Raw genomic sequence first — 285,660 nt, forward strand, 5'->3', positions numbered from 1 at the left:
GACCAAGTCCTGGTCAATGGGAGGGAAACTAAAGTGGTGTGTGCCCCTTACAGGCAGTGTCCTGAAAGAGGGAGTGGGTCCTTTGGCTGAAAGGGGAACGTTGGAGCACTCATCCTAACCATGCAATGAAGGCCATCCACAGCAGAGCAAAAAGTAGGAGCCTGAGTCCCAGCCCACTTTTAGATTTTTAAGTGACAGGGAAATAAATACCTGGGGTTAGAAGCCATCTAAGATGAGAGTTTCTCAGTTTGACCAATGGGAATAGTGTATTTCTCTATTTAGTGTAGTGAGTAAGAGCATTTACAATTAGAACTTTATTAGCTATGTTGGACAGGTTGCTTAAACCCTCGGTGCCTCAGTTTCCTCACCTGTTAAATGGGGATAATAGTAACTATTTATAAGAATGAATGCAGATGAGTTCCTTAGAACAGTACCTGGCAGGTGGTAGATATTTAGCAAGTATTATTATTATTATAATTATTATTCTTGGTATTGTCATCAGTTGCACTGCAGAAATAGGGTGGGAGGGCATGGATGCTCAAGTTAATCCTCATACTGGTGTGATTAAGGAATTAGTATGAAAAAAAATTAAATTAAATTAAAATTTTAAAAAAGCATTAGTATGGAAGTCAGACAGACTCAGATCTGCCACTTACTAGTTGAGTGAGTCATTTATATTACATAACATCTTTGAGTTCAGTTTTCTCAAATGAAAATGAGGGTAAATATCTACATGCATCAGCCAGATATTTTTGGCTGTAAAGAACAAAAAGTTATTATCAGCCATAGAAAATGTGTCACCTAGCTGGAGTGGCTCAGTTAGTTGAGCATGGTCCTGCATACTGAAATGTTGCTGGTTCGATTCCCAGCCAGGGCACAAACCTGGGTTGCGGGTTTGATCCCCTGTTGGGTCACGTACGAAGGGCAGCCGATCGATGTCTCTCTCTTTCTTTCTCTCTCTAAGCATGTACTCAGGTGAGGATTAAAATAATAATAATAATACAAAATTTAAAAAATAAAGAAAATGTGTCATCTCACATAGCAAAAAGCCCAGAGGTAGGGCAGCCTTCTGTAATGGCTAATCCAAAAGCTGAATCTGGTCATCAAGGACCTGGAAACTTTCCATCTCTCTATGTGGTTGATTTCTCTTGTGATTACTAGATGGCTCTGGCTTCTCTGGCAATTGAGGCCACATGCCCAATTGTTCATATTCAATGAGCAATAGAGTTTCCCCTTCCATCATGGAATAAAATTCCTTCCTTTCATTGTGATTAGTCCAATTTAAGTTTCATACCCACCCACAGATTGAAAAATCTTTTCGCTGGGAAATGCTTAAAGCTGATTGGCTTAGGCCTAGATTCCTGAACCAACCACAGGCAGGGAAATGGGATTACCAAATTTAAACCAATCAGAGCCCAGCCCTGCAGTTGAGATCAGGGGTTGACCTGCTCTCAGCCAGATATGGGACAAGCATGTCTGGATTTCAAGAAAATGTTGTCTGGATGCTGAGCAGGCAATCAACAATGCCCCCCTCCAAGACACACACCCCCCCCCCCCCCCGCCCCAGGCTGCCTCCCAGTGTTATCAAGAAAATTAAGTAAGAAAATGCCTTTAAAACACTTAGCACAGTGCCTCACACCTATTATTAAGCTTATCTGTGTTGTTAGTTGGAGCCAAATTGAGTGCAGGAACTGCTTAATTGGTTTCCAAAGGAGAGGACAGAGTACTGGAGGAATTGTTTTTGTTTTGTTTTGATTTGATTTTTTGGTACAGTTAAAAAAGAGTACAAATATTCTTAACCATTTGCCAGCTATCAGGTGCCCTGTAGACAGACTCAGAGATGAATGTAGTTATGAGGTGGTGTGTGATCTAAATCTGATATAATATCCAGAGGAAAAGCAGCAGATGCAAACAAATAAAATCACTTATCCTAACTGGGTGCAAAACAGAGGTGCCTTAAATGTGAGGGTCATGCAGCTTGAGTAGGGGGCCCTATCTTATCCCTTCCTAAGCCATGGGAGGAGACCTAGTAATTTCTTTGTTTTAGGTGTTGTGTTTATAAGTCACGTGTTCTCCTTTGATGCATTAAATCAGGAGTCAGCAAACCATAGCTCTTAGGCAAATCTGGTCTGCTGTTTGTTTCCTACTAATTTTGTAATTGTAATTAAACTTTTTTTACTTGAGAAGGGCCTCTCCAAATCACATAAACTGGAGGCCCCACAAAATGCCACTTTCTCATTTAAGTGCAAACCCAAACCCAAAGAGTTTATCTAAAAGGTAATTGATAGGTGAAAGACACTGGGAACTTCAGAGGTAAGAGCTTTCTCTCTCTCTTTCCTTTGCTCCCTCTCTTTCTCTGTTCTGTAAGTTGCTGCCTGGCTTCATTTGCATGGACAGTCTCTCCAAGTAGCAGAAACAATGACCTCTGGAGCCTTTAGACCCCCACCCCCATTCCCCAGTTCAGCAGCCCCATTAGAACTTTTGCCTCCCAGGATCTATCTACTAATCTTAGAGAAGATTCTGATTGGGCCAGGGTGCATCACATGCCTATCTCGTGAGCCAATCCAATGGCCGAGGGTGGGTGAACTACCCTGAAGAACCTAAGGCGCATGGAGAGAAGAAAGGAAGGGATAGCCCAGGACCACATGAAGTTCTCCCAGAGGAACTTGGAGAGAGGTGGAAATATGCAATGGTTAATTACATAGTTTGCTGCACAAGGACTGCAGCCCTTTACTCCATCCCCATCATGTTATCACTGAAGGTGCTGTGTGACCCAGAAAAGGGACATTTCCATGTATACAAGGTTACCCAGTATTTGCACAGTAGATCAATCAGTATTATGGAATCACAGACCTGATATAAAATAATCCTACCCAAGCAGGACTCATATCTGACAAAATAGATTTCAAAATGAAGGCCATAACAACTCAATAAAGGTCACTACATAATACTAAAGGGACCGATCCAACAAGAGGATATAACCCTGGTAAACATATATGCGCCCAATACAGGAGCACCTAAATATATAAAAAAAAATTCTGGAGGGCTTTAAGGGACAAATCGACAGCAATACAGTCATAGTAGGGGATTTTAACACCCCACTGATTTCACTGGATAGATCTTCCAGACAAAAAATCAACAAGGAAACAGCAACTCTAAATGACACACTAGATCAGATGGATTTAATTGACATTTACAGAACATTTCACCCCAAAGCTGCAGAATATGCATTCTTGTTAAGTGCACATGGGACATTCTCAAAGACAGACCACATTTTAAGACAAGAAACAAGTCTCTACAAGTTCAAGAAAATTGACATCATATCAAGCATCTCCTCAGACATTTACACCATGGAATACTATGCAGCTACAAAAAAGAAGGATCTCTTACCCTTTGAGACAGCATAGTGGGACCTGGGGAGTATTATGCTAAGTGAAATAAACCAGTCAGAGAAAGACAAGTGTCACATGATCTGACTCATATGTGGAATCTAATGAACAAAATAAACCAATGAACCAAATAGATCCAGACACATAGAAGCATGGAACAGACTGACAAATCTCAGAGGGAAGGCAGGGGTGGGGGAGTGGGGTGGGAGAGGTTAACCTAAGAACTTATATAGATATATGTATAACCCATGGACACAGACAATAGTGTGGTAAAGGCCTGGAGGGCGAGGGGCAGGGGCAGGGTGGAGGGGATCAATGAGGGAGAAAGGGGGACATCTGTAATATTTTCAACAATAAAGATAAATTTAAAAAAATTAAAACAATAAAATAAAACAATCCTACTCCACATGCTGGGGTGTTTCACAGGGAGGGGAGAAGGCCCCACGTTTACCATGATGCTGGCTATGAACTCATCTTCCTGGGTTTTGTGACCTAGAAAGACCGGAAAGGCCTGGAGTCAGATTGTCTAGAGGGACTCTTTTAGGGCTCATCAAAGAATTTCTTTTAATATACCACAGAGGCTTCTCCTTGTAGAAGCTACTCTCAGCCGCCAGAGATGCTTTCCTAGAATAGCTACAGATCATGTGAGTGGAGGTGGGTAAATTCTCACCCATCAACCATAGAGAATCAAATGTCATTTTCATCACAACCTCCAGGGACACCAGCACCACCGCACCCCTCTGTAAACTGGATATAATCTAAATCTCCCTTCCCGGGGGTGTTCAGCAAAAGTGTCTCCTTGTCAACTCAGGAGAATGATGGCTGTGACCAAATGCTTGCTGGGTTGGTAGGAGCCTGCTGGCGCAGGAACGCAGCTCAGTTAAGCAAAGGGGAGGGCTTACTATGAGGATATGGAGCTGCTCACAGAACCTCAGAAGGGCCCAGAATTGGAAAGCTATCAGAAACACAGACTTGACTTGCATTTCAAGCGCCTCTTGGCTCTGTTTCTGTCTTCAGGTTGGATTCATTCCTTCTCTCTCCAGCCTGACTCCCTCTACTCCTGGACTACTCCAAGGACTGTCCAGCTCCAGACCTTAGTCCTGGCCACACAGTGTCTTTCTCTCAATCTCTCTCTCTGTGGTATGGTACAGGATATAGGGTGGCCATGGATGGTTAAGCAGGTTCCCTACTGCACAAGGGCCCTTGAGCATCATGGCCAGCGTCAGTGCTCTGCACCAGTATTAGTTTCCTATGGCTGCTGTAACAAGTTACCAAAACTTAGCGGCCTCAACAACACTAGAGCTGTATTATATTACAGCTCTAGTGGTCAGAATTCTAATGGGGAGGCAAGATCTCATCAGGGCTGTGTGTCTTTCTCCAGGCTCCAGAGGATAATCTCTTTTCATGCCTTTTCCAGCTTCTGTAAGAGGCTGCACACATTCCTTGGCTAGTGTCACCCTTTGGTCTTCAAAGCCAGTCATGGCTGGCCAAATATTTCTCACCATTTCATACCCCTGGTTTTGACTCTTCTGCTCCTTTTAAGAAGTTTTGTGATTACCTTGGTCTCACCTAGATAATCTAGGATACTAACCCCTATTTTAAGGTCAGCTGATGAGCAACCTGAATTCCCCCCTTGCTATGTAAAATTGCATAGTCACAGGTTCCGGGGATTAGGGTGTGGACACTTTTTGAGGGGCCATGATTCTGCCCACCACAGCACCTCTCTTAGGAAGTCAGTAACAGGGACAGCCATACGCCAGATCTCACTTCTGTCCATTTCAGAGAGGGAACAGCTTGTGTTGGCTGCCATGAGCCACCCTGCCATACAGAGCGCACGTAGCCGTCACAAATCGGAGGAGACAAAAATAGGTATGATCTCCCCGAGACATCTCTGACCTCTGCAGGGCAGACAGGGGACCACCAGGTAGTGATCCTACTGTCCACATTATATTCCCACTCAGGCCAACCAGGTCTACATGTCTGAACATTTATGGCAGTAAAATCTATCCTTTTTGGGTGACACCAGGCTGAAAAAAAACTTAATGCGTTTTGGATCCAAACTTTGGTCCTGACCACCCCAGCCTCATGCATCAAATTCTTAACCAATTCGACTTCCACCTATGGCCAACAGCATCCTACGAGCTGAAGGGGTGTCTGATAGAGGGTTCGGTCCTGGCTGGAGGAAAGGACAAATGAGGTCTCACTGTCAAATCTACGCCCTGGGAAACATCTCTGCAGAGGTGCCCACACTTGCTGTTCATCTTGCATGTTGGAACCTGTCACCTGTTCGGGGTCTCTGGTGTATGAAGGCTGCAGGGCACTTGGACAGGTTATTTGTTTCCTTCTCTGAAAAATAAAGTCGATAATTGCAGTGCTGTCGGCTGGATGTGTTGTGAGGGTAAAAATGCAAATGTGGATGCAATGTAATGCAAATTTGCCTAGGAGGTTCTGAATAAATGTTTACTCTGGCTTCTACTATTACTTCAAGAGGAGTGATAGGAAATGAAAGATCAGAAGTTTTCTAGACCCAGTTGGTTCCATCGGAATGTGAATAAAGAGAGAGAGAAATTCACACCTGGTTTAGCCCTATCCCCACTGGAAATAAAAATAGCATTTTGTATTCCTAGGGTTTCCCAAAGAGTGATCCGAAAACCAGCTCTATCCAAGTCATTTTGTGTGTGGTTGGGGAGGGGGGTGTTGTAGAGGAGGGATGGTGGAAACTAGCTGTCCAGGCCCCAGCCCCACCTCACCCAAGGTGGAGCTGAGGAATCTGTATTTTTAACACTCCCCAGGGATTCTTGTGCTCACTAAATCTGAAAACTGCTCTCCCCTGGCCTGTGTAGCTTAGTAGTTGAGCATCAATCCATGAACCAAGAGGTCACCGGTTTGATTCCCGGCCAGGGCACATGCCTGGGTTTCTGGCTAGATCCTCAGTAGAGGGCGTGCAGGAGGCAGCCAGTCGATTTTTCTGTCTCATTGATGTTTCTTTCTATCCCTCTCCCTTCTTTCTCTCTAAAAAATCAATAAAAAACATTTAAAGAAAAGAAAAAAGAAAACTGCTCTCTCTTTGTAGAGAACCTCAGCAGGGAGAGGGAAGTTACAGTCCGTATTTGGGATGTCATGAGCACCTCGGCATAAGGCCCGGGGGTCAGGGCATGCCGCCCTGTTTCGTTTCTCTGGGCACTGCTGCCTGGCATCCCTCTGATGGCAGACGTGCCGAGAGGGAGCTGAGTGCTGGGTCTGAATCAGCTCCTGTCAGACCACATGGGATTAAGTGGGTGCTTCATGGTTTCTACTTGGGCAATTCAGCCCGTCCAAATCTCAGCTGGTCCCCCAGGCCCCTGGCGAATGAATGGAACAACCTGAAGACAAGACATGAGTAAATGCTCATGGACACATGAGTGTGCTTCTGTCTTGGAAGTGAGGTGGGACAGGCTCCTGCCCTCCAAGGACAGAGGGGACCAGGCAGGACGTCCACTCACACGTCCAGTGCACATTCATTGAGCCCCTGCTGTATGCTGGGGTACGAACACAGAGAAGGTGGAAGAGACATGCAGCTCCCACCCCCGTCCCGTCCCCCGCCCCAGGCCCTGCCTGCTCTGGTTCTATTGGAAAACACAACCCAGGGAATTTTCTCACATCTCGTCTTTAGATTCATTCCTTCCTTCACCAGATTGTTTTTGAGCCTAGGTATGTGCAGGCTCTGGAGAGGTGGTGAGGGGGCAGAAGAAGCTCTTCCTGCTTGTGCAGCTGACAGATGAGTGGGGGAGATAAACTAAATATCTGAACAAGTTATTATTATTATTATTAATTATCATTATCTTGGACATTTTGAACAGAGATGAGTTGACCTTTCTCAGTCTGTAGCACAATGTCAGAGTTTGAAGGAGGCGTCCTAGAAACACAGGGCTTCCTGCCCAGCCAGTACTCATGACAGCGACAGCCAAAGCTCAGGTTCTCTGTGTGTGGCTTCCTTCCATCTGAGCAACCCCAGGGGCTAGCATCAGTATCTCTGTTTCCCAGAATCCAGAGGCTGAGGCACCGAGAGGCAGTCCCGACAGGTAGCAGGGCTGGTGGTCAGTGACACCAGGGCCACCTGACTGTTACTTTCTATGGCCCCTCCTTAGGAGGTGCCCCTGGACCACCATCTCTGAAAGGACCCCCTCTGCCACTCTCTTCCCTCAGCCCACCTTGCTTCTCTTACTGGCATATAGAAATAGGTTCATTCCTTGCCTGTCTCTTTCATGAGAACATAAGGCCAAAGGAATGCTTACAGATGAATCATCCCCTGCTGGTGGCATCATGCACGCAGCCGAAAATAATTGGATTTAGAAAGAAATGAGTTCAATTGACTTTGATTAGCCCTTTAAACCCCTATCAGTTCCAGGAGCTCTGCTATTCCTGGAGCTGTTGCTAGACCTGTTTGGCTCACACTCTTGCTCGCAGGGCTCAGCACAATGCCAGGCACAGATGAGGGCTCTAGTAAATACTTGTTGAAAAAATGAAAGAGTGAGTAAAACTTCACAGCTAAATCCTATCCACACTGTCCTCCCTCCCTCCCTCCCTCCCTCCCTCCCTCCCTCCCTCCCTCCCTCCCTCCCTCCCTCCTTCCTTCCTTCCTGCTATCCACGCTTTTTTTTCAAATCCTCACTAGAGGATATTTTTTCCATTGCTTTCCAGAGAGAGTGAAAGGGAGATTGAGAGAGAAAAACATTGATGTGAGAGAGATGCATTGATTGGTTGCCTCCCGCACTCGCCCAGATCAGGGCCGGGGATCAAGCCTGCAACCAAGGTGTGTGCCCTTGGCCAAAATCAAACCCAGGGCCCTTCAGTCCACCGGCCAATGCTCTAACCACACAGCCAAACCAGCCAGGGCTATTCACGCTTTTTAAGTTCCCCCTTGATATCATGTACTTTTTTAGCACCTTGGATAACAAGCTGAAAGTGACATGAAGCTCAAAATAGTGGGTATGAGCCCAGCCGGCGCGGCTCAGTGGTTGTGTCAACCCATGAACCAGGAGATCTCGGCTCGATTCCCGGTCAGGGCACACGCCCGGGTTGAGGGCTCGATCCCCAGTGGGGGCGCGCAGGAGACAGCCGATCAATGACTGTCTCTTGTCATTGATGTTTCTCTCTCTCTCTCCCTCTCCCTTCCATTCTGAAAAAAAAAAAAGTAGGCTTGAAAGATATATTTTAAAAAATTTCCTTCGCTATAATGTGCAAAGCACTGTTTTATTATATTTATTTTTCCATCACATGCTTTTTCCAGCTTTTTTGTATACTTAATGTACAAATTAGCACATATTTAATGTATATAATTCTCACCAGAGGACATGCTTATTGATTTTAGAGAGAGGGTAAGGGAGACAGAGAGAGAGAAACATCGATCGGTTGCCCCCCATGTGTCCAGCTGGGGATCAGACCCCAAACCTTTTGGCGTACAAGACGATACTCCAACCAACTGAGCCTCATTGGTCAGGGCTAATGTATACATTTTGATGAGTTTGGACATATGCATATACCTGTGATACTACTGACACAACCAAGGCTATAAACATAGCCATCCTCCCCCAAAGATTCGTGTTCCCTTGCTTTATTTTTTCCCCCCTTGCTTTATTTACTTATTTGTTTATTTATTCATTTATTTATTTGGTGGCAAGAACACTTAACCTGAGATCTACCTTCCTAACAAATTTTTAAGTGAGAACACCACGTTTAACTACAGGCTCTATGTTGTATAGCTGATCTCTAGAACTTACTCATCTCGTAGTTAGAACAAAGCTAGAAGGGGAAATAATCAATTATTTAGGGGGTTGGGGTTGCGGTAGGGTATAGAGAGGGAGGAAGGTCACTGGGGAAGACTTCAGAAGGAACAGGAGCTTGAGCAAGACCCTGAAAAATGACCAGGATTTCACCCACAGGCCATGGAAATGACCAGACCCAAGGTGTAGAGGTGAGACTGCATGCAGCAGAGGGCCTGGGGAGCTAGGTGTGAGGGGTCTTGGAGGGAGTAGCAGTTTGTCAGGCCAGAGCATCCTTTGGTGAGTAGTTATTACTCAGGTAACTGCATGTTTAACTAGTGGTTATATCCGCAGCTGATTTTACACATCGACATTGGGTTTTATTTTTTAATTTATTGAGGTATACTTAGCATATCATAAAATCAACCCATTCAAAGTGCACAATTCAATGATTTTTAGAAAGTTTACCGAGTTTGGGAAACCATCATTACAATCTAATTTTAGAATCTATCAAGCTAAAAGGATCCCTTGGGTCAGGTTATAGTTAACTCCCACCTTCGGTCCACCAGCCCCAGGCTACTACTGATGTACTTTCTGCCCTGATGCTTTTGCTTATTGTGGACTTTTTATAGAAATGGAATCCTGCAATGTGTGGCCTTTGCATCTGGCTTCTTTCACTTAGCACCATGTTTTCAAGGTTCACCCATGTTGTAGCTGTATCAGAACTTCATTCCTTTTTATGGTTCAATAATATTCTCTTTTTAAAAAAATATCTTTATTGCCCGTCTGGGCGTGGCTCAGCGGTTGAGCATCAACCTAGGATCCAGGAGATCAGGGTTCAATTCTCGGTCAGGGCACATGCCCGGGTTGGGGGCTGCAGCCGATCAATGACTCTCTCATCATTGATGTTTCTATCTCTCTCTCTCCCCCTTCCTTTCCTCTCTCTGAAATCAATAAAGATATGTTTAAAAATATATATATATATCTTTATTGATTTCAGAGAGAGGAAAGGAGAGGGAGAGAGAGAGAAAACATCAATGATGAGAGTCATTGATCAGCTGCCTCCTGCACTTCCCCCACTGGGGATCGAACCATGATCTACTGGATCATAGGTCAATGCTCACCGCTGAGCCATGCCAAGCAGGCTGAATAATATTCTATTGCACAGATAGATCCTCTTTAATTTGTCCATTCACCAGCTGATAGATATTCGATTGCTTCCACTGCTTGGCTATTATGAAAAATGTCTCTAGAGCTGCTAGAGCACAAGTCTGTCAGGCTGTATATTTTTATTTCTCTTGGGTAGATACCTAGGAGTGGAATGGTTGGTTGTATGGTAAATTTACCCTTGTTAAGAAACCGCATTTTTACACACACACACAGACATTGAAAATTTAAAAAAAAAAAGAAACTGCAACTACTCTTTTAGAAGAGTTTTGTGGTTTTTTTAACCATGAAGAGGGACTCCTGCCCAGGCCTCAAAGCCTCACAGCTAGATGTGGGAGGAATCATGACTTGTCACCCTCAAATCGGCACTTACGTACAGTACAGCGCACTAATCTTGGATGAACTGCTTGATGGCTATTTGCATATGTACACATCCCACAACCACCATGCAGACCAACACCAATAATAAAACATTTCCAGCACCCGGTTTCCCCCATACCCCATCCAAGGCAGCACCCACTCCCATCCAATGGTCACCATGAGACCAAGTTCTAGCACCATTGACTAGTTTTGCCTCATCTTGTATTTCATATAAGTAGAATCACACATGTTTGTGAGAGTCATTCATGTTGTTGCATGTCTCAATAATTTGGCCTTTTTTTAAATCGCTGTAGAATATTCCACTGTATGATTATACTTTAAATAATTTAGCTATTCTCCTGTTGATGGCCACTTGGGTTGTTTCTAGTTTGTTGTTGTTATTAGCATATTCCATTATTTTTTAAAAAAAGGAATAATGCATTCCCAGCTAATACTATGTTCTTCAAACTTATTAAAACATTCCTAAACACCCACATAACAACCGACTAAGGATTTCTGCAAAATAGAAAGCCTTTAAAATGACCCGATTAGTTCACATTAGTGAACTCCTTGGTGGGAGCCATGTGAAGTATGCCTCAATATTGTACAACATGTATGGCATGCAATTATGTTATGCTGAATTATGTTTTCTTTAACCGTGCAAAAAACCTGGACTGGAATGTAATTAAACAATCAATAATATGTTAAAAATTATAAGGATATTAGCTAAAGTGAGCCCGATTCAGTAGCCACCAAGGTAGGAGGCAAAAGCCAACATTGGGACCCAATCTATAACTAAGTATTCAGGGAAGGAATAGGTAAGAGGAAACGCACATGGTTTAAAGAGCAGACACTCATTTTGATCATTGCTACGTTTATTCTGTCTACTTACCTATCTATCATCTGTCATCTCTCTGTCTATTTACACAGTGTCATAGTGAATATTTGGAGTGAAAGCCCTAATGATGGACCTTTTGCCCTGTACCTCAAAATAGGGAGGAGCCTTCAAAATCTCTTTCTCGGTTTTCGTTGTTGTTGTTCTGGAGCCTCGCCTTAAGTAAATTTTAAAGCTATGCAAATGAAGCAAGGATTCTGCCTATGGGTCTGCTGGGAGAGGGCCTATAAAAAGGCTGAGGGCTGTGCAGGCGAGGACCAGATCTCTTCCCCCTCTTTGCCAGGTCCCCCTGAAAGTGTGAAGGACGCGCTGGGAGGCCCAGAGGACTAGAGTCCCCAGGATTCAGGGAGCGGTCATGGGTCCTGGGAAGCAGAGGCCTGCGCGCAGCGTTCAGCGGAGCCAGAGGCGCAAAGCCCGGCTTCGGCCCTGGTCTCTTCCAAGGTGTCTGCGGGAGCTTCCCGCTCACGTCCCCAGCACCAGCTTCCAAAACAGAGTGTTACTGGCTAAATTTTCCTGGGAGGAGAGCAGCAAAAACCAAGGTATGTTTTTTAGAATCATATTTTCCAACTTTATTGCGGGTTCATGAGAAAACTGTCGATTTCAGGGACTAGAGTGGGTTTTGCCGTTGGGTGCCTTACGGAAGTCTCGCTTCCCACAGCTGGTTTGGTTTCCTCTGGAGGGTCTGAGGCGTACAAGCATGGGATCTGCAAGTAAGCATTTGACCTTACCTTTGGCAGTTGAGCCTGTGTTTTGTTCTCCTGCCTTTGGCCTTGTTCCTTTGGAACTTGATTGGATCAACCAAAATGGAATTGGGTCTTTGAGCAACTAGTGAGAAGATGGATGTGGGAAAGGAAGCTAGAGGCTGGGTGGAAAGTAGAGGACGGGTTGTTATCGGGTCTAACCAGAACAGTGGCTAAAGGGCTTCTACACAGAGCCCCAGCTCCAAGATCCGTACAAATGCTGAGGTGTGGGCATAATTAACCTTAAAAGTCCCTTGAGTGACCTTTGAAATCTTTTGAAATCATTCTCTTCCAAGATAGGAACAGATCATCTTATTGGGGACTGCTGAATTGACTATTGTGTTTAGAAATGTTTTTAAATTCTCCCTCCCTGCCCCCAATCTTCAAATTCTCTAATCACACCAGTCCAGACCTGAGATCATATAACCTAATATGAACTGACTGAACACTTACTCCAGTTCCGTCAACTTGCAAGGCACCTTCCCTCCCATGATTTCCTTTGACTCTCAGGCCCTTATTCTCACGCCTTTGTAAGGGACACTCTACTGGACATTCAAGCACTGTCTTCAGCTTCCTCCTGTAATTATTGTCTCACCGTACAGAGGATGGTCTTTCTTTTTCTTTTTTAAAATATGTCTTTATTGATTTCAGAGAAAGGGAGAGAGAGATAGAAACATTAATGATGAGAGAGTCATTGATCGTCTGCCTCCTGCACGCCCTCGACTGGGGATCGAGCCCACAACCCAGGCATGTACCCTGACTAGGAATCGAACCCCGATCGCCTGGATCCTAGGTCGATGCTCAACTGCTGAGCCACGCCCGGACAGGCGAGGATGCCCTTTCTTGCTTTGCCTACTAGGAGAATTTATCCTTCCGAGCCCCATAGAAAGGGAGAAGGTTGTGTGTGGGTGTGGGGTTGGAGTGGGAGCCTTGAGGGAGGGTGCAGGTGGGGCAGCTACCAAGGCTACTTTCTACATTTGCCTCAGGCATCCTAGCTCTCTGAAGCCTACAAATGAACCCGTCTGTTCCTTCAGGCCGTATTTGTCTTTCCTCCAGATAAGGGCTAGCCTCTTACCTCGTGGAGGCTACATTCTAAAGAAGACAGACTTTTTAAAAATTTTAAATGGATTTAAGAGAGATTTGTTGTTCCACTTAGTTATGCATTCACTGGTTGCTTCTTGTGTGTGCCCTGACTGGGGATCGAACCCGAAACCTTGGTGTATGGGAATGCTGCTATAACCAACTGAGCTACCTGGCCAGGGTGGAGACAGACCTTAAAAAAAGTCTACTTAAAAATAATGAACTTGTGCCCGGCTGGGCGTGGCTCAGCTGTTGAGCATCGACCTAGGTAGGATCCAGGAGATCATTGCAGTTTGATTCCTGGTCAGGGCACATGCCTGGTTTGTGTGCTCGATACCCAGTCAGAGGCGTGCAGGAGGCAGCTGATCAATAACTCCCTCTAATCACTGATGTTTCTCTCTCTCTCTCCCTCTCCCTTCCTCTCTCTGAAATCAATAAAGATATATTATAAATAATAATAGTAATGATGATGAACTTGCCCAGCCAGTGTGCTCAGTGGTTGAGTGTCAACCTTGGAACCAAGAGGTCGCGATTTCAATTCCCAGTCAGGGCACATGCCTGGGTTTTGGGCTTGACCCCCAGGAGGCAGCCACTCGAAGATGTTTCTCTCTTGTTGATGTTTCTGTCTATCCCTCTCCCTTCTCTCTCTAAAAATAAAAATTAAAACAATTTTTTTAAAAAAGGAAATGTTATAAAAAAAATGCACTCATACAGGCACTTGGGTGTGCCTGGCCCTAGGGATAAAGAATCAGTGAGGCAGGTGGGGCCTTGCCTCATTCAAGAAAATCTCATCTAGCAGGAATGACACTGTTAACTCAAAGCTTTTCATCAATCACACGCAAATGGCTACCAATTGCCAGTCTTGTGAAGAAGTAAAAGGTACACTGACGAGGTGAGACAGGGGACTCTAAGAAAGCGACTGGAGTCACCTGGGGCAAAGGTTGTTGGAGGGAAGAGGCTCCTGTGTCTGGAGAAAGGCCTTGAGGCTAGAGGCACTTCAAGAACCTACATGGGCTGGAAAGGCAGACAGGGCCAGATCTGGGTGTAAAAAAAGAAGTGAATCCATTCAATTTCATTTTGAAAGGATGACTCTGGCCGCCTTGTGGAAGAATGGTCTAGAGGTGGAGAGTGCGTGGGGATGCACTTAGGAAACCTGCACTGGCCCAGGGAGGGTGGAGGGGGAAAGGACTGGAGGGTGATAGGAATGGTGGCCTGAACCGGGCAGGCAGAGGTGTATGTGGGGATGGACGTGGGGAGATCCTTTAAGGGCTGTTAGGGCGGAGTTACAAGTGGGGAGAGAGGGAAAGGCATGCTGGCCAGGCTCGGGCCTTGCCCTTCGAGGAAGACGGGGCTCCCTGGAAGACCTAGCAATGAAATAACTACATGGTCTCCAGTACTACATTGACAGCTGGACCGGCATAGTGTTAAGCACTTCAGTCCATCAGTTTCGTTAATCCTCACAATAACCCTCAAAGACAGCGCAGCCAACTGAACTTTCTGTGATGGTAGAAATAGTCTACATCTGGGCCGCCCGGGATGGGAGCCATTAGCCCCATGTGGCAATTGAGTGTTTGAAATATAAATAGTGGAGCTGAGGAGCTAAACTTCTAATTGAATTGGATTTTAATTTAAGTTTAAAAGTGGATGCTGATTCTGTTTATTGGAAGACTTTGTAAGTGTGTTTGTAACAACTATGTTGTCTTTTTTAAAAATTAATATATTATTGCCAAAGGAAATTTGAAAAATCCTTTAAAATACCATTTAAACAGCTCCTGATAACATTTTGACTCTACTTTTTTAAAGGTAAATTTTAGGAAATCTAAATGCAGATCTAGTGTTTCCAATGAAATTTTAACATCTAAATCTGCCCCACCAGTGTGGTTCAATGGTTGAGGGCCGGCCCATGCAAGGGGAGGTCACTGGTTCAATTCCCAGTCTGTGCACAGGCCCGGGTTTCAGGCTTGATCCCCCATAGGGGGCCTGTGGGAGGCAGTGGATTAATGTTTCTCATCAATATTTCTATCTCTCCCTTCCTCTCTCTCTAAAAAAAAAAAAAAAAAAAAAAAAAGTTAAAAAAAGATTATTAAATTGAAATAATCTGTGTGAAATATATACCAGTTTTTGAAGACTTGGTAAGAAAAAATAATGTAAAATGTCTCATTAATAACTTTTTATGTTAATTACCTATTGAAATGATATTTTGGATACAATTGGGTTAAAATTAATATCACTAGCTTCCTTTTATGTATATTTTTAATTGAGATATAACTCACAAGCCCAATATTCACCCTTTTAAGATGTACAATTTGGTGGGTTTTAGTATATTCACAAAGTTGTGCAACCATTGCCACAATTATAATCCCAGAATATTTTCATCACTCCCTGAAGAAACCCATATTCATTAGCAGTTGCTTTCCATTGCCCCCTCCCTTCCCAGTAATCTTTCTTTTTATGCATTAGCCTATTCTGGACATTTCATATAAATGGAAGCATACAATATGTTATTCTTTGTAGCTGGCTTAACTTAACAAAATGTTTCCAAGGTTCATCCACGTTGTAGCATGTATCAGTACTTCATTCCTTCTTATAACTGAATCATAGTTTATTTGTAGTTATATAGCACATTTTGTTTATCCATTCAAGAGCTGATGGATATTTGGGTTGCTTCCACTTTCTGGCTATTATGAATAAAGTGGCTGTGACCATTCATGTACAAGTTTTTGTGTGGGCAAGTTTTCAGTACTCTTGGATATATATCTAATAGTAGAATTGTTGGATCACATGGTAACTCAACTTTATGAGGAACTGTTTTTTTACTTTTTAAAATGTGTCTCCTAGAAAATTAAAAATTGCTTATGTGCCTCATATTATACTTGTATTGCATAGCCAGCTTAGAAGTCTACTTTGGGCTCAAGTGTCTTGGTAAAAAGTTGGAAAAATAAACTGAAGGTTGTGATGGACAATGGGGATGCACCCTTTGGTAACTTTCATATTTTACTTTATGTACTTTCATCTCTCTTGATGCTAAGTTCGAAAGCCTGTTAACTGGTCTCTGCTCCAGGGTCAAATCTCTAGCCAGCAGCCAGAGATATTTTTAAAAGTGTAAATCTGATCATGCCATTCCCTGCTTAAAACTCTTCAATGGCTTCCCGTTGCAATGATATCAAATGCAAATTCTTTCCCATGGTCTGGCATTCATTTGACACCCACGAAATATTTGTGAACAAATAATGGACAATATTTTATGTTATTTTGTTCCAAACCTATATATATATATTAAATTTAAAGACATTTTACATTAAAAAAATGAAACAGATAAAATTATTTACTATTCAGGGAAACATCCCATGTGCAACGTATGTCCATTTTTCTGTATCTTCTCCATCACTGAGTATACACTTTTTTATTTTTACTTATTTATTTTGTTAATCATCACCTGAGGATATTTTTTCCATTGATTTTTAGAGAGAGTAGAAGGGAAGGAGGGAGGGTGGAGAAACATCGATGTGAGAGAGACACATTTATTGTTTGCCTCCCGCACTCACGGGGGTGGGGAGTGGGGGGCGGGGGGCTGGGAATCGAACCTGCAATCCAGGTACCTGCCCTTGACAGGAATCAACAGTGAGGGCTGATGCTCTAGCCACTGAGAAAGCTGGCTAGGGCATTATACTCCTTTTTAATTTCTAAGCATGGCCAATCTGCTGGGTGAAAAGCATCTTGTATTTAATTTGGGTTTCTTTGTTACAAACTAGGTTGAACATCTTTTGTTTGTTCACTGTTAGTTATTTAGTTTTATGACCAACTGAATGATATAAGCTTAGCTTGTCTTTATCTAAAAATATTCCTTTCACATCAAGAATCTCTGTCCTTTGACTATGTCATGAGTGTTTTTTCCTATTTTTCATTTATTGAGTTAACGTTTTGAAAAATATCTTATAGAAGGAAATGCATGCTCACAAATGAATGTAATAGTTGAAAAATATAGGAAGTTAAAGAAAGTTCGGTGTGTATATTAGGAACATTGATCATAAGGAAGAATAAATAATAGCTGATATTTCCATAGCATGTGGTATTTTACCAAGAGCATCCTTTACCCAGGGGCCAGCACTCTTTTTTATAAAGGTCCAACTAGGAAATAGTTGGGACTTTGCTACGGGCTGTCCAGTCTGTCCCAGATCTCTGCCACTGTGACAGCCGTAGACACTAAGTAAATGAATGGGTGTGACCACGTTACAGTAAAACCTTATTTATGGACACTGAAATGTGAAGTTCACATAGTTTTCACGTCATGAAATGTTATTCTTCTCTGATTTTTTTTCAACCATTACAAAGATGTAGAAACCATTCTTAGCCCTTGGGTTATACAAAACAGGAAACAGACCTGACATGGCCCAGGGGCTGTAGTTTGTCAAGTCCTGCTTTATCCCATTTGAACTTGACTGTGGCACAGTGAGGTGGACAGGGAGGCATGATTTTCCACTTTTTTTTTTTCCTTTTAATTTTTATTACACTTACTGGGGTGACATTGGTCAACGCTTTCCCACTTTCAATACATGCAGAGGCAGGTTCAGGGGGGTGAGGGCAGCAAGCTCAGGGGGTCTGGTTGGATCCTGTTCCATTCCACACAGATGCACAAAAGATAAACAAAAGAGCAAATGATTCCATGGGGGACAAAAGTTATTCAAAGACAAACTGTTCTAGGTTTTAGAAACTTAAAAGTTTCCAAACTCTAAATTTATCTTTTTAGATTAAAAACTTTTTCGATTACAGTTGACATTCAGTATTGTATTAGTTTCAGGTATATAGCATAGTGACTGGACATTTATATAACTTATAAAGTGATCCCCCCCATAAATCTAGCACCCACCTCACACCACACATAGTTATTACAATATTATTGATTATTCCCTATGCTGTACTTTAATTCCTGTGACTGTTCTGTGACTGCCAATTTGTACTCCTTAATCCCTTCACCCAACCCCAATTCTCCTCCCATCTGGCAATCATCAGCTTAAACTAAGTTTTTAACAAATCTAAGGTTTTAACAATTCCTAGACCAAATACGTGTGTGTGTGTGTGTGTGTGTGTTCGGAGAGCAACCAAATACTTTAAAAAAGGAATACCATGTCTCTTTGAGACTAGCTGTCTCAACACTTGCCCGACTGGATCCCATCAATGCTTTCCACTTAAAACTCTGGGAGGCTGAGCCTTTCAAATGACCAGAAGAACTGGGGGAGGTGGAGCCCCAGCTTCAGATTTGGACAAGCTTAGAATCCTGATTCCATCAGTTATTTGCTGTGTGACTTTGGACAAGTTGCCAAAGTTGATCATAAAAGAAAGATGGTCATACAGGATTGTCATTTTCGTTACAAGTTGAATCAATACAACAAAAATATGGGTAAAGTCTCACTTTTTGCCTTGAAGTGAAATAATGCAAATTCCTTACCCCAAACATTAATTTAAGGATCCAGTAACCTCAAGGTGGATAGGACCAAGAGGCCTGCAGAATCCTGTGTCCATACTCTTACCACTAGGGCAACCCCAGGGAGCTGGTAAACAGAAATCCACACCCTCAATTGTCAACGTTAGTCTTGAATGATTGTCTTTAAATGTGGGCAAGTCTTCAGGGACACAATCTTCCCAGAAAGTAGGGGGGTCTGGACTCCAACCTGCCCTGCTGGTGTGAAAAGTGGATTTAATATAAGGAAAGGACCAAGCAAAAAAACAGCTATTTGTATTCAGTGGCAGAGTATTAATTTAGGAATCCCTTGGGTGGGTTTTGAAGTATTGACAGGCCTGCGAGGGGTGAAGGCAGCCCGGTGTGACTGTTAAGAACTCCTGTGAAGTGGTGTGCAGGTTGCCAGAGTAGAAGTCTTTTTTTCGCCCCCCTTTAAATAACAGCTTTATTAAGATATAATTTACATACTACACAACTTACTTATTTTAAGTGTACAATTAATTCAATGGCTTGTAATGTATTCAGAGAGTTGTTCAACTATTACCATAGTGGATTTCCAGCATTTTCATTCCTACCCCCAAATCCTATGCCCGTTAGTGGTCACTCCCCATTCTCCCCTCCCCCCCGCTGCTGGCAGCCAGTAATCTATTTACTGTATCTATGGATTTACCTGTTATGGGCAATTCATATAAATAGAATCATACAATATTATGGTTAAATAGTATTCCATTGTAGGCTATACCACTTATTTACCCAATCATCTTTCTATGGGTATTTTGAGCTTTTCCCAGAGGTGAAATCTTGGCACTTTCTTGACCTGTTTTGGGGCCAGTTTAGCTCCTGCTGCCTTGGCCTCCTCATCTGTAAAATAGGGTAGTAATAGCCCCCTCATCATAGGCAGGGTCACCTCTGGCCTATATAGACCTTTCTTTTTCTGGTTTAAATATTTATATTGTATAACTTTTATTTAATATATGAAATTAATAATATAAAACATACTAGTTAAGAAATTTGGTCAAAATCGGTGATTAATAGCCAAGTCAATTTCTTATCTTTTTTAAAAAAACACTTTATTAAATTTATTAAGGTGACTGGTTAATATGAACATACAGGTTTCAGGTGTGGGTTTCTATGTTACAAGACCTGTATATTGCTCTGTGTGCCCACCACCCAAAGTCATATCTTCTCCTGTCACCATATATTAAGACCCCCTTCACTCCCCACCTCCCACCCCCTTCCCTCTGGCAACCACCACAATGCTGTTCGTGTCCATGAATTGCAGTTTTATATCCCACATATGAGGAAAATCACATAGCTCTTAGCTATTTCCTACTGACTTATTTCACTTAGCATAATATTCTCCAGGTCCATCCACCTTGTTACAAATGGCAGTGTTTCATCTTTCCTTATGGCTGAGTAGTGTTCCATCGTGTACATGTCCCACATCTTCTTTACCCAGTCCTCTGTCGCAGGACACCTTGGTTGTCTCCATGCCTTGGCCACCATGAATATTGCTTTAATGAACATAGGGGTGCATACATCTTTGTGAATACATGTTTTTGAGTTTTTGGGTATATACCCAGGAGAGGGATGGCTGGGTCATATGACAGCTCTAGTCTTAATTTTCTGAGGAATTGCCAGACTGTTTTCCATAGCGGTTGTACCAGTCTGCATTCCCACGAGCAGTGAACGAGGGTTCCCCTTTCTCCACAGCCTCTCCAACGCCAACTATTACTTGTCTTGTGGATCACAGCCACTCTTAACAGGTGTGAGGCGGTATCTCATGGTAGTTTTGATCTGCATGTCCCTGATTGCTAGTGAGGGTGAACATCTTGTCCTATGTCTATTGCCTGTTTATATGTCTTCTTGGGAGAGGTGTCTGTTCAGGTCCTCTGCCCACCTTTTGATTGGGTTGGTTGTTTGGTGTTGAGTTTTATGAGTTCTTTATATATTTTGGGAATTAAACCTTTGTTTTACTCCTGTTTGCAACTATCATCTCCCATCTGGTTGGCTGCCTCTGCTTTGTTGTCAGTTTCCTTTGCTGTGCAGGAGTTTTTTAGTCTGATAGAGCCCCATCCATTTATTTTTGCCTTTACTTCCCTTGACTTTGGGGTCAAGTTCATAAAATGTTCTCTACGACCAAGGTCCATGAGTTTGGTACCTATGTTTTCTTCTATGTAACTTCTTGTTTCAGGTCTCAAATTTAGGTCTATGATCCATTTTGAGTTAATTTTCTACATTATAGACCCTTTTTTTAAAATCAGAGAGAAGTGCCCCTCTTGGCAGACACCGGTCTCATCACAAGGCAGGGCGAGCAGATGAAGCCTTTGTTACCAGGGGTTCTTAGGCAGGATTGCAGCCCCCTTTTCTTTAAATGTACAGTTCTTCGATTTTAGCTTTACAGTTTCCATTAAATGCAATTTTCCAAAGTCACTGAGATCAGCTCCTTTTTTTTCTCCACTCCCTTCGATGAGGTTATGTCCTAGACCTTGGGTACAGTGAGATTCACTCGTCATAGTTTGCATTCCATCCTGGGATTCCCCCAGTGTCCTTCTTAACTTTTTGAAAAAGATGACATACATTAAAGGTCACTGCATGTGATGTAAAATTTTATGGGTTTTACAAACGCATAGGGTCATGTATCCCCCTTCCCCACTATCAAACCGAACACCTCAGATTCCCCTGCTGGTCCCTTTGCAGCCAAAGCCTTCTCCCCAAGCCCCACTTTCTGTACAACACACAAACTACACAACTACGAGCAAGGCTCTGCTCATGGGCTTGTTGTGATATTTAAATGTGTTAGTTCATAGAAAGCATTCAGGACTGGGCCTGGCATATATTAAGTGCCCATTGCAGGTGAGCTGTTGTAACTATGAGACATTTTAGAGGCCATGGGCAGAGCTTTGTCCCCTGGGGGTGGGAAGGTAGTGCTGGAAGCCAGCAAAGTGACTGTGGGGGAAAAAGAGACAAAGGAAGTGTCCAGTGATGCCGACTATGGCAGAACCTGTGGAGCCCGCTGACTGAAAAATAGCTAACTAGGTCACTCTTTCTAAGGCCTCAATTTTTCTTATTGTGAGAAAAATATCTAAATAACACCGAATCCTAACACAGGTTGTTCTGTGCCATTTAAAAACATTGTTGATGTTGTTTTTAAAAGAAACTTGAAAGGCTCTGCCAAAATGGGGATACTTGTGTTATAGACAAGAATTTCCTTTACATTTTACTTTGGTAGACATGGTGAGGAGGAGCAGAGATTATTTGTGAACAAAAATTACTTTCTAAAAAAATATGACAGTTATTAACATGGGACATTATCTTTCTGTATTAAGTCTTTGGAGATTCTAGGTTATTTCAGAAAAAATGCTAGGTAAAACACTCACCAGGGTGCCTGGCACATAGTAAGTGCTAAATAAAGGGCCATTGTGTATGTGTGATTTTCTTTAACACAAAGGTGTTCTGAAGTTTGTTTGTAGCCCTTAGAATCTGAGACTGATACTGTTTCCCTATCAACCCTGGTATCAAATGCCATTATTTTAATTAATTTAAATTCCCGGAGTTCCCCTCTGGCAGATAAAATCCAGTTACTGCTTGCAACAGTCACTGAACTGTTGCAAAAAATATGCCATTTAACTGTTGTCAGTGTATATATTCATTGATTAGATAAAAAAATATTTCTTGAGCAAGAACTAATGAAGGAAGGATCTGCTTCTTGACTGACATGCAGAGGCCAGTAGCATAGCTGTGTCCTGCACATGGGGGTCCTAAGAGATGAGAGGAAGCTTCCAAGAAAGACATTTCCAGCTGGAAACATGAACCTCAGTTTTACCGGACAGGGGACCCATCTTACTGCCTCACAGTCCCCTTTCTCCTGGTAGAGCGACCTCCGATCTAGACTTTGAATGTGGGGCCAGGAAAGGCGGTCCACAGATATTTGTTGAGTGAATGAATGAATGTGTGTGAGGTTCAGAACTGTTCAATGAATTTTACTTTTAACACATAGATATTCTCAACCCTCATTTTCAAATGTCTTTGAAAATAATTTAATTTTCCGGAGGGGCAGCTTATTTTTAGGGTTGTTAAGAGTAAATTGAGTCACTGACTAAGGCAAACAGCAGGGGGTGCCTTGACTTCTGCTATGGGCAGAGCTAAGCTTGAATCCCATTGCCTAGCTGTGCCTCAGTTTCCTTTTTTGTAAAATGAGAATAACAGCACTTTCTACCAGAATGTAAAGCATGGCACAGTGGTTAGAGGCATCTACTATGGAATGAGAGATTACTCTGGTTGAAATCTTTACTTTGCTTTTTTTTCTTTTTGGAGTAAAATACATGTAACATAAAATTTACCAGTAGTGACAATAGGTACATTTACCATGTTATGCAACTATCATCACTCTCTATTTCCAGGACATTTTCATCACCCACAAAAGGGAAGCCCATTTTCATTAAGCAGCCACTTTTCCCATCCCCATACCCAGCCCTCGGCAACCACTAATCTGTTTTCTGTCTCTGTGGATTTGCCCACTCTGGGTATTTCATATGAATGGAATCATACGATATGTGGCCTTTTGTGTCAGTCTTCTTCCATTTACCAGAATGTTTTCTAGGTTCATCCATGTGCTAGCATGTGTCAGAGCTTCTTTTTAATAGCTGAAGAATATTCTATTGTATGGATCAACCGCATTTTTTAAAATATATATATCTTTATTGATCCCAGAGAGAGGAAGGGCGAGGGAGAGAGATAGAAACATCAGTGATGAGTCATTGATCGGCTGCCTCCTGCACGCCCCCTACTGGGGATCGAGCCAGCAACCCGGGCATGTGCCCTGACCGGGAATGGGAACTGCGATCGCCTGGATCCCAGGTTGACGTTCAACCACCGAGCCACTCCTGGCCGGGCCACCTTTTTTTTTCAATCCTTACCTGAGGATATTTTTTTCCATTGCTTTTCAGAGAGAGTGGAAGAGAGAGAGGGAGGGAGAGAGAAAGAGAAACATCGATGTGAGAGAGACATATCCAATGGTTGCCTCTCACACAGGCCTCTGGATCGGGCCTGCAACTGAGGTACGTGCCCTTGGCTGGGATTGAACCTGGGACCCTCCAGTCCATGGGCCGACACTCTAACCACTGAGCCAGACCGGCCAGGGCCGACCGCATTTTTTTATCCATTCATCTGCCCATGGTCACTTGGGTTGTTTTGGCGACTGTGAGTAGCGCTGCTACGAACAGAGGGGTGCATATGTTCTTTCTGGTTGGTGTTTTAGGTTTCTTAGGATATATTCCAAGAAGTGGGAACACTGGGTCAAATGGCAGGTCAATTTTTAATCTTTTGAGGAAACTCCATGCTGCCTTCCACAGTGGCTGCCCCAGTCTGCATCCCCACCAGCAGTGCACAGGGCTCCCCTTTCTCCACACCCTCGCCAGCACTTGTGGTTTGTTGGTGTGTTGATGGAGCCACTCTGACAGGTGTGAAGTGATGCTGCATTGTGATTTTAATTTGCATCTCTCTGATGATTAGTGACTTTGAGCACTTTTTCATGTCTCTTGGCCATCTGTATATCTGCTTTGGAGAAGTGTCTATTTAGGTCCTTTGCCCATTTTTAATTGGATTCTTTGTCTTTTTGTTAAGTTGTATGAGTTCCTTATATATTTTAGATATTAACCGCTTACGATGTATCCTTGGCAAATATAGTAGGCTCCCTTTGCATTTTGTTGGTGGTTTCTTTTGCTGTGCAGAAGCTTTTTGTTTTGATGTAGCCCCACTTGTTTATTTCCTCCTTTGTTTCCCTTGCCCTAAGAAATGTATCAGCAAACAGATTTCTACTAGAGATTTCTGATATTTTGCTACCTATGTTTTCTTCTAGGATTTTTATGGTATCACAACTTACATTTAAGACTTATCCATTTTGAGTTTATTTTTGTGTATGGAGTAAGTTGGTGGTCTAGTTTCATTTTCTTGCATGTACCTGCCCAGTTTGCCCAACACCATTTATTGAAGAGACTGTTTTTACTCCATTGTATGCTCCTGCCTCCTTTGTCAAATATTAATTGAGCATAATGGCTTGGGTCGATTTCTGGGTTCTCTGTTCTGTTCCACTGATCTGTATGTCTGTTCTTGCGCCAGTACCAGGCTGTTTTGATTACAGTGGCGTTTGTGGTATAACTTGATATCTGGTATTGTGATCCCTCCAACCTTGTTCTTTCTCAAGATTGCTGTGGCTGTTCGAATCTATAGATTGCTTTGGATAGTATGGACATTTTAATGATGTTGATTCTACCAATCCATGAGCATGGTATATTCCTCCACTTGTTTATATCTTCCTCTATCTCTTTATTCAGTGTCCTGTAATTTTCTGAGTACAGACCTTTTACCTCCTTGGTTAAGTTTATTCCTAAGTATCTTAATTTTTTTGTTGCAATGGTAAATGGGATTGCTTTTTAGTTTCTCTTTCTAAGACTTCATTATTGGTGTATAAAAATGCCATTGATTCCTGGGCATTAATTTTGTATCCTGCTACATTGCTGAATTCATTGATTAAATCTAGTAGTCTTTTGGTGGAGTCTTTAGGGTTCTTCATGTACAATATCATGTCATCTGTGAATAGTGACAGCTTTACTTCTTTCCTTTCCAATTCATATGCCTTTTATGTTTCCTTCTTATCTGATCTCTGTGGCTAGGACTTCCAACACTATGTTGAATAAAAGTGGTGAAAGGGGACATCCCTGTCTTGTTCCTGTTCTTAGGGGAAATGACTTTAGTTTTTGCCCATTGAGTATGATGTTGGCTGTAAGTTTGTCATATATGGCCTTTATTGTGTTTAGGTATGATCCCTCTATTCCCACTTTGCTGAGAATTTTATCAAAAATGGGCGTTGGATTTTTTCGAATGCTTTTTCTGCACCTATTGATATGATCATGTGATTTTTGTTTTTCAAATTATTTATGTATCACATTTATTGATTTGGGAATATTGTGCCATCCTTGCATCCCTGGAATAAATCCCACTAGGTCATGGTGTATGATCTTTTTAATGTATTGCTGAATCCAATTTTTTTTCAAAATCACACAGTTTAAAAGATTCCACTATTCCCTATTCTTATCCTTTTATAAAAGTCTGACTAAGCCCTGGCTGGGTAGCTTGGTTGGCTAGAGTGTCACCCCAATATGACAACGTTGTGAGTTCGATTGGGGTCAGGGCCCATACAAAAAAATCAACTAATGAAAGCATAAATAAGAGGAACAATAAATTGATATTTCTTTCTTTCTCCCTTCCTCTCCCCTCCCCCCCCAAAAAAAGGTCTAACCGAGAGGAGTGGGTAAGTTTGATAAATTTTCCTAATAACCAAAAAGAAAAAGAAGACACCCTTGGCTGCTCATGTTCTCATTAACTCTCAGCACTGCATCTTTGTTTTTAAAATTTGAGTCAACCCAGTCACACACTACCAAAGCATCTTTTGTGACTTTTAAAAAAAACCAAAGAACTAGAGCCAGCATCTGTATGCACACCTGGCCAACCATGAGCAGTCATTGCATTAATATTTTGCCATTTCACAGCAGAGAAGAATGTTGGTAACATGACATTGTTTAATTAGTCACCCAGTGCTCATTTTTGCCATTCATCTAACATAGGGCAGCCCAGCCCCTGGTACATAGGTTCTCCACCTATAAACAGTTTTTTTGTTTTGTTTTGTTTTTAAATATGTCTTTATTGATTTCAGAGAGAGGAAGGGAGATAGATAGAAACATCAATGATTAAAGAGTCATTGATCGGCTGCTTCCTGCCTACTGGGGATCAAGCCTACAACCCAGGCATGTTCCTACTGGAATCTAACCTATCTCCTGGATCCTAGGTCGATGTTCAACTGCTGAGCCATGCCGGCTGGGCCACTTATGAACAGTTTTGAGTGCAAGGATGGTAGGTCAGGAACTAGGGGCTAGGGCCTCATCTCATTCTGCCCTTGCTCTTACAATAACCATTTCACCACCTCTGGATTGTGAAGTGTTTTGATAACGTTTTAACATTTCATATGATTTCTACAATAGTCCCTTTAGGTAGAAACTTTCCTCCTCATTTCTCTGATAGGAAAGTTAAGTCTGATAAGAGGTTAAATCAACTTCCCAGTTTCAAGTTTGCAGATCCCCCCCCCCCCATCTGGTTCTGAATCAGGAAACCCCTTGCCCTCGGAAACTGTTTCCAGATGCCTGACCTTGGCAAATGCTTTATCTTGTCTAAACTGAAATCCTTCTCTAAATTTGTGGTTGGGGTTTTAGGTCATCTATACAGGTATGGATTATCTAAGAATGTAAATGTCCTGTAAAAAAACACACCAAAATACAAAAACCACCTGCTAATGCCCATTTCTTCTCTGATACTTCCATTAAATTGTTTCAGACCCTGACCAACATAGCTTCCAGGTAATTATTTTGGTTCTCAAGAAGAAAAACCAACCCTCTGTTTATTCTGTTTATGCCAAGTCATGGCCCTGGGAGCAGCAAAATATGTTTTGCTCTGAGAGTAATGATAGGATAGCCCCTCCCTACACTTGACTGACTATACCTAATGACAAGTCAGCTGCTCCAGTGGTTCTTGTCTTCCCGGTTTTTGGTTTTCCCCCTTGTCCTCTGGTCCCTGGTTTCTGAACCAGGGTAGGTGGTATAAAATTATAAAAAATTTGCAATGATCAGACATGGTGCCCTCAGTCCTCTCCCTCTTTGGAACTCTCCAGGTCCTTTGAGGCATCTTGGCATTAAGCCTCCCAGGAAGCTGGCATTACTCAGCTATTTCACATCTTCTGTGGAGTTCTTCAACACACACCCCTTCTGTGTGCAAATGGGCCTTATGGCTAATGCAGGCATAATTCCACCAGGGAAAGAAGAAAACAGGCTAGCACAGCCCCTGGAATAATTGAGTCTGGGCCTTCTTGGTAGGCCTCAGAGAGCGCTGGTATTGCTTTCCTAGTAGCTGTTGTGTCCTAGAAATGAACTCTATGCTCAAGCCAAAGATCTGAGCAGTGCTCAATTCTTCCCTTCCCCTCCCATCCAGCTCCAAGTCTATCTGCAAGTGCAGCCAGTTCTACCTGCCCACTTTCCCAAACCTGTCCTTTCTCCATCTCCGCTGCCCTAGTCCAATCCCCCTCCATCTCTTGTCTAGACTATGAACAGCCCCCACTCTGTGCTTCCTCACTCATTCTTTTTCTTTGCAAGATACCCTTTAAAAAATTAGTTTTATTGTGATATGATTCATGTGCCATACAATTCACCCATTTAAAGTGTACAATTCGATAGGTTTTAGTATATTCAACAGAGTTGTGCAACCATTATCAGAATCAAATTTCAGCACATTTTCACCAGCCCCAAAAGAAATCCTATACCAAACCCTTAACTCCTCAGTCCCCAATCTACCTTCTGTCTCTATAAACTGACTTACCTGCTCTGCACATTTTATGTTAATTGGAATCGCATACTACGTGGTATTCTGCTTCTGGCTTCTTTCACTCAAGACTGTTTTCAAGGCTCATCCAGTTGTAGCCTCTGTCAGTGCTCATTCTTTTTTATTGCCAAACAGCATTTCCTCATATGGGTGTACAATGTGTAATTATGCATCTTGCAAGGTAGCCTTTTTACTCCTCCTAACTTCCTGGTTGGTTTTGAACCCAGTGATGAAGATCAGGTGGGCCAGAGTGGAACTCAACAGGTATTTCTCACCCTGCCGCCCTTCCTGTGCCGGAAGAGTCCTTTCTGCCCTCCCACAAGTCTCTAGCTGGAGGGAAGTATAGCTTTGCGCCTGGGGAGTGTTTATTGTAGCATCTGGGAGAATTGTGTGAATAACACCTGTCCAGAATCTGGGGGCTTCCTTTTGTCTGCTCACTTTCCCCCGGCAGGAATTTCACTGGTGGGTAACCTTCAAGTGTATGAAATGCCTGGGAGGATTCAGTCACATTCGAATCGTACGTTCACCCCACAAACATTCACTTTGTTCTAGCTGTGTCCCAGGCATTGGGGAGACTGCAGTGTCCTAAACATCTTTTGTGGGTGGGGATATGGACAGTAACCTGGAGAAAAATGCAGGGGGAGGAGATGGAAAGGTCGCAAGTGATCAGAATGACAATTTCCTGGCCTTTTTATTTAAATTTTTTATTTTTATTGATTTTAGAGAGGAAGGGGGAGAGAGAGACAGAGACAGAGAGAGACAAAGAGAGACAGAGACATCCATCTGTCCTACTTTTTTGGGCACTCACTGATGATTCTTGTCTGTGCCCTGATGGGGAAGGAATTCCAAACCTTGGCACAGCCTTGGCCTATGAGGGCAGCCCCCTAACCAACGGGGCTACCTGGCCGGGCCAACTTGCTGGCCTTTTTCAGTGTAAAACTACCTCCTCACTCGAGACGGCCACGCAGACGTGCAGGTGCGTGGACAGGTACGCGCCCTTTCCCGCACCCGCGCTCGGGAGACCGCCGCGGTTACCGCGGGCGAGCTGGGACCCAACCGCGGGTCTCAGGGCCGGGAGGCGGCGTCGTTAGGGGGTCCGCCGGGCATCCACGGGAACGAGGGAGGCTCTGCGTGCACCGCAGGCCCCGGGCGGACAGGAAGGGCGAAAGCCGATGCCCAGGGGAGCGCTGTTGGGGCCGGTTCTGAGGAGCCAACTTTCCCGGCTCGGGCGGCAGCGGGGAGTCAGCGCTCTCACGATGGGCGCCGGCGAGCAGTCAGGTCCCGGCGGAAGGATGCGGGACACCGGCGACCGCTCGGCCCCGGGCCCTCGCCCCAGCCGCGGACGGGCGGCACCGGCCGCCTGCCCAAGGTCACCGGCGGGGGCAGGTTTCCCGCCCCCGCCCCTGACGCCGCGGGCTCCGTCTCGGCGACCAAGTGGCGGGGATGGGGAGATTCCGGGGCGCTCACTCACCTGGGGGGGGCTGGGCCGCCCGCGTCCGAGCGTCCTCGGGCCCAAACGCACCTCGGGGAGCCGGGGCCGGCGCCGGAGGCTCAGGGGCAGGGGCGAAGGCGGGGACTGGGCGACGGGCCGAGGAGGGCCGGGGCTGCGCGGGGGGCGCGGCGCGGCGGGCCACGGGGCCGAGGCGGCGACCGCGGCGGCGGCGGCGGTGGCGGAGACGGCGGGCGGGCCCCGCCGGGCTCCGCCTCCCCTGCTCCGCCTCCCGCTCCCGCTCCGCCCTCCGGCCCGGCTTCGCCCGCCCGTTTGGTCTCCTCGCTTGCTGCTCGCTCTCGGGCCCCTCATGCGGATGTGACATTTCAGGCCGCCGCCATTTTGAGAACGAGCCGAGCCGAGCCGCTGGGCGCCGCGTCCGCCGCCGGAGCCCCGCCGCCGCCGAGGAGGCTGAGGCCGCAGCGCCCCGAGCGCGGCCGGCCCGTCGCCCGCCCGCGCCGCCGCCGCTCCCGCCGGCCCCAGGCCCCGCAGGCCCGCCGCGCCAGGCCAGGCCTCCCGCCCGCCGCGTCCGGCCCGAGGCGGGGCTGACTCCGCGGCCCCCGCCCGGCCGCCCTCCGCCCCCGGCCGGCCCGCAGCCCCGCAGCCCCGGCCCCGGCGGCGGGAGGCGGGCCCCGCGGCGGCGGCGGCGGCGGCGGCCGCAGCCAGCGACGAGGCCGGCCGTCCCGGCCCGCCGGCCGTCCTCCCGCCTCGGCGCCGAGATTGGGCGAATCGCGAGCAAGTACGTGCGCGTCTCCCTGCCGCCGCCGCCGCCGCCGCCCGCCGCCGGCCGCCCCGGGGCCGCCGCCGACGACGCGCGGGAGGAGGAGGAGGAGGCCGCCCCGCCGCCGCCGCCGCCGCCGCCGCCGCCCCGGCTCGCCGCCTCCGGCCCTCCGGACCCGCAGCCAGGGCCACCGGCCGCAGGCGAGGCCCAGGCCGCGGCCGACATGAACCACCAGCAGCAGCAGCAGCAGCAGCAGAAAGCGGGCGAGCAGCAGCTGAGCGAGCCCGAGGACATGGAGATGGAAGGTGAGGCCCGTGGGCGGCGGCGGCGGGGCCGGGGGCGCCTTCCATTGTGGCCGGGGGGAGCCGCGGGAGCCACGCGGGGGGCTCGCCATCTTTAAAGCAGGCCCGGGCGGCTGGCCCGGCCGGCGAGGCTGCACCGTCATGCCGGGCCCGCGGGCAGGGGCGGCCGGCGGCCCCCGCTCGGCTCATTGTCCCGGCCCCGGGCCCCGGGCGGCCTCCCGGCACAAAGCGCTCCGAGTTGTAAATTAGGGCGCCTGGGCCGCGCAGGGACGCGGGCGTTTTCTCGCTGCTGGGGGCCGCCCGGGCGGGGAGCTGGGCTCCCGGGACCGTCTCCCCTGTCGGGCGTCCCTGAGGCCCGCTCGCCCGGCCGGGTCCTGCCCGGTAAGCTCGGGAACTCGGTCTCGGTGGACGCGGGGCTCGCCGGCACCTGCTCCTCCCGCGCGCTGCCCCGGAGAGCCCGCCGGGCTGGGCGGCCGTCTCCCCGATCGCCCCGGAGCAGCGCTTGCCAGCGTCGGGCTTCATTTTGAAACACCTGCCGGGAGCGCACGTATCCCCAGCCTTCGGACTGGCTCGGAGTTGTGAGCCGGGCGCGCTCGGTTTCTAAGTTAGCAGCTTTTCGGGGAGTTTGGTCCGCGACTGTGTGCGGCGCAGTCAGCATCCGGCCAGGTGTGTGTGTGAAACTCCGCGAGCGCCCCGCCACACGTGGCTACCTGCGTCCTCACCAGACCCGACTCCGGAGGGAATTTAATTTTCTGCCCGTGTGGCAGCAGTTTTCCAAGGCGCTGTACTTGGAGATGTAAGGTCTGAGGTTAGAAGGTTTGTAAAGGCGCCGGAAGGGAAAGGGACTTTGACTTACCTAGCTCAAGCGGAGATGGTCATTGGGGGCATCTTTCATTTCTCATGGCGCCCCGTCCTTAAGAGGGTAAAGTCAAAGTTGTCTTAATGAAAATAGTTTCCTTACACCTGGAGAGGTCCGACGGGCCCGATTCAAAAGGGGACACTTGAGTGAAGCGGGCATTGGATGTTTTGTTCTTGTTTTGCTTTTAGCAAAGGATCTTGAGTTGCGTAAATGAATGGAGGCACCAAGGAAGTTGGGGAAAGCAGCATTTGTCCTGTGCCCTGGCTAAACGTGTGGGGTGCTGTGCTGGTTGGTGGAAATACTTACCATGACTGGTATTCCCTTGTGAATAATTTACTGCCAATAATTGGGTGTTGACTGAAAAACTGGCCTGCCAGATTGCAAAAGGCCGAGTGGCTGAGATGCATGCAGAAAGCACTGCCCAGTGGTAGTTACAATGGCAGTAATGGGGGACAGGAGAGCCGAGTCCCCCCAAGGGCTGGGCTATCTATTTCACTTGGCCCCAGCAAGGCAGTCACTTTACTGAGCTTTTGGCACGCACCTAGCTGAAGGAATACATTGCTGAATTTTGTCTGTTCCTTTGATGCTACGTAACAAAAAGGGTTGCTTTTCAGTTTCTTTGTGGGATATCAGCCAGTCAGGACAAATATCCAAAAGTGCTAGTGTATCAATTTTCCACCTGCATTGCTTTACCTCATTTCAAGTGTTGGGATACTAGTGACAATTAATAGACATAGACGTCACTGAAGAGTATTTCTGGTACAGAACTTTGTTTTTCGGGGAAATGTTCATGTCCACAAGTTTGAGGGAGTTTTTGAAGAGTGGTGGAAGAATTTTTAGAAGTTGGTGCATGCTTTCACATCAGGGTTTGTATTAGAAAGGTCACCCCCCCTTAAACCATTCATCTGCAGACTTAATAGAAAGTCAAATTGAATGGCAAAGGTTGCAGTTATTTAGGCTGATTCCTTAAACGTAAGAAACTTGTTTCAAGTGGGCTTCCTTCCCAGATTCATCATCCAGAAGGTACCTTGTCTTTGTCAGGCTTGTGGTTGACACCGTGGTTGAGCAACCCACAGGTGTGTGGTTTAAAAAGCTGCCTATGTATTAAGCAGTCTATTTCTGCCCTCTTTTTTTTTTTTAAGCCTTCCCACTCCTACAGTGTGGTGCTAGGTTAATATACAAGTAGGGCAAAAGTAGGTTTACAGTTGTGAGTACACAAAACTCAGAGTTTAATCTTGTGTTATTATGTTATTTTCCATACTAACAACTGAAAACCTACGTTTGCCCCACCCTGTGTTGTAGTTTAGGATCAGGAAGAGTGAAAGAATGCTCTCAAGACGGCAGCGGGGTGGGCTTTAGTTCTTATTAAGTCTGGTTGGCTCCATATGTCAGGCCGTGATAGTGACCTGCACCTGTTCAGTGCCTTTGCCTTAATTCCAGTAGCATCAGCAGCTGGAATCTCCTGTGTCTGATCAGCTCGAGGAAGGGAAGGCTTCGTCGGTGAGCGTCCTGCCTGCCACCCTGGGTCAGGGCGGATTCGAAGGAGACTGGTGTGTTTGGTTTGTTTTTGCTGCCCTCCTTCACTTTGTTGGGATTGCATTTGTTCTTGTCTGAACTCTGCACAGTCCTTGCATATCTTCTGGAGAATAACAGTGCTCAGGATTAGTGATGGTGAAAAGGACTGAGCAGTTAGGAAAGTAATGAAGGGTGAAGGGCAGAGAGGGAATAGGTGGGGACACAACATTTCTTTGGGGTCGGGACCACATGCTTCCTGTAAGGCCCGAAGCAGCCAATCTCACGTTTTGAGTTGGGGGCATATAGCACTGTGGAGGCGGTGACTCTACTAGGTCTGGCCAGGAATGAATGTTCTTGGCAGTTTATTTACTCACTAACTCAGAGGCAGTGCAGACCAAGAGGCTGAAAGAAGGACTTGCGCAGGCCCCTGTGAGTACTTTGGAGAGGTGATAATCTGATCGGTGTTATGTCCTGTCAACAGGAAGTTTTTCCCAAGGCCTTGCTTCTGCTGCATAGGCTGGCTAGCACCAATGTAAATATCCTCATGCTTTTTCCCTGGTGTGTTTCTTCTGCCCTTGTGAGCAGTCTGTTTCAGAGTGTAATCTCTAAGACTAATGGGGACAGTTTTGTTGGACTTTTGTACAGCACTCAGACTACTGCTATTAGGGACACCAAGCTGTGAGCAAATCAGTGAGTCAGTCATTGGCAGTTTCTGAGAAGAGTTGACTGCTGCCTTCCATGTTTTTTGTTTGGGGGGCCAACAGCGGTGGGTTTCTTTTTCTTTCAAACTTGTGTGGGTAGATGGAGTTTCAAGCTACTTTTCTGCTAAAGCAGGTTTGAGGGTGGAAAATGAGTTCTCTTGCACACATGTACCCAGATAAACCAAACTTGTGCATTTTATTATATCTAAAACATTTCCTTTTCAAATAGCATTGTAACAAGACAAATTAAATAATATGAGAACATTGATTTTCTTCTCACGATAGCTTGGTTTGGTAGAAGAACGATAGCTTGGTTTGGTAGAAGAACTCTGTGAAGCTACAAAGTGAACATCAACTTGGAGGACTCAGAAGAAATATAGAATAAATTAGGCCAAACCTAGAAACATAATCTGATGTGAGCCTGTCAGTTTTTGAACAGATTGGAAGTTACACCCACAGGAATCAGCCTTCCTTATTCTTTCAGGCTGCTGATTTTTTATTTTCTGTAAACAAATAAAAAATTGATACAGCAAATATGGGAAGAAAGTATATACTTTTCCTCCTTGATTTTTTTATTTTTCTGGAATCGGTTTTGTGGGAAGAGGCCATTGAAAACTTGGGGCAGTGCAGTGACTAAGTATAGGCTTAGGGCCAGGCCTGAGTTTGAATGTTGACTTTGCCATTTAATTGTTGTGTGACCTTATGTACATTGCTTAAGCTCTTGGTGCCTCAGTTTCTTCACCTTCGAAAAGGAGGTGAATTCTATCTTGCAAGATTGTGAGGGTGAAGGCACAGAGTTGGGAGTGCGGAAGAGGTTCAGGCAGTGGTGTTGCTGTGATGGTCAAACCTTTGTACCTGAGGAAGAACAGCGCTTGCCACATCCAGGTGGGGCCAGTTGATTTTTGACGGTATGGGAAAATGTCCTAGGGGAATTACATCCTAATGTGGATTAGGAAGAAAACACAACCTGCCTCAGTGTAAGCAACATTATTTATGAAATTTTGGACTTGATGCCCCTGAATAGGTATTTAAGGCCAAAGGGGTAAATATTTTAAGAAAGGTTAAATGGGTAATAGAGGAGCTGAGTGTGTTCGGTGTGTTCTGACACTGGTACTGCAGTTTGGTCAGCTCTGTAGCCTTCTGAGAAGGGTGTTCTTGTTCTTGGCACTAGTGTTAGATCATCTAATGGGAGGTTGAGCATCAGGCCGTAGCAGGGGAGCCAGGTCGCCAAGCCTCCAGACTTTGGGAATTGGCTTTGAATTCTCTCTGGATCCCCCAAGCCCTTTTGGTTTTCCAGCTGCCACCCTAAAGCAAGGCCCCTGTTGCCTCATGCTGGGACTTTGCAATAGTCTTCCTACTGGTCTTTGCTTCTACCCTTCCTGATTCCCACACAGCTATAAAAACAGACTGCTCACAGGACTCCTTGGCCCTGTCGCTGTCCTGCTTAAAAGGACTCAGGTGTGCTGCCTTCCCTGTAGAGGGTAAATCACACAGCCTAGTCTAGACCATCAGGGTCCTCAGGATGGCCTCAGCCTCCTGCTTCAGGCTCCCAGCAGGCACACATTTGTGTTGCATGGGGTACAGCTCCAGGGTACAGGCTCCACGGTTGCATAGATGGCAGTGCGACAGCTTTTTCTGGAATGCACGGGACAGATACCCCAGGAAGGAGGTTCAAAACCCATTCAGATGCCACCTTTTTCCTAAACCTTTCTGGTCACCTCGGCCACTTGCCTTGCTTAAGAGGCACGTCAACCTTTTGCCCCCTGTGCCACCTGTGAGATCATCACTTGTGTACCCATCTTCCTCACTGTTGGATTGCTCCTGCCGAAGGTGACGTCTTATTTCCCCTTTTTCTTAAATGTACTGCGGAAGATACTCCTTCAGGAAGCAGCAGTTCTAAGGCTAAACGGTAGCAGAACAGGATATGGCTGCTGGCTGGCTGGCAAGGTGGCTATAAAGAGAATGCCGAAGCCATAAACCAATGTTGCTTTGATAGCTGCTAATTCAGTTTTATTGCTTTTAATGTTAACTTGCTTCAAATGATATTTTTGATCCTTTTTGAAGGAAAAACTTGTTTTCCAGATAAGGATATTGACAGGCCTTTTATAAATTACTGGGGATGTCTTTTGAGTATTTTCAAATTTGTTTTTGTCACTCTTTCTGGTTTTTGGATGAGCGGTGTGTAGCCTGGGTTCTTCTGCTCTATTTCCAAGGCAAAGAAATTTTACTCGGTAGACCAAGAGTTGTAACAAGGTATTTCTTGACACATATTGTGACTGCATTCAATGTTAAATGTCACCTGCTTCATAAACTTCTTGTTCTGAACTAATTTGGACTTAGGAAAGTTGGAGGAAGCAGGATTTTAAGTGCCATGTATAGGCAAGAAAGTTAGTTACGCCATTTTCCTAGTGCGTTAACACATGCCTTGGCTAATGAGAAGTCAGATGTGTTGAAATTCTCTTGAAGAGAAGCAGGCTTACTTCTGAGGGTTGGCAATTTAAGCTTGGAAGTTGGGAATGGAGGTAATTAGAAAGTTTCTCATGTAGGGAAATATACCAACCTGGGTAAGAGCCAAATGCTTCCAGAACTTGATGACACATTCAGTATGAGACTAGCAAGAAAGAGGAGCCTCTTGGAGAACATACCCTGAGAAATAGCATCACTGCCTGTGTTGTTGGGTGGACAAGAACTGGGAATAGAAGACCACACTGGGGTTATAATGACGGCTGGCTCACTGCCTGGTGCTGGCTGGGACCTCACTAGGCTGTGCAAAGGCCATTGTAGCCAGTTCAGTTCTTGGTCAACCGGTGAGGTGTGGGGACCACTTTTGTGAGGTCACAGCTCTTAATATTCACAGAGATGCCCAGATGTTCTTTCAAGGAGCCTGAGCTACTCATTGACAAGAGCTTTATTTTACTAAATGTTTGAAACGTGAGTGAATATTGTCTGAGTCACAAGGTGATGGTTCTTTTTCTTTTTGGGTTACAGAGAATCTAAAAAAGCTATGGAGAAGGAGGTTCCCTTGTATGACAGTACAGTTCTACCTGATTTTCCTGCCTGGCATAGAATATTTGAAACCCAGGCCCTCCCTCCGTTTTGATTTCATGCCAGTGACTAAATTGGTTTCCCTAGCATCCTACTACTGGGAGGGCAGGGTCTTGTGTTATGTACCAGCCTCCAGAATATTGACCAGGGAAGGTCTAGCCCTTGCAATAAGTTGTTGAGCTGGCCTCTGGTTTGGAAATGAGTAGTTGTATGCGTTTGTGAGGATGACCTGTATTGCAGAGTGAGCTCACACCTCAGGGTGTAGCCACAGGTGTCTAGGTGGTAATCTCACTTCTCTTGGCTGTCCTTCTTGCCACCCTACTCATGGGACGTTCAGAAAGAGTTGAAGGGAGCATTTCCAAGGGAAACCATGTGTCATTGCTATAACATGGTGGCTGAGCAGACCTCGCCACTCTATGGCCCCTTATGAAAAGGCAGGTGTATGGGCGATTTACCTAGAGTTGCAAATACATTTCATCAATATGACTTTGGGGAATAAATTCTATTTCAGGCTCTTAATTGACCTTGTGCAAGTTGCTGTTTATTTATTTTTTGAATTTTTATATAGGGGTTTATTTGAGCCCAACTGACGACATTGCCAGGAAGCAAGATCTCAGATCACTTGCTGTTTTAAAACAAGCACATGTTGCCCTGGCTGGGTAGCTTGGTTGGAGGTTGTCGTGGTATGCCAGGGTTGTGGGTTTGACCCCCATTTGGGGCACATACAGAAATCAACCAAGGAGTGCATGGATGAGTGGAACAGCAAGTTGATGTTTCTGTCTCTCTCTCTCTCCCTCTCCTTTGCTCTCTGCCTTAAAAAAAAAATTTAAAAATCCATAAATAAAATTAAAAAGAAATGAAGTAAAACAAACACATGTTAACACTCCTTAAGCTGTTTACATGGTTACATAATCCAGCTTCTTTTTAAATGTAGGGTAGATCATTTCGAAGTGCTTGCTTCGTACAGTTAGTAGTTTATATCATCTTGGAGGAGAAATTATTCAATCATGTAAACTGTGTGTGAAGTCATTAAAAACATTCCATAGCCCAGATCATTGTTTTGTTTTGTCTTTTTTAAACAGAAACTGCTACTAGCAGTGTAAACCACAGAGAAACAGGCAACTTTCTCTCTTTTTTTTTTAAATATATCTTTATTGATTTCAGAGAGAGGAAAGTAGAAGGAGAGAGAGAGTTAGAAACATCAATGATGAGAGAGTCATTGATGGGCTGCCTCCTGCATGCCTCCGACTGGGGATCAAGCTTGCAACCTGGGCATGTGCCCTGACCAGGAATCAAACCCCGATTGCCTGGATCCTAGGTCGACGCTCAACTCCTGAGCCATGCCCGGCTGGGCAGATCATTGTTTTATAACCATCATAGATGCTTATCAGAATTCTTCCCAAGAATCTCAGCTTTTTTGTGTTTTGTCTTGAGCTTGTGAGGACTAAAGGTGACCATATAAGGGCAGTACCTGACTTGCAGAACACCCTCAAAAGTAGCTGGTGGAGTGAAGGTTGCTATGGCCTCTTGTGAGCCCCAGCCTTTGGACTGTTGCTCCCTGTCAAGACTGGGAACACTGGTGGCCCATGGCTGCTTCTTCTGGTCAGTGTGGTATCTTGTCTTCCCTAGCCAGAAGGAGTCCTTATTTCTCTGGAGCGCTCCAGGTCTCCTGTTACTGGTATTGATGGTAACAAACTGAGGTGGTTTTCCTACTTTAGATCCATCTTTCTCCAGAAAGCCACTTGTTTTCATATGGGGGCATGGGGAGATGACATGCGAGAAGACCCTTAAGGGTTTATTGTGCTGTGCAATATGGTAGCCACCAGCCGCATGGTAGTGATTTTAAGTTTAAAATAAAATTAAAATTCCATTTCTTAACCAATGAGCTGCATTTTAAGCGTTCAGTAATCACACGTGCTGGTGGACAGTGCAGGTGAACCTGTCCCTCAGTGCAGAATGTGTTAGTGGCTAGCACTGGTCTGGTTGGATCCTTGACTTGAAGGTGTTTCTGGTAGCATTAGTGTCACATTGAATTTTGGAAAGTGTTCCAGTGTGTCCTGGAAAAGTAAAAATGAGTAAGAACATTGGAAAATTGGGAAACTTATGGGTAAGTGGTTCTTGGGCAAACCCTTTATTTAGAGCTCTGCTTCTCTGGTTATTTGTGGTACAGAAGCAGGTTTTTTTTCTTTAACTTCCAGTCCATTGTGGACAATTTCTAAACTGTATTTTGTAGAAATATAGTGCAAACAAATTATTTAAGAAGTGAAATAAAATACACAGAATACAAGCCCCAGGTTATTATTAAATTCAACAAAGGTAAAGTTTCATTTCAACACTTAGAACAAAACATGCACAGGAGGAAAGAAAAGTATTGCACAACTGTATGTGTTTGTTAAAAGTATGTGTATAGGCCATTAATATAAAGAAATGCTATCACAGTTCCCTATATTGGAAGCCTACATGCACACTTTGAAGAATGCAGCTTACACGAATAGTTTTTGAGGTAACATAATCTTCCTGCTTGGATGGACAGATCCCTGCTCCTCAGAGAGGATGATGGCTATTCAGACTGCTTCTTTGTTTTACTGATAACTCACGTGAACCGTGTGAACCCAGTGCTGCAGAGGTAGCAATGAGAATGGGAGAGATCTTGAAAGAATTTTCCAAAATCTATCTGGAGACACCTTCAACTGTAGCTTATAAACTTAAGGCTAAATTATCTTCCATTGAAAGAAATGGATTCTGGGTTACATCTGCTTTTGGGTTGCAGTTAACAGACTAGCCTTAAAGTCTGCCAAGCTGTAATGTGGTCCTAGGTGACATGTGCCACACAAGTTTGACAATACCCCAGTTAACCCCACCGGCCCAAGCTTGGATGTCGCAGGAAAGTCCAATTGCTAAAAAGTGCCTGTACTTGTTCTTCATGTTGGCAGGTCTGCTTCTGGGGCTGTGCAGACTCTGCCCAGAGCGTCTTTGTTTTTAGTCCCACCACTTTTGCTTTCTGGTTTTCCTTGTGGGCCATTGATCATGGCTTGCTCCTGACTCTAGTGGTAGGAGAGTTGACTCTGGTGTGGTGCTCACAGAGCCTATCGTAGGGCTTTCTTTATCAGACACTCGTGAAATCCTTCTTGACTAGCGAGTACAGTGCAGGCCATGCCCCCCCCCCGTCTCCTTCCCCCCCAAATTGACAACATCATAGAGCGAAGGCACCTGTTAAACATGTGCAGGGGAGGCGTCATGAAGGGTTTTAATGGAATGGTGAAGAGGAGGTGGCTGCACTACAGGACTGGTTTACACTGGGGAAGGGATGCACAGCTGCGTTTGAAAAGAGGGAAGGGCTGGAATGGTTGTGCTGGAGGTATAGAATAGCAGCAGGGTGGGGTAGGGACCTGCAGGCCTCTCACTAGAGGTTCAGGATCTATGGCCAGCCGAATAATGGCCCTCAAAGGTGTCTGTGTCCTAATCCTCAGAACCTGTGACTCTGTCACCTGCAAGTCAAAGGGACTTTGCAGATGTGATTAAGTTAAGGATAACCAGATGGGGAGATTATTCAGCATTATCCAGGTGGCCCACTGTAATCAGAAGGGTCCTAACATATGAAAGAGGGAGGTTGGAGTGTCAGAGAGGTGTGGTGTGTTGGCTTTGAAGATGGAAGGGGAGCCAAGGAATGCAGGTGGTCTTAGAAGCTGTAAAGGGGAGGAAACAGATTCTCCCCCTGAGCCTTCAAAAGGGACATGCCTTTTTGACACCTCCTATTCAGTCCAGTGAACCTCATTTTCAGACTTCTGACCTTTAGAACTGTAAAAGAATAAGTGTGTGTTGTTTAGGCTACTATGTTTGTGGTAATTCTAGCAGCAGTTAGAAACTAATACAAGACCTAAGGAGGTGGGTGCCCAATAAATGTAGCTAGCCTTGAACTAGAGACTGCAGAGAAGCTAGATGAGTATGAGGCAGCTAACCCTCACTCTGCCAGGACATATGATGTGCAGGCTGCGCTCCTTATTGCAACACTAAAATAGATGCAGCAGCACAAAACAAGCATTGAGCAAGTTAACCTTTCTCAGGGACAGTTAGGGGATATGAACCTACACATTCTGGCTTCACAGCCATTTGAGATTCATCTTGGCCAGTAGACACCATTGGTCATAAAGGTAGTGGTCACTATTTTTTTTTTTAATACTCACCCAAGGATATATTTTTACTGATCTTAGGATGGAGAGGGGGAGAGAGAGAAACGTCTATGTGAGAGAGAAATATCCGTTTCCTTCCATACGTGCCCAGGCTACATGCCCTGATCTGGGATCGAATCTAAAACCTTGGGTATGTGTCGTGACCAGGAATTGAACCTGTGACCTTTTGGTGCACTGGACAGTGCTCCAGCCAACGACGGAGCCACATCGACCAGGGCAGTCACTGCTTTTTAACTTCAAAAGGGACACCCCTGCTGCTTTCTCTATGTTTCTTCCCTCACCACCCCATACTGGTAAGGTGCAGCTGGTTTTCCTAGTCTGAACATTTTTGTGTGGTTCATCACATGGTTTGAATATAGAAAGTAGCTCATTGCCAAAATCATCTGGGGTCACTCCTACAGTTTAAGTGGAATAGGGTGGCAGAAGACACAGAACAAAATAGTATGAGTTTTTAAAGGTAGATGATTCCTCCCTCCAAGGATTGAAGTAACTAACTGAATCCAGATATTCAGTATCATGCTGTAAGATCCTGAGCTGAAATGAATCATCCCTAAAGCAAACTAGCTGGGCTCTGGGCATATGAAGAAAGCCCAAGTCTTGTCAGCTGTGGCTCAGGGCACAAGTGTGATGCATTTCAAAGCACCCAATTCTGTAGACCTACAGGGTTAGCTAGTGGGGCACCTAATCCAGGGTACAGACCTCGTCTACTCAGGTCCTGTCCCCACAACAGCATTACAGATGAGCAGGCCACCACACATGGCACGAACCTGGCTGTTCTCCCTGGACCATGTTCTGTTTCGAAAGCCCTGGCCAGCTGTGTTTTCCTTCACTCTTACAGATCACCTGGTTTCTTTCTTGGGACACAAACTTTCACGAGGTGGAAGGAATACTGGGTCAGAGGTGTCAGGGCTCCAGGATTCCTTAACTGAGTAGGGGTTCAAAGGAATGAGGTGACTTTAGAGGCTAGTCTCCTTGCCCAACTAAACTTCCAGTTAGCTGTGTGGTATTGTTTTTGTGGCATATTTTGAATATTTTTCTTTGGGGCTTCTTTTCATGACATGGAATTTTAAAATAGGATATCTATCTTCATAGGCAACTTCGGGAAGCATGTTTAGTTTGTAAAGTGATTGTAGTAGTCAAAAACTGTAGCAAAACAGTTTTAAATATACAGAAAGCCTCACTTGGCTGGATATCAGCCTTTACCTATTAAGTCACCGACTGAAGAAAGCTTAAACAAATGTGGCTTTTTGCTCTTAGTTTTTCTGAATGTCCCCTCTGCTCTCACAATGTAGTGTAGGACCCATCTCTCGGGCATTGTGTGAGCAGAGGGGTCTTAAGTTTCTGTGATTTCCTCTGAAAGCCTACCCTTTTTTGGACATTGCATCAGATGGGTGATTTCAGTCACTGTGCAGATGGTAGATTTAGGATATTTATTGGCTACCAATTGTGTGTAAGTTTCTGCAGGGAAAAGATATGAAGATGAGAGACAAATTCTGGTCTCAAGGAACTTGGCCAGGAGTGAAGATGTCTACAGAATGACCTATAGCACCAAATGATAATTGCCAATGTGTTGAGCAATGAGTTGGCAAAGTCAGGACCGTCAAGCAAGTTAATTTGGGGGGTGTCTGGAGAGGATGCAAATAAGTGAGGTCATCTGTGGACCTCTTAGTGATAAACAGAATTGCATATGGTTTCTTGAGCTGACTAGTTCAGCTTCAAGACACATGGCAGCCAGCTGCACAGCTTCTGTATCTTAGACACGGCAGTGTGAGTTAGTGACAGGTGGTTGTCGCCTCCTTCAGCATTCTCAGCTCACCCGGATTGTGATGTTAAAAGCATAGTCCTTGCCAAATTAATAAATCTTCAGGATTATTCTAAAGTTGGTTATTAATTACTTTGGGAGTGGGGATATGAGGAGAGGGGGAATTAACTACTGCAAATCAGAATGCTTCCTGTAATGGCCAGTACTTAAAATCTAATTTCTCTCTCTCTCTCTCAATATATCTTTATTGATTTCAGAGAGAGGAAGGGAGAAGGGAGAGAAACATCAATGATGAGAGAGTCATTGATCTGCTGCCTCCTGCCTGCCCCGCACTGGGGATTGAGCCTACAATCCAGGCATGTGCCCTGACAGGGAATTGAACCACGATCTCTTGGTTCATAGGTTGATGCTCAACCACTGAGCCAACCCATGCCGGTCGTGTAAATCTAATTTCTCTTTTGATGAAGTTCAGTTCTATCCTTTTTTTGTTTTTTTTTTTCTTAAAGAAGCCCTTTATTTTTCTTAAAATGCTGTTTTCATTTTGGGTATGTTGATATCAGAGGGCACTTGGTTGTATGAATTTGTTTTAGGTCAGAAAGTGTTAATTATACCCCCAACTCTACAGGCAAAGAAACCCAGGCTCTGAAGGATGAAGTGATTTCTAGACCTGCACTGTCTAGTATTGTGGCCTCTTGGTTGATTAGGTTTATATTAATGAAAATTAAGTAAAATCAAACAGTTCCTCAGTCTCATTAGCCATATTTCAGGGGCTTAGTTGCCACATGGTTTCTATATCAGACAGCACAGCTGTAGAACATCTGCATGGTCACAGAAAGTTGTATGGCCAGTGCTGCTCTAGACCCAGCCTGTGAACTCAGTTTTACCTTTGCCTTTCTAGTGGGCTTTTTGCCTTGAACAAGAATGTTTAGAATAATGGAAACCAAGCATTTTCTTCTGTAATAAGCTAGAAAGAAGGCTCTCCAAACAGCCTCAGAATATTGCATACTTGCCCAGAATCCGGCCATCACTGAATCACTGTGGGGGGGTGGTTCAAAGATGAAGAAATGATAAGATGTCTTTGCTTAAGGAAGTCAGCAGGGGAGATTATATATATAATTAATGCATACATAATTAATGTCAGATAGAAAGGGATGAATGCCAGTAGGGTTGAAAAGATAGGGCTCTGGAAGTTGAGAAGAGAGGGAGGGATCACATTAGGCTGTGGGGAAGCTGGAAGGTTTGGTGAAGTGGTACTTGCATTCGCCTGTAAGGGAGGGTTAGGATTTGAGTTCAGGGGAATTCGAGGTAAGACTTCCAGAGGCAAGGCTTCTGGGGAGATGAAAATAGGAAAATAGAGGTATCTTCTTCGTATTTCCTGGGCAGTCCATTGTGTTGTAATTGACACACAGAGTTGTGTTCCTTTGCTTTTCTCTCCCCTACCTTAGGTCTAGGTCAGAAGCACAGGGACAAGCCAAGGTCATTTTCTACTCCTTGAACAATAGTTTGTCCTCAGTACCAAATAATCAAATGCATTTTCATATTTTAGTTTGTCAGACTGAAACATGCCACAATGTTAGTTAACCTTAATTTTACCCACTTTGGTAACAGTTACAAAGGGTTAGATTTACATCTGCCCTTCTATGTCTTTCTGATAAAATGTTAGTTACCAGCATGATTTTAAAAATAGCAACTTATATGAGGTATATTTCGCATAATCACAATTCACCTATTTAAAGTGTATAATTAAGTAGGTTTTAGTATGTTCACAATTGTGTAACTATCAACACAATCAAAATTGGAACATTTTCATTACCCCAAAAAGAAATCTTGTAGTTCTTAAGGCACTTCCTGTCTTCCCCCAGCCCTTTCAGTGTTTCATTCCTTTTTATTGCAGAATAGTATTTTGTCTGTGGAACCTCACCATATTGGATCAAAGAATGTGCAGGTTCTCATGATTCTGTCTCTGTATTAGATTTTATTCAGTGTTTTTAAAACGGACCTTTTTTGTGGTTATGAATGTGCTTCACCACTAAATGAAATTAACAGATTGGCATAACATGAGGTTATTCCTGTCAGTTGAGGGTCCAATCAGAGTAGCAGTGGAGATGGATAAAGGAATTTTCTAGATTTTTACAATGGACAGCTGTAGATGCTGCTGACAGTCCATGGATTCTGAGTCTTGGTCTCTTCTGGAGCTGAAGTTTATCAGGCACGTATGTGGTGTGCAAGGGAAGAAACACTAGCATCCATTTCAGGTGCCCTTAAATCTCACAAAGCTAAGGGCCCGCAAGGCAGAGAAACCCCAGGCATAAAGGAATGTGGGGTTCCTTTACTTTTCGCCCTCCAAATTGCTAGCAGTGTCTCCTAAGTGGGAACCCTGCAGGGAGGGGCATGTAACTAAAGCAACACACTACAAATCCACCAGTCAGTCTGATATTTGGACTATCAGAACTTTTTGTCGTGAGAATCCTGTTAGAGTTTTTAAGTCAGTGAGAACCCCAACGAGCTTTTGGGTAAGTGGGTTATATCATTATTTGCCATATTAAAAATGCAATCTAAGGTCAATCTTAGGTATTTACTTAAAGATTATAAACCAGTAGATGGAAACACAAAGAACACACTTTTTATAGGAATAAATTATTTTTCAAAACAATTTAATGAGGAATGGCATTAGTTTTACATTTCTAAAAATTTCTGTTATTGTCTACATAATAGAAGACAGCTGGATTCTCATAGCTGCTTGTGGAAATTTTAGTGGAAATGTAAAGAAAACCCAGTCTTACAGAGGCATATAGTTAGAAGAGGGAGTGTACTTGAATACCCTTTTCAGATACTTGTGGCAGTTTTTCGGTGTCACACCAAAGCTTGGTAGCTTCTTGAGGTTAATAGCACCATGCAGATTGGAACCGTGTGAATTAACTTTTCATGTTCTAATATGTTAAAATTCATTGGTCTGTTTTGTACTTTGAATGGATCTTTTCTAATACCATTCATTGGTTATTTGGAAAATATGATTCACTGAGTTACACAGGTCTTCTAAATATTGACATATTTCATTATTACAGTTCCAGTTTAAAAAATTGAGTGTAAGTGCCTAAAACATCACATTCATGTGTGTGGCAGCCTCGTGCTATTAACCCAACTGGGGACAGAATTGTAGTAGTTCTAACTCCCAAAAGCTCACTGGGACAAAGAGAGCATTGACTTTTGAAAGTTCTATATGTAAGTCTTAAAACTCCTTGGCAGAGTGGGTGAAGATGTTTGGAAGGTGATTTGTGGCAGCCTAGTCACCCACAGGAGGGGGCTGCCCACTTCTGTATTAGTTAATACCATTGGGGTGGGGAGCAAGCCGTGCTGGATGGTCCCTGGGATGGGAGCATACTATGAATTGGAAATGGAGACCCGAAATTTGCTTTCCACTTAAAGGTGGTCCTGTAGTGGTAGTGGTAGTGGTGTCTTCGTGCGGTTTTAATTCGCATATATCTACTTGCCAATGGTCAAACAGGTTTTGTTTATTTGCCATTCCTCTTTGAAGTATCTGTTCAAATATTGGGGTTTTTTATTACTATGAAGTTTTGAGACCCCTTTATATACTTGGGATACAAGTTCTTTGTGAGATGGGTGATTTGCAAATATTTACTCCCAACTTGTACTTTGTCTATTCTCTTGACATTGTCTTTCTGTAGCAAAATTTTTTCGTTTTAATGAAGTCTAGTCTATCAAAATGTTCTTTTATGAGTATTGCTTTTGTTGTTATGACAAAGAATTCTTTGCCCACCCTACTTGTTTTCATCTAAAGTTTTAGTTTTAAATTTTATATTTACATCTACAATCATGAGTTAATGTTTGTATAAGGTATGAGGTTGAGGGTCTTTGCTTTGCCCTGTGGGTGTCCAGTTGTTCTTTTTCCACTGAATTGCTTATACCTTTGTTAAATCAAATAGTCGTGCTTATGTGGGTCTGTTTTTGGACACTTCCTGTTTCATTGGTCTGTGTGTCTCGCTTTGCAAGTGCAACACCATCTTGATTAGTGAAGCTTCATAGTGAATCTTAAAATCAGGTAGTGGAATTCCTCCAACTGTGTGCTTAGTTTTCCAAGTTGTTTTATTTACTTCATTTCCTTTACTTTTTCATATACATTTTAGAATCAGCTTGCCTAGAGGTAGAAAAAAATGCTGCTGGGATTTCCTTGGGACTGTGTTTAGACATATAGGTTAATTTGAAAAGAACTGATATCTTTACTGTGAGATTTCCAGTCAGTGAACACAGTATGTCTCCTGTGCCAGTGACTTTACCTCTTGATGTCCAGTTTTCACAGGGGACATTGCTAGTGCACCAAAGATATTCAAGGTCTCTACTGGTTTGTGGACTGACCACCCCCCTTTAAAAAAAAAAAAAAAGCCCAGAATTGTTTTGCTACTCCTGGGAAACTCGTCTTCCAGGAACTTTTAAACCATTTCTTTGGCCATCCGTTTTTCATAAGGTCTTGAATGGGGGTGTTCTTTTAAAACCCAGGGTGGGTCCCCTCAAAAGGAGGGTAAAACCTGAGTGGTTGTCTGCCTGCACCAACCTGTTAAAAACAAACAAAACAGAACAACTTAGTCTTCTGTTCTAGGTTATTCTGTTTGTGGTTTTATTCAAATAAAGGAATTCCTATAAAATTGGTTGTATTTGACTAATTGTTGAGTTTTAATTAGCTTGTTTAAAATCTTTCTACCTCTAACCTCACCCCCCAGCCCCCAACTGCCCTGTCTTTTTAAATAGCTTTTAAGGAAAATCCAGGCATTTAAGAGAGGGTGTTGCCTTTTGCCAAGGTGTAAACTGACCTTCTAGGCCACAGATTGCTTAGGCAATACCTTTGTTCTGGGTTCTGTTCCAGATTCCCGCTTCCTTCTGACTCCAAAGAGGCAGCCGGCACACCATCTTTTCCCTTCTCTGCCACAACTTCTGAGGGCTATTGAGGTGGTGCCATGCTTGTGCAATAGGTCATGCTGTTTTTGCACCATGATTTGCTTTCCTTGTATGTGTATGTTTTTACTTTGGTTGTAAAGGTAATACATATTCACTGAAACAGTCAAACAACATGGAAGCTAGAAAGAAAGACTCTATTCCTCGGAAGAGTAAACATTGTATCCTTAATATATTATGGATATTGCCACAGGTCCATACATGAGGTTCATTCATTCCGTAAGGACATCCTTGTAATTTATTCAATGATTCCTCTGTTGAAGGATATGTCTCCTGATTATATACTTTTACTTTATTTAAACCTACATGAATGTAAAGTTACACACATAAGAAAACGTTTATATAATTGAATTTTTAAAACACTAAACTGTTTAATATTATTTTTAGAGAAATTCTGCAGAAAATATACCATTTATACATGACTCAGTTGCTTAGTATGCACATCATTTACTATGCAGATCTCTCAGAAATTTGTGATTGTGGAACTCTTTGTCCTCAGGTGAAAAGGCCTGTTTATTTGTTCTTGTGCCCCCCCTTTTAATAGAGCTTTATTGATACATAATTCACATACCTTGCAATTCACTCATTTAAAGTGTACAATTCAAAGGCTTTTAATATAGTCCCAGAGTTTTCCAGCCATCACCCCACTCAACTTTGGAATATTCTTATCACACCAGAAAGAAACCCCTGTACCCCTCTCCATTCTCTGCATTCCTTATGTACCCATCCCTCTCAACTCTAAGCAACTGCTGATCTACATTTGTCTCTAAAGATTTGCCTTTTCTGGGCATTTCATATAAATGGACCCATATAATACCTGGCCCTTGGTATTAATGGGCACTTATATTGTTTGTTCATTTTTCTCTGTAAAAAAGTATTTCATTGTAAGAAATTTGCTTGTGTATATCTTTGGGTATATATGCTAGTTTTCTTTGGAATGAATTCTTAGAAATGACATTTTGTGTGAAAAGATTTGACTTTTGGTTTTATTAAATACTACCTTCGGGGGGAATAATTGTAAATTTACGCTCCAGCTAGCCATTTAACACCACCCATTTTGCAAGACCCTCACTGTCAGTGGGTATTTCCAATATTTTTCATTGGTAATATGATAGATGAAAAATGGTATTGTGTTAATTAGGGACGTTGAGCATATTTTTTAGTCTTTTTTCTTTCTTATGAATTTCTCCTTTTTGTAGTTGGGATGTTCTTAACTCTTGGGAGCTTGGTGTGTTCTGGGTATCAATCCTGTGGCTCTTACGTGTTGCAAACATTTTCTCCCTTCATCCTGTAGCTTCAGTGAAGCTGTTTCTGCAGGGTGTGCTGGGACTTTCTTTTCCACAAGTGGCCTGTGCCACACAACTTAGCAGATAATGCTGGTCCTCGTGTTCTGTGGAACAAGACCGGATGTGTAAGAAAGTAATACAGACATAATTATAGGCTCTGCAGTTGTGCAGGATTGCATACCCCTCTCAGTGTTCAGCCAGCATTCATAGTCATCAGTTAGGGTCTGTGGGACATGATTGGCAGTTAGGATGATCCTCCAGGGAGCAGATGGTTTTTACATAATCACGCCAAACAGAAAGCCCCAAACAAATAGTTTTATTTAAGGAACACAAATTTATATGTGACCTTCTTTGTGGCTTTATTTTCATATAACTAATTTAAATTGGGATAATTTCAGAGTATAGAACCAACCATTGGGTTTCAATACAAGTGTCTACTTCGAACCTTCAGGCTCTACTACTTAGTAGCTGGGCAGAGACTGACTTTAGGCTCTGTGGTAGCCCAACAATGACAGAGGACCAAAGGCGGCCTGGTTTAGTAGGACAGGACTGCCACCTGGAAGTGGGCTCCCAGCCAGTTTAATGGGAGGTACATGTAGCCAAATCATGTAAAAATCATAAAAGTAATAAAACCAGAACACCTTGGAGTTGTATTGATTAAGCCATAATTTCCTTGTTAATAATATGACCAGAGGAATTCGTAGAGCTACCAGAGGATGCTGCCCTGCTAACCTGGCAGGCTAGCCCTAAGGGGTACCCACACCCTCTGCAGAACAGCAAGGGAGCATCTGTCTGCCTGTGACGATCAGGACAGGCTTGACCAGGTGGGTATATGGGGTTGGCAGCCAAGGTCCAAACTGGAACCATCTTAGCTGTCACAGATCAGAGAGCCGCTCTTTGAGCAGTGCTTTCAAGGTCATGGTGACTTTCTTTTCTTTTTTCTTTAAATTTTTATTGAATTTATTGGGGTGACATAGGTTATTAATTAAATAGGTTTATATGTATAATTCTATAATACACCATCTGTATATTTTGTTGCGTTCACCTAAAGTCAAGTCTCCTTTTGTCACCATTTATCGCCCCTTTACTCTCCCCCCAATGGCAGCTTTCTTTTCATTTGGTGAGGGGCACATGCCCAGAGGAAACATTTGGAATGAAATTCGGAGTCCTTATCATGGTCTTCAAGGCCATCCACAGCCTTGGCCCTGCCCAGCTTTTGTCCGAATCACGCCTCCCATCTTCTCCTTTGCTTATCTAGAATGTGCATCTCTAGGATCTCTGCCCACCTGGCTCTTTTTCATTTGCAGTTTTGACCTAGATGTTGCCTCTTTCTTCATAGCCGATGGTACATGTCCTCTGTTAATACTCTCTTTTCCCCTCCATTGCAGTTGTCCCCTCTTGTCTCCTCCCACAAGAAAGTAAGTAAGCTCCAGGGGACTGGGAAGCTTATCTGTGTGTTCCCTCCAGACGCCCAGGGCCCCTCCCAGCTGTTGGCATACACAAGACAGTTGATAAGTAGGTTGACTAATTTCGGAAAGAAGAGCATGGGCTCTGGTCAGTCCTGGCCAGAAATGCTTGCCTGCACCTCTAGGTTCTTCCTGCTTGGGAAAGACATGCTAGAGGTAATTAGAATGTCTGTAATTGCAGGCAAATAGGGTAATGCCCACCCTTTAGGGGGGATACTTGAAGTCCTTGTACTGGATTGATTTGGATTAGAAATTATCTTTCTGGAGCATACGTAAAGATTTCCACTTAGGACCACATTCAGAAATGGACTGCTTCTGGGAGGCTCCACTTTCCTAGTGAGGCACAGAGGGAGTGAGGGCTGAAAAGTGCTTTGTTTCCGCAGAGCCAGTGGGCAGCGGGCACCTTTGTCTGTAACTGGAAGGTGAGCTTGTTAGCAAATGGGCCATGTTGCCTTGTTGGCACCTCCTTCCCCCCACCCAGTGGCCATGAGGGTCATAAACTTTGGGAGCCACCGAGTCTGGGAAGGGAGAAAAGACTGATTGTCAGACTTGGAGTACGAGAGTAACTCAGACATGCGAATCTTTACGTTTGTATCCTTGTAAGAACTTCAGTCCCTGGCAACCTCCAGGTCTGTCCAAGGACTGGCTGTATTCCATGGTCTCATCTGAGGCCCAGGGTTGCCGTGGAAGACTCCCCCAGAGGGAACTGGAGTTGACTTCACAGTTGCCGAGTTTTCCCACAGAACCCAATGTTCTCTCCGAGTGGCAGGAAGTTGTTTCTCAGCTCTCAGGAGGCTCTGGTTTCTTAGGGAGTGTGCAGCTCCCAGCCTGGGTGTCCCTTATGTCTACCCACCTCCCTCCTGGTTGCTCTGCCCCTGCTGTGCCCCACATGTCAGTGCTTCCCTGGCTTTTGGACACCCTCCCTTATAACTGGCCCGATTGCTGCATCCTGCTTCTCAGTCCCGCTCAGCGTACCTTCTGTCTTTCTCTGTTGGATTATCAGCTACCTTTTGCTTTTCTCAGTGAGCTTGGAGCTAGGCTCCATACATTGAGAATTTGTATTTGAATTCCTCCAAATAATAGTAATGGACCTGTGTGTAAGAGCAGGAGGAGTTCTGAACAGTATGTGAGCTTTATGCTGGAGGTGTGTCTTGGAGTTAGCTGTTCGGAGCCATTTGGTAGTGTTCTGCTTCTTGTCTGCATTGTTGATAAATGCTACTGGGACGAGCATGGCAAACTACTTGTGGGGACCAGATCTGTTTGAGAATAGGCCTGGTTACAAAACATGCAGCAGGGCAAAAACTGTAGTACAGAGTTGTTTGCTATGCATCATGCATGTGCCCCCCTCCCCAATAAAAATCCCCCCAAACTGGAAACTATCATCTGTAAGGGAATGGTTGAGTAAATCATCACATAATGTTATGGTGCTTTTCAGAATTAAATCCATCTACATATTTATGCATATGTATATGCATACTGACTCAGGATAGCTGTAATTTACCCATGTAGTGTGATTAGTGTGCCATTTTTTCTATTCCTGAGAAAAAGTGCATGCATGTTATGCATATGTGTCTACATGTGAACATTGAGAAATGGTGGAAGGTGACACATCAAATGATGGCTTTCTTCCCATTTGGCTCAAAGGGGGGAAGGTCATAATTTCTCTCTGCACCCCTTGCCTTTCCACTCTGAGCATTTCATTCTTTAAAATACAAAAGTAAAAATAATTGTGAAACCAGGACCTGTACAAAAGTATTTATAGCAGTTTTATTCATACTATCCCCAAACTGGAAACAGCCCAGATTTTATCCAGGTGAGTGGTCAGATTGTGGTGTGTCCCTGCCGTGGAATGGAACGGAACTCTGCTTAGCAATATATGTCTCAGGGGAGTTGCTGAGTCTCAGAATTCCTTCCAGAAGGTTACATACCTACATCCATTTCTGTAACGTCGTCGAAATGACAAAATACAGATGTGGAGATTAGTCATTGCCAGGGTTTGGGGAGGGGCACACATAAGGGACATGAGTGTGTCTATGAAAGCCCCCACTGAGGGTCCTTCTGTTACTGTTCAATGTCTTTGACTGTGGTGGACACACATACACATGTCATAAATCTTCCTTTTGGGGAAAATTGGGTAAAGGGAAAGGGACCTCTTCTATTTCTATAGTAATTGTGAATCTGCAGATATCACAGTGAGTTTCATAGAAAAATGAAATTGGGCGGATATAGTAGAAGTTGTGCAGGACTAAGGGTTATGTTTCTATTAGGCATTTAAAAAAGTATATCCGTAGAGTTAAGAACCTCAGCCTTCTCACAGCATCATGCCTCTGGGCTTAGGACTTTTTCATCTTTATTTCTTCCTGACTAGTGCCCCTGGGTTCATTTGGCTGCTCCATCAAACTTGCAGTGTACCTAAGGAGTGAGCATGCCTCCTTGAGCAAAGAGCCACAGGGGCAGATAGTATCTTAGGGAGGGAAGATAAAGAGCAGGGGCTCCATAGCCTTACAGACCTGGGTTCCTCTGGTGGCAGTGCCCTCACAATACCTACCTGTGACCCTGGTCTGGCAACAAAGCCTCTCCAAGCCCAAGTTTCCATCTGGAAATGGGAAAATAAGCCCTCACCCCGGGCCTTATGATCACTACCTGAGATCCAGTAGGGAGCCAGTAAATGCTTCATGAACTATTCCAAGCAAACAAGGTGCTGCTCACACCTCCCCAGCCCAGGCACAAACTCTCCTCCCGGTGACCCTCCTGAAGAGCTCTGCTCTGTGCACCTGCCCAGGCATCTGTGAAAGCTTTTCATTCCTCAGCTTCCAGGCTCTTTTTTTTTTTTTCTTTCTCCATTATTTATTCACTCACTTATTATTGAATGTATTGGGGTGACATTGGTTAATAAAACCACACAGGTTTCAAGTGTACAATTCTCTAACACCATCATCTGTGTACTGCATTGTATGCTCGCCTCCCAAAATCAAGTCTCTCTCCATTTCTCCTCTTAATTGTGTGAGAATTTCAGATATGCTTATGTGGATGCTCCATGCTCATATTTTTCATATATAAATTTAATGTTATATTCCTTGCTTCCTAGGTTTGAGGGCTTGCTATGTTGTCTCTTTTTAAACTTTTCAGTTCTGGATTTGTTGGAAAGCTAGTGCAGTGTGTCCCCATGTTCCCCTCACCTGGTTTCCCAGTGTTAGCAACTTAAATCAACAACTAAGGAACTAGTAACAGATTTTTTTTTTTAACAGATTTTTAAAAGAGGTTTCAGTACAATTTATTGTGTTATGGAGTTTTCCAAGAAGTAGTCTATTCTTTAAACTTTTTCTTTTTTTTTAATCCTCACACAAGGATATTTTTCCCATTTCTTCTCAGAGATAGGGGGAGAAACATTGATGAGAGAGAGATACATTAATTGGCCACCTTCCACATGCTCCCTGACCCAGGGGATCGAGCCTGCAACCTGAGGTACATGCCCTTGGCTGGAATCGAACCCGGGACCCTTCAGTCCATGGGCCAATACTCTAACCAATGAGCCAAACAGGCCAGGGAAGCAGATTTTAAAAAATAAACTCTTTATAAGAGTTTATTTGAGCTAAGTTGACAGCATATACAGGGGAGCAAGATCTCAAATGCTTCCAACCAGATCACCACCCCCCCCCCCACCCCCACCCCCCAAGTAAGCCCTGGTAACATCCTCTTTCTGCTTCTGGACATGTTTGTCCTTTTTTTAAAAAAGCTGTTATTTGACAATCATTTATTAAAAATACCCTAAATACTTAACAAAAATAAATCAAATATTGCTTTTCTTTTTCAGATGTCAAATCATGGCCATACAAAAGAGAACCTTTTATAAGCTAAATGTTACAATTAAGCTACATCAAGTTTGATAACTGCACATCATCTTTTGTGGTTGTGCTTTAGTGCTTTTCAAATTTCCAAACTACTTCACAATGTACAGCTTCACAATAAGAATGTATGCGTACAACCACACACACAGTTTACATCTTGTTAAACTACAGATATAGAGAACCTAACAGAGCAGTATTGTGCCCTGAAAGCCACCCCATAGAGCCAGGTACTTTGCCTTTTGAAGGTGATTATTTAAATGCTAAAATTGCTTGAATCTATTTTTGGTCCTTATTTTGTGGGGAACTTTAAAAAAAGAATGTTGAGGTATAGAGCTCCTAGAGATTCTATGCAGTCACTCTGATGTGGATGAGAGAACCCTCCCCTCCCCCAGCCCAGCAGATTCTGCTGCAGAGCCATGCAGACATGGCTGGAAACCACAGACTTGGACAAGAAGGTGACTAGAGTTCAGATTGGAGACTTAATGCTGCTTGATGGGTTTCCAGAACCAATACTGATATTTCTGAACTGTCCTTCTGAAATATATTTGGGATTGCCAATTAAGAAATGAGTACCCAGAAAGATACCAGTGTTCTAATTTACCACTATAACCTCTGTTTTATGTAATATTCTTTAAAGTGGGTTCAGTGCTGGAGGATAGATGAGGAAGACCAAGAAAAGCTGGGGCAGTGGGGGCTGGGGATGGGGGGTTGACTTGGAATTCACTGTGAACTGGTAGATTTGGGATTAAGATGCGCAGTTAAAGGCTTTGCTTGACCACTTCAGGGACTGAGTTGGTAATCTGTGTTCTGCCATTTTGCTCACTGGGCTGTGTCACTAGTTGGGAAATTCAAGTAGGACTCTGGGGGACTGAGTAGAGAGTGAATCTGAGGCATGTCGGGATCTTTGCGTACCAGGATCTTTGTGGTCCTGAAACTATCTTAGTTGGAAGACTGAAGTTTTATTGTGGTGGTTGGTTTCCCTAACCCCAGCCTTTTTGGGAGAGGTTTGAGAAATCTTTATGAAGTGACAGAAAATGCCAAAACCAACAAATTGGAATAGTGTTCTTTATCTGTTAGCTCATCCAGGAGTGAGAGTCAGATGCTAAATTAGTGCTGCATCATTTCCATAGCAATTGGCCATGTTCTCTGGGTTAGTAGTTCTGTTATGACATCACAAATGAAAATCAGCAGGAAGGAAAGCTGAACATAAGTATAGGCATCCTCAGTAAAAGAGGAGGGTATAGAGGATTTGTAACTAGCAAAGGTAGTCTTTTGTGTTTCTAAAGTTACTTTTTAAAAAAAAGGAACTTTTGTTCTTTTTTACACAAATGTTAAAATTTTGCCTCTGATACTTATCGCAAGGTTTGTTGTGAAAAGGCTTACCAATCATGAGTAATACAAATGATCTGTTATTTTTCTGGTTGTCGTGTATGTTTTGCATTGATAATTGCTTTTTTTTTTTTTACCCCGCAGACATATGGCCTATCAGAGACTTTAGTCTGTCCTTTTGAGGCATTCGATATTGTCATTGGTGTTTGCCAGGCATGTCTCCAGTCTTATTATTTGAGATCATTGTGTATCAAAAAATTAGTGGTTTTCATATGGGACATACGAGAGTTGACATATCTGGGAAAATTCCAGCTAGGCGGGACAAAATTCAGAAGTGTGATCAGTATATACATATATATATATATATACACACACACACGTACACACACAGCGATAAATGTATATATACACCAATCTTGTACTTTTTTGATGATAAAGAAGGTAGTTTTATTTATCATTTAGAATATTTCTGGAAGCCTAGTACAGACATTTGTGGGTATCGGGTGCTTTCTGGTCAGGGATTTACTGTCTTAATTAAATTTTTAATCCTTTTGTTGAACTAACTCATTCATGAGGAGCTTTTAAAAACTGGATCTTCCGTCCCCCAAGAGCCAGACTTGAGTTGCCAACTTTCTGCAAAGGTCCCATGGTGGTTTGGAGATTCATGGGGCCTGTTGTCTTGGTTTCTCATGTCATGGTGGACCAACCTGGGACTTTGTGCCATTTCACATCCACTGGTTTTGACCACCATCTCCATGCTTATGAAAGGTGGAAAAGAGCAAATTGGTCAGGCCAGCAAAAACGTGTACCTTGCTGTGTAAAAGATGGGTTATTGCTCAGGAGAACCCTGTTCAACTGTAGAACTCTACTTGCCTTGCCTTCCAGGGTCAACTACAGAGAAATCCTATTTTCATTAACACTAGAACAGGATCTCTCATTTTATAAAATATTAGGCTTTCTTCGTTCTCCATATTGCAGTTAATTCTGCTGTTGAAAAATGGTGGTCCAGTTTATTCATTTTCCCACCCTACACAGTAAGGTGGTGTGGATGGTGATCCATAAGATCTCTTGAATTGATCTCGACTTTTATTACCATAACTTCTGGTGAAAAAGTACTCTAGCTCAAGTCACCAAAACAAACCTTGAAAGATACTTTCAGCAATAATATGAATTCATTTGGATCTCAGAATCTTCAGAATCACGGATCAGGCAAGTTATGACTTGCCACAGTTTAGACTGCTTACATTTATATAACATCTTAATTTTACAAACCATGTTTTAAAGCAATTGTAGTGGGACAGATTTAAACCAAGGGACTAAATTGAAAGTACTGGCCGTGCATCAAATTACTTTTAAGATTTATAGTACAGTCACATGATGTTAGTGTGTGTATATGGTGATTACTCTTCTGTTTCTATATAACCTCTTTATAGTTTCTATGGGTCCTCTCAGTATTGGTTTATTCATATAAAGGGAAATAACAATTTATATATTATTGTTCCAACATATTCTATCTCTTTCATAACAATAGTTGCATTTATTGCTTGGTGTCTAAAAGATTTTTTTAAACATAATTTAGAGAATTTTCCATATAGATACTTCTAAAAAAAAAAACCTGCTGCATAATATTCCATTGGTGGACTTGTATGTCTTTCATAGGCCTTCTCAGAACTTTTTCCTCATAAAGTATTTTTATGGTGGTTTCATGTGGTTAATTTAGGAAGATGTGGGTGAAAGACATTTCAGTCAAAGTGCCTGGTTTCTCATTGCTTTTTGAGCACATATGTTTTAGCATTTAGAGTTTGAGCTAGTTAAGCAGTGGTAAAAGGAATTTAGCTTGCCACATTTCGCTCCCCCAATTTTTCTGTCAGGGTGTGGTGGTCGAGGGACCAGTTTAAAACAATGTTTATTTTTAAAAATAGTTTTTAACACTGTTAATTAAGAGTATATGTTATTTAATAAAGCAACTTTGGGAGTGGCCTGTCGAAATGTGGGTGGCAGTGCCTGTTTCTTGGCTTCCAAGGATCTTTAAGGTATGTGTGAGATACTTAAGGATAAAATAGTCCAGCCAGCGTGGCTCAGCGGCTGAACGTAGACCCAGGATCCAGGCACGGTTCGATTCCTGGTCAGGGCACATGCCCGGGTTGCGGGCTTAATCCCCAGTCGGGGATGTGCAGGAGGCAGCCAATCAATGACTCTCTCATCATTGATGTTTCTATCTCCCTCTCCCTTCCTCTCTCTGAGGTCAATAAAATTATATATATATATATATATATAAAAGAAGGATAAAATACATTTTATGATCTGGAATTATTTGAGATACATAACCTGATAGTTTGGGGTTTTGGAGAATGTCTAGAGAGGGAAGATTAGGTTGCTATCCGTGGTGCTGAACCTGACGGCCCAGATCTGAATGCTGGAAAGGCTCTAAAATATTGGAGGCCAAGGACATACCTATGCAGATATTTTTAAAACTACATCTCCTGTTTGTAGCTGAGACTTTTTTATTTCTATCGAAGTATCTGATGCCCCAGGGAAAGCTGAGGGCACAGGCAACATGGGGACCAGCATTAGTTGTAGTGAGCTATTCTGATATGTGGAAGAAGGGAAGGATCTAAAAATGTGAAGTATGGCCTTTTGACCAGTAGAGACAGTTTAAATCCTTTCTTGCCATCATTCTCTCCCCCCCCTTTTAAATCATGAGCCTATGCCAGTGTAAGAAGATTGCTTTTAAATTAATTCGTGAAAATAGTGGTGAGAATGTTAGAATTACAAACCTTATATTTGCCAGTCATTTCTTAAAAGTTTTGAGTCCCCACTTCTGATTATATGTAAATGTTTTTCAAGCCAAATTTCAGCAAACATTTAGAATAACAAAACCTTTTTATTAGTTTCTCTATCTTTTCTGGACTCTTTATAAGTGCCAATCCTCCCAGGAACCTCCTTCCCAATTCCCTGTGCCCTCCAAAACATTGGTCCTAGTTTTGCATGGATTAATACTTGATTAATACAGTAATTTTCCAGAGACTTTGAGAATGACAATTTAATGTTTTAAGGCACTGACATGTATTCATCGTAAAAAGATCTAATGTATGTACACTCTTTTGTATATATTTAGTAAATCCTCAGCAATATTTTCTGTAAGATCTATTGGGTTTTAATGAGTAGGAAACATACTTCAAAATAAATACCATAGATTATTTTGTGGTACCTCCTTCCCAATTCAAGTGCATGTTTAAGTACATGTAGCATTTTGGAATCAGCTCAAGTTCATATTTAGTAAACATACTAGTAAATACCCTTTGGGTTAGGGCGCATTTATTATGGCACAGTTTGAACTTAGTGCATAGAAATAAAAATACCAATATATTTTTGTTAAGTTATGATGGTAAAAATCATGTAATTCCTTTGTTTTCTTTAAAGCTGGAGATACAGATGACCCACCAAGAATTACTCAAAACCCCGTTATCAATGGGAATGTAACCATGAGTGATGGGCACAACAACACAGAGGAAGACATGGAGGATGGTAAGTACATGTGGTTTGCTTACTTGCATTGGGCAGAAAACTCTGTCAGAAACACAAGTAGATGTGGTCCCTGTTTCTTCCTCAAGTACTTCGAAGTTTCTTAAAAGTAGCTATTTTTTAGGCTGTTGTATCTGAAGAAAAATTAGGCGTTGAATTGGTGTTGGGCTTCAAGATAATTTACAAATTTCAAGGTAAGTTGATTTTCCCCAGCCTAAGCGAGAAGGTTTAAATACAGAAGTTTGTAATAGATGGGTACTCAGGCCTGCAATTTGCCAGCCACTGTTAGTATTCAGAATAAGTACATTACTCTCCTTTCCTCCTTGTTTGCCACAAGATACTTCTAGACATTGTAACCTGGCTTTCCATTACATTCTTAGTGTAGCGTGTATGTCAGTTGTCTATACCCCACTCCTGTTAGGTGTGAAATCAGACTGATTTTTGGGCTTCATTCTCCCACACTAACTTTAGGTCTGAATCTTCTATGCAAAAAACATATACATATGTACATGCATGGACATTTTGTGCCTAGGGAACCGTTTGCTTTTGAGGCAGTTTCTTCTTTATAGTTTATCAGATTATGTGACCTGTACATTTGCAAGGTCAAAATCGTGAGCAGGTAGCAGCTAGTAATCACTTTATGCAGCTCCTGGAATCTTGCAGTGTAATATGAAACCATGTTCTGTCAAAAGCATGTCCATCAATCCTCATGAGGGTTGTGTCCTTCCCAGGGGTGTAACGGGGCAGTTGAAAGAAACCTCATCAGCCACGGGCTGCACCACCAGAAGGACTGCTGTTCAGACCTCCTGCCAAAAGTTCAGCCTCCATGAGAAACTGCAGCCGTAGTTGAGAGTTCTCTCACAGTGCGGTTTACCCCCTGGCAGCTGGCTGAGGCAATATCTGAGGAAGGTAAAGAGGCGTGGTCTAAACCCCGCTGCTTTGTTACCTGTGGAGTGCGCTTTCCACTCTAGACCAAGGGCAACGGTGTGGGTGTGGTCTCTTTGGTTGCTGGGCTCTTGGTTTTATTTTAGACACCGGAGATGCCAAAAGTGATTCAGAGAACGCAGTGGGAAGGCATAGCCAGGTCTGATATGCCAGGTGTGAGTTAAGGACCAATTCTAGCCACTTGTAGAGCATAGCAGTCTCAACCCAGTCTCAGCACTCTCAGTCTAGTTTTCTCAGAGCAATTTCAATCTGATATTTCCATTGGGTTTTTTATGGGGGGAGGGCTTGGGAGAAGGCACAGGTGCAGATAAAAGGGCAGGGTGCATCTCAGCCTCAGTTCTGTTGCCATTTTGGGAGGGTCATTCTTTGTTGTAGGGGGCTGTCCTATGCATTATAGGACTCCAGTGTTATACCACCCATATACCCCCAGTCGTGACAACCAGATGGCTAAACACTGCACTTGTCTCCTGGGATCTGGAATAGCCTCATTTGTGAACCACTTTTATGAGATCATAATGTATGTAAAAATCCCTTTCCTCTTGAGGCAGTTTTACTGAATTATTAGTAGTAATGATGCTGAACCATAGAACCTAAAAGTGGAAATGTTCCTGTTGTGAACTACCAAATGAAAAAAGCATGTTGTAGGAGAAAGTAGAGTGGTCTTCAATAGCACTTTCTTCCTGGTTTGGATTCTAGGTGCCTTTGAAAGGCCCAGGCGTAAGACAGTGAATAAAATTATTTCCATTTGATGGCAGAGATGCGGGTGGGAGGTGCTTCTGGCTCCAGGAGTGGAAGCCTTACTTAAAAGGGCAGCATTTTCCCAGCCGTGATGTGTATTTCCAGACCCTCTTCTGCAGAACATAAGTGTGTTGTGAGTCTAGGAAGTTTGAGGAGTGCTCTGTTAAATAAGTTTCTATATGATAGTTCTCCAAGCCGTTGGTACCCGAACATCTTTCTCTGAAAGACTCTTTTTGTTAATGATTCCCCAAGACTCTGGACTTTAGAACCCCTTCCCTGAATCTCCTTTTAACATCTCAACCTGGAAAACACTGGATTTCAGTGATCAGTGCCTTAACTGTGCAGAGAGGCTTTAGTAAGGGACCTTTCTTATACAGAGGTTAAATAGCTAATAACACAGATTGGATGAGATACAGAGCATTTGCAAATCCTGTTAACACAGAATTGTGGGCAGGTATCAGAATCATTTTCTGGTTGTGCCCACCTACTCTACTTTGATTTTAGTTTCTTACTGTTTTTCCTGAGATGACCATGAACAGTTTTAGAGCAAATACAGCGTCTGGAGATCTAGATGGATCCTATATTGAAACTGTTTGTACCCTTGAAACAACAGTAATTTCTGGGAGTTAACTAGGACTTGTAAAGACTTCTATTTGAATGAATAATTGAGGCTTGATAAAATTAGCTGCAACAGTGCCCTTTGTGAAAACTTCAGGCTAATCTTTCTGATTCAGAAAACTAAAGTGTTGTATCTTCCTCTACTTTTTCACACAACTGAACCCCAGGCTGGTACTTTGGCCTTTGACCTGGGAAGAAAAGATTGTTGTAAGAATAGGCATAGTGGTAGCTGGGGACTGTATGGGAGCTGCTGCTCTTTGGGGACAGGATGGGAAGAACGTATTTTTCTGACTGAGGATGTCTGATGACAGCAGAAACACAGCTCATGGTCCTATTATTTACAGTAGGAAGGTCCTTGGAGTGATGAGATAGGTGCTCTGTGGCATTCTGGTGGTTTAGAGTTTCTGTTTGGATGAAATACAAATACTGTAGAATGTGGGGTATCTTTCATAATCCCAGGTATACTGCTTTTAAAAACATTTTTAGTTTTGAAGTAATTATAGACACAGGAAATTGCAAAAATAGTACATAGAATCCCTAGTACCTTTCATCCAGTTTCTTGAGCAAAGACTTATATTGGCCTCTTGTAATTCCTCATAGGGGGATTTTAGACCAGCCTTACCTGCCAAAGATGGGTTTCAAGTCAGCTTCTCTATTTTGTAGACTCTCTGTTTTTGACCTTTTGGTATTTAGTATAATTTTTCAGTCATTCAATTTGTATAAAGAATTCCCAGCCATAGGGTGAGCTTTCTGTTTACATGAAATCTTATGTTAAATTTCCTGATTATCATGTTTTGGAAGATAAGTCTGTTCTAAGGATGTGTGCCTTCAGTGTGAGGCAGAATCTCACATCTAGTATATAATTCAGTGAGTGTGAACTGAGTACCATGAGCCCGGGCAGCACCAGGCTTGGGGCACTGAGCCTCTGCTGGGCCTGCCATCTCGTGGACTCAGTGCCTCACTGACTTCACTGTTGTTAGGTCCTATTTAATATTTAAAGATTAATTTAGGATTTGATTAAAAGTGTGGGGTAGAAGAACAGAAAAGCAGTTATAATATGTATCAATCTTTATCTATATAAAAATCTAATCCTACAAACAGCTGAGTTGTATCTGAAAACAAAATCAGAGAATTAGAAGAGAGATGAGATCCTGCAACGTTCAACTCTTTAGGGCCCAGAAGTTAGTGTCCTGGGGTGCTTTTCATTTGGTTCCTTTCAGTTCTTCAATCACTGTAATGTAGGTCAGTTTTATTGGGGTCTGTGTTTGGTGGAGTGTTAGAATGGCAATCTATAAATCAGAGTCAGGGTCATTGTGCTTAGTGTTCACAGATCCTGGATATTGAAACCCCCGTGGTCACTTTGTAAAACACCTTTGGTAAGATGAGCCACTTAACCTCAGCGAGCCACAGTTTCCTCATCTATAAAGTAGGAATTAAGTAATAGTTGCCCTTGTCTACCTTGCAGGATTTAGATGCAGCTCAAATGTGATCTGTGTGTCTATGAAAAAATGGCTACTTTTCTCCTAAGCCATTCTAGACACCATTTTCTTGAGCAAGATTCTTGCCTCTTCTGTGGACTTTTACTATCAAAGGGATTAGGGTTGCCTGCCACCAGGAGAGCCTTGAATACAGAATGCCATCACCTCTTAGACATGACTCACCCTGCTCAGCTGCTCTCCTTTCAAAGGGCTTCTGTGTAAACTGCCGAGCAGGGTTACGTGTAGGAAAAAGAATTAGGGATGAAGAAAGAGTGTTTAAAAGAAGGTAAAAATGCCAACTGTCACACATACTTTCGGTTTTCCTTTCTTTGGTAAAGAATATTACCCTCTCATGAGGACTGATGGACATGTTTTCCTAAGAACAAATTCAGTTAGTCACAAATTAAGCAGTTTGTTTACACTGAGTAGTCTGCATCCTGAGCACTCAGCTGTCTTGGTGCAGCTTGGAGACTGAAGGATGAAGGAAGGGAGTGTGCCCTTAACCCGCTCTTCTCCCCTGAAGCCTCCAGGCTCATTGGGTACCTCAGGAGCCTGGGGAACAGGATGTCACAGTAGTGCCTGATTCTTAAAAAACCTTCCGGGCTCCTCCTATTCCTAGACCAATTGTGGCTCCTCACACTGTGGCCCTTGGTCCCCTTCCTGGCTGTGAATCTTTCCCAGTCTGCAGGGAGATAGGTACAGAAAGTGAGAGAAAGCATTTAGAAACGTACCTTGCTGTGGCAGTTTTAGGATGTTTTGCTATGAAGTGCTGGCAGGGACAGATCGGCGGGTGGCCTTGGGAGAACCACTCCTTCACACAAGGAGTCTGAGAACCATCAATATGGACACCGCTGGGTTTGTCAAAGCTAATCTGGGCCCATCTTGCTTGTAAATGAACAGCCACCATCAGTAAAAGGTTGCATTCTAAAGTGTGTGACGCTAGTTGACCGTCTGAGGCACCATATCAACACCTTGCTTTTTACTGGAGAAAATCCTCATTCCTTAAATTGGCCTTCACTCTCAAGTAATAAAGAATACCAGTATCTTTCTGCCTTTTGAAAGTTATTCTTCCTAGGGAGTCCAGGCTGATGTTTCACAAAAATTGTGAACTAACAAAGTTTACCTTTAATTTTAGGCTAACTTTTTAGCAGTCGTCTCTAAACAGTGCTGGGCTTCCTTGGGAGTGTTGGCTTCCCACTTCCTCCAAAGGCCGCCTGTGTTCGCAAGCTCAGTGCCCCCTTCATTTCCCCTCTCCAGCTCAGCTCAGGTCTCAAGCCTTTGCCTTTTCCTTCACAACCCCTGTCCTTGGCAGGCGTTACATTTCATCCCCTCACTCGAAAGCCCCTCCATGTGCTAAGGCTTCTGTGAGAATTAAGAGAGAGTAGAATAGCTGTTCTTATCACACTGGACTCATATCCAGGAGGGAAGGCAGGTGTGTGTTGCTAGCCTTCTGAGTTTGGGGTTTAATTCACAGAAACTGTATGTCATTGTGCTGTTTTAGGTCATTAGCCAATTGGACTGATACTGTCATTTTTCCAGAGAGTTAGGTTTCAGCAGCTAGGTTGCGGTTGTATAGAATAGTTTATTCTGTTTGTTGGTGTTTTCAGGGCTCTGTTACAGTGCGCGGGCTCTGATTGACAACGTGTTTTCTTGCAGACACGAGTTGGCGCTCCGAGGCAACCTTTCAGTTCACTGTCGAGCGCTTCAGCAGACTGAGTGAGTCGGTCCTTAGCCCTCCGTGTTTTGTGCGAAATCTGCCATGGAAGATTATGGTGATGCCACGCTTTTATCCAGACAGACCACACCAAAAAAGCGTAGGATTCTTTCTCCAGTGCAATGCTGAATCTGATTCCACGTAAGACAGTTTAAATGATGCAATTACAAATCCACAGATAGTTATAATACATTGGAAGTCAAATTTGATTGGCTGAATTCTTTTTGAATTTTGAAATTTTGGGGGAATTTCCTTGCTACCTCTACATAGTCCTCTGATTTTAAATTAGATTAAATACATGTCCCTCTTTAAAACTCGCCGGTAGGTATTATATCCAAACTAGAAAACATATATTTTCTTCTTGCAAATAAAAACCTAAAGTTTGTATGAACATAGAACCAGGGCCCAGTGGATTAGCTGACTACTGGTTACCAGGCTTAATTCTTTTTCACCAGTAACCCTCCAAGTTGAAAATTGTAGTTAAAGAAAATTCATTAGGATGACATCCTTCTCATTGTGTGTTAATTCCTGTGGGTTATTCAGAAAATTGAAATTTAAACATTCAAGGGTTTTATAACATGAACCTATCTGGCTTATTCTAGAAATTGTTTTTTATGCATGTAATTTCTAAAAAGAGGTATATTATAAAATGACCTTAGAATTAAGAAGTGTCTTGGTGGCCTCTCTATTCAGATGAAGCCGAAGATTAAAGACTTCACATTTTCTGCCTATTTCCAGAAAGTCTGACTACTCTTCTCCCCTTTCGTTAAGAACTGTCACTGTTCAGCGTTTATCAGATCCCCTAGTTAACACTAATCCCCTAGATTCCAGATCACTTCATCACCAAGCTGCTTCTTTGGACCACATCTGCCCAGTCTCGGTGTCACCCCCGAGGGCACTGGCTCTAGCTGTTCTGCCAAAGCTCCAGAGAACACAGCTCATTGTATTTTTCATTTTACTTGAATCTTAAGAAGTGCCAACCCCATTTTATGTGATCTGATCTGATGAGTATTGGGCTAGACTCTAGTCTTACAGCTTTAGCCTGACAGAATTTTGTAAGCACGGCGAGCTGTCCATCTGGTATAAGGATCCTGAGCAAGTAGGAGTGTCGTCCCGACAGCACTGCTTTCCTGGGTGTCAGTGAATTTGCAGCCCGTTCAAAGTGCAGTCATAACGTAAGGTTTGCAGAGCTTTCACTCTAAATCTAATGGTGGACTTGTAAAGTGGCGTTTCTTTTTTAGTTTTTAAACGTTGGTCCATCGACCCTTTGTGTTCTGCCCCAAACATGACTGATGGCATCTATGGTCATGTCTCTTGGTTGTGATTTGGTGCCCATGCTTAAGGTTTCTCAGGAGCTCTGGGCATAGTTGCTCTTGAGAACTTGACAGCACAGGATCTATGAGCTACCCAGGGGTAGGAGTGATGCTTTGTAGTGACGCCTTTATTAGTAGAACCTTTTTTTCTATTCTTTTCAGGTAATAGAACTATAACCTGATCCAAAAGCTATAATCTCTTATAAAATCTAAACATGTTTTATAGATACCAATAATCTTGACTTAAACTTTTGAAAAATTAAAAAATAAATAAAACCATGAGTTAATAAATCAGTACTTAGGGGTACCCCCAAAACCATGAGTTAATAAATCAGTACTTAGGGGTACCCCCAAACCCTTTTAGCTTTTTTATCTAAGAGAAATATTTCCTTCCTATTCCCTCCAAAAGGGAAAATAAATGTGCGAATTTTTATGTGCTGTGTTTTTAAAAATGTATAAACATCAACAAAATATGTCACCTAAGCCTTAGATTGTTTTCTTTAAACAGGTCGTGGTCTTGTCATGCACAAGCAGTGCTGAAGATAATAAATTACAGAGATGACGAGAAGTCATTCAGTCGTCGTATTAGTCATTTGTTCTTCCATAAAGAAAATGATTGGGGATTTTCCAATTTTATGGCCTGGAGTGTAAGTAACAGTGGATTTAGCCTGAATAATCTGAGCATTATTCTGTGTTCCCCTAAATCTTTCATTGTTCAAAGCCTTCTGTTTATTTTAGAATAAGTTGGACAGGTATCTATATGTGGTTTTGTTATTTGTGTTTCCCTGTTTTAGCAGTCAACAGGACTCAAGTCTCAATATTTTGTCAAACATCATAAGCTAGTTTAGTAGCTTTCCTGATAGGTAAATTTCCTTTAAAAGAAATAATACCAGTTGGGGTCCTTCCCTGAGTCACACATAGTATGAGGTGGTTTCATGTACTTCATTAATTCTCAAGTCAGTTCGTTTTGGCTGCCTTTTGCAGAGCTGGAGACATTCTTCTAGCATGTGTTCTCTGGAATCTCCCAGCCCTGCTCTGATAAGCAGACATTGATCCCTCAATTTCCATGCTATGATGTGCACCCCCAATGCCTCTGGGATGCTTCCTTTTGTTCAGAGAACACTGTTTAAAACCAAAACATTACAAAACTTAAAAGCATAATTTGGGTGTTTGAAAAACTGGTATTTTGATCTGTTAAGTACAGGACACTAGGGTAATTATCTCTTTGGAATGAAGTAGGCATATGTGTGATCTTATGCAAGTTGGACATTTTAATTTTTTTTATAGGAAGTGACTGATCCCGAGAAAGGATTTATAGATGATGACAAAGTGACTTTTGAAGTCTTTGTACAGGCGGATGCTCCCCATGGAGTTGCGTAAGTTTTTCTTTAACTGGGTGCTGTTAAGAAGTGTTTTGTGCTGTAGTGAGGGCAGAGTTTGCATTACTGTCAGAGATGCATGTATTCCACAGATAAGCACTCTGTGCTTCTCCCCTGGCACACACGGAACACAGACAAGTATACCAGCTTCACATTCACTGCTTGCTTTTAGCCGTTGTAAGTAGTTTCCTTATGCCAAACCCTGCTGTGCACTAGGAATATAAAATTATAGGGCCAACACGATAGCCTTGGGTTTCTGTCCTCAAAGAACATACAGGCTGGTCAGGTAAAGGAGTAAGACCAGTCTGTAAAATAACTACAGCAGGAGCTGCTCTGTTTTTATTTTGAAGAGGTCAGGGATGAACAGATCAGGGAGCATTCAGTGCATGCTGATGGGGGGGTGCCACTGAGCTGTGAAGCAGTGGGTATGGTACCATAGAGCTTAGAGAAGGGCCTGGGAGGAGATGCTTCTTCTCTCACTCGGTCCAGGATGGTCTGTGTGCAAGAGGAAGTTTTGGCCTTAAAGAGTGTGTTATTGGTTGATAAGGAGGGACTGTGGAATTGGGGGTAGGGAGAGCAGCGTGAGTACAGATACCAGCAGGAAAGTTTGGGTTTGGGCAGAATATCAGGAAAGTGTGAAGTGTGGAACTGAAGGTGAGATGGTGAGTTGGGATCAGGTTGTAGAAGACCAACACACTTTGAGGGCCCAAAGCGACAACAGTCACATTCTGTCTAGGAAGAAGTGACAGATACCAGTCTCTTACTTTGCAATAATTTTTTTCCACAAGGCCCTACTCTCAGGCAAGAGCTCATCATCGGCTTGACCCTGACAGAGTGGGGCAGAGAGCAGTGGGGTGGCCATGAAGGAGCTGTGACTTAGTCCAGGTCCTGGCTAACATGGCCTGGGAGTGGCACTGGGAATTTTTTTTTTTTAAAGCAAATAACATATATTAGTTTTATGTTAATTGGACTGATACAGGAAGAATCGTTCTTTTCTTGAGTGCCTTTTTAAAACATATACTTACGTTGTATTCTGATACCAGAAGTGGGGGCTGAAACAAGGTATTTTCTAATCAAATTTTTTTGCCTTGCCCCCCAACCCCCATTTAAAAACACTATTCCCTACTTGTCATAAAAAGTAAATTCGGTTTTTCTGCTTTACAAATCAAAGCAGATTTATTGGTTTAGCCAAATTTGTCAAAACTCATTCAACCATTATTACTTAAATCTTTATGATTATAGTTCTTAAAATAACCATCTATAATTCAGGATTCTTGCAATTAAAAAAAATTATTTTTACATTCGTGCCAATTTTAACTGGGCCATTTGACACACCTGAGTGTGTTTGCATGGCCATGGACTAACCCCTGGAATCAGAGTACTGGTGACATTTGACTTCACAATAAATGTCTCCTCTGGGGTTGGTCACTTAGTGGTGATCACATTTGTTTGTCTTTGCATTATATATATACAGACGGAGATGGAGGTTGGGGGATTGTCCTGCTTTCAGGTGGCATTCTCTTCAGCTTCCTGTTATAGGGGGCGGGCAGTGGAGACAGTGTATTAATTGAGAAAAACCTACCTTTTCTTCAACTACCAAAATAAAAGACTAAAGAAAAAAAGCTCTAGATGTTTAAAAGTGTGCATTAAAACTTGCCAATATACATGCTTGTCTTTTTCCTATGTATGTGACTACAGAAAAGAGGGGTCTCAGCTGTTTGCATTTCTTGCTGACTACATGTGACCTACTGTGTATGTAATAGAACTGCACTGGGGGTCCATTTGATATAAGTGTAGAGAATTTAATTCATATCTGAATGTTGATCTTGGTAAATGATGGGGATGCTACTGTCAGCAGACAGCATTTGAAGCTGCTTCTCAAGGGCTGGGGTTGAATAAGCACTGGTCCATGCACTTGGGCAGACAGAGGGGAGCAGTGTGATAAGAACTGTTGGCCTTGGTGTCCTTAGTGCCATGGCCTGGCGATGAATTACTAACTTGGAGGAGTGCTCAGCCTTCATTCCTGTGACAGGATGGTGGGAAATAGCAGTGAAATGTTGGCCACCATGTTGACATTTAGTCGAATTGCTCCACACACGTTGCAGAAGCTAGGAGGTGTCCTGTGCAGTTTTCCCTCAACCTCAAACTGATCTTGTAGGTGGGATTCAAAGAAGCACACGGGCTATGTCGGTTTAAAGAATCAGGGAGCGACTTGTTACATGAACAGCCTGCTGCAGACTTTATTTTTCACAAATCAACTACGAAAGGTAAATGGATGGCATTTCTCTCCTCCACCTTCCACCCGCCCTTTTCTCTCAGGTGTTAAGGGACAAGCAAAGTTCTCTCGCCAAACTTGGCCTTGTCTTCTCACCGTACCACAGTGCTGTCTGCCTCCAGAGGCGCCCTTGTTCTGTTCTTGTGCACAGCTTTATTCCTCATGGGGTGATCAAAGGTTCACTACAGCTAACAGTCCTAACTCTGCACTACAAATAATATGGTTTGTTTTAAATGTGAAAGCCATTAGCAACATTTGAAAAGTTTTAGATCAAAAATTGATCAATTAGCCCAGCCGGGGCGTGGCTCAGTGGTTGAGCACTGACCCAGGATCCAGGCGATCGGGGTTCGATTCCCGGTCAGGGCACAGGCCCAGGTTGCAGGCTCGATCCCCAGTCAGGGGCGTGCAGGAGGCAGCCAATCAATGACTCTCTCATCACTGATGTTTCTCTCTCTCTCTCTCTCTCCCTCTCCTTTCCTCTCTCTGAAATCAATAAAGATTAAAAAAAAAAAAAAAAAGATCAATTAGACAACTACTGGCTGTGAAATCTTTTTCACCTACTATAGATAAAACATTTTTTTGGTAAGAATAGGTAAGCCAAGACAGATCTCCCTTGAATCTAATGCAGGAGAGAGTCATTTCTTCCTTAAGGATGTTGTGAGTGGCATGGAGCAGTGGGGCAGCTTGGACTCCTGGTTTGGGGGCACCACTGGCTGCTCTGCTGGCTGTCCCTTTATGTTTGCACTGTTCCTCTAGTTAGTTACCACGGTAGGCTTTTATCCTGGGGATAGCTGAATGCGGATAATTTCTGTAGCATTTGTTCCATCAAGTCTTTTGTTTACAAGTAATGCTAAGTTTAAAAATGTTGCTCCGAGAAGTATGAAATAAATGTGGTTCTCTTTGGATGATGAGTTCTGTAGGTAATTTAAAAAATATGTTTTTTTGCCTTGTATTTTAGATTGTCTCTAAAGATGTTCATGATTTAAAAAACAACAAACTTTCTGGCCTATTTAGGGAATAAGTGAAAGCCTTAAACTACCTTAGCCACTGTGATAGAAATGATACTTTCACATCAAATTTCATTTTTATTTCTTAATTCTTTTAGGCCGTGTACATGATGCCAACAGAGGGTGACGATTCATCCAAAAGTGTCCCTTTAGCATTGCAGAGGGTGTTCTATGAACTACAGCATAGCGATAAGCCCGTAGGAACAAAAAAGCTAACCAAGTCATTCGGGTACGTGCTAGAAATCTGCCTTCCCATTCTGCTGCTTTCCTTAAGGATGAATGAGTACAAGAAGAATTGCGAGCATAGTGTAGGCTTTTAATCATGTCAGTGTTTTTATCATTGCATTTTATTTGACCCCTTTGGAAATAATGGCTTAGTTTTAGAATTTTGCTTGATGTTTAATTCACCACATAAAAGCTTTACCTGTCAAGAAAAGGACACATATAGTCATATAGTCTTTAAACGAATGTATATTTCCTTGCAAACATGACCTCCCCTTGCAGTAAGTTGTTTAGAGCAAGATAAAGTTGTGAACATTTGGGTGTCCTGATAAAACTCAGTTTATGTTTGAATTATAACCCCCAAATAATCTTCTCAGAAAAGGAATTTAAGGTAATGGCCGATTATACAGTTTAGTTTTTTAGTCTAAGCTGCTTGTTAATTTACTCTTATTTGAGATTTTGAAGTTGCAATATAAACATTCATTTTATCTTTCCAAGGTGGGAAACTTTAGATAGCTTCATGCAACATGATGTTCAAGAGCTATGTCGAGTGGTAAGTTTGAAGCTATAATTGTATACTGCTGACATCTAAAATTTTGAAGCACTGTCAGAAGTTGTTACCAAGTAAAACCTCAGACCTACTTCACGTCACTGTAATTCAGGACACACCCATCTTTGTTCAGGACCAAAACTAGGATAGAATGAAATAGCAGAATCTGTCTAGTTTAAAAGCCAGAAAGGATTAAAAGAAATTATTTGAGAGGGAAGTATGAGGGGAAACTTGAATTTAAATAGTGGTTGGTAGTATATGCTTAATGTGTTAAACTAGAATATCTGCTTGAGTTGTTATTAAAAGAAATCACAGTTGGCCTTCAGTAGCTCTCCTGACTACCCTGCCTCACTTTAGAAGAGTGATTCTGTTACTGCCCTGCAGCATCCAGACCCTTCCTTTGCACAGAAATTCTGGTTGAGGCAGACCTCTGTGTGGGCGATTCTCCCCCAAACCAGCTTTAGTAGCTAGCAAATTCCCATTCTTCCAGTTGTGATGAAAGACACACAAACACACACACATGAAATGGCTATTCAAGGTGATTGGCTGGGCAAGGTGTGTTTTCTTTTTTGCAGCACTAGCTGGATTGAATCCAGTTCATTAAATATCCATGGACAAACCAGTCAATCCTGTTGACAGGCTCAACCTCATTAATCTCTTGGTGTGGACCAATACGAGTTAAGTTTAGTGCTCAATTTACATGCTTTTCCACAGAGGTAAAATGAATATAAAAATGCTTCTAAAGGTGCTACAGATTACTAATTCATTCCGAAAGCTGTATAGAGGGTTAATCTCAACTGTTGCATGTAGATATTTTTGTAAATATCCAACCAAGGAAGAAGGTTGTGTATGTTTTTGATAATTGCATGCCAAAGGTCATAATATTTATAGTCTAGAATTTCTTTGACCATTGAAATTTCCCAGTCAAATTGCAAATTACTGTATATTTATTAAGCAAAACATTTTCTCAAAAGCCAAAACCTTCTCTTCCAGTTGCTTGATAACGTGGAGAATAAGATGAAAGGCACGTGTGTGGAAGGCACCATACCTAAATTATTCAGAGGCAAGATGGTGGTACGTGGTTATTGCTCTGAGAGACTGATTTTAAAAGATTTTAAAATGCTAGCTGTTTTCTGATTAGTAACACTTGCACCATTTCCCCCTTGTTTGTAGTCCTATATCCAGTGTAAAGAGGTGGACTATCGATCTGATAGAAGAGAAGATTATTATGACATCCAGCTGAGCATAAAAGGAAAGAAGAACAGTAAGTTCTGTGCATGCAGTGGCCTGCTGCCCTGATCATTTCTGTTGTGGTTGAATGCTTCACTCACCAAGTGCTTGTTACTGAGCCAAAGCATAGACAGCAAACTGCCCAAACGAGCGCACAGCTCCGAGTGAGCACTCACACTGAGCCCCGCCCCGGCCCTTCCCAGTCCCCGCCTCCTCGGAGGAAACCACTACTCGGGTTTCTAACATCCTCTTATAGGTTATATTTGCGTGTTGTGAATGTTTATGTAGTATGTAGTGCTTTTCTCACTTACTTTGCTCAGCATTATTTCGGTGCAGTTCACCTGTGTTGTGAGTAGCAATAATTTGGTCATTTTCATTGACTTACAGATTCCACTTTGGAACTATGGTGTGAGTTTTGAAACCACCTTTTCTTGATAGACGTCTGGGTTGTTTTCAGTTTGAGGCTGTTAGGCATAAGCTCCTTGACCAGGCTTATTTCTGTCTCTGGTGCGCATATATATTTTCATTTATGGTGAGTGGGACTGCTGGCTCACAGGGTACATATATGTCCACCTTAATAGATAAAGCCAGCAAGTTTCCCAAGTCGATTTATCAGTTTCACTCTCCCCTACCAGCAATGTGTGAGAGCTGTCAGTTATCAGACTGTGAACATTTTGGTGGGAGTATGGTGCTATCTTGGGTTTTAATTCACATTAAAGATCATGAAGTGCTCACCTTTTCCAATACTTTTTGGCAGTTTGGATATCTTTCCAAACATAATGGAATTCAGTTAATAATAGCTTAATGTCGTTGCCTGTAAGTTCTGCCACCTATGTGGTTTCTGTTGAGTCACCTTTGTCTTCATCATGGCTGCATTTTCCAGCGTTGTGGTATGTCTGGCAAGCTTTCAGTGGATGCCAGCCTTGTGATTTTCATTTTGCTGGAGGTTGAATATGCTTATTAACCTTTATTCTGGGACACAGTTAACTTACTTGGCAATATTTGTTTTAATTATTTTAAAACACTGTGAGGTTTTTAGTTCAGAGCTAATTTGTCCCCACAACTAAGGCTACACCTTTCTGAGTTTTCAGCCTGAAGTCTTTGCTCTTTGTTTTTGTTTGCGTTTTTTTTTTAATATATCTTTATTGATTTCAGAGAGAGGAAAGGAGAGGGAGAGAGAAAGATAGAAACATCAATGATGAGAGAGTCATTGATCGATCCCGCAACCTGGGCATGTGCCCTGACTGGGAATCGAACCCTGATCGCCTGGATCCCAGGTCGACGCTCAGCCACTGAGCCACGCTCGGCCAGGCGTCTTTGCTCTTTGTGTCCTAAGAATACCTGTCCTGAAAGTCATAAGATATTCTCTTATCTGTTATTGTTTTATTTTTTCTATTTATCTACAACCCACTTGGAATAGTTCTTTTTGTGTGTGGTAGGATGTTAAGATTGATTTTCACCCCCAACCCCTCCCTCCATATGGGTATCAAGTGGTCCCATCGCATTTTCTCCATTGCTCTGTGGTGCAGTTTAATTGACATAAGATATTTAAAGTGCACGTCATATTTGACCTACATATACTTGTAATACATCCATCACCTCACATATTTCGCTTCTGTATTTATTTGTTTCTTTTGCAGAGTACATTTAAATTCTACTCCCAGCAAATTTCAATTGTTCAATATGGTTTTAACAACTCCAGGCACCATGTTTTACACTAGGTCCTCAGACCTCATCTGTGTTACTGCTGAATGTCCATACCCTTTTACTACCCTTTCCTTACTTCCCTCACCACCCAGCCCCCCGACCCAAGTCCTTCTTCCTTTCTACACTGTCTTAATAATTGTAGCTTTATAGTAAGTGTTTTGGTCACAATTTGTTACTTGATTTTGTTAAAGTCCTAGACTATTGACTCCATGTTATCCTTTGTCAGACCCTTAGGACACGTCCCTATCCTAGAGTTTACGCCTTTGCTGGGTTAGTGAAGGTGGGCATGGCCTGTCTAACTGGCCTCTGCCGGGGGCTGAGACTTACTGCTCACAGCCAGTTAGTTACATTCCCTCCTCTGGCATTCCTCAATGTGCTGAGTTGGCCTTATTGTAAGCAAAGCTTTACTGATAACTTTGGCTGACTTTTCTTTCTCTCTCTTTAAAGTATTTGAATCATTTGTGGATTATGTGGCAGTAGAACAACTAGACGGTGACAACAAGTATGATGCCGGAGAGCACGGCTTGCAGGTAACTTGGAAATTTTGTACTACTTCCTGGTGTAGCTTTTCACTGTCTTCTCAAATCTTTTGGTTAATTGTGAGCTAACAATTTACTCATATCTTTCTATATGCTGCTGGTATTTAGAACTCAAAAGGATTTCATTTCTTAGTCTGGACCCCTCCAGGGTCTGTATTGTAACCTCAACCATGACTCATTGGTCAACTGATTTACAGCTTTTTAAACCATCCTGTGTTTACTGAGCCTACTGATATATAATTCATGGTACTAATGTACCTTTTTGCAGTGGCCACAGACCTGCTCTTTTTCTGCTTAGGCCGCTCAGGACACCAAGTTGTAAATTAGAAAGTCACTTTGCGAACATGCATCTGGATGTGCTAGGAGATACTTTCATTAACTCTGGAGAATTACCCTTATCCACACTGGATATTTGGGGCCTGGGTGAGCAATACATATTTCAGAATCATAGTCTCAGTGGGCAGTGGTGGAAAAACAGAATTTTTTTATTATTATTCTAGGTAGTATTGAAACTATGCCATTCCTTTGTGTGGTAGTAGGTTCCTGGATTTGTGTTTTTCCTTCTAGGTATCCTGTCTCCCCCCCCCCCAACCCTGTGCTTTTAGACACACTAGTGCACATCATAGAACATTGCCAAGTAGGTTTGCCTTGGCACAGCCTCCAGTTCCTTTAGGTGGACATTCTCTAGCAGTTGTTGGAAAAAGTTTTGCCGTGCAGAAGGGAGGTATGGGTTGGAGATAAACCTGATATGAGGGTCACCGATGGCCTGGTAGTGGCTGAGTTTGGCAAAGGCTTGTTTTATTGAGGGGAAAAGAGTTGTCTGAGCCTGACCGGGGGTGACTCAGCAGTTGAGCATTGACCTAGGATCCAGGAGATCCCCAGTCGGGCGTGCAGGAGGCCGCCAATCAGTGACGATTGTCCCATCATTGATATTTCTGTCTCTCTCTCTTCCTCTCCCTCCCTCTCTGAAATCAATAAAGATATATTTAAAAAAAAAAAAAAAAAGTTCGTTGAGTTGGAGCAGAGATGGAGAAGAGGGGCGAGAGCTGTGGAGTCACAGGTCCCTGAAGAAGCCAAGTTTGGGAGTTGGGGGTGTCAAGTAGCACAGGCAGTAACGGGAAAGGCCGTGCTGATACTGACTCAGGACATTCTGTAGAAGAGGCCTAAACAGTAAGCACTGGGTTGTGCTCCACAATGGACGTTCTTAAGTAAACATCATAAAAGTCCAGGGAAGGAAGGCGGTCACCAAGAGTGCCCCCGACCATAACTCTGCTCGTCTGTACTTCTGTCCAGGCAGTCATAGCACACCCGAGCTTACATAACTGTAGTTGATCTTCCGCTTTCCCACTTAGTGGTTTTCCTGTGTTCCTTCTTACGTTTCAGGGTTTAACGAACCATATAATATGTCTGAAAGGGACCAAACCTTAATTTACCTAACTGTTCCCCTATTGCTGGATATCAAGATAGAATATAATTCCAAGTAAGGGAAGCTCTCACACAAGCATGATTTTAATAGTAATAAATATAGGCCTAAACATTTTAGAAGTGCCCCAGATAGATACCTAAGCTCGCATCTCGCTTCCTAAAGTCCCCAACGTGTTCCAATCTTGCTGAAACGCTGTTGCTTTCATTGCTTCAGGAAATAAATAGCGCTGAACTGAATTTGCATTTCTATTCAATGTTCAGGAGGCAGAGAAAGGTGTGAAATTCCTAACATTGCCACCAGTGTTACATCTACAACTGATGAGATTTATGTATGACCCTCAGACGGACCAAAACATCAAGATCAATGACAGGTAATCTAAGTGGGGTGTGAAGGTTACGATTTAATCACCACCAGGTTTTTAGGGGGTTAATCTCAGTGCTTTGTTTAGTCTGTATATGTATTTTCTGTCTCACCTCTGATTTATTTAGGTTTCCCATTTACCTGGGTGTAATTTTAAAGGAATATTTTTACTTAAATTTGGGCTACTCCTTAAGAGGGAGCCCTAGCCACTCTGCACAGTGACAGGTTGGAGTCTGTGAGGAGTCCTTCCTGCTCCACAGACTGCAGTCACCAGAATGCAGATGCCACCTCAGAATTGGAATTCAATAGTATTGTATTTGTTTAAACTGGATTCTTCAATATTCTGTAATATCTCAGTTGGTGTTGACTTGTAGAATGTGGTTATTGTCAGGAATGCTGAATTAGGTGTGCATGTGCCCCTTTACAGGTGTTTTCTAGATTATTAAAATACAAGCTACAAGATGACACTATATACTACTATATCTGGTTTAGAATACAGAATTTTTTCCTAGTTAGTTTAAGCACCAGCTTTGTACAGGACAGAGGTTGGTCAGACACCCTTCCTTCACACTTGAGGGGAAAACAACCCAGTCAGATTACCTGCCACCAGCTGGGTCTTGGCTCCTTGGCTCATCCTTGTGTACATTTATCACTAGACTGACTGTTGTGTCATACCCTTGAATTTAACACTGTTAGGTACCTCGGTGCTTCATCGGCATTTTCTTCATGTCTAGCTTCAAATTTTGCACTGATGTATGAACAGTTAATTTGTTAATTTGTTCTTATGAGTAAGAGCTTTGTCTGAAGCAGTTCATAGGGCCTTCCACGTCAGAGTCGTACTTCCCTTTCCAGATAAAGATGAGCCAGTAAATTAGGTCTAGCAAGAAATAAAGCCTAAAGGTGAAATACTTTATGTGTAAATGAAACCTGGATTTCTTTAAAAAATGTTTTTTTTAATAGGTTTGAATTCCCCGAACAGTTACCGCTTGATGAATTTTTGCAAAAAACAGATCCTAAGGACCCTGCAAATTATATTCTTCATGCAGTCCTGGTTCATAGTGGAGATAATCATGGTGGACATTATGTGGTGTATCTAAACCCTAAAGGGGATGGTAAAGTAAGTGCTGGGTGGGGGGGTGGAGTTGAATGTAATTGCCTGTAGGGGATTTACAGTGATGCTCAGCCCAGCCTTTCCCTGGTCCTTCCTGATGGCCTTGTTAGCAAGGGATTCCTTCCTGGCCTCTGATTTATCTGTATGTTCTGATGTGTATTAATCACTGATGCTCTAAAGGTGAATAGTAAATTAGTGATCACACTTTATGTATGTGTGTGTCTGTTAGTATTGAATGTTGGACCTCTCAGAATCCCTGTACATCTAGGGAAAATAAGGCACTTATTTCCCACTTCAGAATAAGTGCAGATCATTCGCTGGGGCTGAGGCAGGGGAGGCAGCATTGGTTGCATGGTAGTCCGCGTGCCACCTTGTGCACACTGTGTGATGCTCCATCTTTTCCTGGTTTGCGTGGATCTCATCACATAATCTTCCCCAAGGGAAGCAGATGAGGGTCTCAGGGTCCTCATCCAGCAGCATAGGGCCAATGAGGAACCCAGCAAAGGTGGAGCCTGCCTACCTCATGCTGAGGGAACCCCACAGCAGTGGGCCTGTAGTTAGCTTTAACTATGAGGTTGAGTACCATTTAAAATACCCCAATCCACAATGAAGAGATTGGAAGCTAACTATGTGCAAGCCCTGACTTTTTAGTCAGGCCCTTACTTGCTGTGATAATATGTCATGAGATACTGGATAAAACGTCCCATTTAATTTATTAACCACACCATAAAATTACAATTTTACTAGCCCAGTTAGGTGTGCTCTGTATGGCTTTCTCAGTTCTGTGGAGGGTTGTAGTGTCAGTAAATTGGACCTAGGTTGAAACTGGGCTGAGTACGTTACAGGAATTGCCAATGGGTGAATATTAGCAATCCCCAGAATATGGAGCGTGGAAAGCGGAGGGACTGTTGAGTCTTCTTAGAGGGAAGGCTGAGGCAGTGCAGCCCAGCACAGCATCAGAGGATCTGTTCTAGGAAAACACTGCCTGAGAATTTGTGTGCTTCGCAAAGCGCTTTCTCTCTGCTGATGTCTTCTGGCTCTCCTGTCCAGTGGTGTAAATTTGATGACGACGTGGTGTCAAGGTGTACGAAAGAAGAAGCCATTGAGCACAATTATGGGGGCCATGACGACGACCTCTCCGTCCGGCACTGCACGAACGCGTACATGTTGGTTTACATCAGGGAATCCAAGCTGAGTGAGTAGAGCTGGTCTGCTGTGCTCTGCGCTGTGGGGAGCTCTGCGGTTCTACCATCAGTCCCTGCGGTGGTGTTCAGGCCACGTTACGGTGGACCTTAGCTGTGTCTCCTGTCCAAACACGGGCTCCCATTCTGCCCTGTGCACAGCATCTGGAAGCAGGGCGGGAGGACTTGTGGGCTTTGATGCGGGCTCCTGGCACCATGTGGTTTCACTTGACTAGACTCCTGTAGTAGTAATGCCGTAAAATTGGGGCCTTCCGAGGAGGGGAAGGCGGAACCTGAGTGGAGGCATTTGTCCTGCAGGCGAGGTGCTGCAGGCTGTCACCGACCATGACATCCCGCAGCAGCTGGTGGAGCGGCTGCAGGAGGAGAAGAGGATCGAGGCCCAGAAGCGGAAGGAGCGGCAGGAGGCGCACCTCTACATGCAAGTGCAGGTCAGTCCCCCGCCCACCCGGCTGGCCGAGCCCGGGCTTCCTGCTGCCGGGTCGGGGGCTGCTCTCTGCAGCCTCTTGGGTGTGTTTACCTGAGTGACTACATAGGCCAGGCTCCTGACCGTTTGGAATATACACTGCAGTCCAGGGTAAAGACTTAGATGTGAGAAGTACTCAGGCTACCACAGAGCAGCAGTACATCAGAGTATTTATGGAAAGTGCAGAGGGGTCAGCCGGGTGGAGGCCTCAGTGGAAGGGTGTGTAAAAAGGGAGGGCTCCCTCTGGGAGAGGGAGCGCAGCCCAGAGAGGGTGTGGAGGTGGCACACCAGGCCGTGGGAAAGCCTGATCACCATGTAGGTGGATTTCTAGCTAATGCTTATAGATCAGTTAAGAATGGCTGCATGAAAATGTAGGTTTTTGTCTTTTCTAAATACATACCTTGATTGAGTTCTTCGCCGTTTTGAGACTTTTCTCCTCGGGTCTTCTGAAGAAGGTTCATGGAAGCCACACTAGTTGTTCTAGCATTTTACTACTTGAACTGTTTTTACCCTTGTCTGAGGATATGCTTATTGATTTGAGAGAGAGGAAGGTGGAGCGGGGAGGAGACAGATGGGCAGACATCGGTTGAGAGAAACATCGATGTGAAAGAGAAGCAGCGATCTGTTGCCTCTAATATGTGCACCAACCAGGGACAGAGCTCGAAACCTGGGCATGTGCCCTGCCCGGGAATTGAACCTGGGACCTTTCGGTGTACGGGACGATGCCACGGCCAACTGAGCCACACTGGCCAGAGCTATTCGAACTTATTCTTCACAAGTGTGGTCTCATTTCATTTTGTATGTCCATTTTTCCACGGATTTCCAGATAGTCGCAGAGGACCAGTTTTGTGGCCACCAAGGAAATGACATGTACGATGAAGAGAAAGTAAAATACACTGTGTTCAAAGTACTGAAAAACTCCTCGCTCTCTGAGTTTGTGCAGAACCTCTCGCAGACCATGGTGAGTGCCAGGTGCTCTCCTGATGGTTTATTCTGACTTCCAGTTCCACCCTCCTCCTTTATAACTGGACAAGATAGTTCCTTTTGGGGTAGGTGCTGCGTCTAGGCACTGCCTTAGAAGTGAGGTAAGTGGCCTGAGCTCATTTCCTTCTGGGTTGTGCCTATTCTGCCTGTGACCTAATTTTTCAACAGAAGCAGCAATGAAAGAAGTTGAATGTGTGATGAGTCTTCTCTTTTGCACGCCCTCTCCTTTTTTTAATTTTAATTTTTATTTTTTGGTAAAATGGGCACTTGAGTCTTGAAATATTAGTGCTCTGAAGGCAGGGAGAGCTGTAATTAGGATTTTTTTCTTATAATAGAATGTTTACAGTGATTCAGAATTAAAATATGAACTGATTTTGTTTTAATTTAAAATTTTTTCCAGGGATTTCCACAGGATCAAATTCGATTATGGCCTATGCAAGCCAGGAGCAATGGAACCAAACGCCCAGCGATGTTAGATAACGAGGCAGATGGCAATAAAACAGTGAGTGTTGCTGAGCTGCACACCGCAGTGCACTCTGCTGATGAGGCAGCAGTGCCCCCCTTTCGATCTAGTTAGATCATTTCTTCAGTACATGAGCATGGTGTTTCACTCTCAGTTCACCAGTAAAACTTTCTGAAATCAGCATCTCTTTTGGAAATAGATGATTGAACTCAGTGATAATGAAAACCCTTGGACTATATTCCTGGAAACAGTTGATCCGGAGCTGGCCGCTAGTGGAGCTACGTTACCCAAGTTTGATAAAGATCGTAAGTGTCCACCGAACACCCAATCGCCTTCAGAGCAGTAGAGTTGGATTCCTGGACCATCCTTCTAAACTCACTGGGTTAAGCGCTGTTCCCTTGCAGTGAAATCTTTTTAATTCCAGAAATGCTCATAAACTATCATGGTCAAGGCTTCTTGATGAAGCCAAGTACAACTGACCATGGGTTTGTAGTGTTTGCGGGGGGGGGGTAGCAGTGTTGTCGTCATGTTCCATCTTTAGCCTTCATCCTGTGTATTGCTGATCACTTTGGTCTTCTATGTATTGGGCAGTTCATACAGAGCAGGGATTGCAGACTTTCTCTGCCAAGGGCCAAATAGTAAATACAGTGGACTCTTGCGTAACATGGGCTTGAGCTGCATGGGCCTACTTACTTGTGGAGTTTTAAAAATAAGTACTGCATGTATTTTTCTTATGATTTCTTTAATAACCTTTTATCTAGCTTGTTTTATTAGAAGAATATAGTATATAATACATAAAATATATGCTAGTCGACTGTTTATGTTATCCATCAGATTTCAGTCAACAGTAGGCTAATGATAGTCAGGTTTTTGAGGAGTCGATTTTCTGCTAGTCCTAGAGTTGTTAAAGGTCAACTGTATTTCATGCATTGTGGGCCATATGGTTTCTGCCTGCCGTTGTAGCATGAAAGTGGCCACAGGATGTGTAAGTGAACAGTCTGGCTGTATTCCAGCACTACTTTATACACAAAACAGGTGGATCAGAGTTTGCTATAAGATTGTCTTTTTATTGCTATAAGTGTCCACTTCTCTAGCAAAGATATACAACCATTAACCTGTGAGTGATGGATGACAACACTCAGCCATCTAGTTACTACCAGGTCTTGGAAGCTAGGATTTCTAAATTCACTGCCCCCAATTCCATCCTCACTGTGTCACATGGAGTGTTTCCAGGGGTTTGGTGTTTGTGATGCTGCAGTCACAGGCCTCGTCTGACACAATAACTAGGTGCAGTTCAGCTGTCATTTCAGTGGCTTACTGAGTTTTCTATTACTGTTTTTTTAATGGTATACTGAGTGTTAAGATCCTAACAAAACCGGTTTATGAACCTTGTAGATGATGTGATGTTATTTTTGAAGATGTATGACCCCAAAACACGGAGCTTGAACTACTGTGGGCACATCTACACGCCAATATCCTGTAAAATACGTAAGTCCCGCTACATTCACCTTCTGGGTCAATAGTGCTAAAGTCTTGGTGTATTACAACTTTGGATTCTTTTCTTTCTCCTAGGTGACTTGCTTCCGGTTATGTGTGACAGAGCAGGATTTATCCCAGATACTAGCCTTATCCTCTATGAGGTTTGGATTGTTTATTTTTTTATAATCATTGTATTGTTAGTGGTTTGGAGAGGGTTTTTATTGATTGTTTTCTAGCCCTGAATTTGTTATATGTAATGCCTGCAACTAAGGTGACCTCCAGTTGAGGATCACATCTGTAGATTTGTGATTTTTACCAGTTGAGATTGATCAGTGATTATTACATCTTTACAGACATCAGTATTTCCCGTTAGCATTTTAACTTATTAAAAATACAGGGCTGATATATCGAATTAGGTGTAGAGAAAATACAGATAGTGTATGACCATATTAAACATTAGACAAATGTTGCATTGTAACTATTTCATTTCTTTTATTCTAGGAAGTTAAACCGAATTTAACAGAGAGAATTCAGGACTATGATGTGTCTCTTGATAAAGCCCTTGATGAGCTAATGGATGGTGATATTATCGTGTTTCAGAAGTATGTACTTTCTGAAGGATTTTATCACTTTGTACTGATAGCAGAATTGTTTTTCATAAGTCCTATAACAGGAAACAAAATCGTGACTAGATCCTGAGTCCTTTTGTTTGAAGCGCCTCACAGTGCTGCCGGGAAGGAAGTTGGCTCTCTCTGGGTTTGGGAATTTGGGGTGGTGAGCAATTTCGTCAGGGCCCTGATTCCCGAGAACTGTCTGTAGTGAGCATGACAGCTGTTCGCAGGGTGGTGGGGGCTTTGTGAAATGGCAAGACTGTTTCTGTCCTCGAGACACAGGGTTTCCCTTAGCATGTACCTACATAGGTAATTGACTTAACCTCCACGTAAAACCGGCAGGCTTGCACTCTTAGTCTGAAAGCAGCCTTGGGGTGCCTTTTCCTAGGGCGGTCCTGACAGGCTGTGGGCAGGCCGAGGAATGCAGTGGCCAAGAGCAGGGTCTGGCACTCTTTTGTCGTATCCTGCTGCCTCGGCCTGAAAGTGCCATCTGCCGACTCTTGGTCAGAAAGGAGGCTCTGCCATGAGCCAGCTCTGTGGGCCCCTACTTCACCTGAGGCCTTCCCCTTATCTCTAGAGGAGAGGGCACCGGTTTTTGTATTGCGATCAAGGACAGAAAGCAGTTGGCACTGTGCATGGCTCAGAGCACACCTTCTGTACACGATGGCCTTTCCCCATTGTCCCTGGCTCACAAAGGTAGCTGGGCAGACCCCCAGCATCCTGAAATATGACCCTGAGCTATTGGTGTCACTGTTGCATGAGACATGATGACCCCTAGCCTGGGCTTTGATTCAGTCTACAAATTGTTTTTTCTCCCCCCAGGGATGACCCTGAAAATGATAATAGTGAATTACCCACCGCAAAAGAATACTTCAGAGACCTCTATCATCGTGTTGATGTCATTTTCTGTGATAAGACAATCCCTAATGATCCTGGATTTGTGGTCACGTTATCAAATAGAATGAATTATTTTCAGGTATTTGATAAGTGCTCTTCTCCCTTCAGATTCCACACCAGAAGACCAGGTTCTTTAAAAAAATGTTCGCTGATGAGGCTGATGGATTTGGTTCAGGAGGAGGGGTTAGTCCCACTGTCTGAGAAATTCCTGACTGAAGTGGGTTGGTGCTAAGATTGCCATGGGACCAAAGCCACCCTTCCTCCCTTCCCCTCCCTCATCCACCATGATGTCCATCTGCACTCTTGACCCTCAAAATCCTCTACCCCAGCACAATTTGGTTTCAGAGGTGATGGTGTAAAGAAGGCTCCTTTGCTTCAGTTATAACATGCCACTTGTGAAGCATTTTTAGGACTCATCAGGAAATAAAAAATCTATAGACTTCACCATTAAAAGTGAAAAACCCTTTAAAAGCTCTCTTCATCAGATATGCTACTCCTTGATGATGTGCTTTGTACTTTAAGTTAGATAGTAAATGCCTAGGGCATTTACATTCAGGCTGCTCATACCACATTTAAGAATATGAAGAGGCTCATTAATGATAAAGTTTATAAGCACATTTCAGTTCATTTTCCCAAATGAACCTTTTCTGATTTCTGATTTATCCCCTTCTCCCAGGTCGCAAAGACTGTTGCACAGAGGCTCAACACCGACCCAATGTTACTCCAGTTTTTCAAGTCTCAAGGGTAAGCCACACTCACGGACACTCGGTGTTAGGTCGTTACCGCATGCTCTCCATAGTTCATCCAGACATCTTGGAACTAATTTTAATAAGTAGCTGGCCACATCACCTGACATGCCATTTATTGCTTAGTTTCAGTTATAGAATTGTCACCACTCATATCTTGACCACACTACTACAAGATATCAAAATAATTGGCTGCCTCATCTACAGTCAGACTTACTTTAGATACATCATCAATAAACACATCACCTCCCCACTCCCTTGTGTCCAGCTGGGTCCACCCCAGCCAGACTTAGGTATGCCGTGTTACTATTGCAGAGAGCGTTCAGGTGTGACAGCCAGGGGGACTTAGGACTTGGGAAATAGCGTTAGAGTGGAACCCTGTGCCAGGCCCCAATTTCAAATCTAGGTGCAAGGCCAGTGGTTTGCTTTTCTGCTCACTCAAAGATATTTGTTTCCGGCGGATAAACAAGTCATTTACTTATATGCTGTTTTCTTGTGTAGTTATAGGGACGGCCCAGGTAATCCTCTTAGGCATAATTATGAAGGTACTTTAAGAGATCTTCTACAGTTCTTCAAGCCTAGACAACCTAAGAAACTTTACTATCAGCAGGTACGAGTCCAAATTAATGTGCCCATGGGTAATACAGAGAAGCCTTGGGTTTTTGTGGAAGCACATCTAAAACAAGCCTCTCTTTTTTTAATAGCTTAAGATGAAAATCACAGACTTTGAAAACAGGCGAAGTTTTAAGTGTATATGGTTAAACAGCCAATTTAGGGAAGAGGTAAGTTTTTTTTTTTAATGGTGTGAATTTTTATTTTTATTGGAGCTTGTCTATAGTGTTTGTCTCCCCAGACCTTGAAAACTAAAACAACAAAATAAAGCACAATGGGTGATAGCGTGTTAGTGGCCCCTGGGCCCAGAGTTTGAGAACCTGGGCATGGCAGTGAGCTTTGTGTCCTCCTGCACTACCTCCGAGCCCTGGGGGAAAAATAACAATATCATCTGCCTGAACCCTCCAGGAACTCTTTTCTTATTGACGTGTCCATCTTAAGTTAGTGCACTGCTGCTTGGCCCAGGGCAGCATTTTTCTCAAACCATGTCTGGCCTCTGTGAGTGAGCAGACACTGACTGTGCTGGGCACACACATCGGAAGTTATTAACATGGGCCACTCCAGTGTCATGCTTGTTGCACACAGCAGTCATGTCCAGCTGTGTGGTTCTTCTAGAACATCTGTACTGCCTGGGATTGCAAGTCTTTTTCACCTTTCTTGCTCTGCCAGTTTTGAGGGGAAATTTGAGCCACATGCCACAGACATTTACACCTATGTGGAGCTGATCACACTGAAATTGTAAAGGTCTTCTCTGGTTACGGTCTAGACTAATTAGCCTCTCTCTGCTGAGAATCGGAAAGGCTTGTAGATCTTCCAGGGGGACCATTTCCTGAGAAGCTGCCGTGGAAATGGCAACTTTTTGCATCAAAGTGGCATTTTTTGTTTGTTTTCTTTTATTGGATCTATTGGGGTGACACTGGTTAATAAAGTTATAGGTTTCAGGTGTCCAGAAAGTGGCATTTCCTAAGTCCCCTCAGTACTTCGTGAGTCTCAGGTTTGGGCAGATCATCTGAGTGAGCTCACACATCAGGGCCTTCATGGCGGGAATGTAAGTGAGGGCGTCCTGGGGACCTAGACACAGTTGAGGACTTCTGTTGCCGTTTTTTCTCCAAGCAAAACTGGTTTGCTGTAACAGACTCTTTATGTTTTCTTTAAAGCATTTATTTCATCTTGTCATTTCTTAGGAAATAACACTATATCCAGACAAGCACGGGTGTGTCCGGGACCTGTTAGAAGAATGTAAAAAGGCTGTAGAGCTTGGGGAGAAGGCATCAGGGAAACTTAGGCAAGTATTTCCTGGAGCCCTAAGGCGGCGGGAGTTGGTTGGTACCAGCCCCAGACTCTCAGTGTGTGAGTGGGAATTGAGCACAGCCAGAGCCCTGTGCATTGTTGCCAGACTCATCTCTCAGCCCATCTTTTGCAGCAGTTTTTAAATATTTCACAGTTAAGCCCTTTTTCCTCCTTCCCTTCCAGTCTCCTGATGCTAACAACCTATAGTAAAAATGTGCGCTTCAGGTAGAAGAGCCAAGCAGGAGGATAGGATTCCAATAGAATGATAACTGAAACTGGAAAAAGCTGCGCTGATTGTGTTTGAGAAACTGGGCTACTGCTGATTTGTGTAGCCAGCAGTCATGCTGTGGGCAGAAGCCTCAGGCATGATGATCGGTTTTTATTTCAGAGAGCTGGGTGCTTTTCTTATGTCTCTTCATAATCAGCTTCAGGACAAAACAGCCCTTGTGGCTATTGGCTCCCAGAGTGTTTTTCCCTCTAATATTAATAAAAGAAGGAGCCCTTTATTCTCTGTGTGGGACTGGCGGGAGATTCACCAGCTCCGGGAGACTCGGCTCACTGAGGCTTGCAGGTCATGCTCCTCGAATTGCTCGCTCAGGGCCACCTGGCCAGTATTGTGTCTGCTTCTGTGAGTGCCTGCTTTGGACATTTCAGATCTTTTAAGAAGAAAGAAGACAAGCAAATCTTGATAGCTTTATAATAAAACAATTTGTCAGTCTGTTTTCACATGAATTTATATCTTCCACTTTCATCCTGTTTTGTACAGGCTGCTAGAAATTGTAAGCTACAAAATTATTGGTGTGCACCAAGAAGATGAGCTATTAGAATGTTTATCTCCTGCGACAAGTAGAACATTTCGAATAGAGGTAACTGCCCCATTCTTGGCACCAGTGAAAGCTCTGAGCCCTTGGTGGGTGGGGCAGCTGTCAGCCACGTTGGATTGTCTTATTGTGATAAAATATACGTAACTTAAACTTTACCATTTTAAGTGCACAGCCCAATGGCATTAAGTACATTCACACTTGAGCACTTGTCACCACCATCCGTTGCCTTCCTAACGAAAACTCCGTACCCATTAACAGTCTCCCTCCGCCAGTCCCTGGCAACCACCACTCTACTTTATCTGAATTTGACTACACTAGGTACCTCATATAAGAAGAATCATACATAGTTTGTACTTAGAAATTAATTTTAAATATTGGCCACCAGACAAATCTATTCAGAAAATGGGTCCCCTTTGGTTTCTAGAGTTGCTGAAATTCCCACAGTAACTAGAAAAACCCATTATCTAGTGTCTTAAAACCCAGAATTTTCCTTAAAAACTTATATTTTTCCTGCTCTGAGCTCTTACCATTCTAACAACACCCAAACATGGCATTTTGGCAAAAATATGAGCTAACTTCCTCATTGCAGGAGCAGTTCAGAATTAAAGCGTGGCATTTTATCTGCATCAGGTGCTTTATTAAGCTCCCTGTTTCAATGTGCCCCCAGGAAATACCTTTGGACCAGGTGGACATAGACAAGGAGAATGAAATGCTGATCACGGTGGCACATTTTCACAAGGAGGTGTTCGGGACATTTGGAATCCCATTTTTGCTGAGGATACACCAGGTGAGGTTTTCTGGGTAAAAGGTTGAGCATCACATGTCAAACCGTGAAGCCTCACCCCCCTCCCCCCCTTTTGGATCAGCATTGCTAAATCTGCTTTCCTGCCTCTGTGGGCAGACCGTGGGCTTCAGTGCCATCCCTGTGGGCCATGAGCCGCTGCCATGGTGCAGCACAGGTGCGTGAGCGCTCGTGTCCTTTCCTGTTCGCAGGGCGAGCATTTCAAAGAAGTCATGAAGCGGATTCAGTGTCTGCTAGACATCCAGGAGAAGGAGTTTGAGAAGGTACGCACTTCCTGGACGCCCAGTGACAGCGAGCAGCATGCTGGAGGCTTGACTAGGAAGCGGCCTAGACGTTGCCAGAGACACCCCCAGTTGATGGAGGAGTTTTCATTTTTGTCTTTTAGTTTAAATTTGCCATTGTGATGATGGGCCGGCACCAGTACATAAATGAAGATGAGTACGAAGTAAACTTGAAAGACTTTGAACCTCAGCCTGGTAAGAGCCCTCCCACTGCTTTCCTTCCGTATCGGGTTAAGTCTAATAAGCAAGTGGTAAGTAGGTGGAGGTGGAGAGCCCTGGGTTGATTGCCACCTCTCGCATTCCTACAACAGGCGGCCTGGGCTTGCTTGGCTCATTTGTAATAGGAACAGCAGCCTGTAATCCACGAATTCTCTTAAGGATTAAAACATGCTGGCTGGCTCTGACCGTGCTGCACGTCAAAGCCACCAAGACATTCGGTCAGGGTGTGGGTGCCCTTGGCTCCAGGTGTGCGCAGCTCAGAAGCCCCAGCCTCACTGAACCCACACCTGGCATCTCTGCTCCTGTGGTCACTTTGACCACTCCTGGCGTGGGGTTCCGGTACTTGCTCTGTGGTCTCATCGCCCCTCTCTCCCTACCAGGTAACATGTCTCACCCTCGGCCATGGCTAGGGCTCGACCACTTCAACAAAGCCCCAAAGAGAAGTCGCTACACTTACCTTGAAAAGGCCATTAAAATCCATAACTGACTTCCTCACCCGTGTGTGCAAGGCGAGGACCGCGTGTGGGTGTGTGCCCCTTTTTAACAGCGAGAACTTTGGTACACGTGCGCTCTAGCCGAAGTCTTCAGCAAGAGGATTTGCTGCTGGTGTTAATTTTATTTTGTTGAGGCTGTTCAGTTTGGCTTCTCTGTATCTATTGACTGCCCTTTTTGAGCAAAATGAAGGTGTTTTTATAAAGCTTGGATGCCAATGAGAGTTATTTTATGGTAACCACAATGCAAGGCAACTGTCAGCATAACGGGGAGAAGAGGTTAGTGGGACGCGTGGCACTGGCAACGGTCTCTGGTCTGTGTCTAGTTGGCATAAGCTGCCTGGCTGCCTCTGGGGTCCCGATCACCACCCCGCAGCTAGTAAGTCTTATGTTTAGGCTCATCTGACGTATTTCCTTCAGTTATACTTTCAATGGCCTTTTGTGCATCTGTAAAGGCAAAACAGAGAAACTCACAAGCTAATAAATAGCGCTCTTTCCTTCACTGCGTGTCCTGTCGCCCCTTCCTCGGTTCTCTCCCCAGCTGCCTGGGTCTTTTTAATAAACTTGTCTCACTTCTGTCAGCCACTACTGTTCTGCAGCCCATTGGCAAAGTGGGTGCACTGAGGACAGTCTGACAGACCTTCTGGGGTCTTTTATTAAGTGGAAAGCACTGTTAATTACAATTAAGGTGTATTCTGCTGCCTTCGGCAGACTTACTGATCTCAAGAGTTCTTTCAAGCAGGTGAAAATTATAGAATCTCCTTCAGATGGAACAGATGGAGCAAAAGAGAGCCTTTTTAGCAAAGAGGGCATGCTCACTAGTGGTAGTAAGCTGTTGACTTTGTAAAAAAGTTAAAAGAAAAAAAAAACAGGGAAAATGAAATTGTATATTTAATGAATGAACATGTACAATTTACTGCTGGGAGGAGGTGACTTTCTGTTGGGTGAATGAATCTACAGGTGACTCACTGATGTTGATACTCATTGTGTGTAGTTTTATTTCAGTCCCGACCTTTTATTTGGAGCTAATGCCAGCTGCGTGTCTAGTTTTGAGTGCAGTAAAATAGAATCAGCAGATCACACTTATTTTTCATTCTTTTCAGTATCTTTTGTTTGTTTCTGTAGCAGCGGTGTACACCAACTCTTCCTGTATATTGCCTTTTTGCTGGAAAATGTTGTATGTTGAATAAAATTTTCTATTAAAATTATAATTCAGTGAGTGACGTGGAAATTGAGGAAGATTTCTGCCCTCTCCAGAAAGAGGCTTGGGAAACCTTTTCATTTATAACAAGGTTTTACCGAGATACTTCCCTTCTAATTTCAATATTGCTGATGTACAATTCTGGCTTCTTTCTCTTTTTTTTTTTTTTTTTTTGCCTTTTACTAGTCTCATTTAAGCTTAAGGAATAAAAGGCTTTCCAGGTGGGAACCATGTACAAATAAAATGGCTGGAAATATTACTGAAATGGTGGGAGGGGCGCTGGTATGCCAGTGGCCATGGCCGTCCTCAGCGGCCTTGTGTCTTCACCCCATGTGCTGTTCCTGGGCTCCAGGCTGGGCTGTGCCCTGTGACTCCGGTCCGGTTCCGCTGTGACGTGTGCTTTCACACCCCAGAGCTGCCCTCGGCCAGTGTGTGGACCACCCTCCCCTCAGTCTTTTAAAGAACTTCAAGTTTTTGTTTTGGCTTTTTTTGGCTGAGAGTAGGTTATAGTCTTAGGTAATTGAGACAGAAGTCTCCCTGAAATTATTAAATGAATGACTTTACAAAAACATTCTGCCATGTGGATGACATGTGCTGCGTTTCTTTTCCATCCACTCCCAGTTACGGCATCAAGTTCATAAAACAGTTTCGGGGACAGGGATGGGAACAAACTGCCTTTCAGTCAGCTCACTCTGAGCCCTGAGGAGGTCCCGTCCTCTTTGGTGTCACTGTCTTGTGATGGAGGTCTGAGTCCCTAGAACAGTGGGTCCCTGGCAGCCATAGTGTGGTGGGAAGAGGGGCCCAGTCCCGTGTAGACAGAAGTGTGGTGGAAGAAACTCGCATTTTAAAATTTAAGGAGCATGCAGGGTAGGGAACAGGGCCTGTCATCGCCGTCTGTGTAACAGCAGCTCCCAGAGCACTTCCCAGTGTCCTTGCTCGTCCAGTGTGGGGACCACCACATCTAGCAAGAAGTGGGGCACGTGTTTGCAAGTATTACCATATTAATGTTTTAAACCCTGAGCCTGTACCACACCAGTGGGGGTGGCTTTGGCGTATAACGCTGTGCACAAGAAGCATCCGCTGCAGAGTGCCCTGTGACTAGGGGCCTCAGTGGTGACCCTGGGCCACAATTTTGTGACAGCAGTGAGAACAAGCTGTGTCCAGAGCCCTCTCTTCCTAAGCAAGGCCTTATCCTGGGCTTTCCTCCTGCTGCCTCTCCATGCCTTGTTTTGAGGCAGGTGCTCATGGTGTGGGTGGTGCGTGGGGTTGAGGTTTCTAGTAGTTCACCAAAGCCTCCAGTTTGAAACCACCCGTGCAGCTGAGTGTGTGATAAGCTTTGGCCTTGTGGGCCTCATGGTCGTCTCGGGACCACAACTTTGCCACTGGAGCCGGAACGCGGCTGCAGACCACACTTCAGTGGAGGGGTGAGGCCGAGCTGGTCGCACTTCTTTTATAAAACAGGCAAAAGTCAGAGTTCGCCGACCCCTGGGCTAGACAGAAAAGGAGCGCCTGTGGGGGACCCCTGGCTGGCTGCAGCGGTCTGATTGGGAGGGTGGCCCATTAGGGAGAAAGTGCGTCAGAGTGACCTTGGAGCCAGCCTTGCCCCTCCCTGAAAACATGCACAAGTACTGCCCAGTTAGAGCCACACCTCGTGTTTGTGGGCCACTGAGTGGCGTGTCTGGCCATCGGCAGTTTGTTGTGACCTGGCTCTGTCCAGTCTGCCACAGCGGCTTCATTTGCACCACCCCATGCAGTAGACCATGAGCCATATGTGGCTAAAACAGCTTCAAGCTGCCACATGTGGCTAATGCCTTCCCTATTGGGAAAAGCCACTGTGACCAAATGTTCCTCACTGGTTTGTTACAGTGATTAGCAGTGGAGTTGATATGGAAAACACTAGAGCAGTGGGGCTCTAGCTTTTCTGACCTTTTCATTAGCAAAGACTTCCGGAGTGTTCACTTACTGGATGGAAGCAAAGATAAAGACCAAGCTCCCAGGTTCCCTGTTCCTTGCCATTCAGGGTGGGGTGGGGGGCTTGTGCTGACTTAGAATGAGGCCTTGGAGCCGTTCGTTGGGGCCTTTAGGAGAGTGGTCTGGGCAAAGTTGTGTCTGCAGGTTCCAGAGGTAGGGCACGTGCACGTCAGCTCCAAGGGACCACTGACCCACCAGGAGGCTAAGAACCATCAATGAATGGATCCATAGTGGGCATATGGGTGTTGACCCCAAGATCCTGCTAAGTTTAATTTGTGTTTAAAAATGTCACAATAAAATGGAGAGAAAAACCTACATGCTGAGCCCCTGTGAAGCCCAACTCAGCAAGTGATGCTGGCCTGTCCCCTTCCCCACCAGTGGAGTGGGCGCCCTCAGCCCTCCCCGACTCCTTTCTGCAGTCGGCATTGCAGTGGATCGTGGGGGTGGCAGAGAGGTTCAGGGTCAGCTGCGTCCACTCACAGGCATGAGATGGGGGCGTGACAGTCTATACAACCATGGCCCCTCCCTGCCTTCATCCTGCCAGGCATTGCTGCTTCCTTGCCTCTGTCCACACAACATGGGCTTGACTTAAGGTGACCACCACTGGAAATGGGCAGGAGGTATCCCAGGCTGTGACCTGCTCACCAGCCACTGAACAGTGCTGGACTGGGAGGCCAGCACCACACCCTTCTCTGTGCTCCCGTGATAACGAAGGCAAGGCCTGTCCTGTCTTGCCTTTGGCCATGAGTCAGAAGTCTTCAGTCCTCAAACAACTCACTGCTGAGCACTGCATATCAGTTCCTGGTGAGGCATCTAGGCGGCCCAGAGATACCAGGACACAGGCTGAGCAGCCCAGCTGGGCTCTTGGGGGGCTTGCTAAGTGCAGAGCTGGCCTTGAAAACCTCATCGCCACATGCCATCCTGCCTCCCAGGTGCCCCAGCTAGCCCTCGGGGTGGAAGGAGGTCTGTCCCCCTTTAGGTGGGAGCTGCAAGAACTGTCTCCCTCTGAGCCCTGGGCCCTCCAGGACATGCCGTCCAGGCTACACTCCTGGCAGCGCCCAGTGGTGCAGAGACAAACTTGGGCATGGAGAAGCCAAGTCAACCTTTAGAGAAAGGTGTGTGCAAGGAGAAAGGCTGGCCCCCCATGCACCTCAGACTGGTTCTACAGTGAGATCCTGGGACAGGAGAACCAAGGCTGCCCTGGGACCAGGCCTCAGACACTAAAAGACTTAAGAAGTGGAAACAGTGGTTTAGGCCCTGGTGCCCAAGACAGTGAGTAAGGTCACCTGGGATACTGGGCCGCAGAGACACGTTCAGTGTGACGGTTACTGAGTGTGGGCCCTATGCAGCTGGACCTTCAGAGTTTTTAAAGAAGCTGAAAAGTCTGGATTTTCAGTGCAACTTTCCCAATATTTACAAGTCAACAAACGACTTTTTCTTAACACTGAGCAGTCTAATCAGAAAGGCCTGGGGATTGGTCCATGGCTCACGCAAGGTTGCTGCCTGGGCCAGATGGGTCCCTGTGGAAGGTGCAGTGGGGTCTGAGCCAGGTGAGTGAAGGGAGGACCTTGGGACACCAGCTCCACAGCGGGCAGAGCTCAGATGTGCTGCCGTGGCCCTGCGCTTGCTGTGGTGGTCACTGTCATGGGACTAAATGCTGTGTCTGTGGAGCTGTCGGGATCCAAGTCAAAACAAGCAAGTTGCCTTGTGAACATGGGATCAGTCACCAGCCTTGAGTCAAGCTCTTCGGATATATCTGGTCCAGCCGTATCCTCTTGGCAGAGCCAGGCATGCCCTGTGACTAATCCGCAAAGCCTGGGCACCTCTGCAGAGGGGTGGACCCCTCCCAACCAGTGGTTGGTCAAGTCCCAGGTCAAGACTTCTGTGTCTGGTCCAGCCAGTGTGGTTTAGTGGTTGAGCCTCGGCCCAACCACTAAGAGGTCACTGGCTTAATTCCTGGTTAGGGCACATGCCCAGGTTGCAGGCTTGATCCCCGTAGGGGGCGTGCAGGAGGCAGCCAATCAGTGATGTTTCTCTCCCCCTTCCTGTTCTCTCTGTAAAATCAATAAAAACGTAAAAAAAAAGACTTCTTTCTCTGGATGGTGGCTGGTGGGCCCATCCTGGCCGCCGTGACTCGCTCTCCCTTTCAGCGATAACCGTGTTTGAGACGGCGTGGTCTTGCCTTTAACCACAGAGCCCTGTCTTGCGGACCTGAGGCCTTTCTGTCTCCCTGGGTTCATTTGACACTACTCTGCCCTGCTTTATGATATATGAGGGGTTGGGTTCCCAGGAACTGGGGGCCTGGTTTGTCAGATGCTTCACCTTCTACTGAAATCCCAAAATCTCGCTAAAATGGGTCTCTGTTTGGATGTGGAAATTGGGACTCGTTCTCACAGCTAGTGCCTACTCGGAAGCTGGTGCTCACCTGGTTCTCCAGGGCATCTGGGAGTGTGGGGGATGGCAGAGGGGCAGCTGCAGGGGCATCTTTGCAGGGCTGATACTCAGATGCAGAGGTATCTGTCATCCTCCTTTGTGGCTGATGTGACCAGCTCCCTGGCTGGTGCAACACAGCGGTCACAACAGGTGTGGGCAGAGTAGCGCTCCCCTCACGGGGTTAGGTTTCCAGGAACGTGTCTGCCTGCCGAAGACGGCTTGAAAAGAGGCCACCGTGATGCTCCGATGCCTCCATGACTTCAGCCCTACACGCGGACGCAGGGACAGGCACCCACGCACAGACAAGCAGACACGTGCGCATCTTCCTGCCGCTGTGCTTCACCTTGCTGCTGCCCCGCATTCGCGTTGGGTAGACAGCGTGAGTTTCCAGCTGCTGGTCTGATTCCTGGACCTGGAACCCTGGCATCTGTATATGCTGGGTGGGGGAGCACTGCTCTCCTGGGCAGCGGTGAGCATTGCAGCCAACCACCTGCCTCACTTTAATGAATGAAATGAACTTCACAGGCCCTTCCTGTTACTCTCTTCGGCCCCTAATGCTCTCACTTCCCTTCTCGATGAAGTTCATTTTAATTGAAAAGATGGGTGGGATCCTTTTTTTTTTTTTTTTTTTGTACTTTGCCAAATGTCCCTCAGGTGTGCCCCAGGTTTTCCTTACCATACTCACAACTGACCTCATCCCCAGGGAAACCCCATTTTACCTACAAGGGACCCCGTTCCTAAGCCAACTTGGGCCTGTAGCGTTCTAAGCTGCTGCCAAGTTCCCGCATAGTCGCCTCTGCTGTACAGGATAGGATAGCCACTGTGCTGTAGCTGTGAGGGAATTTTAAGAATTAGCCCAGCCAGTTGAGTGTCCACCCATTAACCAAGAGGCCGCCAGTTCAATTTCCAGTCGGGACATACGCCCTGTTGCAGGTTAGATCCCACGTGGGGGGAGCGCAGGAGGCAGCCGATCAATGTTTCTCATCGATGTTTCTATCTATCCCTCTCCCTCTGCAAAAGGAAGGCTCTCTTTCTAAAAAATCAAAAACATTTAAATCTCATCTTGGGGGCTGGGGACAGAGATTTGGGAAGATTTGCTTCCCCCTCCCAGCTCCCATGAACCCACCTGTCCCCGCCTGGGAAAGCGACAAGAGACCCAAGAATGAGTGATGGCACTGCTGGGCCAGATGAGGGAGTAGGTGAGAGGAGGGCGGGCAGGGCACTCCAGAGGCGGCAAGGGGAGGAGTCCGGACACATGAGAGTGGGGGAGGGAGGCAGACACCTGCTCACAATGGCCTCAGGTGACCCCGTTATGGCGAGTTGTAGGCAGGTGTCTGGCACGATCAGAGCTGAAGTTACTAATTCTCACCCGTGTTAATTGAGCTTGCTCTGTGCCAGGCACTGGTTGCTGGTGAGACTGGAGGGAGCAGGCAAGACTTGGGGCAGGGAGGCCGGTCAGAGACTGGTGCCTCCAAGGAAGACCAGGGTGGGGTATCAAGGAGGGAAAAGTTATTGGGCAAAAAGGACAGGAGAAGGGTGGTGCTGAGGGACTGGGACCAGAGGAGGGGCTGCAGGGAGGTGGTCATGCCATCCGCAGCCCCCAGGGCCACACGAGGAGGTGGGAAAAGGGAGTCACCTTGAGACTTGCTGGGTTTGCAGGACCCCTGAGGCATCCGAGGGAAGGGTTGTGGGATGGAGTAGTGATGTGAGAAGAGACCTAAGACGGGACCATGGGTGGGGGCGGGGGGGCATCAGCAGGATGGCCCACAGGAGGTGGCCGGGAACCACTGCGGTACAGGTGGACAGCGGGGTGAGGGGCAGGGGACCAGGTGTGGGCCTGGACATGGGTCGCAGAGTGAGTGGCAGGGGAGGAGGTAGGTGACAGGGAGCACAGGTCCCCCTGGCTGGAGACGCAGAGAGGTGTTGACAAGAGGACTTAGAAGCCTGAGCTGATGGGAATCAGCGGGAGAGGTGAGAGCTGATCAATGGGTTGTGGTTTTTAAGGGGTCAGAAGAGCACGGGCCCTGAGAAGGGAGGGCTAGGCATCATCCATTCACCCAGTGCTAGCAGCCCCTTTTACGTGCAGGTGCCGGTCTGAACGCCAACCTGACCTCCATGGAGACAGGAGGGCCGGGGAAGGGCTGGTGGGCACTGCCTCAGTCCCTTCACAGCCCCCTGGGCAGGGGCGGGGTGGGATGCGGGGACCCAGCAGGACAGACGCGAGCAGGTAAAGGTCACTCAATAGACATTTATTTTGAGGGGATTCACAGGCGATGGTAGCGGAAGAGTTCTTGTCGGCACACAGGGCACGTGTGCTTCACGTCCATTAGGCTGTCCATGCAGAAGGGGAAGAGACAGCAGCCCAGGACACACCTGCAGCCTCGGGAGCAGGGGGCCGGGGCCCAGGCTGAGGTGGGCTGGACTCACCCGTGCTAAGCCAAGCCCGCGTCCCCCAAGCCCGGCCCTGCCCTGCCCCCTCCGCCCGGAGCCGGCCCTCCCCACCCGGCAGGCGCTCAGCTGCGACGGTCAGGGCGCCTACTCACCCGAACATGAAGAGGCTGGTACACAGCACCCAGGTGAGGATCCCCGGGATGGGGGTGGTCGTCGTGATGATGTAGTTCCCGCAGTAGGGACACTGGTACTGTACGGGCATGGCCGAGGCCAGCACAGGCATGCCGCTGTACACAGCTTGGGGGCAGGAAGGGGGAAGGTCAGGCCTCACGCCTCATCCCTCTCCCCAGCACCCACCCCTGGGCAGACCCTGGCATGGCCTGCGCCCTCTGCAGGTGCTCGTGCTCCCCTGAGCAGCCCAGGCTGTCAACATGGGCCCCCGGGCCCCTTGCAGCCCCTTTCCTCCCAACCACTAGCCTTCAGGGCTCAGAGGCCCCCCTCAGTCAGGACACCCTGCCTCCCCGGACCAAGGGACTCGGGGAACTGGGGAGCATCTCTGGGTTTAGACTCAGTTAAGCTTCAATTCAGTGTGTTCCCCAGGACATCCTGCCCACACAGTCCCTTTGGGTTTTCGTTTAACTCGACCAGAGCTGGTTTCTAAACCTGCAGTTAAAAAGCTCCGACTGACACCCTTGGTAACACAGTTGCATTAAAACCAAAGACCGTCCGCCCCTCCAAAACAACAGAAAACCCAAAAACCTTCCTGGTGGTGTTCTGGTCTTTTCCTCTTTCTTGCATTTATACAGAGGGACCAAAAAAGTGTGTTTGGCTCTTTTACACATTGCAGCCATGTCTGCAGCCCTGGGCATGCAGAGAAGGCTGGGCTATGGTTCTGGCTGAATTTATCGTCAGGAAAACCCAGTCTGGGGAGCTCTGGTGTTCTGGACCCAAGGCTCAGGGCCTGGTCTGCGTGGACTGTTCAGAGCCATGAGGAAGGCTTATGACAGACTTTGGCTTCTTCTGGGGCCCAGGGTGGGGTGAGGTGCTGGATTTGGAGAACTGGAGCCTGATGTGTGGGGGTGTAGACACCTGGGTTTGGCAGGGGACTCAGGAAAGAACTACCTATGGCTAGAAGGGGTGACCCACAGGCTCTGATGGCCTTTCCCGCAGCGAGATGCCGGCTTCATTCCGCCCACCGGGGATTTACAACCCCATCCTGCAGCGCTCAGCCTTCAGAGAGTTCCCGAATTCCTTGGCAGGGGCTTAACAATTCCAAAGCCCAGGTCCCACCTGGGGGTCTGCACTCCCCTCATCTGTGGTTGGGGATGTCGTTGCAGAGTAGAGAGCAGGAATTCACTCCACACGCACTTCCTGAGCACCTACTGTGTACCAGCCCCACCCCCACACCTCCCACCAGCGATTTGACATTGGAGGGAAGTGCTCATGGCCATGGGCAAGGTAGCCGTAGGTGGCTGTGGGCGCAGGGAAGGAGGGCTTCACAGAGGAGGGGCTGCTGGGGCGGAGTCTTGGTGAGTGGTCAGGGCTGGGAGAGGAGGCGGCAAGAGCACTCACTTGTGTGGATAACTCGGGGGCCTTGGAAGTGCGCTGGGGGGGGTGCTTGAGTTACTGGAGGTGGAGGGTGAGGCGGCGGAGGCGGCGATGGCCCTTTGGGGGAGAGGAAGGAAAGACACACTCAGATATGAAGGCCCACTGTGTGCCAGGCACTGAGCTAAAAACTTGGTCAGCCTGAGGGAGACACCCATTTTACAGGAGAGCAAGCTGAGGCCTCGAGAAAGGCATCAACTTGCCTGTGGTCGTATAGCTAGTAGATGGAGGAGCTGACAGGCAAACCCGGGCACTTCTGACTCCAGTTGTGCCCTGTGTCCCAGGATGGAAGGCCATCCTGGAGGCAGTGCCAGGGAGTTGAGCATGCATAATTAGCACGGGGCGCTATCATCCTTTTTTAAAAAATCTGAAGCATTTATTTTGTGTCAGACTCTAAATACTTCACATCCCTCACTCCATTTACTCTTGCCAAAACACCAGCGAGGTAGCTATGTGGCATTATTCCAATTTTGCAGATGTGGAGACTAGGCTTTGAGAGGTTAAGTAACATGCGTTAGGTCCCCCAGTAAATAAGTAACATGCCTTAGGTCCCCCAGTAAATAAGTGTCAGAGTCGAGGATGGAACTTGAAGTGCCTGCCTCCAGAGCACAAGCTACTGTGCCGGGCCCCTACCTCTGGTCGGGACAGCTCCAAAAGTGCAGGCCTTCCATCCAGGCCTTCTGGGAGGGACTTTTTGGGTCTGCCTCCAATTCTTCTCAACCTTGGGTCCCTGCTGGCCCTTAAGGGGCTTCTCGCAGTGTGCGGACACCTAGCCCTGTCCCTCATCACCTCCCAGCAGTCAGATCTTGGCCAGCCCTCGGGGACCAGGATGCAGGTGGAAGGCTGTTTGGCCAAGAAATTCTGGGATCCTGGATCCCCAGTGTGTCTGAGAGAGGGGATGATGGGAGCCCTGTTATTTTAACGGCAGTGTGGGTGATGGATGGTGAGTTCGTGTGTTTCGTCAGGAACCATACGGACACTTTGCACGGGAACCTGACCCTCTCAGGAAAGGAGTCTCGTGATTTGAGGGGGGGGCCTGGGTTCTCCCCACCCAAGGCCTTTCCCCAGAGTAGGAGCAACCAGGAAACTGCCCCCTCCCACACAGTCTAGGAAGAGATTTCATACCTACCTGGTGCCCCAGCAGCCCCCCCAGGGGCTGGTCTTCATACCCATTTTACAGATGACAAAACTGAAGATCAGAAATTAAGTACCTGGCCCCCGGCTGCCAGCTAGAAAGTCCTGATCTGTTGCTGAGTTAGCAACTGCCCAGCCCTGTCAGTCATTTTTTACCTTCTCAAACATTTTTTAGATGAGAAGGCAGATTCAAAGGGATGCTGTGACTTACCCAAGCTCCCATCAGCTTGGCCAGAACCCCCTCCCCACCACCCCATGGGTTCCAGTGTCTCTGGCCACACGGGGGGAGGCCAGGGGAGAGGAGGGCAGGTCATACCTGACATGGGGGCGTCATTAGCTTTGTCCCACGCCTTTCTTGTGACACTTTAGAAGAGGGCACAGGATGTTGAAGGCCCCACTTTGTCCCCACTGGGTCACATGGTCCCGGGTTGGTGGGGGACAGCAGGACTTTGGGGGTATGTGAGGACTGGAATCAGCCCCCAGCTCAGCAAGGGGACCCAGTCGTCTCTCCTGCTTCCCGGGCCCCACCCTCAGCATGTCCCTGGCCTCTCCCAGCTGGACACCTGAATGGGGCACTCTCACCCTGGGAGCGGTTCCATCTTGAGTCCTTGGGGGTCCTTTGTTCCAGCAATGGTATCCGAGCAGGATCGGGTTCCAAGTTCTGAGCGGCCAAGCTCTTGTCTTTAGAAGTCTTCATTGTGGCCTGGTGGCCCACGGACAGAAGAGCAGGCCCCCTCCAGCGCCTCTTGCTGGGCCTGGCTCAGGTGGCACAGCCATTGTGATTCTGTGTCCTCACAATGGCCTGAGGGGTGGGGAGCATCCTGTCCCCGGCAGGAGGGGTGGGGCCGCCCAGGTGCCTCAGGGAAGAACCTCTGAGGATGGCCCTTCGCTCGTCCACTGCCCCATGCTGCGGGCAGGCGGGAAAACCGACCTGGAGCCTTCAGATAGGAATCTGCTCAGAGCTAGTGATTCTGCTTTGGGGAGTTTATCCTGCTCTATGCAAAGATCTAGCGGTGAGGATGTGCGTGCCGTCTCATTTGTAGGTAGGTGTATATCCATACACACATGTATACGTGTATACACATACATTAAATACATACACACGTCTATATATGTACAGGCAGGCGAACACATATATGCATACACATGTATATACGCGTACACACATATGTGTACCTGGACTACAGGTGTATACCCGCATTTATATGTGTATGTATCACAAGTTCAACGGCCTCTCCTGCTTGTTTCGCTGTGTGAGTTTGGGCAAGGTCCTCACTTTCTCTGCCTTACTCATCTGTAAAATGGGGGGAATAATAGCTACCTTATAGGGTGGTTATGAGATGAAATGCCATAAGCCAGGTAAAGGGTTTAGCCGGGTGCGATGTGAGGTGATTCGTGGCCTCAATGGCCCAGAATAGATGCCCCCAGTTGCAGAGGGCCGGCTGGGTGCCCCAGCGGGGGTGGCAGCCAGGACCTGTGTGTGCAAAGGCGCCACGATGCCGCCAACACCGGGAACACCCGGGACACCTGCCGGCTGTCAGGCTGGCGGCAGCCAGGAGTTCGGCGAGTCCAGGGGGGGGGGGGGGGGGGAAGGGGACTTGGTGACCTCCAGCAGAGCTACAGATGTGGGACCTGTTGACCCAGCAGTGCTCTTTCTAGAAATCCGTCCCCAAGATAGACTGGCAAAACCGTCAAATGACGCAAGCACAAGGCTATTCAAGACAGCAGCAAAAACTAGGCACAGGCCAAATGTCTGTCTGTCTAGCTACTCTTCAGCTACCAAAAATACAGGGAGGGAGGGAGGGGAGGGGGGAGAGGAGCGATGGAGTGGGGGGCATAGGGAGAGGAAGGAGGGAAAAGAGAAAAGAGGAAAATCCATATATTACTATGACGTAGGCTCTCCAGGATATAGTAAGAAAAACAAACAATGATTATGTGTGTGTGTGTGTGTGTGTCACTATTTTCTGTATAAGGAAACAGGGAACTATATAATTTCCAAGAAGAAATAAAAGAAAGATTAATTTTAAAAAACGCTCAAAGTGGTTGACGTTAAGACGGGTGAAAACAGGCCCTCTCTAAATATACTTTACTGGTTTGACGCTGGAACCATATTGTTATTTTTTCTAATTACAAAAGAAATATGTAAAAAAGGAAAAAAAGCAGCACTGAGAAACAGCGCCCAAAACCAAACAAATGTGACTATATCTCAAGATGTCTCACAGGGAACACAAAGCACAGCCATAAAAGGAAAACCTGAAAAAACGACTTCAGAGCTGAGAGTGCCAGCTCCTTGAAGGACACCACAGCCTGGCTGATGTGGCTCAGTGGTTGAGGTTCGACCTATGAACCAGGAGGCCACCGTTTGATTCCTGGTCAGGGCAAATGCCCGGGTTGCGGGCTTGGGCCCCAGTGGGGGCGTGCAGGAGGCAGCCGATCAATGACTCTCTCATCAGTGATGTTTCTCTCTCTCCCTCTCCCTTCCTCTCTCTGAAATCAATAAAAACATATTTTAAAAAAGAAGACAACACCATAGATAAAAGGCAAGGAAGAAAATATTTGCAGTCTATATGTATGACAAAGCACAGGTATCCAGAATATAAAGGACCTCCTTTCACTCAATAATAGTTATTTTTAAAATGCAATATTAAAAGTGGGCAAGAGACCTGAAAAGACACTTCACAAAAGAAAACATAGGGCCTTTCTCGCTCCCTGGCTGTCTTTGTGGCTGCGCTTGGTTGGGGGCCGTCCCGCACCTAAGGCAGGAAGACGGTGGCTGCAAAGAAGATGAAAAAAGTTGCTGGAGTCGATCAACTCTGGGCTCCAGCTGGTTATGAAAAGTGGGAAACACATGCTGGGCTGCAAGCAGACTCTGAAGATGACCAGACAAGGCAAAGCGAAAGTGGTCACCCTGGCCAGCAACTGGCCAGCCTTGAGGAAATCTGAAATAGAGACTAGGCCCTGTTGGCCAAGCCTGCTGTGCATCACTACAGTGGCAACGATACTGCACTGGGCACAGCGTGTGGAAAATACTAGAGTATGCACGCGGCTATCATTGACCCGGGTGATTCTGATGTCGTTAGAAGCACGCCAGAACAGACTGGTGAAAAGTAAATCCTGGGACATTTTTCTTTAATAAAATTGGGCCAGAGCTTGGTTTAAAAACTCAAAAAATAAAAATGAAAAAATAAAACATAGGAATGGACAAGATACCAAAAAAAAAAAAAAAAAAAAAAGGCCGCCAGTACCACTGGTTTAAATTTCAAAAAACAGACAGTCCTGCCCTGGCCGGTTTGGTTCAGTGGTTAGAGCATCGGCCTGCAGACTGAAGGGTCCCAGGTTCAATTCCGGCCAAGAGCACCTACCTCAGTCACAGGCTCAATTCCTGGCCCTGGCTGCCTGCAGGAGGCAACCAGTTGATGTGTCTCTCAGACACTGATGTCTTTCTCTCTCTCCCATCCACTCTTCTGAAAAAGCAATGGGGGAAAAAATATCCTTGGGTGAGGATTAAAAAAAAAAAAACGGACAGTCTCAAGTGTTGACAGAATGTGAACCAACTAGCACCTCATACACTGTGGGTGTGAGTGTAAAATGGTGCATTGCTTTGGAAAACGGGCAGATCCTTATAAAGGCAAACATTCGCTCACCTGTGCCCAGTAACTCTACTCCCAGATTTTTACCCAGGAGAAATAAAAACATATGTTCAAAAAGAGACCCATATGAGAAAATTCATAATAGCCAAAATGTAGAAATATTTGAAAAAATTGAGAAAAATTTAGCCAAATATTTGTCAACAGGTGAATGAATAAGCAGATTGTGCATATTTATACCAAGGATTACTGTGCAGCAATAAAAACAGCCAATTATTGATGCACTCAGCAAGATGACTATATCTCAAAAAATGATTTCGAGCAAAAGAAACCTGACCTGAAAGACTACATCTTCTGTGAGTCTATTTATTTGAAATTCTAACACAGGCTAAGCTGTGCGGCCTGGTCAAGGCCAAGGTACCACCTGCGAAGGGGGAGAATCAGTGCGCAGGCAGATGTGGCCGGTGTGGCAAGTGCCCCTCACATCACAGGCGCCGTAGGTTTGTGAGCTTTAAAAGTTTTTCAGCTGAAGGAGAAAAAAAGGGTCTTGAGGAAGCCCTTTCCTAATTCCCACAAAGGCACTGTCTTCCTGGAAAAATGAACCGCCTGGCTCCAGCGGCACCCCCCTCAGCTGACCCTCCGACCTCCTCTCCAGCTCCTTACCAGCGCCCGTGGCCTCCACGCCAGTGTATGTATTGGTGTCTGAGACTTGGTGCCTACTGCTTCCCCCAGCCCGGACATGGAGGGGGTGCTCAATAAATACAGGCTCAGTGTGTGAATGAATGAATGAATGAATGAATGAATGAATGAATGAATGAATGAATGAATGAATGAATGAATGAATGAATGAATGAATGAATGAGTGAATGAGCTGCATGACCCATGCATCACAGCCCACCCCATTTAGCTTCAAATCCCCTGGATATCACACCCCAGGACCCGAGGCCCTTGTATAGACTTGGGGTTACACATCTTGGGATGGGGTTGGCGACTGCCCACTTTGGAGATTTGTAGGACAACGGTCCTCCTAACCCATGGCTGGGGTCCTGGCTGCCGCGCCTGAATGGGACACTCGGAGGGTAAATCAATGCAGTGGCTGATGGACAATGTGCTTGGGCCGCCGGCCATACTGCAAATGGCCACCAGAGGGCAGCACCAGGCTGCACTAGTCAGCCTACCCTCAGGCCTTGGGGTCTGCTGGGCTGAGAGGTCCCCATCTGGGGCGGGGATCAGGCAGCTCCTGCCACCCTCCCTTTAAGGGTGTCCTCACCCTATCTTGGGGCTGAGGACTCCTGTCCCACCCTGTCTCCTGACCCTGTTTTGGTTTGTTTTGAATCCCCCAAATAAGGCTTGGTGTAGAAGAGAAAGAAGGTGGTCCAAGCATGGGCTCTGTCACTCCCAGCTGCATGACACTAGGCAGGCCTCAGTTTCCTCCTCTGCACAATGGATCTAATAATAACAATCCTTCCTTCTAAGAATGTTGTGAAAATTCAGTGAGAATGACCTTGCTTGCTGATCCTTCACACATGCCTACTTTCTGTTCCGTCCATCCTGCCCCCGGGCATTTGCAGCTGCTGTTCCTGTGCTGAGAATGCTTTTTCCCAAGATACCCCATGGTTTATTTTCATCGTCAAACTCAGCTCACATGCCACCCCTCCTGGAGGGCTGCCGTAGGTCCTTGGCAAGAGGAGCCAGCCACACTCGACCATACCACCTGGTTCAGTTTTAACAGTTACCTCTGTCTGGAATTAACTGGTTCAGGTATTTAGTTTACTCAGTTATTGTCCATTATCCTTAAAACATCAGTTCCATGAGGAAAGGATCCTCATCGATTTTGTTCGCAGCTCTCTCCCCAGTACCTAGCACAGTGCCTGGGACATAGAAGATACTCCAATAGAGATTTGTTGAGTGAATGATGAAGGACAGAAATCCATATGAAGTGCTTAGTCCTGTGCCTGGCATGTAGAAAGCTTGCAATGAGTTAGCAATTAGCAATAGTAACAATCATAATAAATTAAATAAGCATAGTCATGAGAGCCAGGGTAGGGGGCAGGCCATCCTGGAAATGGAATGAGCCTGGAGTTTGGCAGCCCCTCTGCTTCTCTCCTGCTGTGTGACCCTGGGCACCTCACTCACCCTCTCTGGGCTGTTTTCTTCTCGAGAGATAAGGAAGACTCTGAAGCCGGGCTGCTTAAGGGGAAAATGAGATGGGACATTATTTTCTTCCTGCTCATCCTCTCTTCCCAGAAAGGCCCGCCCCCAGGGAGGCGATACATGAGGAAGGATGAACTGTAACTGTAATTGTTGGGCAGGATGTGGGAAGGGGGGCTGGGTTGTTGAAGGGCCTGGGCTTTCCCCAGAGCCCGCCCTCCCTCCCTTCTTCCTGCCCACCAGTGAGGTTCCATCTGTTCCAGGTGCATGGGAGCCGAGAGCCCCGGGTAGGGAGCTGCTGGGCCCCACGGGGCGTCCCCTAAGCCTCTGGGTGGAATCTCCAGCTCTGCCACCGCCCTGCTTTCCCTTCCTCCCAGCTTGCGGTTAGCTGGGAGCGGGAGGTGGGGAGGCATGCAGGCTGCTGGAGGCACCCCACCCCAAGGCCACTGCTTCTCGCAGAGGGAGTGCAGGGAGTTCTCACTTCCTGGGCACCGGAGGAGGCCCTCTGCCCGGAGAGCAGGCACCGCAGGTGGGGAGGGTGACAGTTACCTCTTCCCTGGCAGCTGCCGGCCATCCCCTGCCCTCAGGAGTCTCTGACAGCGCCCACTCCCCCAGGCCTGCCTGGAGGGCGAGGGACAGTTTCTAGCCTGAGAAAGCTCTTGGGGTCTGGGAGGAACCCAGGAAGCCGTGCGATGGGGGCTGTGGTTACGCATATTTCCATCTGTGGTGTTTGCATGGGGTGGGTACATGTGTGAGGAGATGCATGTGTGTCCTGTCTGCTCAGGTACGTGTGTCCATGAGTATCTGTGTGGGCTGTTCATGTGTGATGTAGGTATGCATGCCGAAGTACTTGTGTGTGTGTGTCCGTGCAACCTGTGGGCTGTGTCCGTGTCAGTGTGGGAGGGGTGTGCGGAGGGGGTATCTGGGTGTAGTTGTGCTCACAGGGTGGGCTCCTGAGCCCATCTTTTCTCCGCTTCAGCCAGCTGCCCCTGGACCTCACCCTGCGCAGGTTCCAGCTCACGAGCTGCCCAGAGGGGGTCAACCCAGGCGGAGCAGGGCAGGGGGCGGGACGCCCCCTTCCACAGGCCCAGGATGAAGTCTTCAGCTCCTTCTCAGCTGTAGGCTCTTCCAGCGCCATTTTGCAGAAGGGGAAACTGAGTCTTACACCTGGACCCTCATCGGCGACAGGCCCTTGTTTCTTCAACATGAGCACCTACTATGTGTTGGGCATAGGAAACCAAGCAAGGCAGACAAGGTGCCTGCCCCGGGGAGCTCACATTTTAGCGGGGGAAGCAGACGCCAGACACGGTCTTACAGGGAGAGGGGTGAAATGATGACCTGGCCGGGGGATGGATGGGACATACTGGTTGGAGGGGCACCACCTTTATCCAGGGTGGGCAGAGGGCCCCCTAATTTGGTGTAATGACCAGAAAGAGGCATCCTGGGAAGAGTCCCCCAGATCTGATGTCGGCGGAGTCTAGTCACTCGCCATCTGTCCTCAGAGCCTGCACCAACTAGCTCAACACAGCAGGATGGGCCCCTCCTCACCCCACTCACCAAAATACGTCCCAGAAACATACAGTGGCTTCTCAAAATGATGAAAGAATTAGAAGGAAACAGGAGGCGCCGCAGGATAGCTGTCTGACCCTAGGGGCAGGAACTGGACAGTAACGGGTGGTGCAGGTGGGCCTGCTGTGGGCGCTGGGGGACGATTTCGGCGTGGGTTTGCCCACGGAAACACGGTGGGGATGCTGATCGTGGGGGAGCCTGTGCTTGCGTGGGGCAGGGGGCGAGTTCTAGGAAGTGTTCCACTGACTGCAGGGAGGGGTGTGGAAGCTGTTCATATGTGGGTGATTCTTAAGTAAGACTGCCCAACACTGCATCACCTCCATAACCATGGTCTCCTGTCCTCCATGCTGGGAGTGCCCCAGAGTCATCTGGATGACTCCAGAGGCCCTACCACATTCCCCAAACAGCCCCTTAGGGATGGTGGCACCTCCCTAAGCTGGGAGGGAGAATAAGAGGTGGCCTTCAATTATGTTGATCCCCTGCCAGGGATCCCCACCCCCATCAAGAGTCCACTTGGCATTTCCTACAGGAAGCCCTCCTGGAAATCCTGGGGTAGGACCAATTCACTCCTGTTCCCCAGCTCAGCATTTCTGTGTGTTTGGAGAAGATGAAGGGACTCTGCGGGGCTGGGCACTGGAGAAATGCTAAGGCCAACAGACAGCGTTATGTGTTCCCAGTTACGGTCTACTGGGAGGCAGAAAATCAACCGGTAGGCAAAACAATGAGAGGTCTAGATGAGAACTCTAAGGGGAGCCCAGAGAGTGGTGGGGCTCCTCTAGAGAACAGTGTTGAGACTTGCAAGATGAGCAGATTTCTTTTGCCTCTCCCCACTAAGTAAGTGTGCTGATGTGTGATGGCTGGCGCTCCAGCAGCTGTTTTGGCCCATAAGACAACTCTGAGGCTAGAAGGATGGTGGAGCAAGAAATATAGGAGATAGCCAAGACTTTGAGGACTACAGACCTGCTGTATCAACAGAGACATATCAACTCCAGTCTCCTTTTACACAACAGAGACATAAACCTCCAACTTGCATAAACTTTTTTTTTTTTAAATATCTTTATTGATTTCAGAGAGAGGAAAGGAGAGGGAGAGAGAGATAGAAACATCAATGATGACAGAGTCATTGATGGGCTGCCTCCTGCACGCTCCCAGCTGGGGATCGAAACTGCAACCTGGGCATGTGCCCTGACCGGGAATCGAACCCCGATCGCCTGGATCCTAGGTTGATGCTCAAACGCTGAGCCACGCCCAGCCGGGCTGCATAAACTTCTTATTGGAATTTTCTTATACACAGTTAAGCCAGACCTGAAGTGTTACAGCAGAAGAGTTGGGATTTTATTTAAACAGCAATAAGGAGTCACTGAAGGGTTTTGAGCACAGGAGGGACATAGTGAAAAAAATTCTTCCCTCCCTCCCTTCCTCACTCCCTCCTTTCTTCTTTCTTTTTTTTCTCTTTTTAAAGAGTCTCTTCTTGACCAAACTTTAGGCAGGCTCCTCTGAGCCCTCTGCTTGACTGGGCTTGACCACGGGCTCCTGTCTTTGTCCTTGTAGAGTCCAGTTTTAGCAAGAATCCTGTCAAATTGGGGTTTTGGGCAGAATCCTTCACCCTCAATACCTGATCACCCTCGATATTTAACCAAATCCCTCATCTCCCCCCCCAGGTGATGTTTGATCACCCTGGCCTGCCTTCTGCAAGAATCCTGTGAGGCCAATTTAACCAGCTGTTTCCTCTTAGTAATCCCCCTCTCCCCACTGCTCCTTGGGTATCAATTCCCACTTTTCCTTGTTGTATTTGGAGTTGAGTGCCATCTCTCTTCCTGACTGCAAAACCTCATGCAGTGCTCCCTATACCTATCGAGATAGCCCTGAATAAAGTCTGCCTTACCGTTTTAATAAGCAGCATGAGTATTTTTTTCTTTAAAAATGATTGGATTTTGAAAGATCGTTCTGGCTGCTGCACAGAAAATTGGAGTGTGGGCATAAAATTAGGGGGAGGCTCAAGGGATGGGTGGAGGCCACTGCTCCTGGTGAGACAGTAGCGGAAAGTCACGGTGAGAGGAAATTGGGACAGGTTGATGACACTTCACAGGAAGAAGTCTCTATTTCATCCCTGCTTTAAGCCCCTACCTGGCTGCCATCACTCTTAATGATGAAGCTCCCTAGTACAGACCCATATAATTAGCCCATTCTGGCAACTGTCATCTCATTCCACACGACCACTCACCTCAGGGCCTTTGCACATGCTCTGTGTACCCTCACTTGGGAATGTCCTTTCCTTTAATTCCTGATCTTCTGGAAGATCTCAGGTGAATTAGCACTTTCCAGAGTAGCCTCTACTGGCTCCTCCAGTGTGGTGATTGTCTCTTATGTGGGTACAATGGGATTTTATACTATTGTGTAACTACTGGTTAACCATCTGCCTCCCCTAAGAGTGTAATACTCTAAGGTGCAGGGCCAATGTGAGTTTTATTTAGTCCAGAGCTTGGAACAGAGCTCACGAGCAATATTTCAGAGCTCATGTGCAGTATTTGTCAGATGACTGGCTGACTGGCTGATTGGTCATTATTGGACAGAAAATTTAGGCCTGATCTCTTCATTAGGTGTTGGCTCAAAGTCCTGCTACTACTGGGCAAGTGCTATTTGATGGGGCCAACATCGTGGACCAATGTCACTGGCTGTAGGAGGCTTAAACCATGGCAGTTTGGGAGAGAACTCTTCCCTGAGACCAGTGTTGTCTGACGGGCCTCAGGGTGGGACGCTCACTGGGCTATGCAGGCTTATCCAGCCAACCACACGACATCCTGGTTATTGGTGATGGGTTATCGACCTGTCTGCAACCTCACCAGGCTGCAGCTCCTCTGGGGTGGGGACTGGGTGGGCACTTTTTATTTCTGGGTGCTCAGTGCCCAACCCAGAGAATGACTGCAAACTGGAACTGCACCAGACTAGGGTGTGAGATTCTGAGAGGCTTCAATTAGTTGAGAAGTTGAGAAGGGATTTGGGGGTAGAAGGAAGAAAAAGGGGCAGCCTTAGTCTCTTCTGGTTGCCATAACAAAATACCACAGACTGGGCAGCTTAAACAACAGAAGTGTATTTCTCACAGTTCTGGAGGCTGAGAAATCCAAGATCCCGGGGCTGGCCCACTTGGTTCCTGGGGGGGGGCTCTTCCCGGCTTGTAGCCAGCTGTCTTCTCACTTTTTCTTCAATGGTCCGCGTGCTCGGAGGCGAGGGGGAGAGGGAGACGAGCGGCAGGCAGAGCTGGTGGGCTCCTGCAGAGACCCCGGTCCACCCCCGCTCCGGCCCCGTGGTCCCAGGGCAGGTACAGGCTACCTCCCCCTCCCCGGCCTCCACTCACCGACTGCGTCTGGGCTCAGGGCCGGACTCGCGTTCAGGGGCGCCCCAGCTTGCCGTGTTTAGGGTAGGTCACCGCCCTCTCTGCGCTTCAGTTTCGTCTCCTGTAAAATGACAGTAACGTCATTCACCTCCGGAGACTGAGGGCTCGCGGAGTGGAAATTAAGAATGAAATGAACCAAAACAACCATAAAAGAAAACAAGATCCACAGCTCCCCCTCGTTTCCTTTCTTTGCAGTTTCTTTGTTTTCCTTTCCTCCCCCTTTCCCTCCCTCCCGTTCCTGGCTAGTTCCCCTTCTGCCCCCCTGCACCCCTCCGGGGCATCCCTTCACCGCTGTCCTGCAGCGCCCCGGGCCCGTCCGGATTCTGGCGCGAAGGTCCGTCCGGAGCCGTCCCGGGTGGATGAGCCGAGGGACCCGCACGGGCGCGAAGGCCGGATTCTCCACTTCTCAGGGCAGCTTTCGGACCGTGGGTGCAGCTCAGGCGGGCACAGCTCAGGCGGGCACTGCCGCCCCCCCACCCGGGCCCGGGGCCTGGCCCCCTGGAGCGTGCGCCCCGCGCTCCCGCCCGCCGCGCGCGGGTACACAAAGGTCCCCCGAAGCCGCCCCGCGCGCCCCCCCGTCCCGCCCCGCCGCCCCAGGCCCGGCGCCATTGGCTGGACGCCCCGGGGGCGGGGCCTCGGCCGCCCCGCCCCGCCCACGCCCCCTCCCCAATGTAGCTCCGGCAGTCGGAGCCTGGCGGCTGGCGGAGCGCGGCGGATCCCCAGGTAGGGCCCTTCCCCCGGGACCCCAGGAGGGTGTGGCGGGGTGCCCGCGACCGGAGCCCCGAAGCTGCCGCGACGGGACCTCGGCCTCCCCCGCGCCACTGCTGCCCCTCAGCCCCCCGTGGCAGGGTCCTCGGGCCCGCCGGCAGGGGGCTCCGGCGGGGACTCCCCGGGCTCCTAGGAAACCTGCCGCCGCCCAGGCCTGTCTGGGGAGAGGAGTTCCTCACCCCAGCGGAAGGGTGGGTGTGGCAGCCGCTGGAGGCGTCGGGAGCGGGCGTCGGGAGCACTTCCCCCGGCCACCTGTTTTCGGTTTGCAGGGAAGCCTCGCCTCGCCCCTTGTCCCCTCCCCTCCCTTTCCCGGAGCGCGGATGGGGTGGCCCGCGGTGCGCTGGGCGGGCGGGGGACGCCGCTCGGGGAGTGGAGCCGGCCGCGCACTTGTGGGCTCGCGGCGGGACCTCGGCCCGGCCCCGCGGGGAGGTGGGGGAGCCGCCTGGCGCCGCGCGATTGGCTGCCTCGGGGGGGGGGGATCTCCGGGCGCTCGCGGGCTGTGTTTGCGCCCGGATGGGGGGCCCCTAGGCGGAGCCGAAAACTTCACCCGCGTCCGCAGCCTCCCGCCCCTCTGGCCTAGCTGGCCGCGCGTGTGCAGGCCGGAAGTGAACTCTTCTTTTTGGACTTTTAAAAAGGAAGCCCCTGACCCCCGCCGCCTTTCTGGGGTTGAACTGGATGTGTGTGGGGTGGGGGGAGCGCAGGTCAGCCCGCCCGAGGCAGGGCCTCCGTTCTCATGGGGGGATCTAATGGCAACCCGGGAGGCCTCTCGGAGCCTCAGTTTCCCCTTTCGTAGACTGGGGATGTAATTTTTCCTACCCTAACCCGACGTGTGAGAATAAAAGGAGATGGTTGACCCAGCGCCAGAAGAAAGGTTAGCGACTGTTAACATTTTTTACTTGCTGTTTTGATATTTCTGTCTCTTGGCTCCCAGTCTTGCTCCTCCAATCCCTTCGCCAGGGGAAACTTGTAAAAACAATCGGTTCAAAGAAACCCCAGGCCTAAGGTCGTCCACTGACGTCCCCATTGCCGTCTAAGCCCCACACTTCTCAGCAGAGCTTTCTGTTGTCTTCCGCCTGGGTCTTTCCCACTTCTCTCCGTCGCCTGCACCCCTCCCCCTGGGCCTTTGCCCCTGCAGGTCCCTCTGCCAGGAATGACTTCCCCACTCCTGAAGTGATCTGCCCCCTCCTCCAGGCCAGGGGCCTCCCTGCCTCTGCTGCTCCCCTACTCCCCCTGGGTTCTCAGTGCTGGCCTGTCTTCCCTCCCCCTCCCCCCCCCCCCAACTGGCCCAGGGTCAGGGAACCAGGGTTGAGGAAATCCTGGGGGCGTGTGCCTGGGATCTGGGGGTAGGGTTGAGGGTGGGTTCCCTTGGGAGGGGATCTTTTCTTCTTTGTCCTGATTAATGGCAGAGTCAGGGCATTTGGTTTGTGTCCCATCAGCAGGGACAGGAATGGGAGGGGTCATTCCAGAAGGCCCTGTGTCTTGATAGTTCCACCATAAGCGGCTCAACTATTGTTGGCCCAGCCCATTGTAGTCGTGGCCCCCGCCACCACACCAAGTCTGCACAATGTCCCTGGGTGGCTGCCACTGTTACTGTCCCATTTGACAGATGAGGAAGCTGAGGTGTGAAGCAGTGAGGTCGCTTGCCAGGGTTCACAGAGGAAGTGAAACTCAGGCCTGCTGCCAGGGCCAGGGAGGCAAGGATGGAATGAACACCCGAGTACTTGCAGGGGGTGTGTGCTGGAGGTGCAGTCGGCTTCTAGTTACCGGTAAGGGCTTGAGCTCTCCCAGAAGGGGCTGTCACGGCTGAGCTGGGCCGAGGTGGGTCCCAGGTGGTCAGGGAGCTGGGTGACAGTCTCTGGGAGGGCAGGGCCGGAGTGCTAATGGTGGGGGAGTCAGGTCAGGCCGCAGTGCCGGAGGGCCTGCCTCTGGTTCCCGGCACACTGTCCTGGGGTTTCTGACCTCTTCCCAGCACTTGGGTCCCAAGGGCAGGCCAGCGGTTTCCAGCTGGGCCTGGGATGAGGCTCAGCGGTTTGCATCCACCCCCAGACGCCAGTGCTGGGGCTGCCCCCTCCTGCCCTGTTTGTATTTTTTTCTGTATTGCCACATCCTCCCCCTCCCCTTGACTCTTCCTTCATTCCCCCCCCCCCATTTGACTCCCCCATCTGGCTACCCTTGACTCCCCACACCCCACTGCTCCTTTTTCCTCCCTTCCCCTCCTTCCCCTCCTCCACCCCCTCAACCTTGACTCTCCCTCCCCCTGAACCAGGATCTCTCTGGAACAAAGGAGGGGAATGGGGCTCATTGTGGGCCTCTCTGGCTTCCTGGGCCCCCTCTGTCCTGTCTCAGCTGACTCACCCCTCTAGGCCTGCAAGCTCTCAGTTCTGCCAGGCTGGGCCTCAGCTGGGCTGGAGGTGTGGAAGAAAGGAGAGAGAGGTCAGTGTGTCTCTGCCTCAGTTTACAGACCAGGATCCCAGGTACACCAGGGTAAATTTATGACTTACCTAGAGCCTCCACAGCCCCCACCCTGTTTCCCTTCCATCCTCTTACACTGGCTGATAGGGGACCAAGTCCCTTAACCCACCCCAGCTCTGTGTGGCTCTGTGTTCTGTGGTCCAGTAGCATCTGCCTTCCTGGGGGGCCCTTAGAGATGCAGATTCTCAGGCCTCAGCCTCCAACCTTCAGAATCAGAATGAGCATTTTATCACCATCCCCAAAGATTCATGGGTTGACTAAAGTGTGAGGAATGCTGGTTTAAACCTGTCAGTGCCTTAGTTTTCTTATCTGTAAAATGGGGATGATAAAAGTGCCTCTCCTGTGGGGCTGATGTAGGGATGAATTGAGTTAATGTGTGTAAATGCCAGCACAGAACCTGACATAGAAGTTGGTGGACAGTAGAAAGAACACCTTCACTGCCCTGTCCCCCATGACTGGTTCTCCAGTGCCCTGTCTCCTTCCCTTTGTGTGGGCTAGTACTCACCTCACCTGCCAGCAGTAGCCTGGCCCTGGGGTGGGAAGTGTCTGAACATGGTGCCCAGCCCTCACCTTGCTAGCCAGAAACCCAGGGAAAGCTTGAGACACCCCCCTTTTCAGAGTGGGGAGCTTAGATATTTAAAAAAAATAGGCTTGGTGAAGTTTGGCTTTGATGAGAACCATGCTGAGAATGAAGCTCCCAATTTGAACCCAGATCTTGTTCACCTGTCTTTGTGCTCTCAAGGATCTGAAAGCTACCAAGAATGGATCCTTGTGAAATGAACTGCAAAATCCAGTGTAAATGACTGACAGCACTACTGCCAAGGCTCTCCTCCCTGCAGAAAGCAGCTGGCTCCTTGGCTCAAGACAGACTTTTCCTTTATGTGGCTGGTGGCTTTTAGGCTGAGAGGGCAGGAGGGGGGTTAATAAGAGATTTGCAGGATTGGATCTCCAGCCCCCAGATATGTGGGTGGGTCAAGGAGGCGCCTGGTGCCCGGTGGAACTCTCATAACCTTCCAGGAGGGACTGCGTGGCCTGTGGAAAATTCCCAGGCTATTTTGGGATGAGGCCCCCTTCTCTGCCCTTTCCCAGGGTAAAGGCCCTGGTGACCCACCCTTCCCTGGGGACAGGCAGGGTGGGAGTGGTTTCCTGGCTTCCCCACCTTTAGGCCCTGGGTCTCCTCTCCTGGCTGGGCACTCTTCAGAACCTAGGGGTGCCGACTGGTTAAGAGGGATAATGGCCAGCTGCTCATCTGAGACCACCTGCTTTAAAAATACAGCCCTTTACGCACACTCCCCTCCCCTGCTTGCTTTTCCTCCATAGCTTTTCCACTGTCGGATGTACTGTGTATTTCACCAGTTTATTTACTAGATGTGGGACGCGGGCAGGTTACTTGATACTTTGTGTGTCAGTTTTCGCATCAGTGAAATGGGGATGAAATGAGATGGGAAGTGCTGAGAACACTGCCGGCCCATTCTCTGTTCTCGTAGTCCTGGTGGTTGTGGGTCCCCCCTTCCTGCACATAAGCTACCTGAGGGCAGGAATCTTGCTGTCCCGAGTTCCATTCCTGTACATGGTGGGTGCCCAGTAACTCTCATTTGAACAGGAGGCAACATTCTTCAAGGTCTTCTGGTGCCAGTGTGGGCACCCGGTGTGCTTGGGGGCAGGGTGCGGCCCACCTAGCCCACTGGTGTGCACACACTGGCAGCGACAAGCCTGGGCCACAAGCCAGCACATGCACACTTGTATGCATGTGTTCAGATGCGCAGATGGCTCCAGAGTCATGTGTGAGCACACATACCTGTGCATACACACACACCACCCACGTGCAGAGTCACACACACCCATAGAGTCATGTGCACACACAGACACACATATACGCACATGTTCACAGACACATGCGTGCACAGTGCAGCAACTGTGACATGCCTTGGGCGTGATATTTGGCCTGAGTTTGCTGTAGGCCAGAGGCCCGTCCCAGGTGTGGCCTAGAGCCTCCTGCCGGCCTGAGCTTCCCGCACCTGTTTCCAAACTCCTCCCGGCTGCGGGCGTTGGGGGCGGGGCTAGTCGCGGAGGGCGGGGCTGCCGCCTCCAGGGAGGCCCTGAGGCCGCCCCTGGTGTTGCTGGGAGAGCAGCTGCCCGCTGGGAAGCCTGGACCACGCTGGTGGGTGGGGCTGGGTTGCTGTACTCCCCTCCATCTGTGTGTGTTGGGGGGCAGCAACAGGGCCCCAGAGCTGGCCCTTGGGTGACTGGCCAACCCCTCCCCCAGCTGTTTTCCTGACAGCTGGACTTTGACCTTGACTGAGGCCTCCCCTACACAGAGGCCATTCTCTCCTCCTCCCCCTCCCTACCAGGCCCATGGGGGGCGATGGCCCTGGGCCAGTCCTGCTCCAGCTGCCGCAGCTGCTCTTCAGCTCCGAGAGGCCAGCAGGGAGGTGGTGATTAAGGTTCCTGGGTCTCCCAGGCTGGACTTCCCACCCTCCCTCCCCAAGTCACGGGTGCTTCCAGTGCCTCAGTTTCTTTCTCTGCCAGGTAAGCAAGAATGTTGCCACCTGCAGACTGTGCAAGGGGCTGAGCACACATCAAGTGCATGGTAAACGCCAGCCAGGGCTTTGGGGTCTGATGCTGGGTAAGGAGTCTTTGGGCTATTCCCAGGACTGTGTCCAAAACCCTGTTCTGTGGCAGCTCCAGCACTGGGCCCTAGGGACCTAGAGGGGACCTAGTGCTGACCTCAGGTTGCTTACCCCACAAAGTCATGAGCTTCTGTTGGCATCTCTGAGGAACTGAGTGTATTGGGGGAGTTGAGAGGGCAGGGGTGGAGAGAGAAGGGGGCCCCAATTTGGGCCGGCTTCATTAACCTAGGGGGAGGTAATCATGGCAAGGGGAATGGAGACAGACAGACAAATGGGTATGAAGAAAGGAAGACATGTGGTGATGCTGATGCCCAGTACTTCCTGAGCTGGCCCTGCCCTCCTTTCCACTGTGCCTCCTGTCTCTTACCCACTCTGTCCCCAGCATCCATCACATAGTCTTTTTGTTGGCCTCAGTCATACCTGGGCCCTTGTCAGCCTCAGGGCCTTTGCACAGGCATTTCCCTCTACTTGCAAGAGGCTCGTTCTATTTTTCAGATGGTTGACTCTTACTGTTCAGGGCCCAGCTGTACCACATTAGGGAAGCACCACCACCCTGTTATTTTTATCTCCTGTGCATTTTTACCAGCCCTTTCAGAAATCTGCAATGATCTTTGAAAGGTGGTACATGGGCAGGCTAAATAGCCATCTCAGACCGGTGAAAAAAGAAAAATTTATTAAAAGGGGTTGGGAATATACAAAGAGAAGGGCTACACAGCACCGAGCCAAAGGGTACTGGGTCCATGGTGTCAGTGAAAATATATTTGGGACGGTGTAACAGGGAAGAGCATAGAAGCATCAGCAGGAGAGCCTAGGCTGGGCTGCTCTGGCTCCCTGAGAACTCATAGAAGGAAGGGGGACCTTGGGGGCAGGTTCAGGGGGTGAGCCCATTGCTCCCCTGGTTGCAAGTCTCATGCCCCCTCAGAGGGATGGAGACGGTGCTGGCATGCTCCCCCCATTGGGGAGCACATGCTGGGTCCTTTGTCCTGAGCCTATTTATCTCTCTCTTGCAGGTGGAAATCATAGGGGCGCTCTCAGGGGAGGGTCCAATAGAATATTCATCAGCTTTCCAGGTGTGCCCCTTCAGGGTCGTGGTCTCCAGTGATTGGCCGGCACCAGGGCAGGGGGTCATTAGTCAACAGAGCTGGTCCTGAGGCAGCCAGGGCCCCACTTGTCTGGTTTCTCTGCTTTTCTAGGCTTGGAGCTGAAATACAACTGAGGCCTAGATGTTGTCTTTAGAGAGGAACCGCTCGGGTCTAGACTGCATGACCAGGGATATGCTGGGGGAGGATAGGTTACCCTGGGGGCGAGGTTCTTGTTTTCTCAGTTTACCCCTTGCTGGGTATCCGGGGTTCCGGTGCATTTCTGTATGCAGGTTTCTGCACCTGATGTTCTGTATCTGGCCGATCTGACAGTCTTGTTCATATATCGATTTACCTGTTTATTCTCTGGCTCCAGATTTAGCCCTGTGTCTCTAATGCCATTAACAGGGCTTGGCACTGGGCACACGTTTATTGAGTGATTTTATGATGACAATTATACAACAATTATAGCTGACACTTACTGCTCACTTGTCTGGGTGAACAGTGTGCCAAGTACTCAGTGCGTATTATTTCATTTCAACTTCATGATCATGGTGTGAAGTCAGTACTATTATAATCTCCATTTCCCAGATATGGAAACGGAGGTCCAGAGAGGTTAAGTAACTTGCCCAAGATCACACAGCTGGCAAGTGGTGGGATTTGAAGTCAGACGTTCCTCACTCCGAGGAAAGGAGGGAGGTTATGCGTAGGAGTGGGGAGGGCAGTTTTCCACCTCACCTAGGTGTCATAGCCACTCTGGCCCCACCTGCTGTCCTGGGAGGCCTGAGTGGGAGTGGGAGAGCAGAGCCGCTCCCCCTTCTCTGGGCTGGCCCCTTCCCAGAACCCCATGCGATGGAACATTCCAGGACTCTATGACCTGTGCTGGTGGGTCATGCTGGAGCCCTGACCCCCAGCCTAGCAGCTGGGGCCTTTTTGAGGTGGGGGCTCCCCGGACTCACGGTCCTCCCTGGCTGCGGCTGCAGCTGAGAGAAGGGTCAGGAGGTAGCTATGTCACTTCCTCCAGAAGGCCAGCTGGCCTCTCCCTTCTCAGCCAGACAGAAGTAAGACCTGCCAGGGGCTGCTGGGGCGTGGGTTGTGGGGTGGTGGAGATGGGGTGGTGGTGGGGAGTGTGGGGGTGGAGATTTTGTTTTTTGTGGGGAGGAATCAGGCCTGTTCTTGGGTGGTTTGGGTTGGGGACAGAGGGGACCATTGCTGGGTGATTTAGATAGAAAACTTAATGCCTTGGGGCCACATAGTTACTATAAATGAGGGAAACAGGGTGGCGAACAGGGTTTCAGGATGGTCAGAGCTGCTAGTTTCTCTCACAAGTGGCCGGAAATCTGGATTTTGAGGCAAGCTCCTGGGATGTTTAAAAGATTGCTGACATTTTAAATTTGAAAACCCCATGAGAGGTATGTGAAGTCCATTGGGGCCCTCCCTTGTTGTGTGAACTTGGAGGAGGTCTGAGCTCAGGCTCCTGCGCTTCACCCCATGTCCCTACTAGAAGCCCTGAGCAGGTGCCCAGCGACGTCCACACAGCTGCCCCCTCTGCGGATGGGAAATTGGTCCCAGCGAGGGGAAGGGACTTACCGAGGCCCTCTGGCCCCTGGGCTTGGCTCTTTCCTCTTGACCTTGAGCCAAGACCATTAGAGAGGACTCCTTTGTAGTCACCATGTGGTGTTCCTGGGGCACAGCAGCCACGTCTTGATCTTGGCAGAACTTCCAGAGCAAGGCAGCCACTGTGGAGCGCACTCCCCCAGCCCTCCAGCCGCTCTGACTCCCACCCCTTGGTGCATGTCGAGGGATCCCCCAGGTTAACTGGCTGTCAAAGCCGCCTGGTGACCCAGATGGGATGGAAATGCACTCGGAGTGGCTGGGGCCTGGGAAGGGGCCTGGTGGAGATGCTGCTTTTGCCATGCAGGCTTGTGACAGCCCCAGGGGATCCAAACTCTGTCTGAGCCTGTCTTTGGTTTGTGTCCCTGAGTTTCCTGGACGAACACTGTGCTGTTCCCTTTTTTGCCTCCCCACCCCCCCACCCCTGGCGCTTAGGGTTCAGGAAATGTTTGAGTGGCTGGAGTCCTGCGAAGACTGGGGAGCTGGCATTCAAGCAAAGGCCGGCCAGCCCTGCCTGCCTCCCTAGCTCCTCCCCTCCCTTCTTTTCACAAGTATTTACTAAGTGCTCCCAGGTCTGTGCTGGGCACTGGGGACATACAGGGACCAGTGGCACCCTTGGCATAGGTCCGAGCCAGCATTTCTGAGCACAGCTGTGATAGAGGGAGGCCCCCGGCTGCTGTAGACCTCAGGGGAGGCGCCTGACCCAGCTGGGCAGGCTGACTTGTTTGTGGAGACATGACTGACCTTCACACTGAGCTCGCTCGCTCCTGTGTCCCAGCGAGAGCAATGAGTCTCAGCTGGCACACTCTCCAGGGTGGGGGTGGGCATGCATCTGGGGCCCTTCTTGCAGATGTGAGCCCCTGAGAGCCCCCCGCCCTGTCTCTCTCCAGGTCAGCCATGTCATCTGAACCTCCTCCGCCACCGCAGCCCCCCACCCACCAGGCTTCCGTCGGGCTGCTGGACACCCAGCGGACCCACAATCGCTCACCGTCCCCTCTCCGGAGCAATGTGGTCCCCAGCCCACTGCCCACTCGTCGTACGAGGACCTTCTCCGCGTGAGTCTTGGGCTGGCTGGGGGAGGCTTCTAGAGACTGGCCATCCCTGTGCCTCAATGTCCTGTTTGTCAAATGGGGGAGACGTGGGGTTGGGGTCAGGGTGAGAAACGAAAGTGCTGTTCGAACTCTGGAGGGCACTGCCCTAGGCCCACTAGAGCCTGTCATGAGCTGGGGGTGAGGGATGGTCACCACAGGTGGGAATTGCTTGGTCTTAAATCATTGGCCTTTAACCACACACAAGCCTCCTCCCTTGTGAGACCTTAATCTCCTCAGCTGCAAAGTGGGGACAGTAGGAGGGTTGCTGCGGTGCCGCAAAGGACACACATGGTGCCTGGCAGACGCAACCTCAGGCCCAGTGAGTGGAGGCCGCTGCTCTGATTAATAATTTGTCGGCAGAGATGCTCAGAGCTTTTAGTCTAATACCTGCTTTTTAAATGGGGACGCTGCGTCCTGAGAACATTTGCCAAGGCTACTGGATTCTGTGCGATGGCCCCCCGCGTTGTGCGGTGAACAGCCGGCAGGGCGTACGGGATGGCCCGGCCAGGCCGCCTGGCGTCTCTGCCGTGGGTGGTGCTGGGTGTGCACAGGAGAGTGGGGGCTGTTCCACAGGGCTGGTGGGGGCCTCACACTTCCCCCCCTCTGTCAGGACGGTGAGGGCCTCGCAGGGCCCCATCTACAAAGGAGTATGCAAGTGCTTCTGTCGATCCAAGGGCCACGGCTTCATCACCCCTGCTGACGGCGGCCCCGACATCTTCCTGCACATCTCCGAGTGAGTCCGTGGGGTCTGGGTGGGCTGCTTGGCGGGCACTGTCTTGGTTCCTCAGTGGCAGGGAGTGTGCGACTGTGATGGGTGCTGCGTATGAGGGTGGGAGGCCAGGCGTGTGTGATCTGGGGTGACTGTTCGGGAGTGGGGTTGTGAAACTGCACTTGGCGGTGCTGGTATGTCCTATGCTGCAGGCGACAGTGTGCGCGCGTGTGTGTGGAGAACCGTTGGGGTGGGGCTGAGTGCCCTGGGTATCTGGTGGATGGGGAGGGGTGTCCCTGTGAGCTGGGGAGGCTGTGTTTGGCCTCAGGGCGGTTTCCTGCCCTCCTTCCTGGAAGCGGCCAGATGAGGGCAGGGGCTGTCGGGCCCCTTGGATCCAGGAAGTTGGAGCTGGTCCCTTTCTCAAGTCACTTGCTCACTGATGTCCTTCCTTCCTGAGTGTCTGGAAGCCCTTGGAGGGCTCAGGGCGGGTCCCACACATTGTAGGCCTGGCGTCCTGCAGCCTGTGTTTCACTTCCCCCCTTCAGAACTGTGGGGTCCCGACCTGGCACCCCTACTCCCACCCATCCTTGGCCTCAGCATCCCCTGATCTTTCATTTCGATTTGTGGGAAAATCCTGCACAGGGTGAGGCAAAAGTAGGGTTACAGTTGTGAGTATGGGAGATGCAGAGTTTATCCTTGTATTAGTACTTATTAATTATTGGATTCATTTCCATAACGAACAACTGTAAGCCTGCCTTTGCCCAACCCTGTATATAGAAGCCATATATTGGAAAACGGGGCCCTATTGCAAATGTCTGCTGTGAAGGGAGAAGTACGCGTTCTTCATTCCCTCACATTCTTCCACATCGGTCTTCAGTAGGTCCCCCGTACAGCACAGACCTAAGATGCTGAACAGTGCACGTTGCGTACGTTAGTGCGTGCGGGATGTGCATTGCCCCTTTCCAGAAAGGCTTTGTGGTGGTTTGCTAGGGTATGCACAAGGCGTCATGAAAAATAAGCTAGTAAGGAAAACACGGGGGTGGCGCGAAGGAGAAAGATGGTTCTGCTGCTCCAAGTGGCTGCGCATTTATTCCTGTGCTTCCTGGTGGCCAAGTAAAAGAGGGGAGCCCCATTTGCTCTGTGATTCTTTTTAAAATATATTTTATTCATTTCAGAGGGAGGAAGGAAGAGGGAGAGAGAGATAGAAACATCAATGATGAGAGCGTCATTGATCAGCTGCCTCCTGCACACTCCCAGCTGGGGATCGAGCCCATAACCCGGCATGTGCCCTGACCGGGAATCCAACCACAATCTCCTGGATCCTAGGTCGATGCTCAACTGCTGAGCCATGCCGGCCAGGCTGCTCTTTGATTCTTTAATCAAGGCAAACCAGTTCTGGGGGAGTTGGCCTTGGTGTGCAGGATCTGAAGGGGACTCATGGAGTCTCATCAAGGGGGCATCCCCATCATGGGTGGGATGGGGATTCGTGTCCCGTAGAAAGTAAGGGAATCTTTCAGGGGGTGGTCCCAAGGGAGAGGACCCTTCTGTCTTTCTTGAAAGTTCACCGGGTTTCTGGGAAATTGAAGAGCCAGGGGTGCAGCCTGGGTTCCGGGACTCCTGGACCAGGCTTGCAGGCTTAGGAAACCCTCACCCAGGCTGTCTCTGAACTCCAGTGGGACCGCCTGGGTTCTCTCTCTGGCTCAGACTGGCTCCCCCTGCTCTTCTGTCCAAAAGGCCCACAGCGCACACGCTTACTGTAAAGTGTAAGCTCCCCAGGCGGCCGAGCTCCCTGTCTCAGCATCAGAGGTCCCAGGGAGCAGCTGGTTGGGTCAGGGGCTCCTCAGCAGGAGCAGAGGCTGGGGCAGCGTGGGGCCGCTTAAAGCACGGTGGCTCCCTCTGACACGGGGCGGGAGGGGCAGGTCGTCTTAAAGGGGTTGCCCTCTGACCAGTGGCGCGTGGTGTCCTGGGCATGGCATCACGCGGGCTCTTCTGCGTGCTGGGCGCTGAGTGTATTTTCCCGTGCCCTGCAGTGTGGAAGGGGAGTACGTCCCAGTGGAAGGCGACGAGGTCACCTATAAGATGTGCTCCATCCCGCCCAAGCATGAGAAGCTGCAGGCCGTGGAGGTGGTCATCACCCACTTGGCGCCGGGCACCAAGCACGAGACCTGGTCCGGCCACGTCGTCAGCTCCTAGGAGAGGCCAGGAGCACCCCTTCTCCTGGGCTTGTGGGAGACTCTGGGGGGAGGAGGCAGCCGGACTGGAGATGACATTCCACTGCCCAAGATACGGCTTCACAGCAGGGAGTACGGTCCCTTTCAAGTAGCTCCTGGAGGAAGGGGTGTCTGGGGCAGGCACGGGGTGTCTGGGCCACCAGCACAGTCTCTGACCATCACAACAACCTCACCATCTGAAAAGTATTAAAAGCATTGAACAAGGAGAGGCGCCTGGATGGTGCTGAGTGGAAGGTACAACCCTCGCCTAGGGGGTGGGTCAGGTGGTATTTCTCCAGCCCACAGAGCCCCCCATCCCTGTCCCCCTGGGGTTGGAGGCTCAAAATTCCGCTGGGTGGTGACATGGACCCTGTGTGTTTCCCCAGCACGAATTCCCATCCAGGCGCCCCCTCCTTGTGTCTCTTTGACCCTGAGCAGAGCAGGCTTTTTTGATTCTAGGCTTGGTTGGATCCAGGGGAGCTGGCTTCAAGGGGTAGGGGTGGGAGGAGTGTTAGGGGGGTTCTTAGGTGCCTTTGCAGCAGGTGTCACAGCTGGGGGTCGGGAAAAGGTTTTCCAGGAGCCCTTAGACCTCCACCTGGGAATGCTGTGCTGAGAGCTGAATTTTAACCCTCAGGAACCTGGTCTTTTCTGTCTCCAAGTTGAGTGATTAGGGCTCAGGAGCCATTTCACATTCAGTCATTTAACTGGTGAGTGGGGTGGGAGGAGGGAGTGGAGAGGGGAGGGTGTTTGTTTAAAAACAGACCTTTCTCCTGATCCATCCAGAGGTAGGTAGCTTGCTTTCTGACAGTCAGGAAAAGTCAGACCTGAAGGAGAAATGCTTTTAATGAAGGGGTTTTCCTGAAACAAGTGTGAAGAAATGCTTGTTTTTACACAACTAAAGCCCTCGTGGAGCCAGCTCTTTGCGCTTTGCTGCCGACTTTGCCATCCTTTGTAGACAGTTCCGGTAAACAGATCTTTAGCATTGTATTTGCTGTGCTTTGGGTTGGCTTTAGCTGTGATTTAAAAATAGAAGTAGATGGGTAGTATGTGTGAAAGATGTGGCTTATGTGTAGTCAAGACTCCATTTGTCAGGCGGGGAAGTGGGCCCTTTAAAGCTGGCTTTTGGGTAGACAGGATGTTCCAGGTGAAAGGCGGGACCTTTGTGCGGGAAGGGTCGCGACCTCCCCAAGCGGCTCCCTTCCCAGGATGCTTTGTCTTTCAGCCTGGGGGTGGCCTCCTCTGAAGGGGTGGGAGGCTGGAACCACGTTGCTGATGGCTGGTGCAGTTGTTGAGACAGAAGGCGTGCTGACGATGTGTGTGCAGTGAAACACCTTGGTTAAGTGACTGGACCTGCTTTTTCCTCGCCCATCATGCCCCTGAAGGGCCCTCTGCCCGCTGCCTTTGCCTTTTCCTGGGTCCAAGGTGACCTTTCCCCACGGGCCTTGAATGTTCCCCAGGTGGCCCCTGGAGGCCTGTTGGGTACAGACCACACTCCCAAAGCCACTTCTAGAGCCTGCGTCTTTCATGTGACCCCACAGACTCCGCCCGCCGGTGGGTTAGGGATTGGACCTGCTGTTCAGAGGTGCCCTGTGTGCGGATCCTTTGTAAACGGCTCTTGCAGCCCTTCCTGTGTGACCAGCTCCTTTGATGAGTATTACAGAGCTGTGGGATGTTAGAGCTGGAAGGGACGCCCTCCCCGCTCAGAGCCTCGGTAGACAGACTCAAGAGGCTCTGGGAGGCCTGTGTTGGTGATGGAGCTGGGAGTGGCATCTGGGGTTGCTAAATCCAGGCCTTTTCTCCCACTGCCACCTTCCTTCCTCTCAATAAAGTTTGTTTTGTGCAAGGCTGTGTGTTGTTTGTTGACGGGAGGCTGGCTGTGAGGAAGCTTTTCCAAAAGGGCGGCTCCCTAAACCTGGCTGACAGCCATTCTACTTCATAGCCGGGTTGTTTTGGGGGGTAAGAAAATGGGATCACCCCTTTTTTCCTAATCATCTTTCTTAGTGTAGGAGAGCTTAGAGGTAGAAGGTGGCTTTGTGGCAACAGAAAGTGCCACTCACTTGGTCACTTGTGGATAGATTCCCTGTTGATGCATCTATATGTCGGTTGTGTGAGAGTGAGCCGTGAGAACAGGTGATCCAGACAAGGGAGTTCAGAGGTGGGGCGTGTGGAGCCCAAGTTCTTGGTTTCCAGGAGGGTGGGGGGGATTTGAGGGGTCTGTGATGACAGGCAGGGCTGTTCTGGGAGGGTCTTCATGTGTGTCAGGCTGGGAAGCGTTCCTGGGCCAGTGTTTCCCAGGGGAGGTGTAGAGGTAAACGTTATAAGAATACATTGATTTTCAAAGTGTATTAGGAAAGGCCCTGCCTGGTAGCTTAGTTGGTTAGAGTGTCGTCCCAATTACGCCAAGGTTGCAGGTTCAATCCCTGGTCAGGGCACATACAAGAATCAACCAGTGAAGGCACAAATAAATGGAACAACAATTCCTCTCTGAACTAAAAACAAACAAGAAAACCCAGTGTATTAGGAAAAACTAGGACCAGCCCATTGAACCTGTTTAGGGAGAGGCCAAAGTAGGCATTTAGCTCAAAACCGTATTTGTGGACGTTGTACACGAAGGGAATGTTGCACAGGTGGCATGCGGGGGGCCTTGGCAAAAAACTGCAGGTGATGCTGGGGACCAACTGCAGGGGAGGGCATGGTGGGTGGGTTCCAGAACATGGGAGTGGGGCTGTGGGGGCAGAGGTGGAAGGGGCCTGAGGCCTGGCCCAGGTGCCTGCCAGAGCTGAGATCCAGGAGCACTTGGGGAAGAGGAAGCAGTTCTTGAAAAGGAAGTGATTCAAAACCACCTACGCTCCGCCCTTCCTGACCCCACATCTGCTCTGCGGGCCTTCATCACTCCCCACTCAGCTGTCACGCAGGTCTTGGGCCTCCTCCAGCTCCTCCTCAGGATCAGGTTTAGGCTCCTCACAAGGTTCAGAAGGGCCTTCCCGGTGGCCTCTCACTCCAACAGCCACCTGCGGTGCCCTCCACCCATGAGTGACCTTGCGCCCAGGGCTAAGTAACCCGTCAGCTTCTGCAGTGCTGGGATGGGACCTGCTTTCTTCCCAGCCGCAGGCTGCTCGGGTGCAACCTGTTTCCCTCTTGCTCAACACTTAGACACACGTTTATGATTCTGGTGATGGTGTCTATCCTGCGAACGCCGCAAGGCTGAGGGAATGACAGCTCATCCTCACCTGTAAAGTAGGGCCAAGAGTCCTGCTTACAGGGCTCCTGGGGGTTACCTGAGTTAGTGATAGCGCCCTCACACATTCCAAGGGCTCTGAAATGAACTCACCTAGGTGGGACATGATAGGGACTGTATCCCATCTGACAGAAGAGCAAACAGGTTGACATGAAAAGTAATCAGAATGAGAAACAATAAAATCAATTTAATTTGCTACTTTTCATTTTGAAAGGTCATTACAAAATACCTTTGAAAGGTCATTTGCAAAATACTTCAACAAGGGAAGATGCCACCGGATGGCACATCCTGGGAACAGTTAAGAATTGTCAACCGTGTGGTAAATGGGGGCAGGCAGACTGACCCAGAGCTGAGAGAAGCCCGGGGCCAGGTCTGGGGGAAACCAGGTTCCTCTGTGACGAAAGCACCTGGTGGGGCAGGAAGGTGGAGGGTGCAAAGCACATGGATTCAGGTCGAAACCCCGGCCCCTGCACCAATCTGTGGCAGGCTCACGGTCCCAACGTTTCCAGATGCTAAGAAGTACATGTTAACTGTTGCCGGGGAAAGCTGTCTCCACCCTGTTCTGGATTAGGGCCTGGAGATGCCTTCCCATTTCACAAGGAATTTGGAGAACCTGGGTAGGAGGAAGGGAGGGCCCCAAGCAAACCATGGCCGCTCCTAGCCTTGAGGCTGTCTGGGTGAGGGCCAGGGTCCAAGTGCTTATTTATTCAAAGACCTGCTGAGAAATAGGGCAGCTTCTGTTCTGTTCATTATTGTGGCTTTCACCCACCCAATCCCTGAGAAACTTGAGGCAAATCAGGCCCCCAGGAAGCCCAGCCAGGTCCAGTGAGAAGGCTTTTTGGTGAAGTGTGACACCCAAATTAGTCTCTGAACCTGGGCTCAGAGCCGACTCTCAACAGGCCTGTTGGGACCTATTTCCTCCCATCTTGATGGACAGAGAACCAGCTCCTTAATGTGCAGTGAACACTGAGCTAACCTGTGTACTAAGCCGGCAGAGGTGCAGATTCCTTCAGGAGAGTTGTCTTGGCCAGCCAGCCACCCACAGGCCACGCCAAGGTTTGTGGCTCTCAAACAGGAAGTGAGGTGGGAAAACAGAGGCCACACAGTCACTTAGCTTCACACTGTCTGATGATAACAGTGCCCTGGTCTCAAAGCTCCCACCAAGCTGACACTCAGCAGGTATTGCATTTCAGGTTTTAAAATTTCTGTCCTCGGTTGGATAGTCGTGAATGTCCTGTGGGCATGGGAGGGAGGGATCCGGGCTTGGCCACCAAATGACCCTTTTAGGCTTGTCAGCTGGGCCTCCCTCCTCTCCCATGGGAAGGAGCATTAGGAGAAGAGCTCTTCACAGATCCTGCGCGTGTCATCGGGTGCCATCACACTGTAGCCCATGGTCCTTGGGTCTGTGAAGATCTCATGGTCATTCCCGCCCTGCAGAGACATAAAGCAGATGCAGCTGTTGCTGCTGCAGCAGCCCTGGGGCTGGGGCTGCCAGAGAAATGAGGGACCTGCCTTTGTGCCGGCAGGGAGGGTTTCTCCAGTTACCTTGTTCCTCTGGAAACAGAGACAGTCACCACTGAGAAAGGGTTTACCACCTTCTCCTGAACTGTGACTCCGCTGGGAACATGTAATTATGCGGATGAAAGAACTCACGATGTTCCAGTGAAGATCTAAGGCTCATTCTGCTATAAGGCAAGCAAGCTCAGCAGGTGACAGAATTCTCAGTACCATCAATTTGTCTCCACTGTGTACCTGGACTTCCCTTACAAGCCACAGGGAGTGTGGCAGGCCAGGCAGTCAGAGCAGCTCTGTGCTTGGAATCTCCTGTGACGATGGACACGGCCGTCTCTGAGCTGATGGGCCACTCACCACATGTGACTAGGCAGCACTTGCCCTATGGCCAGTGGACCAGGAACTGAATTTGACAGATTTATTTAAATGGAAACAGCCCCATGTGGCTGTCTGAGCCAGGTGGCTTGGGTTTAGATCCTGGTTCTACCACTGACTAGGGGGTTCTTTGGGCAACTCTCCCCTTGTAAAATGGGGAATGGAGGAACCTCACCACAGGGCTGGGAGGAGGAGTTGATGAGACCAAGGGATCTGGGTAAGGCCCCAGGAAGCAATCTGTGGCAGCAATAGCACCTAATTCGTCTTTCTGGGTGTTTTCACAGTATTTTATCTGGTGCACCTCCAGGAGCTGAAGGCAAGACTGCTTGTGCAAGGGCACGTATCTGGGAGGACTGGGCATGCCGCTGTGGGGGTGGGGAGGTGTCCTGTGACTCTGAGTCCCATCCTGCTGGCCTCAGGTAAATAAATTGGGCTTCCTGCCAAGTGCCGTAGGGGGAAAGCCCCTGCTTCTCTTCTCAAGGAATTTCCTACACTTTTCTCGTAAAACTGGATAGGCAGTCTCACTCGAAATCTTGGAAAACATCAATTAGCTTATCATACAATGAAAATAACTGCTAAGAAAATGGGTTCTTCTCATAAAGATTCTGTAGGAAAATCTGACATCTTTTTAAAGGGTTGACTGACACCTGAAATTACTGCCTCTCTCATACCTTAAGAACAACCCATCCCCAAGCAGATGGCTTTCCTTGGGGGGAAACAAAGTTCAAGATTTCTGGAGAGGACGCTGCCAGGGGCAAGGTATGCTGGGTGGGTGGGGGAGCCATGAATGCCCTTTCCCAGTGTGGCCCGGGAGCCTGCTATCCTCTGGTCGTTCAGAGGCCCTGAGTTTCCCGGCCAGCATATGCTACCTAAGCAAGCAAATGTGGAACTACTTATAGTAATTCCTATGATTCTCTTAGAAATGGCCTGGTAGGTAAACACCACAGAGGACTACATTCAAAAGAAAAGCAAACGTCTGTCTGGGACACGCTCACTCCGTCACTCACGGACTTAGGAGGGAGGAAGTATTAGTTACCTACTAACCCCACAAGCCTGGTGGGGCAACTGCTCCCTGCCTGGCGTAGTTTCAGCAACTGGAGATACAGTGGCAGCAAACAAAACCAAATGACAAAAGGGCTGCTTTCCAGCTTGGTCGGCCATGGGAGAGAGCTGCACAGAACAGAGGGGAAGGGAAGCCAGAGGGACGGGAGGGGCCTTGGAGCAGAGACCCGAGGAAGTAAGGGGACAAGCCGTGTGACTGGCTATCTATAGGCAATGCGTGGCTGGAGGGGCCAGCAGGGCCAGGCCCCAGAAGGTCTGGAAGATAAGGGTAAGGACCTGGGATTTTCTGTGAAGCCACCAGAAAGCCGCACCCCAGGACACAATGAGGTTCACGTACAGCAGGATCTTTCTAGAGAATGGATGGGTGTGAGGAAACAGCAGCAGAGTGGGTAGGAAGCCCCTGCAGCCAGCCAGGGTGCACCATGAGGACAGAAGCCACTAGCTGGGGAGAGTGACCTCTGAAGCAAGATGCTTCACAGCTGCTGCGCCTGCCCCTCCCTGGAGAGGATGTCACATTCGGGGACAGACGTGTACTGATAAATGCCTAATTTGGCATGAGTCTCCCATGGTCCTGCTGGGGTGGGGCTGGGAGCCACTGTGTAACTCACCCACTTGTAAGGAAGCCAGGTCCAGAGAGAATTAAAACCTCCCCCAGCTGGGCTGGGCTTCCGGGTCCCTTTACAGCTCCACTTGTCTTCAGAGGGCAGCGAAGTGTCTGCACCACAAACCCCCCAACCCCTACCATCCTTTCCCTCCGGCCAGAGGACCCGCCCAGCTGCCTCCTTCGCAGGGGTGGCTGCACAGAGCTTGCAAACCAGAGTGGGAGGGAGGGAGAAGCACAGCCAAAACATAGAGCTGTGAGCACTGCCCTCTAGAATAGCGAGGCCTCAGGCCACCTGAAACTTCAAACACTAGATTTGCATGTGCACCAAAGGTTACTGGACTCCAGTGGGGGAAGCCCAGCTTCCAGGATCCCAAACAAAACCTGGTTCCTCAGAGAGATGAAGGGAGTGAAGGGGCAAAAGGATGAATGACCATGATCATACTCTCCTTAGAGTGTATCAGCCCAAAGGAGAGGTCACAGCTCAGCGCACACCGCCCATGAGTATTTAAATCCCTAGCAGGCAAAGGCATGGGGAAGAACCTGAAGGCAGGGTCTGCAGGGTTCAGACACCAGGGGAGGGGGCTGAGGGGCTCCTTAAGAAGCCAAAATGGTTTCTATCATTTATTCTTCAAAAGACTCAAATTAGTTTGAAAGTTCTTAATTTTACCTTTCAGCAGCAGGTTTGTATCAATATGAGTGAGAGCTAGCATACGAATGCCCAGAGGCCCCCTGACTTAGCAAGAAGCATGGCCCAGCTTGTGACTACAGCTCTGCCCTGCCTTTCTCACAATCCCCACTACATAGCCCCCCCTTTCCTTTCCTCCTGCATAATCAGCAAACATTTAAAAAATTCTCCTGTGCCCAACAGTTTCATGTCCCATAGCATCCTCTCAAGATAGTCTCACATTTCAAAATGGAGACTGTTCAGTTGTGTAGTTAAATTTAAGGTTTTGCAAAGTGACTACTAAAACTACTAGCTACATTTAGCTGGGAGTCTCTGAGGCACCTCTCACTGGCTGCAGTTTATATCAATTCTCTGAGAAGAAGCTAGAGCTGGACTGAACTCCTTTCTAGTGGCTTCTACCAACAAGTAAAAGCACCTATGACTTTCCCTTTTTCTCAGGGATGATAGCGATTTCTTTACCCCTGAGACGGGTTATTTTAAATGGGAGTTCTTTTAAATATTGTCACAAGGGCCTACAACATACCCTGTAACTCCTACATGTCCTGCAAATACTTCTTTAAATTGTACAGAAAAATGAGCCGATTTCTTACTTCTTAATATCTTCGGCAAGAACTTGAACCAGTGAGCAACTTTGTATCTATGGGGTCATCAAAGCTCCTGTCCTGATTCCTGATAGAGAAAAAATAATAATTCTATTTCCTTGTAACAAGGCAAGGAGAAAAGTTGATTTTACTCCTGATAACTTACAGAACTAGGATAAATTTATTTTTCTTTCCATTTTGGACCTCAGTCTGCCAAGTGGTGTTTTGTATATGAAATAAGAAATACTTTTTATAAAGAGGCGTGTCCCTAGGCAGGGACACTGGTAATAAGGCCTCTGAAAGGCGCAGAGGCTAAATGGCGGGCCAGAGCATTTGCTTCTGTGGAGTGGAGGGCGGCAGCTCACTGCTGGGAGGTGCCTGCTGTAACCAAGTGGTCAGCAGTGAAATATATACTTCTAGAATGTTCAAAATAGTAAATAAATGCCCTTAGATAACTGTACCAAATTTTCCTTGAAAAAAGTAAACATTTATGCTTTAAAAAAAAAACAACAAAAACCGCCTGGCCTAGAGTTACCATGTTTGGAAAGTGAAAGGGTGACTCTCATGTACTTCAGGGCTGAAGACTAGGGGCTTAGCATTCAGTGATGAACACACTTAAGGTGTGGTGGAGAGTGAGCTGGCAGTCCAGCTATGTCCCTGGGGTGACTCTGGGTGTCTGCTGATGGCTCCAGCACCATTCCCTCATACATAAACAGGGCTTAGAACTGCGTGTGGGACTTGGCATGGGCGGGCACACAGGTGACACTGATTCTGACAGAAGTGGTTGTGCTGGGGACTCTGCAAGGCCAGCCACACTCCAGGAGGCCTGAGGCCTGGGTCTCCCTGACCAAAGAAGCTGTGGCAGAGGAGGGTCCTTTCTCAGGGCTTGTCCCCTCAGCCACTGTCCTGTTCTCAGGACCAGCGAGGCCATGGATTCTGGTGTCTAGAAGGCAGGCAGCACAGCAGGGACACCGGTGAACACCAGCAGCCCATGGTCCCTGTACAGCATCCTGCTTCCTGTCCTCCCACAGGGAGCCAGCGGGGTCCTCAGCCAGGTTGAGAACCTCTGATCTGGTCCAACTCAAAGTGGAACTGCTGAGTTAAAGGGTCAATAAGTGGTTCACAAAGTGTTAGAATGTTTTCATGCCACAACTGCCCTGAAGCCAAAAAGCACTGGACATGCAGGAATTGTTCTGCCTAAGAATTCAGAAAGACTGGGGGTGATGTGGCTAGTGCAGCCCCTGGAAAGCCATGCAGAACAGTCTGGGTCATGTCCTTTTGAGCCCTGGCCACCTCCTTCCCTGCAACAAACCATGTTGTCCCCTCTGCCTCTAAGCTGAACTCAGCTGAGTCTTCACAGACCCTGGCTCCTGTGGCTGATGGGAAGGATGAGAAGGTTTTCTGGGCTGACAAGTATTTAGAAAAGCAAGGGCCAAGGTCTGTCTCCCTTCTTTACTCTGCTCTCTGAGGTGCTCAAAGCAGGCGGGACCTTTGTATAACATTGGATCCTATCAGAAGAGGCTGTGTGTCTGGGAGAGAGGAGCAGTAGGCAGGCCTCTGAGCCAGGGGTGCTTGGCAGGGATGTGGCCTCTTGCTGACAGCTCTTAGCTCAGGTGCCACTTCCCTGGAAACAGCAAAAACATAGCCTTGATGCACAGAGAGAAGACAACTTTCAAAATGTCTATCCCCGAATATGAAAAAACATTTAAAGCTAGTATTTAAACAGCTCTGTGCCTACAATTTTAAGAATCGACATGTTGTTAAAAGGTTTAGATGGCTGGACTGTTCACTCCCATTTCCAGGAAACCACTGACAAGAAGGGTCAGAGATGAGGGCAAAGCATGATGCGAGAATGTTGACCAGTGTTAGTTACAACAGCAAGAAGCCACGATCCACGGTGCCTCTACTAGGGAAACGGGTGAATGAACTATGACCAAGTAATGGAATGCTATACAGCCATTAAAATTTTGTTGGCAAAGAACTCACTAACATGGGGGAAATAAAATATGGTAAGAGAACAAAAACAGAGAATAAAACAATGAACATGCAGGGATCCCACACTTAGGTTGATATTTGTACAGAGAGAAAAGCCTGGAGGCACATCAGCTGTGACTATAAGTGACTTATACTTTCTCCTTCATACTTTTTCTAATTTTCTACAATGAATGCATATTACCAGAGAATGGGGGTGGGGGAACCTCCACTGAATAGTATCCTTTTAAAAGCAGGTAAGATTTAGAGAAACAGACTTGAGTGTGGTAATGCAGTGGTTAAACAGAATAGAAAACTAATTCCCAAAGGCAGAATTCCCCAAAGAAGTCATTTTGTGATTCACTCAAGAACTCCATTCCACTGTGCAAAGCCCCACCTAGGTTTCTGATGGCTATCTACACACAGCAAGAACATCATCCTCACAGAAGGTGTTTCCGCCTGTCTCATAGCTCTCTCCTCAGGCTGTAGGAAATGGCACCCATTTGGAGGCACTGAAGAAGCTTCCTTAGATCCTGCGTGCAATTTCATTAGCTTACTTTCTTCAAAGCCTGCACTCAAGCATCGCTGCATCCAGAGCACTGCGATGAGGGATGTGATTATAAACCAGTTCCCTGTCGTAAGAAAAAGGCTGACTGATACACTCCTGAAGAGCACCATGTTCACCTGGGACTTAAACTCTTTCCCACCAGCTGGAGAGAGGGTTTGCTGGCTAGAAAGTATACTCATTTAAAGAGCAGGGAGTTTGTTCTGGTGCCACCGGCTCTTACATTAACTGTGTGACCTTGGGCAAGTTAGTTACCCTTACTGAACCCTGGTTTTATAATTTTGAAAGGACATGCAAGTAGGTATCCTGAAGTCCCTTACATGCTGAAAGGCAGAGCCACCCGGGATAGATCTTAGCAGGAAAAAAACAAGTTTTCTAGAGTGGACCAGAGAGGGAAGGCATAAAAAAGTCTCTATGCAGCATTTATGATGCACCTGCTGACTGCAGTAGGGCCCAGGACATCTGATGGCAAGATAACCACTGAAGGGCACAGAGGGCGAGAGGAATTTAAAGGGAGACACTGAGCCCAAGACTAGGCAGTGAACACCTGGTGCTGAGCCTCCCTCGGGCCTCACAGTGACAACCTCTTGGGGACCCACCCGCCCTAAGGAGAGCCTTGCTCTGCTGCCACGATGGCTCTGAGGAAATTCCTCCCAGAGATTCCTCCTGCTGGTGCTGGCCTTCAGCACAGGGGTGTGCTCTCAGTTGGAGTTTAGATTGAGTCCTGGGCTAGGGACTTCCCACACCTGCTGGGACAGCTCCTGTACCCTGTGTGTGAGATGACCAGGACTCACCCCCACCTCATAAGTGTCCCCAGTGCCCGCTCCTGAATTCCCGATTTGAGATTCCTTGTCCTCCTCTCACTTAGGACTCCTAGTGCACAACCTAAATGAGGGCCTCTGGGAAACAAAATACTGCAGGGGGGGGCAGGGGGGGAAGCTGTGGGGAGGGCTCTGAAAGGCAAGGAGCCTCTGACAATACCCCAGGCCAGGTGCTCTGGAAGGCACTGGGGAGGGCAATGTTTAATTCAAAAGGCTCAGGCTTGTCTCACCTCAGCTGAGGTGTCAGGTATCTGAGCACGGAGGGGAGGGAGCCTTAATCACACCCTTCTCCAGGACAAAAGCATCTCTCAGTTGGAGTTGGGCCGGTGGGTAAAGTGTGGGTGAAGGGAAAAAGCCCACTTGTCTATTTCTCCCCTTCAAGCCCAAACCGGACAATGAAACTGCAAAAACACTTCCATACTCACTGGCATGGTTTTGTCTCCAAAGAAATAAATGGTCTTATAGCCGTCATTTTCCACATGTCCCAGGCAGTACCTCTTGTCCCATCCATCAGGAAAGACATCAATGCTGATCTGGCCTCCTGCCAAGTGGGGAGGGAAACACACAAGCTGAAGGTGAAAAGGAGGCTAATGACCTGTCACCAGAAAGAATGTGCAATTGAGCCTGTCAGTGACTGATGGCCACAGTTGATTTTTAACACTCAAGTCTGCTACTTATACTTCTTTAGGGCTAGGTTCTAGAAGTTCATTCCACCTTAGGTGTTTTTCCAACATTATTTCACCCAAAACCTAAAAGTGAGACCCAGAGCGCCGGCTCAGAGTGAGGGATGCATTTGCATTTAAGTGCTCTGTCAGGCGAGAGGGTTTAAATGACCAGCTGGGGGAAATCTGATAAGAGCCCCATTCAGTTGTGCTCATCTCCAGCTAGCACCGCTCAGCGGAAGCCGCTGCATCCAGCTCCTCTTGCAGGAAAATGGAAAGCGCACGGGAGGTGATTTACAGGCAGCTTTTACCCTCAACAAAAACCCTTTCAAAGCTGTCAGAAAGACGTTCATCTCACAGTTCAAGATTACTTAAAAACCCACCCGTTCATCTATTAGACATAACCCCTCTGCAATGCCAGCCTCCCCACAGCCCACACATTTATTAGTGCTAGTAAAATGAGAGGGCTGTGAGTAATGACTCATTGGCATTGACAGGAGAGATCAGCTTGCTTGAGGCATTTGACAGGCATATTCTACCAAAAAACAAGCCTGAGACATCAGTGTGGGAGGAAGTCTGTACCAGCCACCAGAAGCACTCGTGTGCTGGTCCATCATAGTTAACCTAGACGAGTCCCTTTTCCTTTCTGGGCCTCAGTTTCTTGATTTGCAGAACCAACTGAGCTGCCGTCTTATTCAGTCTAACTTATCTAAGAGGCCCCCATTCCATCTCTCTGCTGTGGAGTTCACTCACAGGCCTGTCTTCTGCCCAAAGGGTGAGGGTAAGCTCTTACTCTTCATTAGACAAGATGCTCTTACTTTTGACCAGGAGGAGAAATGCAGGGAGGAAGGCTCCTGCTGGGTAAGAATTTACAGCCAAGCCCAGCAGCCTGGGGGTCATTTCCTAGCTGGGCAAGTCTCTGCCGTGGCCCATTACACAGGAGAGTGGTTTTCCCTACAGATGGATTTCTCAAATCCTCCTGCCCACCTTCAAACGGCACAGTCCAATCTCAAGCATGCACGAGCCCACTATGAATTCCTGGCAAAGCTTGACACCCATCTGAATATACAATACCTATGGAAAACGCAAGGCCTTTTCCTGCAAACTCTTTCCGCAGATCTGCTACAAATTTTTGTCGTATATTTTCTTTCTGAGAAAAACAAAAAGATATCGATTGTCTATTGCGTTGCACACTTTAACTATGGCCACAAAGTGGCACCTCTTATCTTCACAAACCTAGGATATTTCAGAAAAACTCACTTTATCGAGTTCATAGAATTCAATGCGTTCTTCTTGGCTGCAGCTTCTTCCAATAGGGGACACATTTAACATCCCATTTCGGAATTCAATGAAAGTGCCCCTGGAGAGGAAAAGCGGACAGAGGTTCCAGAGTCACATTATTTATTTGGGCAACATTATAGATGGATAAACAGGCTAAAAAAGTTGGGTGATTGCAAAAGGCAGAGGCTGGTGTGATCCACATTTCAGAGCTGTTCTAGGCCTCATGGCAGCCATGAGCCACATGTGGCTGCTGAGCCTTGAACTGTGGCTAATCTGAATTGAGATTAGATTTCAAAGACAGTAGGAAAAGTAATGTAATCATCACTAAAATGTTTTATGTTGACTATGTTAAAATAATTATATTTTGAATATAGGGCTAAATGAAATATATTAAAATTAATTTCACCAGTTCCTTTGTTTTTTTCTTTTTTAACGTGGCTACAGAAAACTTAAAATTACACGTGTGCCTCACATTGTATTTCTGTTGGACAGTGCTGGGGTTGGGCAGAGAATTTATAGTTAACCCAAAGCTATGAAAATAATGATCAGCTCTCCAAGTTCCCTGAGGAGTTTGAAAATGCATGTCCCAGACAACTTTGCTAGTGACTTCTTGAGACACAAATTTTACCAGGCAACGTGTCACAGGGAACGGCTCTGAGAATCACCCCACGAGCCTCGTGAATAGCTGAGGAAGTAAAAGGTACCCACTGCAGATTGTTCCTAACAGTCTGATCTGACCAAAGAAAATGAGAAAAGCCTGGCATTTTTTTAGTTAACTCAAATGAAGATGTTTTTAAAAACACTTTCCCCCATCATGTTTCCAGTTTCAGTCTCAAAAAGAGCTTCTTAAAAACTCAAATAACTAATAAAATATTTATTCTGACAAATGCAACTGAAGTGTTTTGTGACAGACTGTGCCCTGAGTGTCTTCTGATTCTAACACGGACACTTCTGAGGCTCTGACACATTCTCCCTGGAACCCTTCTGCTACTTCAGTCCCACAGCCATGATGTCCCACCAGCCACTTGTAAATACTCAGAGGACACAGGCCGAGTGCAGAGCCAAGGACCCTACTCAGGGCCAAGGCCAGCTGTTACTAGGCTGTGCGACTCTGGGCTCTCTCTGAGCCTCAGAAAGGGGCTCTCAGCTCTGGCTCTGGTTACCTTTGAAGGGTCTTGTGAAAATCACATTACCAGTTTATGTAAAAGTAATCTGTATACTGGGAAGCAGTGACTACTCAGCAAGTAAAGTAGAGACAGTAAAACTGCAATCCCAGCTCCTTTCCCTCGCCAGGCTTCACTTGCAGAGAAGCAAGTGGTAGAACATGTGCACCTAGGATACTTTCTCAAAATCCCCCACCTGGGGGTCAGTACAGACCAGCCCTGTCCCTTGCACCTTCTACATGTACATTGGGGGGTGGGGACTGGTGATCATTCCCAGGGCGACCCTAGGGTTGTGGGTCTTACACTATCAGAAAAAAGGCTTAATTATTTTTCCCCACCTCAAGGACACAGTATTACTGTCCTTCCCACAGCATGGAGGGAGGCTGATGCCCCTTAGAAAGCCTTCTGTTCTAAAAATCAGGATTAAAGCAGTTTGCCAAGCATCCCACTCCTCCCAGAAGTCTTACTGCACCTGCCTGACCTACAAGGGGCATGCAGCTAGTACTGCTAGGAATGTGGGCAAATGCTGATCAAGGCGGGTATCAGCTCTGCCTGCTGAACTCACCAGCCATGTCAGACATGGCTAGGTGATACCTGTCTGAAGACAGGATTCTGTCTTATCTTTTTGTATTCTTCCTTAATGCTTAGTCTAAAGTAAAGACTAAGCTGACCTGGGATATATGACATAGTTTCACTTTTTATACTGTGGAGAATTTCTAATATATACAAAAGTAGACAGAGCAGGATAACAAACCCCCACGTGTCCTCACCCAGCTGCGGGCTGAGTCCAGCCTGTCTCATCCTATGGGACTGATTGGAAAAGGGAAGCCCCAGCGCATCCTGCAGGCAGCGGTGGCGGGCTCTTGCCCTCTGAGTGGAGGTGCTGAGCAGGGGCACTTGTCCCATCAATTCTGATAGTCTCAAAAGTGCAGCATTGTCCTGAAATATAACTGCCATTTAAAAACTGTTTCCCCTCTGGTCACTAAGGTGTTACATATGAGGTGCAGAACACTAAGAAGAAAGTGAAACGTATTTCAAAGAAACTACCTGTATCCTCACCACCAAGAAACAGCCGCAGCTAACCCGTGTCCACTGCCTGCCCATCTTTTCACTTTGGGCATGCACGTATTGTTATTTAAAAATGGGGCCCTGGCTGGTGTGGCTCAGTTGGTAGTAGTGTCCTCCAGTGCACTGAAGAGTCCAGGGTTCGATTCCTGGTCAGGGCACATACCCAGGTTGTGGGTTTCATCCAGTTAGGGCATATACCAGAGGCATCCAATTGATGTTTACCTCTCTCTGTCTCTCCCTCTCCCTCTAAAATCAATAAAAACATATCCTTGAGTGAGGATTTTTTTAAAAAGCATTAAAAATGGGAATTGAGATAACAGAATCCAAGAGGTGAGAAAAATGAGAAATAGCCTGTGAAAGACTGGGGGTGTGGGCATGGCATCCAGTTGTCGGGTCTTCAAATGCAACAGAAGCCTGAAATCCAGATATTTCAAAATGTGAAATCAGACTTCTAAATGATAGTGACTAATTCAGATATGATTTGACACTGTGGGCCAAGCAAATGTGGCTTTGTGTGAGATCTGGTCTGAGGGCCTCCAGTTTGGGACTTCCAGGTCTGGGGTTTATGTTGTTGTTTTTTCACATTGCTGATTCACAGGCATTTCCCCTAACCGGCAGCCTTTGAAACCATATCATTTTCAATTTCCATCAAGCGGACATGCCATTGTTTACATAATTCTACCACTGCCTTTTCCAATGATGCTCTGTTTTTTTTTTAAGTGATTTTTTTTTTTTTTTTTTAGAGAGAGAGAGAGAAACATCGATTGGTTGCCTCCTGTATGCACCCTTACTGGGGATCAAACCCACAACCTGGGCATGTGCTCTGATGGGATGTTGCTTGACCAACTGAGCCACACTGGCCAGGGCTCTAGTGATTCTTTATTAAGCACTGGGCTTTGGACTTAAAAGATCACCAGCCCTAGCCAGTTTGGCTAGTGGACAGAGCGCTGGCCTGCAGACTGAAGGGTCCTGGATTGGATTTCGGCCAGGGGCATGTGCCTTGGTTGAGGGTTTGATCCCTGGCCCTGCTTGGGAGGTGTGAGGGAGGCAACCAATTGATGTGTCTCTCTCACATCGATCTTTCTCCCTCTCTCCCTCCCACGCCCTCCGAAAAAGCAATATCCACAGATGAGGATTAAAAGAAAAGATCACCAACCCACCAACGACATCACTCCACATTTCACTGGAGCCTCTTGCTAAAAGCAAACCCACCTCTTCTTTGGGAGTTTAATTTTCGCAATGTAGCTCAAACAGTAGTTGATTAAGTCCTGGATTAGGGCCTCACCCAAGTGACCTTGAATATTCTAGGATAAAGAAAATAGTGCAGTTACTTGATTCAGTGGGAGGCGTTTTTAAATGGTCTTCAGCCACTGTCAGTCGAGTCGCTAGGCTGATGTGGCAGTGAGGGTGACACACCCCACCGCCTTTTTCCTTCTTTCCCTTTGTTCCCTGCTTGAGAACGGGAGGCAAACCGGAAAGGGCTTAGTCAAAAGCATTTTCTGCTTCATTAATCAAGATTTTTGTACCCATTCTCTTTCAGATGCTTAATGGAGGCCCAAAGAGCTTATTCAGTCAAAACACTGACAGAAAACATATTTGTTCCACTCTGGCTTTTTCATATATCATATCTGAACAGAATGATCTTAATACCAACAAGAGCTACACAGTACTTCTTAATATGCTTGTGGTGATGCAGCTTGCCCCAGTCTCTGCTATCATAATAGATATTAGATTAAATACCCTTAAAAAACAATTATGAAAATATAGTTAACAATTTGGAATATGTACTAGTCCCAGGGTTCAACATTCAAAGTGTAAAAAATACAGGGTGAAGAGTCATTCCCACCTGTTCCTCAGCTCCCAAATATACTTCCCCAGAGTTGGTCAAGTGAAATACCCTTTTAGAAAACATTCACTAGTAGAAGACAGTAGTGTGGATACTCAAGAACCTACCTGTTTACACAAGAGTTTCCCATCTTTGTATGCCACCAGGCCATTTTCTGGAAACACATAATCATATTTTTCAACCACTGCAACCAAAATAAAACAAAACAAAAGTCAGAATGCAATGAACTGGAACTTGTGCTCCTATTTCTTGATTAACATGTATCACCAATAAAACTGCTAAACTCCAGTAAGGACTCTGAAAGAATACCTCATCTTCACAGACTGGGAGAGTGAGAAAAAGCTCCTTAAGGTTTTTTAAAGGCTCTTCATTACATATATATATATATATATATATATATATATATATATATGTATATATATATATATATATATTTTTTTTTAAGTATGTCTTTTTTGATTTCAGAGAGAGAAAGGGGGAGAGAGAGAGAAACATCAATGATGAGAGATAGTCACTGATCAGCTGCCTCCTGCACACTCGCTGCCGGGGATCGAGTCTTTGACCCAGGCATGTGCCCTGACAGGGAATCAAACCTCGATCTCCTGGATCATAGGTCTATGCTCAACCTCTGAGCCATGCCAACCACGCTTTTCATTACGTATTTAAAAGATGCTGACTAGGCTGGAGATTAGACTTGGTGGTGATGGGCCACTTCATGTGTCTGCCTTCAGCCTGCCTGTCTGTAAAGGAAGATGAGAGTGAATGACAGCTCCCGCTCCGCTCCTCCTGTGAATTAGCATTGCCAAGATGATGAAACTGCAGACTCCCGGGATCTGTTGTTTAGTGTTTCTAAGCAGAGCATCTAGAAGGAAAATTAAGTGTAAGGGGAACAGAGAGTTTTAAAAGGAATACAGAGATTACTCTCTATTGGTCCAATAAACACACCTACACCGTTTGGACTGTAAGATATTACACCTAGTTCAGTGGTTCTCCACTGGGGGTGTTTTTGCCTTTAGAGGACATTTGGGAATGTCTGAAGACATTTTTTATTTACTTTATTTTTTAAAGTAAATCCTTTATTTATTGATTTTTTTAGAGAGAGGAAAGGAGAAGGAAAGAGAGATAGAAACATTGATGAGAGAGAAACATCAATCGGCTGCCTCCTGCAAGCCGCCCACTAGGGATGAGCCCTCAACCCGGGCATGTGCCCTGGCTAGGAATCAAACTGGTGACCTTTTGGTTCACAGGTTGACGCTCAACAACTGAGCCATACCAGCCACGCTCCGGAGACATTTTTGATTGTCATACCAGGGGTGAGGGCGCTACTGGCATCAAGTGGGTAGAGGCTAGGAATGCTATCTAAACATCTGCAGTGCACAGGACAGTCCCCACAATAGAGAATTATCTGGCCCAAATCATAAAAGACTAGATATATTAGGACTTAGCTTTTGAAGTTACTAAATTAGCCCTTCTTAAGAGTCATGTCCTGGGGTCTGTAGGCCTACCTGTAAAACAAGTTTCAGAAGGTATATATGTCTGCTTAAGATAACAGAAGAGCCCTGGCCAGATGGCTTAGTTAGTTGGAGTGTCATCCCATGTACCCAGAGATTGTGGGTTCGATTCCTGGTCAGGGGACATACGGGACACAACCAATCGATGTTTCTCTCTCACACTAATGTTTCTTTCTCTCTCTCTCTCCCCCCCCCCTTCTTTGCTCTCTAAAATCAATAAAAGCTAACAGAAGAATGTTTAACCTGTTAAACATGAAATTTATAGCTCTGTTCTTTTCTTTCTACTCTTAAGATAATGTCACTGACTCACAACCCCAAGATGTCTTATAGACCTCTCCTTCTGTTCAAGACCACCTGGCCATAGTCACACAGACCCGGACAGGATGCCACCAGAAGCTTAATAAATCAATTGCTAAAGCTTGCACAGGAACTGACTACCAGCACAGCCCACCACCCTGGACTCTACTCACAATTACTCATGATTTTTGCTCTGTAAAACCTCTTGTCTGTAAACCTTTGGGAGTTCAGGTTTTTTCAGCACAAGCTGCCTGGTCCCCACTGTGCGGTGCTATACAATAAATGTCAATTCCTTTCACTGCACCCTGGTCAGAGTAATTGGCTATCTGAAGCACTGAGTGGACAGAACTCTTTGCTTAGTTACAAAAATGTCAACAGTGATGAAAAGAATGACCAATTCATCTATCTTTCCACCCACTCTTTCTCACAGGCCAGGCACCCTGGAGGCACTGGGGCTATGAGATGAATAATCCACAGTAGTCTTCAAAACAAATTTATAACTAGTTTCCAATGATCAGAGAGTGCTACACTAACAGGCTATGCATTAGTATCTCCTGGGGGTAGTTGCTAAAATACGTTCTAAATTATGTTTCCCTGGCTCTGTAGACTTATTGAGTCAGAATCTCCAGTGAAAGGCCCATAAGAATCTTCAGCTTCCTGGGGTCCTGTGTTGGGGATTGTGGTTCAGTAGGTGGGAGAGGAGCCTGGGTGACTCATGTCTAAGGGAACTCTGGGAAATATTGTGTTAGGGCAACAGAGAGGAGGCCCCTAGACCCAGAGGGCACCTCGAAGCCTGGGTGAGGACAGTCAGGAGATAAGGCCTGAGCTGAGGCTAGAAGGGCAATGGATGGGGACAAGTACGACAGGCAAAGACACAGACACTCACACTTCTAGTTGATCTACCCATGTAGCTGAGTACCAAGTGTTCCATCAGCAACTCCAGAAATTTATTTATAGGATTAAAAATAGGAAAGTAGCCCGGCCGGGCGTGGCTCAGTGGCTGAGCACCGACCTAGGATCCAGGCGATCGGGGTTCAATTCCCGGTCAGGGCACATGCCCAGGTTGCAGGCTTGATCCCCAGTTGGGGGTGTGCAGGAGGCAGCCGATCAATGACTCTTTCATCTCTCTCTCCCTCTCCCCCTCCTTTCCTCTCTCTGAAATAAAAAAAGATGTATCTTAAAAAAAAAGGAAAGTAAAGAGGGAAAATGTTTCCCTAAACAAGGAAGCAGAGGTGAGGGAAATTCAGGGCTGCTTTTGATACTTCATGGCTACAGGTCTCAATATCCTCATAAGAAGTTAATCTTTTACCAAAATGTAATTAGCAACGTATAATTTACCATCATTTCCCAGTTGCTCCTGCACTTTCTCAAAGTCCGAGCCTCCTACTACTCCAATTTTGACCTTCTGCCTCAATTTTTGTAGAAAGTCATCCATTTCTTTGGTAATTTTCTACATTTCAAAAAGGAAAATACAATAGTTACAAACCACAAAGTAATCAGGAGACTACAATCACAAGAATAATAGAACCCTTACTTTCATAAATGCCAATTCTGTAGATAAGTCCAAATATTTTAGTATCATTTTGAGACATCAATTTTTTACCAGAAAGAACTTGTTAAATTTAACTTATTTCTACCTTATTTAAAACCCACAGTATATTAACAGTGTTTGTGTACTGTTCCAGCTATTTTTCTATGCATTTATATACCTGGCTATATGCTTCCTTTCAAATGCTACATTGTAGTCCACAGATGGATTTAAGTTATTGATGTTAAAGCAAAATAACATAATCAGATTAAAAAGGAAGTTCAGACTTGGTCTACTATAATTATACAAAAAAAGCCTAAAAGATCACTAGATTTTTTTAGTCTCTCCTAAAAGAAATGCTCACACCTATAAACAGTGGTTTCAACAGTATAATTTTATGCTCTTTAAATTCCAAACTGTGTGCTAATTCAAAAGAAATTATAAACTAAGATGAAAAGGTATCCCTGTATTAACACAAATCACAATTTTTAAGTCTTATATCATTACTTTTAACTATCTTAATTGTGCACTCATAAGGCAGGAAAGTAAGAAGCTAGACAAATTCCTTGACAAGCGACATAAGCAAAACTGAAACAAAATAATTAAACAAGGCCCAACAATTTGAGCAATTTACAGCCAGCTAATGAAACTCAAGGCTTTATCTTCCCAAACCAAGGACACTTAGGAACAAATGGTTTCCACATTCCAGACAGTCCTGGGGCAGACCAGCCTTGGTCCTGGTCCCTCTTGGATGTTTTAAAAAAAAGAAACTAACCAGAAAATAACCCTGACCCCTCTATGGCCACATTTTGAAGAATCAATATATTGAAGGACACACCTGGAAAGCTAATGAATATTCTGTTAAGACCCTTCCTAGGATTCCCAGGGCTAAAGAAAGATAAAAAGTCTCAAGACAAAGGATCCACAGTACTCTCTGGCCTTTCTTTCTTAGGTGCGTATCTCTACTTTCTCCTAAACTCCAAGGGACCGCAGGAGACTTGCAACCAAGGGAGGAGCGGGCAGTGGCAGCTAGTCCCTGGCTTACCCCCTGAACCTATCTCCAAGGCCCCCATTTTCTCTGACTTTCCAGTCAGCTAACAGCAGCCCCGCCTTGGCTCACTTTTATCACTGTGACTTTTATATCTCATGAGTTCATGCAGCCCAGAGTGGCTCACTTCTTTCCTAGAACGTTTCTAGGGAGCCAAAGCAGCCCCGCCTAAGCTCTATCCTGTTGCTTCTTCCTACCATAAGCCCTTCCTTTGTTTTACTGCCCCGAGCTTTAATAAACACTCTCTAAACCACTTGGACTTGTGTTGTGAAATCTTTCCTGCACCCACACTACCAGCCAGCCCCAGGGAGACCCGCTCTGGACCCAGTCCCCATCTGGTAATACTTATATGGAATATCTTTACAAATAAAGTTCCCAGATATTAAAAACAAAAGTAAAACCAACCACTTCAGGCAGCTTCAGCATATAAACATCTAGAGTTCAATCCTCTCTTTTTCTTAAAACAATTTTTTTAGAGTAGTACATACACATGACTAATCATATAAAATTGTACAGAAGGATGTAAATAAAGCTCAATCTTTTTTCCACCTTCCAATGGAATCTTGACCTAGTAGACAAAATCTAGCACCAGCAGCGTAGATGAGTCAGTGACCATGAAAAGGAGTCCCTGAAGCCCCCAAGTGGTTTCCTCAGTCTTGACGTCAGAATGGGGGGAAGTAGGGAAGACTCCTTTGATTGCAAAATATTAAAAATGCAACACTAACAAGAACAGCTCTATAACAACACTAACAATACTTCCATCTTCAAACAGAAGCCTAAGGGGAAAATTGTATCTTACCCTTGTGCATACTGATGAGCTAAATGGTATGTGGTCAGCTGTCAGGCCTGTTCTGCAATGTGAATGGGTTGTAGAAGGTGCCCTTTCACTTCCAGGTGGCAGCCAGTATTTTTTAACAGGAAATAAGACCCAGCTGCTTGTGACCACAACAGGGGATCTAAACTACATCCCACTGCAGGACAGATCCTTAAAGCAAAATTGCTGTGTGGTTCCCCAAATAAGTCTTGTATTGATAATTACAAGGAATTCTTTATCAATCACCCTAGACGACGAAATAAAACACAGAGCAAGATCCAAAAGCTTGAAATTAAGGTGGAAAAATGTTAAAAATTCTCCTTCTGGAAAAAAAGACAATTATAAAAGACTCTTTTGGGACAATTAAGGAAAACTGAAGGGAATAGTGGAAGAGTCAACATGATAGGAACAGTGGGCCAGAATGAGCCACTGCCTGTTTTTCGGTAAAGTATGACTGGAACATAGCCATGTCCATTCATTTATGTAGTGTCCATGGCAACAACAAGAGCTGAGTAGTGACAGAGACTACATGGCCTGTGAAGCCTCAGCTGTTTACTACCTGGCCTTTTACAGAAAAAAGTTTGCCGAACCTTGGATTAGGGTATTAAGGAATACCATGGAATTGGTAAGTTTTCTTAGATGTGACGACGAATTTAAGTGGTGGGGATATGGCTGTTCTGTGTACTACTTTTTCAGTGGTTCAAATATGTTTTAAATTTCTCATGATTTTTTAGCTGGAAAACAATTCACCCAGGTTGAAGCTCCCCTTCTTTTTGCAGGCTTTTGTTCTAAGTCTCACCTGTTTTTAGATGAAATGTCATTTCTAAGGCAATTACACAGTACAACAAAATTCTACTGCAACAGTGAAATGTGCAAAGCTCTGGACTCCATTCTAACTAGAATTTACCTGTTTAGGTCATATCCTGTTTCATCACCTTCAAGAAAAGATAACCCATTCTCCTACTTCCTTGTGCTTATCAATGTTTGAGAATGCATTTATTGAGGAAGGAAAAGGTTTGATAATGAATGGATGTTATTAAAATATTTTTATTTTTTACATAGTCCCCAGCACATAGAATCAATTCTCTTTTAAATTACACATTTTTTTTTGAGTGTTAAATGATTCATGTTCATTGAAAAGAATATCATGCTTCCAATGTGGGTTGCTGCCTGGTTTTGTTGCCACTTCATACATTGTGCTTACATAACCTGATCCCTTCTGGGAATCAGAAGCAATTTCCTGAGTGGCATATCACTTCCACCTTAGAACAATGGCAGAAAATGGTAAACTTAGCAAATACAATGCCCTGAGGTCCAGCGACTGATACCAGATCTGCAGTTTGAAATCAAGATGATCTTGAGTCTGTTTCCTTATGTTTAAAAGGTTAGTAGCCTTAGCGAGTGTGGTCAGTTGGTTGAGTGCCATCCCATGCACCGAAATGTTGCCCAGTTCAATTCCTGGTCGGGGCAAATGCCCAGGTTGTGAGCTCAATCCCCAGTTGGGGTGCGAGCCGGAAGCAGCCGATCGGGTTTCTTTCTTTCTTGTTTTTTTTCTTTCTCTCTCTAAAAAAAAAAAAAATCAATAAAAACACTAAAAAAAAAAAAAAAAAAAAAAGGATAGTAACAACTATCCTACTTGGGATGAAAGAAAGGTTGAGAGGGTCCAATAACAGAGTGTAAAAAGGTTTGGCATGTAAACCCTAAACCATTACGGCCAATGGGCCCAATTAAGCAGCTGTGTGTTTTTGTAATAAAGTTTTACTGGAACACAGCCATGCTGTGTCTACGTATGGTTTATGGCAGCTTTTGCACTAAAGTCGAGTAGTTACTACACACCATATGGTTGGCGAAGACAAAAGTATTTGCTATCTGACTCCTGACAAACAATGAATTGCTGACACACAAATGTGTGTTGATCACTAAATTTCACAGTGCAAAGAAGCCTTTGGAGAACTTGCAGTTGAGTATCTTCATTAGATACATTGAACATGTGGCTCAGAAAGGTAAAATGACCCGTCTAAGGTCACGCACACTTGATGTGGAATTCTGAAGCACAACACTGCTACCACCCGGCCAAAATTAAGGTGGGGTAGATACAGAACTCGAAGCTAGTGAGGCCACTTGGGCCTCAAGTTCGATCAGCTGCTGTTGGGTGACCAATTGGTAAAAGGAGGAAGTCAGAGTGAGCTTAATCACAAATGTGGATCTTAACTGACACCTATCTGTGCCTGTGGCAGCAAAATCTGGAAGTGGGAGGCAAGTTTCCAGGAGTCCAGGGAGGCTCTCAACAGGAAGCCTGTAACAATCTAGGTAGGTCTCCTTGATCACCCAAGACCCACTGCAGGGGCTGGAGAAGGGGATGATGGTGGTGCTATTTATTTAGTATTTATTTAGTACTGAACAGAGCCTACTGTTAGCCAAGTAACTTTCATGAACTTGTTTGATTTCATTCGACCCTGACTAACACCATATGGAACAGGTTGGTAACCTCCCCATTGAAAAACATAGATTCTGAGGCGCAGTGGTTAAGTGACTTGCTGAAAGTCACACTGCTGCCGAGAGGACAAGTTGAGGCTCTACTGGGTCTTTTCGACCTGGAAACCCATGTTTTCCATATCAGGATACAAGGCACATCCGACAGGTGACAGAATGAGGAGGGCACCTAACTGGTAAGGCGGCTGAGCAGTGGTTCAAACCTCGGGCTGAGGGCGAGTCCAGAACTGCATTTCCCATCCCAATACAAGTTTCTTACTCTCAAGAGTTTTTCGATCAAAGTGTAACAGAGAGAGAAAAAAAAAAAAAGTTTTTCGGCCTGTCCCATCTCCAAGTACCCTGAGGTCTTCCGTCTCATCCCTCCAGGGCCCCCGGAATAGAGTTCAGCCCCGCCAGAGGAAGTAGGCGGTGCTCAGCCACCCCTCGGGGCCCACCCTGGGTGGTCGTCAGCCCCGTGTGGGGACAGCCGGAGACTCTGCACCTGTTGCCTCCCGCCCGCAGGGCGCCGCCTACCTGCCGCGGGGCCGTCAGGGTCCCGTCCACGTCGAAGAGGCAGAGCGCTGGGCCGGGCGCCGCCATGTCTCCAGACCCTACTGCCTCACCTGACGTGACCCGCCCGCACCAGGAACTCGGCCCGGAACTTCCGGGTCCAGCCCCCGTGCTGCAGGGCACGTCGGGAGGAGGAGAATCCATTCCCACAACGCCTGGGATCCGCGTCAGCTATTCTCTCCGGACCACAAATCCCAGAATGCAACGTTCCTCACGCAGTCCCGTTGCGGCCGAGCATGCGCTCTTAGAGATCCCGACTGCAGGTGGGAGCGCGCAGCTGGCGGCCGAGCCATGGTAGGAAGGCGGCTGGTGGGGACTGAGGGAGGCGACGCGCTTTTCGGGTCGGGGTCAGGCCTGGGACAGGCTGGCCGATGCGTGAGGTCGTGAGAAGAGTGCCCCGGAGGGCCTTCCGGCGTGGGTTACGATTTGTTATTCCCGGGCTTCCTCTGCGCTCGGGTCACGTGCGTCCACTACCGCGATGCCAAAGCTCGCAGGGCGCTCACCGTGCGCCAGGCCCATCAAGTGCTCTTGAGGGCTTTGGAGCCATCGTCTCAGTATATTCTGAATCCCCATTTGAAAGATGAATATACTGAGGCCTAGGGAGGTGGCGTAACTTGCCCCAGGATCCACAGCTGGTGACCTTAGGAGTCTGGACTGGGACCCAGATCTGGTTCCAAAGCAGCTTTCGCTGTGACTACTCCAGGTGTGGAACTTTGCACCTAATAAAGCCCTCGTGCCTTTGTTTGGTGCCTTCATCCCTCTCTCCTCCTCCATTCTTCCCCCTCCGGCTAATTAGGCTAAGAAAACACGTTTCCTCCAGCACCGAGATGACGTTCCCTTCAGCATCTGACAGAGACTCGGAAAGTTATTGTGCTAAATATCTAACGGATTGTTCTCCCTCCACTGGGACAGTGACTGTTCCGTTTCCTGCTTGGGGAATTGTTCACCCAGCCTTATGGAGCCAGTGCCCCGCTCAGAGTTGTCTTTCCCTAGGTATTTAATGAATGAAGGCTGTGCCTCCTTCCTGTACTTACTTGAACTGCCTGGAGGAAGGAGGACCCTGAGAGTCAGACTCTGCCCCACTCACTGGCTGTGTGTCTTTGGGTAAATTTCTTACCTTCTCTAGGTTTAGCTTACCTCAGTGGTAAAGTGAAAGTAGTGGTTCCTATTTCACACAGCTTTTGTGAAGATCACACAGGGTAGAGCATCTGGCTTTCCCTTTCCCTTTGGAGATAATAGTGACCACACAAGATTGGCGGGAGCTCCCATGTAAGATGCTTTGTAGATGTTCATTGTGTGATGAGCATGGTTGAGTTCTTTGACAGAAATGGTCTCTTGTCTCCCTTCCAGGCTGCCCTCGTCCGAGCTGTGCCGCGGTTGCCAGGGCCAGCTGTGTGGGGAAGGCCTCTCTACGGGCTGCAGTGCTGCAATGGGCAGGATTTTAGGAGGTGGGTAGGGAGCAGGTCACCCACCTCGAAGGAGAAACCACCAGGCACAGAGACAGAGAAATTCCAGATGATCTACCGGTTCGATGCCATCAGGGCCTTTGGGTACTTGTCTAAGCTGAAGGTGGCACAGACAGCCCTTACAGTGGCTGCCCTGCCACCTGGCTTTTACTGGTACTCCCAGGGCCTCATGACTTTCAACAACCTGTGCCTCGTGGGTGGGATAGCTGGCTTCGCTCTGGCCATGCTGTATTGGATGAGCTATTTCTTCCGGCGGCTGGTGGGTATCCTGTACGTGAACGAATCAGGCACCATGCTGCGGGTGGCCCACCTGACCTTCTGGGGCTGGCGGCAGGACACATACTGCCCGGTGACTGAAGTGATCCCTATGACGGAAACACAGGACCGGCCCCAGGAGCTTTTCGTTCGGATCCAGCAGTACAGTGGGAAGCAGACCTTCTACCTCACCCTGCGCTATGGACGCATCCTGGACAGAGAGCGTTTCACACAGGTGTTTGGGGTGCTGGACACGCTCAAGTGAACAATGGGACACTGGGCTTCCAGGTACCCCTGGGCCACCTGGATTTCCGACTGAAGGCTGAGGGTGTGCGTGAGGCTAAAGCAGGGGATCTGATAGCTGGAGAATTCACCAGGGCCCATGGGAGACTCATCTGTTGGAATGAGGAAATTCATGAGGCAGATACTAGTATCCCAGTTTAGGAAAGCGGCCTTACTGCAAATTCTTTTTCTTTTTTTAAAATGTTTTATTTATTTCAGAGGGAGAGATAGAAACATGAATGATGATAGTCACTGATTGGCTGCCTCCTGCATGCCCCCTACTGGGGATTGAGCCTACAACCCGGCATGTGCCCTTTCCAGGAATCAAACTGTAACCTGGTTCACACCAGCTGGGCCTTAGTGCAAATTCTTACCATACTTGTGTATGATAGTTAGGTAATGGCCAGAAGTGTATGTTAAGAGTCTGTTCTTGGAAGAAGCTGTGCCCAGTTCACTTTACATACAGTGCTGTGGAATGGGGAGATGGGTGTGGCGGAGGGAACACAGGATTTGGAGTCGGAAGACTTGGGTTCTGTTCGTTCTTAATTCCCTGTCCTGGGGCAGGTAACTGAGTCTCTCTGAGCCTTGTTTTTCACATTTGTAACATGGGAAGTCCTGCCTGTCTCGTAGGATGGGTTGACATTAAATAATAAATGTCAAGTGCTTTGCAAACTCAGCAGGCAAGAGCAAACGTTAAGTGTTAGCTCAGAGATGATGTTGTGGTGGTGCCCAGCAGCAGACAGGACTGGGATGAAGCCTAGAGGTGGGTCATTTCCTTCTGCCAGATGGTAACTGCTCGACTGGGACGGAAGTGTCACCTAAGCAAGCATAGCACCCCTACTGAGACAGGGTTCACTACCCAGAGGTCTGGGGGCTCTCACGTCGGATGCCTCTGTGGACTTTGTGTTTCTGGGCCAAATTTTTTGCCTAAAGAATAGGTTCTCCGACCCTGGCTCCATGTGCAGAATCACCTGGAGAGCTTTTCAAAAATACTGTTACCCATGGACAATGGTGGGGAGAGGGACTGGGGAGGGGGAAGGAACGGGGTGGAACGGGTCATTGGGGAGAAAAAGGGACATCTGTAATATTTTAAACAATAAAATTTAAAAATAAAATAAAAAAATAATACTGTTACCCAGGCCCATGACCCAGTCGACAGTCGCTGCCTGGAATTCCAGTCTCACCACACTGGGAGGTGAGAGCCTGGATTCTCAGCAGCCTTGGCATGAAAGAGCTTCCATTTTGATGTGTGGCCTGCTCACGCAGTACCAGCAGAGGGCACACAGAGCAAATGCATTATCCGTCCCTTTATGCCTGAGCTAAAGTTACAGATCTCCACGGAGGAATTCTCCAGTGGGAATTGGGTTAGGGCTTCTACAACATGTGTAGGGCAGCACCTGGGAGCTGTCAAAAAAAACCCAAATCGACATCGACAAAGACAGCAAAACTTGCCTGTGTTCAATCCCTGTAGATTCTCGTAGAAGCTGGGCATCTGTATGTTTGTGCTTCTCAGGTAATTCCAAGGCACCCTGAGTTTTGAAAGTCATTGTGTGGGGTCTACCCTTCCCCAAAACTATGCAGCAGCTTCTCAGAAAATGGAAGTGGTCTTAAGATTCAGGTGGTGGATATACTTGTGATTACCCCCTTTGACAACAATTACAAAATAGTAATCTAATAGACATACCCAAGCATACCTATAAGGTTGTTCACTGAATGTTTCTAATAGCAAAACAAATAGTACCAACAAAACTGGAAGTAAACTAAGTTTACATTAGGCAACACGGTTAAATAAATGTTGGTAAACTGTAATTGAAAAATAAAATTAAAAAAATGTTGGTAGATCTATACTATGGGATATTACATGGCCCTTAAAAAGAGTGAGGTTGAGCCCTGGCCGGTGTGGCTCAGTTGGACTGTTGTTCCATACACCAAAAGATGGCGGGTTAATTCCTGGTCAGGGCATGTGTGGGAGGCAACCAATCAGTGTTTCTCACATTGATGTTCCTCTCTCCCTCCCTCTCTCTCTCCTTTCCCCCGTCTCCTTCCAAGATCAATTTTTTTTTTCCAAAGAATGAGGTTGAACTATATCTGCTAATGTGGAAAGGTAACCATGGGGTAATGTTACGTGGAAAAGACAAGTCACAGAACAATGTAGTTTTGTGCGATCTTATTTGTGTTTAAAAAAATGCAGACATTCCAAATTGTTAACTGATTACCTCTGGGGAGAGTATTGAGGGTGGGAGGAGTGGATGAATGAAGGGAAGATTTCTACTTTCAATTTTATAACCTTGTATTTAAAAGTTCATAATGAGCAAGTCATCTGTCTTAACAAATGAAGAAAAATGCTCTGGTAAACGCAGTCTTGTCTTCGATCCTTTCCTCACGTCAGCATTCTAGGTAAGGAGAAGTTTCTCAACCATGAAGTCCCACTCTGGACTTGGAAGCTGAGTTGACAGTAAAACATTCATTCATTGAAAGTGTCAGGGGGACGGAACTGTGTCCCTTGTAGCCTGGTTTTCCTGTCTGCTGAGAACCGTGTGGACTTTGTGCCCCTCCATCCAACCCCTGGGCTGAAAATAATTTAGATGCAGGGGATGGGGTGGTCTGTAGCATGTCAGTTTTTACATGGTGGTTGCTGTAGACCAAATTGTGCTCCTTAAGGTTCATATGTTGAAACCACAACCCCACTGTGATGGTTTTTTATTTTTTTAATTCTCACCTGAGGATATTTTTCCATTGCTTGTCAGAGTGGAAGGGGGTGGGGGGGAGAGAGAGAGAAACATCGACATGAGAGAGACACATCAATTGGTTGCCTCCCACATGCACCCTGACCAGGGCTGGGGATCAAGCCTGTAACCGAAGTACGTGCCCTTGGCCAGAATTGAAGGACACTTCAGGTTGAGGGCCGACCCTCTAACCAGTGAGCCCAACCAACTAGGGCAATGTGATGGTTTTGGAGGTGGGGTCTTTGGGAGGGGAGGCTTAGATGAGGCCTTGAGGGTGAGGCCCTCACAATGGGATTAATGTCCTGATAAGAGGACTGGACTGAGTGCACTGCGGAGGGCCGTGTGAGGACATAGCCAGGGAGAGGCCTGCACCAAGAATCTGACCATGGCCTTCCAGCCTCCAGGACTGTGAGGAAATGTTTGCTGTTTAGTCCATCTAGCCTATGGCATTCTGTCGCAGCAGCCCGAGCTGACTAAGACAGGGTCCTCCAGACCTCGGCGAGGTCGGCTCTAGCTGGGGATGTCCACATTGTGCGTGGCCGAGAGCTGTTGTCCTTCCTACGCTGGTTACCAAAAATGAGACTGACCTTGTCATAGGGCCAGATAGCCCACCCCAGCCCATGGTTCAATGACCGTGTTTAATGCGCTCCCCAACAGATGTGTGCTTAGCTGCTCGGGGGCCAGCCGGGGGTGAATTGTCCGTGTAACTAGGGTTGCAGCTTTCCTCGTGCTGCTTTATGACTTCAGGACTTGAGTCCCAGATGGGAAGCAAAGTCCCCTTTGACCCCCAGGCAGAGTCCAACTTTTATGGCCTTGTTTTGACCCTACGGCATTCAACTGTAAAATCTTGGCTGATTAGAGTTAATCAAGCAGCGCCGATACCATCTGGCCATGTTTGTACCAACTCCACTGACAAAACATCCGTTTTACTTATTAACAGTTGAAATATATCCCAGCATTCAGTTGAGTCTACCTGTGCTGGGAAGTAGATTTAATATTTACGAACGAGGAACTTAACTCTGACAGAAATACGTTGTTTAGAACCACATGTGCGACGCTATACACAGAGACGAAGCGGAGAAAGGAAGTACCATGTATTAAGCACCTACTGTAGGCCGGGTGATTGTCACATGATTTTATTTAATTCTCTCAGCAACTGTTTCAAGTTGGAGAGCCAGAGACAGGCAGCAGATGTAGGGTGAAGCACATGGCTTTGCAGCAGGCCTTTTTTTGCCAGCTGGAATCCCAGCCCTGGCCTTCCTAGCTGTGACCTCGGGCCAGCTACACAGTTTCTGTTGGTTTCTTACCTGTGAAGCAATGAAAATACAAGCACTGGCTTTGAGGGGATTGGCTCACTACGTGAAAAGCACTTAGAATAGCTCTTGGTCCGGGGAAGTGCTGTGTTAGCTGCATTGCTGTTACCAACCGCATTTTCCAGATGAGGCTCTGAGAGGTGAAGTGATTTGCTCAAGGTCACCCAGCTAGAAAGCAGCTGCCTTGGGTCATTGTGCTGCCTTGTCCTGCCTCCCCAGTGGGGAAGAGGTATAGGAGATAGAAAACAGTGATTGTTTTTAAACAGTATTTGACTTTGAGGTTCTGGGACCTTCCACCCACCTGCCTTAGGGCTGTATGTTTAGGATCTCACACCAGGCTGACCAGTTCATGTTCCCAGGCCAGTGGCCAGGCCGGCTGTGTGAAAGGTGGTTGGGTCATTGGTAGCCCCTACCCTCCACCAATCCCACGCTGACTGCGTGCTTGCACATGTAAACATCTGATCATACACATCACCTTTCATACATCTGCGTGTATCCCGGCTTCCAAGCTGTGTGATTTTGGGCAGGTTCCCCTGACCTCTCTGAGCTTCAGTTTCCTCATAGTAAGAATAGGTACACAAACACATAGCTCCTGGGTTTGTTGTGAAAATTACAAAGCACCAGAATATATTGCACATTGCACTATGTGTATTTAAAAAATACATTTAATGGTAGATATTGCCTTCCAAGTCAATTGTTTCATAGACATGTCGGATGTGGAAGCTGCGAGAAACCTTGGAAATTGTGGTCCAAACCATACATTTTACAGGTGAGAAAAATAAGGGTGATAGAAGGCCGCTGAGACAGCTGGGAGGGGAAGTGAGCCATGCCACCGTCCCTGCTTCCTGGTGAGGACACCAGGAGGAAGGCGCAGCTCACAGGTGCTTACCAGACCTCTTCTGGGCCTCCTGTTGATCCCAGGCAGTCATCAACTTTCTCCCTCAATTGGCCACGGAGAGAATCAGATTTAATTGGTTTAGGGTGGGGCCCCAGCACTAGGATTGTTTGAAAAGCTCTTAGGGCGACTCTAAACTGCACCCAGTGTTGAAAGTCACTGTCCTGTATGTTTTGGATTCTGTGCTCCTCTTTCCCTCTCCATCCATCCCATTGTCCTAGTTAGACCACCAGGTCCTCTTGATTGTGAGAGTGTCCCGACCAGTCTCCCCACCTCCCTGCTTGTCAGGGTGAATACTTGGGACAGTCTTTCTAAAATGCACATTGGAATATCCCCCTGCTGCAAACCCTCGGCAGCTCCATCACTGTGTGGCAGGCCCCGGCCCTCAGCACAGCAGAGGGCCTCTGGCTCAGGGCCCTGCCCGTGCTCTGGCCTGCAGGCTGTTCTGGAACCCCACCCTTTGTGACCTGGTAACGCTGAACACAGAAATGCCTTCTGCCTCGCCCTACCATTGGGCCTTCAGTGAGCTAGTCTCTCGAGCTGGAATGCTTTTCCCCTCCTGAGTTCCTGGAGCAGTTCCTGCTCAACCTTGGAGAGGAAACTCAGGGGCCTGCTCTTTGTGCACACACAGCATCTAGGCTCTTCCTGTATCCTGGTCCTTCCCCTGGGTTGCTGTGACTTTTGCCCCACTACAAGGTAAACTGAGGGTAAGGACCACATCCTGTCCATCCCTATCCCATGGTATGTCCTTGATGAACCCTGGTGAAATTAATGGCTTCCCAGGCCAATGCAGACTATGCAGATAGAATGTTCCCCTAAGACATCCCTAAGAGGTATATAATAGGTGCTTAATAAGGATTTGCCAAGCCAGGTATATAATAGGTGCTTAATAAGGATTTGCCAAGCCCTGGCTTGTGTGGCTTAGTTGGAACATCCCATGCACCAGAGAGTTGTGGGTTCGATTTCCGGTCAGGACACATACCCAGGTTGTGTGTTTTCTCCCTGGTTGGGGTGCATATAGGAGGCGACTGATCAATGTTTCCCTCTCTCTGAAATCAATTTTAAAAACCCAAAAAACTACTTGCCAAATAATTACTTAAAACCATTTCCAACCAAAAAAAGCCACATTTACTCTGATGCTTCCATTATAAATATATTTTTTTAAATTTAACAATACTGATTAACACAGGAAACATTTAATTCATGGAATTGTGCATATGGTCATCAGTTACATTGTGACATGTTAATTTCTTTATCATTTATTGGCACAGTCAACAGAATACTGTAAACAAGATCACTTCGTATGCATAAATGGGCAATGCTCCCTAGCTATGGTTTTCTACCATGAGCTAATACATAGATACATAGATAGGTATAGATATATTAATGTGCACAATTTTGCATGGTTACTGAGTGTCAGTAAAAATTATAAAAAACACCCATTTATAATAAAAGGGAGGATGTGCTAAGACTTGCTATTACTGGACCTTGTTTTCTGTAAAAGTGACAAGATTTGCTAGAGATACATACTAAACTCTATGGCACTAATAATGTATGATGGACCCATTTCCAGACCCTTGGCCACAGAAGCACTTCTCCCTGGGCTCTGCTCTACATGGTAACCTACCCACTGCCCCCTGTCCCGGGTTTTCACCAACCTCTTCCAAGTTCCTATGATCTTGAGCTCTGCTGAGAATTTTTTCCTTGAAATTCTTCCAACTAGACCCCCACTCCCAAAAGCAGATGTCTCAGGAACTCTTTATGCCGAGCCAACAAAAACTTGATGAATGGCTTAAAAAGTTTCACGAGAATAACTTCTCTTGGTAAGGAGTAAGTCTGGAAATGACTTTCTAGATAAAGTGGCTTCATTTTTTTGTCAGTGCCCTCTGGAGAGAGAACAAAATATCGGAGCCATTCTCTCCACCAAATAGAGCCAAGTTTCTGGTTGTGCCTTAGCTTAACTTTTGGACTCCAGAAATCTTATCGTATGTTTGCATCCAGTGCTAAAGTTCTCAGACAAATCATACTCATACCAATAAATGAACTACGGATTGGTTTGCATTTTGCTTGTTTGTTAAATAAGGCCTTGAATCCTGAACTACTGCCTGTGGATCTGAATCCCCAGTGAAAGGTGTGGGACCGTGAACTGGTAGGTCTTTGCACATGCTATTCCCTTTCCGCAACACTGTTCCTTGCCTTGTTTATTTGGTGAACTTTTGTTCATTCTGCAAAACCCTGCTCAAATATCATTCTCCTTGAAACCTCCTCTGACCCTTAAGTGGATTGAGGCACTCCCTCCAATTTCCTCATGCTCCTATACATACCTCTGTTACAGAACTTGCCACTCAGCTTTAATTAATTGGTTCAAGAGTCTGTTGTCAACAGTTGGATGTGAATCCCCTGAGAACAGGGAACATGATTTATTTCAGGTTTGTAATCCTAATGCTTAGCACTGGGCCTGGGACAGAGCAGGTATTTAATGCAAGTTTCATGAATGAATGATTGAATAAATATACAAACAAGTGAAACCTCGCAGAGAGGGCGGGTCATACATCTCCGTGCAGTCAGCAGCATAAATGGCCTTAAATCCGGCAGAACCCCTCCTTTAAAGCAATGGATGAACACTGACTGCAAGAATGCAAAGTGAACCGGAACTCACGGGTCTGCCGTGTCTATTAGGCATGTTAGTGCCTTTCGTTCTTAAAAACATGTTGACCAGGCCTGCTGGAGAGTGGAAGTTGGAAAAAACCTCGGTGAGATCTTTGGGTGATTAGTTATTAAAAGAGCTCATGAACTCAATCAGTTCCCAGAATGCGTAGCCTTCAGCGGAGTTCCCTCAGCCTCAGTCATAGCGCAGTTAAGCCTCTAAGGAGCACGTTCATCTCCACACTCGTTCATGTCAGGAAAACTAATTTGGAGTGGCAGGGACAAGGAAACTGCCTTGAGCCAACAGCCTATTGTTTCCAGTGCGGAGCTCTGGCGCCTTTGATTCATGATGCTTCCCTCAAGAGATCTAGTTCAGCAACTGACTGCCTTGGATGGAAAAGCAAAGCTATTCCTAGTGTTGCTCAGAAGTGGAGCGAAGGTGGATGAGCCGAAGCTAGAGAAAGAGCCTCCTGGGTAAGGGGTCCCTGCAGGCAGACCCCAGATGCCTGGGAGACAAGAGGAAGTGACTGCTGCCCCAGGCCCTGGGCTCATGCTCCCGGGAGACTGGCTTGTGCTTCTGCCCCTTGGGCTCGCCTGTGTCCCCGGGTGCCCCCTGCCCAGGCTGCAGTTTTGTTTCTAGAGGTCTCGGTTGACATTTAATAGTGGGGAGAGAGCTTGGGGGAATGGAGGACAGCAAGTAAGGACCATCACTGATGCCACCCGGAGTCTCCAAGCCCCATCAGGGACAGAATTCACAGTTTACAGGAATCCCCAGGTGCACTGGGAGGAGTGGCCCAAGTCTTCAGAGGCCAGAAGACCCATTCCCACACCCCCTGGCTCAATCCTCATGTCCCTACAATCCTGCCTTCATAGATCTGTCCTGTCCTCTATTAAGCTGTGCATGGGACACGCTCAGAGCTCCAGGACTTGGGTGAGAGGGGTAAGCATGTTTATTTGCATAGGGGAGGGAGCCAATGTCCTTAGTCACAGAATATGGCACTTGAGAGGGACAGGAACCCAGGAGTCCCAGCCACCAGTCCCAGGAGCAGGTATCATTCCCCTGACTGGCTTCCAAATAAATTGTTGGGGTCAATGGCGGGCAGATATATGGCTAGGACCCTCATGGCCCATCCTAAGACTCTGTGTGGGGCTCAAGCAGAATTTCTGGACTTAAACCAATGGGCACCATTGGCTCTGCAGGGAGGAAACCCAAACCAGTCCCTTCAACCTCTCCTTTCCCCCCAGCCACCAAAACCGTCCCCTCCCCACACACCACCCTTCAGTGTGTGCGTTCACCTGATACTTTAAGTGAAAACATGAATTAGGCAAACTAATCAATTTGACAACTGTGGAGATCAGGGCTTTCTCAGAGCACAGTGGAAATAAATGGCTTCTTTACTTGAAGTCAGCTAAGATGTCGCTGAAAATATTGAGGAACAGGTGTGCGTGGTGATCCCTGAAGACCAGAGTGGGACGGAAACGGATGGACTTGTCACCACAGCCCCCCAACACCACGCCTGAAAGAAACGGCAGGAGGTGGGTTAGGAGCTTGGGCGCAGAGTCACGGGCCGGGAGAGTCAGGAGGGTGCTGACCCACAGGGAACCCCCACCCGTCCATGCCATCCTTTCTATCCCAGCTTCCAGGGGTCCTTCCACCCACTCACCCAGCTGTCTTCCTTCCCTTTCTCTCTTCCTGCACCCATCTCATCCATCGCTCTCTCCTCTCCCTCCCCCCGTCCCTCCCACCTTGAGTGCCTGCTCTGCTGCCCCTGAACTAGGTCTGGGGACAGACAAACCCTGAGATTAGTCCTTGCCTTCCAGGTATTCATGGTGCGGTGGGAAAAAAATAAGTAAAACAAGCAAATTCGAAAAAGCGAGGCAGGTCCAAAGCATGCCTGTGGGCAGAGCTGTCACTCAGGAGGGACAGACACGGAATTTTAAAGGGCGACTTCACCACTGACTTCCTGGGTGTCCCTGTCTCGGCTGCTCAGCATCCTTGAGACTTGGTTTTCTCCTTTAAAGAGGAGGCAAGTCACCCTGCCCTTCAGGGCTGGTGCAGGGGTCCGTCCACACTATGGTAGAAGTCAAAGATACCATGCTCGACACATAGTAGGCGCTCTCATCTCACCACTGAATCCACCCCCATGAAACTCTCCCATGGCCCCCCACAGCGCTTAGGAAAAAGTCCAGAGTCTTGAACCTGATCCCCAGGCTGACATGATGTGGGCCCGGCAGGCCCTCCCTGCTTCATTCCCTCTAGCCCATCAGGCCCTAATCACACCCCATTCTTTCCATTTTTCCCAGCTCCTTCCTCTTTCAGCTAACTGTACCTGCCCTTCCCTCTGCCTGGACTGCTCTTCCTGACCATCTTCACTGGGCCAGCCCCTGTCTATTCGTCAATGCCACTGCCTCAAGGAAGCCTTCCCTGATTTCCTGGACATTTTCCTCAGCTATTCACTCTCTCTTTGGCCCTTTTCCTCTTCCCTAGGATTTACAAATGCAATCAGCTGTGATGAAATATTCTCTTTAATGTCACCCCTTCCTGCTAGATGGGAAGCTCCTTGAAGGCAGGGACCCTAATGGTCTTACTCATCATTACGACTCTCTCCAGGGTTGGTGCCAGTCATCTCGGTGAATACTTGGTGAATGGATCAATGTATAAGGAAATTGCCCTGGTAACTTTCTCTTCTTCTGAGAAAAACATTCCTGTATCTCACCTTCCCCTCATACCAGGGTAACACAGGGCACCCAGGAAGCCCAGCTCCCACTCCTGGTCACCTTACCTTTGTTTCTGGCTATTAGAATGAGTTTATTCCGGATGGACTCATCTGGAGTGTCGAAGGAGCAGAAGGTGCCTCGTCCTCTTACTCTGCTGATGAACTGGGGGTACCGGGCCTGCCATGGGGGAAACAAAGCTGGCATCATGGCCTGTCACCTGTGTACTAGCCAGTTCAGTGGCTGTGATTCCTCAGATGCCCCCAGGCTCCAGCCTTTGGGCTTTTGGGTGGACTGGCAGGACCACTGCGGGGTTCAGAGCTCTGGCTCTGGAGACATTCAGTTCTGGGTTCAAAACTCAGCTTGGCCCCTTTCCCACCATGCAGCCTTGGGCAAGTCATTTAAGTGGCCTGTGCCTCAGTGTCCTCCTCTGCAAACCGAAGGATATAGATGCTATTGATCCCAATGTGCTGTGGTAGGAATTTAGTGAGACGAAGTTTATAGCCCAGGGCCTGGCACTTGGTAGGCACTCAGTGGACAGCAGCCATCTTTATTTATTAGCAATTCTTCTAGAAAAGGTGTGATTGAGGCCTGGGGCGGATTCTCCCTTGGAACCTCCAGAAAGAATCAGTGCTGCTTATATCTTGATTTTAGACTTCTGGCTTCTGGAGTGATGCAACCAAACCCTTGTTTTAAGCCACCAGTTTGTGATAATTTGTTAACGTGGCCCCAGGAAGCCAATACAGTCCTCCAGAGTAAAGGATCTTGGTTCCTCCCAATCTCCATTATCCATGTGAATGGATAAACCAAAATAATTTCAGGTCCTGGGGCAGAAATGGGGCAGAAATTGTTACAGCCCCTTGGTAGAAACTGGAGATAAAGTCAGATTCTGGTGAAAATAAAGCCCCACATATATGATGGGCTCTCTGCTAGGTGCTCACACACGGGATATTGAATCCCTGCTTCACTAGTGAAGGGCCCATTTTGGTCTCCACAGGTGAGAAAACAAGGCACAGAAGCCTCTCCAGCACTCGCTTTATCCATCCTTGCACTTGCTAACTGGCTGGGAGCAGGGCTTCGAACACACTCCTCTCTCCCATCAGAGTGCGGAGGCCGGGAACAAGGTATCATCCACCTGGACACCCCTTTGTGGCCCTTGTGACACACACATACACACACACACAGTAGGACACAATAACTATTTGATTAATTAATGCAGTAGTGGAAATCCCCTGGCCCTCCTCACTGTATGGCTTTGTGTGTTGCCTCTGGCCCTTCACCTCTACATGCGTCCTTTGTCTCGCCCATCTGTCTACTACATTGTTCTAGGGCATTCCTGAACTCTCACCTCCTTCTTGCCTATAGCCTTAGGGCCTGATAAGGATGCCTAACTGCTCCCATCCCTTTACATGAGCCAGCTCAGGGCTCCTAAAAGCAAGATGTCAGTCTTGGCTCTGGGATGTTTCCATGGAAGCCTTCTCTGTAGCAACATCTTGAATATGGAACCTATTGTGGACCCTGAGAAAGAAGGGCTCCTGGAGGCTAACTGGGCTCAAATTAAACAAACAAACAAACAAACAAAGCAACAGAGCCTAGAAGCCATTTCTACACGGGGCCTCTCACGCAAACTGCACTTCAGGGAGAAGCCTGCACTGACCTGCCCGCCTGTGCTTTCTCTGCCACTGAGCCCGCCCTTAGGAAGGAGCTTCCGGAGTCCAGTTGCAACAAACAGGACCGAGGCTCTCCCCACCCAATTGGAGCTGCACAGCTCCCACCAACCAGAGCTGCTCTCTTCTGAACAATCAGGACAGTGCTTTTTGGACCAATCAAACTTCGAGGCTTTGGAGTCCTTATTTGCATGAGGACAGAACAATCAGGGATCAGGGGTAGGGACTTCTGTCTATTTAAGCCAGCTCCCCCCTTGCTCTAGGAGTGCATTTTCCCTTCCCAGCAGAAACCGAAGACTGTTTCTCTAGCTGACCAGCATGGGTGAGAGCAAAGTGGAGCAGAGCAGAGCTGTCAAGCTGGAGAGGGGCCTGGCCCCAGGGCCACCTCACAGCCATGCTGTATCACAATTGAGCTGTTTTACACTGAATAAAGTTTCCTTTTTCACCAACACCCCAAATTGGGGATTCCTGTTGGCGTGGAATTAGTGCCAACTACCATCAGTTGACACTACTTTGGGAAACACTGTCCTCAGAACCTGACTCAGGGGAAGCAATGTTTGTGCCAGCCCAGAACAACCAGATCCCCACCAAACCTGGCCCTGGCTGCATCCACATCTGTAAGCAGGGCCCAGACATCAACCAGGGAAACAAAGGACAGCTGTCTCTTCTCCTGCCCTGCTGGAGGACAGTGAAGCACTCCAGCAGGGAGGAAGGGCCTGACAACTGCAGAGGCTTTTTCTAGTGCCTGCTCCTGCTCAACCTCAGTTTAAATGCAAATCCACCCAAGAAAAAAAAAAAAAAAAGAAATTCCACCCAGAGGGTATTAGTCGTCTTAACAGGCACACTTAAGCCCTTCAGAGTCTTTGCAATTGGACAGATCTGGGTTTAAAATCTGTCTCCCTTGCTGCTGCTCACCTTCCCAAGCCTCCCTTTTCTCATCCAGAAAATGAGGATAATCATATTTTCCTAAGTTGGAACTGCTCTGAGTTAAGGTTGCCCAATAAAATATAGGATTTCCCAGATAAACAACTTAGAACTTTTTGGTATAAGTATGTCCCAAATGTTTCAGGGGGTATACTTTTATGCTAAAAAAAAAAGAAGTTGCTGTTTTTCAAATTACACTGGCATCCTGTATTGTAATTTGCTAAATCCGGCACCCTGCCTGTGGGCCAGGTATGGTACCTGGAGCTCCCACCTCTGCACCTGCTGGAGGAGCAGGAGTGATGCCAAGCTGAAGGGCCGCCCGGCACTGTGAGAGCCATGGGTGGGGTCCTGGGACAGCTGGGGAGAGCTGAGCTGGGTGGGTACCTGAAGGTCCAGCAACCCCGTGAGCAGGGCCTTCCCAGCATGGGCTGCGTTATTCAGCAGGTCCTCCCGCTTGATGACATTGATGACCTCGGCCAGCAGCAGGTTCTTGGACGGGTCCCCCAGCCAGGTGTTAAAGATCCGGTATGGCTGGAAGAAGGTACGGGGCATTGGAAAGGCTCACACATGGGCACACCCTTCAGGGGCCCACTTCCCCCAGACACACCTTGTCCCCCATTTCAGAAGAGAGAAACTAACGCAAAGCATCTACAATGAATTATTCCAACAACGACCCTATAAGGAGGTACAACTATCAGTACGACTATGAGGGAGACCAACTCCTCCATGTGCTGGGAAACCCTTCAGTCTTGGGGAAATCAAGATAGCTGGCCCTCAACTATAATCTTCATTTTACAGTGGAGGAAGCTGAGGTTCCGAGAGGTTAAGTGATTTGTCCAGAAAAACTATAGGTGGTAGACTCAAGTGGATTGATGGCAGTCTGGCCTTCAAAGACCACCCAAATTATTCCTCCATGAATTATTCAGGGTGTCAATGCAGCCAACTAAAACATATTTCCCAGCCTCTCTTGAAGTTAGGAGTGGCCAAGTGACCAGATCTGAATCAGTGTTAGAAACAGAAGTGTTGTGGGATTACTGGGAAGGCCACTAAAGATAAAAAGAGGGTCACTTTGTGCTTCCCTCCTTTTTCCTTCTGACTGCCTAGAATTGGGATGGGATGGCTGGAGCTGCAGCAGCCATTTTGGACCATGAAGCATCCTCGGGGGTGGAAACTACATGCAGGAATGGTGGAAGGAAGGATCCCAAGCCCCTGATAACTCTGTGTGTGTTTATGAGAATCCATATGTACATGTGGTAGTACAGTGTAGTAGTTAAGAGCAGGACTCTGGGTTTGAGTCTTGTCTTTATAACTTAGTGGGCTGTGTGACCTTGGACAACTTACTTAATCAGTCTGTGCCTGATTCCTCATTAGTAAAATGGGAGTTAAAAATAACACCACCTTGGTTAGATTATCGTAAGGTTTAAAAGTACATGAGGACTACTTAGAACTGGGCCAGGCTCAGAGTAAATGCTCAGTTCACAGCAGCAGGTATTAACACACACAAAAAAGTTAGAAGACTGACAATGGCCTGATATGAAGTCAGCCCTGCAGAGAGGGCAGGGTGATCATAATCACTGGCTAATTAAATCGATAAGAATTGGGCCTTAGAAAACTTCTGTGACTCATTGTGTCCACTCAATTCCTGGTTTGTGAGAAAGGAGCAGTCATGTGAAAGGAATGCTGCTTCACCCCCCTCCTTCCCCTGTTCTGGAAAGGAGGGAAGGGAGGGCCTAGCACTCACGGCATTGGGCCTGAACTCCTCCTTGTGGAAGAAGCCCCCAGTCATCATCTTCTTGCTGAAGGTCATCACGTCTGCAGGGTCATCCAAGCCCCAGTGCTCATGGGCCCAGAACTTGCCAGTGCAGCCCCCTCCTGTCTGGACCTCATCCACCAAGAAGGCACAGCCATGCTGGAGAGAGAAGAGGGAGAAATAAACACCCACCACAATCGACCAACCTCCAACCCCCTCACCTGGCCAGAGAGTCCTTGTTTTCTGAACTGCAAGCCAACCCCATGTTCTTGGCAAAACTAAACAAATGCTTAAGTGGGCAGAGCTGTATCTGGAAATTTCCTCCAGCTACTGAGCTGGAACCAAACCAGAACATCGAATACCCCCTGAACCAAAGCAGGGCAGCATCTCACTCGGCTTCAGTCCCTGAGCCAGATGACTGACGAGTGAGGCCCAGCAGTGAGGCCGAGCCCTACTTCCCAAACATCGTCATCGCCTGGACTATTATTTACTTAGTGTTTGTGTTTAAATCAAGTCATGTCATATAGCCTTCATCTGTGAACATGCTAGCTGGATGTGCCATTTGTACACGCAGGACATTAAAATAAGCACGACATTAACATGAAGTCTGTTCATTTAGCCTCTGTTGAATATGGACTACACCGGGCTAAAAGATGAGGTGGGGTCTCTAGGAAGAAAAAGGTGGAGGCTAAGTCCTTCCCAGGAATCTCTTGATTACAAAAGCCTCTGACTAAGGCAGCAGGCTGGAGACTGGTTTGGCAATAAGATTTCAGGGAAGAATTCCCTATCCTGCCCCGCCTGCAACAGGCAGCCTTTGAATATCTGGGAGTTTATAAGGGGAGCAAAGCTACCCTTTGCTCTGGGAAACCAGATGAAAATGGGCTGTGGCCCCGTCCAACCTTGACCTAGGCACTGACCTTCCTGGAGATGTCTCTCAGCTTCCGGAAGAAATCATCCGACGCGTGGTTGTCTCCACCCTCAGACTGGATGGGCTCTACGATGATCCCAGCCACTGTCCTCTTCTTTTTCCGATATTTCACGATCAGATCCTCCACCTGGATTCCAAAGTGGAAACTGACAATGGCTCATGGAGGCTCTGAGCAGCACCCACGGATGGGCATGTGGGGTCCTGTGCTGCCCCCCGAGTTACATTGAAAATGTGTTTGTGTGCACTTCCCATGCAGACTGCGATGCCCACTCAGAGCCACAGGTGTGGATGGGGATGTGTCCTACTTAGGACTGGGGCCAGCCTCTGTGGGGACAGACTGATGACTTGGAGCAAATCATTTAACTTTCTGAAGCCTCACTTTCCTGATCTGTGCAATAGGCATGCTGACAAAATCTATTTTTGTTACTGTTGTATTATTATTATTGGTTGGAGAGTCCTTTCTGTGCAGAATCTGGGATGAAAATTTGTTTGAGAAACTGAGGTCAAACTCAGCTATAATAACAGATCCAAGCACTGGTTGCACAGGTGTGTGTGGGGGGTCCTACACAGACTCCTCAGGCTGACCCAAGGACATTTTCCAAGATGATAAGATGCTTATATGAGTATATTTATTTGTCAAAACTTATTGAACTAGACATTTAAATTAGTGCATTTTACACTACGTAAATTATGCTAATAAGGTTGAAAATGATTTTTTAAATATCTGTTAACAGATTTTGGGGGTTGTAAGAAAAGCACCTGATTGTCACTAAGTGGTTATATTTCTCGAACTCTTGTTCTAATATGGGCATCATCTTATAGACAATTAGAGTAGCAATTGTGATACTTTATTAATAACTTAATAATTATACATAACTAAAAACCCTAGACCATATACCTAGATAGAACAAGGGCAATCTTTCTCTGTTATGCAGAAACCTCTTGTGTGGATGATGTGAGTTAGGCCTCGGGTCTCCGCAGGGCACCCCAGGGGCTCTGAGGCGTTTCCCTTTGCTTTCAGAGAATCATTTGCATGTTGTCATCCATGGTTTTTCTCATATCTGTTTGGTGCTGTGGTTCCCACTACCCTGCACTCTCCAATTAGATGGCGGCAAGCCACATGTGGCTACTGAGCACATGCAATGTAACTGGTCCAAACCAAGATGTGTCTGAGTGTAAAACGCACAGGATTGCAAAGATTTAACACCAAAAAAGAATATAAAAATACCTCATCAATAATTTTTTTAAAATCCTCACCCAAGGACTTTTTTCCCATTGATTTTTTTTTAGACAGAGTAGAAAGGAGGGAGAAGGGGGAGGGAGGGAACATCGACGTAAGACACATCAATTACTATTTTGGATGGATTGGGTTCCATAAAATGTTACTAAAATGAATTTCACCCATTTTTCTAACTTTTATAAAATGCAATCGTTACAAAGCTGTACGACACGTGGAGCCTGCCTTATCTTTCCATGGGACAGGCTGTACTAGACTCCTTTATCTTGTCCCTTTCATTTACTGTGAAATACCCAGCACCCAGCACTGCCTCACCCCTAGTAGGCATTCACTAGAACTCGAAAAAGAATATGCCTCAGAGGAAAATCAGCCTCAGATTAGCCTTATTTGAGCTCAAATCCCAACCTGAAGGGTGAAAGCCATTTCCTCCCAGCAACAGGATCGTTCCAGTGTCTTACCTGGAACCCCAACACATGGAACAGATCAAAGGGGGGCTCTTCTGGTTGAAGTGGAGGCATGGCGACAGGGGTACATGTCCTCAGTCCCTCCCCTGCCCCTTGCACCCCGAGGCTCCCAAAGCAGCCCTAGGACTCGAGAGAAGGCTGACAAACAGTGGACTAGAGGGTCCTGTGCAACCGCTTTTCTATGAGCTGCCCCATATTTTCTCCGTGGATTCATTTTCTCTAGTCCAGAGTCACTGAAGCTTGCCCCCGAAGAAACGTGAATGATACTGAAACTGGCACCAGAAGTGGAGTGATGGATGCTGGGTGGCAAAACCTTCCCTGATACAGAACATTTGGACAGGAGTCCTCTCTGTCTTATGTTCCTCCCAGGGAGTGTGCCATGCAGGTTCCTCTTCCCTGGGGCAAAGGGTTGGGGTGTTGAGGGTAAGGGGACTGGGTGTGAGAAAGGTCTGGAAGGTTCGAGTGTTGTTACCTCTTCCAGGCAGCGGGCCTCTTCTTGTTGGTTCTCCTTCACAAACTCCTCCAGAGGGTATTTCAGCCGTGGGAATGGTGCAATGGGCCAGTCAAAGGAAGGGATGTCGATCTTGTGAATAGCTTTGGAATGTGTGGTCGCTAAGCAACCTAGGCCCCCCAAAACAGAAGAGAAGGCTTGGTTTGGGGGAGCACAGTGAACAATCTTCAAAAAGCAGATGATGGGCATTTCAAGCCAATACTGCAATGCCCAGGGAGGCCTGTTGCCTGCAGAGCCCCAGTTCCCGTAACAGCCTGAAGCCAAAGCAGAACCTATGAATCGTGTGTGTGTGTGTGTGTGTGTGTGTGTGTGTGTGTGTTTTTTGCTTTCCCATTCATCACAGATTAAGCACAGGCTTTAAGTCAGAGAGACAAAGGTCCAAATCCTGTCTCTGTCACTGTGTGGCCTTGGAGTGTTTCTCTTCTTGCTGAGTCTCAATTTCCCCACCTGCACAGTGGCCATAAAAATCCCCTCCGCAGAGCAGCTTGGAGTCAATGAGACAAGGTGGGGAAACCGCCCACCGAGATCAAAGGCAGCGGCTGCTATTGTTGCTGCTATTACCACTCTAACAGCCACCTCGGGATCCCAGCGGCCCCTCCTTACCCATGGTCCTCCCGTGGAAGGCGCCCATGAAGGAGAGGATGCTGTAGTCGGGGCAGCCAGGGGCCTGGAAACAAGAAACAGTGTCATCGATCATAGCTGTGAGAAGTGGGGGGCTCTGCGGTTGCCCCTGAGAACATGGGGGAGCACCAAATTCTGTCAGAACAGATATCCCTCCTCAGGCCAAAGTCACAAACCGAATTCCCACTATTTTTTTTCCCCTCTTATTGTTTGTTTTTTTACTCCTCACCTGAGGATGTTTTTTTCATTGCTTTTCAGAGAGAGTGGAAGGTAGAGAAAGAGAGAGACACATCGATTGTCTCCTGCATGAGCCCTGACCAGGGCCGGGATTGAGCCTGCAACCAAGGTAAATGTCCTTGGCTGGAATCGAAGCTGGGACCCTTCAGTCCTCGGGCCAATGCTCCAACCACGGAGAAAAACCGACTAGGGCTGAATCCCTACTTCTATAGCCAGGCAATAGATGTTTTGCCCACATGGTCCCACAAAATATTTTTAATCAAAAGATTTCACATAAATATCTGAACTGTATTCTCTTAAAGTCTGCAATATTTGGGCCCATTTTTGTTGCCTGAGCCTAAAGTCTGGGCAAGTGGCTGCTCCAGGGCCCACTGCCCACATTTCTCCTTCACATCACCTGCCACCACCGGCTGGGCTGCTTGGGGCTTCTGAATTTTCAATCCCTGTCTGCAGGCTCTTCCAACTCCTGCAGGCTGCCCCCCACCAGGCTGCTCTGGCTTCCACAGGAACCAGGTGGGCAAGGTGCTGACCAGTGCTTCCCACGACATGAGGCTGAGTGGGGCACCTCACAGGGAATGAATGCCCCAGGCCTCTGGAGCAGTTCTGCTGTGCCAGAGTAGGAGGGTGGGCAGGGAGGACCCCCACCTTTCCATCTCTCCAGGGCAGCTCGGCTGCCCATGTCCAGGAGGGACGCTTGAACTCCCAGTCCCCAGCGGATGGCACAGCTGCATTTTTTCCTGACCCTCCACCTGGCAAGGAATCACACCTGTTTCTGGCTGACTCAGGTAGAACTACTGAGGATGCGGCAGAAGCAACCAGGGGGACCCCTAGTCTCTGAGAATTTGATACAGCATGTTATTTGGCTGGCTGATCCCCACCAGGTACCTGAGAACCCCCAGGGAAAAGCTCTAAGAGCTCCTCCCACAAACTCCAGTAACAGTCCTGTCATTTCCCTTTGTTGAGGAAAGAAAACATTTTTCTTGTTCCTTTGTGTAAATGTAATATATACACATCACCACACATCTTTGGCTGCAGACATTAACCAGGGAGAATGAAATCTAAAAATATTGATGGACTAGGATGTCCATGGATAGCAAATGAGAAAGAGGCTGGGCACAATCCATTTCTTAAAAAAAAAAAGGCCAGAAGAAAAAAGAAAAAGCTTAAGTTTATGTAGGTTTGTATGACTGTGGTGAAGAGTATGGATCTATTGCTAGCAAGAGGCGGGATTAGAAATAAAAAATTAAGAAAGCACAAAGGAAAACAAGGAAATGAAACAATTTACCACCCCTAGGCATCCCATTATAAACAAGTTAGCAGGATTTCACAGTAATTTCCTGTATATTTATTTGCAGTCACTGTTTTCACTAAATTATGGCGTGCCTGTCTCCAAGCAGAGAAACCCGTCCTAACAGTTTTTGCTGCAGGATATTGCAGATGTACGCAGTGCGTAATTGAGTTCAGTGGCCCCTGATTCTTTTTTAATCAGCAGACGTTTCTGTCTAAATCGTAATGGGACCCCATGCGTGAAAGCGGGAAGGACAGGCGCGCTCTGGTTGAAGCTGGCTGCGGAGCTTGGGTCTACCTGCTTGGTTTTCCCTGTGGTCCCCATCGCTGCTGTTGAGTAGCCTTCATGGTGTTCCTGGGAACCCCTATACTTAATCCCTCTTTCCCTATTACTGAATATAGAGGTGGTTTCCTATCTTTTGGGTTATCAACTCTAAACACCAATGGGTGAATTCCCTTGTACATACATTTGTGTTGACATTTTGGATTATTCTAGAGACTACATTAAAGCCCTCCTTAGAAGGGGTTAAATTCAGGCAGTTGTTCTGAGAAACTGTTGTCCTGGGTTAGGACTTTGCCTTAATACCAACTAGGGAGGTAGAATTCTTGGGGGACCCCTTGTTATGAACTGAACGTTTGTGTTTCCCCCAAAATTCATAGGTTGAAGCCCTAACCTCAGTGCGATGGTATCTGAATGTGGGGCCCTGGGGAGATGATTAGGGTTGGATGTCATAAGGGCCCCCCCCCCACAATGGGATTAGTGTCTTTATAAAAAGAGGCACAAGAGAGCTTGCTAACCCTCTCCCAGACTTGGAAGGACACAGTGAGAAGGCAGCTGTCTGCAGGCCAGGAAGAGAGCCTGCCCTGGGGAACCAAATCAGCTGGCATCCTGATCGTTGACTTCCAGCCCTCGTAACTGTGAGAAAATACATGTCTGCTGTTTAAGTCCCTCAGTCTATGGCATTTGTTATGGCGGCCTGTGCCGACTATTTGAGAAGGACAGGGTCCATTAACTAGCATCAGCCTGAGGGGGGCTGGGCAGTCCCTCGTGGAGGAGAGGAGAAAGGGCCCGCTCCACCTACCTGGTTGACCATGCACGTCTCCAGCTCCTCTTTGGAGAAACCCGTTTGACCCCTTTCCTTGTTCTGACAAAACAGAACAGAAGAAAATCTCAGAAATGCTCTGGGCTAGGAGGAATTTCCACTTTCTACTTGAAGCCATAGTTAGTCCAGACAACTAGAGAGTGATCTCTCAGGAGTTGATCTTATGTGTTGATTGAGGAATAGAGTGAATAAATAAAATGGAGTCACTGTGGTCAAGCTGCTAAATTATTAATTTCAAGTGGGCTGTGGCAAAAGGAAATGACTATTCTCTTTTTAACCAACTCTAGGACCTTAAACTTTTGAACCTTCCAGTCCCACGTCAGTATCTGGACGTACCTCGTGCGTGCGTTGTGTGTCAATGCCTGGACATACATCACACCTTCAGAATGACCTCAAGAAGAGAATGTTACATTGTCTAGACTGACAGACATCTGACAGTCACCATTGTGGACCAATCCTGAGGCTAGAATGCAGCACTGACTCTTCTCAAGAATGTGCTTTTTACTATAAAACTCCCAGACTTTTCTTTCTTCTTTGGAACACTCTGGGTATTGTCTAGGAGTGTTTCTGGTATGCAGACCTTAAGATCCTTGAATAAATTTTTGTTATTTTATTTCTAGTCAAAGCCTCCTGACTTTTTGAGTATGTTCAACATGATATTACCCTTATGTACTAAAGCATGAGATTGATACTGTGCTTGTAATGAAATAAATAGATGAATACATAAGATGCATTACTCTTCTGTTAGCAACCACTAAGATCTGCTGAGACGGTATATGTTATTCCAGGTATAATAGTGTAATTACACTGGGTAAGTTTGGTGCCAAAGCCTCGGCTCTTTGCACCATTCCCCACTGGGATGTTTGGAAAGCCCCATCAGGAAATGGCCCCCTCTGGGTTTTGAGCATGCTCACTGATGTCCAAAACTCTGGCCAGTTGGGATGAACAACAGGACAAAGGGTGCTGGGGAGCTTCTGTTGTGTGTGTGTGTGTGTGTGTGTGTGTGTGTGTGTGTGTGTGTGTGTGTGTTCACATCTCAAACCTTACCCGGTACCACATGAAGATGGTCTTGAAGGCATTTTCATTGGAGCAGGAGCCACAGGCCATGGTAATGAGCTGGGACATTCCTTTAGGAGCCACCTGCAGGCAGAGAAACAGCTGTGGGCTCAGCTCCATCTGGACTCCCCCTCCCCTAGCTGGAGCTGTAGGAGGCAGAGGGAGGCTGGGACAGAACCAGGGATATCCTGGAAGCAGTTGGTCTGGGAGACTTGACTCGGGCTCTTCTGGGGGGTGGAAAAGCCAAGTAGGAGAGCAGAGAAGAAAAGAGGGTGACGAAAAGCCCAGTCTATCCCTCCTGAGGCAACTGCCACCCCTCAAGACACCCACAGGTGAGAAGTTGAGGTTCTGAATGATTTTAATCATTGTAACAACTGACACCGAAACATCAAGGCAGGCTGAAGACCAAGCAAAACTCCTGTCATGGGACAAATATTAAATTTTTCCTGAGTTCCCTTTTTCCTACACACAAGGTATCCCTCTTCTCTTCAAAAGGAAAAGTAAAAATACTCTGTGAAAGAAACAGCACAAAGAGTGAAGTAGAAACACCCCATCCTGACTGTATGAATCACAACCCTTTCCTTCTGCTGGTGCCACCTCCAAGAGTTTCCCGTGGGGAGGACCTGGGGCCCAGGTGGAGGTGGGTCCCTGCAGCGGAGGGTAGTCCCCGCAGACTCACCACTCACCGAGAGCAAGGACTCCCGCAGCTTCTCCACAAAATTCTCTGGAGGCAGGATTCCCAAGGCAGGTCTGTTGATGAACGTGCTCTGCAAAAAGGGCCCGAGACAAACAGTGACCACTCGTCCTTGACCCAGCTCCCTGCCAGCTCACCATGCTGTTCACAGGGGTGGGGTCCAGTAGGCTGATGGTGGTGTGTCGGGGCTGAAATAATGGATTTCCCTGTACTTTTAGAGAAATCCACCGGGATTGCTCAGAGTTTTAAAAAGAAGTGCCAATTTCTTGGTTGTGATATAGCACTATAATTACCAAGATGCTACCTTTGGGGGAAAGTGGGCGAAGGGTACATGAGACCTCTTTGTAATGTGTTGTTTTTTTCTTTGCAATTTCCTATGAATATATAATTAAAAAACAAAACAAAACATCAGAATGGCTAAAAATTAAAAAGTAGACAATAACAAGTGCTGATGAGGATGTGGAGCACCTAGAATTCTTGTTCATAGCTATAGGAAGGTAACGAGGTTCAACCACTTTGGGAAGCTATCTGGCAGTTTCTTATCATGTTAAACACACACGCACCCTATGACGGAGCAACACCACATCTAGGAGTTTACCGAAGTGAGATGAAAGCGTGTGTCCACACAAAGACATGAATAAACATGAATGTTTATAGAGGCTTTTGTTTTTATTTGCCCAAACCTGGAAACAACCCAAGTGTCTCTCCACTGGGGAAAGGAGAAATAAACTGTGGTCCACCCACACACCGGGGACTACTGCTCAGCAATGAGGAGGAACAATATGCTGACACGCAAGGGCAAGAAGAACATGGAAGAATCTCAAAGTCTCAGTGCTGAGTGACAAGAGGTGGAATCAAAGGGTTACACGCAAAATGGTTCCATTTAGACGACATTCTGGAAAAGGAGAAACTAGAGGGACAGAAAACAGCTCATGGGTGCCAGGGGTGAGGTGGGATTGACTGCAAACAGGCTGGGGAGAATGTTTGGGGTGATGAACTGTACCGTGTCTGGATTTCTGAAAAATGTGGTAAAAAACACTTAACATAAAATTTACCATCTTAACCATTTATAAGTACACAGTTCAGTAGTGTTAAGTATATTCACATTGTTGCGTAGCCATCACCACCATCCATCTCCAGAACTGTTTTATCTTACAAAACTGAAACTATATCCATATGACACTGACTGCCCATTCTCCCTCCCCCAGCTCCTAGCAACCATGCTTCTATTTTCTGTCTCTCTGAATTTGACAATGCTAGGGACCTCATATAAGTGGAATCATACAGTATTCATCCTTTTGTGACTGGCTTGTTTCATTTAGCATCATGTCCTCCAGGTTAACCCATGTTGTAGCATGAGACAGACTTTCCTTCCTTTTTAAGGCTGCATAATATTCCATTGTATGGATGGGCCACATTTTGTTTATCCATTCATCCGTCAATGGACACTGGGCTGTTTCCACTTTTTGGGTCTTAAAAAGTGTTGGTGTGAAAATATGTCTGGATTTTTTTTTTTAATTCTCACCCAAGGGTATGTTTTTATTGACTTGAGAGAAAGGAAGAGAAAGAAACATCGATGTGAGAGAGAAACATTAATTGGTAGCCTCCTATCTGTGCCTTAATTAGGAACCGAACCTGTAGGCCTTGGCTGTATGGGATGACACTCCAACCAAGCCACCTGGCCAGGGATTTTGACAGTGACTGTATACTGTGCATTTGATGAAATTCACACAACTATATAGTACAAAGAATGAATCTGACTGCATGTGAATTAATTAAATAAACATGGAAAAAAGACGTACAAGGCAGTGGCAGGCCTAGAATTTCTAAATGGAGCAGAGCTTAGGAAAGCAATCTGATGAGGGAGCTGGCTAAATAAACAGGATGGGAGGAGTATAAGAAAAGCAATGTTAGAAAAATTACTTAGACTCTCTTTGTTGATTTTCTCCCCCTAATTTTGATAGATGTGGGTCGAGAGAAGTATTTCTCTCTGCAGGGAAATCAACAGTGCAAGCCTGATGCTAAACAGACTCGCTTTTGATAGTTGGGAGACGAGGGGGCATGTTGGTTACTAAGAACTTGTTTGTCTGAGGTTGGGTCAGCCCTGCCCTGGGACTGCAGAGCAGGGAGGAAGGCCAAGGGAACCAGAGCCTCCACATTTCGAAAGAAAAGGGAAACGCAGATTTTAATGAGAAATTGCCCCACTTTAAATGCTGGCCAAATTTTTCTTAAAACAGTCTGGCTGAGGGACAGTCCCACCCTCATGCAGCCCCACTCCTGAACAAAAGCAGCCCCTGCCTTGCTGGCTTCAGACACAGGCGGGGCTGCTGGCTGTTTACAGGGCAGGGTGAGAGGCACACACAGGACCAAGGGTCCCAAAACTCCCCACCAGCTTGGCCTCGAACACCTCCCTAAAGCGAGGAAAAAGATAATGTCCAGTTCTGGCAGGACACCGATGGGGGCAAAAGGTTCCACCCCAAGAAGTGTCAATGTGTATTAAGAGCCTTACAGTATTTATGCTCTGACCCGGCGATCTCATTTCTAGGCCTCCCCTAAAGACACAGATGGAAATGCAGATGGAATAAAAGCAGAGCCACCCCGTCCCTCAAGGTGCAGCCAGTCCCCCTGACAGGACTGGGAAGGGTCTGGGAGGGGTCCTTCCTGTGGATACACAGTGAGATCACCAGGAATCGGGTTTGGGTTATGAAAAGGGTTTGTACTAAGTGCAATGTGACATCCTGGATGGGATCCTGGAACCAAAAACAGGCAGTAGTGGGGAAATGGGAAATCTGAATAAAGTCTGTAGTACATAATGCACCAATGTTAATGTCTTAGTTTTCACAAGGGTACCATGGAGAGTAAGGTGTTAACACTGGGAGGAACTGGGCAAAGGTAGATGGGAACTGTCTTTACAACTTGTCTGTAAATCGGAAATTAGTCTAAAATAAAAAGTTAATTAAAGGGGGAGGATAGGGTGAGCCTAGGATCTGGGGACTTCTGGGGTACCTCTCTCTCTCTCTCGGACAGCTGGTGTAATTAACTCAATGCAAATACAAACAGTGGGATCACTACATAGGAGGAAGCCCAAGGAGGGGAGCCCCAGCACTCAGGCCCCTGGTTGCTTGGGAATTTGGCTCCGACAGCTAGACACTGTGGGAGGTTCACACTCCAGACTAGGTAAGTGGTGGGGGGAGTTAACCCTTCTCATTGTGAGGAAACTGAGGACCAGAGAGGTCAAGCAACTTGCCCCAAGTCACACAGATAAGAAAGGGCAGAAAAACGACCCAAACACAGGTTTGCTGACTTCAGACTCCACTGTCTGCCAGGCGCTGCAGGTGGCCTCCACCTGATAATGTTAGCGATGGATACAAGTTTGCTTGGTGCAACCCAGGGATCTTGGCTGGCCTGGCGGGACCTTAAGGGACATTTCCTTTGGCTCCGACCTGAGTGGGGCTCCTGGGAAATCAAGCCAATCATGAGATGAAGGTCGGGGTAAACTGCCACCACTGGCGGGGGTGGGAGTGGCTCCCACAGGGGCTGGCCGGCAGCTTGATTGCCTATCTGGGCCCAGGGAAGATGTGTGGGTGATGTTCCTGTTTGACAAAGCGTGACTAAGAACAGAGGATATCTGGGACATTGGGGAGCAGAATCAAATGAGGACAAGTTTCTAGAACACTTGCCATCAGACTCAGCAGCGCTAAAGTGCGATGTGTAAAGAATGGCTTTGGTTTAAGTGGCTGTACGACCTGGGGCAAGTTACTTAACCTCTCTGGGCTTCAGGGTCTTCATCTGCCAGAAGATGGACCCCTCCCTGGGGACTTATAAGGCCAGTGAGGTGACACAGCTCAGTCTTGAAGGATAGAGTCACACCGGTGGAAAGGCCTGGAGGTCAGAGGGATGGCACATGTCTTCCCTGGCCAGGCCAGGTGCCCCAGGTGTCAGACTGTGCTCATCACTCATTGCAGTGTGAAGGGCACGTGTAGTGCCCAATAATCATTGCATAACTTAAGGGCATTTAAATGAGGTGGCCCGGGTGACTTAAATTATAACGGGAAACCAGACATTGGATCCAGAAGACATGGCTTCATTTTCCCAGTCACCTGGAGTAATTATGTGGGAGTCTCAGGTGCTGTGACTGGGGTACGAAGGGTCGATAAGCCGCTTCTCAGGACTTCAATGACTGGGCAGGAACCTGCCCAGGGCAGGCCAAATACCACAACCACCACCTGAGCACATCAGCTGCTGTTTCTCTGAGACTGTGCCAGTCACCTTGCCCCACTGCAGTCCTCTGCAGAGCAAGGTCAACACTGTGATCCAGACTATAATGCTGCTATCCAGTCCCAGCACCAGAACAGTCCCCAGCACACAGTAGGTATTCAATCAAGAGCTTGTAAATAAACAAATGTCAAGAGATAAGGCTGAAGAAGCAGGAGGCAGCTGATGCAGGGCTTTGCATGTACAGTGGAGGAGTCTGGGGTGCGTCCTGAAGGTAATGGGTCCCCGGAAAGGGCTCCATGCACAGCGCAGTTGGAGAGTGGTTTGGAGGAGATGAGAATGAATGTGGAGGGAGGAACAGTTGGAGAGGGGTGGGGAAAATCCAAGTGGAAGATGCAGAGCTACGACTGGTTCTGACTGGCCAGGGGTGAGAGGTGAGGGGTGAAGAGGCCAGGGGATGAAGTGTGGCATCCAGGTTCCTGGCAGGGACAGGTGGAGGCAGGGCATCCCCCAAAGTCAGAATCCCTGGGCCTTAAAGTCACGTGCTGCTGGGGACGATTCTTCCTTCGGAGGCAGCTGACACTGCAAATGTGTGTGACATGTTTGTTGACACATTTTTTTCAGCACCAACTGCTGAGGCATCTGGTATCTGCACAACGTTTCAAAACAAAGTTGGGCTTTGAATGTAAACACACTCACAGAGCCTGCATGATGCCCTCGAGTCCTCTACTGCGGCCCCTGAACTTGTCAACCAATCGGAGGGAGAAATGTCCCCAAGTCCCTCCCAGGCAGGGCAAACCCATTTGTAAAGAGGGGAAAAAATGAAAGCCCCCCCCCCCAATGACATTCGGTGTCACTTCAACTCACACATGCTGCTGGGGGGAGTGGAAACCCAGTTTGGAAAACTGCTCGCTATGCCATCCTGCAGCTCCGCTCCTGGACCTGAATCCACTGGAGACCAGGACTGTGTTCACCGGAGGACAGCTACTCAGATGGTCACGGTAGCTGTCTTTGTAGGAACGACCCAAACGCCCACGAGCAGTGGGGTGGGTGCACTGACTGCAGCGTACTCATACAGTGGAACGGGCATAGGTGGTCTGGGGCTCTGCACGGTGAGGATGGATCACGCAGATGGGTTTGGAGTGAATTAACCAGACGTGATGAAGAGGACACACGGTGCGACTCCATTCATGTGCAAAGAAGGAAGGAGCACGCCTGTGCCGTTAGAATAAGGGGAGTGGTCTGGGGGAAGGGTAACGGGGTGGTACCTGTGGTGGGGACCATCTGCAATTCACGAATTCTCAGTGGGGGTGAAAAACACCCTACTCTGTGATACAGAGAGCACAGACTGCTGTGGGGTATTACCTTAGCGGATGCCATGCTTGATAGACCATACTGTAGAGGCGTGCTGTAGATACAGTATGGCCCCCAAGAAGATGCCACACCCTCAACCCTGGGATTGTGAGTACGTTATAGGGCAAAAGGGACTCTGCAGATGTAATTAAGGTTCCTAATTGGTTCAGATAGGGAGGTTATTATGGATCTCCTGGGTGGGCCCAGTGCAACCACGGGAGCCCTTTGCTAAGAGCAGAAAGAGTGATGGAAGACAGAGCAAAGGATTGGCCCGGGGTTGCTGGCGTGAAGATGGTGGGATATGTGGACACCGTGAGAATGAAGTGAGTTCTGCTAACAACCTGAATGAGCCCCCAGCCTCCAGCTAAGAGCGGATTCCAGCTTTCTGAGATGCTCAGCAGAGCGCTAGGCTGAGCCCACCAGGCTCCTGATCAACAAAATCAGTGACATAGTCAGTGGGCGTTGTTTTAAACCACGAGGCTGGTGGCAATTTGTGACGACACCACAGGAAACTAACAGGTGGTGGCATTAAAATTTCACGAGGGGAGGACAATTGGGAAAATAATGACTAAAAACACTCCTTCAAGGAGCGATAAAGAAACGTTGAGACACTGGGTCATGTGGGAAGATTCACTGATCAGGGCACTCAGGACGGACCCACGTCCCACGTGTGTTACAGCCAGTGTAACTGCCCAAGGCTCCCACTGCTCTCAGGACAGAGATGGAAGTTTCCTACCGCAGGGGCTCTCAACTGGGGGGGAGGGGGGCACTACCCACCAGGAGGCAATATCTGCAGACGTTTTAAGTTTTCACAGTTTCAGAGGCTGGGCGCTACTGTCATCAAGTGGGCAGAGCCCAGAGAGGCTGCTGAACATCCCACACGGACAGGACGACCCCACTGGAGGGGATGATGATCTGGCTCCAAGTGCCATGAGTGCCGAGGCTGGCAAACCCTGGTCTAGCCTGTAACTAAAACCTTGCACATTGAGGCCTGCTTGGATCCCAGCTCTCTCGGCTCTGGCCACCTGGCCACGCAGTCCTCTTAGGTTCCTCAATCTCGCTGCTTCTCTCCATCCCACTCTTCTCCCTGCCCCCTCCTCCCAGTTAGCACCTTCTCCACCTTCAGATCTCGGCTCAAACACTCCCCTAGGGCATCTCCCCTGACTCCCAGCCCCTCCATCCTACACAGCCCAGCTCCTGTGGGTTTTATTCCCGGCACCTCTTACTGTGTGACCTTGCACAAATACTTAACCACTCTGTGCCTCAGTTTCCTCATCTGTAAAACGGGGATTACAACAGTACCCGCCTCATAGACTTGTCAGTATGAAAACTGTGAAGCACCAAACAGTGTCTACACAGTAATCCCCCCTTATCTGCAGGATACGTCCCAAGACCCCCGGTGATGCCTGAGATGGCAGACAGTACTGAGTGCTTGCATGTTTTTCCTATACACACATACCTATGATAAAATTTAATTTGTAAATTAGGGGCAGTGAGAGATCGACAACAATAACTAATAATGAAATAGAGTATTGATAACAATATACTGTAATAAAGGTATGCTGATGTGGCATTACTAAGTAAAATAAGGGCTACTTGAACACATGCACTGTGATACTGAGTTACTCGGATAACAAGATGAGTGATTGACGGGCAGGGAAGGTCTACAGTGTGGACCTGCTGCACAAAGAGATGATTCCAATGCCGGTGCGATTTCATCACATACTCAGAACAGTGTGCAAGTTAAAACTTATGAATTGCTTATATCTGGAATTTTTCACTTAATAGTTTTGGGCCACGGATGACCATGGGTTACTGTGGAAAGTGAACCTGTAAGGGGGGTTACTATACACATTAGGCTCTTAATTATTGTTAATTATTATTACCATTGTTTTATGCCCACAGAGCACTGCTTACCTCACTCTGTAGCACTCAGCCTGGTTGGAATTCTCCACCTCCGTGTAGAGAATTAAATTAACTGGCTGCCTCCATGGGAGTGGGGTGCTGTTTTCCTCACTACGGTATTCCAAGCGCCTAGCACGTAGTATGTGCTCCATAGATACTCATGGAATGAATGAGTGGACTATTTCCAAAGGTGCCCCAATGATCCTCTGAACTGCCATGAACACATTTGGGTTTTACCCTGTTTAACCCAGGGACTTACCGCATTCTGAGGCTGCTGGATGAGTTTCATGAGCGCTGGATGGCTGTAACCTGGGGATGGGGATATGGTTAGAGACAAATATCACAGCTGAGTGTCCCGAGCCCCTTCCTCATCACCTGCCCCTTCTCTCCTTTCCAACCTCTTCTCACACCAAGGGGTCTTTTTATCCTTTGTAGACAAAAAGACCCAATTCTTGGGCCCACCCAGACCCTCTGACTCGGAATCTTTCAGGGCATGTCCCAGAAATCTTCAGTAAGTCCTTTAGGTAATTCTGGGAATCAGGTTTGAGACCTACAGAGCTAGACAGACATAGGAGGTGAGTGCAGGCGAAAGCGAACTTCAAGGGCTGGGAGGGGTGCCCCAGGCTGGCGTGATGAATCACAAATGTGGTCTTAGATTTCTCTCCCAGTGCCTATAGATCAAGTCAAATTGCAATATAAGTTTGGTCGGGAGCCAAGTGAGTGAGTGGTACAACCTGCAATCTGTGACCAGCGTATCCGATGGTTCTGCCTTCACATATCTGCTCATTCCCAGAGTCCCGCTGCATTTACTGCCCGGCCTGGGCCTGACACTCCACAACAAGGTTTAAGATACCCTTTGATTCAGCAATTACTCTTCTATGAATTTATCTTGTGTGTATAATGACCAATGCCTACATATCTTAATCGTGCCACTCCAATCCCTAGGCTTGAAAGCAACCTGAAGTCCATCAGTAGCAGATCAATTGTTACCAGGGTTAGCAATGATGAAGAGAAAGCCCCTTGCACATAGCAGATGCTCAATAAATGGAAGCTTGTATTGTAAAGGAGGGAGGTGTAAAACAGGACTAACCAGCACTGCGGCCAGATGTCCTGGGTTCAAAGCCTTTACTTCCATTTATTGAACATCTACCATGTGCAGGAGGCTTTCTGATAATTTCTGAGGCTTTTTGATCATTTCTGATCAAACCTGGCTTTCCTCCAAGTTTGTGGGAGGTATTGAGGTCAGGGGACCAGATTGTAAGACCCTCAAATGCAGTGGAAAGTGTTCAGTTCAATAGATACTAGTTGAATGCATGAGTAATGCAGAGACCCAGCGACATGGCAAGAGCTCATATATGAGAAAAGACTCATCATGAATCTTAGAGCAGGAAGTAGAACTTGGAGAAAAACTCTCAGTCTTCAAGCACCACAATTTTTATCATGCACACCTTCTTTTCTTTCAATCAATTCACTTTTTAATTTAAATAGGTTTACTCTGAAAGGAGACTATAGCACTATGGTGAGATGCCTGCCCATCTCTGAGCATGGGGTCTGCGGCGTCCAGATAAGAGATTAGCAAGTTTAGACCTGTATTAAAGGCCCAGCATCCCCCCGGGGGGAATTTCTCCCCCATGGAATCAAAAGTGAACAGATGTGAAAAGCCCCTGGTTTCACTCTGCCTGCTGCAGGGAGCATGGACTGGGGGAGTTCGGGGGAGGAGGGGTGGACCAAGGGGAAAGGGTTGTTAGCAGTCTTCCCTCACCGGACTCGCCCCTCCCCATGCCAATCCAAGGCGTGCTGGGCCCAAGGCTGGAAAGTGCTCATTACTCAAGAAAGGAACACCCTATGGGTTTCCCCCCGTTTTCTGGCTGGAGGTCCCTCAGCTCTGGCTCTTTCTCACACTGCCTTGGATGGGTATGACTTCTTTGCCTCAGTAGGTGAACAGGTGCAGGGAGGATCACAGCTCCAGCTTGTCTACTGGCTTCAGAAGGACAGATAAAAGCAGAGCCAGCCCCTCTGACCGGGGAAGTCCTACCCCTGGGCTTTGGAAGCCAGGGATGGCCCCTACAGCAGGGCAGGGGTGGCTGTCTGGGAGGCTGCTACCACAGAAGGGAGCTTAGGAGGCAGAGAGTCGTTCGCTCAAATCCTTTGTCTTCCTGGACACACTGGGCAAACCCTACACCTTCTCGAAAGCTGGCTCCCCATCAGTAAATGGGGGGTGATGCTAAAAGATCCAATATTACAGGACTGTTGTAGGGATTTAATGAGATAACATGTAAGACTCTTAGCAATATGCTAGGCATATAGCAAATTCACAATAATTATTAGTTTAAAAAATTATCTCAAAGACTACAGATATGGGAAAAAAGGTGGCCAGAGAGAAACTATGAACTTCTAGTCTTTGAGCAATGGCTGCTGGCCTGATCTCTGCTCCCCGCCCCCCACACTGGCTGGCTGGGGATTCCAAGGGAGGGAGCCCGGGTGGGGAGGGGAAGGATGCAGGAGTCAGCCCACAGTCCCATGGCTAACACATGGTGGAGCGAGGATTCAAACCCACGATCCCTCAAGATCTAATTCCTTTCACTTGAACACAAAATGGAGATAGGGGTCTGTAAATCTTAGCATCCAAAATGCCTTCCAAGGCCAAGGAGAACGATGGGACTCAAAGAATGAGTCATTCACTTACTGTCTAATTGCACCTTAATTGGAAATAAACAGGTTGGGATGGGGAAGCAGAGGAGTGGAGACCTGATTCGGGGCCTCAGGGGAAAGGCCCCAGGCTGCTGGAGTGGGAGGTGCTGCTGGGGAGCTAAGGACGTTCCAGCTTATCCATGAAGGGACAGGTCTTGCTGGAATGCTCGACCTACATCCCAGTGATCGAAGGGGAATCCATAGACCAAAGAAACATCAACTTCCGAGCTGCTCATCCATCCTGTCACCTGTGTGCCTTCCTATAGCAAGGAGTCACGCTCTGTGGGACCAGAAGATGAGCCTGGGGAGGCAGATGCTGCTGGTGCCCCACTAGGGCACCTTCGCTGCAAACGGTACCCTCTCCCAGCTGCTGTGCATGCGACTGATAATGGCTCCAGCTGCCTCCTTCTCTGGAATATTGCCCTTGGAGACTGGAAGCCACTTCACCCCAGAGATGACAGGCTCTGCCTCTGGAGGCTGGCAGGCAGTGACTGACTGGCACAGGGGTACAAAAAGGCCAGGCTGGGACCAACTCCGGGGCACAATGCATGCCCAAGTGTGCCGTGGGGGACTGGGCAGTGGTTGGTCTCTGGCTGACAGCTCATCCCTCTTAGCTTGTCCCCCTGCCCTGTTTGTTTCCCTCCCTCCCTTTTCTTCTGAGAGCTCTCCCTTAATAAACTACATGCACAGAATCCCTGCCTCAGGCTCTTTTGGGAAACCTAAGCCAAGGCAGCTGACATCAAACTCCGGTCGCACAGACCTTGGTTCACAGCCTGGCTCAGCTCCCTCTGTAAGCTGCAGAGCTTGTCCAAGCTTTGCTTCTCTATCTGCAAAACCAGATACTAATACATACCTACTTTGTAGGCTTTGGGGAGGAGTAAATGAGAGAAGACATGTAGAGTCCCTAGTAATACACCCTCTATGAATGACCCTTCCCTCTTCTCTGCCCTTGAGGGAAGTGTCTGGTAACGTGCAGGGACGTGCCTGCTGGAAGGGACTTCTGGAGTCTGGGTGGCCACGACTAAGAGAGAGAGGAAGTTACATTCAAGGGCTGATTCTCCAGCTCTTACCTATAGGGACAGAGGAGATCTGGGAATAGAGATCCAACATTCGGTTGCCATCCACATCGACCAGGTAGTTGCCTCGGCTCTCTTCATAATTGCAGAAGAAATGCACAGCCTCTGCATTCTTCGGGAAAAGACAGACTGAGTCAGGCTCACTGCAACTCCCTAGATTCTCAGTCTATTAGGATCAAGCTTGAATTAGTGAATAGAAGCATGAGCTAACCATTCTATGGACATATGGAAGGTCTCTATGGGTGCTGGCAATATCACATTTCTGGCCCCCGGGGATAATTTCATCGGTGATTTGCTTTATAATAGTTAAGCTATGAATTTGTATCATATAAAGTTTTCTGTATGTGTTCCACACATCACAACAAGAAGGTTGATCTATATCTCTGAAGATGATTCTGATAAGATGTATATGGTAAGCCTTGGAGCACTAAGAAAACTAAAAAAATATATAGTAATTATGAATGAAATGAAAAAGTTACACTAGAAGTTACTCGCTCAATGCAAAAAAAAAAGTAAAATAGGAACAGAGGAACAAAAAATATATGAGCAAAGAGAAAAAAATGTAAACTGGAAGATGTACAGACAGCCATATCAATAATAACATTAAATTGTGGATGGACTGAACAATTTAATCAAAAGTCAGAAACCATCAGACTGCACTAAAAAGATTCAACCATAAACTGCTGACATGTAACATACCTGAGTTGCAAGAATACAAATAGGTTAAAAGAAAAAGGCTGAAAAAAGATACATGACTCTCACAGCAATCATAAGAAAGCTGGAATGGTTTATGCTACTATCAAACAAAATCCACTGTAAAAATAAAAAAGTTCCTAGAAGTAAAGAGAGGCATTTTATGATGATAAAGAGCCAGTCCACTACGAAAATATAACAATTATAAACATACAAGTACCTAATAACAGAGTCCCAAAATATGTGAAGCAAAATCAGACAGAATTTAAGGGGAAAAACAGTTCTATAAGAAAGTTGTCTATGTACTGGAGTTTTCAATACATGGCTTTCAGTGATGGATAGAACAGGAGGCGGAATGGAAGACAAACAAGGTTTGAACAACACTCCAAACCAATAGATCTCACAAACATCCACAGAACAGCCCCCCAACAACTGGACAGTACACATTCATTCCTCTCAAGTGCACATGGAGCATTTTCCAGGAGAGACCATATGTTTGGCCATGAAAGGGCTCAAGAAATTCAAAAGAACTGAAATCACACAAAATGTTTTCTAACCACAATGCAATGAAATTGGAAATCAGTGATAGAAACTGGAGAAGTTCACCAAAATGTGGAAGTTAAACGACACACAAATAACCAAGGAGTCAAAGAAAAAAGCCCAAGGAAAATTAGGGAAAAAAGGTTCAGAATAAAAGTCAGCTGCATTTGCTTTTCTGAACAGAGCCAGCAAAGAGTAAGCATCTGTGCCCCTCAGCAACTTGTAACAGAGAAGCAATGGAAGGAAAGCTCTCTCATTCGCACTTACCTGAATTATATTCAGCTGTTTCATTAACTCCTGCGGGCAAGAGAGGCAAGAGCATTATGACAAGGACACGCTCTTCCAAAGTAGCTTAAAATCTTTCATGTCTTTCCAAGTCTTGGGCCTGCTTCCCCCTTCATGCCAATAACTTCATAGTTAATTAGTCAACAGTATTATATAAACATTTTAAATTGCTTAATATAAATGGTTGGTGGGAAACTACTGACAGTTAAATGACCAGTATAACAGGCAGACTGAAGAATTAGACACTGGGAAGATAGTCAAATAAATTAAGATTTAACCAAAAAATTTAAGCTGAAGGCATTTACCTAGTGTCCATAAAAGCATGGGTTTTCTTTTTATTTAGGAAAAAAGGGCTTTAGCATCGTGTTAGGAAAATAAAATCAACTGAAATATAAATTTGCACACAAAGACCCATTTATAATTATAATCCGAACATTCCATAAACCAGTGTGCAATTCCATATAGAGCCTGGGAATTATACTATACCGGCTACTTTAATATTATAAAGATTTAACCTCTAAAAATGATTTAACATAAAATATACTCTAGCATTAGTGTCATACTTTGGCAATTAGAATTATATATTTCCACAGTAAAATAGAAAATATTAATGACAAAAATATTAAATATTATTCCAAAAGTATTTCACTATTAAATTAAAATCTACCGCTTCCCAATAGAAATATGTATGGGAAAGGCTCTCCTTTTGTTAGCAGGCACTCTCCATAATAACTACAATCATTTATCAGTGCAAAGATTTCTGGATGTATAAATAACTGCAGTGACAAAACAGGCATCTTCTGACAGTAAAAAATGACACTGGACAAAATCTGCAAAATATGTAAAGAAAAACATTTAATTTGTATGGAAAATGTTTACACTGTTATTTTTTAGGTGCAAACATTAGGAACAGTATTGCATATCACTTTAGAGAATCAAGGTTAGTCAGCCCTCCAAAATGTGTCATATGCAGATTTTGTGGCATCTTTGAATAGAAGTTCCAATCTCCCTCATCACTCAACTTGTGTCTCTTCATTCTCACACACTGACATTTGCTCCAGGGATTCAGAGCTATCCTCTGTCTCTCATATGCCATGCACTGTCACCCCGCATGCCTTTCCACATACTATTCCCCTTGCCTGGAACAAAATGCACTCCTTTGTCTAATTTCTCCCTTTTGTCCTTCAAGGTCAAGCTCAAGGTTATTTGCTATCCATGCCCTGTGCCATATAGCATTGCCATGTTCTTCCACTGTTGGTAGGATGCTCTGCCCCAGCCCTTGATTTACTTTGGCCAACAGAACAAGGTAGAAATGATGGTGGGCCAGGTGAGACTTGGGCCTCAAAAGACCTACAGTATGCTCTCCTCTACCATCACCATGAGGACAAGCCCAGCCCAGCTTGCTAGAGGATGAGAGACACATGGAGCAGAGCCAAGTCACTGCAGTGACCAAGTAAAGCCCGGCCTAGACCAAATGATGGCCAGTCATTCACAGGCATGTAGATGGGCCCAATAGAGCTGCCTAGCCAATTCCCAGTTACCTCTAGATGCATGAACAATCTGCATGCTATTGAGGTTTTGCAATTGTTATGCAGCATTATTGTGGTAGCAGACACTGATACACCTCCTCTGAGAAGCCTTCTTTGACTTCTTATGGCAGAATGGCCTCATTTAACATCCCAGGTTTCTAGTGGTAAAACCACTGAAAGCAGCTAAGAATACAGTTCCTAAGTTCTGCTATGTTCTTGCCTCATTGATTCCTTCTGCTCTTTTCCAAAACTCCCATTCAGGTGTGCTCAACTCACCCGAGATCTAGGCCCTGGGACTTCTGTCTTCATCAGAGGTCCATCATAATCAAATTCAACATCAACTTTGGCTGCAGCCTGGCTGATATGTCTGGATCCTGCAGGAAACAAAGAAAATGAGAATCCCTGGTGACAATAGATATAGCGAGAATTCTACCCTAACAGACACCCAATGTTCCCAACAGAGGCAGTCCCAGGACCTCAACCCCATCCCAGCCAGACCACATCAGAACACTAAGTCTGGCGAGACCTGGGCGCCACAAAAACACTGAGGATTTTTTAAAAATGGGAAAGCCCAGTGCCAGTGATGTTGTAGGCAAACAGGCACACTAGAGTCTCATTGGTGTGAGTGTAGGTTGATGCCAGCTTCCTATTCCTTTGGCTGAACAAGCTCATATTTTATGATTCATTCTAAGAAAATAATGGGACCAGTGCACAAAGATGTAGGTTAAAAAAATTCCTAATAGTATTGTCGCATATAGCGAAGAGAAAACGACCTCAATGTCCCACAACGGAGGGTAGCTAAATAGAATATGACATAATCCCCATCTCATGAACAATGGAATATTGTGCATCCATAAATAGTTTCAAGATAGACATACTAAATATATATGGATATGGAAAGATGCCCGTGGTATTAGCATGTAAAAGATCATCCAAATTTTGTAAAAATTTAATCTATATCCAAATGTATATATAGACCAGAGTTTCTCAGCCTTTGGCACTACTGACATTTTGGGCTTGGTAATTCTCTGTTGTGGAGGCTGTTTTGTGCACTGCAGGTGTTGAGCAGCATCCCTGGCCTCTACCCACCAGGTGCCAATAGCACTCCCACCCCAAGATGTGTCCTAGCTGTGACAAAAACCACTCAGGAGAAAATAACCAAATGTCTAAGTTCAGGTGGTCCCCACTTATAGATTTGTTCTTGTTTAAAAAAAAGTTTTGGGCACAAGTCATTTGCTTGAAACTCGTTTCCCCTTCTTTTTGGTATAGTGATAAAATTATAGAGGGTGTTTGAGTTGCCAGGCTAACCGCAGGGCTTTTTAGCTCAGCATGTTGCTGAGGCACAGAGGGCAGCCTCAACCTCCAGTCCCACTGATCCCTGAGTGAAAGGCAGCTTGATGGATCTAAGTGTGTAATGATACACACAACTTACAGTCATAACCCCGAGAAGTCCCTTTACTGTCCCAGCTCTTTTATCTTTCCGATACATACTTGGTGGCTGGGAAATGTTAGCTCTTCTTACTCGGGGTTGCCACAATTGCACTAAACTAAGGAATCACTATGCTTTTATATAAATCATATACACGATCTCATTTCGTCTTTACACAACCCTGAGGGGGAGTTGTTATTGCTTCCATTACATAGGAGAGGAAACTAAAACTCAGAGAGGTGAAGAAATATGCTAGTCTCTCTCTCACACACATAAACACACACACACTCACACACATAGCTTGCCAACCCATACAAAGCCATGATATTAGAAAACATATTTAAATTCATTCTTAATTTTCTACAGTTGCTTTAGATAGCAAAGAAAGCTTCTGAATTGATTATGTAATGTAATTAATCATGTTGCCCTTTGAAAGTAAAGTCCAGTTAAAACCCAACACTAATCTTATTTTAAGGCATGAAGAAACCAGCTTTTGTTATCTTCTATTTGATCATAAAATGAAAAGGGAATTCCTAAAGATTTTATTCTATTAGCAGAGAGTTAAGGATAATGGGACATATCGATGGCTTTTTTTTATACTCAACTGTTTATCTCTTTCTTGGCCAGAACTCCAGGTTACTAGTCAATGCTAACTCCAACTAGACCTGCATAAAACAGGGATGTATACCTGGATAAAAATAGCTTTTAACTAGTCCTGATCTTGCTTTGTTTCAGCAAAGGGAGAAAGTAAAAAGTTTGAAACTAGCACTCTGTCCTCCAAATGAGAAAGTGCAAGTCTCCCTTCCTTTCTCCAGAAGATGTCTTTCTAAAAAATATGTTTTTATTGGGTTCAGAAAGAGGAAGGGAGAGAGAGGGAGAGAGATAGAAACATCAATGATGAGAGAGTCGTCATTGATCTGCTGTCTCCTGCACACCCGACTGGGGATCGAGCCCCCAACCCGGGCCTGTGCCCTGACTGGGAATCGAACTGCGATCTCCTAGATCCTAGGTCGATGCTCAACTGCTAAGCCACGCCTGGCTGGGCTCTCCAGAAAATGTCTTAATAGCACATTACTGCAACCAGATTTCTTGGAAACTAAAAAGTGCGACTACCAAGAATGGAGGCAGTTGGCAGTGGGAGCGGCAGCCCTGACGATGCCAAAGCTGAGTTACAGGAGCTGGGAGGTGAGGCAGGGAGAGGCGGTGGAGAGGCCACAAGAACCTGTTCTCTGGGAGCAGGGACTGATGGGGCACTGGGCCAGGCTGCCAAGGGCCAGGTACAGGGCAGATGGGTCTGTTCCAAGAACTTCATCGGTTCCTATCGTGTGCCAACTTTTAGCAGGTGTGATGGGAGAGGGCCAAGACCACTGGGCAGAGACTCTGAAAACCAGAGGCTGGTAAGCTTGTTGTACTATCAGAAAAAGAGAGATGGGGATGCTAACATGTGAGCTAGGCAGGCCCTACCTAAGCAAACTCTCATCTATTGTTTTAACTAACCCACAATCCACTCGTGAAATGGTACTGTTGTTCCCATTTTATGGATGAGGATCAGAGAGGTTAAGTGACTTTCCCAAGGTCACATAGCTAGTGAGTTGCAGAGGCAGGATTTGAACCCAGGTCCAATACTTCTGCTTTACCCACTAAATCTCAATTTTGAATTTTGTAGAGAGAAAAAAAATCAAATACCAATACAATACCAATGATGATATATAATATCCCCTTAATACTCTTACTAATGACATATAACCTCATAAACCACAAAAGGAAAGAACAAGATTTGAATGGTCAAGGAAGCCTTTTCTTGGATCTCTTATATCAAGTCACCATAAGCATCTATCCATCATCAAGCACTTAGGGTGACTGTACCAAGCACTATGCTGAGCACTTTCCCATGTATTGCCTCATTTAATCCTCACAGCCCCCGAGGAACAAAATGTTATTCACATGTTACAGAATAAGACACTAAAGCTCAGAAAGGTCAATTAATTTGCCCAAAGTCACACAGCTGGTAAGTGGCTAAACTAGAAATTTATCCCCCTGACCTCTCCTTTCCTAGATAATTTGAATATAACTGATGCAATCTTTGATCTCATCTAGTGTAGGTCTTTGAAATGAAACATTTGCAGCAAAACAACTCGCTTCTCCCAGAGGTAAATTACTATTTGAAGTACAAGGAAGCAAAAAAAAAAAAAAAAGATTGAATTGATATTGACTGATCCAGTATTTTCATTCATAAATAAAGCAGCACAGCCAGAAGGCAGGGGTCCTCCCTGACACACAAGACAAGGCATGGTGGGTAAGTCCAGCCCAGCCCACTGGGTCCCACAGTGATACCCACCACCCTCAGAGCCATGCCAATCCGCAGAGTCAATTTTTAACTCCCAACTATAAAAACAGCCAAACGTTTTTATGTCCTCTTTATCTTTATGCTGAGAGCAATAAAAGAATGTCATTTCCCCAAACAGCCAGGGTTTGAGCTTGGCCAAAGTCAAGGTCAAATTCACCTGGAGTTGTTTGCTCTGCTTTAAATAATCTTATCTCCCTCCTCCAATTGCCCACCCACTTGTTTTTTGATAACACGCTCATTGAGGAACTATCAATAAACCACAAGGGAAAAAACACATCGAATTTCACCACCCAGAGATAACCATTTTGCAATCGAGTCTCCCAGTCTCTGTATTCTACTTATCAATGTGAGATTATAAATTTTGGGGGATGGCACGAAACGATGCCATTGGGAACACTGTCTCAGGCCATGAACTACCCTCACGTCCACGAGGCCCTGAATCCAGCACAATCACATGAGTGAGCTTGGAAGGGGACCCACAGAACTTACGGTGAGCCTCAGACGAGACCAGCTTCAGCTAATAGCTCTGCCGCACCCTCATGAGACATCTGGAGCCAGAGGATCCAGATAAGCCAACCCTGGATTCCCAATCCACAAACACTATGAGATAATAAACATTATTTTAACTAGCTGAGTTTGGGGGTATTTGTTATATGGCCACAGATAACTAATACGGTGGTTAAAGTGTGAGTCCTGGGGCCACGCTGGCTCAGTTCAAAGCCTGGCTCAGCCCCTTGCTAGCTCTGGGCAAGTTACTTAATTTCTCTGAGTCTCAGTTTTCTCTGTTTTATGGAGCTGTGGCAAGGACTAAATGGGTTAAGGATAAGCTCTTATTCCTAGAATTTAAAAACCATTGTCCTATTGTTACTTGCCCATAAGCAGTGTATAAGAGTGCACATATTCTGGCATCTTAGCCCTATCTATCATCTATCTATCTATCTATCAATCATCTATCTATCAATCATCTATCTATCATCTATCTATCTATCTATCTATCTATCTATCTATCTATCTATCTATCTATCTATCATCTATCTATCTATCTATCTTCATCTATCTATCTATCATCTATCCATCCATCACCTATCAATCATACTAGATATGCCAAATTGATAGGCCAAAAGAAAAGAAAACATCTCATTAAATGAGTTTCTGAATCTGGCACAACCGTGCCAAAGAGTCAACTCCAGCTGAGAAAATGCAGGGCTGAGTAACTCTGATTTAACCCCTTCTGGTTTTTTGCATTGTGTCTCCATATCCATGCTTATAAAATAAGCTTTAGGACACTCCTCACCTTATTGTAAATATAAATGAAGTGCTTTCACATGAGCCATTTCTTCTGCTACAACTAACTTGTGAAGCAGGGAGGATATTATTATTATACCCACTTTCCTGATAGGAAAACTGAGGCTCGGAGGTCTGCCCATTGGAAAGGCTCACTTGGCTAATAGGTGGTGGACGAAGCCAGCAGCCCAATCTTACGAGTCTTAACCCATTGCTCTTTCTTGATGTTTCCTTGGGAAGGCTCAGATGTCCTTGAGAATGACCTTCAAAGACTGAGCTGCGTGTACCAGCAGGCTGGAGCTCCCCAGGGGCCATGATCTCTTTTCTCTGATGTATCCTCAGCACCCAGTACAGCACTCTGCACCTAGCAGGTGGCTCAACAGGACTAGCTATGGAATGAATCTCCATGCCATGACTCTCCCTCCTACTTGGTGCACCCTAGACCTGGAGTACCCTGGTTTTGGCTTATTTTTAACATAATAATGGGCAAGCATTTATATGTTCTCTTATATTTAAATAAAACAAAACAAAACTTCAAAACCTACTAATAACTCCTCAAGGCTACCAATGTTGAGAACAACAAGAAAAGACAGAGAAACTGTAACTGCAAGGAGACGGGGGAGAGGTGACAACATGCAATGTGGAAACTTGGACTGGATCCTGGGACAAAAGGAGGCAGTAAGAGGAAAATGTGAAATCCAAAGAGAAGCCTGGGGTTCAGTTAATAGTGATGCACAAAGGTCAGCTTCTTAGTTTGGACAAGAGTATCCTTGTGATGTAAGATGTTAACAAGGGGGGAAACTGGGTGAGGGACACATGGGATCTCTTTGTACCATCTTTGTTAACTCCCCTGTATGCCTAAAATCGTCCCAAAGTAAAGCCTACTGATACTCCCGGGAGAGGCGCGAACATTCCTGCTTTTTCTCTCACCCAGGATACAAACATGCAAACCAAGGACATTGCCAGCCAGAAGGCAGACAGGACTGGCAATAAAGGGACACCGACCATGCCAAGCATGGGGCTCTTAAGAACTGGGACAGCCTGGAGGCACAAGATGTCCAAAGGGAGGTTACTGTTAGCCTCTCCCTCCCCCAGAGCCCACATGGAGGCACACAGAGGAGGGGTGACAACTCACTTGCATTCATGTAGCTGTGTGACCTTGGGCAAGTGACTGCTTCTCTGAGCCACAGTTTTGTCTCCTATAAATGGGATTCACTCTTGCTTTCTCATGAGACCACTGGGAAGGGGTCCCTCATGAGATCATGCAAGCAAGGTGCTCGCTGATGAAGCTCACTGGGCTAAGCTGCCTGAACTCAGCAAGGCAGAGAGAAAAGGGGGCCTCTGAGAAAGACTGAGCACAGGTGAGCCCGTGGGGCTGCTGGCCAGTTGGGTGTGGGTGTGGGAGTATGAGGAGGTGAGGGAGAGTGTAGTGACGGTGGGACATTCCAGGGAAGCCACCTCCCATCCAGTGGCCTTGAGCACAGCTAGCCTTTACATCAATTACAAGGATTTTTGTTGCTTTCTTTGTTTCTTGGCAGCATCTCGAGAGCTGTGTGGTTTGCCTGATGGTCCCTGTGGGGACAGCCTGGGCCCTTCTAGCTACTGGGGCCACCACCTCTGTGCAAGCTGGTGGGTCAGCTCCCTGCCCATTGCAGAGCTGTCTGCCTGGGGACAGAAGCATGTGGCAGAAACGGAGGAATCTGAGGGGGTGGTGATGGGGACCGTTTCATGGGGGACGATGGGACAGCCCTGAAGTACTGGCTGACCAGTGCCTTTAGCCTAAGGACTCTTCCACCCAGAATCCCTAGTCTCACTGTGTCTTCTACTAGGACCAGTCTGTTATTGCCACGACCCCCAGGGCTTACCGGGCACAAGCAGGCGGTAGTTGTGCTGGAAGCTGCAGGCCAGCCGCCGGGTGAGCAGCATGGAGGCCATGATCACCTCCTTCGGGAACAGAGACGCCTTCACGTGCTCCCACCCTGAAAGAGCGAGAATGGCAGAATTAGGCCAGTGCAGACCACTCCCCCTCCGGCCAAGTATTCCACCCTTCCCCACCCACTCACTCCCACATTTCCCCACACAGTGGAGAAGGTGTTCATACGGAATATGCACTTTAAATCAAAGCCTGCTCATGTGCATTTTCATTTGACCTTGACCATACCCCAGTGTCAAAAAAATAACAAATGGAGCCACTTTAAAATGAACCAGGAGCAGCCTTGCCAGAGAAACTGCCTTGCATGCTTTATGCCTCAACTCTTGGAATGTTAAACCGGGATGAAATAACCTTTGGACTGAGGCTAAAGCAACCTTGTTTCATGAAAAAAAAAAAAAAATTGTTTGCAAAGATAATAGGAAAGCAGCTATGGCTATGGGACTGATGACTACCAGACTGAAAATAAAAATATTCTTTAGAGTAAACATCACTATGTTATCTGCACCAATAGCAATGCCTTTCTCCTACTGGTGTAATCATTCCCCGTGCCCTACCATAAACGCCCATTGCCTCTGTTTCCTAACAGGAACTCTACCTGGGCTTCTCTCCAGATCTGTGTGTGTCCCAAATAGCTATGCTTATTGATTTCAAGTACATGCTTGTTTGCCTCTCCCTGTGAAAGGCCTTTTCATTTTTAAGTTAACACCTGGCGAGATGATTACACCCATTTTCTAGATTGAAAAACAGGGAGAAGGGGATACAGTTGGCTTGAGATGCCTCTGTAGATGAGCTCAGTGCAATATCCACTGGGGGCGAGCTAAGCAACTCTGTATTCTACTTAGCTTGGAAGGGCAAGATGGAAGAAACTTCAGAGCAGATGTCAATGTGGAAAGCTGGGCGCGCCCTATGCTTTGTTCCCACACAGAATATTGGCAGTTGGGCTGTGTGGGAATCCTGTGGACCCAGAGGATTATCTGGTGGCGCATTTTGGGGTGTGTACATCCCCAGCATGACCAACCATCCTTAGTTTGCTCAGGACTGAGAGGGCTCCCGGGATGTGGGATTTTCCAATTTGAAACTGGAACAGTCCTGGCAAACTGGAGAGTTACCCTACACAGCACCAGGGTTCTTAGCTCCCACTTCACAGGAGGGTTGGCTGATTCTCTCCAGACTGCTCCTGAGTCCTGCCCCCAAATCCCTGAGCTTAGCTTTACAGGTTGTCTTCGTGGGCCAGGAGCAAACCTCCTTCCTCCAATGTTTGTTTTCTTTTATCATCTCTTCTCATTCCCCTCCCCTTCTCTCCAAGCCACAATTCAAACAGGCTCTCTGTGCATCTTTTTGTTTGTGGGTTTTCTTGCTAAATACCTGCTTTGTTATCTGGCACATGCACTTTCAGTTGCATTGTGTTGTATCTCAGAACAATGATGGAAGCGTTCACTTCTCATTACTACTTGTGGACCCTGTTTCCGGAGTCCCTTCTGTGTGCCGCATATGGTGCTAAGTACTTTACATACAGGACTATTAGTATTTGTTATTATTTACACCCACAACAATGCTAAGTGCCCCACTTTTACAGATGAGGAAACTGAGGCACAGAAAAGTTAAGTGGTGGATCTGAAGACAGAATTCAGATCTGTCTGGTCCCAGAGTCATTATGCAATACTGAGTCCAGACCTTCCATACATGTCTATCCACTCATTCTGCAACAAAGTATTCCACTGAGCAGCAAAACTCAATGAAGCATCAACTAGAGGTGATGGACACAGACCCAGAGAGATCCCCTGGTGCAGAATGCACAAGGAAGGACGACAGTTGGTTTTAGGAAGCTAAGTGCATGTGGGCTTAGCACCACAGGTGAGGAAATATGAGGGTGTCTGGCCCTGAGCTCTGGATAATGGGTTGGCAATACCCCAACCCAGTGCCCAGAGCTAATGGGATGTCGGGCTGTATTATTAGAAGCAAAGAATGAGTGAAGGAGGGAGGTGGTTGGCATTGACTTGAGGATTCACTTATTCTGCGAATATCCATGGTGCACCTACTCATGTGGGGGTCCATTGGGCACTAGGTACAAAAATCAATTAGATGCAGTCCTTGTCCTCTAACCATTATCATGCATTGAGCACCTACTATGTGCAGGCTGGTGCTACAGATACCATCCCATTTCATCCTCAGAGCCCTGGGAGGTGGCTGCCATCATTAACCTGTCTTCACAGGTAAGGCAACTTTGGCTGCCCAGAGGGACATCTTTTGAGGTGTCGGCTCAGCACGCTATACCTCCCCACTCTGACAAACTCTCCCCTCTGTCTACAGGGATGCAGACCTGGCAGCCATGTCTGTTCTGTGTGACCCACTGCCCCAGGTGGACTGGACAAGGCAGGGCCACAGTCCAGGGAGCTGTGGGTCAGTTACCTTCCACACCCGCTGAGAGAAGCCAGCTTTCAAACAGGGTCTTTGGATGGAGAAGAACATGGCCTATGCAGAGAGAAGCAGCATGAGAGAAAGAAAGTGGGTCCTGGATGTGCTGTTTGGTTCCACGTCAAGCCTACAGCCCAGCTTGGCATTGGACACATCACTCACACCAGAACCTAGTGGGGTGAACCTGAGTCTCCCCCCACCTCGGGGGTAAGCCGGTGAAGGTGGGGGGGAAGAGTCAGGAGTGTCAGGCTCAAGGATCCCTCTTCACATGGAAGGAAACATCAGGAGTCAGGGAAAGGCATTCCCACCCTAATAGTGCCTTGGTAAGAAAATTCAGAAAGCATCCTCCCTTGCTTGCATTACCTCAAGTGGACTTCTGTTGCTTACAGAGTCCCAGCTAATAGCTTGGTTAGACTATCAGGCTGATAAGCCCCAAATCTTAGGAGCACGTTGGGAGTAACGATGCCTCTTTGGCTCAGCTCTGCAGGTGGAGTAAGGCCGCGCAGGGTAGTTAAGGACAAAGACTTTGGGGCCAGCAAAGCTCCCTCTCCCTGGGTGGAAGTGGCTGTGGTGTGGGTTGCTGGGCGAGATTCTGCTGGGCACTGTATCTGCTGAATCCACTAAACCATCCAGCAAGTAGGGCATCTTTCCATTTCAGACAGGAGGAAATGGAAGTTCAGGGGGTTATGGTATTGGCCCTGGCCAGAGGATTGTGTGGGACTGTGTGACCCCAAAGCCCTTTCATTATAACACATCAATTAATTCAGCAAATAACAGAACACATAATGGTAGTAGTAGATACAGAGCTTGATACATACAAATTATTTCATCCTAAAAAAAATTTTTTATTGCTCTTACCAGGGGGAATATTACTGAGAAAAGCAGGGCTTGGAATACTACTGAGAAAAGTAGAGCTATTCTTTCCTTGATAACTCAATGGATTTTTTATCTAACCCAAAATATTCAACTCAAGGCAAGCCTGTTACTTTAGCAGCATGGCAACTATATAGAAAGAGCATTGCTGGCTCTCATTTAAAACCATTTGTCACAAACGGGAGCACTTAAGACTTCACACAATTCAAGTTCCAGGAACCTGTGTTTTTAAAAATTCGAGAATCTCAGAGAACTCAAATGCTAACATTTGAATGCTCTGAAAAAGGGGGAGTCACAACTGCACACTTGCAATTGCAAAACATCACATTGTGACATATCTCCAGGGAACATGTTGGTGGCCCGCAGTTGAAACTGACCTTATAACAAAGCCCGATTTCCATCAGACATTAATTCCTAGCACAATACATTTCCAACAAAAAGAGTTAATGCCATTTGTTCACTTTCTCAGGCCCATTAATTCAATCAACAAAATTAATTAGCTCCTGGTACTGGCGAGGCAGTGCATTATCTCGGTGCAGGAGAAACGGAGATGACTGAAACGCGCATCTCTTTCTGAAGCTCATAATTTAGTGGCAGGGGAATGGGGGTGGGAGAATTTAATGTGTTAGGTGGCTTTACCCATCACGTTAATAAATTCTTACAATAACCTGGCAAGATATGTACAGTACATAAAAATTTTCCAGTTCACTGTCAACAACTAATTCTGCATAAGACAGACTAGAATCATGGAATCACGACTCTCTGCTGGTGTGAGCAATGCGCCTGGGAACAGAGGTTCATTCTCGTGGGAGTTACTACGCCAATACGGTGTCACCTGAGCTGCACCCTGGCAGGCTGGCAGATTTCAGAGGCCACAGGAGAAAGGGGGGTAAGGCCTGAGCAAATGCTCGAAGGGGAGAGGATGTGGAGTGGTCAAGGATTCGGGCATGGGATGGTAGCGTGGTGGAAGGGGGCAGAAGGGGCAGGTTCTGGGGTTGCCAAGGCAAGTGGCTCTCCCTGCGGACTTGCTCCGCAGCCCCTCAGATGCAAGCCGGCCACAGGGGAAGGCTCCCTTATGATGGCAGAGCTACCTGGAACATGAGAGGTGGTACCAGGGCTCCTGGGTCCCCCCTGCTTGGGGACAAGTCCCTAACTGACCTGGTGCAAACAGTCACTGTCTCTCGCCTGGACGAGGGCAATGATATGCTCAGTGGCTCCTCGGCTTCCTCTCTTCCCATCTATTTTCTCCTGGGTCCCAGACTTTCTTAAAGATAATTCATTTCACATCAGTCTCTTGCCTAGAACGCTCCAAAGGCACTTAGAAAAATGTAAACCCCGAGAGAGTTGGGGTTGAGTTTTTCTGAGCTCAGCACAGTTCCTGGAGTCAATTTACATGGTGAAAAAACTCAACACATCTGAGTTGTGGATCTGGAACAGTACCACCTGCCTTTTAAGGTAGATTCGAGGATTCGTATTAAAATGTGTGAGTGGGTCTGAAATTTGTAACAATATTCCCCTCCCCCCAATCTGAAGTCATTGGGTACCCTGAGCACAGTACTCCTACCCCTAAAGTGGCATGAGATCACTCACCATGCCGTGTGCAATCTGCTGGACCTTGGATTGCACATCTGGATAAAGAACGGTGGCCTGAGGGATCTTGGGTGGGGTTGCTTTTGGGGGCACTCCCCTAAATCGGAATGGAAACAGACTGGGTGCTGGCGCTCCTGGTCTCAGAAACCCCATGTCTCCCCCTGGCTTCTCCAAACCTTGGTTCATTACACAGCAAATGACTTCTCATGTTCTTACTTCTCATACAACATGTAACATATTTCTTTAAAATCAACTTGCTTTTAAATTTCAAATAAAATGTATTAGAATCCTTTCTAATCACTACCCTATCCCCCTCCTTCAAAGTTTCATTTGCTACAAACAGGTGATTGGGAAAAGAATGTAATAAAATGAAAGCAGGTTATTACATTAAAAGCTGAGCACAGTCGACAACACCCAAGGCTTCGGACTCAGCCTAGTCCTACCTTTTTGCTGAAATGGGTGACTGGTGGATATCAGACAGCTGTGAAAGGCAGGCCAGTGTCCAACAGAGACTTTTTCCTTTGACATGATCAGAACTGAGAGAGCTTAAATCCGTCAATTACTAAACCAGAACAGGGACCATCAAAGCATGGCAAGTCAGGGCAGTTTCTGGTTCAGGCATGTGCTGGCCCAGCAATAAATGCTGTTTCCTACTGTACATCTCAGTCAAAACATGCTGAGCACCCTGGTCCAACCAGATAGTGTGTCTTCTAGTGGACTCACCTCTCCCCAACCCTCTCCCTTTAATTAAAATGCTAATTAGTTCTCTGCTCCCTCTTATCGGCCTCCGGCATTCGGAAGGTTGGGTAGGATGGGCTAATGCAATGTTTAAATCAACAGGGTGAGAGGATTCAGGTGAAAGGCAAGGCATAAATATATAAATGAATCCTTCCAGTTGGCTCTGGACAGAGAATGAAAGTCAGAAAAGGATTGGCTGCTGTTTACTGCTCACTTACCATGTGCCATGTACCTTCCACGTGTAACTTCTGTCATTGCAGCGTTTGCCTTGTACAACAGCCTCAGAAGGTTAATGGGCTTCTACAAGGTCTCAGAGCTCAAAAGCCAGCGATTTGGCTGGGAGCTCCGCACCTATGACAGGGCCCCACCCAGAATAAGTCTCCTGGTCTCCCGGGTGTGATCTGGGCATAGGGGAAGCTCCCGGGGTCAGGCTGACAACTACCGTCATAAGAGGTGAGTGGTGGACCCTGCACTTGGCCCAGGTCTGCACAGCCCTGGAAATGGAGGGTTCTCACTTTGAAAGTTAAACATCTGAAAGATACAGGGAGAAAGAAGCCGTTTGAGGAGGTGTGCAGGACAATGAATGTGAAACCACCCTCCTTTACTGTTGTGTGATCTTGACACATTAAGTAACCTCTGTGCCTCAGTTTCCTCATCTGTAAAATGGGGATAATGCCAATTGAATCTACCTCGTGGGCTAGCAGAGGGTGAACTGAGACCTGGGACTTGGGTTCCAGCTATATTTCCAGCCTCAAAGCAGTGCCTGGCTGCAAACAATCTTTGAATAAATAGTAAACCCTCCACCAAGGCCCTATGAAGACGGTGTCTGACTCATCTCTCCACTATGCTGCCCTGTGAGCATGAACTCGTTGCATGCATTATTGGCTAGATAAGGACCCCCCAGGCCTCTCTGGGGCTCCAAAGACGCTCTCGCTCATTCTCCCGTCTGCTTTCAGGGCAGAGACAAAAGTGCTGGCAGGGGTTGGGGACATTCCTTTCCAGTCTGCAAATCCAGCCGTTGGCTGTTCTGCACACTCAATAGTACACAATAACACAAGTGAGCCTTGGTTGTCAAGGCCAGGGGTCGCCATGGCAACCAATAAAACTGGAGCCCTGGGCCTTTGCAGTGGCTAACGGGGCCCCATTCATGGGGCTGTGATGGATGGCACTGCGACAGAGGCTTTATCTCAGATCTGGCTTCCCTCACCCTACCCTAGTTCCCGCAGCCTCCCCTGGATATCTCCACAGCTCCACCCCAGCCCTCCCTCCCTGCATTCCTCATTTCCTACAATCTGTCTCTTGGGGCATCATACAATCACCAGTGACTTGTAAAATGAGAGAGGAAAGCTGTTCTTGGGAACAGGCAAGTGTTGACTCCTAAGAAAGACAGAGAGCAGTTTAGAAAGTCAGATGAGCCAGAAATTGAGTCCTAATGTGCCATATATTAGCTTGCTGACCCTGGGCAAGTAGTTCAATGCATCAGGGCCTCAGTTTCCTCATCTGTCAAATGGGAATAATGAAGCCTACCCAAGAGGTCATGCGGCACTCATTTTGGTTAGGGCCAACTGAAAAAAGTACACAGGATGGAGAAGGATGGCTCGTCACAGGCCACGGTCTCAGTTTCCAGAGAACCCTTGACCTTGGAGGGAAGGCGTTTCGTCTACAGCCTTAAAGGGCTGGGAAGAGCTATCTGCACCTGTGGGGGCCCTGCGATGACCTGAATTTCTAGGTTCCAGGAGAGGGGCTGGTCTGCTCCCACCTCGTCCACCCTCAGGCACCTGGGTCCCAGCAGGCCCTGTCTCCCCTGCCCCTGCCCACCCTGCAGGCCCCATCAGGAAGAACAAGGGGAACTTAAAACACGCGTGCAGGGGGCATGGGCACAGCGTCTCCCGAGGGGGGGGCAGCCCTAGCCTGTGAGCAAAGTGAAGGAGAAAAAGAGCATACGGGGCTTCCAGTGTCCGAATGTGAGACACAGCCTTTGTTCTGGGGTAGGATGTATTCAGGGAGAAGCTTGAGAAGGGCCCTACCCCAAGCCAAGGCCATAGAAGTTCCAGTATTTAAAATCAGCTTGTTGCCCTGGCTGGTTTGGCTCAGAGGTTAGAGCATCAGCCCATGGACCGAAGGGTCCTGGGTTTGATTCCGGCCAAGGGCATGTACCTCAGTTGCAGGCTTGATCCCCGGCCCCAGTCGGTGCTTGAGTGGGAGGCAACCAATCGATGTGTCTCTCTCACATCGATGTTTCTCTCTCTCCCTTCCACTCTCTCTGAAAAGCAATGGAAAAAATATCCTTTTATATATTCTTAAAAAAGAATAAATAAAATTGGTTTGTTCAGGCGCACAAATCTTTTCGGAGCACCGGTGCCGAGCCCTGAACACCACGCTGAACAAGGATAAGTCTCGCTGTTCTCCAGAACCCTGCATCCCATGGGGAGGGCCAGTAACAAATAAGGTCAATGTGATTGGAGGAGGTGCATTTCCTGTTCAGAGACAGCAAACCGTTTTAAGAACTCCAGGAACTGCTAAGTGTGCAAATACTACAGCATATAACAATCAACCATTTATTTCCTTCAAGGTCTGCACAGTGGGCGACTTGGAAACACTGTTGGTGATTGGAGTTAGGGTGTGTGCCTGACAGTATTCCTAGTCCCTTGGAAATATCTTCACTTTCCAGTAACTCAAAGGATCTTTCATTAATTCGTGTATATAGGGATCTGCTACAATTTAATGAATGAATGCCTACTGCAGCAAGGCTTAACATACTCTCTTATCTAATCCTGGAAGGCAAATACTTCCATTCCCATTTTCCAGTTGAGGGGATAGGCTCAGAGAGGTTTTGCCACTTGCACAAGGACACACAGCTGGAAACAGAAGAGTTAAGTTAGAACTAGGGCTGTCTCAGCTTGAAGACCAAGGTCTGGGAACATTAGCAGTTTGGTGGCTTTGGTCCTTACCCAGAAACCTCATCAGACAACTCAGACCAGCACATGTCACTTTTCTGGGAACAAAGAACTTCAACAGCTATCACCGTCTGCAGTCTTCCTAAAGATGCTCATCTTTCGGCCACACGCGCATTCATGGTGGCTTATGATTGCGCTTTTTGAGCAATTCCAACCTCAGCCCACACTTGGCACTTCCCCTACACCCGATGCTTGCCCTCACTGTCCCTTCCAAAGAGCAGATGCCCTAATTCCTTCCACAAAAAGTCGTGTCCCACCCAATGGAACATAAGGTCCTTTGGGTGGAAGAACTGGCATCTTATAGCTCCACGGTGCTTAGGACAGCTCCGGATAATGGAGAATGCTCACTGGATGTTTTAAACATTAATCTGTGAAAAAGTGTTTGCCTGCCTGTTCCTGCTTCCGAATTCTGCCAGACAACTCTTTAAACATTTTGGTGCAGGAGAGCCAGCAAAGGGGGGGTCCAAAGATATAGCAATGAAAAAACGCCCCAGTTCATTGCTTCCATAAAACACTATTTCAACCAGTCTCATTCTGGCTTTGGATGTGGTCATAATGGCAAACACAGGACCCTGGCCAAACAGCCAGGCCTTCTGGATAGCAGTTGTGTGTCGATTTCAAAGATCCTCACGTCAGCCTTCCCTTCCCATCTGGCGACTTGTTTTTCCTGAAACATAAAATGTAACCTGTCCACTAGAGAGTGCTTGGCAGCATCTTCTCACGGGACACCAGGGGGCCGATGACTGGAGCCATTAACGGTGCAGCTGAGAATGCCTTGTTTAGCTTGTTTAGGGAAAGCAGTGGGGCCCGGACGACAAACTGTGGTACCAAGGAAAGAGCTGGGACAAAAACCTGGGGACAAGAGCCCATCACAGAATGCTCGTGATTATTGTGCATCAATCAATTGCAAAACATCAACTGCTTTCTTAACGTTTTGTCCTTCCAGAGGCAAATATCTGGAGTAAATAAAATTGTGATGAAATTTATCCTGGTCGGCATCCACACCTCCCTGGTTCCTCGACTCTCTCATCAGCAGACGTTCTGTACCTTCCATCCCTTTGAGAAAAGTCCTCCATTTCATGACTTTTTTTATCCTTTTAGGGGGAAAACAAACTTGCTAAGTAAAAAAAGCAATTATCTAAATGATACTCCCTGAGACATACAAAAAAAGCCTTCCATCCTCCAGACAAAAAGATAAGGGTTGTAGGAAAAGTCCAGGGCTTTAAATTTAAATGATTGTTTTTTCAGCTAACAAAGCTGACCCAGTCACTTAGTGCCTGAACCTCCCCTGGCTCCCCACTAACCCCGAAATACATCCCAGCTCTTGACTGGGCATACAGTCTACCTCCCCACCTGTATCTCCTGCCCTTTTCTGCCCTCTTCACACTGACCTGCACACACTCTACTCTTTTCTGTCCCCAGGTCATCGCTCCTGTGGTAACGTTTGTTGGAATGTCCTTTTCTGCCTCTCCTCCTGTTTATATTCCCTTAACTGCTGTGCATCTTTTCATAGTACATTTTTGGCCACCTCCTCCAGGAAGCATTCCTGACTCTCAATTCAGGGTTAGATGCCGCTCATCTGTATCTGTCCAGCAATCTATATATTTTTAAATGAAAATTTTCCAAATACACCAGATAAACTTGACTATACTTACCACTGTGGACAAAAAGGGACCACATTCTAAACCTGACAAGCTCAGGGAAGGCCTGCATGGTGGCCTTGCAAACTCAGAGACCTAAAGTAACCACAAAGGACCGTCTCTGAAATGAGAACTTTTTAAACTAAAAGCGGCTTAGGGTGGGTAGCCATGTCCTAAGGCAGTATTTTCCCTAACAAAGGAAAATCTTCACCTTAACTAAGCCTGTTGGGGTTTTCTTTTTGCCTCTGAGATAACATACCGATTAACATGCCTTTGCAAAACAAAGCAATTTCCCCTTTTTTCTGGGCTCTCCCAGCACCAAGCGGAGCATTATCATGTTAATTGTTGATTGTCAACTATCTTGCACCAACCTACTTAAACGAAGGGTATATCTATCATTCTACTTTTTATCCAATTCCAGAGGTTTCCCCATCCCCCACGCTTTGCTTTCTCCCCAGTCCCTAATCTATCATCAATGGATTTCATGTAACCTACTTACATTTCCTCTTTTGATGGTAATCTATAAGCAAGGTGCAAACCTGCCATTCTCAATCCGTAGAGATTCTGCTTCACAGCATGTATCTACAGTTTGGCTCAAATAAACTCACAAAAATTCTTCACAGGTTTGGATGTTTCTTATGTTACCACCACCTAGTTTCAACTGTCAACATTTGTCATGTCTAGATTACCCATAAATTTATATACATATTCTTTTCCAGTTCACCTGTAATGTGACAATCTGTTCACATTTCTGCTCTCCCTTTAGCCTGTGAAATGCATTCATTCATTCATTTATTTATACATTCATCCATCTATCCATCCATCCATGGATGCGTACTCAGGCACTGCTATTTCCTGAAGGCCGGCTGCCTGAAGATACAATACTGAATTGTAAGGACTCAGGTTTGGGTGGTAGAACCAGACAGCAAAGTCTCTACATTCCGTTCCAGTGGAAGAGACAGACAACAAATAAGTAAACAAAGAAAATCTTTTCACATTGTGATGAGGGTCATCAGCATAACTTGATAGCCACCTATGTGTCTCCCCACTCCCAGCATCTAGCACCATGTGACATGTAGAAAGAAGCTCAACGACTGTGCTACGCTCCACTCTGGGGCCTGAATGCTCTGACCACGGGGTCCCACTGAGGCAGCCTAAGTTCTGCGGTCACTATGCCAACACTTCTTTCCCTTCTGTTAGGTACAAAGTTAGGCATGAGCAGCTGGGTTGGGGCCTGCCATGGGGTATTGACAGGTTAGACCAAGACTGCCTTCAGACCACCCCTCTATGGGTGGCCTAGCAGCCAGCAGAACGCCAGTGGGCAAGTTTGCAACAAGCTAGTTCTTGGCGCAAGCTCAGAGGAAAACGACAGGACCTCAATGTGACCTTACTAGGGCCCTGGACTAATTATAATAAAATTTGCATTGTGGTTTTGAAACCCCGGTGGGTTTTTCTGTATGCATTATGGGAAAGGGCATGTGCAGAAGAAATATAGTTATATAACCCTTTTCTGTCAATTATCCCTGAATGTAAATAAAAGTCTCCACCCAGAAAAATCTCTCATTTAAACCATATAACCCAGGAGTTTGGCTCCACTGTCACCATTGTGTCTCTCAACTGGCCTGTTCCTCGCTTGGAGTGTACTTTCAATAAATCCCACTTTGCTTGACTCTCATTTTCATTGACCTTAAAATCTTTTCTGGAGATTCCAAAAGGGCAGAGGATTGAGTGGAAGCTACACTGATACTCTCCCAGGACCAAAGTGGAATTACAACTAAAACATAGAAAAACCATCCTGTATAATCAACGGAAAACAAGCTGGAGAGAACCCTTATAGCCAAGGACATAAAGCGGAGACTGCTTAGAGACTGGTAGGAAATGTGGAGGTGAGAGAGGACTGGCCAGGCTCCCACAGGCAGCAGCTGATAGTCCAGAGGGAGATCTCAGCTGTGGGGGTTCCCACTGAGAACTCTGGGGTCTAAGCCCCAAGCTGGGCTCCCCCGACCAGAGCAACCAAACTGAGAAATGTGCCCACATAACATCTGGCTGTGAAAAGCTGTGGGGTTTCTGTCTGCCAGGGAGAGAGAGCTGGAAATGCAGTCTCTTAAAGAGCCAAACCACAAAGTTTCACGTTCAGTCACTCACCTTGGGCTCCAGTAGAGGGAGGGCACAGTGGACTGGAGCTGTGTGAGGAGAATCCAGAGTTGTGGGCTCTGGGTTCCTGTGCTGAATAATTCCCCCAGACTTCTAACGCAGACATTTATAAGCCAGGCAGCTTTTGCCTGGGGGGGGAAGCAACTGCCCCACCCAGTTGGAAAACCTCTTGCCCCACCCTGTGGAGTTTACATCTTGCTGTGGTCTACAGCCTGAGGCCCATTAAGAGACTCAGAATTACAATCAGCCTGCAGGCAAAAGCAATCACTGGGTGCTTTCAGTCTGATCTGCTCCTGAATCCACCGTTTGGAAAAGCAGACCTTGGTGCACGTTTTAATCCTCTCCAAGTGCACCCAGCCCCAGGAGAGGGAACCATAAGCTGTAGAACGTTGATGGCCCCAAACAGGGTACTCAAAGCCAGTCACAAACAGCGGCTCTAACATTGGTCTTCACCAGAGACCCTCCAAAAAGACTGGGAGTCCTAAGAGAGCTACCTAATATATAGAAACAAACCCAAGCAGGAAACCAAAATGCGGAGACAAAAAAACAAGCCCCAAATGAAAGAACAAGAGAAGTCTCCAGGAAAAGAGCTAAATAAAATGGAGATAAGCAATCTCTCAGATAGAGAGTTCAGAATACTGATTGTAAGGATGTTCAACAGCATGAGAAAAGATATGGAAACTATGAAGAAAATTAAGAATGACATAGTAGAAGTAAAAAATACATTGGAAGGAATAAACAGCAGATTGGGGGAACCTCAGGATTGGATTAGCAAATTAGAAGACAGGGTAGAAAAACACTCATTCGGAGATCCAAAAAAAAAAAAACAATTAAAGGAGGACAGTTTAAGGAAGCTGTGGGACAACATGAAATGTAACAACATTCTTTTCATAGGAGTGCCAGAAGAAGAAGAAAGGGCTAGAAAACCTGTCTGAAGAAATAACGGCAGAAATTTCCCTAACCTGGTGAAAGATAAAGCCACACAAGTTTAGGAGGTACAGAGAGTCCCAAGTAAGAAGAACCCAAAGAGGTCCACACCCAGACATATCATAAGTAAAATGCCAAAAATTCAAGACAAAGAGAGAATCTTAAAGGCAACAAGAGAAAAGAAATCTGTTACCTACAAAGAAGCTCCCATAAGGCTTTCAGCTGACTTCTCATCAGAAACTCTACAGGCCAGAAGGGAATGGCATGAAATATTCAAGGTAATGCAAAACAAGGTCTGAAACCAAGACTACTCTATCCAGCAAGGCTACCATTCAAAATAGATGGTGAAATAAAGAGCTTTCCAGACCAAAAAAAAAAAAGGCTAAAGGATTTATCACCACCTAACCAACATTGCAAGAAATATTAAAGGGACTGCTGTAATAAGTTGAAATAGAGAGAAAGAAAAACATAGGCATAAAGAAATAAAATGGCAATAGATAAGTACCTATCAATAAGAATCTTAAATGTAAATGGATTAAATGCCCCAATCAAAAGAAATAGGGTAGCTGAATGGATTAGAAAACGTGACCCAAATATATATTATCTACATACAAGAGACCCACTTCAGAACCAAAGACTCACACAGGCTGGAAAAAGAACTTCTGGAGGACTTTAAAGGAGAGATCAACAGCAATACAGTCATAGTAGGGGACTCTAACACTCCACTGACTTTACTGGATAGATTTTCCAGACAAAAAAGTCAACAAGGAAACAGTGACTCTAAATTACACACTAGATCAGATGGATTTAATTGACATTTACAGAACATTTCACCCCAAAGCTGCAGACTATGCATTCTCCTCAAGTGCACATGGGACATTCTCAGAGATAGACCACATGTTAGGACACAAAGCAAGTCTCTACAAGTTCAAGAACCTTGAAATCATATCAAGCATCTCCTTGGACATTCACACCATGAAATTCTATGCAGCTGTAAGAAAGAAGGATCCCTTACCCTATGAGATAGGATGGTGGGACCTGGAAAGTATTATGCTAATCAAAACAAGCCAGTCAGAGAAAGACAAGTATCACATGACCTTACTCATGTAGAATATAATGAACATAATAAACCAATGAACAAAATAGATCCAGAGGCATAGAAGCATGGAACAGAATGATGAATATCAGAGGGAAGGGGGGGGGGAGTAACCTAATACATGCACATATGCAGAACACATGGACACAGAAAATAGTGTGGTGAAGGCCTGGAACGGAGGGGGTGCAGGGTGGAGGGGATCAATGGGGAAAAAAGTTAAAACATTAAACATTAAAAAAAAATTAAAACATTAAAAAAAATTTTAAACATTAAAACATTAAAAAAAATTTTAAACATTTTAAACATTAAAACATTAAAAAAAAATTTTCTGCGTTGATGAGAAGAACCGAGGTTCCAGCTGGTAACCTCAATTGGTAACATCTTTTTAGTGCCATGATTCGGACTGCACAAGCCATAAGTCCTCTGGCCATGAGACAAGAGAAAGGGCTGCTTTACTTTCCCTTCTTGTCCAGAACCAGGAGGGCGGGGCGAGGCAGTAATTCAAGTTAAAAAGAGGATGACTGCCTGCAAGCAGAAAACTAAAGTAACTACGAGCGCCTGGTGATGAACTGGCACCTAAGATATGAGGCACATTTTCCCTCCAGTCAGTGCAAGTAGACACTCTCAGGTGACTGAAGGTCATTGTGGAGGTGTCACAGGGTCTCCCTCGTGACATGCAAGGGCCTTAAAGGGACTCCAGAATATAACTGTAATTAAACTTTGACCCGTCAGGGGGTGCATATAAGGTTTGGTCACCGAGCACTCCAGTTCCTCACAGTTGTTTTAGACAGCTGGTGAGAGAAACTGAGACACGTAACAGGAGCGAGGATGACCATCAGGCTTCACGGCCTCTGGGAACCTCCTCCACAAGCAGCACACTCTGACCTACATGACTCCCTTGGGCCCACTTTCTCGGCAGATAATCCTTTCATCCATGCTTTCTTACGATTTAATATGCCTCTCCTGCTCAACTGGACTGCTTGGCCTACACTCTCATTTGCCTCTTTGCTATTATTGTATCCAGAGACATAGTTGCATTTGTCTCTGGTTCAAAACTGTAGAAAACCGATGGGACTTGGAAAAAGAGAAGAAACCAGAAACAAGCATAGAGTTGCTCCTAGAGTGTTTTCCCTTCTCCTCAGTTTTGCAGAAGTTAAAAGTATCATAAAAAGGAAAGCCACTAAGGCCATGGCAGATACTGGGACTACTTTATCTGTTCGTAACCACACTCACCTTAAGTTGCCTCCTCCTTCAGAGTAAAGCTTCTATACAAATGGCAGAAATACTTAATCAATGTCTGACTTGAAATCAGAGCCTGTTTCCTTCCAACTGGGAAATGTTATGGGACAATATTATCTTGCAGCTAAGACCTGTTTTGCTGTTCCCAAGGGAAATGGACAGAGTTCCCATGTATCTAAGCCTTTATGACTCTGAGAGGCGAGCCTAAACTATGTGCTGTCTGTAAACCAGAAAAATGTCACCAAATGGAAAAAAACATTCTAAAAATGAATAGATGGATTTCTCAGTCTATTGCCAACATTTGGGTGACAAGCCAATTGTTGAAGTATTAAAAAAACTGCCCTTGTTTTACAAATGAGGTCTTCACAGGGCCAGAGATATGGCTCCAGAAACAATTCAAAGCCCACTAAATCCTTTTACCTCCCCCAAAACCTCCCCTATTCAGCTCAAAATGCTTACAGATAACTGACTTTTTTAAACCAATGTCCTTCTAGGAGAAGCTTGCATTTCTTTCCCTGTATCTTTGAGATACAAATACCTGGTGTTCTTTAAAAACTCTTATCTGAACCATCTTTTCAAATGCAGGTTTCTGGAAAAAAACCAAAACTTTTAAAAAAGCCCTAGGGGGTTTGGCTCTGTGTTGAGATCGGCAGCCTGTGGACTGCAGGGCCCTGGGTTATAGTTTTCTCCCTACCTAATCCCTCCAATTTGGCAAGTCTCAAAGAGTGAATATTGTTTTCATGACATGTTTGTTTGCATACATCCAATAAGAATCTTTTCTCTTTATAATAGGACACATAAAACCAGATTCCAATGATGGTTTTATTAATCAAGTCTTTGACTGGAATGTCATGATCAAGAGAGACACGCCTGGACCCTGGGTGGCACCAGAAAACCTTCTCAAAACGAATTGAAGCCAATCAAAAGCTACTTGCAAGAAATGGGCTGATACCTTGCTTGGCCAGTGGGTTCACAGCAGTCTTTCCAGGTGAGGAATGAAGGCTGCTTTCCAGAAAGACGGCAAGGAAAGAACCTCAAGACATTTTGGGGATCTCAGGAATGTGACGAATCCACCCAAACCTATAGCTATTGCAGGCAAAACCAGATGGCAATTGTGTGGCTTGGTTTCTGCACCCTAAGGGGCTGACTGAAGCTCAATCTGAAGACTTCTAGTAAATAAAATTCCAGCAAAGCAGACATTAAAAAGCCTATGTAATCAATTGCTATTCTTACTGTGTTTATACAAATAATCAGGCCAAACTAAAACTGGATCTAATGCAGTCTCTGATAAAAATGAGGGTGATTTTAGGTAGAAAAATTGTGTTTTATGGAACTCACAATGCCCAATTGTGGATATTGGACTCTAGTGCAGCTGTCTTTAAAGTTTTATTTTTACCTATAACTGAACTGGTTGCTGAATTCTTTAGTTGTCTTCAACCCTAAAAGCTAATGTTTCACTTTTTCTCCCATGCTTTGACTTAAATTATTAACTGCAGATACAATGTCAACCATACAGAATTTACCTGATCATCTGATGCTATCAAATTGTCACTGCTTGCTTTCGTTCTAGCAAAAGAAACGTCAAGCCTTCTCAACTGACAGTCTTACAGACTCAGAAACTGATTTATGATTTGCAATAATCATTAACCTTTGTTGTTGTTTTCTTGTTTTCATAGGCATATTCTTTATTAAATATCTAATTAGTTATTTACACAATATAAGTCTATCTACATCACCACCTCCTCAAGTGAGGCTCCATGTCAAACTGATGACACTTTGGAAATTCCAGCCCACCCGTTTTAGGAGAACCAACCAATGGCCTCTCTATTCCAGTCTCAAATATCATTCCCTTTTCTCCCTTAGATCAGGAAGGGCGAGACTTCCATACCCTCACATGGGCAGGGACTACGACCACTATCAACAGGAAGCAGTTACTGAAGACAGACCATCCTCCTTCATCAACTCTAAAAGATTTTAGGGGTGTAAGTCTCTGAGAGAGGAATGTTATAGCATAGTAAAAGTTAGGAAAATTCCAGGATAAGAGGAATAGGGAAACAGACAGTTAAACAGCAGTTTGCAGCCACCTAGTAAATCCTATCTTTCCTAAACCTAGGACACCTAAGAGTAAATGGTTTGCACTTCTCCTCCCCAACCAGAGAGTAAGTAGCTTAAATCACCCTACTCAGGGACACATATAACAGAAATCCAATTAGTGCCACACCCAAGAACAGACAAATTAAGAGAATAAATCTCATTTTGATGCATAAAACTGATAAATATTCTATTGATCCACTCCTAAGACGTCCCCTACACACCCAGACTTTAAAACCCAAGAAAATGAATGTCCCAATGTGCGCTCCGTCCAGGGAGCACGCCTGTGACATTCCTTCCCCCCTCTTCTTGCCCCACAGGCATGTATCCTCTAACCTCTAAGGGACCCTGTGAGACTTGCAACCAGGGGAGCAATGGGCAGTGGCAACTCATCCCAGGCTAACCCCCTGAACCCGTCTCCAAGGTCCCCTTTTTCTCTGACTTCCCAGTGAGCCAAAGCCTCCCCGCCTAGGCTCTCCTGTTTCTCCTTCTGGGCTCTTCCTTGTTCCACTGTCTTAAGTATATTTTTGCTGCAGTCAAAAAATTCTTGCCTTCTTTTCTATACTTTGTCTTTTGATTGAAATCCTTCCCGCAAGAAGACAAGACTCAAGGTCTTGTCGTCTCCTGGGCAACACTTCCACCCCCTTGGAAGGGTGGCAGGAGGTGAATCAAGATGACTGAGGATCCAGCCCACGTGCTCAAGACCCAGATCACCCCCCTCCTGCAGTCAGCCCTCAGGGTGGATTTTCAGGTGTGGGAACATTTGGCTGGCAGAACCAAGGAGTCATGAGTGAATTGATAAACACTCCTTGGCTGGGTTCTTTCTTAACCATTCAGAGGAGCTATAAGGTATATCATGTATAAAGGCCGAAAGCAACGGAAAACAAACAAAATAAGAGGGGCTGGTTTAGCCCTGTGGGGCGGATCTCGGAGGCTCTGGTGAGCTTCTGTGTTTGTGGGCTCCCACTAACAGGTGTGTGTTTCCTCACAGGTCTTTACAGCACAATCACGTGGGTGCTTCACAGGGGGGTTATGGAGGGCAGTCTTGCAGGGGAGAGGTGGGATGAGGAGTCCCACCTGTCCCACCCTGGTTCCCTGCCCCTCCCCACACTGTGATCTCCAGAGCACCCATTTACAGTCCGCCTGCCAGAGGCCTGGACTAGCCCAGGAGCCAGGTCTAGAAAGTCAGCCAGCCCTGGGTGCAGAAGAGAAAGATCTTCCAGGTTTATCAATGGAGCAGGTGCTAAGATTACAAGAACAATAATAATAGTAACAGTGATAACAAACATTTACTGATCTCTTTGGAACAAATCCTGTTTTAAGCGTTTTGCATTAATAGTGCCTTTGATTTTCAGAACAACCCTCTGAAGTAGTTATTATTACCATTCTCTCTTACAGAAACAAAAGGGAAATGGACGCCCAGAGAGGTTAAGTGACTTGCCCAACAACACACAGCCATTAAGGAGCTGAGCCAGCCAGTATACAAACCCAGGCTGGCTCTAGATTCAGTGCTCTTAATCTCTATACCACAAAAACAGTTGAAGTCACTCAGACTCAAATCAGAAATGTTTCTTCTAGAGGCACAAGACTGCCGAGCTATCCTTGGTAATTTCACAATAATCGGTAACAGTGGGGCTGTGGAATGAACGTGGATCTTATGTTTTCTTAATAGGAAAATGGGTATAATAGAACTCCCTCATTCCCAGGCTGTTCTGTGGATTAAGTGAGACAATCCATGTACAAAACTAGGCAGAGTGCACAGCACATAGTGGGCACTCAAAAAAGTTTAAACCCACAGAAAAGTTGGGAGCATAGCTCAGCAACCGTCATAATCCCAGAACCACCAACTGTCAATACTCTGCCTCATTTGTACCCTATCTATCTATCTATCTATCTATCATCTATCTATCTATCTATCTATCTATCTATCTATCTATCTATCTATCTATCTATCTATCATCTATCTATCTATCATCTATCTAATCTATCATCATCTATCATCATCTGTAATCTCTATTGTCTATCTTCTGAATTACTTGAGAGTTAGTTGCAGACATTGTAAAACTTCATTCCTAAACCCTTTAGCCTGTTCCTTCTAAGAACAAGGACATTCTCCTATATAAACTCTGTACTGATTATCTGAGATACAACGTATTTCACACTCAGGAAATTTACCATTGATACAATACTTTTTTCTAATACGTGCTCTACATTTAAATTCCCGCACTTGTCCTCAAAACGTCTTTTGTGGCTGACTGTTGTTCCCTGTCCCCAGGACCACATTGCATTTGTCTGCATGGCTCTTTTGTCTCTTTTTAACCTGGAACACCATTTCTTAGCCGCTTTGCCTTTTATGACATTGACATTTCAAGATTCCAGGCAAGTCACTTTGCGTGTATTTCATCTTATCCAATATTTTTAAGTCCTTGTAAAATAAACTGCAGCTATGGGCAAATGGAGAGACGGGTCTGGAGGGTACACGATACCAGGGGTACAAGGTATTTGGTTGGGGTAGGTAGAGGAGGGCTTATAGCATCAGCTCTACTTGGGTGGAAGTTACAGATTTCCTGGAAGCAGTGACAGGGGACGTTTAAAGGTGATCAGAGCTTTGGAAGGTGGACTAAAGTGGTAGGGACATTGCAGACAGAAGTCAGGGCATAAGGGAACGAGAGTGGCTTCCTGAAGGAGTTGCAAGTGACTGAGAGCGAGGGCGCCATGCCGAGTGATCAGGGTCTGTTCCTGCTTGGACTGGACCCTACCTAAAGCTGGTCTTCATCTCTGGGTCTGTCCTCTCCCCCAAGGTGCCCAGGGTGTGCTCAGTACTGTCAGCATTCACCCAGAGTGACTGGCTGCCAAGTCTCCCAAATATTCAGGGACAGGCAATTCCCTCCAGGGGTGACATGGCTGCCAGCTCTCACCCACCAACTGCAGGATCTTAAACGGCAAGTAGTAAGGATTTCCACATCTGGCTCTGCAAATGAAATTCTGCTTTCTGAACCTGCTCCTTTGCTTGCTGCCTCTTGGGATACGAGCTGCTTCCATGAAAAAAAATTCAAAATGAACTTCTCATTGACCAAAGAAGTAAAAGATGCATGAGAGTTGCTATCCTAAGTTTCCTCACGCCTGCTCTTGGCATAAGCCATTCAGGTTGGAAGGCAAGAGATTCTCACTGCAAATCCATGCCCCCCACATCAGGCCCCCTGACTGAGCCTTCCATTCCCCTGAGTTTCAAAGAGAAAGGGGTGTGCGTGTGTTGTTTTAGCTCTTAGAATGGAAAGGAAGAATTTATTTTGGGGCTTGAGCGAAAATGCCTTTCAAGGTGACCCTTACTTCATTTCCTGGAGCCAGAAGGCAGATGTCTGACCAAAACAATTCCTTAGCTATCATTTCATACCCATCTTTGTTTATTTTATTCCCACTTTAAAGGGGCTTGTCCAGCTGTGTTCTCTCCACAAAGCATCCTTGAAAAATCTGTCATGTACAATTGTGTGTCCTTCAGGCTGAAAGTCACACACAGGCACACTTGCACACACACACATGCACAGCCAACATCACACACAATAGTCACTGACACACAGAGACACACCTCCACATGCCAGCAGATAAAGGCGGATACATGAAGGTACATACACGCACCCCTGCACTCACGGAGCCTGGTTGTTGGGGTCCCGCAGCAAGCCCAGCTCCGCTCCTCTATGCCACTCTGCAGAGTCCTAGGGACATGACCGGCTGGTCCATCCTAGGAGGTGCCGCTGGGTCCCAGTTCCCCCTCCGAGGATGCCCCAGCCTTCCAGGCAGTCCCCAGACCATGGGCTCAGGTACGGGAGGGAGGGAAGGACTCCTTGGAAGCGAAGCAGACTGGGAAAAGGAAATGCTCAGCTGGTTCCCAGAAAGTGCCAGAGGCGCAAGGATGGAGGGGAGGCGAAGGAGGTGGGGGGGAGATCAGACAGAAACAGAAAGGAAAAATCCACACAGAAACAAAGAGAAAGAGACAGGAAGAAAGAGATAAACAGAAAAAGAGAACATGGGTTTCTAAAAGCGATGTTTTAAGCTCAGCTGGGTTTAAACCGGAGAGATGATCTGGGACTTTGTGAAACAGGTTATCTGCCTCCCCCTCTTCAGGGGCTGCTTCCTAGATTGTCCTCTAACAGGCTCAGGAACTCCTGAAGCTACAAAGCAGAGATCCAAGGCTTCGGAGTCCCAGATGGCTTCCCAGTCCCAGATGGCTTCCCCAGGACTCCCATGCCGGTGCCGGTGTGGGTGCTGGCTGCCGCAGACCCAGCCTGTGACATCCACAGCCATGAAGGGGCTCTGAGGGGCGCCAGCTCTCTCCAAGACCTCCGGGGGCAGATGGGCAGCTCCTGCTCTGGCAATCCACCTGACACTCCCCCAGGGGCTTGGGGGGCACTGGGGAATCATTACTGTAGCCTCCTCCCATTAAAGCCCCCCCATTATGGCCCAAGCTAGGGTCAATGCCTGTCCACAGGGGGCCAGAAGAGTGGAAATGGTCACAAGATGGGGAAGGTGAATGGGGGGGGGGGCACACAGAGCTTTCAGTCACTTGCAGCTCATCAGTTGCCATGACAACTGCGAGGAAGTGGGGGCACCCAGACGGGAGGCTGAGAGAGACATGCTGGTTCTAAATCACCGAGACAGTGCTTCAGTTGAGCTATTACGCCGTTGCCGTAGCAACCAATGGGATCAAATCGCAGGGAAAATCTATAATTATTACAAGCCAGCTACGGGCAAACTGAGCGCAGTAATCAGCACGTTAGGGCAATTCAACCAGAGCTCTGAGGGAGACGCCGCCCCTCGGCCTCCAACTCGGGGGGGGAAAAAGAGCCAAAGGAGGCTCTGCAGATCTGTTGATGCTACAAAATGGGAACCTCGCCAAATGAGGAGTAAATATTAGGGAAAACACATGAAACTGCCAACATTTGACCATTGAAAAACAATTCCCATGATTTGATTATGGAAATTTCCAACATACAGCAGAGATGAATTTGAAAGTGAATACCTGCATACCCACCACCTAGCTCTGCCGCTAACCTCTTTACCCTGCTCGCTTTATCACACACCTATCCTTACCCATTAATCCCATTTTTGATGCATTTCAAATTAAATTGCAGGCATCAGTACCCTTCCCCTCAAATACTACAGCCTGTGTAAAATTAAGTATTTGATAATTTTTGAACAAAAACAGCAATTTCACGTGGTTCAATCTAAATAGAATAAAATCGAGATTTCTTTCGTCTGTCCATCCATCCATGCATCCATCCATCCAGTCTCTCACCCACCCATCCATCCATCCATGGGAGATCTCACACACTCGTGGTTCCCACAAATGATTCACCATCCCTGATTCTTCCTCCCTGGTCCAGGAGAGACCTCCAACAGGACGTCCTGCATATTAAGCTCAATATGTTCTCAGTGAAAACCATGATTTTCCCTTCACCACACCGACTCCCTTTCTTGTGTTCAGCATCTTAGGTAACAGAACCACCGTCTACCCATTTGATCAAGGAGGAAACCCAAGATCCGTCTTTGATTCTTTCTTCCCAGGACCTTCCACTGCCGCGCCCTGGAATTTTACTCCCACACTAGCTCTGGTCTCCTTCCTCCCCTCTCTCTCTCTTTTGCCCTAGCTCAGGTACCCGTTATTTCTCAGCTGGACAGCTGCCCTAGCCTCTTGACTGGTCTCCCCGCTGCTCTCTCACCCTCCCTCTGCTTTCTCCACACTGGCGTATTATCACGAAATATCTGGCCATGTTGAGTGTGGGGAAATTGGCACCTCATACATTGCTGATGGGGGTGTCAACTTATACAAATATCTTGGAGAAAAATTTATCAAAATCTATAAAATTTTAAATGCACTGACCATTTTTTTTTCTCAGCATAATTCTTTTTGAAGAAGTTTGTCTCGTTGACATAAACGGAAAGCAACCTAAATGTCCATCAGGAGCAACTGGCTAAATATATTTTGGTCCATCCATAATACAGAATAACATTCATCTAATAAAAAATGAGGTAGTGCTTTGTGTACCGACACAAGAAAGTGTTTAATGTGTTGTTAAGGAAACTGCAAGTGAGAATGTATGGCACAGTGTCTCTTGTGTCCCCAGCAGCTCCTCACTTGGGTATGAAGCTGGGTTGAGACATAAGTGGGGACTAAGGTGTCCAGGGAACATGGCTTTAAGAGCTGCCTCTTCTCTGTCGCAAGTATCAACATAACCCTCCACAGGACAGGGAAACAAAAGAGGCCCAAGAATGCCTTTCACATCCCTCTAGATAATACACAGCTCAGCAGAGTCGGCCTGGCTTGCACTAGGTACTGGTCTTTTCCTTGTTCAGGGCATGGCTACAGAAGCCCCAGAACTAGAGGGTGAAGCAAAAACTGAAACACACCTCGGAGACAGATAAGCTTTGAGGGAACACAGCTGGTTCTGGCTTCTGCTCAGAACTTGAAGGTCTCCTGCCCCTCAGTCTCCCCAGCTCTATAAGGGGCTGACTATACCTCCCAGGGTCATCCTGAAGGTCAAAGGCGGCGATAGAGATGAAAACAGCAAGCCAAAGTCATCTTGCTGAACAAATGAGAGTTACTGTTATTAATTCATCTTCAGGATCTGCTCAGCTCACTTCTGAATACTAAACACCCCTAGGGCATGTGACAAAAGCTAGAACCTTCTCTTTTGTCTGAGCACCTATTTTGTGCCTATGACTGAGCTAAGTACTTCCCATGTATGATCTCATTTAAGCCTCAAAACAACCCTTTGGTGGTAGGGAATCTTGCTCCCGTTTTACAGATGAGAAACCTGAGGCACACAGAGGTTAAGTGACTTCCCTAGTAAGAGAGTGATGCTACCCAGATAACCCCCAAACCTTTCTGATTGCCAAGCCCATGATTTTCCTATTTCTTATTCATTCCTACTTCATAAATCAGACCTTTCAACCAGTGCTGTCAAAAAGAAATATAAATGCGAGTTACGCATGCAATTTAAATTTTTCTAGTGGCCACGTTAAATAAGGGAACAGATGAAATGAATATTTAGCTGTACATTCTATTTAACCTGGTATATCCAAAATATCATTTCAACATATAATCAATATAAAAACTAATTAATGAAATCTTAATAGTTTTTTTATAATACTTTGTCTTCAAAATCAATATGTAGTTTACGTTTAAAGGACATTTCAGTTCGGACTAGTCACATTTCAGTGCTCAGCAGCGATGTGTGGCTTATTGGAGAATGCAGCTTGGGCGGTGCTGATATATACCTGGATGGGTCTAAACCTTAAATAATGATATGGGCCATGATTAGTGAGCACCTGCTATAATTTGGGTCCCGTTCTAAGTAAGTGTTTCACATAGATTAACTCCATCTATTTGCAGGACCCTGGGAAGTAGGTGTTTTTACGAGCTACCGACAAGAAAAATGAAGCTTAAGTAGTTTTGGCGACATGCCCAAGATCATAGAGCTAATTACCCAGGGAGCTGGAGTTTGAACAAAAGTTCATCCAGAAATCTCACCCCTCATGTAGCCACATCAAAGCCAGATATCCTATTTACAACATGTTGGTCACACGGGTCTGTAAAAATTAAGCTCCGGGGAAAGGAATTTGACTTGTGGCACTTAATTTTAAATAATCTGATTAATCAATATATAGATCAAATATGAATTAGTTAAAAAGCCTGCAACATGCTCTGAACTTCGTACCAGCGTGGGACCTCAAGAATTGATAATAAACCAGGCAATGAATGAATCCCTCCACTGGCGTGCCTCCTCTGGTCTTGGTAGGACGTGCGTTGGAGGAACTCATCAAGGTCAGGTTTCCACCCCCTCAGAGCAGGTGGGCACAAGGGTGGTTTCATTCTTTCATGGGATCCATGTGGGAAGGCCAGCTCATTCCAGCTCCCTCCTGCCACCCAGGCCAAATGCCAGCACTAATTTTAATTAGGACATGTGAGTACCAGCTATGTTCTACTGGAGATGGGGATGGTGGTGATTTTATGACTGGTTCTGAGGTGATCCTGTTCAAAGTGAGAAAGATGCAGGATCTGGGGTTGCCAACATCCCTAACCCCTGGCCAGGATGCATTGCAGTTGAGCCCACCCAGCTTTTTGCTTCCATAAGTGTGGCTCGGCCTCAGAAACGCAGGCTTCTCTCTTGCCTCTTGCAAACTGGCACTAACGTCAACCACACATTAGCGCTGACTTCTTGCGCATGATCATAACTACCTGGTTAACAGTTTGAAGATGAAACCAGAGAAGGGAGGTAGAAAGGGAATTCTAATCTGCCTCTAAAATGTCTCTAATTCATTTGCTTCTCTCCCTCATTTCCATTAGCTGCTCCAGACCAGCATGGTCATCTTTCATCAAGACCACAGAGGGGCAGAGTCATCTTCCTGCTTCCTCATCCTTAGCTTTTCACTCTTCAGGTCAAAGTTGGTTCCCAGTCTTTCATTAGGCCTCTGAGATGCTGCCCAAGTCACATCTACCACCCTATCTCTCCTAGCTCATGTCACACTACTCTGCCTCTTACTCACTCTCTCTGGCCATTCCTGCCTCTGATTCCTAGAAAGTACAGAGCTCTGTGGCCTCAGGGCCTTTGCACTGGCCATTCTTGCTCCTGGACTGCTTCCCTCACTCCTCCTTGGCCAACTTCTACATGTTCCTCAGGTCTCAAACAGCTCATGTTATTTCTATAGAGAAGCTTTTTTGAACTTCATGGAAATACATTTGTCCTGCCATAATTTCTTATAGCTCCCTGTGTTGTTTCTTTCCACTTATTACAGTTTGCACTTACGCATTTAATGTGTGCGTATCTTCTTAATACATGCTTTCCATGCTATTCCCCATTCCCCAGAGATGGAGTGTCCCAGCACATAGCACTATGCCTGGTACCCACAATGGGCACATTCAGTATTTGTGGAGTGAATTCTTACTATTCCCATTTTACAGATGAGAGAACTGAGGGCTTGGCAGAGAAGATACTTCCCCAAATGACACAAGTATAAAAAACCAATTACTGACATTCTATTGTGTGCAAAGCCCTAACCCAGGGGATCTAGAGGCTCTATTGAGAAATGTGGCCAATTCGCCACCACACAGTTATTCTCAAGAAATAGCAACATTTGACGCAGGAATTATGAAGCCTGCCTTCTCTTTCAACTGCTTTGTGAAACTGACAGTGTGTGTCAGGTGCAAGGTCAATTTCTCTTTGAAATGAGACCCAGAAAGATAAACCAACCAACAAGAGTCATGCTACTTGCATTTCCGACCTCAGATCTGTGAGTCAGAACATTACCCCTGGCTTCCTCTCCAGACACTCCCAGAGACTATCTGGGTCTCCCCTTTTGTAAAACAATGTAGCCACAAGGAATCAAGAGATATTAAATATTTGAACCCCAAATAATTCTACCTCCAGAAATCTAGCTCATGCAGGTAATCCTAAATAATGAATAGTCTGTGCTCGGAGATGTTCAGAGAAGTATCATTTAGAGGAGTGGATGGCTGAGAATAGCATAAACAACCAACAGTTGAGGACAGCTCAAATAAGCTGTGATGTAACAACTTAATGATTTACCAAAAATGATGGGAAAAGGCAAGGAAATGATTTTTCGAATCAATGTAATGAGAGAAAAGGCCATGAAATTTTATAGGCAGTCTGGCTATAATTTTGTACAGGCACAAAAACAAAACCATAAACCAATACACAAGGAAGGAAGTCTGGAAGAAATGTGTTTTCTGTTCAAAGCTGTTTTACCTTGGATAAGGGGCTGTGGAGTGTCAGTCTAATTTTTCTAACTTTTTGTATTTTGTGAATCATCACTATTGACCTGTGTTATTAATTTATTCAAATGTTTGGAGAAAAGCAGCATCTCTAGCTTTCTCCAATAATATACACTTGACTCACGAACAACATGGGTTTGAACGGCATGGGTCCACTTATATGGAGATATTTTTCAATAAATACTGTAAATGTATTTTCTCTTGTGATTTTCTTCATAACAGTCTCTTCTCTACCTAACTTTATGCTACTGTTTATGCTACTGGTAAGGCTTCTGGTCAAGAGTAGGCAACTAGTTAAGTTTTTTGGGAGTCAAAAGTTAAACTCAGATTTTTGACTGCCAGAGGGTCTGTGTCCCTAACCCCCAAGTTGTTCAAGGATCAACTATACAGAGAGGAACTGACGGAGTATGAGCTCAGCTGATGGCAGCCAGTGTGTCTAGACATTTAATTATGGGAAAACAATTATTGAATAACTTGACACGGCATTAACAGAGAGCCCAGATGCACTTGAAAATTGATCCGTGTCTGGTTTGGTTTCCGAAGGTGTGCAAAAAGAAGCTGAGCTTCCGAATGGACTATAAAAGGACATCAGTGTGCTGGCACGGAACCAGGTCAGATTGATCCAATCCCCAGGTGGAAATACTTAAAAGTTGAAAGTAGGTCAACATGGTCAGGGAGTTTAGTGCATTTGTAGTCGACACAAAGTGAAACTTCTCGACTCATCCGAGCCAGTGGAGGAAAGGGAAGCTCGGAGCTGGCAAGTCTGGGATTCCTGGGAGGCCAGCGAAGAGGACATTCTGAGGCTGTGCTGCCCTGGAAATTCAAATCCTAGGCCAGGGGTCTGCATACTGTGGCCAGCTGCCTGATTTTGTAAAAACAGGTGTACTGGACCACAGCCATGCTTGTTCATTCATGGCTGCTGCGGCTGCTTTTAGGAGCCATGAGTAGCTGTGATGGCAACTGCAGGGACCGCAATGCCAACAATGTTAACCATCTGGCCCTTTACATAAAAAGCGTGCTGAACTTTGATATAGGCATTCCAAGCCTCGGCCGTACCTTCCTTGTGCCAAGCCAAAGCCACCGCAACGGCCTTCAGGAGGCCTTGGACACCCCATCACCCTCCACCTCTCCCTGTTCTTGCCCCCTCTCCTCTCTGCCGCCCCCCCCCCCTGCTCTGGGGCAGCCACACCACTCCTTTCCTGCTCCTAAGATGTGCCAGATGAGCCCACCACAAAAGCTTTGCTCTTGTTCTTTCCACTGCAAAAATCTCTTCCCCAGAGACCCATATGTCTCTCCTTTCTGGTCTTCCTTGAGGTGCAATTTTAAATTGCACCCTGCCCTTCCTGTCCCCTTCTTCTCTGCTTGACATGGGTCACCTGCTTACCGTAAAAAGTTGTCTGCCTTCCCTACATCCCCAGAAGAATGCGAGCTCCATGAGTACAGAGCTTTCTGACTATTTTGGTCCTTGAGATATGTGAAATAATGCAGCAATAGTTATTATTCTAATTTTACAAAGGGGAAACTGAGGCACAGACAAAATGAGAGAAAAATTATCAGATCGGGCAGATTTTGGCTCAATAACTAAGAAAGCTCCTTAACCTGGAGTGGACTCAACTCCAGAGACTGGGTGTCTTCTTACCTAGAACCAGGAGCAGAGCTACAAGCATCAGAGCAGGGGTGTGGCTGGACCAGGTGAGCTCTGGCATTCCTCTGGGCCCAGGCTCTGAGATTCTCTGCATTGACTGCCCACTCACCTGGGCCACTGCCCTGCCCAAGGAACAGCAGGTAATGGAGCTGGTGTCTCAGGGGCTAGCCGCTCCATTCAGTTAGCACCATAACCCTCTGTGTCTCTCTGCTCGCTAAGAGTTCTGTTCTTTTTGAGATAGCATTGCACCATCACAGGGAAGACTTCTTCCTATTTCGCAGATGAGAAAAGCAAAGAAAGCTGAAGGGCCCTCTGGTGGGTCAGGCTTTATCTACACTCACTCTGTGCTGATTTCCAGATATCAATAATACTCATAAACATCTTGTGATGCCATGGTGGTGCCCTTTTGCAGATGGGGAAATAGAGGCTCAGAGAAGGTTACAAAAAACTCACCCGCACTCCTGTAGCAAAAGAGCAGTTGTCTGGCTGCCTAGCTTTTCTGCAGAATCACGAGCCTGGCGCTACAGGGTGATTTTACAGAGGCGGCGAAATGCATTCTTGACAATCATTTGGCTTCTGCAGAAAATGAAGACTACAGCAAGGTACCAGCCTCTTATCACAACCAATACGAACCATCTGCCTCTCACTCTGGCCTCTAAACAGGAATCTCTGAGGCGTTCTCTTTCCTCCCACAAGGCCAACTCAAGTGGGGACATGATCTTGTAGACTCAGCAACTTCCCCCTAAAGCCATGTGGCATTGACACGCCACTCTTCTTTCCAAAGGACGTCCCCAAGCAAAGCTGGGACTCTTCATTTCACAGACTCAGAACAAAAAGCAGAGCCGATGGAGACACAGGTGCTGGTCAGATGAGGATGGATCCAGGGCTCCCTGTGCCAGCAGCTCAAGCTCAATGCTTGGGGTCTCTGACCCAGCGGCTCTCACAGAACACGGCCAGCTGGGCATTGTGTTCGTGTGACACATCGTGAATGGGGAGGAGGTGGGGAAGGGCAATGTGTGGGGGGAGAAGGGAGCACAGGACGGTGTTCCTCCAACTGGAACTCAGGCGTTAGGATGTGGTGTCCTGCCAGAGTTTCCTTTTTCTCCTGCTTCCTTCTCTGCCCGTGAGCTCCTGCCCGGACACGGCCTAAAGCCAGAATCCCACCATTGCACCCGAATGCAAACCCCTCTTTTAGCAAAGTGGCAGCAGCAACCAGGAGTCTCACATTACAAACTTCCAGAGCTGGATAAAAGCCTGGTGATCTCATCCAACCTTCCCATGTAACAGTGAAAACTCAAGGGCCAGAGAAAACAAGAGAAGTGTCTGATGCCTCATTGGAGGCTCTTGGCAAGAATCAGGGCGCCATTTCTTGGGGTCTACCGTGAGCCTTGACAACCAAAGCCTCACAGCAAATTCTGTGAGGCAGGTTCTGTTATCACGCCCATTCTCCATATGAGGGAACTAGGCTCCATCAGGTGGCTTGCCTGTCACACAAGTAGCTGGAATCCACTGAGTCACCCAGATTCTAGAGTCTCAAACTGCATTTCCCAGCAGGGGATATTAGATGGCACATAAGTAAACATTTATCTTAATGGTAACCTCTTTATTTCAATGTGCATTAAAAAAACACATAAAAACTATTAATGCATGGACATGGTTGCTTAGGAAAATAAAGCATCAGTGGATTGCATGTCCATTTCTGTACTGTAGGTTAGTTAGCAAGATGTTGCCACTGGGGGAAACTGGGGGAAGGGCATAGCTAGGTGTGAATCTACAATCTCAAAATAAAAGTTTACTTGAAAAAAAAGGGGGGGGCCAAAGTGAAACAAAGAAATCCCTCTAAGCAATTTTGGGAAATATAAAGCAAACCTTCTGAAGAACTTCTCTGAAACAGTTAATCCAAATAATGTATTCATGCATTCATTCAACAAACACTGGCCACATGTTCACTTTATCCCAGATCCTGGGGTGATGTTGGGGACACAGAAAGGATATATAAAGCCTCTATCCTCCAGTCTAGTGCTGGAGACAGAGAAACAAAGAATTACAATGGAGAGGGGAGGCCCCAGGCAATGACTTCCCCAAAGAGGTGGGCAACCTGGCCTGGGGCTTTCTCTGTGAATGACAGGGCGCCTGTCCTAACATAGACATACTGACTCTCTGGGCCAAAATGCCTTTGAACTCTTTTAATCACATAAGGTGAAAATTTCAGCCACATATAACCTTGGACAAGTTATTTAACCTCTCTGTGCCTCAGTTTCCTCATTTGTCAAATATCATAGATAAGAACAGGAACTCAGGAACTACCTTGAGGGTTAAACATTAATACATGCGGAGTGCTCAGAACAGAAACTAGTGCCCTTTTGCTCCTTGTTGAAAGTAGCCCCCGCGCAGCCCTCCCATCACTGGCCTTGCTTGCAGGGTCTACCCCTGAAAGCGAGTGTGGCGAGCTTCGGGTGCAGACATCCCGAGCCTGCAGCTAGCCTTGCTCATTCAAGTTGCGGGGGAGGGTGCAGCAGAGGTGCCTGCAGCGCCAGCTGAGCCTTGGCAGGCACTTTCCCAGCATCTGTAAGGGGACCGTGCCCCATTTTATAACCTTTTCTGGGTTAAAGATTACCAGCCCCAGTGAAATTCAGTTACAGTCTACTATCTCCTGCAATATAGCTTTGGGTCCTTCAAAGGTCTGAACCAAGTGAATCTCTCATTTGCATCTGGGGAAGAGTTATTCTGTTGGACAAGGGAGTGAAAACACAAAGGTCGAGAGCTGTGCTTGTTTTCTCACTCCCTGGAGATAAAGGCGCAGGTTAGCTCACCTGGACAAATGCGGCCGCCTTTGGCACACGGTGGTGAGCAGCAACGGCATGGATTTACTAACGTTCTCCATTCCCAGAGGAGGGAAAAGAATATAACATGGCAAGTGCTCAGAGGTTCAGGCCCCTGGGGGAGACTTTCCTTTCCACCCACCTACCAACACAGGGGTGACTCTGCAGTACTGGAAATACCCTGAATGGTTCCAGAATAGTGAGTTTTTAAAATCTACCGCAAACCAAACATTACGGCTTCAGCATCCCTCTCCTTATTCTTCTTTTTTTTAAAATATGTATCTATTTTTATTGATTTCAGAGAGAGGAAAGGAGAGCAAGAGATAGAAACATCAATGGTGAGAGCGTCATCGATCGGCTGCCTCCTGCACGCCCCTTACTGGGGATCAAGCCCTCAACCTGGTCATGTGTCCTGACCCGGAATAGGTCGACGCTCAACCACTGCCCCACACTGGCCAGGCTCCTTTTTTGTTTTTTTACTGACTCCAACGATGAACCTAGGTCTTACCATTCCAGGAGAATAAAAACCTGGAAATTCAATAAGAAGCAACCACAGTGGACAAGGTGTTAGAGAGAGATGTGCTCCCCAACACAAACTTCCTGTGAAAACGCTAGAAAGAGTGGGAGAAGGCGTGCCCTAAAGCAGGCTCTCGCAGCCTCAGCACCACTGACTTTTGGGGCCAGTTAATTCTTTGTCCTTTGGGGCTGGGGGCCGGCCTGTGCACTGTAGGATGTTTAGCAGCATCCCTGGCTTGTAGTAGTATCACCTCCCCCACCAGTTGTAACAACCCAAAATATCTTCAGACCTTGCCAAATGTCCCCCAGGAGTGGGGAGGGCACAGTTGTTCCACCAAAGATACACAACTCTTCAATGGCAGGTCACCTGCTTCGAGGTGCTAGCAGGTGATGAGTAGAGATGATGATGAATGGGAGGGATGATTCAAGTCCACAGCATGGTGTCTGGCACAGGCCCATCCCAGGAATGACCCAGCAGGCAGGCTGGCGAGGAGGCTTCCAGACCTGACATGGAGCTGGGCAGATGCTGCTGCCAGCAGGACTCGGGCAGACTACTCAAAGAACTGTCACTTCCACTGTCAGCAAAACTGAAACTCCAGGAGCCAGGAGCTGCGGCATGAGGCTAAATAGGACTGATGTATTACTCCAGGGGCTGCCACACATATTCTGTAAAGAAGCAACCCTACATATGCTAAGAAGGCTCTTAGAACTGCCCTTAATCTAGAAGATTCAAGGGGACTTGTTATTTTTTTAGGACAGTTGTTCTTGGTATAAAAACGAGTCCTTGAACCTGGTTCAGAGGCCTGGAGGTCTGGTCCCTCCTACCTTTCCAATCTCTGCGCACACTACCTTCCTGTCCCTCTGGGTTCTGCCACTTAGATCTTGTGTCTGTCCCGTGTAGGGTTCTAGCCCAGAACCTTAACAGATGCTGTTCCCACTGCCCTGAATGCTTTCCTTTGCTTCTGACTTTTAAATTCCTACTCACCCCTCTGATTTCACCTCATGATGCACCTCCTCCAGGAAGCCTTCCCTGACCCTCTCCCACTAGATCAAATCTCCCTTAGAAGGCTTGTAGCTCCACATACCTTCACATTTACAGGGCACCTGTGTATAATTATCTGTTCATGTCTGGCTACTTACGAGACTGCAAACCTTTCAAAGCTGTGTTTATACTTAAAATCATATCCCTATCACTATACTGTCTGGCACTGTATGAGGTGCACAATACATTTTGTTGAGTTGTTAGTACATGTTGATTAATTTTGGTATGGTCTATCACTTCTAAGGCTAAGTGGCTAGGACAATGTGCTATGGGGGCAAAGACAAACACACCAATGAAATAGAACAGAAACTAGAAAAACAGACCTACACTTACATAGCACTTGATTTCTGACAAAGTGGCAGTGATATTGGGGCGAACAGATTATCCACCTGGAGAGAAAGATTAGTCATGATCCTACCTAATCCAAGACATAAAAATCAACCCCAGGCTGGTTATAGAGATACATCTGAAAGGCAAAACGTGAACGCTTCTAGGAGATAACAGAGAGGGCAACGACCTTGGATTTCCGAAACAGGACACAAAAAGCATTAACCATAAGAGATCAAACATACAAACTATATAAAAATTAAAAATTCCAATAATCAAGTCATGATTGAAAATGAAAATCACATATAGCGTAGAAGGTAATTGCAAAACGTAACTGGCAAAGGGTTCATTATCCAGCATGACAAAACTCCTACAAAGCAATAAAAAAAATAGACAACTCAAAAGAAAAATGGGTAAGAGATGGAAACAGGCACTTTATAAAATAGGAAATTCACATGACCAATAAACATCATGTTCAGTTAGTAAGTAGAGAGATTTTAAAAACTACCCTCCTGCCTCTTCCCGCCTCCCCATGGCTAAAATTACAAAATACAACAACAAGTCAGAGTGCTGGAGCGGGAGAGCATACAGAGACGCTGGAACGCTCGCACACACTGCTGGTGGACTCTGAACTGGGCAGCTACTTTATTCTAGAATGTTTGTGGCAACACTACAGGCATACCTCAAAGATGCTGTGGGTTCAGTTCCGGGCCACCACCAAAAAGCAAATATTGCAATTATGCGGGTCACACAAATTTTGGGGTTTCTCAGTGCGCATATAAAACTATGTTTAAACTATACTGTGGTTCATTAAGTGTGTGGTAGCATTATGTCTGAAAAACAGCCCCAAAACCCTAAAGTACGTACCTTAATTAACAAATGCTTTATGGCTAAAAAATGCTAACCATCATCTGAGCCTTCAGCGAGTCATAATCTGTTTGCTGGCGGAGGGTCTTGCCTCGATATTGATGGCTGCTGACTGATCAGGGTGGCGGTTGCTGAGGGTGACATGACTGGCAGTTTCTTAAAATTAGGCAACAGTGAAGTTTGCCGCATCAATGGACTCTTCCTTTCGCAAACAATCCTCTGTAGCGTGCGGTGCTGTTTGATAGCATTTTACCCACAGGAGTCGAACCTGCCACCGCTTTATTAACACGTTTGTGTAATATTCTAGGTCCTTTGCTGCTCCACCTTGCCCTTTTATGCTATGGAGACGGTTTCTGTCCTTAAACCACATGAGCCAGCCTCTGCTAGCCTCAAACTTTTCTCCTGCATCCTCCCCACCTCTCTCAGCCTTCACAGAATCCTTGCTCTGGATTAGGCTTTGGCTTAAGGGAACGTTTGAGCCTCTATCCAGACCACTAAAGCTTTCTCCGTCTCAGCAGTATTTGCTTTCTTATCACTCGTGTGTTGGCTGGAGCAGCACCTTCACACTCCTTCAAGACCTGTCCTTTGCACTCGCCACCTGGCTAATTGGCTCGGAGGCCTAGCTTTCGGCCCATCGCAGCTTTCAACATGCCTTCCTCACTCAGCTTAGTCATTTCTAGCTTTTGACTTAAAGGGAGAGTTGTTCGACTCTTCCTTTCACTTGAACACTTTGAGGCCTTTGTAGGGTTGTGAACTGGCCTAATTTCAATATTGTTGTGTCTCGGGGAATAGAGGCCCCAGGGAGAGAGAGGGAGATGGGGTGACGGGCCAGCTGGTGGAGCAATGAGAACACACACATTTATCAACTGTCTAGATGGGTACAGTTTGTGGTGCCCCAAAACAATTATAGCAGTAACCAGAGCTTACTAATCACAGATCACCATAACAAATATACCAATAATGAAAAAGTTTGAAATATTGTGAGAATTATCAAAATGTCACACGGAGACACGAAGTGAGCAAATGCTATGGGGAAACCCTTGCTCAATGCAGGGCTGCCACAAACCTTCAATTGAAAAAAAAAAAAGCAGTATCTGAGAAGTGTAATAAAGCAAAGCACAATGAAACCAGGTATACCTGTATTTATAATAGCCTTGCTATGGACTAAATGGTTTCCTCCAAATTCATATGCTAAAGTCATGCCACGTGATATTTTTTTTTTGGAGATGGGGCCTTTGGAAGATAATTAGGCTTTAATGAGGTCAAGAGGCTGGAGCCCATATGACAGGATTAGTGCCCTTCTAAGAAGAGGAAGAGCCCGGCCGGGTGTGGCTCAGGGGTTGAGCATCGACCTAGGATCCAGGCGACTGGAGTTCGATTCCTGGTCAGGGCACATGCCCGGGTTGCAGGCTAGGCAGTCGATCAATGACTTTCTCATCACTGATGTTTCTATCTCTCTCTCTCCCTCTCCTTTCCTCTCTCTGAAATCAATAAAGATATGTTTAAAAAAAAAGGGGGGGGGGAGAGACTCCAGAGCAATTTCTCTACCTTGTGAGGACATGGCAAGAAGGCAGCCAAGTGCAAGCCAGGAAGAGAGCCCTGTGCTGGAACCCTGAACTCAGACTTCTAGCTTCCAGGACAGTGAGAAATTTCTGTTATTTAAGCCATCCTGTGTGTCCTATTTTGTTATAGCAGCATGAGCAGACTAAGACAAAATTCAGATTGCAAACAACGCAAATGTCCATCAGCACTGGAGTCCATAAGTGGATTATAGCCTATTCATGCTATGGACGACTAGGCAACAATGAAAATGAATGGCCAAGTTACAGGAAATAGCATGGATAAATTGCACAGATGTTACAGTCTGCAAAGGAAGTTAGATACAAAATAATACAGTGAAAAAAAGCCCAAGCAAATTGAATCAGTAATGAAGAATGCATCCTCAGGTAGGACACTTGTAAGTACAGTAGAAGTAAGAGCAAGCAAGGATCTCTGTGAGAGAGGGATGGGTGACATGGGATGGGGTAATGATTAAGAAGAGCATGGGGCCTGCTATTTCTTTTTTTTTAAATCCTCACCTGAGGATATGTTTATCGATTTTAGAGAGAGACGTGGGGAGGAGGCAGAGAGAGAGAAACACCAATGTGAGAAACATCAATCGGCTGCCTCCTGACTGAGGATCGAACCTGGAACCTAGTTATGTGCCCTGACCGGGAATTGAACCTGCAACCTTTTTGTTGTATTGGACGATGCCCCAACCAACTGAGCCACCTGGACTGGGCGGGCCTGTTATTTCTGGCTCTACTTCTTGACCTTGTTGGCAGTTACATGACTATTAGCTTCGTAAAAAATCACTGAGCTGCTCTTTTTGTGTGTGTATGTTTCTCTATGCATGTTATATTTGATAAGAAAATGGTTTACAGAAAGTATTTGGAAAAATGCTCATATACCTTCTAATAAAGCAATTCTTCTCTTAGGAATTTATCCTACAGGAATATCTGAACATGTCTGAAATCACCATGTACATGGCTGTCCACTCAGGCTTTCTTTGTGGTGGCAAAATATTGGAAACAACCTATAGACCCATCAATAGGGGACTGGTTGGATAAATTAAGTGCCCTGCACAATGGAAGGCTCTGCAGCCATGAAAAGGGGTAAAAAAAGACCTCTGTGATATGTTAAAGATAGAAAACAAAGTGCCAAGCCATAACCATTTTTAAAATACAGAGCTCTTGTAGGGAGCAGAAGGGGTCCAGGAGATGGGCATAATTAAGGAAAATTTACTTTCTTCTGTAAACCCACTCGTACTGTTTGTTTTACCATGCACTGCATCACCCATTTGGGAAATAATTATTGTTAAAAAGCAGAGCAAGTATGTACGTAGAGACTGGGTGAAAGGCATGGAAGGGAAGGAGGGACTCTAACCCCCTGGCACTTGACGGTCCCCAGTGAAACCTGTGTTCAAAAATTTGGGTCTGGACCTCGGTTCAAGTCCAGTTTCTGGCTCTTCCTATCTCTGTGAGGTTGGCCAAAAACTTAAAATGCTCTGATTCTTGGTCCTCATTCACAAAAGAGGACCCTCCCACCCAGGTTATTGAGAGCATTAAATGAGATAATCCTAATAGAGCCCGGCACAGGAGTGTCTAAGAAACAGAGCCAAACCCAGGCCCACAGCAGGACCACAGGGTCAAATCTGATGGATTCCTACAAATCACTTGAGTTGTTGGTGGACAGCTGCTGCCGGAAGGAAGTGCTTTGGACTTTCTCCAGCTACCACTGGTTTTATTTTTGGCTTTTTAACACTGCTTCTTCATTTGTTGTGGCAGCTGGTCCTCCCATACTCCACTGTTATACTAAAGGTATAAGACAATATCATTCCCATTGATTGATGAGTAAACTGAACCCAGACAAGGCAGTTATCCTCTCTGAGTCTCCATTTCCCACCTCTGCAATCTGGTCAGTCTTTCCTCCCAGGGTTGTTGTAAGCAATGGATGAGCAAATCTACAAAGAGCCCTCAGAGCAGCCCACCAAATGCTTGGCAAATATGAGCTGCCATTATTTATGGGTCATTGCCATTAGGATGGGCAAGAGCCTGAGCTGAAACTCATCCATGATCTTCTGAATGTCTCCTCTTGTCCTATAGCTTATCATGACTCTGACAGCCCAGCTCTGGACCCCTCCTGGACCCAGTCCCCAGTTCAGAATGTCCCTGCTCTTCTGTGTGTGGCTCTTCTTCAAGCCCTGCTCTCAGCTCCTGGGAAGGCTGTGCACTTAGGGCTGGGGCAGGATGCCAGGCATGCAAATCTGCATGCAGGCAGCAATTTGCACAAAAGCTCCGTGGTGTGCTCATTTCCAGCCTGTCCCCAAAACAGCACTCAGCTGAAAAGCCAGCAGAGAGCTATTTACAGCTCTGGGCAGGGAGAGGGGAGGCAGGCTCTGGTCCACAAGTCCAGCCCAGGTGATGGCTTGCTCTTTTGGTTACTGTAAGAGGCCGTTCAGGCAACCTTGCCCCAAATGAGGTCAGAGTCGTAAGAGCTTTTGCTCAAAGGCCAGTGATCCACCCCCGGAATGTCTGGCTCCCTCATGAAACCCACTCAAAGGCAAGTGGGAGAAGGTCTCCCTGAGCTCTCACCAATAGCTGCCAATGGATTCTAAGCACTTAGAGGGAGGAAGGGCTACAAGACGCCTGTCAAAACCATGGACAGGAGCTTGGCCGGGTGTGGCTCAGCGGTTGAGCATCGACCTAGGATCCAGGCGATAGGGGTTCAATTCCGGGTCAGGGCACACACCCGGGTTGCGGGCTCAATCAATGACTCTCTCATCATTGATGTTTCTCTTTCTCTCCCTTTCCTTTCCTCTCTCTGAAATCAATAAAGATATATATATATTTTAAAGTTGATTAAAAAAACCATGGACAGGATAGCTCTAGCCTCTCTAACATTGCTCTAGTTCAGGATTGACAAACTATGGTGGTGATGATGGGGATATATCTGGCCTGTTTTACAGATAAGGTTTATCAGAACGCAGACATGCCCATTCATTGACATGGCCCATGGCTGCAGTCATGGTACAGACAATTGAGTAGTCACAATAGTAACTGTATGGCCCATAAAGCCACAAATATTTACTATCTTCTCCTTTATAGAAAAATTTGCCTAGCCTACTCTAGGTGAAGCCCCCACAAGCTCATCTTTTAACAGGTTTCTCCTAGCTTCCACAAGGATCTCTCTCAAGTGCTAATCAAATCACTTCACCTGTTTAAAACTCTTCCATGATTCCCCACTGGTCTCTGGGTCAAGTCCAAATGCATTATCATAGGTCACCTGGCTGTCCACGGTCTGGCCCTCCTGCAGCTCCCGCCTGGCTGTCCACTGTCTGGCCCTCCTGCAGCTCCCGCCTGGCTGTCCACTGTCTGGCCCTCCTGCAGCTCCCCTCTCCTCATTCACCCACCCTGTGCTCCAGCTAATGCCTCCCCCATCCTCTGAACGTTGGCTTTATAGAAAAAAAGGAGTTTCAATGAAAAATCATGCACTGTCTATATACAATGCAAACGTTCACGCTATCTGACTCTAGCTCTGTTCATTATCTTCAAGCTATTTTCTCCAACTCTTTGTAATTTGTGGGAGACTGGTAGACAAGAAAACTCGGTCTTGTCTAACCCGTTTGCCATCCATTTGCCACTCAGTTCAACATTCCTTTACTCCATAGACAATTATGCTTTATTTGACTTTTCCTTTGAACCAGTTCTAACATCTGCCCAGTCCCCTCAATGAATTAGTTTAATAAAATCTCTAACAAGGGTTCATTTTTGTATCTGTATGGAAGTCATGATTTTACCCTTTTTTTCTCTGAAGATTTTCTTTTAACCGTGTTCTGGGAAGTCTCTGAGCCTCTCTGTTCATGTTCTTTCTGTTGAGATCTTTCCCGTCTTTTCTTTTTCTCCTGAAGGTTCTTCCCCAGCACCCCCAGGGACAGGGACACGTAAACTCTTTCTTCTCTCAGCTGGAACCTCTACCCCCCACCCCGCCCCAGTTACTCATCTCACTGAACGGCAGTTGTTTACGAGTCTGCTCCCACCTCCCAGCTAGCCTAGAAGATCTTCCAGAGTAATAGCTGGGCCTCCCTCTCTCTCCCTCACACACACACCCTTAGTACTGTACAAGACACATTAAAGTTGTGTGATAAGTGGACACACCCATTAAAGTGAACGTACGGCAGATGATTAGACTGCCCACCCAGACAGAAGTCCCTAAGAGTGAGACCTTGGCCCTGGCCAAATAGTTCAGTTGGTTGGAGCGTCATCCCGATACGCCAAAGTTGTGGGTCGATCCCTGGTCAGGGCACATACAAGAATCAACCAATAAATGCATAAAAAAGTGGAACAGCAAATGGATATTTCTCTCTCTCTCTTTCCCTCTCAAAATTCAATTAAAAAAAAAAGAAAAAAAAGTGAGGCCTTGTTTTTCTTGTTTGACATCATTTATGTGGCATCTACTAAGTACTCAATAAACACTTGTTGAAAAATAGAAGAATAAAAGAATACCAGCCTAGCCGGGCATGGCTCAGCAGTTGAGCATCGACCTAGGATCCAGGAGATCGAGGTTCGATTCCTGGTCAGGGCACATGCCTGAGTTGCAGGCTCGGTCCCGAGTCAGGGGCTTGCAGGAAGCAGCCGATCAATGACTCTCTCATCATTACTGCTTCTATCTCTCGCTTGCTCTCCCTTTCTCTCTCTGAAATCAATAAAGATATATATATATATATATGTTTTAAAAGAATACCACTTAAGTTCTTGTTCTTGACCCACTTGTAAGTAAGCTCCCCTTCCTCCACTTTTGAAGAGCAAACTAGCAGCTTCAGAATGCTACCCTCCATGTTTCCACGTATGGCCACTGTGGCGTTTCAATCCCACCGGATCCAGCTCGCCACCGGGGAATGGATGGCACATGCCATTCTGCTTCATGGTCATCATACAACCTTGAGCAAGGCAACGCTCCAATGGGCCTCTATCTCTCCATGGGTCAAACAAGGTTAGTTCAGACATTCCAAGAGATAAAGTACATCAGGCAAAGATATGAATGACCAATAATGTCCTAATGACATTCCAGACCAGATACCATTTACCTTGTAACAGATGCTGTCAATGTAACTCTGCAAAGCTGCGCAGGTTTAGCTCTGAGTTGCAAGGGTACAGATGTCCTAGGACAAGTTTCTCAAACTTGAATGTGCACACGAATCCCCTCCAGGATGCTGCTAAAGTGCAGATTTACAGTCTGTAGGCTTGGGTGGGGCCCAAGAGTCTGCATTTCTAACCAGCTCCCAGATGATGTGAGTCTGCTGGTCACTGGACCACACTTCCAGGAGCAAAGTGCTAGGGCACCTTTGAAAAAAATCCTCAGTGTGGCCAAGGAACAGATTTCCAGCATGTTGATGTTGGCGAGGAGGGGAAGTCTGGTACAGGTTCCCCCCGGATATGGAAACCGGGTGGGAGCAATCTGCCAGGCCAGTGATACTACTGAAGCACAAATGCTGGTGGCCTATCAAACTGTGCTTTAACACACCCTCCAGGGGAGTCTGATGCTAAAACATGAGAACCATTGTGCTAGGTGCAGAGAGGGGGTAGAATATTCCAGTTGGAAGATTAGTGTTTTGTTTTCCCACAGGAGAGTTTCAGGCACATGTCCAGACCCTGTAAATTACATTCATTTATTCATCCATCCATTCAACACTCATCCCTCGATTTACTCAACCAACAAAAGGACTGTACCCATTCTTTCATCCATCCATCCAACATTCAACAAATATGTCCTGAATGCCCACTGTGTACTCTCTGAGACACAAGAGATACGACTGAAATTGTAGATATACACACCTGTCTTAGCCTCTAAACCAGTAATTCTCAACCAGAAGCAATTTTGCTCTCCAGACAAATTTGGCAACATCTGGAGATATTTTTGGCCGTCACAACTTGGGGGGAAGTGTACATCTAGAGGGTAGAGGTCAGGGATGCTGCTAAACCTCCTACAATGCACAGGACAGCTCCACAGCAAAATGTCAATAGTGTTGAGGTTGAGAAACTTTGCTCTAGACTGTGAGCCCCTTGTGGACAGGAACTGTATTATAGTCACCTTGATACTCCAAGGTCACAAGATAGTGTCTGACACATGGGAGCAGAGCAAATATCTAAATACAAGAGGAAATGCAACACAAAAATACATTTAAGTCTATACAGAACTCTTACAACTCAACAAAATGACAAACAGCCCAATTCAAAAATGGGCAGAGGTCTTGCAAGGACATTTCTCCAAAGATATACAAGTGGCCAACAAGCACATGAAAAGATGCTCAATATCATTAGTCATCAGGGAAATGCAAATTCAAACTACAATGAGATACCACTTCGAGCCTGCGAGAATGGAAATAATATTAACAACAATAAAAACACTACAGAAAATAACATGATGGCAAAGATGTGAAAAAATTGGAACCTTCACACATTGCTGTTGGGAATGTAAAATGGTGTAGTTTGGCAGTTCCTCAAAAAGTTAAACAGAGAATTACCGTGTTACCCAGCAATTCCACTCCTGGGCATTTCCCCAAAAAAGTTGGAAACCGGTCTTCAACCCAAAACTTGTACATACATGTTCATAGCAGCCTTACTCTCAATAGCTCAAAGTCAGAAACAACCCAAATATCCACCAACGGACGAACGGATGCACAAATTGGTCTACCCATACAATCGAGTATTGTTTAGTCACAAAAAGGAATGAAGTACTGACACATGCTAGGAGCTACAGAGAAAGAGAAAAACCAGTGCACAGCTCTGGACCCAAGGAAGCCTTGGATGTGGGCGATGGGAGTTCAGAGGAGGAGAAATGGGCTTCCAGGCTGTGGGTGGGAAGGACAAAATAGGAGACAGCTCTTGGAGGAGGAAAATCTGCCCTTGGAGAGTCGATCTTATTAGTGAAGGAATGTGTAATCAGAGGCCACATCAGGCCACCCTGTCCCTGAGATGGGTAACATAGTTGAATGCATGGAGTGCCTAGAAAAGCAAGGAGAGTTGGACACAAGGGAGCAGGGAAGCGAGCAGTTACCCTCAGAACCTCGTCCCCTGGACTTTCTGCCAGAAGAGGGGGTTGCTGATTCAATCAGCTGTCACTCCTGGGGCTCTTGCTCTCTGCCTCCTGGCAAGGGGCAGGCACGCAGAGCAAAGGGGAGAGCCAGGGCTCGCGTTGCCTAAGCAGGACTGTGTACCGGGTGTTTGAACCGTTTCAGTTAATCTTCATCGTAGCCCAGTGAGGTAAGTTCTACCATTGCTCCTCCTTTTTAAACACAATTTACTAGTGTTCCCTTTTTTAAGATGGGGAAATGAGACACTGAGAGATAAAGTGGCCATGGCCTGAGGCCCCCATGCTGGTGGAAGCCCAGTTCAGCACCAGTCAGTCTAACCCCAAGACCCACTGGGATGCCGGTGGAAGGACTCCCCCGTGGCCAGGGCAGAGGCTCAGCCAGTGGAGGTAAGGCCTCAGATTCCTGTCTCCTGGCCCCAGAACCTTCAGGAAGCTCACAGGCCTGGGTTTCAGCCACTGGTGACTACCAGCTTCACCACATCCCTGCAGAGGGACTGGTGTATGCAGGTCCTCAAGACCATAACCATCACGCAGACACCGGGAGCTGGGCAGCTGAAAGCCCCTACACGGGGTTCAAATCTCGGGGTGGAGTCCCACTGCCGTACTGCCTGGCTGAGGGACCCTGAGCAAGTCTCTCAACCTCTGGGCTCTGCGTTGCTCATTTTTAATGCATGGGAAGCTGGCTAGAGTATGCCTTTTCTTCTTCACCCTCTATGAATATTTTCATATGTGTGTGTGTGTGTGTGTGTGTGTGTGTGTCCTTTCCATGCTCCTCACTTCCTTAACTACCCATTTTCATATGGATTTAATATATTACTTTCCCCCCCAAAATGGGATTAGACTGTATATATTGATCTTGTGACTTTACCATTTTCATGAAATAAGTTTTGGAGATCTTTCCAGGTCAGGAATGCAGATCTACCTCTTCTTCTAAAATACACTCATTTTCCGGTGTGATTGCACCAGTGTAACCCCTCCCTATGCTGGTATAGAAAAGCCCTGCGGTCCTGTGTTCGTCTCTCTGTGTGCACGTGTGAGCATTTCTACAGGAGATTCCTAGAAGTGAGAGGGCCGGGTCAATGGGCATGGCGTTTATATTTTGAAAGAGACTGCCTAATGGTCTTCTGAAGAAGCCTCCACAACTAGGTTACTTCTAAAACTGTTTTAAAACTGGCATGGCTGTTCCTTTGACCTCTAGCAGGATAGGAGGTAACAGCCTTAGAAAGTCACTTAACCTCTGTGAGCCTTAGTTTGCTCATCTGTGAAATGGGAAACCTAGAGTAATACACCTGAAGATAATTTGGAGATGGCAAAGTCTTGATTAAAATGTGAGGGATTAAGGCTGTCATTAGCCTTGGGAGACTCAGGGGCTGAACACCACCCCCTCCATCATGCAGACAGCAGAACGGAGGAGCCTGAGCAAGGAGGACGCTGTCTTGTATCAAGCATCAACTGTGCAAAGCACGTATTAGACCAGTGGTTTTCAATGGGTGTGGAGGAGGTGACTTCATCCACCAGGGGACATCTGCCAATGCTTAGAGACAGTTTTAGTTGTCATAACCAGAGGGGGGTTGCAATTGGCATCAAAAAGGTAAAGGGTAGGAATGACGCTGAGCATCCTACATGCACAGGACGGCTCCACACACAGGACCATCCAGTCCCAAATGTCTACAGTGCTGAAGGTGAGAAACCCTGCTCTAGCCCTGTCTCTCATCTGCTGCCTACCTTACAACAAACTTAATTGGAAGAGGAGTGCACTAAGGCTGAGAGGTGAATGATTTGCCCAAGGTCCCCCAGCCAGCAGTGGTCAGGAGTTGACCTTTGAACCCATCCAACTTTTGCACCTCCGGTCCATTCCATATACTGCACTCTCTCCGGGCAGATGTCACTCGTCTCCAAGTGCCAGCCGACTTTGACTGCCTTGGCCCCTGGCAGGTTATCTACAGGGCAGGTTATAAGTTTCACCTAAAAGCACAACCTCCCTACTGTTTCAGAGGCTTTATGACTTCGGGCTAGTAGTCATAATCATTGTTTCCATTTACTGTGTGCTACACACTTTTCGAAGAGTAACTCATTTTACTCTGATAAGGACACTGAGGGAATCGGGTCACAGAGAGGTTAATAATTTCCCCAAACCTACATAGTAAGTAGCAGGTTTGGGCCCTGGACCCAGATAAGAGGGGTCAGAGACCAATCTCTCAACCCATATGCACTGTGGTTCCCCTCATGCTCTAAACCTTCATCTTGGCACTTGAATTTGGCTCCTGTTCTAAACTGGAGTATGACAGGCCAGAGTTCCAGCTCATGTCCCACTCAGTGCCTCAGGAAATTGAACAGGGATAGGAGATTGCTGCAGGGGACTCGGGCCTGAAGGGATGTCCAGGGACTGAGAGGGAAGAAGCCCTGAGGAAGGGGACGTGCTTTCCTCGGACCCTGTCTACAGTTCCTGGAGCAAACCTAGCTATGCAGCTGAGGGTCCTGCAGCAGTCTGGACTCCAGCGTATTGCAACCAACCTTATTTGCTCTCCTGGGTCAATCTGGATTTTGGCAAGCCTAAATTTGGCAGTGGGCTCAATAGAAATATCACACAGGGTGAGTGGTGAAGCGAAAACTCCCAGGAATGGATTCTACAAACAAGGTGGCCTGTTGGGGGGAGTCACCGAGTTCCAGCTCTGCCCATTCCTAGCTGCGTGACATTGGCAGAGCCTCAGCACCTCCTCTGACAAGTGGGGACAGCAGTGCCCAGCGGTCTGGGGTGTAAACGGGAGGACTGGAAGTAGTGTCCAGGACCCTGGAACCCCACAAGTCCTAGTGAGGCTGTGATCAGCTTTGCCACCCATTGGCTGGGTGACCTTGAGCAAGTCTCTTGCTCTCTTCATGCGTCTGTTTGCTTAACGGTCAAAGGAAGGGGCAGGACCTTGATCTAGAAGCCCTTTGAGGTCTTAGGGTTCACTCCAGACAGGGCCATTTCTCTCTCCCCAGGGCTGACGTCTTTGGGCATCCAGGACGCACACTTCTCCATACTCCAGGTTGTGGGGACAGCTCCAAAGAGCAAGGCAAAGCTCCTTGCCTTTCTCTTTGCAGTCCCCACAATCTGGCCCTCTAGAGGAGAGCTGCTCCCAGCCCCCCTCAAGTCACCAACACCCTGTCCCTTAGACCAGCTTCATTGGAGCAGCAAAGTCAACACTGTCTCCAGCCCAGTGGACAGCTCCTGCAGCAGCCATCTCCCCTGGTCAAGCGCCTAGAGAATTCCACTGGGCAATGCCCAAGGAGCTGGGGGGGGGGGGGGGGCAGCCTCAGGGAGAAAACGGGGGCTCGTCTCTGTGCAATAAAGACCCCTTTTTCCAGGAGAGGGGTTGAACTGCCTCAGGGGAAGATATTCTAAACACAGACAGCCCTTTGGGGGGGAGGTAGGGGGGGGCCTGGGGTCCCTGCTAGTTCTGCTGCCTTAGAAGCCATCTCTGCTGTCAGAGTTTGGAGGCTCCTGGAAGGTTCTCTAGGCTCAGGACCCCAGCTTTAAGGCCTTTAGTGACAAGGCCTTCTTACTGCACCTCTTCCTCTGGCCAAGGTGAGATGGAATTAGGTGGAGCAGTGAGGCATGGCAGAGCAGATGGGACTGGGTGAGGCGGGCAGAGGTGGGTGTGGGGTCTTAGTGGGACAGGATTTTGTAGAAAAGGCTAGGTAGAAGCGCAATGGGGGGGTGGCTTGGTCTCGATGGGTATCCAGACCCTTACCCTGTTTCTGAGTATAAAAGCCCCTGGTCGATCGTCTTTACTGGAGGAAGAGGGGAAGCCCCCCAAATGCCTTTAGTGGTGTGTCTGAGGCAACCAGGCCTTTCTTATGGGTGGAGAAGGGGGGAGAGGGGGAATCACCTCTAAAGGCGAATACCAGAGTCCAGTTTCTGAGGAGGGGGCTGCAGGGAGGTCCATATGGGGTTGAGGGCGACAGGCAGGGTGTCCACCCTGGGAGCTTTGAGTCTTGAGGGGCTTATTTCCCAGGATGTCGGGGAGCCTCCATTTTCCACGGGGAGAGCACACGGTTACCTACGTGCTGCGAAGACCCCATCATTCAGGAGGGTGGGTGGAGAGAACCCAAACTTAGTTTTTAGGGAAGGGGAAGGGGACATGGATCTCCAAAGAGATGAGAGGGCCCTAGGTACCTGGGGGAGCTAAAGCCCAATCTGAGGGGCTCATTTCATCCCAAGGGGTAAATTAGGGAGGGGGCCTTCTCTGTAGAGCCTGGGGTCAAGAGGAGGACCCATTTCTGAAGGAAGAGGGAAGCTATTTGCTCTCTAGAAGGTGGGAGACCTTCTCTTTTCGGGGGAGGGGACCCCACGTCTCGGGGGGATGAGGGCGGTGTTTTCTGAGAGGAGAAGTCGGGGTTTGCTCCCTGGGGGCAGGGCCGAAGGGCTCCAGCTCGACTCCGTGCAGAAGGGCCCGACCCACGCGACCCAGCGCCTCGCTCTTACCTCCAGGCCCGGGCTCCGACGTGCGGGCTCCACCTCCGGGACCCCGACTGGCGGGATCTGCGCCCTGAGCTCGGGCTGCGCCGGGTCTCTGCCCGCTTCCCCCAGCGACTCGCGGGGCTCCCTGGCTCCGCCCAGCCGCGCGGGCCAATCAGCGCCTCTTCCCCCTGCCCTGGCTCTCAACGCAGCCAATGAGCGTGCCCGCCACGGGCCACCGCCCCCGGGGGGTGGGGGAGGCGGGGCGGGGGTAGAGTCCGATCTTCTTGGGAGCCTGAGCGGGGGTCCTGGAGGAAGGACCCCGAGGGCCGCGTGCGAGGATTGGAGCGGCGCAATAGCAGCCGAGGACCCCCATCGAGTCGGCGGGGAGCCTACCTGATGGGGGGGTGAGCGCCGGTCTTTAAAAGGGGGGCGACTCTGCCGGCCGGCGTGGCTCAGCGGTGGAGCAGCGACCTGGGATCCAGGATGTCCGGGTTCGATTCCCGGTGCGGACACATGACCGGGTTGCGGGCGCCGGGTTGCGATGACGACTCTCTCATCATTGATGTTTCTCTTTCTCTTTCTCCCTCTCCCTTCCTCTCTCTGAAATCAATAAAGATATATTTTTAAAAAGGGGGGGGCGGTTCTATGGGTTGATTTAACCTCGATCTTAATTACTCCTGCACCTTTTCTGGACCCTTGGGACTCTGGGTGAGTGTAGCTGCCCCAGCTGCACCCAGCGCCCCAGAACCCAGGCTCTGGAACCCTGGAGTCAGAGTCAGATACAGTTTCTATGTAAAGGAGGGGAAAGAGCATCGTGCCTTGCCCCGCGTCCCCCCCACCCCCACCGCCCAATGCGGGGGGCTCATGGCTCTCTCGCTCAGCTCATCCCTCTGAGCTACCATTCACTTACCACCTCCTGACCCACCAGCTCCAGAAGGCAATAGCTTGTGCATTGTGAGTACAATGCAAAGAGCACTGAACTAGGAGTCCATGGTTCCATCTGCAAGATCTAGGTCAGGTCACTCCACCTCCCTGATTCTCAATTCCCTGAATAGTAGGTAAATGGAGATAACAGTGATAGTACCTCCTTCACAGGCCTAAATGAGATCGGAGATGTGGTGAAGGTGCTTTAATAAAAATTAAAATGCTATATGAGAACTAGTTAATTCTAAAGTGTGAATGACTGATAGCCCCTTAGCTTTCTAAAGATATCTGGAAAAATGACAAGGCCATTCAGTGGTAAAATCAAAGATACAAGAAACTGCCCATTAGAACAACATGAGATCACCAAATGCTCATAATAAATGGTTGGTCCAATGGAGATTCCAGACCTTAAAAGGCTGAGAAAGAATCCTGCTTGATTTTCCCCACTCACCCTCATCAGGTAACTATAGGATGTCCTCCCAAAAATGTATACACACTTTACAGCTGATAGCTCAATTGATGTTTCTTTCTTTTCAGATTTAACCCATTGGAATTTTGGGGATACCCTGTATTTAGTCTTCTGGGATCTTGCAAAACCCTGTGGTCCCTCCTTCCTGCCTTCCTCAAATCCAGGTTGCCTTATCTTTGATTAGAAAGGGGAACTGTAGTCCTAGGAATTAAAAATTTAAGATAAATACAATACAAACAAATAAATAGAAACTTTCAACTAGTGTGATCTATGACTGCAGGGACCAAACAGAAACAATAAATAAGAATAAATAATTCAAAGGAAGAGACAGAAAATATAATTGATCCACAGTTCTGCTGAGACTGAGAGCTTTGACAGTCTCTTTGGTATTTTAATCTTGTCATCTTGCTTGCAGAACTTTATGAGTCCAGGGTTATAAATGCAGCAATTTTTTGTTAATACCTAAGCTATGGAGACAATCCCCTTTATTGCCCAAGACCCACCCAAAGAAATCAAATGATCAGTGAACATGGGAGGAAATAAAGTTATTAAAGTAAAAGTGATAAAAAAAAGTGATCTACCAAAATGATCTCATTTTTATAATTATCATTATTTGTGGACGTTTTAAAGAAGTGGACAATTTCATGAATTGCTGTGGGAGGGCAAATGATCAAAGCTTTTCTGGAGGGAAACTAGGTATTCTATTTTTAAAACCTTAAAAATGAGCTTACCCTTTGACCTAGCAATTAAACCTCTATGAATTTACTCTAAAACAACGAATAGTGCAAAAGTTTAGTAATAAAGTGGTTTACTGTCATTTTGTTTATCATAACAAAAAACTAGAGACAACTTAAATGTACAACAACAGGGACTTTGAAGGGACATCTGGTGCATGAGACATACTGCCTCCAATAAAACATAGGTATGGAAATGCCATCTCAAAATATTAAGTGAACAAAGATATCCACCAAAAAAGTTTATTTGGTGTTGTCCCATTTTTGTTAAATCTATATAAATATAGATAGATCAGTGCTGCTCAATAGAACTTTCTGTGATGGCGGAAATGTTCTGTATCTGTGCTGTCCAATATGGTAGCCACAGCCATTTGTAGATGTCAGACACTTGTCATGTCACTAGTTGACTGAGAAACTGAACTTAAATGTTACTGAGTTTTAGTTTTAAGTTAAATAGTCACATGTGGCTTGTGGTTTTCACATTGGATGGTACTGATATAGACAGATAGACAGATAGAACGACAGATAGATTGAGAAAAATAACTATTAGTAGAAGCAGTTTTCTCTGTATGCTGAAATTATGGATGATTCTAATTTTACTTTATTTACATGCCACCAACTTCTAATTATTTTATAATAAATACATATTGCCCTAGTACTAAAAAATATATTTAAAATGAAAAACGAAAAACAACCCAATTAAAAATAGGCAGAGGGCCTGAATAGACACTTCTCCAAAGATGACATACAGATGGCCAAGAGACAAATGAAAAGATGTTCAATGTCATTAATCATCAGGAAAATGGAAATTAAAATCAGTATGAGATACACCTCACACCTGTCAAGAGTGGCTGCCATCAACACATCAACAAAAGACAAGTGTCTGCGAGGGTGTGGAGAAACAGGAACCCTCGGGCACTGCTGGTGGGATTACAAATTGGTGCAGCCACTATAGAAAACAGTCTGGAGGGTCCTCAAAAAATTAAAATTACCTTTTCCCCCAGTGCTGGGAAGGTGCTTAGCCCTTCTGAGGAAGCTAAGGCCACGTGGAAGTGTGGCCCTGCTCCCGACAGCACTCACCCAGCTCTGGCCCACACCACGGTCTCCATCTCCAAGCCCACCTGCACTTACCCGGCCCTTATTCTGCCCGACAATGAGGTGATGGTGACGACAGTGACGGAGGACAAGCTCAATGTCCTCGTTAAAGCAGCCGGTGTAAAAGTTGAACCTTTCTGGCCAGGCTTGTTTGCAAAGACTCTAGCCAACGTCAACATTGGGAGCCGCATCTGGAATGTAGTTTGATGATGACATGGGCTTTCTGACAAAATCTCTTTTGTAACACATTCAATAAAAAGTTGAACTCTAAAAAAAAAAATTAAAAATAGAACAGCAATTCCACTTCTGGGTATTTATCTGAAGAAATGCAAAACACCAATTTGGAAAGATAAATGCATCCATCCCTAGATTCATTGCAGCACTACTAGTAATAGGCAAGATATGGAAGCAAACTAGATGGCCATCAACAGAGAAATGGCTAAGAAAGATGTAGTGTGTGTATATATATAATTCAGCCATAAAAAAAGAAATCTTGCCATTTGCAACAACATGGATGGACCTAGAGGATATTATGCTAAATGAAATAAGTCAGACAGAGAAAGACAAGTACTCTATGATTTCACTTATATGTGGAATCGGGAAACACAAAATAAATAAATAAACAAAACAGAAACAGACCCACACACATAGGGAATAAGCTGATGGTTGCCAAAGGGGAGGGGGGTGGGGAATGAGAATAAAAAATAAAATAAAATAAAATGGAAAACGAAAAAGCAAAAGTCTAAACCAAATAAATCCTACCTTCTGTTTTGTATGACCTGCAAGCTATGATATAAAATGGGTTTTACATTTTAAATGGTAGAAAAAAAATCAAAAGAAGAATATTTTGTATCACATGAAAATTATATAAAGTTCAAATTCCAGTGTGCATAAGTAAAGTTTATTTTGGAACACAGCCATACCCACTCACTTATGCACTGTCTATTGCTGTCTTTGTGCTACAATGGCAGGGCTGACTAGTTGAGACAGAGACTGTATAGCTTGCAAAGCCAAAAATATTTGCCATCTGACCTTTTTAGAAAAGGTTCGCCAAGCCTTGGTCTAAGGCAATCAGGGGAAACAAAATGTGTGGAGTCCCCATTCGTCTGTTCATTCATTCTTTCAACTATGTATTGGGCCCCCATGGTGGGTGAGGACCTGGCCCTGGGCATTTGGGAGTAGCTGCACTGTTTCTGGTTAAGTAGAGGTGTGAGAGGGATATTAAAAACCAGGTGCTTTGCAAGCTGATTCTCAAATAGCTTCATTGTGACACTTGTAAAGAAAACTGTCAAAGGGTGGAAAAAGCCCTTCTCACATTAGCTTTGCTTGCATTTTCCACAGTTCCACAGTTATTCTATGGGGCTGCTCTGGGCGGCAGTTATCTTCCAAGTTGTCTGAGAATGTTTTCCAGAGGCTGGCTGAAGTCCAGAATGGGAGCTCCTCCCAAAAGAGCAGCTCTGTTTGGAAGGGTTCCCACTGCACCTCCCGAGAGGAGAAATGAGGGCAATGGAATGTGAGGTTCTCAGGGCGCCAGCAGTGTGAGCAGGAAAGACCCTTAGAGAGTAGCAACTCATTGTACAGAAGAGGAAGCAGGCCAGAGATGAGAATTTGCCCAGAGCCAGATTAGAATGTGTGTCTTATTTCCTAGGTCTGTGCTTTCCACACTCCCTGCTCACAAAATAAATAGGGATGTCACAGAGGGCATTTGGTGTGATGGAAAGGGAACTAGGTAAGACCTGATATTGGATTCCAGTATCACTCTCCAATGGCCATGTGACATTGAATAAATTATTTAACCCCTCTCAGCCTCTGTGTTTTCAGCATCTGTGAACTGGATAATTGAAGTATCTACCACAATATTCGCATGTAAAAGAATGAAGTTGGATCTTTACCTCACACCATATACACGAATTAACTCATAATGGATCAAAGACCTAAATATAAGACTCAAAACTATAAAACTCTTAGAAGAAAACACAGGGAGAAATCTTCATGACCTTGGCTTGGCAAAGGCTTCTTAAATATGATGCTTAAGCATAAGAAACAAAAGAAAAATAGGTAAATTGGAATTCATCAAAATTAAAAACTTTTGTGCATCAAAGGACACTGTCAAGAATGAAAAGACAACCCACACAGTGAGAGAAAATATTTAAAAATTATATATCAGAAAAGAGTCTAGCATCAGAATCTCTTATAACTCAACAACAAAAAGACAAACAACCCAATTCAAAAATGGGCAAAGATTTGAATGACATTTCTGCAATACAAATGGCCAACAAGTCCGTGAAACGATGTTCAACGTCATTAGTCATTAGGGAAATGCAAATCAAAACCGCAGTGAGAGCCCGACTTTCATGGCTCAGTTGGTTGAGTGTCGACTTGTGAACCAGGAGGTCACAATTCAGTTCCCATTCGGGGCACATGCCCGGGTTGTGGGCTCAATCCCCAGTAGGGAGCATGCAGGGGGCAGCCGATCAATGACTCTCTCTCATCATTGATGTTTTTTTCTCTCTCCCTCTCCCTTCCTCTCTCTGAAATCAATAAAAACATACTTTTTTTAAAAAAAAAAAAAACCACAATGAGATACTGCTTCACACCCACTAGGATGACCATAATAAAAAAAAAGGAAAATAATAATTGTCGACAAGGATGTGGAGATATTCAAACCCTCATACACTGCTGATGGGAATGTAAAATGGTGCAGCCACTATGGAAAACAGTTTGGTAGTTACTCAATAAAGTTAAACATAAAATTACCATATGACCCAGCAATACCACTTTGAGGTAAATATCAAAAAGGACTGAAAATAGGTGTTCAAAAAACACTTGTATATGAATGCTCATAGCAGCACTACAATAGCTAAGGAGTGGAAACAATCCAAATGTCCCTCCACATATGAATGGATAAACAAATTGTGGCATGCCCATGCAATGGAATATTATTCAGTCATTCAAAGGAACGAAGTACTGATACATGCTACAAAATGGATGAATCTTAAAAGCAAAAGGCCACATACTGTATGGTTCCACTTATATGAAATATCCAAAATAGGTAAACCCATAGAGAGAGAGCAGATTAGTGGTTGCCAGGGCTGGAGGTGGGGGGAGTTGGGAGTGACCATTTAATGGGTATAGGGTTTTCATTTGGGGTGATGAAAACTATATAATGATGATGGTGGTACAACATTGTGAATGTACTTAATGCCACTGAATTGTGCACTTTAAAATGGTTAAAATGATAAATGTTGTGTTATGTGTATCTTACCACAATAAAAACAAAGTATCTAGCATAGTGTGTGAATGTTTGGGGTAAATGAGAGGAGGAGTCCATTCCTGGTTCCTGGTGGGTATCCATACTTTGGCAGCTGTTATTATTAGTTTCACCAAGTTATCTACCTGATTGTGAGAGGTTGACCAGAACTCATTCATTCACTCACCAGCTTAGTAATTTATCTGTTCATTCATTGGGTCAACAAATATGCATTGAGCACCTACTATGTGCAGGTGCTGACCTGCTTTCAGCACTGGGGACTTGAGGTTCCAACCCCATGGAGTTTCCACTCTGGCATTGGGAGAGATCACAAAAAAAAGGCAACCATGTAACTAAGGAAGCTCATTTTCTTTTCATACATATTTTTATTGATTTCAGAGAGAGGAAGGGAGAGGGAGAGAGAAACATCAATGATGAGAGAGACATTGATCGGCTGCCTCCGGCACGCCCCCTACTGGGGCCAGTTTCGGTTGTTACAACTGGTCAGAGGTGGAGGAAGGTGCTACTGGCTTCTAGTGTGTAGAGGTCAGGGATGCTGCTAAACATCCAAGTGCACAGGACAGCCCCACAACAAAGAATGAGCCGGCCCAAAATGTCAATAGTGCTGAGATGGAGAAGTTCTGTTCTAGTATAACTCCTCTGGTTTGGCAAGACCTACCTTGGTTTAACCTCTCTGAGCAGCAGTTTCTTCTGTAAAATGAGGATAAGAATCATAGTGTCCCCCACACCCCCATAGGGTTGTGGTGAGGTATAAAGAGATGACCTATGTAAAGCCTCCTGCCCAGGGCTGTACAGCCAGAAAAATAGGGGGAGTGGGAGGACCCCTCCCCATCTCTTCACTTCAGCTCCGACTCTTCCCTGAGCGACTGCCCTCCCCCTGGGACCTCCAGGTGTGCGTTGTCATGGAAACATTTCAAGGATGGTGCACTCAAGAGCTTGACTGATAATTTTCTCCCCAAAATAGCCCATCTTGTCAATCAAGTATAACAGTTAGGAGAAGTAGTTAGGCAAATGAGATTGTTTTACCATTGTTAACCGCTGAGGAAGGCACCTGCCTGAAGAGCTTCCACCTCCCCCGGACAGGCAGTTAATGGAAATGCAACAGTGAGTAATTCATAATAGTGATGATGACGATGCTGGTGGTGGTGATGGTGGTACATCTCTTGTACCTCTCCCCCGAGTCGGGCTATGGGATGGGTGGCTACCATGCATCATTAAGTACAACCTTGAGAGGTAAGTACTAACAGTGTGCCCATTTTACAGACATGGATGCTGAGGCTCAGAGAGTGAGTGTTGGGGCTTTTTTGAGCCCATTTCAGACAGCAGGCACCATGCTCTGACCATCAAGATTTATTACCTCTCAGTAAACTTCCAATGGAAGAAGATGTGGGAGAAGGCAGTTCCTTTTGTTCCTGGCCCAGCATCCAAACCATCAGCTCCAGGCTGTCTTCTTGGTGAGCTCTGAAGCTGGAAGCTCCACCACCTGTCCATGAGCCCATTTCTGAGCTTGGCTCCTTCCTGGTCCAGACACTCCTGCCCCAAAGAAATGCTGCTGCACAACACCAATGTCCAAGTTGCTCCCTAAAGCCTAACGCAGAACCACTGCTTAGAGCTGGCACATCAAATCCGTTGATCTACCCCAGGACCATGGCACAGCATAGTCTCCAGCCCACACGGCTCCTCTCACCTTTAGACAAGCAGTCCCTACCCTGGGCTGGGAGTAATGGAATGAACAACGGCTATAGAGTCAGACAGACCTGGGTGTAGACCCCACCCTTGTTACTTCTGAGTCCTGGGACCTCAGGCAGCCTACCTACCCATCTTGAGCCTCAGTTTACCCACCTCAAAATAAATGGTAGGTACTTAACAAATGTGGGTTTGATCTGAATTAGGGCATGGAGCTAGCTGGGTGCTGGCTGCTCTCAGTACTAGTGTAGCACTGCAGGTTAGTGAGGGTCTCCCAAGAGTCACTGGGACCCACATTTTGGAGCAGCTGTCCGCGGCTACAGGGACTGGTAACTGTGCCCACAGCTCCTCACTGAATTTCTGCCGTGGATCCGTGAGGACGGCGCGCCACCTCGTGGTGAGAGTCCTCCAGTGGGCCAGCCGGAGGTGAGGCGCTCCACCGCCTCCAGCCTGGGAACCTGGGGCCGAGGAAATGACCTCCAGGCTGGCTGGGAGACAGAAGCCGAGGGGACAGGGTAAGCTCCATTCAGTGAATTCATTCACTCGTCCATCCATTCACTGGGCACGGCTGGCTCCTCCTCAATGCCTGGGACCTGTCCCCCATCACCCCCTCATCACCTCCCTCATTAATGCTCGCCTAGCCCCGGACAGCATTCTTTTTCCTCGTAGCACTTACAAACCCCATCGAGGTTATACTTCCCAAACCATTAAAACATAATTCTCTTAAAATTGATCGGAAGCACTTGTCAAACGCTTATTTAATTCATGAATGAGGGACTATGCGGGATGACAGAGCCAGTTTAAAAGAAAATACAAAACACAGGGATTTTTATAGTAAGTGGGACTACTAGGAGATGAAACCATCAGCTTACACACACATTTCGTTAATGTCCCACAGGGCAAAAACACTGTACCCCTTGGGATTCTCTTCCTGTTGGACAGAACAGACGCCATGGGCCGTTTGAGCTTTACATTACTGTAAAATGCTTGTACTCGCTCAGGGACCCTCCCGCGGGTGCTCTGGCGTGCAGTCAGCTTTTTGCCTGACTCCCAGTGTTTGGATCACTGTTCTTCGCATGGCCCGCCATATGGCACGTATTCATTTATGTTTATTGCCTGTATGTGGGCTCCCTGAGGGCAGGGAAGTGAGATTTCTTGCTCCCGACTGCCTCTCTGGCGCCTGATCTATATCCAGCAGGTGGAAAGGGCTGGATAAATATTTCTGGAATGACTGGGTGTGTCAGGCTGGAGAAGGAACATGACGCCTTTCCTTCCACCCTGGAGCTCACTACCTGGTGAGAGAGACACTCGGAAACAATTATGGCACCGAGTCTTAGAAGGGTAGTATAGCAGGGGGAGAGGCTTTCTGGAAGAAGGGTCAAAGGGGATGGGCTGGGTGAGCGTGGTTTCGGGGTGGGGGTGAATCAATGGGCCTGAGGCCAAGAGTGTGGTGCATTCTGGGAGCAGGAGGGAATTCAGTATAGTAGACGTGATGGGCTGGAAAGCAGGCAGAGGCCAGACCTCGAGGGCTGTGGGCCCTGAGAGAGGGTTGGGTTTTACACAGTGACCTCTCGCAGAGGCTTAACATTCACGGCTGACATCCAGCCTGAAAAGCAAATCCCCAAATCCACAAGGATGTTCACAGCAGAAAGATCTTCCGTCATACTCACATGCTGGGAAATACAAATCTTGGAAGACCTCACACATCTGCTTATGGTATCCTCCTAGCCAGCACCGAGTGTAGACTTGGGGAGATGGGGCATTTTATGAAGCCGAGGAGCAGGGTTTGGCGTGGGGTAGGACCCAGCTGTTGGAAGCTGGCCTTCAAGGCTGCCTCCTCTACTTCCTGTCTCCTGCAACTTCTCGATTAGTAGTTTCTCCAGACATCGGTTTACATTGTGGAGAGTGTGTCCTTTGGGCTCTATATTAGTTTCCTGAGGCTACCGTACCAAATTACCACAGACTGGGTGGCTTAAAACAATAGAAATTTATTCTCTCAGTCTGGAGGGCAGAGATCCAAAATCAAGGTGCTGGCAGGGCCACGCTCCCACTGAGGGCTCTGGGGCATGATGCCTCCTGCCTCTTCCAGCTTCGGCGGCTCCAGGCATTCCTTGGCTTGTGGCCACATCACTCTGTTATGCCTCTGTCGTCACATTGCCATCTTCTCTGTGTCTCAAATCTCCCCCTCCTTTCTTGTATAAGGATATCTGCCTTTGGATTTAGGGCCCACCCTAAACCTAGGATGACTTTATGTCAAGACTCTTAACTTAATTACACCTGCAAGAACCCTTTTCCCAAATAAGGTCCCATCGTAGATTCTGGGGGTTAGGATGTAAACCTATCATTTGGGGGTGGAGGGGGCACTATTCAGCCCACTGCAGCTTCAAGAAGGTTTGGAAATTAGTTTGTCTTCTGTTTCTCAGGAATGATTGAAACTGTCTTGAACTCCAAAGAGTAGAAGGCAAGGAACCGGGTTTTCACTGAGGACACGTCTTCCCAGATCAAGGTGTCAGCAGATTTGGTGTCTGGTGAGAGCCCACTTCTTGGCTCATGGACAGCAGTCTTCGTGCTATGTCCTCACAGGTGGAAGGAGCTCTCTCTCTGGGGCCTCTTTTATAAGGGCGCTAATCCCATTCGGGGGGCTCCACCCTAATGACCTGATCACCTCCCAAAAGTCCCACCTCCTAATACCATTATATTGGGGATTAGGTTTCAACATAAAAGAGGGGGGAGGCGGGGGGGAAGCATAGACATTCAGTCTATAGCAAAGGGTGGCTTCAAACAGGTTTTGTGGGTCTTATGATGGCCTCAGTCCTCCCTGAGGTGAAGCCTTCTTCCCTGGCCTAGGCTGTGGAAGGCCCGCCTCTGGGTTGTCAGGGGGCCCTTAGAGCTATAAGGCATGGACAAGACTGGGCTCGGGGCTGACTCAGGGCCCAGAGGAACAGCACTCACAGCAGATGAAGGTGGGGGACAGGGAGTGGCTGCTTCTTCTGCTGGCATTTTCAGGGTCTCCTCCACATCTCCCATCGCCCCAATCCACAGAGCTATTTCTCTGAAAGCAGAGAATCTCAGTCTGCAAGTTCACAGCAGAATCCCACCGTCCCTCTCTGGCCAGTGGCTATGTTGGAGCCTTACCTTTGCAGTCCCAATGGCTGGTTCTATAGTTGGCACCTGAGGTCTACCTATACAGGCCTGGGAAGAGGAGGGCAAGGCCCTCAGGGTACAAATAAAAGAATCTAGGGAGCTGGGATGGAGGAGGGGACCACTTGAGTTGATCCCTGAAAATTGCATCCTGCTACATACCTATCAAGAGACTAAACTTAAAGTGTTACTTACAACCTCCCTTGTACCACTGGCATCATAACCTGCCATGCTTTGGGAAACACATTAAAGCAAAGATGAGGTCATTAGGAGAATGCCCCTTGATGGAGGGGTGGTGGTAGCTCCTCGTAAGCTATATGTTGTCAGGAGACAGTCACCCAAGCCAGAAAGCTGGCTGTCACCCTCAGCCCCCCTCCTCTTCCTGTGCCTTCACCCCAAATGACCCCGGAACAAATCTCAGTCCTCACATTTAGGTGGGCAGAAAGCGAACAGATTGGGGTAGACTGGAACCTGAATGGGAGCTGGTGCGTAGAGAACGTCAGCTGTGACTTGACCATCTGGCTACATGTCCCCGTTGGCAGGCTTGCTCCCTCCGTTCCAGACTGGGCGGCCTCTGAGAGGCCCCTGATAGGCTCACTTTGGGGGGTTCCCACCCTCTGAGTGTGAGCTGACTTCACGACTTACTTCAAAGAACTGAATGTGGCAAAAGTGATGGATGTCACGCCTGAGGTGAGGTTACATAAGGATGGACTCTGACCTGCTGGTGGTACTCTCCCTGCTCCTCTCCTGTGCTTGTCCTGTCGCCAGCTGCCTCTGGAGAGCTTCATGTGGCAGGTGCATCAGTTTGCTAGGGCTGCTACAGCAGGGTGCCATAGGCTGAGTGGCTTACACAATGGACATTTACTTTCTCACAGTTGTGGAGGCTGGGATTTCTATGATCGAGGTGCCAGCAGGGTTGGTGTCTTTTTTGTTTTTACTGTTAAAAAATTAGAGTAAAAAATTACTTTTTCATAATAAACTTGTAGTTTTATTCAGGTTTGATTTTAGCTTGCTGGGGAGAGAGCCTGCAGGAAAGGATGAAGCCCATTCGGGTGGGGCCCTCCTAGATGCCCGAGGAGGGAGCAGGTCCCCTTCTCTCTCCTCCTCCCCATCTGAAGGGATTTGGGGAGAAACATAGGCAGGCGAGGGAGCTGGTGACTCTTCTCATAGGGGCACTAATCCTTTTGGACCAGGGTCCCACCCTTATGACTTCATTTATTCTTATTTCCTTAGAGACCCCATCTCCAAATACAGCCACACTGGGGGTTAGGGCTGTCCCGTCCAAGACCTGAGCCATGTCTTTGCCAGCAGGTCCACACTGTATACGTCCCCGCCTGTTAGACAGTTAGGAGCCATCCAGGCGACCAGATGGGCGGTCACCTGTCACGTCGCAGCGCTTGTGTTCAAGTCACCCTTATTTTACTTAATGGCCCCAGAGCTCAGGAGCGGTGGTACCAGCAATTCGAGTACGCCAAAGAGAAGCTGTAAAGTGCTTCCCTTAAGTGAAAAGTTGAGCACAGTACAAAAAGATATTTAGAGAGAGACCACATAAATGTAACTTTTTATAATTGTTCTATTTCATGATTATTCTTATTAACCTCTTACTGTGCCTAACTTATCCATTAAACTTTATCCCAGGTATGTATGTACAGGAAAAATACATATATAGGGTTTGGTACTATTCCTGGTTTCAGGCACTTACTGGGGGTCCTAAAATGTGACCCCATAGATAAGGGAGGACTACGGTATTTTGTGATGTGACAAATATATAACTAATGCCATCTCTTTGCCCAGTGCCCTACACAGGACCTTGCTTACACGAGACATCTCTAGCCACTGGGAAGAGACTCAGCAGTCGTCCCCTCCCCCTCCCCACAGGGGCTGGATTTATGCACACTTTCATCTTGCTGCTACGCCCATCAGCACTCTCTGTAAAAAAGTAATGGGCTAGAAATGTGGATAAAATAAAAACTGCACAAATGTATCTCTTGGTAAGGTAGCATTTGGGGGGGGGGTGTATATGTATGAACCTGATTTTCTTTTATTTTTGTTTTCAGTACAAAAAAATATATAATCCACATTGGCCCTGGCTGGTGTGGTTCAGCTGGGCATTGTCCCGAGCTCCAAAAAGTTGCCAGTTTGATTCCCGGTCAGGGCACATGCCAGGGTTTCAGGCACAATTCTCAGGTTGCGGGCATGATCCCCAGTGGGGGCCATGCAGGAGGCAGCCGATCGATGTTTCGCTCTCTCATTGATGTTTCTTTCATTCTTTCTCTCTCTCTCTCTTCCTCTCAAAAATTAATACAATACACACACACACACACACACACCACATTGGATGTCACCCTTAGCTGGTTGTAAAAACAAAATGTGTGTATACAGTGCAAAAGGTAAAGTGTCTTATCACTCCCATGCCCCCGGATTAAGCCAAGCTTAAGAGTACAGTGTAGAACTTTCTACGCATACACATACCTCAGAGCTGACCTTTATAAGCTGTGCCATGGTGGGGGAACTACTCAGAGTGGTGGATAGCCTGATGGGTGAGTGCTTGGAGTTTAGAGCCAGACTGCTTTGGTTCAAATCTTATCTCCATCCCTTACCACCTGTGTGACCTTGGGAGCGTTACCTGGCCTGCTCTCATGCCTTAGTTTACCCAACCATAAAATGGGGGCAATACTACTTCATGTGTACACGTGTTGGAGGATCCACTGCATTAACACATGTAAAGTATCTCGAAGAGTTGTCTGTTGCCACCTTGATTCTCCAGGATCTCCCACAGAACATTCTACGGGAGCTTGGTTCCAAATTTCTCCCCTGAGGTCACTTGTTAGGTGGCTCCTCACTGCCCAGGTGTTAGGTTCAGGAGACGGTGCTGATGTGCTGTGATCCTGTATCCAAGTTCTGGCTCTACGCTTACTGCCCAGTGGCTTGAGCCTAGGAGTTGATAGGGAAGCAGGTTTAATTAATTGAGTTCTCATTAATTAAGGCTTTACTACATAGGGCAGCTCAAGAATAAAGTTATATTTTAATCATTATGAGTCTTCCACTTAAAATCACCAAGTCCTACCCATGGGAAATCAATTCAAGACCCACTTCGACCGGGCACCTAGCAATATAGATTTCCCTATTAGTTTATTTGTACACTGCACCCGAGTCAGCTTTGTTTATTTCCTGGGCCTTGAATCACTGAGGGTGGTTTGTTTCTTCCTCCACTGCTCCTGCCCTTTCCATTCATCCCACTGATGCTTAGCTATCAGCACAGAAACCCTATTCACCGAATGCAGATGGTCTGACAAAAATGAGTGCCCATGTGGGGACAGAGATCGGGGCTGTCCCCAAGGTATTTTTCATCACCCAAACCCATGATCTGGGGCTGGCCCTGCCCACCAACTTCTGGTGCAGCATGGCCCTTAGTGGTCTTAACAGAGGGCTGAAATTCACAAAACCATCAGGTTGATCCCCCAGTCTGCTGGTAGAGAGACCACAGTATCACTTAATAGTGATGGATTTGAAAAAAATCACCAGCTGGCCGCCCTGGTGTCGCTGGGAAGTCACGCATGGATACTGGACAAGCAGACCCTGTGACACCGCTCTGGGGCACTGTGCTGAGCTGCTGTGTGAGAAAAAGCATCGTCAGGGGTCTCCCTGGGTCACATTGGAATCCAGGGTTGAAACCCCTGCCTGCTGCCAGGGCCTGAGGCATTACTATTTGCTCGGCACAGAACTGGGTTTGAGTTGGCAGTCACCCCCAAAACCCGGTAGGCTTCAATCTAACACTACACTCACTGGCTTTCTAGAAGGATGTAGGACAGGAAACACCGCACATACAGCCGCCATCCCACGGGGAGGACCAGCACCCTGCACACAGCTGCTCTGCCCCTGACCCCACTGGGGACACGTATGGCTGCCGCCGCTGAGGGCTGAGATATGGGTGGGCGACTTGATGCCTAGATGGGGCAAGCTGAGCCTCCCACCAATGCTTGGCATTAGCCACGTAGGGCCGGCCCTGCTGCCAGCTCAGGGCTCCGAGTCCAGACTGGCCTATACACGAGGGTGTCACAGACAGGCAGGCACAGCAGCCCATGTCCGTCTTCACTCCGTGTGAAGAACTTGGACTCACAGGCTGAGCCCAGGCAGCACACCCCCTCCCAGCAGCCCACAGGAGTCAGGTTGGACATGGGGTCGGCAGTGTGGGAGATGCCTTGCCTGTTCCTCTGAGGGGCTCCCAGACCCCTCGAGGTGACCCTGGTGTGTCGCATGGAGCCTGGAATTTAAGGTAGGCTGTTCACCATGACGTTTCCCATTGGCTCTTCACCCAGCTATTGCCACAGGACAGGATACACAGAGAATCCTTTTTTTTTTAAATAGAGGTAGATAGAGATTGCTCAGCAGTTTCTCTAGCGGGAGAAGTCAAGCCTTATAAATCAGGCAGGTCACAGTGTACATGTCGAAAATGCTCCCAAACCAGAAAACTCTATAAGGAGAGTATCTGCAATCTATTGAAAACGTCCCTGTGCATCTTACATGAATTAGCTAATACAATCTTCACAGTAACCCTGTGAAGGGGTCTCTCCATTTCACAGAGGAGGAAGCTGAGGCCGAGAGGGGCTAGGTCCTGTGTCCAAAGCCATCAGGCTGCTCCATGCAGAGTCAGAATTTGAACCATCTGCTCAGCCCAAGGTTATGCTCTTAACCAGGAGTGAGTGATGCGCCACAGCCTTTCGCTTAACAGTGTGGCTGCTGGACCAGCAGTACCAGGGCCACCAGAGAGCTTGTTATGGCAGCATTGAGTCCCACCCAGGACTGAGTCAGAATCTGCAATCTGGTGAGACGTGGGTGACCTGTGTGCACAGTCATCGCAGAAGGGCCAGGGGCACCGCCATCACTTGTTGGTCTTACCACATCTTTCCTGTGCAGGCTTGCACAACCAAGTCCTGTTCTTGGGCCATATATTTCTCTGAAAATGTTAGAATGTGTCAAAAAAGAATTGAGTCCAGTGGCCTGGTTAATTCCCCAGAACATCTCGCTGGTTGGATGATTTTGAAATACCACCGCTAAACAAGCACTTACAGAGGCTCAAGCAAAGCCGGAAAAAGTGGCGAGAAGGGCGCATTTTGACTCTGGAAGAGAAAATTTGAGGATGCTGTGAATCACAGTGGGCTGAGATTAATTCCAGGCTCCACTTAGAGGAAGCTTCAGGCCGAGGGGCTCAGACATAAAAGCATTTGCCCTAATGCGCCAGGTGTAAGGTGTGACAACTCTATTGCTTAGTGCCAATTACATTTATGGGCTTGTCCCCAGGAGTGCTAGGAAAGTGTCCCCTTTAGTGCTGACACATCGCTGGCTGAGGGCTGTTTGGTGGGTTCTCTTTTGAAGACTCATTATTAATACATCCTGCTGTGTTCCGCGATTCGGCTCCATCATGGCAAGTCTACCAGAGATGATTTTTGAGCATCCTTGGAAAAGTGTAGCTCAAATACTATGCTTCTAAACCACTGTGCAAACAAGCTACCTGGGGTCCTGTCAAAATACAGATTCAACTCAGGTCTGGGCTGGCTGCTGGGTTCTAACAGCTTCCAGGCGATGCCACCGCCACCACTGCTGGTGGGAATGTGGGAAGAGCACGGGCATCGGGATCAGACGGGCACAGGCTCTGAGCTCGACTCTGCCACTTGGCAGCTGTGTGATGTTGAACCAGTTGCTTAACCTCTCTAAACTTCAGATTTCTTATTATGGTGCTCACAGAAGTGGCGCTCAATGACCCTTTTAGGGTCTATGATTTAGGGCTAATGTGTGTAGATTTCCTTCCCACTCCCACAGGGGAAGGGTGAGATTCATTTTCTTGTATCACCTTCACTGCAGGTTCAGCCACACACATTTTTCTTTCCTTTAAGTAGCTAGTTCTCCTATTCCAGGTCAGGGTTTCTCAATCTCAGCACTATTAACATTTGGGGCTAGGTCATTCTTAGTTGTAAGGGAGGAACTGTCCTGTGCAATGTAGACTGTTTAGCAGCACCCTTGGTCAGTAGCACCCCTCTCCTCAAGTTGTGCCAACCAAAACTGTTTGCAAACATGGCCAAATGCCCCTGGAGCCTGCAACTGGGACACCATCCAGGCAGTAATTCATAGTGATTCATTCAACATGTGCTGAATACCTAGTCTGAGCCAGACCATATGCCAGGAATATATTGCTATTAAGTTGCTATTAAGATAAACAAGGTCCTTCACCTTATGGAGATTTTTCCCTTTTGGAGCCTCAGTCTTCCCAACTGTTAAATGGGAATAGCCAGGCTGCTGACCTGGAGTTGCTGGGAAGATGAAATGAGACTTGCAACTGCCTGAACCCTGGTGTCCAGATAGGACAATGACTACAGGTATGATGGGCCTGGGAAATGGACCTGGGTGCTTGGGGAGAGGTGAGCATGGGCAGGGACAGCTAGAGCTGGAGGGGAGAGAAGGTGGGACGTCTGGGCAATGAGGGGCAGGCGGGGAGGGCTATGCCGGGCCCTGGAGGAAAGTGAAGGAGAAGCCAGCCAGGGGAAAGGGTGTTGCAGGGAGAGCCAAGGGCAATGGGAAGATGGGACCCAAACTGGAAAGGAGAGAGAGAAAGAGGGAGAGAGAGTGGGAGAGGGCGTAGAGTGACAGGGAGGGGTGGAAATAGGAGAGAGGCACAGAGAAAAGGAAAACCAGACAGACAGACACATGCATTTTGGTTATAAAGGGTTAAAACAGAGAACAGAGGTCATTTGCCAGGAGAGTTCAGTCTCAACTGGCTCCTGGTTCCTCCTTCCAGAGGGCCCTGACCAGAGAGACATGGATGAGCATGCCAGCCATGAAGGAAATGAGGCTCTGCGTCTCAATTTGTGTGGTGTTATTACAGTAATTGTGGTGACGATATTAAACATATTTCTAAGCATCCAGCAGAGGGGAGCAGAGAAGACGACTGGCGTAGCCCTGGGCTCCTGCCCCCAAGGGAAGTGTGAGTGGAATCACGTTGAGAACATCTGCCCAACTTGACTGAGCAGCTCTTGAGACATCCTCAATGCATTCCAAGTTGGCAACCTGAAAACACAACCGAACAGGCTTCTGGCCAGAGCAGTGACAGTCTCTGGCTGCTACTGGGAGCAGCAACCGACTCCAGGAAACTTTCCTGGGTCATATAAGGTGCATTTGGCACGTTTTAAAAATGCTAACATCTGGAGCCCATCACTGTGGAAACCTCTGATTTTATTAGAACCTATCAGAAGAACAGTCAAGGAGCCGTGCTGGCAGACACCATGGGGTCACGTCACTGGTTCCACAAAGATTCTCCACAGCTCCTGCAGCAAAGAGAGAAAGGCGAGATTTCCCAGATGTCCAGGGAGGCTGCACAATTTCATAAAGGGACATAATTAGCAAAGAACACGCAACATGTGAGCCAGAGGCAGCATGCAAACTACTGCAGGAGTGGGGCACCTCCCCAATTTCACTGTTGCTCTGGGCAGTTCTTTCTGTGGAAGAGAAGCTGGATGGTAAGTCCCAGCACATGTCCAGGAGGCATAAGGATGTCAGACGATCAACAGGGACCAGGAAATGGCAGCGAGTCGCCACAATTTCTCCATCTGGGGAGGTCTTTAGTGCCATGTAGTGTGGCTGCTGATTTTAGAAGCAGCTGACTTTCTTGGCCACAGGTGGCGAAGGCACAACACCACGCCAGGTTCTTAGTAGAAACCTCATGTCCTGTTTGCTGTCTACCAGGAGGCTGACAAGCAGCGAGGCTAATGGGCAGGGAGGCTGCCCAGAGGCAGTGGAGCAATAAACGGAAGGGGAAGTTGGACAGGGAAGACAACTGACAGGATTCGTTTGAAACACGGTGTGGGAGAAAGGCTCTTGGAATAGCATGGACTGCCAAAAAGATGAACAAGTGGGTTCTAGAGCAAATTAAGCCTGAAACACTGCTGGAGGCAAAAATGACACAACTGAGCTGTCCTACTGCAGGGACGTCATGAGAGGCAGGGTCCTTTGGAAAAGACAGTAATGCTGGGAAATATAGAAGGAAGCAGGAAAAAAGGCCAAATAGGAGATGGACTGACTCCATGAAAGAAGCCATAGGCATGAGTAGGGCTGAGCAGGGCTGTTGAGGACAGGACATTGGGGACGTCACTCATTCAGAGTTGCCAGGAGTCAGAGCTGACTCAACAGCATGCAACACACACACACCTCCTCACAATCAGTAACCACACAGATGCAGTGCTTTAGGGACAGGACAGGAGTGGGACGGAGAGGGCCCTAAGTTAGCCTCCTCCCCTTTCCTCCTCAGACCCAGAGAAAGGGAGGCCACGGCCAGAGGTAGAGAGAACAAAGACGTGAATTCTAGAGCTCTGGACGTCTATGAATCCAGCTCCTGGTAACCTTACAGAATTTTCAAGGGTAATTTTGACTTTTCAAATTTTCTCCAAGTGCTGGGTATAAAAACAGTAACCGGAAGTCACATGGCTATAGGATGCAGTCCCAGCTCCACTGCTCCCTGGCTGGGTGACTTACCATGGCATTAACTGGGAAAGGGGATGAGAAGAGCTCAGCATAGTGCCTGGCACAGGCATTGTCATCAGGGTGATTACTAAGAGGTCTAACATGATGGGATCCCATTGCAGGGTCAGAAGGGTCACTGGTCATCAGATAAGCCTGCCTGGTCTGAAAGGGTAGCACATTTCCCCCGATGAAGATGTAACCATCAGCACCAAAGTCCCTGCATCAGATCTTCAACCCAACCAAGTGCCCCCACTGACTGCCTACTTCCCCAACAATCTTCTAACTCCTTACCCCCGTCCTGCTTCCACTGGAGCCTCAACGGCCCACAGGGAAAGAACATGCTATAAAGTAGATGGTTCACCTGGCAGGCTCACCCCTGGACATGGTGATTGTTGAGAGTGGGGGGAAGATCCCACCACAGGCTTCACTAAGGAGAGCACTTGGCCCGACTCATCAGCGCTCACGCCAGAGCAAGTGGCCCCCGAGGCGGTGGCCGCACCTACCAGCTGCTGGATGCGCTCATACATGAGGTTCTGCGGGAATGAGGCTTCCACCGGCTCCACCACGAAGCGCACCTGGCCATCCTGGAGCTTCTCAAGCTGGTGCAGGGAGGCACGGAAGTGGTCATAGGCTTGGCACGTGATGTCCAGGTGGCTCAGGGTAAAGTTCAGCCTGCAAACAAGCAGCCCACCCTCTGTCCATCATTACTGGGAAGACTGGTTGTTCCCTCCCAGCTCACCTTCCTGCTGGTGGATGTTCACTGAGTGTCTACTGTGTGCTGAGAATCTGGGTGCACTGCCTGCCTGACTCTGTGGGACAGCCTGGGAGATGGAAATGGCTACCACCTCAGCTGTGGACACTAAGCCTAAGAGGTGGTCATGTGCCCAAGGTGACACCACAGCCCACAGGAGCTACAACTTGGCGCATGAGGTGGACAAAGACCAATACCTGAGGCTGGGGCTCCATGTGGGTGACTGCTCGCCCCTCACCTGCACTCAGCACAGATCATGCAATGAATGGACACAGGACAGTGGCATAGGAGGTGCAGAGGCCTGTGAGCACTTGCTGGGCACAGGAATGCTGCTGGGAAGTGGGTGGGGTGGGAGACTCAGAGGGGTGATTTCAGACAGCAGAGTCCTCACAGAGCATCTCCGGCCTGGCCACTCACCACAGTCTGCAACTCGATTTAACTTGAAATTCAAACTCTGTCTCTTTCCCTTTTCTTTCCAAAATGTTTTATTATGAAAAATTTCAAAGATATAAAAAGAGTGAAAGGAATGTAATGAACTGCCCAGCTTCAGCCACTGTTGACTCAGGGCCACTGTCACCTCTGCCCTCCTTCCCCCACTAGATTAAAAAGCAAATGGCAGACATCACAGCATTTCTCCCACCATGTCTGTATGTATCTTAAAAAGATAAAGGCTCTTTTCATCTAAAACAAATTCAACGATAATTCTTTACCATCAAATATCCAGTCAGTATTCAATTTTTCCCGACTGTCTCAAATTCAATCAGAATTCAGGTGAGGGTCATGGTCATGTGGGCCTTGAAGGAGGTCCCAGACATTGTCAGTATAAACAGCAAACATGTCGTGTGGATGGCTCTGTACAGAGCTGTGACTGCTTCCACAGGCTGAGTTTCTAGGTGCTGAACTGCTAGGTCAGTCATTATGTTCGGTTTGATGGCCTTTGCTACATGTTCCGAAATGCCTTCAGAAAAGTCATGGCCTACTGTAAGACTCAGAAAACTGGGCAGAGTGTCTACCCTGCACCTGTCACGAGCTGGACACTGGGCCAGCAGGAGCCCGAGCGTTTTAGGACATTCCAGCAGGAAGGTCCTGGAGGGGTGTGTCTGCACCAGGGAGAGGACAGAAGCCTGGGAACCTTAGGAGACAGATGGCGGCCCAGAGGGAATGTTCAGAAAGAGGACGTCTTGGCTCTAGTGCGCAGCCTGCATTCAAGCCCTCGACTATGCACTGACCAGCTGTGTGTCGGCCTGGAAGGTACACTGATGCTGCTGGGACTTCTTCTCCTCACCTGAGCAATGGGGACAGCAGTGCCCACACACAGGTGGGGCTGGTGTGTGGGTTAAATGAATGTGAAGGCCATACAACAGGTGCTGACTGAATGAGTGACAATGATGACACTGACGAGGATGCATACGGAAGGCGACAGTCTGGCTCTGGGGACGCCAGCAGGGCCCCCCGGGCAGAGCTCACCTCTTCTCCACAGACAAGATGGCTGTGCAGGAGTTTTTCAATTTGTGAGTGAGTCGGAAGAGTGTTTTAAACAGAGCATCAGTTAAGTCATCATCATAGAACACTGTGGGGAAGAGAACAGGCATTAGGGGAAACCATGCAAACACCAGAGCAATCTGTTACTTGGAGGGCCCGCAGGACACCATGGACAAATCCTGATAAACCTGGTGGTAGCAGGTCTTAGAATTTACGCTGCCTGGAGATGCAGCAGGATGTCCCGAAGAGGTGCTTCTAAAATGCAGAGAGCTCTGGAGCGGTAGGGATGCTGCCCTTGGCTATGCGTGACGGTGACACTAGGTGTGAGGGGAGGGTGTTCTCACCTTCAGCTGCAAGCAGGATGGTGGTGTGGCTGTAGAGGTCAGAGATGTCCTCCTCTGACCAGCTGAAGGGGACCTTAGGATCTGTGAAAGGGGAAGAAAGGGTGTTTTGTGCTCCCTCCTTTTCTGCGGGTCACCAACTCTCTCTGAGAGACGAACTGAAAGAGGCTTCAGAAGAAATGGGGTTGGGCACCACTCAGTACAGTAGGCACTGCATCCCAGCGCCCTAGCTTCAGGGACACGGCTGCCCAAGTGGGACCCACAGTGAAAGAGGTACCCTTTCCACAAGAGGGGGGCAAAGAGGGGCAGGCAGACTCTGGCCTTAACCTTTGCCTTGCCTGTAGCCTGTGCAGAATGTGACCTATACTGTGTCCCTGGCTCCTGACCCCTGTGCTTACTGTGCAACCCCGAGAAAGGAGCTTCACCTCTGTGGGTTTCAGGTTCCACATTAGATGGTTCCCTCAGAAGATGGCTGGGGGGGTGACAAGACCTAAGGTATGCTATGTACTTGGTAGGTGACAGGTACTCAACAAGCAATGATTCTCCCCAACTGATGGCTTTCAGGGACAAGAAATTTTCACACAAAGAAGGAGCAAGCATACAGGTCTGAAAACAATCAGTGTAAGAAATTTAGAAAACCCACCCGGGCCCCTGAAGCCATGTGCTGACTCCCTGTTGCGGGCAGAGGACAGGGTGCCCAGTGGGAGGCTGCTGCCTCAGCCCCACTACTCACAGAGTGTCAAAGCCCTGGAGACTGAGACCTGGGCTCACACCCCGACCCTGCAGGTACCAGCTGTGCGACTCCCTGAGCATCAGTCTCCGCTCATTATTCAAGGGCCATCGCACCTGCTGCACAGTGACACTGTGAGGCCTGAACAACATGAATGGAAGATGCCCAAGAATGACACCTGCCACTTTCAGCCAATGAAGGGAACTTGCTGTGAGCTGCAGACCATGGCAGCAGTCGGGATTCTGCTGTCAGTCAAGGCCACAGGCTGTCAGCCTTGAGATATTACTAGGAACCACCAAATAAAATGGGACATGAGAGGAAGACACACACCTGTGCAGAGGTCATCTTTGAGCCAGTCCAGTTCTCTGACCTTAATGACACTGCCTGTAAAAACATAAACAAACAGAACTTCCCAAACTCTATAAACAATCAGGAAAAAAACTTTTTACACTGTACACCAAAATCCATCAACCCATCCATCCATCCATCCATCCATCCATCCATCCATCCATCCATCCATCCATCCATCCATCATTGTTTGAGTGCTAAGTGTTAGGTCCTATGCCAGACACAGAAAATACACAGATTTATGAGACATGTGCCCGTCCTTGGGGATCTGCAGCTGAGAGACTGGCAACTTAGCAGACACAGACAAGGCAGATGGTCAGGGCAATGTAAAAAAGATGTGACAGGTGCGTAGAAGGAAAGAGGAGCTCTCGTGTTAGATGGTGTCAGGGAAGGCTCAGAGAAGGCGATTCACGCCTGCTTCCTCCTTCCAGTCCTGTTGACTGGTTACTGCACACCAGGCACTCAACAAACAACAGAGCAGTGGAGAGCACAGACAGGGCCCCTGTCTTCATAGGCATGTGGTCTAGTGGGATGGTAGGCATCAATCACCTACTCGCATCAACAAAGGTCAAATGCAATGGTTCAAGGTGTCATGAGTGTATGCTAGGGGGCTGTGACCTCATCTGGAGCTCTGGAGACCTGAGCATAATTAGGAACCGGAGGAAGAAGGAGAGAAGACTGTTCCAGGCAGAGGGAACAGCAAGTGCACAGACCCCAAGGGGAGGGGAACCTCCAACAAGGCTAGGATAGCTGGGGTGGAGGAACCACTGTGTGGGAGGGGCTACAGACAGGCAGGGCCAGATCCTGTAGGATCTCAGACAAGCAAAGGAATTCAGTCTGTAGACAGCAACAGGAAGCCTGTAAAAGATCCAGTAGCTGGAATGACATGATCTGAACCTGGAAAAGCACCCCACGCTGCTCAGAGGAGGAAGGTCTGCACACGCAGTCCAGTGAGCAGTTGGCTGTGTATCATGCAAGCTTTTTCCTACAGGTGGTGCACAGCCTGCCAAACAGGCAGATGGAGGGGTGGGGGTGACATTCTGACAGAGGGAGGAGCATACGAAATGAGTCCTCAGCTCACTGAATGCAGGGCTGGGCGGGACTACCAGGAAACAAGGTAGAAGCAGGCAGGGGCCAGACAAGGAGGTTTGGGAGCCAGAGGAAGAGCTTGGACTTTACCCTTTGAAGAGGTCAGGCTTCATCTAGGAAGGCCACTCTGGATGCTAATGGAGGGCAGCCTGGGTGGGTCAGACAAGGAGCTGGGGTGATGAGGTCCAGGAGGGAGAGGGCTGAAGCAGGATGTGGTGGTGGGCATGGGAAGGAGATGACATAGGAACAGTCATCTAGGATCTGAATCTATGTGAAGCTAAGACTATGTCTGCTCCCTGCATTCACCTGGGTGTAGAGGGAAGCAGGTGGAACCCCCCCTCCCAGGGTCACAGTCCTGGGTGTTTGTCTCACTTGCCAAACAGAGACACCTCCCTCCCAGGTAGAAGACCCGCTGGGCCTCACCTCTAGAGGCAGTCAGGTGGCTGTTGAGGGCAATGTTTCGCTGGCACATGGCCAAGAGATCTTCACCGACATCTGCAATAACAGAAGGGCATGCCATAAAGCGCCAGCCATTACACTTTGATCTCCGTGTTTTTGCCTGGAGAGAGCTGGTATCAATAGCCCGACTACAGAAAAGTGCAAAACTGAGTCTACAGTGTCTCCTGTGGGTTTTACTGCCTAAGGCTCTTTTTAATGAACTTTTCTTTAATAAGAGATGATCATCCTGGTGGAGACAGACTGTGCAGTCCACAGGGAAGGGTGAGAGCTCCCCTTTTCTAGTTTTTGTGTTTATGAAACCTGCACGGCACCTTCCATAGACCACCCAGAGTTTCTAACAACCCATGAGCTGGCATCTTGGTTCCCATCTCACAGATGAAGAGACTTGAGTCATGTCATGTCACTAGTAAGAGCAAGGGCTAGGATGTGAACCTCGGTGTCTCTGACTCCAAGTCTAGGCTCGCTCTTTGACACCCCAGAAAACTGAGCAGTGTCAGAAGAGTGTTCAGATATGATTAATGGGTAAGCAGAGCAGATTCAAACAGGCTGGAGGCAGCTCCCCTGTGCCTGATTTACCCACCTACCTGCTACTCTGACCAGGTGGGGTTTCCTATCATTTCAGCAGGACTGGGTCACAGTACAGTGAATCCTTGCTGGGGGTGGCATGGGGGGGAGGAGCGGCAGCACTTTGCCAAAAAATTACTTTTCAATTAGGAGAACATATGTGTGAAGGGTACAGAGAGTCTTGCTAATGATGTCTGCTTGGCCACTGTAGCTGTGATGCCCCAGTCCCACCCACTGCAGACTCCCTGGGGACCAGACTACTGTCTCCATCCCAGGAACCAGGCAGAGCCTGGTAAAGGGGAGAGCTCCCAGCTCTCTGAGGGTACATGCCCGTCCCTTCTCCTGGGCCACTGGGTGAAGAGAATATTGGTGTGTGCCTGACAGCACACAACTGGTTCAGAAGTTTTTAAGCCTCTATGATAGTTTTTGTCAAAACAGATCCTGTGTGGGATTCTAACATACGAAACAGGTAAGAGAGGGGCAGCTCTGGTTGAGTGGAGTGGAAGACCTGGACCCTGGGGCTGTTCCCCCACCCCTTATTGCATATGACCTTGGCCAGCCCTTGACCTAAGCCTCAGTCTGCCCATTTGGACAAAGGGATGGTAACATGCTCCCTGGGAACTGCCCAGGACCTCTCTGAAACTACAAGCAGATCCTGATATACCTGAAAGGCTTTACTGACTAACATGCCATCCAAGTACATGCCGGTAAATCCCTCTCGAGGAAAAGACAGCTTGATCACATCCTAGTAGGCACTAGGCACAGAACACAGCTCTTGGGTGTTGCATTTTGGCTTGACTCTGAGAAGTGCTCACTGGCAATCTCCATGAAATTGTCAAGGACCATCAAATAGGGTGGCTGCCTGCAGACTCCTGACAGTGGCCAACTCAGGGTATCTGAAAAGTATGCCCAAATCACAGGTAATCCCTACCTTCCCCTTTCCTATCTCAGGAGCAAGAGATGTAGCCCATGAAAACATGAACTAGGAACCAACGAAATGCAAACCACCTCAGCAGACACCATTTTCAACTAGTAGATGTTAAAGACTTAAAATATAATAATAATACTTACCTGGTGAGCTGATACTCTCTTATAAACCATTAACACTCTTCCTATAAAAGCATGTGGGCAAGTCTGCAGTTTGGCTAATAGTACCATGCTCATGTCAATTTCCTGGTTTTCATCAACTATGGTTATGTAGGATGTTATTATTGAAGGAAGCTGGTGAAGGGTAATGTGGCACTTTCTGTAATATTTTAGCAACTTCTGTGTGAGTCTAATGTTATTTCAAAATAAAAAATAAAAAAAGAAGTCAGTTGGCAATACGTATCAAAAGCCTAAGAAAGGTCACCCTCACTTCTAGGAATCTAGTCTAACAAGGAACAAAGGTGTTCATTGCACTGCAAGTGACAAATGCAAAACAAACGAAAACATCGTGGGAACAACCAAAATGCCCAGTAAAAGGAAAATGGTAAGAAATGAAAGAAAAAGAAAAAAGATGAAACATTACCTGCTCATTAAAATCCTATTTACAAATAATTTTTAATGACATGAGAAAATTCTCTTAAGAATGTTTTTCAATACTTTTGGAGGATACAGTACTGAATATATATAGTTTGAGTGCAGCTATTGTTTGGGACTATATACACACAAAGGAAAAGAAAAAAGATTATAAAAGAAATATATAGTTAAGAGATAGATTCTAAAACATTTGCACTCCAAAGACAGCAACCTGATCTGTTTTATTCACTCCTGGATCTCCTGCATCTAGAACCATGGCTAGCACACAGTAGGTGCTCAATAAACTGCACCTGGCGGACTGAACCTGGGGATTCTAAAATTATGACTAATTTTATTTGCTGTTCTCCACAAGTTTTCCATTAAGAGTAAGCAAGGTTTCTATAATTGGGGAAAATATAACAAGCTTATTTCTTAAGCCTAATAAAAAGCACATTCTTCATGGTTTTCTGAGAGGATTGCTCTTTCATGGGGGTGTGATCAGAGGTACTAGCTGAGCCGCCAGCACCTTCTGAATGAAGCAGAACAGCAGCTGCCAAGGACTGGGTGTTGCTGGGTCATTCTGACATTACTGAGAAAACAAGGGAGGGTGGAGAAAACCACGGAACAGGATGCCAAAATCAGTAGCAGACAACGTCCCATTTACATTTCTCTCTCACTTTTTTAGTCAGCACATTTTGTGAAGAGGCGACTTCCCCTAAGGCTGAGATGGTGGTGTTACCTGTACAATACACGGTCTGCGCCACGCTGGCTGCAACGATGCTGGCGAACCCCGTGCCTGCCCCAAGCTCCAGCACGGTGCGTCCCTGGAAGAGGTCCCACTGGAACAGGATGTAGTCAGCCAGGAACAGGGCACCCCGCCACACCTGGAGGGAGACGGACAAGGAACGACAGGTGACATGAGGCTCTGGAGAGACCTTTTAGGGCCATGGGAAGTGGATGGGACCTACCCACCTGCTTGCCAACATCCTCCAGGGGCGTGGCCATGGTGTGTTCTGGATGGGATGGAAATCAAAAGAGAAAGGGCCACTGTGAAAATGGGGATGGACATAACACAGACAGATGAGAGGCACGACAATCTGCAAACGCGGTGGGATGGCACTGGGGTTGGGCATCCGAAGAGCAGCAGAAACATAGGTCGTGCCACCAGCTGGCAGGGGACATCTGAGCATCACTCACAGACCAGGCACCGGGGCTCCCTCTCAGATAGCTGGATCTCTCTGCCCCACAGTCTGGAGATCAGGGTCATAATAGGTCTTGGCTCAACCTAATCATACAAGCACACCCACACTCTACTCTTTATGTTTAATAACTGTTTACTAAAATTGTCACATTTATGTTGTTCTGACCAAGTGTATGCTTCTAATAATCACAACTCACCCCACAATATCTTCTTACACTTAAGACCACAAGAGAAGTTGACAAAATAAGTTTTGAGTTGTAGATCCTTTTCTGGATGAAGAGATGTATATAAGAAGTATTCTCAAGCACAAAATATGTTAGGATGAAATCTGGTAGTGGCAGTTGGGGGACGAGAATAGAAATATGAGACCAAGGAGAAAAAGGAATGATGGCAAACATTTTCCCAGTTAAATAAGAACTGGCTCTTATATTTTTAAGTGAGATTGCGATGGCTATTAAACATGCAACACATGCACAGCAGGGTAGCTTCGGACACTTACTGGACATGCAAGAATCAAACCACAGCTCACAACAAAACAGGAGGCAGGACCAAAAGACTCAAGGAGAGGAGGAGGAGACAGCCAGATTGGAAGGAGCATGAGGGTCTGCCTTAGGAGGCGAGGTGGGGAACCTGCACGTCCCTTGTTTGTTTTTGGTTTCCTTGAGCACTCAAGGTATGAGCATCTCACTTTGGCAAGGGTGCTACCATGTGTACAGATGAGTGCTATTTGTACAACTGGGGTCCAGGACATAAGCCAACTGCTCTGTCTGGTGTTCAACTGAAGCAGCCACTGTCTGTTCCCAAGACAGGTGAGGCACTGGCTGCGTGCAGTCCTCCTGGACACCCAGGCCACTGCTCTGCGGGTTTCTCCCGAACAAATCCGAGCAGAAATTTCTGCCTGAGTAAAGGTGATTGATGCATTGCCTGTCAGCATCTTGGCTGAATTTGACACTGGTTTGGTGTCAAAGCATGCTTTCATGTTTTAGTAAAACATGCTTTCTGAAGGACTTCAGATCACTAAAGCCTCACATGTACCCACTTGGCTTCAAACTGGAACAAAAGTCATGTCCACCGAAACACTGACACTAAGCCCCCTCACAGAACACTTCCTGGACGGACACTTCCCTTGAGCCAGGCCTGGGGTAGGGACATGGGGATTTTACGTGATCCTCACTACGGCGCTGTGCAGTAATCACCACTCCATTTATAAAGACACTGAGACTGATTGAGGCTTGGCATTATGCTTGTAAAAGTTATGGGAAAAGTGCACCTTCTCCAAGTCAGGCACTGTGCTAAGTGCTTTGCATGTAAGATTTCATTTAATCCTCAAAACCACCCAATGAAACAGGTTCAAGTGCCAGCTTAATGAAGAAAGTGAGGCTGGGGAAGTGCAGCGGGCTGCCCTAGGGCACAGGGCGGGCAAGTAGCAGACCTGGGGCCTAAGTTAGGCTGCCTGCTATTTGCCTGCCTTCCCCTCCTCAAGGGAGAGATGTCCCTCTTAAAGTAGGGGAGGCCCTGAACGGGTGCCTAGGGCTATGGTTTAGAACACAGGGACTCACCTGGCAGGCCGTAGGCTTGTGTGTGTATTGGGAGTGGGGAGTAGGTGAAGGGGCCTCCTGGGGTCCTCGCTTTTACAGCCCTGCTCCACACCCTCAGTGTCAGCTGCCCCCACCCCTGCCCCATCCATCTTCCCCAGACTTGCAGCCCCTAGTGTGGCTGGTGTCTCTCTCATGTGGGTGTCCTACCATCTTCTATCCTCTCCTTCCCGTCTGCCTGGCCCAGCCTCCTTGGTGCCTTCTGCTCCCAGACCCCAGGGGCACCTACCACCAGGATCTCAGTAACACTTGGTCATTTTCTCCAAGGGGTTTTGTGGACATAAGTTTTGCCTCCCAGCTGTATTCAAGGGGTTGATTGGGTTCCCTTTAGAGAGAATGTGGGCAGAACTCAGACAGACCTGTGTGGGAACAGGTTTTGTCACATTCTAGCTGGGTGACCTGAGTCACTGAACTCCTCAGAGCCAGAGGCACAGTTTGCTCACCATCACTTACTTCATTCATAGGGCTTAATGACCTCCATAACTGGGGGGCGAGACAGGGGGCAATGCTCCTGCCCCAGTAGAAAGTAACAGTTTATATTTAAGTAATTCCAGTGGCATCGTAAGAACATAAAAGCCCAGCCTGATGACCACACTCATGAGAACCTAGGGAGTTAGCAAATGGGTGAGACAAACTGTTTTAGAATATGATCTATATCCTGCCACTATGAGGGTAGTGTCTAGATCTGCAGGAAACTAGACTCTTCAGCCTGTCTCCCTTCTTCCCATGCAAATCAGTTCCCAGGAATTAAAGCTGACATTGTCTCATGTTTATTGAACACCTACTATGTGCGAGGCACTGTGATAAGAGCTTTACACACGCCATGTCCCCTACTCAGTTCCTCACAACCAGAGGAGGTTATACCCATTTTATAAACTAAGAAACTGAGCTCTGAGAAGTTGAGGGACTCGCCCACTTCACATAGCCAGTGGAAAAGGCATTCAGAGCCCAACAGCCTGAGTTCCAACCCTGCCTCTTCAGAGTTCTCTTTGGGTCCCAGTTCCTTTACCTATAAAATGAGGAAAATTGATCATAATTTACTTTGAACCTTGGGTGTGTGGCTTCCTAGCAAGTCTATGGATAAACCTGTTAGGTGTCTGATAATCCTTTGGAAAAGTATGGAAAACACATACTCCTCCTCCAGGGAAGTTTTAGTTTTTTAAAAAAAATCAGTTTCTCAAATGGGCCCCATAACCTGGAAAAAAAAAAAAGACGGTCAAGAGAGTGGCATTTATTTAGCATCTGCCCTGTGCCAGGCCCCTGAGTAGGCACTTTCTGGGCATCATTTATTAAATTATCACCAATGCTGGGGATAGCAGTATCCCTGACCCCATTTCACAGGTGCAAAAACTGAGGCTCTGGGTGGGCAAGACATTTGCCCAAGGTCACCTGGCTTGTGAGGGGTAGAGGTCAGTTCAAAACCCAGCTCTGCAGGATACCAGAGTCCCAGACTCCGACCTCTACGTCACATTTTACAGATGAAGGTGCTCCGGCAGCAGATGAAATAATTAGGAGTATGGCTTAAATTCAAGCACTTGATTACCTTTCCACTCTCCACCCTCAGAGCAGGTAGGAACAGAATGACAGTGAGCTGAAAGGGTGAACTCTGGGGCACTGGGGGACAGGGAAATGGGTGGGTGGGCAGCAGGCCACACACCAGCCTTCTCCCATGGGACTTTATTTTTAGCTTGCAGGACGGTCAATCCCCCTAACATTAACACATGCACATCAGAGGCCGAACACTCATGAAATAACCAAGCCTGTCCCTCCCCTCCTCAGGCCCAAGTGAGGATTAAGAGCAAAATGAGCCACCATTGTCCACACTCCACCCCCAGGACAGAAATTTGCAGTGTTCTCATCCCATGATGTGGGTAAGAACTTGGGCTGTGGTGTGACAGATAGACTTGGGTATGAATCATGGTTCGGACAAGTTTCTCTATGTCTCTGAGCCTCAGATTCTTCCTCTGCGAAATGGGAATATTCATCCTTGGAAAAGTTGTGAGGACCCAAGGATCCATGGAACACAAAGAACAAGATTCTAGTATGAATTCCATGTCTGGGACTTGCTGGGACCAGCGGGACAAGGATACCAAGTGTCCCACTGGAGTGGTCTAGAACACAGCCTTCCTGGTACCAGCAGGCACTCAGTAACTGTCTGCTGAACAGAAGGGCAGGCGGACATCAGAGCTGCTATTCTGTCTGTCTGTTTTTAAGAGTCCCCCAATGGCTCCCAACCCAACCCAACCCAACCCAGGCCAGTGCCTGGGTTTACTTGGGTCCTCAAGCACCATCAAGGACCCCAGATCTCAATGAACAGACTCAGACCAGTGGTCCTCTCTCCAAAATGAGCAGTGCTGGGGGTGGCAAGAGTCCTGGCTATGGAGACAGATCACATCTGTACTCCCCCTCAGAGCGGGCTGTGAGGACTACATGAGGTGACATAGGTAAAAATATCAGACACCACGTGTTTAACCAGCACTGGCTCACTTCCTGTCCCGGATCCTTTTCACTCTTGGTATTTCCAGAGACTTAAAGTCCTGGTGTCACCAAAGCCCTCTGCTCCACCCCTATGCCTGGGTGGTGGACGCTCTTGACCGCATCTGCTGAAGCTTCTTTCCAACCCCACTTCTCTTGCTGCTCTGTCACCTCTCCTTCCCCACCTGGTTCCTAGCTCCCCACTCGGGGTCCATCTGATTGGCCCACAAGACTCCTCCAGATTAATTCTGGATCTACCTCCCTGCCCCTCTGCCACATTCTAGCTCCAGCCTGGCCAGGCTAGCTGAGTGTTCCATACCCTCTACCCCTGACCCACACTGCCAGCATGCCAAGCTGGGTAAGAACATGAATGCAGGAGGCAGCAGCAGCAAGGCTTCCTGGAGGTGATGGCTAACGGCTATGATACCCTGGGTGGGGCCTGAGCACAGAGCCAACGCTCAGACATGTGATCTGATCATCACTGTGGTGCTGCCCTGGTGGCAGACAAGCAAGGTTTATTTACCTATTCTGATGGTATCGTGAAAGCTGTAATCCGGTGCTTCGTCTCCCAGGACGTCCTCTTCTTCCTGCGTTAGAATCATGGGATGTACCTTGTCTCTCGGAGGCCACGGAGGATCGGGGTCAGAGGCAGCTCGTGGTCTTCTTACGACGTCCAAATCCCCGTCTTCATCCAGCTGAGCTCCCGCCCTGTCTTGGCCAATGGTGTCAGCACTGGCCTTTGAGGAAAAACCCGCACTGCTGTGGCCACTCCCAGGAGGGGACCCGGTGCTGCTTGTCCCAGCAGGAGTCTCCTCTGTGGGAACATTTCTGTGATCAATATCCTCAGTCCCTGAGTCTATCTGAGAGTCTTGGTTCCATGCAAATTTGAACTGGGACAGAAAAACTGAAAGACAAAACACAAAAGACAAAACACGAAAGAAGAATGTTTCCAGCTTTCTTCTTTCTCCCTTCCTCTTCTTTCAGCAAACTTGATTTCTGGAAAGAGTTTTAAAGGCCAGGTGGAGACACACTAATGCCAGCCCCGTCTGACTCAGCCATGATACTGGGGCCACCAAAGGAGCCACAACCACCACTCAGGGCAGCTATTATTTGAAGAGCATCTACAATGTAGGCACTCAGGCCACATTATCTCACTTAATCCTCACGTCACTATGAAGATAGCAATAATGGCTTCATCTAAGAGACATGAAAACTGAGGCTTAGAAGTTAAGTGAGCTGACAAGGGCACACAGCTTTGAAGGTGGCCGAGGCTGAGGCAATACATATGCCTAGTCTGCTCGACTCCTAAGCTGATGCCCTTCTCACTACACTCTTCCACTTAAGGTCTGGAGGACAGGACAAGGATACCAAGTGTCGGTCACCATCTGGTGGCCAGAAAGTCACTGGGACAAGTTTCAGTAAGAATATGTGTGCCAGGAGAGGCGGGTTGGAGGCAGGAGTGCAAGGACTTGAGTGGACAGTCCTAGGCTGGAGTCTTCTACCTCCCCAGGGTGCCTGACCCCGAACAAGTCACTTATCTGTTCGGAGACTCAGTTTCCCGAATCCAGGAATCCAAATTGAGACACGAGGGAAGGGGAAGTTATTAGTCACACCAGAATAACAAGCTAATACATGGTGACTGGAGCTGGGGAGGGTAGCCAGGGAGGGCAGTCTGACGTGACATCTGAGAAGCCAGGGCTAAGAGTAAAGAATGTTCTGGGCAGAGTGAACAGGAAAAGCAAAGGTACTGAGGGAGGAAGGTATGTGCAGTGTCTAAGGGGCAGAAAGGAGCCGAAAGTGGCCACAGAGCGGTAAGGGAGAGGGAAATAAGTGTGGACACACAGGCAAGGCCTTGGGTGAGCTGGGCCTTGCAGGCCAAGCTGAGGAGCCTGCTTTTACTCTAAGAGCAAGGGGAAGCCACTGAAGGCTCTCAATCAGGGCAGCGATATGATCTGCATTTTCAAGAGATCCCCTTGGCTTCTGGGGAGATTGGGGGAGAGTTCAGGGGAAAAGCCAGGGGGGCCTGGTGGGAGGAGATGGAGGCAGCCAGCCAGGGATGAAGGGTACTGGACTGGGGTCGGGAGAAGGGGATGAAGGGCAATGCGCAGACGGAGACCTGGTGCCTTCTCTCCCTGTTGGAGTTCAGGCTCCCTGAGGCAGAGGTCAGCCCATTCACTTTTGCATTCCCAGCATCAAGTCTTGGCCCTGGCACCCCCAGCAGGTGCTGAGTAGAGCACAGTTTACTCAAAAAAACAAAGGCACTTAAGAAGTGGTGTGATGTTAACAGTTAATCCAGTCTTCCCAATCTTTTACCCCAAACGTGAATATGAGAAAACAAAATGGGATCCACAGGGTGCTGGGTCCCTCCACACCCACCAGGACCTTACCGGGCTGCCCCACGCTGTTCAGCCGCACCATGAGGTGTCTCTGGTTGGGGGTGCAGAGGTGGACATCGGAGAGCACGGTGTCACTTGTGAAGGTGACCTCATCCATGGCTGGGGTGGGAGCCAGGCACCATGGCCTGGGCTCCACGCTGATTACAGAACAGTGGCACCTGAGAGTCGACAACAGGTCGTCAGGCCGGCAGGTCCCAAAGGGGGGCAGTGGACAGTAAACACACCACAGCCAGGTGGTCAACAGCTTAGTGCCACCTGGGGGAAGTGCTTTCCTCTTCAATTCTTTTAATCTTTCCTAAAGGATCAAGTCTTCACGTCTGGGCCAGAGAAAAAAAGACTGGCTAGATAACTGTGTTACTCTGTTTGCCCTGTGTTCATTTTCAAGTACTTCTCTTACTTTTGGCCTAACGTTTCCTTTCCCTTCTAATTTCTTCCAACTTGATTATGAATATTTTCAAACAGACAAGAAGGCTGAGGCAGTGCAGCGTATCAATCACCACATACTCACTGCTTAGACTGAGTCAATGGGCACAACATTTGGTCGCGTGCTCGCTCTACCTGAGGACTCGAGCTTCAAGTCCCTCGCAGGACTTGGAGACGGGGGTTGGTGCCAGGAGGCCCCCGCACCCTACCGCGCCCCGCCTCCCCCCGCCCCCCCGGGGCTTACCCACTACCGGCAGCGGCCCGGAGTCCCACCCGACCCTCTTGGCCGCGGGGCTCAGACTGCCGCCATGGTAGGTGGCCTGCGCATGCGCGGCCCCGCCCCTCGGCGTGCGTCCGACCCCCCGGCCCCCTGACCACGCCTACCTGCTCTACTGCGCTTGCGTGCCGGGGCCGCGGGCCGACACCTGCAGTTCTAGCTCCGGGCTCGGAGGAGGTGCAGGTCTCCCCTGCACCGGTCTGCGTGTGGGGGGCCCTTAGGTAGCTCGCCCGAAGCCACCTAGCTGCTGAGTGCAGAGGCTTTGATTCCAGCTTGCGTCGTAGGGCTTTAGAGCGCGTGCTGTTTAACCAGCACGACAGCTATTTATTAATTCTTGTTATTATCTTTGCTCTTAGTACTCATTATGAATAATAGCTGGTAGTTATTTCATTCATTCATCCGCTCTTCAAGTCCCCAATACCAGGCGAAGGAAGAATCTCAGTCTTAGTGAGAGTCTAATAGGAAATGAAATCCGATACAAATGTTGCACTTCAAGTGAATTTCCAGGCACCCAGGGCCACAGATGTAAAATGTGTGCGCGTGCAAGCACACAGGCACACAAGCACGCATGCCCGGCGCCTCAGTTGGCTCTCTGTCTGAATTGTTTTTAAATAGAATTCTCTCTTCAAGACAAAAGAGGGTAAACACCAATTTCATGGTTACTATAGATAAAACGCGCGGGGTGGGGTGTGTTTGATAGGGTGACCAAGCAACAGAGATTTTTTTATTTTAAGCAAACAGACTGTGTTTCCTGAGCCCCCCAAGACAGTAAACGGAGAGCCAGCTGGCTGTCTTGGGAAGCCCTTGTAGTCCTGGTCCAGTTGTCCCCAGGGGAAGTCGCTGCTGGGAGGGCATGGAGGAAGGTGGCTCTGTACATCATTTCTGAGTCTCAGTTATTGACAAGCCACTCTGTGGGCCCCTCTGCCAGTGAGTTCTTCCTTCATCCACACAACCACCCCTGGGGTTCAGAGAGGTGAAGCGCCTCATTCAAAGTCACCCGGCTCCAAGTGGCAGAGCTGGGGTGCAGACTCAGGTCTGGGAAGCGTCCCAGTGAGTCTGTTGGATGGAGCCTTAGAGTGAAGGGCTGTTTTAGCACTAAAGCAGGTCTCTTCCTCTGAGGGTCTCCTCCAGGGCTTGGAGATGCAAGGATTATGGTGCTAACTCACACATGCTGGAGCGTACATTACCACTGCTGCCTGGGCTAGTGACGTCATGTATGCAACGAAGAGAAGGTGGACAAACTGCCAAATGCGCGATAAGAAGCCGGCTTGCAGGAAATTGCTATCAGGTGATTATTATTAGCTTGGGTATCCAAAACAACTCCCTTTTTAAATGTCATGTTTACCAAACACTTGATGTGTTTTCTCAATCAGCCCTAGAAGATTTTGTCCTACTGGAGAGAGAGCTGGTCCCCTGGGACTGCTCAGATAATTATAATCTGTCCCCTGCCTCACACCAGCTTCTAACAGCAGCTGCTACAGATGCACAGGGATTGCTTCCCTGGTTCCTGGTTCTGTGTGGACAGGCACCAAACTGACCTTCAGGTGGTTCAAATCCCCAGCTCAGCCACTGATCACATCCACTCCTTCAATACATAATTTTGGAGAGCTCTTCATGTGCTAGGTACTCCGGCAAGTTGTTTTACTTCTCTGAGATTTAATTTTCTAATTTTTCTGGTAGTGATAATAATACCTACCTGGAAGTGTTGTGCAAATGAATGAGATATAACACATGGGAAGTTCCAGGCATAAGTCTCCTCCACTTCTTAAAGTGATCTGACAGTCCCTGGTATATTTTAAAGAACCCAGCAATTTCATTAATTTTACCAAGTCATATTGTTAGATTAAAAGAAAGCAAGTTGCAGTGTCATAATACTATATAATATCAGTTACATAAGAGAAAAAAAACTCACAAGATACTGTATTTCTCTGGGCCAGCATGGCTCAGTGGTTGGGTTGAGCATGGACCTATGATCCAGGAGATCACAGCTCGATTCCCAATCAGGGCACATGCCAGGGTTGCTGGCTTGATCCCCAGTAGGGGTCGTGCAGGAGGCAGCTGATCAATGACTCTCTCATCATTGATATTTCTATCTCTCTCTCTCCCTCTCCATTCCTCTCTCTGAAATCAATAAAGATATATTTTTTAAAAGTTAAAAAAAAGATACTACATTTCCTCAGGATGTGCATGTTATGTCAATGCACAGAGAAAAGTCTGGAAAGATGCCTTCAAACTGAAATGGTTTCTTCTTGGGGGCGGGGGCACAGATGGGGGTAAGTCCAAGAAGACTTTGTTTTAATTTTTGAAGAGACGTATCATGTGTTACTTGTATAGTTAGACATTTATTTAAAAATGAAAGTGCAAAGGAGCTTTCACCCTTCAAATGTGGGACAATATGAGCATTGAAAGGAATAGTAACAAGAATAAAATAATAAAAATCACCTATGTAAATGGCACTCAAACAAATGGCCCTTTATCCCTTTGGACTGCTCTAACAAAATATCATAGACTGTGTGGTTTATAAAGGATAGAAACGGATTTCTCACAATTCTAGAGGCTGGAAGTCCAAGGTGAGGGTGCCAGTGTGGTCGGGTTCTGGTGAGGACTTCTCAGGTTGACACAGACATTCAGACCATAGCACGCAAATGTTTATACGAACACTATGATAGCACAAAAGTTGAAAGAACCCAAATGCCCATCAACTGAGAAATGGGTAAACAGAATGTGGTAATCCATATAATGGAATATTTTCCAGCTGTAAAGTGGACCGAAGTCCTGATACGTGTTACAATGTGGATGAACCTTGAAAACGTGATGCTAAGTGAAATAAACCAGACCCAGAAGGCCACATATATGATTCTGCTCACATGAAATGCCCAGAATAGATAAATCCATGGACACAATAAACGGATAAGTGATTACCAGGGGCTGGGGGAGGAGGAGTGAAGAGTGACTGTTCAATGGGTACGAAGTCTTCTTTTGGGTAATGAAAATGTCTGGGAACTAGATAGAGTTGGTGGTTGCACAACATTGTGAAAATACAAAATGCCACTGAATCATACAAGTTACAATGGTGAATCTTTGTTATGTGAATTTTACTTTAATAAAAAATACATGAGTTCATAATGATACTAAAATAAAAATGTTAAAGAAAGGGGGTGGATGGGAAGCTGCAATGAATGACTGTGGAAAGATGGATAGAAATAGAAAAGCACTCTTTAAGTCATCATAATAATGAGTGGGCCAGACAAAAGTCTTTAATGGATGCTAAAACCATTGGGAGGAAGACCGTCGTGGGACAGGATATTCACACAGGCCTTCATCTGACCATGCTGGCGCCCTGATCTCAGACTTCCTGTCTCCAGAACTGTGAGAAATAAATTTTTGTTGTTTATAAGCTATTCAGGCTGTGGTATGCTGTTATATCAGTCTGAACGAACTAAGATATAACTTACATACCATAAAATTCATCATTTAAAGTGTCAAATCATTGGATTTAGTAAATTCACAGGTTGTACAACCATCACCACTATCTAATTCCAGAACACGTTCGTCACCCCAAAAAGAAACTCTGAACTCACTAGCATTCACTCCCCATTGCCCTCTTCCCTGGCAACCACTAGTCTACCTCTGTCTCTATAGATTTGCCTCTTTGGATATTTCATATAAATGGAATCCTACGGTATGTACTATTTTGTGTCTGGCTTCTTTCACGCAGCTTGAGTTGTTTCCAAGCTTCATCCATGTTGTAGCATGCATCAGTACTTCATTCCTTTTTAATAGCCAAATACTATTCCATTGTATGGATGGACCTCATTTATTTATCCATTCATTAGCGGATGGACATTTGAATTATTTCTGCTACCTGGCTATTATGAATAATAGCACTATGAACATTCATGTAGAGTTTTGGGTGGACGTAAGTTTTCATTTCTCTTGGCTACGTACTTAGGAGTGGAATGGCTCAGTCCTATGATAACTATGCTTAACCTTTTGAGGAGCTGCCTACCAGACTGTTTTCAAAAGCGTCTGCACAGTTTGACATTCCCTCTAGCTGAGTATGAAAGTTCCAGTTGCCTGAAGTTTAATCTTCTTGGGAAACCCTCGGAACCAGTGTAAAACATCTGTCACTCAAGGGGGCGAGGGTGCTGGAGTGTTTATACATCAAATCCCACAGTCGTTGGTTAGGGCTGCTCACGACTTCACTTTCCTGGTTGGCTGTGTGTGAGCAGAGTGACTCCAGAGACAGCCTCCTGATGCTGCCAGTTAGAAGTCAGGTTCGTACGCGTGGAAGTGGTAAGAGGAGGGGATATAGTGGGGGATCCATAGCTCCTGCTACTGTTGTTCTTGTGAACTGTTCCAGGATTACCCAGCCCGTCTTCATAGCCTCCAAAGGGCTGCAGACAGCCTGCGGCAGTGTTAAAACTGCACAACTTAGGGTCTGCAGTGGGCTGCAGAGTATCCTCCAAAAATTCCTGTCCACCTGGAATCTCTGAATGTGGCCATATTTGGAAACAGGGTCTTTGTAGATGTAATTAGTTAAGGATCTTGAGACAAAATCATCCTGGATTTAAGCTGAGCCCCAAATCCAATGATAAGCATCCTTATACAAGGAGGAGGGGACGCAGAGAGAAGAAGGCAATGGGAAGATGGAAACAGAAATTGGAGTGATGCGTCTATAAGCCAGGGAACACCGAAGACTGTCAGGCACGCCCGAGGCTGGAGAGAGACATGGAGCAGGTCCTCCCTCAGAGACTCCTGCAGGACCCAGCCCTGCTGACACCTTGATTTCAGACTTCTGGTGTCCAGAATTGTGAGAACAAATTTCTGTTGGTTAAGTCACTCAGTGTGTGGCACTCAGGACACTAACAGAGTCTCAGCTGGCTCGTGTATCTCGGCTTTGCTGTCTGCCTGGCTCAGGATGCCAGTGCCCAGCCAGTTGCCATGTCCATAACCAGCCCTTATAATTCTACAGTTCATCGCAAACATTCCCTGCTCAGATGGCATCCCAGCCCATTCAATCGTATGCCACACCCTACCCCCTTTCCATCACACCCCTGTTTTATTTTCTTCATTGGCTTATTGCTCTCTGGGATGACCTGTTATTCGTTTTTTACTTGACATTTATCTCCAGTTGCTATAGTGCAGGCTGCAGAGAGCAGGGCCTCGCCGGCAGGGATCCGGTTACAACGTGAGCACCTGTGCCTGGCGGGGCTTGGGCTCTGTTTGCAGAATGAACAAGAGCCCCGAGGCCTTTGGAAGGCCACCGGAGGTGCCGTTGCCCCGGTGACCTGGGGAGGAGTCACTTCAGAGAAGCTCGCCCTTGACATCGCACCCGCTCCTTTTGTGTGGTGGAGAGAAGAGATTTTAGCGATCCACTTAGACCTGGGTCAAAATGTTCTCTTTTTGAGGTGAGCTTAAGAAGTCACCCAGGCCTTTTCTGTGTCTGGCTGTGAGAGGATAATGAATGTTTCCAAGTGTCACAAGCCTGCTCTCTTTTTCTTCTTAGTAGATTATCCCAGGACCCAGGATGCTGGTGCAGGACTTTGAGCAGCAACTGTCTTCCCTGCCAGTCTTCCTGCCTCCTTTGTTTATGGCCTTCTCCTAGCACAGTGTCCTGTCCCCGTATCCTGGCATTTATTATACACCCCCAGGGCAGTCGCTGGGTATCTAGATAGCGGGGTACATCACCTCCGATACCCACAGCAGCAGCACCTCTGCCCAACAGCCCCTTCGGGTCTCTCATCTGATTTCTCTTTCATTTTATTTAAAATACATCTGTTTCCTTCACGTTTGGGCTTGAATTGATTTTTTTTTTTTTTTTTTAGCAGAGTAAGGGGCAGTGCCTTGTCCTGGTAATTAATTCCCAGATGAGTGGAAGATGTGCCAGGTATCTTGCATATTTTATCACTCACTGTCAGCGCTTACAACCATCCTATGAGTGAAGTATTGTTGTTCCCATTTTGCAGATGAGATCAGAGAAGTTAAGTCAGAGGCCCAATATCATTCCCTTTCCTCTCCTCTCCTTTATTTCTTTTAATCCTCACCTGAGGATATGTTTTTTAAATTACTTTTTTAAATTGATTTTAGAGGGAGAGGGGAGAGAGAGAAATATCGATCTGTTGCCTCCTGTACACCCCTGACCAGGGGATTGAACCCTCAACCTAGGTATGTGCCCTGACCCGGAATTGAACCCGCAATCTTTTGGTGTACAGGACCATGCTCCAACCAACTCAGCCACCTAGCAAGGGCTCACCTTCATTTTTTAAAATGTCTTTTAAAATTTAATAAACTTTATTTTTTAGAGCCATTTTAGGTTCACAGCAAAATTGAATGGAAAGTACAGAGATTAGCCATATACTCTCTGCTCCTACACATTCACAGCCTCTCTATCAGTCCCCCCCTAGAGTGAACCTGGGATTGACCCCCACCTGTGAGACTTTGTGGGATCTCTCTGAGCGGCTTCCTTCTGGGTGATGTGGGACCGGATTACTTAATGCCTTCTCCCCTGCAGTGCCTCCCTCAATGTCAGTTCCCCCCCCCCCCCCCCCCCCCCCCGGAGTGGGGGCTGTGTGGAGCGGCAGAATGCAGATGGCCCCTTTCATTGTGTTCCAGGCCTCTGTGATCTTTTTTCTCTCCCCCCTCCTATTTGCATTTTTCTCTTTTTTAGCTGATGATACTCAGTGAGGCTTCAGATCTCACAAATATACTTTGATGATATGGCTCACCATCAGCTCCTTTTATCTTGGGAGCAGTTTGCAAAACAAATCTAGTGAATAGAGGTCAGCGGAGGGCTCGAGGGGGACTGTGGAGGGCCCACATCTTCCAGGGTCTACTTCAAGAGCACTGCCGGGTGTGGGGGGAAGGTAGAGGGAGGCCCTATTGTCTGAGAACTCACACCCACCTGCACATACCCACCCCCCAACAGTGCAGAACACAGAGCCCACAGCTCAAGTGCCTGCTGCACGGTTACATACATCATGTCTAAGATTAGCCCCATTTTGGGGATCAGCAAACAGAGGCTCGGAGACGTGAAGTCTCTTGCCTCCTGCCACTCAGCTCCTAACAGTCTGGCCCAGGTGGGTCTGACTCTGAAAAGTGGTTCAGAAAAGTGAAGTGGATTTTCTAAAATGTGCTCCCAACTGGCTGGAGTCAGGCAGCCTCAGTGCCAGTCTCAGCCCTGCCCCTATCCCCTGGATTAGCTCAGGTCCTCCCAGAAACAGACCCAGAGATGAGAATTCATGGGCAAGCGATTTATCGAAGAAGGGCTTTCAGGAGAAACTGGGAAGGGAGTGAGGGGGGCTGGACAGGGACAGAAAGAAGCCCAGCATGAGAGAGCAAACTCGGGTGGAGCTCAGCCTTAGCCAGATCCCTTGGGGAGCTCTGGAGCACAATTTACACCCCAGCCTTTGTCCT

General features: G+C 47.0%; 7 protein-coding genes, 1 long non-coding RNA gene and 1 pseudogene across 11 annotated transcripts; 4 read left to right on the plus strand and 5 right to left on the minus strand.

The window, feature by feature from the left end:
* Positions 1 to 30,654: 30,654 nt before the first annotated feature.
* On the plus strand, positions 30,655 to 90,449 carry USP7 (ubiquitin specific peptidase 7). 2 transcript variants are annotated; one of them, XM_087815654.1, is made up of 31 exons: positions 30,655 to 30,771; positions 59,161 to 59,265; positions 64,698 to 64,896; positions 66,577 to 66,715; positions 67,356 to 67,444; positions 69,606 to 69,714; positions 70,828 to 70,958; positions 71,450 to 71,504; positions 72,495 to 72,575; positions 72,675 to 72,765; positions 74,886 to 74,968; positions 76,664 to 76,773; positions 77,724 to 77,880; positions 78,925 to 79,069; positions 79,374 to 79,504; positions 80,366 to 80,500; positions 80,924 to 81,025; positions 81,186 to 81,291; positions 82,382 to 82,474; positions 82,559 to 82,626; positions 82,967 to 83,067; positions 83,899 to 84,052; positions 84,650 to 84,717; positions 85,221 to 85,329; positions 85,424 to 85,501; positions 86,516 to 86,616; positions 87,388 to 87,487; positions 88,113 to 88,232; positions 88,439 to 88,510; positions 88,633 to 88,723; positions 89,128 to 90,449. In XM_087815654.1, the coding sequence occupies exons 1-31, from the start codon at positions 30,690 to 30,692 to the stop codon at positions 89,232 to 89,234; spliced, it is 3,312 nt and encodes a 1,103-aa protein (XP_087671780.1). In that variant the 5' UTR covers positions 30,655 to 30,689; the 3' UTR covers positions 89,235 to 90,449. The 2 variants fall into 2 exon arrangements, with proteins under 2 accessions (XP_087671780.1, XP_016054877.1); XM_016199391.2 differs by lacking the exons at positions 30,655 to 30,771; positions 59,161 to 59,265 and adding an exon at positions 60,068 to 60,171.
* Positions 90,450 to 97,107: 6,658 nt separating this feature from the next.
* LITAFD (LITAF domain containing) lies at positions 97,108 to 97,496 on the minus strand. Its single transcript, XM_087815123.1, has 2 exons — positions 97,387 to 97,496; positions 97,108 to 97,216 (listed from the first exon to the last, which is right to left on the minus strand). The coding sequence occupies exons 1-2, from the start codon at positions 97,494 to 97,496 to the stop codon at positions 97,108 to 97,110; spliced, it is 219 nt and encodes a 72-aa protein (XP_087671249.1).
* On the plus strand, positions 97,117 to 103,084 carry LOC107526820 (large ribosomal subunit protein eL30-like; annotated as a pseudogene).
* Positions 103,085 to 108,131: 5,047 nt separating this feature from the next.
* LOC148093555 (uncharacterized) lies at positions 108,132 to 110,879 on the minus strand. 2 transcript variants are annotated; one of them, XR_015714225.1, is made up of 3 exons: positions 110,636 to 110,876; positions 109,166 to 110,497; positions 108,132 to 108,585 (listed from the first exon to the last, which is right to left on the minus strand). It is a non-coding gene; the product is annotated as an uncharacterized LOC148093555 (long non-coding RNA). The 2 variants fall into 2 exon arrangements; XR_015714224.1 differs by lacking the exon at positions 108,132 to 108,585 and having other exon boundaries at positions 110,351 to 110,497; positions 110,636 to 110,879.
* Positions 110,880 to 111,341: 462 nt separating this feature from the next.
* On the plus strand, positions 111,342 to 125,090 carry CARHSP1 (calcium regulated heat stable protein 1). 2 transcript variants are annotated; one of them, XM_087815656.1, is made up of 5 exons: positions 111,383 to 111,397; positions 117,555 to 117,614; positions 120,128 to 120,292; positions 120,939 to 121,061; positions 123,068 to 125,090. In XM_087815656.1, the coding sequence occupies exons 3-5, from the start codon at positions 120,135 to 120,137 to the stop codon at positions 123,228 to 123,230; spliced, it is 444 nt and encodes a 147-aa protein (XP_087671782.1). In that variant the 5' UTR covers positions 111,383 to 111,397; positions 117,555 to 117,614; positions 120,128 to 120,134; the 3' UTR covers positions 123,231 to 125,090. The 2 variants fall into 2 exon arrangements, with proteins under 2 accessions (XP_087671781.1, XP_087671782.1); XM_087815655.1 differs by lacking the exon at positions 117,555 to 117,614 and having other exon boundaries at positions 111,342 to 111,397.
* A 1,329-nt stretch (positions 125,091 to 126,419) lies between these two features.
* On the minus strand, positions 126,420 to 148,990 carry PMM2 (phosphomannomutase 2). Its single transcript, XM_016199388.2, has 8 exons — positions 148,886 to 148,990; positions 143,828 to 143,939; positions 140,789 to 140,865; positions 140,048 to 140,139; positions 136,584 to 136,683; positions 136,398 to 136,473; positions 135,087 to 135,202; positions 126,420 to 127,916 (listed from the first exon to the last, which is right to left on the minus strand). Exons 1-8 carry the CDS (start codon positions 148,949 to 148,951, stop codon positions 127,815 to 127,817), a joined length of 741 nt encoding a protein of 246 aa, XP_016054874.1. The 5' UTR covers positions 148,952 to 148,990; the 3' UTR covers positions 126,420 to 127,814.
* TMEM186 (transmembrane protein 186) lies at positions 148,950 to 151,600 on the plus strand. The gene is given in 3 exon segments (XM_016199395.2): positions 148,950 to 149,178; positions 149,181 to 149,215; positions 150,272 to 151,600. Coding segments are annotated over 3 exon segments (900 nt in total). The 3' UTR covers positions 150,908 to 151,600.
* Positions 151,601 to 156,995: 5,395 nt separating this feature from the next.
* On the minus strand, positions 156,996 to 242,862 carry ABAT (4-aminobutyrate aminotransferase). The gene is made up of 16 exons (XM_016199387.2): positions 242,807 to 242,862; positions 194,911 to 195,024; positions 188,262 to 188,359; positions 186,439 to 186,468; positions 184,933 to 185,050; positions 181,431 to 181,480; positions 173,691 to 173,771; positions 172,996 to 173,088; positions 171,928 to 171,990; positions 169,304 to 169,367; positions 168,662 to 168,810; positions 166,478 to 166,615; positions 165,552 to 165,719; positions 164,195 to 164,341; positions 161,288 to 161,399; positions 156,996 to 160,021 (listed from the first exon to the last, which is right to left on the minus strand). The coding sequence occupies exons 2-16, from the start codon at positions 194,978 to 194,980 to the stop codon at positions 159,900 to 159,902; spliced, it is 1,503 nt and encodes a 500-aa protein (XP_016054873.1). The 5' UTR covers positions 194,981 to 195,024; positions 242,807 to 242,862; the 3' UTR covers positions 156,996 to 159,899.
* Positions 242,863 to 261,308: 18,446 nt separating this feature from the next.
* METTL22 (methyltransferase 22, Kin17 lysine) lies at positions 261,309 to 278,283 on the minus strand. Its single transcript, XM_016199386.2, has 11 exons — positions 278,212 to 278,283; positions 277,536 to 277,702; positions 275,672 to 276,052; positions 270,850 to 270,890; positions 270,617 to 270,761; positions 267,778 to 267,849; positions 266,248 to 266,301; positions 265,191 to 265,271; positions 264,832 to 264,934; positions 263,117 to 263,285; positions 261,309 to 261,421 (listed from the first exon to the last, which is right to left on the minus strand). The coding sequence occupies exons 2-11, from the start codon at positions 277,639 to 277,641 to the stop codon at positions 261,386 to 261,388; spliced, it is 1,188 nt and encodes a 395-aa protein (XP_016054872.2). The 5' UTR covers positions 277,642 to 277,702; positions 278,212 to 278,283; the 3' UTR covers positions 261,309 to 261,385.
* Positions 278,284 to 285,660: the final 7,377 nt, after the last annotated feature.

The sequence above is a fragment of the Miniopterus natalensis genome, chromosome 3 (assembly GCF_054644295.1).
Source record: "Miniopterus natalensis isolate mMinNat1 chromosome 3, mMinNat1.hap1, whole genome shotgun sequence".
In the NCBI taxonomy this organism is placed as follows: Eukaryota; Metazoa; Chordata; class Mammalia; order Chiroptera; family Miniopteridae; genus Miniopterus; species Miniopterus natalensis.

What these genes read in the sequence shown, in the direction of transcription:
- USP7 (XM_087815654.1), top strand. Translation starts at nt 30,690, where the DNA reads ATGAACCACCAGCAGCAGCAGCAGCAGCAGCAGAAAGCGGGCGAGCAG. An exon ending in CATCAGGGAATCCAAGCTGA is followed by an intron (nt 79,070 to 79,373) that starts GTGAGTAGAGCT and finishes TTTGTCCTGCAG; the next exon opens with GCGAGGTGCTGCAGGCTGTC. An exon ending in ACCTCTACATGCAAGTGCAG is followed by an intron (nt 79,505 to 80,365) that starts GTCAGTCCCCCG and finishes ACGGATTTCCAG; the next exon opens with ATAGTCGCAGAGGACCAGTT.
- LITAFD (XM_087815123.1), bottom strand. Translation starts at nt 97,496, where the DNA reads ATGCCCGTACAGTACCAGTGTCCCTACTGCGGGAACTACATCATCACG. An exon ending in ACCAGCCTCTTCATGTTCGG is followed by an intron (nt 97,217 to 97,386) that starts GTGAGTAGGCGC and finishes CCGAGGCTGCAG; the next exon opens with GTGTGTCCTGGGCTGCTGTC.
- CARHSP1 (XM_087815655.1), top strand. Translation starts at nt 120,135, where the DNA reads ATGTCATCTGAACCTCCTCCGCCACCGCAGCCCCCCACCCACCAGGCT. An exon ending in CGTACGAGGACCTTCTCCGC is followed by an intron (nt 120,293 to 120,938) that starts GTGAGTCTTGGG and finishes CCCCTCTGTCAG; the next exon opens with GACGGTGAGGGCCTCGCAGG. An exon ending in ATCTTCCTGCACATCTCCGA is followed by an intron (nt 121,062 to 123,067) that starts GTGAGTCCGTGG and finishes CGTGCCCTGCAG; the next exon opens with TGTGGAAGGGGAGTACGTCC.
- PMM2 (XM_016199388.2), bottom strand. Translation starts at nt 148,951, where the DNA reads ATGGCGGCGCCCGGCCCAGCGCTCTGCCTCTTCGACGTGGACGGGACC. An exon ending in CCCTGACGGCCCCGCGGCAG is followed by an intron (nt 143,940 to 148,885) that starts GTAGGCGGCGCC and finishes TTTGAAATGTAG; the next exon opens with AAAATTACCAAAGAAATGGA. An exon ending in ATTAAACTCCCAAAGAAGAG is followed by an intron (nt 136,684 to 140,047) that starts GTGGGTTTGCTT and finishes TTTCCTCTCCAG; the next exon opens with GGGCACTTTCATTGAATTCC.
- ABAT (XM_016199387.2), bottom strand. Translation starts at nt 194,980, where the DNA reads ATGGCCTCCATGCTGCTCACCCGGCGGCTGGCCTGCAGCTTCCAGCAC. An exon ending in AACAGCTGAATATAATTCAG is followed by an intron (nt 185,051 to 186,438) that starts GTAAGTGCGAAT and finishes CTTTTCCCGAAG; the next exon opens with AATGCAGAGGCTGTGCATTT. An exon ending in AGGCCCGCTGCCTGGAAGAG is followed by an intron (nt 166,616 to 168,661) that starts GTAACAACACTC and finishes TTTGGAATCCAG; the next exon opens with GTGGAGGATCTGATCGTGAA.
- METTL22 (XM_016199386.2), bottom strand. Translation starts at nt 277,641, where the DNA reads ATGGATGAGGTCACCTTCACAAGTGACACCGTGCTCTCCGATGTCCAC. An exon ending in CCACCTGACTGCCTCTAGAG is followed by an intron (nt 266,302 to 267,777) that starts GTGAGGCCCAGC and finishes ATGTTTTTACAG; the next exon opens with GCAGTGTCATTAAGGTCAGA. An exon ending in CATCCTGCTTGCAGCTGAAG is followed by an intron (nt 264,935 to 265,190) that starts GTGAGAACACCC and finishes TCTTCCCCACAG; the next exon opens with TGTTCTATGATGATGACTTA.